This window comes from Homalodisca vitripennis, chromosome 2 (genome assembly GCF_021130785.1).
Source record: "Homalodisca vitripennis isolate AUS2020 chromosome 2, UT_GWSS_2.1, whole genome shotgun sequence".
NCBI classification, from domain to species: Eukaryota; Metazoa; Arthropoda; class Insecta; order Hemiptera; family Cicadellidae; genus Homalodisca; species Homalodisca vitripennis.
In genome coordinates this window covers 220802032-221024505 of record NC_060208.1, presented here as the reverse complement: position 1 = coordinate 221024505, position 222474 = coordinate 220802032, and the positions used below count along the sequence as shown (strand labels likewise).

At 34.8% G+C, this 222474-nt stretch overlaps 4 protein-coding genes across 5 annotated transcripts; 1 reads left to right on the top strand and 3 right to left on the bottom strand.

Moving 5' to 3' along the window:
- The first annotated feature begins 1478 nt into the window (after window positions 1-1478).
- On the top strand, window positions 1479-147307 carry LOC124355425 (kinesin-like protein KIF2A). The gene is given in 18 exon segments (XM_046806566.1): window positions 1479-1863; window positions 117161-117255; window positions 119725-119823; window positions 120718-120864; window positions 124595-124634; window positions 126307-126360; window positions 128955-129165; window positions 129167-129194; window positions 130468-130592; window positions 131378-131481; window positions 131755-131917; window positions 132850-133096; window positions 135834-135976; window positions 138542-138700; window positions 139547-139709; window positions 140391-140603; window positions 141467-141641; window positions 146793-147307. Coding segments are annotated over 18 exon segments (2388 nt in total). The 5' UTR covers window positions 1479-1802; the 3' UTR covers window positions 146954-147307.
- Window positions 147308-154129: 6822 nt separating this feature from the next.
- LOC124355424 (UMP-CMP kinase 2, mitochondrial-like) lies at window positions 154130-165752 on the bottom strand. Its single transcript, XM_046806565.1, has 6 exons — window positions 165592-165752; window positions 164471-164559; window positions 161844-161982; window positions 157088-157289; window positions 155837-156040; window positions 154130-155399 (listed from the first exon to the last, which is right to left on the bottom strand). The coding sequence occupies exons 1-6, from the start codon at window positions 165737-165739 to the stop codon at window positions 155255-155257; spliced, it is 927 nt and encodes a 308-aa protein (XP_046662521.1). The 5' UTR covers window positions 165740-165752; the 3' UTR covers window positions 154130-155254.
- A 755-nt stretch (window positions 165753-166507) lies between these two features.
- LOC124355423 lies at window positions 166508-173585 on the bottom strand. Of its 2 annotated transcripts, XM_046806563.1 has the most exons (6): window positions 173417-173585; window positions 171692-171785; window positions 170315-170450; window positions 169207-169408; window positions 167660-167848; window positions 166508-166660 (listed from the first exon to the last, which is right to left on the bottom strand). In XM_046806563.1, the coding sequence occupies exons 4-6, from the start codon at window positions 169266-169268 to the stop codon at window positions 166522-166524; spliced, it is 390 nt and encodes a 129-aa protein (XP_046662519.1). In that variant the 5' UTR covers window positions 169269-169408; window positions 170315-170450; window positions 171692-171785; window positions 173417-173585; the 3' UTR covers window positions 166508-166521. The 2 variants fall into 2 exon arrangements, with proteins under 2 accessions (XP_046662519.1, XP_046662520.1); XM_046806564.1 differs by lacking the exon at window positions 171692-171785.
- Window positions 173586-183957: 10372 nt separating this feature from the next.
- On the bottom strand, window positions 183958-222190 carry LOC124355422 (peptidylglycine alpha-hydroxylating monooxygenase-like). The gene is made up of 10 exons (XM_046806562.1): window positions 221957-222190; window positions 205550-205607; window positions 202122-202209; window positions 200529-200604; window positions 198707-198839; window positions 195674-195722; window positions 192184-192329; window positions 191039-191181; window positions 188268-188317; window positions 183958-185324 (listed from the first exon to the last, which is right to left on the bottom strand). Exons 1-10 carry the CDS (start codon window positions 222077-222079, stop codon window positions 185162-185164), a joined length of 1029 nt encoding a protein of 342 aa, XP_046662518.1. The 5' UTR covers window positions 222080-222190; the 3' UTR covers window positions 183958-185161.
- Between the last annotated feature and the right edge of the window lie 284 nt (window positions 222191-222474).

The window sequence follows — 222474 nt, the reverse complement described above, 5'->3', positions numbered from 1 at the left end:
TACGATAATGAAATATCAGTGTACAATTATTTACCTTTATTGTTGTAGTTGTTGTAAATGACGAATCTAAGCACTCCACATTTTCACGAATAAACATAGTTATCTGCTTTATCCCGTGCGGCGGACCCACAGTTATCTGCTTTATCCCGTGCGGATCCCGTGCGGCGGACCCACTGGACGGGCATCGTAACGTTACCGGGCGTTACACTTTTTCATGAGTGACTCCGAGCCGCAACCTAATTTAAGACGTTGTCACGTCAAAAGCATGATGTTAACTGAAGCATGCCTTTTAGAGTGAAGAGTGAAGTGAATAGTTCCAAGTCTATTTATTTTAAACAATTCTATATTATATTATTTATTTTATATGGCTACCTTTTTTATACATGCCACCTGCTAATTGACCAACAAAAAGTAATATTTCTTACGTTATTTCTTTTACATTACTTTTTTAATTTGCCATCTTTCATCTTCTTCTTTCATCAGATATACTCCTTTCGAATTTCAGATTTTTAATTCCTTTATTGGCTAAGTGTATATTATAGGTATTCGATTCTTTAGTCTCGTATTATTTTTTTACATCATGTTAATTTATTATCTTCTTGTAATTTAAGATTTTTGAATTGGTGTGCAGACTGATAAACTCTTACTGAATAGGCTAATGCCCACATGGATATATTCCAAGGCAATTATTTTAGATTTATTTTTGCTATTTTGTGAGTAACTTATGGAAATAAACACAATCAATCAACGAATAAAAACGATGTAAGAGTCAATAGAATTAAGAAAAACATCAAAGCTTGACTAATATTATGTTTGTCCGAATTCGTTGATTTAATATAGGCTAATATCATTTTTAAAACAATAATGAGTGTAAATTTACAAACACAATTAAAATCACAGCTAAAATTTACTAGTGATTAGTTATTAATTAAAAACTTATTACTGTTAACAGTGAAAAATAAATCTAGGACACAATCACATCGACATTCTTTGCTACAGGAGAAACTACTTCTTTCTTACCTCGTTAGTTGGAGCTGATGGAACTTAACTATTATTAACGTGCCTGTTGGTTAATATTTTAACAAACGTAGTTTTACGTCATGGATAATATGGAAAAGTGCTAAATATTTGAGATTTCTCTCCTATGTTCTTTACGTTCCCAATTTTCTCAAGATGTTTAACAGTGCGTTTGGAGATTTTACATTCAAAAAAGCACAACCAACATGGTCAAATGCCAGTAAGCCCCTATTTGACATTTTTATAAGCAAATAACTACAAGATTCACTTCATTAGTTAAAATATGCCTGTCTTACATAGTATATATTTTTTAGGCAAAACGATTTAGTATAAATAACATTTATACGTTGAAGTATAGTCCATAAGTTGAAATTGTTAGTTTGTGGGAAATATGTTGATTTAGTTGAAGTAGGATATTTCATTTTCCTATGTTGGATATCGCACTTGATCCATGGTTTCATCTGTCTGTAGTACTGGCTTGAACGTCAGAACACGTTAGTTATTTAAAATTATATATTTGTTTCGTTACTTTGTTTAAAGATAGTTATAAACGTTTTATATTTTAATGATTTTATAAGTTGTTTTTGTACCGTCGGTTTAGTATTTTATCAAGGAACTTATTGCTAATTGTTGGTTTAAAATCGTCATCACTTATGAGCTAAATTTTAAACCTCAGGTAACTGTCGATGTCTCCCGCGAACGTTAGCCAACGCCGACAATTTGTTACGTTTATGTAGTTAAAATTCCGTTACATCCTTGAGTGCAAGTGTACGGTGGACATAGATATGGATGAAGACTTCAGTGCTATTAAGTCTGGAATAAGTGTTGACATCAAAAGAACAGATGGTGAGTTTTTCAGTTATCGTACCTTACTTTATATCACTACTAATGTCAGTCATGTTTAGATGCCTACCTCAACAGTTTCAATTATTGCCGTTTTATTAAATCTAGGATTTCAAACTTGTACCATTTAGGTTTCAATTCTGAAATTGTTTACTATTTAGCAGATATTAATCTGACCAAATTTACAGATACATTTTAAACTATTAGTTATACAATAGCCTACTCATCATGAAATTGGCATGAACTGGCTGGTTTTCCTTTAGTTTCAGGTATATACATGCTAAACTACACAGTGATAGGCTATTCAAAACAAAATTTATTCTTTTTTGTCAATAATCAAATTTTGAAATGAGAACTATGAAATTTGTGTTATAAAGATCGTGTAAGCTAGGCTAACGACTGATTTTAAGAGGAAAGGGTAGCCTTTGGAACAATTTGTAGCTTAATTGTGGAAAATCAATAAGTTTTTATATTTATATGTAAAATCACTTGCTGAACACAAATTTAAGTCTTTTTGAATAAAAAGGCGCTCAAAGTATTAAAAAATAAAATCATTTCACTCAACTAAAATTTGTACAATTTTATTAGATTTTGACTATGTTCATTATTTTTAACACTTATTTTTAATTTACTGTTAGTAGGCTAAACAATAGGCTAAGGCTACACATATTTGATGTTATTTTAGTAAAAATATGCAGTGTTTTGTTAACGTTGTTATAGGTTATGTGTGTTTCAAAACAAAACAAACATGTATAACAGAAAATATGAAATATATTAACTAAATGTATGTTTTCTCCTGAGTAGGAATGATTAACCACTTTCAAGAAGTTATTAAAAGCATACTCTCCACAAAACTATACTTCTCTTCTGTACAAATACAAAAATGATCTGCAAGCAGGTCGGCAGATATGCCACTTTTTAAACTTCGTTTTATGGTCCTCCACGAGCTTTCTACTGTATGTTACTGCCTATTAAAGATAGGATAATACGTTTATTATATGAAGAAGTATTTATACAATTTAATTATTGTTCAAGATTAGCCTAGTATCGGTGGGTTATATTGATAGTTATAAATAAGTAATATCGCTTGTCAATATTGATATAAAAAACCATGTCCGCTTATCGTACTGTACCCTAATCAGCAATCAGCCTCAGATTTCATCATGTGATTGATGGTTAAATAAAAGTGATATATTAACAGACTTCAATAAGGCAGGGTTAAGTTAATCTTTGTGTATTTTGATTTACACAGGGTGGGAAGGGTCGATTCAGTGGGACTGTAGAATTCAGCTCCATTTTACCTTCTGCTTGTATGGGTTCAATTGTGTACCCGATGAGACAAGGAGAACAGTTGTTCGAGTCATCTTGTTTACACTTTATTTCAAAACAATGCAAAGAGTTTGTCTTCAGCTTCTTCATCACTGACTTTTATTCAATCTCTTCAGATAGATTTGGACTCCAGGAGTCAAGTCTGTGACAGTGTCAGATCACATGCGCTGCACTAAGTGGGTGAAATGGAGCTGAACTCAACATTCATATTTTAATTTATTAGCTTATCACATTTTTAACTTAAATGTCGCACCATTAGAAGTAAACAACAAGGTCTGATCTATCTACTCTATTTTGTTAGAAAATAAATCCAACAAAGTTGACAATTAATTTTGAATCTCTATACATAAGTTACTTGATTGTTTCCTAGATAGTATTCTCTAGTAAGTAATCTAGACTAGTGGTATCTTGATAAATATTTTTCATCCATCACCAGCTGTGCTTACCCGTACTGATGGTCAGATACATTTGTATTCAGACACTCGTAGCATTTTGATATGTTACTCGAGTAATGTCAATCTGTTTCGCTCGCTTGCATAACATCAAAAATTTTGGTATGGGCTACTTGATCAAATGTTAATACTTCAAAAACTGTAATATTGAACGAATTATTCTTCCCCTCTTTAGATATCATCCTTACTGTATTTGGATAGTTATTCTTATCAATTGTTGTACTATTTACATTTTTAGTCTAACTGTGGTCATGAACATGAAAAAAACGCCATTCAATTTGTTTTCCTCAAAGTAGCTTATTTCATTGAATAAATTAGCATACAAAGGTTTAGGAATTGTTTATATATTTTTTATGTCTAGGCCTAATGGATTATAAAAAAAATCTTCACGTATTAAAATAGTGTTATAAGTATAGTGGCATCATTGTCAGCTCGAGGGTTAAGTGAGCATATAACAAATACCATGTAAGTTACGTCTAAGTTTAAAATTTCAAAGTTTGATCTTATCAGTGATGATATAAAGAATAGAATAAACACTCTAGGCCTACAGAGTAGTCTACATAATGTATTATGTCCTACTTACTTAGAAATCTTGTCCAACCAGAAGAGAGGTTATCATTAGATAGTACAGTCTCAAGGAATATAGATCTGTCTTTTTGTGCTATTAAAGCCTGAACTGATGATCAGAGGAATCTGTGATTATCAGGCCTACTTTCCCATGATCATATCTCATTAAATGATATGGCATTTGTTTTTGGCACACCTCACACTATAGGCAGAGAAGATAAAAGATAGCTTGAGGTAATACAGTACTTAAATTCAAGCGCAGACCACATACCATGAAAATGGACTTTTTTTCATGGTTGGGCAAGTATTATTATCACAGGTGCATATAAACAAAGTATATCATTGTCATTATTACATTAAGAATGGAAATCAACAACACTTGGAGTGTTAAGGATCAGGGGCATCACGTGATCTGGGATTCGACTTTTGCAAGCTCGAGTTAATTTTTTTTTCTAAAAGAGCAAGCAGTGCGCAGCACTGCGCAGCGGGCAGGCATCGTTGACAGGATTAACGTCATCATTTCAGTAAAATTGCCAGAGGTACTGTCAAAAACAGAGTTTTCAGAGGATTTCAAAAAATCGTAACTCCTTTGATTTTCGTTGCCGACGAATTTTTTCTTCACTATTGTTTTCAGGAAAAATTGTAGTTTTCAGGGAAAAAAAATTAACATACCTTTCCATGGTCACGATTTTGTAAACTGATACCTAGTGTTGTTATAAGTACAGAGTGGCATCATTGCCAGCTCGAGGGTTAAGCGAGCATATAACAAATACCATGTAAGTTACGTCTAAGTTTAAAATTTCAAAGTTTGATCTTATCAGTGATGATATAAAGAATAGAATAAACACTCTAGGCCTACAGAGTAGTCTACATAATGTATTATGTCCTACTTACTGAGAAATCTTGTCCAACCAGAAGAGAGGTTATCAATAGATAACTGTATCTCAAGGAATATCTGTCTTTTTCTGCTATTAAAGCCTGAACTGATGATCAGGAATCTGTGATCATCAGGCCTACTTTCCCATGATCATATCTCGTTAAATGATATGGCATTTGTTTTTGGCACACCTCACACTATAAGCAGAGAAGATAAAAGATAGCTTGAGGTAATACTTAAATTCAAGCGCAGACCACATACTTAAGCGAGAATCGTAGAACCTCTATGTGTAATGCATCGATTAATCGAAGATTTTAAGGATAAATGTACATCTTATAGACTCACCATCAAGAACAGGATGATTTGACTCTGTTCCATATGCCAGTGATTAAGTGTGCACTCTGAACCATCTTATCATTCGGCAATGCCAAAGATAGCTTCTCCATTTAATTTTCAAGTTTCTTACTTTTTAAAATAGTCTTTTATACTAAAATGTGTAAGAAACCCCAATAGGGTTCTTTTCTGGCTGGTTTACACCTTTTAGTTGAACCTACACTGGCTATGGCAAAAACGAATGTGTCACTGACACATACTAGAGTGTAGAGATATTGTGGTGCAATGTTAGATCGATAGGTCTAGTCTCCTGTGGGAGATAACTGTTGGAGTTGGTGGGGCTTCCTAAGTGTTAAGGGCTGTTGCTAGCCTAGACATAAGTGCATACCACCTCCTACATGCTTTGACTGGAGAGGCTGATACAGAACTAGCTTTCCCTTTTTTCCAAGAAGTAATTGAGATTAATCAGGATCTCGACAGGACGTGGCCTGTACCTGCAATCTTACCCATCCAAAATATCCTGTTACTCTGAAAGCAGCATAGGTCCTTTTAGTACTGAGGGCAATTTTTCAGCTTCTTGCCCTAAAAGAACAAATAAGAAGAAAAAGAAAAAAAGTGAAAGAAATTAACCCACTAATTGCTTGGAATTACCAAGAAAATAGGCTACTTTTTTACCTTAACCTGAATAGTAGTAATTGCATATAATTACCTTGTCATCTTTAAACAATCTTGTCATACTTAGATCTTGTTCACCAAGAAAGGAATTTGCATTGTGGAAATATTTCTTAAGTACTGGAAAGTCAATCTACAGAACCATTGAGCAAATAAACAAGTAAACTGACTGACCAAAATGTCACCATTAAAAATCAGGCTTTATGGAACTGTTACTTTAACAGATTAGCCTACATTTATATTCTAGGAATGTTTTTCATTTGTCGTCAGTGGCATTAGTGATCAGACCTTCCTCAATATTTATCCATTACGTGAGGTTAATTAATATTAATTAATATTCCAGAAGGTCTTGTCATGTGTGCACATATCTACGTTTTATTTAAGGCTATTGGCTAGATTTATGGAAAGGGATACTCTAAGTGGCTAACATTGTTTTTGTAACAGGTAACGCTATTGAAAAATTTGTATCCTCGTATTTTGTTCCTGGAAAGTGTGATCTCTTTGTAAACTTAATATAGTGCAGTTTATGTTCTTGCTATCTTATCGTTAAATTGTTCTATTTCCTGAGTTCAGTGTAGGAATTATTTCAAGTTTTATATACCTAATCAAACTTATTCCTCATCAGTGCAAAATGGACTATATTCTCGATAAGTTTCTCAAGCACTAAAAACATAATTATAACATAACATAATTTTGGGTCTGGTGCATTGCTTTGCGATTCTATTTACATTGTTCATGGGCTGCTTCACTCAATTGTTTCTTTAAACTGTAACATGTTTCGTATAGCTTGTTGAGTCATGTAGGGTCTCTTTGGCCTTATTTCGTAAGCTATGTAAATTTTCCATTCTTGTAAGACAAAATGATGTTAAATGTCCGAAAACCTGCTTACCTTCTAAATCATTAATGATCAGTTTTAAACAAAGAATCAGTGTTTATTGTCAAATGCCTCAACTTGTTACCACAACCCAAAGTCTGTTACAGCATAAATCAATCAAATATTTTAAAATTTTGTACAAAAAATGGTACATATACAATACCATAGTAATGCTGTACAATGAGGTCCACACTATAAACAAAATCTGCCCTTGGAGAATGACCCAAATGCTAACAATCGGTTACATATGAGATGTGAAAACCAAAGTATTTTTTTCATACAGCATTGTGAATACTGTGTTGTGTTTAAAATTTAATTTCAAGCATTTAGATAGTAATGAGTGCAATAAAAAATTAAAATAAAACAAGTAATAGTTTGTTTTTAATATCTGATGCGTTATAAGGGTTCAATAAGAAAATGGTAGAAAGGGTTAAATATGATTGTAAATAAAGGAAACAAGTGTTACATTTTCTTCTTCAACGAAACACAAATTGAATGTGAGGTCTAGTGCAAATAAATGTATGCCTACTCTTGTCTGAATGATTTGTGTTCACCTGAAACATTAAATATGTATTCATTTTTTAAATACTACAGTGAAACTACATGCGCTAGTAGAATAAATAATGGAACAAGACTAACAACACCATATGGCTATAAACAATAATATTAATAACAATTCAAGTGTAATACTTGAAGTGTTGGATTCCAAACCATTCATCATACCAAAATATTTAAAATTGAGTTATAGAGTTTCCCCATAAAGTTGGCTGAACTGCATATATCTGTGCTGCTTTTCTGTTTCAAACAATCTTTATCCTATATAAAATTGAGTTTCAAAATCATTTGATTTTTCAAATGATTCTTCATGCACCACCTACTTTGTTCCAAATCTAACCTCATCCTGTCAATAATAAATTCCAAAATGATCTTCATCGAATGCAAAATGACTTCTCAACAACTACGTTGTTATAAACAATCCTTATCCTAGAAACTAATCATTGCAAAACGATTTTAAAAGTGCTTTATTTTATATTAACCTGTTGGGTTATATAGTGCAATATTTTTACATGGTAAATTAATTATATAAATAGGTTAACAGTATCTAGATATATCATTATCTGCAAAATGTAACCATCCCTGAAAATGGTGACAACCAGTACACCACTAGGTAGATGCTTGCCCAACCCAAACTAAAAATTGATTTTTTTAAAGGAATCCAGACAGTGATTGTTGGGAAAAAGAATACTAATGCCAAGCTGTGTAAAAAATTATTTTCAGGTTTTTCGTGATTTGCCAAAAATGAAGTTCTGTGGATGAGGAACGGTTTTTGAATCCAATGCCTCACTTATAAACAATCAACTACCATTTAGGAATATGATACAAGATATAACGATGCAGGACATAAAAAATGATACACAATACACAACATTATGCTTAAACAAACAATTTTAAAAAATGGCTTGCAAAACAGTAGAAATATATAGGTATATGATAATTATAAACACTAATAATAATATACTAGCTAAGTGAAACATCTCTGAAGGAGTCACTTTCAAGCTTGAACATGTTTGAACATGTTGGTATCATTTGTGATCAATTGGTTACCTTCTCGTATAAGTCAGGCATGAAAGAATAGTATTGTAAGATTTCAGACATTTACCATCGTTATATGTTACAAAAAATATAACACAACGCATCGAGGATTGAAATCGACTCTCCTTCATGTGTAAAAAATCCTAATACTGTACGTAAAAAACTTAAAAACTAAAAATGTCTAGCTATGTCTGTTGTGTAGTAGTGGCAGTAGAATGAATCCGCTTAAAAAAGATGCAATTCTTCATGGGATACTAAAGTCCAACATTGCCAAGATCTCCGACAGTCTGAAAGACTAGATCAGCAATTGACTTTTTTTGTAAGGGGGTAATAGTCCGAAGTTAATGATGATTGATATTGATCAAAGAGGAGCAATCGTGTGATCTGATTCTTTCTTATTTTCAGTCATGCTATCTTTCCAATACTTTTGAGTCCTGTTGATATACTTGATCTACCTGAAGATGATGGACTGGACTAGTTCTTTACCAGTTTATGTGATTGTGGTTTTCTTGTTTTGAAGGTGGTCTTAAGGGAGAATTTTGCGAAGTGGGTAATGCCTTTCTATGTCTACACCGTAAGAATAAAAAAAACTCACATTTATTATGTTTAGTCTGTTTTGATTGGTTGATTGATTAATTTGATCATTAAACATCGTATCTAGATTACCATTCACATAGCCTATAGATTATATGCCTTCATAGGCTCACATATATAGCCCTAGCACATTATTTATTCTTCAGATTATTTAAATCTCCCTAATCTTATCTTTCTCTTCTATGAAATAATTTTTGAATTTATTTTCACAGACTGCATTTAATAAGGTGCCTTAATGAAGCAGACTAGTATCCACTGCCAATATTTTTTATGTAAATAACGGTTTTATAAACAAATATAGTATAATTTTGCTTTGAAAGTGCATTCATTTGGATTTTGTTTTATTTGTGTGCAGTGATCAAAATTACTTGCTAAAATGTTTATTTTTATTTTTCTGATAGCTTTGGTAGGGAAATGATTACTTATAGTGTTACTTTGGTTGATCCAATAAAGCTTTGACAAGTTGCCACTTGATGGTATCAGATAAGAAGATAAGGATTATGAAAACAAAAAAGTTAATAACCTGATAACATTTTCTATTTCGCTCTATAACGCCTAATAGTTGGTATACTCATACAACTGGTCTCTTTGCAAAACTCTGAATGGTTACACTGAAAATATTAAAAGATACCGAAAGATGTGTACAAATGAAAATTGTTGTTAATGCAGTTAAAAAGAGTGGTTTACTTTTCATAAAATTTTCTGTGTATTTCCAAAAATAGGCTAGACAAAACTTTTGCACAAATAGAAACGATTGTCACTTTAATCCTTTTATAGAATGAGACTAGCTAATGTTTAAAGCCTAAAAGCCAGTCCCTGAACACCTTTGCAAGTTCTTCACTTTTTCAGGAAGGTAGACAGTCAGGAGACAGAAAATGTTAAGTGTAAGCACAAGCTAATTTTTTAATCTTATTAAAGATTCTGCTGAGGCCAAAACGAATGTTGAAACTCAAGAGTTTTAATGCATATTTCTGTACAAATAGAACAATATAAAGTTTTTAAAAATAGAATAGGCCAGACCCAATAATGTATAATTAGGGTATCTTTAACCTCCTGACTGCCCTTAGTATTTTCCTTAAACTTCCGGCCATTTTTTGCCAGTTTTGCAAACTCTTTAAAGAATTGTTTTTTTACTTCAAAACTACCCATATGTTGTACAATTTTGTTTAAAATGAACAGTATAATACAATGATAATAAGTAACTAGGTTAAATGTTTTAATTTGAGTTGTTTACAGTGAGTGAGGAAATTTTGTATTTGCTGCAAGTAAAAAGGGGGAGAGGTGTGCTTGGAAAATATAGTTCAGTATACATATAAGTTTCAAATTCCAAGATAGCCTGAAGGTCACAAACTTTAGTCTATTTTCAAAAAAAATGTATAGCTTTGTACGAGTCTTTGGGTAAATAAATCCTTTGGGTAAATAAATTCGTTTTAGCGCACAAACTGAAAGTAGTACAAGAAGCATGGTTTTTGTGATCAATTTTACAATTTTTTATATGTTTATAAATTGTTATAAACTGTAAACCTAACTCTGTACATTTGGTATCATTTTATTTATAATAAACTAGAAAATGCTATAGTAATAAATATTGTGAGAAAACCTAGGACTTTTAATTTTTATGTTTAGTAGAAATCAAAATTTGTCTAAAAAACGGGATAATTACCTGATAAAACAGTTATTCTAAAAATGGTTTTGGTTTTTGTAAAATTATATAACCTAAAGGACATAAATTCAGTTTAGTTTTTTGTATATAGATATAAACAGTGCATATTATAACAAATTAGATTAATTGGGCTATCAAAATTAACGGATATCCATTGATTGGCGTTTAAGGAACGGAAATAAACAACGGATATCCATTGAATGGCCGTGGCGGTCGGAGGGTTAACAATTATTTTTTACATTCAAATTCTCAATTCTTTAGCATTGTGTAAAAACCCCATTATCTTACTGCACAAGTAACATCGGTTTTAGACACTTAGTTGGTCCAGTAAATTGTTGTTTTTCGTTACCTTATCATTATAGAGATCTAAATTATCTGCTGGCGCGCAATTCAAGTTCGATGCGCTAACCTCAAACTTTTTTTGTTTCAGTAGCTTCTAACCTCAAACTTAAATTGTTTTAGTAGCTTCTAACATCAAACTGTTATTGTTTCTTTAGTTTATAACCTCAAACTTTTATTGTTTCAGTAGCTTCTAACCTCAAACTATTATTGTTTCAGTAACTTCTAACCTAAAACTGTTATTGTTTCAGTAGCTTCTAACCTCAAACTTTTATTGTTTCAGTAGCCAAATAGATGTAACAAACAGCTATTTATGACACGCAAACTTGACATAACTACTGTATGTCGAGTTACTATGTAATAAAAATTAGATAAAACTTGTATAACATGTTATTATTGTTCACCAGGGGGAGCAAAAGTAACTTGCCACCGTGTGTAAAATACGAATTTACGGAAATAATCATTTTTGCTCCTTGTGATGAAAACTGCTATTTGGGATTCTCACTAACAAAGTTCCTTTTTCAATTAATTAAATTTTCAAGTAGTTTTGTATGCATATCCACTTTTTTTATCTAAAAGTCGTGATTTAAGACATTTTAGAATGCAGAAATTGTTCAGTAATTAAGGTAATTGCATTAGACAGTATCAATTAAGCTTCTTAAAGAAGAAATATAATCTAGGCTATCGATGTACATGAACTGACAAAGACCGAATGATAACAATTCTGCACTGAACGTTATCGGCCACTACATGTAGGCCCAGAGTGGGTCAGGTTGAACAGCTGCCCGCGTTATTGCCATTTATAGGAAAGTGAAAGTTAGCCTGTCGCTCTCCTGTGTCCATTTGTTTTTGTTAATGCGTCTTCATCTTTATGGATACTCGATCACCTCTTACATTACACAGTGATGCTGGGAAAGGTGGCGTTTTACTGTGGTCGTATCAACTCGCCTCACCTTAAACGGGAAACACTTGTTTTGAATGTGTCAATCGTGTGGCCGGTAAGTGATCTTTACAATGTCAGCACCTTTTGAGGTAAGGGTGACTTAGTTCATGCCCACTAGTGCTGTCATACTCTCACGAAATCGTTTTAATGCCAACTGTTCAGCAAAGGCCTTGCAAAGGAATTTCAAGGTATGAATTTTTACCTACAGGATAATGGCTGTTAGAGACGTTTTACCAGAAGTAAAAAGTAAACAAGTCAGTATTTATGAACAAAAGTGCTTACATTTAGAACTAAAAACAGTAGATTGTGTTTTGGTACAGACAGACCCCTGAAGTCGAAAGTGGAATTTATTGTCATGGGCATGGCACCTAAGAGCCACATGGATATATGTGAAAAAATTCTATGTTATTTCGTCGATTAGTACTTAAGACTTCAGTATTTGTTGAATAACTAAAGGGGGAAACACTTTTAGTGGGCCCTACAGCGATAACCTAGAGTAAAAAAGGAAATTTTAAAGGTGCTCTGGAAAAAATATTTATTGAAAATTGAATTTTACAGTATTGGTGAATTCCTTCTAGTTGAGGCTATAGAACATTAATTTTAATTTAATTTTAATTTTTTAGTTTAAGTAAAGCGATTTCTTTGTTTACAATTTGTTATTGACGATGGGAGGTTTGACAAGCTAAAATGATTTTGGACTTTTGCCATCGTTATGGTTACAAAAGGTATAACACAACGTTTCGATGACAGGAATCTATCCTCTTCGTCAGGTTGATTAGGTGTTACATATCTACGAAACGTTGTGTTATACCTTTTGTAACCATAACGATGGCGATGTCCGAAATCCTGTTATCGTGTCAAACGAGTTATTCTTAGTTATAAATTAAGATTTTAATTTCTGACATGTGAGGTGTATATATTGTATAACATGTATACTTATTCAGATAAATAAATTATTTGAATTGAATTGAATGTAGATTAAAGGATTTTCCTCTTGTAGGAAAATCTTTCCTACAAGATATTTCTTAAAAAATATCTTTCTCTTAATTGTTGTTAAATGTTTTACCCATAGTATACACCGTCTCGCATATCATATCTATTGTAAATAAGGCCTACAAAAATTTGGGATTTTTTTATTAGACAGTCTTCAAATTTTCATTCAATTTCAACCTTAAAAACATTGTATATATCACTTGTCCGATCAAATTTAGAATTTGCCAATATAGTATGGAATCCTTATTTTGCTAATCGCATTAATTTAATTGTAAAGGTACAAAAAAGGTTTTTACGATATTTATACTTTAAAGAAACTGGTCACTTTACCTTCGTTATTTCATATAATCAACTTTTAAGCATTTTTGAAATGGAAAGTATCCAAAAACGTAGAAAATTAGCGAATTTATTTTTTTTTTTAAAATTGCTGAGAGGTGAAGTAATGGATTCATTTTGCTTGTCAAAAATTAATTTTTACACTCCATCATTTTATAATAGATCCCAAAATTTGTTTCGCATTAATTTTTCTCGTACAATGGCACATTTTTCATCACCTTTGAATACAATGATGAGATTGCATAATTCTTTGCCTGGGGAGGTTGATATATTTTTTACATAATAATATTAATCAATACAAAAGACTTTGTCAGAGGGAGCTTTGTCAATAAACTGAGCTAGACTATAATTAATACCTTACATATATACATTTAACAAATATACTACACTACCAATATTTTTATTAAGATGTTTATACTTTTAATCACACGCACACACGCACACACACGCGCGCGCGCGCGCGCTTTCTTTTTGTTATGGCTTATCTTGACAGAGTTTGATTTGTTGTTTTTGTTAATATTTATGATTATTTATTATTGTTGTTATTTTGTTTATAATTTTACTATAGTTACGTTGTTATATCTATATATATATGTATCTGTTATTTATCTTTAGGCTTAATTATCTATTTAATGGGAACTATTGTGGTGGCACACTGGACTGGACTGGATTATATTTGAATGTGTGGATATTATTGCATGTCATCTTGATTTAAACATGCACAATGTAATTGGGTGTGTAACCTGTATAATTGTTGCATGTAAATAAAATAAATAAATATCATTATCCCGTAACATGAAGTTTTGGTACGAGAATATCTTGTCATATTTCTGAGACAGTGTACACAGGTGTTCACATACTTCTGTTTGTTTAGATACGGTATTCAGGCTACAACTGCTTGAATGTCTTATCAGCGTATATGACTAAACTCAAGTGTGTGCAGTTGGTGATTCATATCCCTCGTGTAATCTGACTCATTATGCAAACAGTTTATAAACTAAATTGTTCACTTTTATTACGCTAAATTGTGTTTCCTGTAATTTTTTAAAATTGTGAACTGTGTAATTCGTAAAAGGCAGCTTTAAACCGAACACGCATAAAGTACGGATAAACATCCACCAATCGAATTGTCTGTTTCAAAAGGATCTGAAGGCAGATATGGAAAGTTGTCTAATGTGTTCTCTGTCATAAACCATAGCTAAGCGGTAGAGCGGGGCGGAGAGCGGTAAGAGAAGTGGAATTGTGACATTCCACCTAGTGATTCTTGATGTAGTTAGTGACTATTCAAATCTTTGTCGCCATACCGTATGGGGATCGTTGTGGAATATTATGGGGAAATGCGTGTGTATTGTGGTGAAAATGTGTTTAAAATACACTTTTTGTCAGTGCGTCTTATGTACAAGCTTTTAATTTTATTTTATTTATGTATAAACATTAGAATTTTTACTCCAACATAAAAAACAAAGGCTTTTGCTTATCAATTTATGTATATATAGATAAGACGTGAATACAGTATTTCATATGAAATGACCAAGTACCACTGACTGACTCATCACCACAGACAAAAACAAACCTGTAATTTCTTGTCTGTGCTCATCACCAAATCTCCGAAACAAGAAACAGGGTTTAAGTTTGTCGCGGTTTAACTGTGGAAGTTGACTCATCAGTACAGAGAAACAATCCTGTAATTTGTTGTCTGTACTCATCACCCAATCTCCGAAACGACAGAAGGGATTTACATTTACAATTTAGTACATCTATCTTCATCTTACCTCTTGGTACCCGCTAAGAAACGGGGTTTAAAATTGTTGCGGCTTAACTGCGGAAGTTGACTCATCACTGCAGAGAAACAACCATGTAGTTCCTTGTATGTGCTCATCAACCAATCTCCGAAACTTTAGAACGGATTTACATGGAATTTAGTACATGTATCTTCATCTTACCTCTTAGGTACCCGCTAAGAAACAGGGTTTAAAATTGTCGCGGTTTAACTGCGGAAGTTGACTCATCACTGCAGGAGAAACAACCATGTAGTTCCTTGTATGTGCTCATCACCCAATCTCCGAAACTTTAGAACGGATTTACATGAAATTTAGTACACGTATCTTCATCTTAACCTCTTAGGTACCCGCTAAGAAACGGGGTTTAAGATTGTCGCGGTTTAACTGCGGAAGTTGACTCATCACTGCGGAGAGAAACAACCATGTAGTTCCTTGTATGTGCTCATCATCCAATCTTCGAAACTTTAGAACGAATTTACATGGAATTTAGTGCACGTATCTTCATCTAACCTCTTAGGTACCCGTTAAGAAACGGGGTTTAAAATTGTCGCGGTTTAACTGCGGAAGTTGACTCATCACTGCAGAGAAACAACCATGTAATTCCTTGTCTGTGCTCATCACCCAATCTCCGAAACTTTAGAACGAATTTACATGGAATTTAGTACATGTATCTTCATCTTACCTCTTAGGTACCCGCTAAGAAACGGGGTTTAAAATTGTCGCGGTTTAACTGCGGAAGTTGACTCATCACTGCAGAGAAACAACCATGTAGTTCCTTGTATGTGCTCATCACCCAATCTCCGAAACTTTAGAACGGATTTACATGGAATTTAGTACTTGTATCTTCATCTTACCTCTTAGGTACCCGCTAAGAAACGGGGTTTAAAATTGTCGCGGTTTAACTGCGGAAGTTGACTCATCACTGCGGAGAAACAACCATGTAGTTCCTTGTATGTGCTCATCATCCAATCTTCGAAACTTTAGAACGAATTTACATGGAATTTAGTGCACGTATCTTCATCTAACCTCTTAGGCACCCGTTAAGAAACGGGGTTTAAAATTGTCGCGGTTTAACTGCGGAAGTTGACTCATCATTGCAGAGAAACAATCATGTAATTTCTTGTCTGTGCTCATCACCCAATCTCCGAAACTTTAGAACGAATTTACATGGAATTCAGTACATATTTCTTCATCTTACCTCTTGGTACCCGCTAAGAAACTGGGTTTAAAATTATCGCAACTTAACCACGGAAGTCACCCATAAACCTCTTTCGATGACAATTGTTATTACATTCACAATTGTTGGAAAACTTAAATTACCATTAGGCTTCCGTATGAGTCGTAGATACTCGACGAGTTTTTTTTAGTATGTTTCCTTTTGCACAACCGAGGTTAAACTCAACAGTCGTCGTTCATATTGGATTCGCAAGCTTGAAATATGGATTGGAAATTGAGAACGTTTGTTAACATCGCTGAAGTATGTAATGTTTGTCGTGTACAGTCTATATTTGAACCCACGGGATCACGGGCTGGTGGAGTGGATAGATTTAGTCTGCAAACAAGGTGATTGTCTCATAACTATCGCAGTCTTTAGCGTCCCTGCCAATTCCACAGTTGTGACCGCACTGTGTGAAACCGCAACGAGCCTCTGTCTCGTAATTAGAATGGGTTAGTAGTTAAACGCCCACCAGGGAAAGTGGGGAAATATCAGATTGTTACTATCTTATCCTGCCCTACTACAACTGGGCATGTGCAAGTATCCACAATCATGGGACAATACTGAAGAAAACCCTTACATGGACTATATTTGTAAAATACTATTTTGGTGTTAGAAATAATTAACCCTCCGACTGCCCTTAGTATTTAAAAAAAATGCCAAGTCGTTTTTTCCAAGTTTTGCAACCTTTCTTTCTAAAATCTGTAAAAAATAGTTTTTTACGGCAAACCTAACTGCATTTCTATAAATTTGTTCACAATGAACAGTATAATACAATGATAATAAGTAACTAAGGTTAATATTCTCATTTGAATTTTTTACGGTGGGTGGGGAGTTTTTTCGTTTTTTTTTCACGTAAAAAACTGGAAAAGGGTGTGTTCGGAAAATGTTGTTAAGTATATATGTATTTCAAATTCCAAGACAGCCAAAATGTCACAAATTTAGTCTAGTTTCAGAAAACGTATAGTTTTGTAGGAGTCTTTTGGTAAATAAATTAGTTTTAGCACAAAGACTGAAAGTAGTACAAGAAGCGTGGGTTTCGTTAACAAAAACACATACATTGAAAAAAATGTTTTAAAGTTGTTATACACTGTAAACCTAACTGTATTAGGTATAATTTTATTTACAATAAATTAGGAGAACAGTATAATAATAGATATTGTGAGAAAACCTAAGATTTTTATTTTTTTTATGGTTATTAGAAACCAACATTGTTATAATATGTTTCTAAAAAAATGGATAGTTACCTTATCAAAATAGTAATTTTGATTTAAAAAAAAAATATATATATATACACACACACATATGTATATACATATAAATTATATATTAATATTTTGTAATAAAAATATAAAATACCTACAAAAACAAAAACTTGGTTGAAACTATTTTTTTCTTCAAAGACGAAAACAGAAACGTCAATCTAAAATTACTCCGCTGTCATAGAGCAATAAAATATACCATTGCTGTGTTCGGAAACTGTGGTATATGAATCACGTCGAAACTAGATTGTTCACGTATTATAACAAATGAGATTAAGCGGGCAGGCCAAGTCAACAGACATCCGTTGATTGGCGTTTAAGGAACGAAAATAAACAACGGATATACGTTAAATGGCAGTCGTAGGGTTAAGGAATGAGTGATCGGTATTTTGTCTGTACACGAGATATATTTGTGAATAGTCAATCTGTTTCTCTAAGGTATACACAGGTGTGTTAGGTGAAGCAATGCCAATTATCCACATACCTGGCCACAGCCTCTACTTCACATACATTATTCAGAAGTGAGGCTGGTTAGTCTGGGTGATCACCCACAGTCGAACCGCGGGGTCAACGTTTTACTTGACTACAGTTTACCGAACATATCTGGTAGCCCATTAGTACAGATTTCAGGGAAGACGTTTCCTAGCCTTCCATAGTGGTTACATGCAAGGTATAGTCTTGCTATCTGCCACTTGACCGAGATGTACGGTCTGTTCAGTTGCGTATATCAATGAAGAGGGAACGTTAGTATTAGTCAGCTTCCTCTGAGGCTCCCATGGGGATTAAGTTTAAAACTGCATAATAATTAGGATCTCGTCTCAGAACCACTAATGTTTCACTTCGGAAATTTAGATGTTAGTGTAGTGTCTCAATAATAGTGATCATAGCAATCTTTATTGCGCGGAGACAGTTAACAATTGCATTGCATGCGTCAACAGAGTAAATTAAGGAAATGCATAGTTTAAATGGTGTTTTGTCGACATAATAAATTAAAATTCTTGTTCTATATCAGAATATCATTGTTGCTTTTCTTTTTACAAATTGTAAGAATTTTCATCCCAGCTGAACTCCTCCTACAGACTAAAACGCCTTTGACGCCAGGAGGTGTTTCGAATGAGCTTTAAACTTTTTTGGATCATTTAGTAGTTTGATACCTACTATCAAGTTTCAATTTTGTATTTGGAACAATTGCCCCACAACCTTGACGCGTAAGACAATTGTGGATGCATAAGACCCTAATAGGCCATTTGTAATACATCCCGTAGAACAAAATTTCAAAGATCCGCAGGACATAAATGCCCGAGACAACATTAGAGCAAACGCTTACTATGTGGTGTTCACATGTCAGGCCTTGTCAAGGTAAATTCCACAGTGGATTCAGCTTCTTCCCGAAGAACGTCGTTCCACTGTCACCGCGGGTTCTTGAAGTTCTTGCTCAAGTTTTGGTGAAGGCTAAAGTTAATGACGTTAGATTTTGAACTAATCGTTTTTAAATTAATAATTTCAATTATGCAATTCTCTGCTAATACTACATTAGTAGTTTAAAAATGACTGTATATTCATTATAGATCTTCGTGTAGGAAACTTATTTAATATAAGTTGTAAACCATTAATAGATAATCTTTTTTTAACAGTTTATTGGGAAATTTAAATCCGTGTTACTGACGTGAAACGTTTATAGATCTGAGAGGAGATCCTATTTATAGAGTAGTCTTCAACGTTATCCCTATGCCTCTGGTGGGAGACCGGCAGCTGAGCTGCGCTCCTAATAATGGACCGTGGGATCCCTTTCAGTAGACTAGGTTTCACCTTGCTGTTTATCCTGATTAAGAGATTAAAATCTATAAAATATATTAAATACTAGCTGTTTCCCGCGGCTTTGCACGCTTTTCGTAAGCTTTGCCCGTGTATGTGAACTTCTGGTTTAATTGAATTATATTTACAACGCCGATGTAGAGTTTGCCTTGTTGCCACAATCAAGAAAATATGTTTATTTTTATAGCCATTGTGCACGTACATGTACTTTATTATAAAGTGGTCTAACACTCAAACTTTAAGTTCAATCAGAAATGTATCTTAAAGACAAATGTACATAATAACTTAGCGCCTTCAAATAGTGTTTGGCTATCTAATACACACAACTGTCTCGTAATTGCAGTTTATAGTGTGCAGGCGCTTTGAAACCTTTTATCTTTTGCAGCGCCGCTTGGTGGTGAGTTACATCAATGGGCATAGCTTATAAACCTTCTCCGTGGAAAAATACGTATACATACAAATTTTCATAATGGTCTGTCTAATATTTTGCGATTCCATAAAGGACAAACACACAAACATTCATTTATATATATATATACTAGCGGGCCCGGCGCGCTTTGCTGCGCATTTCAATAATTTTTTTGCAAAAGTTGCCCGCGGCTTCGCACGCAATTTCCCGTTGAAAACAGTACACTATATTCACTTATTCTTTTTTCTATCACATTCTAAACATTGCTGAGATAATTGATAGTCGTTCCATCGTGAGCCTCTTGGGCGTATTATGAAGGTATGTACCATATTCCTGCCTCTATCTAGCTGTTACCCACGGCTTCGCACGCAAATCTTAAGAACCGAAGTCCTTATATTACTTAGTAAATTTTTTTTTTTACTATAATAAATTTTAGATTAAATTAGTTATATCTCCGATGCCACGATTGAGCTTGCTTTGTTGTCTCGATCGAGAGAATATGTACACACGGAGTTTTGAGAACCATACTTCTGTCAAAAAAAACAACTAAGGTTGATTTTATAACATTCTTTATATTTGTAGCCAACGTAAGATAGTAATTATGATATCTGCATTACTCTTCTGATCAAGCATGAGCATGGTTTATATTAAATAAATATTGCAGTTAAAGGCGAATTTTTACGTCAAATTTGAATTGTATTATCTGGATAGTAAAGTCTATGTTTAACAGTGATTGCAAAAACAGTTTAAACAAAATTTGTCGTTTCTCTTAAGCTTACTCTATGCTTTAAAACTATAAGTGTAATATATGTTTACAAAGAACAGCTGATTAAAAATTTGAAAAGACGTTAACATATGTTTGCTGCAATGCATTTCTTATGGGTATTTCTGTAACCAGTGGGGCGGAATCCTGAATCGGGAAAGGGATGGGCATAGCTTATAAACCTTCTCCGTGGAAAAATACATATACGTACAAATTTTCATCATGATCGGTCCAATAGTTCACGATTCCATAAAGGACAAACATACAAACATTCATTTATATATATATATATATATATATATATATATATATATATATATATATAGAAGGTCAACATCTTACTGATCCTTTGTTTCCAAATGTTTTGTTTGATTAGTTAGATTTTTCAGTGGTTAATCGTTTTTAAACAATTAAAGTTTAGTAAATTCTTTATATAGTGTTTTTTTGTTCTGAAAATGGGACAAATGTTTGCTTTTGTAAACAGTAAAAGTTTAAAAAATGGCATGGAAAACATCGGACACCCTGAAGTTGAGATTCTTGTGCAGTGGAATGAAATGTTTCCACTGGTGCTGCGATGGATAGGATTGTGAGATATCCGGTGAATTGCACTGCAGTAACAGATCCAATTCTTGCTGCCACAGCATACAACTACTGTATCTGGATTTCCTGCAGAATTTATGGTGTTCACATTTTATAGTGTGTTCAACTGTTTAAAAACGTTATTTAATAATAGGTTCATTCATTTTGAGGAAATGGTTATTTTTCGTAGCATAAAAGCCTACCTAATGTGTCAGGTGAGTAGGCCTGGGGACCGTGACATTTAATGTTTATACTATGTGGGATGTTATACTGCAGTTAGTTCCTATCGGCTGCCTCCTGTGACACACTGACTTCTGTGACACACTGACTTGACACACTTAACTCGTATCGAATGTTGTTTAGTCCTATTATTCTCTAATGCTTTTTTGATGCAACACGTGGACAATTTCTTAACACGAAAAAACTTAATTGATATTCTAGTATTTTATATGACCATCACAACGGTCACCGTATCTACCACGTGGTAACTGAAAAGCTCATATAAATTATAATGATTCTCCTTAGGAGAAAATAACAAGGTGTTAATGCATATTGTAGTATTGTAAAGGCACCTTGTAATTGTTATAAGACCGTTATTGTTATAAGGCGCCTCCGACTCAAATAAGACCGTCGTTTTATTAGAAACTACATGTTTATTGCAATGTTTCAGCAAAATTTATAGTAAGTGAACTATGGTTATTTGATTATACCAAAAGTGTTTAAATAAATATTTTCGCCTTTTAATGTACAGTGTGAGTTAAAAGTATGGATACACTCTGTTCAGTTTTTTTTATGGATAAAGATGGAGGGATGGAACTCCGGTCACCTTTCTAGGAATTATAAGTAAACTTTGTAGTCACTGTTACAACTCTGTCCTTTTCCCGAAATAGGATTTTGTGGGAGCGGCTCAAAATTTTAAAATGTATAGACCCATTAAGGGATATTTTTTTACTGGGTTGATGTAGAAAGCTATAGTTTCCACTGTTCTTCTTTTATCAACACCTTTCAAATTAGGTGTCACTTAATGAGTCTTTACATTTAAAAATGTTGAGCCACCTCCCCCCCCCCCTAAAATCCCATTTTGGGGAAATAGGCAAAGTTGTTGCAATAACACTTTCCAATTCAAGAGTATTTTAGAACTTATCCATGTTTTAACTGTAAATTAATGTTATTAATATAGTAAACTAAACTAAATGGAATCATAATGAAGCCATTTTACTTGGATAACGTATCATCGTGTATAGTTAACCTAGTATAGTAACTAAATCGCCATTGTACCACCGAGATGTTAAATAGTATGGAGATTTTATCCCGCCTCTTGTTAATAGCATATGTAAGCAATCAATTAGTTGGAATTGGAGCACTGCAGGCGCAAACGCCAACTAGTTTGACCTTTGATATTGAAGTCTGTGAGAGAGCAGTATGAGTGGCGGAGGTAACAATGCAGTGCTATTGAAAAGAGAGATAAGAGGAGTTAGTCTAGCGCTGTGGTCATTACTTGGTTACCGCGTGCAACAAACAATACATTGTCGGAGTAAAGAAAGTCACTCTCAATGCATCATTAAAATATATTTTACAATAGTTCACTGAGATTACTTTGTTGCACATACTTACTTAGTAGTGAAGGGTGCTTTTTATTATTTTTAGATAAATATCATGGTAGTAATGTATAATTTAAATATTTTGAAAGTATATTTACTGTAAGGAGTTATACATATTTTAAGAAAAATGTCATGTTCTTTGTTGGGTTTGGTTTCTCGTGAAAGTTCTGATAAGTGTTATATTGAGTTGCTTCATGTTATCAGGGACTTTATTTAAATATCTAGTAGTAGGTGCTATAAATATCCAGGGTTTTAGTTCCAGTGTTTTTTTTTTCATCCAAAACTAAACAGACGGTCTCAATACCATTGTTTTCTTAGAGCGAGGACATACTGTCGTAAATGTAAAGAAGCATGCATTATTATCTGTGTACAATATTATTCTAACTTAGTCTACCTCTGTTTGGTGTACATGCCAGTAGGCAATACATCGTGTTTCCAAATATAGTGTATAAAAGTATATGAGGAGTGTAATGAGCTCTGAAAAATGTATCAGATGGAAACCCAAAATACAACTTTTACATTCACAAATTTTTTTACAGCCACAAAACTCGCACGACACAAAACGTGCACAACCACAAAACCTTTTACAGCCACAAACCTTGCACGACCACAAAACCTGCACGACCACAAAACTTGCACGACCACAAAACCTTTTACAGCCACAAAACTTGCACGACCACAAAACTTGAACGACAAACACTTGCACGACCACAAAACTTGAACGACCATAAAACTTGCACATCCATGTCTCGTAGTGATAATACTGACAACCCTCGTGTTAACAGTGTCATTGTAGCGGGCTGTGGTTTGTGTTTCAGTTACAAACAGCGTTTTAATGTTCAACACGTTGAGTTACGCTGAGAGTTCATTCACCGCCACCGTCACGAGATTTATAAGGAAAATATGTCTAATAAATTGTCAGCGTTTATATAAATTATATGGTATTTACCTTGTTTCTTTTATCGTTGCAGATTATCAGGTACAAAGTTAATTATAATAATAATATGTTTCATTGCGTATAAACACAGATATGTTACCGCAAGCATGAAATTAAATTACGTTCTAAAATTTAGCATTCATTCACTACTTTTGAATCTCATTCATTCATACAAATTTTACATTCACACCAATTAATTCATTCCGAATTTTTTCCCACTCTTGTCCTAATGTCAATCAGCCAATCATGTGGTCTCACAAACGTGAGACATAAACTCGTCTACACTGTACAATGCTTTTGATCATGTATGTAAGGTTGCTTTCGCGATTATGTAATTTATAGTTTAGGGTACTTATTTGATTTATTTTACGTGTGTGAACGTTCATCCGTACTAGACTACAGCAGAAGGTGATTTCGTAAAAATATCATCAATCCTTCACATATGTTGTCGGTCTTAAATATTTTTCAAATCGATCTAGACTACCATTAGGAGATCATAATAAGAGGTAATCTTGAGTTCATTTATCATGATTCATTATTGTATGTTGTATGTTTGTTTTCGATGTTTACTGTGATATGAAGCATCCCAATCTGTACTGTATCGGGTATAAATTCAGAGATAAAGGTGGCAGTGAAGCAGAAACAATCAATTTGTAAATCCTTTTTTTAATTCATATTTTGTTATTAAATTAAAATGATATTTTTTAAATTTGTCCAACGGGCAATAAAAAGGGAACGTTAACGCAAAATTTAGTGCGCCCTTTTTTGAACCCTGTTTTGTGTAACACGATTAGGGCCTACTGACGCTAAGCTCTAATGTCGGTTCGGTATACAGTGTCAATAGCGGCAGTGAATACCGTTCCCAGCCGACTTCCTGCGTGGAGTCCGATGACTCATGGACTCGTTCGGCACGCCACGCACACGATCTTCTGTTAGGTGTCCGTAATATAGGCAATAGACAAACTTCTCTTAGTATATATTCCTCTAGTACAGTAATCATTGATTGAAACATTGCTGTACAAAAGTTACTATGGTGCAACTATCACATATATTTTATATTTGCTATCAAATAACATTCACAGTCCTCCAATCATCTTTTTCAAAATTATTTCTTTTTCTTCTCGGTAAGGTTTGATCAATCCGATGAGTCACATTGTTCGTATGTATCTTGTGTTGAATTGCAGGTAGTAATTTGCTGTAAGGTCCTTGTCTGCTGGGTTACCACAGGATAACGACTTGAGGAACAAGGCGGTCACAGCTCTATAAACGATCTGACAGCCCCTGGTGCTTCTGATGCAACTGTTACTGCACTGCACCTGCAAAACAAATATTTGTTTGTAGCTAATTATGTGTAACGGATACCGAATCATACCTGTTAATTAAGAACTTCCTTGTGGTGTATCGAGCTCAGGTAAATTGGTTAAGGCTACAAGCAGTTTTGATACGCGGGTGCTAATTGAACTTATGGGAGTGGCGCGTTTACTTCCTGCGGAAATTGCTCGATTCGGCGATAAGTGTTAACTTGAATCGATTACGACACTTCGTGAGGTTCTCTGGGTGAATCGTTCAATCGTTCACTATAAAGTGTACTACGGCATACACCTGTATCACGGTTGTGGGCGGGGGTAAATACTAAAATGACGTATAAATGAAGGCGATGGCATCGTAATAAATGGATACAATATACTTCGTTCAAATCAAACTGTAATAATGATTATTATTATTACGTGGTGCGTGTAGATGTGGAAACATGAATTTACTTTCTACTGAGGTTGTAATGAAGAACGGGACCGATAGCGGAAGTAAAGCAGCCTCAGGTTATACCAACAAATGGTAATCGATACATCAAACTTGTTTGCGCTTACAGTGATGGACTACTTATCTTTGATTCGGCTTACTTTTTTATTTGTACTGTACAGTCATTTATAATAAACATAATGTGCATTAAATTTCATATTTTGGCAAATATAGTCAGAGAGTGAAATTGTATTTATATTCAACCTAAAATTTGCATTTTGTATTGACTGTTAATGTAGGTTCTAAAAGTACATACAATGTCTATGCTCTTAAAATACACTTAAAAGAATCTTCTTGGGGTTTCAAGCCTTAGAGGATCTATATTATTGTTTTTCAAACTTCCAAATATCCCAGAGAGATGAAATTTAACAAATTCCTTATCACCTAAATAGAAAAACAAAAGAATTTTCGTGAAGCTCGACCACCCATAAGGTTTTAAATGTAGTCACAAGCTCTAGAAAGACTATTAATTATGTTTTAAAACGTCCAGCTGTCCTTGACAGGTGAAATTTTACACACGTGTATCATGGTCCTCGACAGACTACTGGTATTCGAATTAGCTTAAACGAACAGGAAGTAGATTTAAATGTCCGCAAGTGGTCGTCATCAGAACTAAAGTTATAGCAGGTAGACCGGGCTGCGCGTGTGACGGTGTGTGCGTCGAGGGACGAGGGTCACCAATGCTCTGGGCCTGTCCTGTTGACTTTCCGGACAAACTATAGAAGGACATGTCAATTGTAGTTACAGTGTGGTGAACACCGGTTAGTGGCCTATGTATTGGTTCAACTGCTCAAACAGAGGCTGTGTTATCTGGTCTAGTTACCGCTCAATATTATATGCATTCTACTAATATCAATATACGTACCATCAGGTCTATAAATAGAACATGACATGGTTTATAAATTTGTATGTGGATATTTATTTTGTGCATTCAAATTAATTAATCAGGTGTCAATCTAATATTAAGTTCTGTTTCTTCTAAAAACAGTTTTGTAGTTACTAATGTAGAAAAAACACAAAACATGACTCTCCAATTACAAACTTATGTCCTAAAGTTGCTCCTGTAAATGTGCAAAGTTTCAAACAAACTAAAATTAGGTTTCTAGCTGACAGCCATGGGCGAGGGCTAAGTGGGCTGTTTCTGTCCAACTGTCCCCCAAACTATGATTTTTGTGTAGATTTCATACCAAATGGGACGCTAAAACATGTAATTAAAGACTATAAAACTATTGTAAAGCCCATGTGCACGAATGATACTTTAATAGTTTTTACGGGTACAAATGATATTGTAAATAATGGACACTGTGAACAGGATATTGTTGGTGAGTTGGAGGGCTTACTCATGAATACTACTGCACTTAAGGTAATTATTGTAGCCCTTCCTCTTAGGTTTGACAAACCCTCCCTGAATGGTATTATTAAAACAATAAATGATGAGTTGGTAAGTCTTGCGTCAAGGTTTGAGCATTGTACATTTTTAGCTCTTGATTTACTGGCTGACCGTAAGTTCTACACTAAGTCATGGCTTGCATCATAATTATTCAGGTAAAAGAAAAATTGTTGTTTCTCAATTAAGTAGTCTGATTTTCCCCACGGTTTTGAATACTCCACAACAAATACCAGTTTTTAGTTTCCAACAGAAACATTCAAATTCAAACGTTTAGATGGAACTCTCAAGCATGGTCAAACTTCTGCATTGAGACATGTAAATTTGGAATCAAAACACAATGAAAAGAACTCGAATATTTTTTTAGAAATTGGGGACAGACTGATTAAAGCAGCCATAGTGCCTCCCTCTTATACTCCTTGCTTAAGACAATCCGAAAAATAAATCCAGAACTTTACGATTGCTCCATCAAAATGTACGTGGTTTTATATGCAATTTGATTTCCATTGAGGTTTTGGTTGATCTGGAAAAGCCGGACATAGTCTGCTTTACTGAAACACTTCCTTAAAAATGAAGATGTCTCCATGGTTAATCAAATGAACTAACAATCGCCTCGTCCTATTGTCGCTCGACTATTAACAGGGTTGGTGTGTGTTTGTTTGTAAGAAATTCTCTCAACTTCACTGTCATAGATGTAAGTCGATTTTGTGTAGAAGGCGTTTGTGATTGGCTGCAGTTAGTGTGAATATTGGACCTGGTTCTCTTCTGGTTTTGGGAGTGTATAGGCCTCCTTCTCCAGATGGGAGTGCTTTTGATAAATTTTATGATCTTACATACAGTTTGTTTATCCAGGATCGTCGGGGAGAATTGCTCTACAATTGTTTTGGGAGATTTCAATGTAAATGTAGCTGAATCTACTTTGGTTACTAATAAAATTCTAAGCTTGATGAGTTCTTTTAACTTAAGAAACACAGTGCATGTTTTTACCCGAGAGTTTAAAGGATCTAAATCAATTCTTGATCATGTTTACACTGATATCGCTCCATCCCTGATACACACTTATGTTTTAGAAACTGAAATTTATGATCATAAGGCTCAAAAGGTAGAATAGAATTGTCTCTGGCTCTTGATTGTGATGCATCTTCTGAAGTTAAGTTTAAGCTTGAGCGCGATTTTAGTGCCATCAATGTGTCCACATTTAGTAATTTTTTAAATAATGAAACTTGGGACGATGTTTTTTCTTCGACAACACTTGACGGTAAGTATAAGGCCTTTTCTTCAATTTTGCTATACTATATGGATTTGGCGTTTCCTGTTCGCAGGAAAAAAATTATTAAACGAAAGCCTACATGTAAGATTGTTCTTGACAGTTTTATTGAGCGTAAACGGCAGCTGTTATCTTTACACAGACAGACCAGAGATCTTGATTATCTTGACCATAGAAGGCAGGTTTATTTAAAACTAAAGAAAGATTTTAGAGCTTCAGTTCGTTCAGCCAAATCTGAGAAGGTTTTAGGGTATGTTCTAAATGCTCAATCCAAACCTAAAGCGATGTGGAGCATCATAAATGAAAATACCGAATCGAATAGTCCAAAAAACGAACTTAATTGGAAGAATCTTGGATTCAACTGGAACTCCTGTGGATGAACCTTTTGTTAAGGCAAATGTCTTTAATGACTATTTTGTAAGCCTGGGGGAGAAGTTAAATGCTAAGACCAGCATGGCTCAGGATCTTTTGTCTAAACAAACTTTCAGTGAGTTCTTCGCTGTTTCTGTTCCCTACTGATGAGACTGAGTTAAAGAATGTTGTTCTATCCTTAAAGCCAAGTAGTTCTGTAGGTTTTGACGAAGTATCGTCCAAACTTCTGAAGCAATGTATAGATTTTACTTACAAAGCCACTAGTCCATTTGATAAATTTTTCTTTATTGTCTGGTTCATTTCCTTCACTTCTAAAAGTTGCGATTGTAAAGCCTCTTTATAAAAAGGCTAGCAATGAGCAGTGTAACAACTATAGGCCGATCTCAATTCTCTCCACATTTTCAAAGGTGTTTGAAAAAATTTTTTCAATTAGACTTTTATCACACTTTGACAAGCACAATATTTTGTTCCGTAATCAGTTTGGGTTTTCAAAAACAAAAAGGTACTCTTGACGCAATGTTCTGTTTTATTGACAAAGTAGTTACTGCTCTGGATAAAAAAATGTGTGCTATGGCCTTTTTCGTCGATTTAAGCAAAGCGTTTGATTTAGTTGACCATTCGTTACTGTTAAGTAAACTACAGAGGCTGGGCGTCAGAGGTGAAGCTCATGATTGGATAGCATCGTATCTTTGCGGTCGATCTCAGCGAGTTGAAATCAGTTTTGTAGACAGCCAGGGTATTTTAAGAAGAAAGTGTTCTAATGATCTGGTCATTAAAATGGGAGTCCCCCAAGAGTCCGTGTTAGGTCCTTTTCTCTTCCTTGGTATTTATTAACGATATTAGACATTGCACCAAAAAAGTCAGATCTTTGTATTTTTTTGCCGATGATACATCTCTTTTGGTCACAGCTCACAATCAAGTGGATTTAGAGATCAATGGTTTTGTTGAATCCAATGCTCTTCTTCAATGGTTTACCTCAAATGGCATGATTGTGAACACAGACAAGACCCATATTCTGAATTTCACACTTAGACGTAGTTTTGTGGACAACTTACAGGTAATGCTAGGGGAGTGCATGGTATCATGTGTGGACTCAGTGAGCTTTTTAGATCTTCAACTTGACTGCAACCTGACATTTGAATTGCATATCAATAAAATAGTAAAAAAAAACAAAGTTCGTGTTTGTTTGCACTGAGAAAATTGGCTTCTTTCGCTAATTCACAACTACTACTCTAACTTTGTACTATGGGCTGCTTTTATTCTCATCTTGTTTACGCAGTTCCCATTTGGGGAAGGAACTGCAGAACCAATTTCATTTTTAAATTGCAGAAGCAAGCTTTGCGGATTATTTTTGGGCTAAGTAGGCATCAATCTTGTAGAAATGTATTTAAAAACAACAACATTCTTACTTTCCCAAGCATATTTATTTATGAATCTTTAGTTTTTTTTAAAAAGAATGAATACTTTATGACACTAGCTAACACCAATTCAGATTATTCACTTAGAACCCGGCTTAACATTCCAGTTCCACAACATTCTACTTCTTTTTTTCAAAAACACGTAACTTACAACTGCATTAAACTTTTCAACTCACTTCCAGATGCTGTAAAGGTGGATTGTTCTTTAACCTTGTTCAAAAATAACTTAAAACAGTTCCTCATCGACGGTTCCTTTTACAGTGTCCAGGATTTTTTGCATAAATTGTAAATAGTAGACTAAATATAGTTTTGTTTTTTTTCTTTGATGTATACTTAGCATAACATGTAACACTGTATAAGTTAGTTAAGCTAGCCCTGTGTGTTATACTTTAATGACGTTGCTAATGCATGAAAATGTTATTTTGAGCAATAAAGGATTTTGATTGATTGATTTGGTTCTTAGTCAGTGTTTGATAAAACCAAACTTGTGTGGAACTTGACATTTGCAAAGTAAATATATCTTCGTTCTGTAACAAAGAAAACGTGAATAGAAAATAGCATCCATAAAAAAAGTTTGTACTATAAAATAATTGATATTTTTCAACTAAATCTGATTTATTCTTTCCATTTTAAGGTTATTTCTACCAATCCAAACAAAGAAACTGCCTTCAAATTCTACCGGTATACAACACTTTGAAACACTGCTTACACAATTAACTTCTTTAAATATTTCAGCTTCGCTGTTGAGTCATATTCGTCAATAACTATGAAATCGAAACTGCCAATAATAAGCACTGGTCTGTACAGGCGAGTTGAAGGGGCGGAGCTTTCTCGTGACTGGCTGAAGTTTAACCAATCACCGACCAGATGAGATGTATATGGCTCCCGTATCACTTTTAGGCAATTTTACACTATCTTTTAACCAAGCCATTTTTATTATTGTTATTTTTTTGATAATATTAGGGAATTTTCGCAATTGATTTTGAGATATTCTGTAGCATGTTGGGTCTAGTGGTTGGTTAAGCCTGCTAAGTATAGGCAGTTTCGGTTTAACATATGTTAACTGCAGATAGCTCTCGACTGCGATGCCGACATATTTTAAGAAGTTAATTGTTTATGCAATGTTTCAACACTCTTGTGAACCAGAAGACTATGGTGTCAGTCTGGCCGCGTAAGCCTGAGAATAATTAAGAAAAGAAAGTGAAATACATGTCCAGTTCCAAGAAAAAAAAAACGTTTTTTGTTACATTTTGTTTAAATTCACTCCTAATAATTAAATTTCGTCAATGTTCCAAAATATTATTATTTTTTGGTAACTTTCTTTTTTATCAAAATCAGAGACAAAAGATAAACTCACTTTTAATAAAATAATATTTTATACCGTACTGACAACTCTACTTCGTGTAGGCTACGTTTATTCTTAATATGCAATACTTCTTAAATCATTTCATCAACTATATATTTATAAAATGTTACTAAAAATCGTCAACCAAAAAAAGAATTATTCTATTTCCAATAGCAAGTTTCATTATTTAAATTCTGTATAAAAATTTAATTTTGTTAATTTATTGTTCTTTACCAAAAACCATCTTGGTAAAAACCATCTATTGTTCTTTACCATTAAAAGATCTTTAATTCCCTCTAAAACTCCAGGTATGTTGTTCTCTTCCTATCCGTGTATCACATACAGAATGGAAGTATGTTTATAACTAAAAATTTGAAAAAAAGTTGAAAGCGTCCTCTTCAGTGGCTTTTTTTATAAAAAAAGTCTGAAAACGCCTAAAAGTAATTCTGGCTGATCTAGAAATATATCTAAGTTTTCTCTTTCTATTTACAATTGGTAAACAATTTTCAGAGGTGAGATTTGTTATCAACCAAATCCACTCAAATGGCTCTCAATTAAGGATTAACCATTCAAGCGTGGTGGCAAGCTCGTTACACCGGTTCAGTATATGACAAGCTTGGAGCTCGTAGCACATCTGGATATATCCAACGTTTTTACACCTACAAGTTTTTGTGGTGACCATGTATAGTTTTATTACACTGCGATACAACAGATGTATTGCAATTAATTCTGACTAACTTGTTAAGCTGCACTTGTGTTGCAAAATCATGATGTCATTAGATTATGTTATCGGCTGCAAGTGGTTCTGTTATCAGTACATTACAAGTGTGTTTTTGCAACAACGGTATTTACTCTGACTTCTGTCGGTCTTTTTTTCCAGCACTAGAATTACAAGCCACTACAGGATGTCGGTTATTGGTTTGGTTAGAATTTCCAATATGAGCATCCTTGTGCTGAAATTCAGTTCAGAATTCTAGAGGTACTCGTGATTGTTTTGTACGTTCTAGAGGTACTCGTGATTGGTTTGTACGCTGTAAAGGTACTCGTAAGTTTTTTGTACGTTCTAGAGGTACTCGTGATTGTTTTGTACGTTATAGAGGTACTCGTGATTGGTTTGTACGCTGTCAAGGTACTCGTAAGTTTTTTGTACGTTCTAGAGGTACTCGTGATTGTTTTTGTTTTGTACGTTCTAGAGGTACTCGTGATTGTTGTATACGCTCTAGAGGTACTCGTGATTGGTTTGTACGCTGTAAAGGTACTCGTAAGTTTTTTTGTACGTTCTAGAGGTACTCGTGATTGTTTTGTACGGTCGTGTTAAGGTAGTACCTAAACAGTAAATTACTACTTCCTCTCGTGGAGGGAACTTTCCAACTAGTCAGTATCAGGTTATGCTACAGTGAAAACTAAAGGTGCAAGATCGAAGCACGTACCTATATTACACAATCGAATCATACTAATTTGTCACTATCCAAAATGTATAGTTAAAATTTGTTTACTGACCCATTGTGTATAAAAAATGAAAAATCTTGGACTAATCCTGATATTTAGGTGGTATTTATATCTTCTCTTGCTAAAATAATTCACGTCACTTCTTTAGTTACGTGGTGTATATGGCGAGATCACTTTCTCGACGAGAACAACAAACATGCAGTCTCTTGTCCACTTTAAACTTACATTTAGTAGCGAAATAAAGAAAAGATTTATTAGATTTTGCTAGTTTTAAGTCAATATACTTCAGACTCGATCTCTTATGCTGTTGATATAATGCAAACTCCATCGAGTCTCCACAGCGATGCCGACGTGTACCGATATTAATGTGTTACCAATGAGTTGACAACAGTGTGAACCGTAACATTCAAAGATAAGTTACTGTCTACGACACCTGCCTTTTAAGCATAGTACATGAGACGTTATTCGATTTTGCTCAGATGCTATCTTCACTAGGACGTTGTCAATTTAATCTTGACAGTTTTTTTACTGAGCCAACATATTTCAATTTGAATTCGTAGCTGGATATTATTTCCGGTCGTATTAAACTTCAATAAAATTGTAAAAATTTAATATTTAAGTTGTTACAGCCTTTACAATTTTCTTTCGTTCATCTCAGGTTTAGTTCCCTTATTATTGAACTAAGTTAGATATTCAGTTATTGTTCAATTTGTTTCAGTAGGACTTACTTGGCTTATTGCTGTCATTATCGAGTTATCATGGATTTGTTTTATGTACGGTGGATTTTTCACTACGTTGTAACCAATCCATTATCAGTTTGTGTACAATTGTAAAATGTCCTTATTATGTACAATGGATTTGTCTATATTTTGCCTATAATCGATTTGTTTTTTTTCTGTAACATCATTAGCTGTCGTAATTAGCTGTTGAGTTAGAGAAGGCTATCCAATCTTGGTACTAGTGAAACTCATATCTGTCTTCCTGTTTATCTATCTGTACGCACGATATTTCGGAAACGAACCATACATACCGGTAAATAAGGTGCCTGATGACAAACGAGAGCGGCGGCAGTGGTAACACAGCTTTACACCCATACCAGAAGTACGGATGTTAACGACAGAAGAGGGCGGCCACCGCGGTAATTGTTCCCTCAGTCAATTTATGGCTGTACACGGCTGTGGGAAAGGGGAGTTGCACCACACATACCAGAAGTACGGAGGTTGACGACAAAAGAGGTCGGCGACCGCGGTAGTTGTGCGCTCTGCAGTGTAACCGTGACTGTACACGGCTGTGGGAAAGGGGAGTTGCACCACACGTACCAGTAAGTACGAAGTTGACAACAAAAGAGGGCGGCCACCGCGGTAACTGTTCCCTCTACAGTGTAACCGTGACTGTACACGGCTGTGGGAAAGGGGAGTTGCACCACACATACCAGTAAGTACGGAGGTTGACGACAAAAGAGGGCGGCGACCGCGGTAACAGTGCCCTCTACTATGTAACCATGGCTGTACACGGCTGTGGGAAAGAGGAGTTGCACCACACGTACCAGTAAGTACGAAGTTGACAACAAAAGAGGGCGGCCACCGCGGTAACTGTTCCCTCTACAGTGTAACCGTGACTGTACACGGCTGTGGGAAAGGGGAGTTGCACCACACGTACCAGTAAGTACGAAGTTGACAACAAAAGAGGGCGGCCACCGTGGTAACTGTTCCCTCTACAGTGTAACAGTGACTGTACACGGCTGTGGGAAAGGGGAGTTGCACCACACATACCAGTAAGTACGGAGGTTGACGACAAAAGAGGGCGGCGACCGCGGTAACAGTTCCCTCTACAGTGTAACCATGGCTGTACACGGCTGTGGGAAAGGGGAGTTGCACCACACATACCAGTAAGTACGGAGGTTGAGGACAAAAGAGGGCGGCGACCGCGGTAACAGTTCCCTCTACAGTGTAACCATGGCTGTACACGGCTGTGGGAAAGGGGAGTTGCACCACACATACCAGTAAGTACGGAGGTTGACGACAAAAGAGGGCGGCGACCGCGGTAACAGTGCCCTCTACAGTGTAACCATGGCTGTACACGGCTGTGGGAAAGGGGAGTTGCACCACACATACCAGTAAGTACGGAGGTTGACGACAAAAGAGGGCGGCGACCGCGGTAACAGTGCCCTCTACAGTGTAACCATGGCTGTACACGGCTGTGGGAAAGGGGAGTTGCACCACACATACCAGTAAGTACGGAGGTTGACGACAAAAGAGGGCGGCGACCGCGGTAACAGTGCCCTCTACAGTGTAACCATGGCTGTACACGGCTGTGGGAAAGGGGAGTTGCACCACACATACCAGTAAGTACGGAGGTTGACGACAAAAGAGGGCGGCGACCGCGGTAACAGTGCCCTCTACAGTGTAACCATGGCTGTACACGGCTGTGGGAAAGGGGAGTTGCACCACACATACCAGTAAGTACGGAGGTTGACGACAAAAGAGGGTGGCGACCGCGGTAACAGTGCCCTCTACAGTGTAACCATGGCTGTACACGGCTGTGGGAAAGGGGAGTTGCACCACACATACCAGTAAGTACGGAGGTTGACGACAAAAGAGGGCGGCGACCGCGGTAACAGTGCCCTCTACAGTGTAACCATGGCTGTACACGGCTGTGGGAAAGGGGAGTTGCACCACACATACCAGTAAGTACGGAGGTTGACGACAAAAGAGGGCGGCGACCGCGGTAACAGTTCCCTCTACAGTGTAACCATGGCTGTACACGGCTGTGGGAAAGGGGAGTTGCACCACACATACCAGTAAGTACGGAGGTTGACGACAAAAGAGGGCGGCGACCGCGGTAACAGTGCCCTCTACAGTGTAACCATGGCTGTACACGGCTGTGGGAAAGGGGAGTTGCACCACACATACCAGTAAGTACGGAGGTTGACGACAAAAGAGGGCGGCGACCGCGGTAACAGTGCCCTCTACAGTGTAACCATGGCTGTACACGGCTGTGGGAAAGGGGAGTTGCACCACACATACCAGTAAGTACGGAGGTTGGCGACAAAAGAGGGCGGCGACCGCGGTAGTTGTGCCCTGCTTGGATGCTGTTACATAAAGCCTCCGTCCCACACGCCTGTAACTGGTTCTGGCCGCCACTAACACTTGGGCAACAACACACTCATTCCTTATTGACGTTTTCAATTCGTGAATATTTCTTATTGATTCTTTTCATTTTTAATATTTCAGAGAATTGAAATGTGACAGTTTTATAGTATGGTGTAAAAATATCTCCCATGTCGTTGTAAAGATGGTTACTGGTTAGAAAATCAGTAGACGACTGTAGATGAAACGTGTTAGGACTACTGAATCATAAATATGAGAGATGTGTTTAGGAATGCTTCAATTCTAGTATGCTGTTTTTTGTGTGTGTTACATATAATGGTTTAAACAAATTAAAATTCTATTTATGTATAGAAAATAAACGGAAACGCGACAAGAGGTTGTTAAATCACACGGCAATGGATAGTAAAACGTTACTTGTACACACAAAGTATTGCCTGCTTAGATATACTATAGAATAAGTAGTTGTTTGAAAACTCGTTATTGCCAAAAAATTATTTGTCTGTACGACACTTCTGACTCTTATCTGTGGGACGGATGGACCAACTTCGTCAGAGTCCTACTGCTCTGGCCGTCCATCTCAGTCCACTTATTACAGTTTTTTTGGCTTGGAAATAGCGAAATAGACGTATAATAGTGTCAATAGATCAATGTTTGCAAATATGAGAATTCATTCTTCCTTATGCCTACGATTATACTTCCTGAAGGAGCTGGTTCTGGTGCATATACGAGTATTTTTGAGGTGGCCTCTATTGAAGAATAAATAATTTGGTTAGCCTTCTTCAAGATGGTCAGTGACATCTCGTTAGCTGCAGTTGTGGATCTGCCTTTGAGCAGTCAATTGTTGGTTTGTGATTGGTCCATTTTCCAAGGTGGAAGTGTAGTCCTTGAAATGTTTTTTTGGACGTTCTTGGAAAAGGTATTGGAGGTATAATTTTCCTGTAGCTATTTTGTGTCCGTGACTGATCCTTTTTATATTATTACAATATAAGTTTCACAATTTAGCTGTACAGGAATTTTCCTGCTACAAAAGAATTTTATTTATTTATTTATTATTATTTTTTTTCTTGATATTTATCTGTCAGTGGTCAAACAACACACAAAACCAAATATACATACGTTTTTACATCACAACCTTAGATTTTACAATCAATTAATTTAATGTGGACCTAACGTTTTCTCGTTGGCTGAGCTTTGCCGAAGCCTATCACTCGTAAGGCTGGTCAATTTCTGTTTTGTCTGTCCGTACGGTACCTCGAAGACGAACTATAGATTTTTAATTTTTGATACGACCTCAGCGAAACCTGTTATGCCGACACATGGTGTGGCGTACATCTACCTTGTAAGTGTGTTGTCCACAATTATACACAACTCGAGTCCACTTGCGTCTGCAAAATGATGCAAAGAAATAAAAACTGCACTATCCAATAACAAACGTTGATTTTCATGTGACAGGCGGTATTACCTCTGTTTTAAGGCATTATCCTAGGCTTATCCAAACACTGGTATGGGCATACTTACCCGCGGCTTCGCACGCGATTTCCTGCCGAGTAACATATTCATCAGAACTGAAACTCAACAAATTATGTTAGTATCAATATCAGTAATGTGAAACAAATACAAACAACGAATTTTCCAACAATATTCGTAAGTGTTTTAATTAAAAAAAGAATAATGGTCTTATATTTAAATCGTCTGGATGTATAAATTTCAAAATTAACTGATGTGTGATTTCAACAGTGGTTAAATCAAAATTAGATTCACGATTTGTTTTTACGAAGGAAAACAGTATTTTCTCAGTAATTTTCTATCATTCAAGAAATTCTTACACTACGCATGGACATCTGCAATCTGATCTCTTCTAACGGTGGATAACTAATCTCACATATTACACTCTAGGTTAAAATAAATCATCCGAGAGCGTTGTGGCACGCCTATATTAGGGACTATAACAAATATGTTGCGTGTCAATCGATGCACACTATCTCTAAACTATGCACTCAATAAAAAGAAACCGTACTAAATAATGCATGTCGCAATTGGTCTGCACTGATCGACCAACCACTGAAAACTGAATTGCTGAGCTATCACGTTGTACAGTAAGATAAGATAAGACTCGCGTTTATACAATATGTGTTTATTTCTGGAAATGAGTACAGTACCAATTTGTATGAAGAAAAGGTTAATGTAGGAATGACTCAATAATATTACTGTACCCGACTCCGGCAAGAAGCGTTTATGTTGGCAGCAATTTGCATAAACAATCTCCGTAAGCGATTGGCGGATCTCGTAAGCGCAGGGAAATCTGTCTGGCGGTGGGCAACCGTTTAGGTCGCTCGCTCGTAAAACGCGCTTGGTATGTTTATAACGCCGTTACTGCTGTGTTACTGTACTTTATACAAGCCACTTAACTTGTAAGATTCAGTTACGGGTATAATTAAAGAGTTAAAATCCTAGTTAATATCATTTCTCAAGTTACACTTGAATGACAGTTTTAATAAGCGAGATTATGTTCATAACGCTGTGACTAGTTATTATGGTTATGTTTGTAATTAAATGTTCCTCTGTAGGTAAATATAGCCTCATTAGAAACCCCTCCCCCACCCCACAACGTTCTGTTTATATCCAACTAGCTGTTCCCCGCGGCTTCGCACGCTTTTTGTGAGCTTTGCTCGTGTATGAGCACTTCTGGTTCAAGTGAATTATATTGTCAACGCCGATGTAGAGTTTACCTTGTTGACACTTTGAAGAAAATCTGCCAACGTGTATGTTTATAGCCATTGTACACGTACATGTACTTAATAATAAAATGGCTTAACACTCAAGCTTGAAGTTCAGCAAGAAATGTGTTTTAAAGGCAAATACGCATCAAAACTTAGCGCCTTCACGTAGTGTTTGGCTATTTAATATACACAACTATCTCGTAATTGTAGTTTAAAATGTGCAGGCGCTTTGATAACTTATATATTTTGCAGCACCTCCTGGTGGTGAGTTACATCAATGGGCATAGCATATAAACCTTCTACGTGGAAAAATACATATACATAAAAATTTGCATAATGATCTGTCAAATAGTTTCTGAGTCGATGAAGGACAAACACACAAACATTAATTTTTATATATATAGAAGACACCTGGAATTGAGAATGGTCCTTCCTATACTGATGGGTTAATGTTCTCCTCCTGTAGAACCCGACGTACTGGTAGGAGAGCTTGAACTGTATACTGATGGGTTAATGTTCTCCTCCTGTAGAACCCGACGTACTGTAAGAGAGCTTGAACTGTATACTGATGGGTTAATGTTCTCCTCCTGTAGAACCCGACGTGATGTAGAAGAGCTTGAACTGTATACTGATGGGTTAATGTTCTCCTCCTGTAGAACCCGACGTGATGTAGAAGAGCTTGAACTGTATACTGATGGGTTAATGTTCTCCTCCTGTAGAACCCGACGTACTGTAGGAGAGCTTGAACTGTATACTGATAGGTTAATGTTCTCCTCCTGTAGAACCCGACGTGCTGTAGGAGAGCTTGAATTGTATACTGTTGGGTTAATGTTCTCCTCCTGTAGAACCCGACGTGCTGTAGGAGAGCTTGAACTGTATACTGATGGGTAATGTTCTCCTCCTGTAGAACCCGACGTACTGTAGGAGAGCTTGAACTGTATACTGATGGGTTAATGTTCTCCTCCTGTAGAACCCGACGTGATGTAGAAGAGCTTGAACTGTATACTGATGGGTTAATGTTCTCCTCCTGTAGAACCCGACGTGATGTAGAAGAGCATGAACTGTATACTGATGGGTTAATGTTCTCCTCCTGTAGAACCCGACGTACTGTAGGACAGCTTGAACTGTATACTGATAGGTTAATGTTCTCCTCCTGTAGAACCCGACGTGCTGTAGGAGAGCTTGAATTGTATACTGATGGGTTAATGTTCTCCTCCTGTAGAACCCGACGTGCTGTAGGAGAGCTTGAACTGTATACTGATGGGTTAATGTTCTCCTCCTGTAGAACCCGACGTGCTGTAGGAGAGCTTGAACTGTATACTAATGGGTTAATGTTATCCTCCTGTAGAACCCGACGTGCTGTAGGAGTGCTTGAACTGTATACTGATGGGTTAATGTTCTCCTCCTGTAGAACCCTAGGAGAGCTTGAACTGTATACTGATGGGTTAATGTTCTCCTCCTGTAGAACACGACGTACTGTAGGAGAGCTTGAACTGTATCCTGATGTGTTAATGTTCTCCTCCTGTAGAACCCGAGGTACTGTAGGAGAGCTTGAACTGTATGGAAGGTTTCTCAAACGTTTCCAGTGCTGTGACGTCAAACGAAGTTCATTTTACAATTCTCGGCTAACGAATGGGTATTCCTCGGTAACTACTGAATACCTCAACAAAGGCTGGGAATAATCTGTCCTAAAACAATAGTTTGCGTAGGTCAATTATCCAACGACTGCCGATTAAATTTGGCATTCCGTAATTTCATATGAGTATAAATACTTTTTCCCCGGGGAAATGCGCTATGAAATCATGATCATATAGGTATTAATTTTGGGTCAAGCGATATAAGAAAGGCGAGTATCTTTGGCATCTAAAACAACTAGCAGTTACCAGCGGCTTCGCACGCAATTTTATAGGCTTTGCACATGTATGACTACTTTCGATTGAATGATTATAAACACCAATGTTGAGTTTGCCTTGGTGTCACGATCAAGAAAAATATGTCAATAAGTGTACATTTATGGCCATTGTAATTTACTACAATCTTAGTACTTTTTATGCCAAAGTTAATTTTTTTTTTGTTTCTTCGATTTTATATATAATTATAATATTATAATATATAATTTACTAGAACGTTTTATTTTCTTATTTTGATGTTTTCTTACCCTGTGCTCAACAGCATTTGCAGTAAATGATTAAATAAGAAGTGTTGTTACTATCAAGCTTGAAAATAGTGATTCAATTTATTTTAAATATGGTTGTGCTGTTAAAACTATTTAACACAGAACAGTTGGTTACACTTAATAGGCTCTTTCGATTAATTATATGTTTTTTGTAATACAGTATATGTATTTCTCATGTGACCATTGGGGCGCAGCCTGGAGAGATTTTCTGTTTAAGAATGTACCTATATGTTTTCCAGAGACACTAGCTCGGCGAACACACAAACATACACCGCTGTATTTTTATATAATAGTACAGATAGTCTTCCTCAATTTGTAAACCTATTCAAATTTTGACAGGTGCGCTTTTGCGTTTCCAGCTAAGTGCTCATACTAATGTATTATCTATTCATGTTATAATGGACTGCTGCAGGGCGAGTGAACTTTGTACTTTGAGGTATCTCCTCAGCCTAACGACATTATACCCTACAATACCCTACATTATACCCCGATCGTGGTTGATACCTCACTTCGTCCTTGCCGGTGTTTCAGCGCAAATCTAAATTATCACTCCTGAATCACGTGACAAGTCGAGGATGAAGGCGGTACGGATAACAGAGATTGTGTGTCAGGTTATATCAACACACGGGGATCGATATGTCAAACTCGGATCTGATGCACACACTCCACGAGTTATTTATTTACTTTCTATGCGAGGTATTCAGATACAGTAGTGTTTGTGTTCTGCCGTTTCTTGTTTGTTAAGTGCAGTGCGTCCAGGACTTCAAAGGGTGATTATTTGTTACGATGGCGTGGTGCACTTATTTAGTATTCCCCACACGTTCTTCGCCGAGGTACTTAAAAATCCGGGTCTTTTTTGTTTAAGGGCTAGCACCTTACAAACATACTATACCTTACTGACAGTGCATTTAATCGTTTTTTTGGTGTTATTAGTTCGTAGGGCAGTAGTCCAGGTACTACTTCTTGTATAAACTCGTCTTATCTTATCAGTGATAAACGCGCGCCGCTTATCTTTTGCCTGTAATGAAGCCTGCGTGAGTTATACTTAGTTTTTCTTGTTCAGTATGGCGTGGTGAGTTGATCTGGGCTTGGACTTTGCAAGCTCGAGTTAATTTTTCTCTAAAAGAGCAAGCAGCGCAAAGCGCTGCGCAGCGGGCAAGCATCGCGTGATCTGAGTTTTGAATAGGCAAGCTAGGGTCTTTTGTGCTAGCCCTTAAAAGAAAAAGACCCAAAAATCCACTTAGACCACACTTTCTCACTTCGTCGCTAAATTTTCCGTACTGCCGCAGGCGAATTACACCAGATGGAAATTAAACCTGGCATCATTGTTTTTAATACGCTCTGAAAGCTATCCATTCAATTGTGTATGTATGTTCATTCCGCCAGCAGAACGCAAAGTTACTGACACTAAATGTGTTTCTTCTTAATAACAGATAAAAGAACCACTTCATACAAACAAGAATGTAAAAAACAAATATTATTAAGCAGCAGAATTGGGAAGAAACCCCCAACGCTGTCAAGATTGTAAGGCAGTCGATGTAATGAAGAGCTCAGGTTTGCATCGACACAAACGGGAGAAATGTTGAACATTTGCTGTAGGCCTAATAATATTTTTTTACATTCTTGTTCACATTGTGTGGTTATTTTATGTGTTATCGCGAAGGAAATGAAGTTTTGCCTACAAAGAAGCGTTTCACATATTCCCAACTTTTTAGGAAACGAAACATTTGCGACCCCATGTGTATTGGACAAAAATGTTTGTATTCACATCCTCTATCAACTATGACAAATTGGGCACTTTTATCGGAATCACCCTGTATGACACTTACTTCTAATGTAATGATGGAGGGTTTCGTTAATGTTCAGATGTTATTGCTTTGTTACTTGGTTACTGAGATGACAGAATTCAGTCGAGATATTCCTTCATGTCCTCGTACAGATGTGTGTAATGTAGTAGAGTGCTTAGACATAATTACCGATGATAGTGGCGGATGAATGTGTATCCCTAATATTCTTTGGCGCATCTGCAAAACTTTGGGTGCCAAGAAGCGCTTAATAGATAAGAGTACTTGAAAATAAGACAAATATGTTATAATTAGCGTTGATAATGGTGCAAGGTGTGTGTATTTTAGTATTCTAGTAGTATAAATAGACTATGAAAAAACTAATTGTGCTGTCGATGCGTTAGGTTCATTTTTTCACGTTGTAATAATTTTTCTTTTTTTAGGTAAGTGCCGATTCCGTTGTTGTCACATAGCGTTCAATTACTTGCACTCCCGAGGCAACACTTTAATTGACTAAGGTAAGAAAGAAAACAAGTCATTGCAGACGACGTAATGGGCTAGTTTGATAAGAATTTAATTGGCGCACAATACTGGATAGATTACCGACTCACACGTACCACTTCGACCTAATTTGTAGGCACACATTCGCAGTTTATGATAAAATAAGAATAATAAACAGATTTTTATTCAGGTATTTTCCAACGAGTTTCGAGTTTCCCCGCTAACAAAAATCGCCTCACCAAATAAACTAAAATTTTTCATAGAAGAGCTTTTTGATGTGCTGTAGTTAAGTTCTAACGAACTTTTAAGTAACTCTGAGAATATCGATGACATAGCAAGCTCACTTCTCACTTGATGGATCGGATCAATGTGTCAAGATAACAGACGTCATTAAAAATATGTCGCACAGTGTCAAACAAAATTCTATCGCTGCACCTCTCCTATTTCTGGACTATATCGGTACATTGAATTCAGTGCTGCAACATTGAAAACTATTTCAATATTCAGACGACATGACTTTGTGTTTTAACAGCAAATCAACACAGGGATTGGAAATCGCTTCGTAAACATAAATGATTGCTTGCAGAATGCAAAATGAGAACAAACTGGTCTAAATCAAACTTCAAACATTTTTGCTTTTGTCAACCTTCAACGGGTCTGGCCAGATGTTCTTTATGGATGATGTGTCTTTGGAACAGACTTCAAAGTTCCACACTGTTTTTTATATTTTTTTTTATATAAAGCACTAAATGGAGCGATATATAATGGATAGAGTTTCTGCTAGAGTTACCTCTGGTATCTATGCACTACGTAACCTAGATAAGTTCTGTTCCATGGAAATTTTTAGAATGGCCTATTATGGCCTAATCCATTCTCATTTTGCGTATGAAATAAGACTTTGAGCGAGTTGTGCATAAACCAAAATGGGGTCTTCAAGAAGGGTCAGTAGATCGAGTCGAGTAGATAAATTATTATAATAGATATTCGAGTAGAGAATCCTTTAAGGAGTTGGGATTACTGACTTTGTTCTGTCTCTATTATGTTTGTGGTGACTGTGTAGCTTTTGGACACATGAGGTCGACTTATTACCTCAGGGATAAGGATAAGTTATATTGTAGGGCATTATCGATTTGCACTGCACGTGTGTGTTGTTCTAATACACAAAGCACCGCCACTTGGTGACACACAATCCCCAGTGGACGTTATCTGTACTGTGACATCCGTGTCAGTGTCATTATCGAAGTAGGTTCTCGGTATTGGGTCAGGTGCACATTACTTTGTTCGGGTACAAAACATTTCGCGATTACATTTCATTAGATATATCAGCCTGAAAGAACAACATATTGGATTTTTCTTTTGTTCAGTTTTAGTTGTAAATTATTTTTTTTATGCAATATCGTTAAGCTGCTTAAATGTTCGTTTTACGTTTAAATTGAAATTGTTTTAAATATGTCGGTATTGTATATTTTATAATGCAGAAGCATGACTTTTTTAACAAATGTCTTGGAGGTTTTTATTAAAACTTGATTGTCAAAGAAATTTGATATCTTAGTATTAAAATCGTCTGTTTACCAATGAATTTGTGCTACAAAATTGTATAACTCTGTATGAATTTACAGATAATGACAGTAGGAAATTTAAGCCATTTTCTAATAAACCCCAAATAAAAAACGGCCCAAGAAAAATACTATTTTTACAGTATAAATATGAGGCACAGCTTCAGGAATTGGCTTGGATTTTTTTATTAACTTATTCATTTTATTTTTGACATAGAATAATGCTTATGGTATATTATTTTTTCCTGTATAATACAAGGAAATTATTATTATTTTATATTCGTCTCCCTAATGAAATTAATTTTTAATAAACAACAAACTTATCAATCTAAAGCTATGAAGCTGAATTTAACTAAAAAAATATATATTTTTCAGTACCACCTGAGAAGAAATATATAGTGAGCTGCGTTAGTTTTGCTAGAGTACGAAATAAAAATTGTGTTGCGTAGCTAATAATATAACACAAAACACAACAGGTAGACTCCGCGCTTCGCTACTCTCGACTGATGGTTGTATTGACGTGTTGTGTATTTAGACAGTACATTGACTCATGACGAGGAGACACCACAACACGTGTGTCTCATACATCACTAATTTCAAATGATGGCCGAATTGAGGTGTTGTACAAGTAGACACTATATTATTGTCTCACGAGGAGGAGACACCACAACAGATGTGACTCATACCTCGCTAGTATCGACTGATTAGCTCGTCGTGGTGGCGTCTGCGGTATCGAGCCACCGTCTGTGCCTGGAGGCCTTGAAAAGCGATGCTTTCTTTGGAAAACGGCCTTAATGATAAAAACCAACAACTTACCGTGTTAATATACGTCTTTTCTTCAGTAAGTCAATTATTTCGTTTTAATTTTTTGCCAACATGGTTACTATTAACCCAAATACTAACATTTTATAATTCATTATCAGTAAAATTAAATACGTTACCCGTGATAAAGAATCGGGCCAATCGTTTTCTGAGGCCCTAATAGTCCAACCAAGTAATGGATAAACATAGAAAAAATTTCAATAGACGCTTTTTAAGGTGTTTTTGTATTCTTTATTGAACATATTCTTAGAGAACAGTACAGTCGTCAGATTTTCTTTTGTTACAGCAGGTTAGAAAGTTCTGTTTAAAAATTCATTTATTGTGTAGAATGGATGGTCTTGAAGCAAGAGTTTTAGTTTGTGTCCAAACTGCAGTCGGTCTCTCATCTTCAGTTCTAGTGGGAGGGCGTTCCACAGCTTTGCTCCGACATACGTTGGCTTCTTCTCCGTGGACGCTAGGCGGTGAGCTCTATTAGAAACCATTGCTGAATAACATCCAAAATAAGACAAAATCGATCCATGGGGAAGAACACACCCAATAGACCATTTCAAAATGGCTATTTCCCAATTTGGATGTACTAGGTCAATGTATACTTATTATGGGAATATATAGTTCTAATTCGACTCAAACAAGGTTACTTGTTTCGACAATTAAGGTACTTTTACTATTTTTTGTAGATTATATATACGTGAACCATTATGCATGTTTTGACAGAATCGCCGTGTTACGATTAGCTTTGCTCGATGGGAATTGCGAAGTACTGGAAATGCAATTCAAAACACTTTCTTCTGTTAGGTCAGTTGGAGATATGTAAACACCGCCTGTAGACATTTTGAGCGATTTAAGTCACTTCTAATTTAGTCTTGCTGCAGCTTCTATTAGGTGCAGATCGGTATCACAATCCTAGAATTCCATTGGATGTCTCACGTGGCGTGGCAGCTAGATACCTGACATTTGTTATCTGCTTTTGTTTTTCCAATCTATATTTTAAAATTATTAACCTTACTGGTCAACAAGATTTCACTTCATGTATTTACCGTCGTAGACACAAATTTAACTCACTTGGAGATATACCTCAATTTTAGGGAAGAATTGCTTGTCGTTTTCCATCTAAACAGTATTCGTATAGAATACTTTTTCCAGTATTAAAAGTAGCACTGTACAATTTGGAGTAGACTCATTCAGCATCAACAAGATCGCCAAAGTAATCATCCTACCGGAACCTTATTTACTAATTCAGCGGCGTTCAGGGCATTTTTAATAGTTTTTGCAACACGTCAGTCCTGAATCTTATATTTTTTCATAATTATGTTTTTGGCATTGCAAAATAACCAATGATTATCACTGATCCCTAATAGGGAACTGAAGCTTTACTTCGACAGTTTTTCGCGGAATATCTTCTCGAAGCTGTATTTCGACAAACAGTTTTCCTTGGTGTATCCTCGTGAAGCTGTATTTCGACAGTTTTCCTCGATGTATCCTCTCGAAGCTTTACTTCGACAAACAGTTTTCCACGGTGTATCCTCTCGAAGCTTTACTTCGACAAACAGTTTTCCACGGTGTATCCTCTCGAAGCTTTACTTCGACAAACAGTTTTCTTGGTGTATCCTTTTGAAGCTGTATTTCGACAAACAGTTTTCCTTGGTGTATATTCTCGAACCTTTACTTCGACAAACAGTTTTCTTGGTGTATCCTATTGAAGCTGTATTTCGACAAACAGTTTTCTTGGTGTATCCTTTTGAAGCTGTATTTCGACAAACAGTTTTCTTGGTTTATCCTTTTGAAGCTGTATTTCGACAAACAGTTTTCCTTGGTGTATATTCTCGAACCTTTACTTCGACAAACAGTTTTCTTGGTGTATCCTATTGAAGCTGTATTTCGACAAACAGTTTTCCTTGGTGTATCCTATTGAAGCTGTATTTCGACAAACAGTTTTCTTGGTGTATCCTTTTGAAGCTGTATTTCGACAAACAGTTTTCCTTGGTGTATATTCTCGAACCTTTACTTCGACAAACAGTTTCCCACGGTGTATCCTCTCGAAGCTTTACTTTCGACATACTTTTTGTAAATAAACGATTGGTTTGTTACATACAACATAGAGGAAACGGTTACCCGCAAACTTACACACATGTAAACTGCAGCAACATACTTGTGTCGCTTGTTTTGATATATGCTCTAATATGGTTCTGTAAGAAACAAGAAGAATCCGGTTGTTTGTGAAGTTCCAGTGGACGGAGTCCTGTGAATCATTCAGTGGGACTTGTTGTTTACCTTGAAAGGAGTTGACACCGACACGTCTACTGCCGCCCTGCTATCTCTGGCACAGCGCGGGTGAATTTAATTAGTGCCGGTTTTATCCATTTATCATTAACCCACTTCACTTGCTACTGTTCGTCTCACACATTCCATACTTACTTTTCACATTTCTCAATATTGTTCGCATTTCACACAATCATACTTTCTGTTCATGAAAAAACTTAAATTATAACTTCAAGTACAATTTAATACTTATTATAATTAGTATAGTAGTAAAAAATGTTGACAATTTTAAATATCAAAACCTAAAGTGATCATTTATTATCCCACTTCACTTTGTGATGGTTTCAATCAAATTTGACCTACTGTCTTGTTACACATTCTATACTTACTTTTCACATTTCTCAATATTGTTCACATTTCACACAATCATACTTCCTGTTCATGAAAAAACTCAAATTATAATTTAAAGTATAATTGTATACTTATTATAATTAGTATAGTTGTAAATATATTGACAATTTCAAATATCCAAATGTAAAGTACTGTATTGCTATATCACGTAAATTAATTTGTTGTTTAATCTAATACTGGGCTCAATGTCTGTAGGTTAGCTGAAATTACTAAATACTATAGAGATAACTCTTTTTACAAGTGAACACTATTAACAGAACACCCTTTGCTTTGCTGCGCTAAATAAATCAAGTATATTTACATATTTTGATAATATATTAAATTTTCATTTAAAAAGATGTTGAGTCCCTTGACATTAATAATATACACTATTTGTATAATTTCAACAGCCACAGGTAGAGTTTATGTGTAGTTTGAAGCAATAAATCAAAACCTTGTGTTACTTGTAATATTCTAAAAGAAAACTCGCTATACTATACTATATTGTCACATAAAATACAAGTTGAGCTTACAATTAACCTGAAATCAAATTCACCATTAGTTAAGAGCCTGTAGTACTTAGTGTACATTGTACATAAATCAGTTTAAGATCGGTTAGCTATTCTTAAAGTTTGTTTTGCAATCAGGTGAGAAATATAAAAAAAAGTGGTGTCGATAGAGGTTTTAGCGTATCAATAAACAAAATACTAAAAAAACTCATGTAATTCTTTGCTTAGAGTTGTTTTGATATTTCGCAAATGAATGCCAAACAATCGTTAACCATTCCACTAGTTTTTGGTTATTTTGTAATAATAATAATAATCTTTATTGCGTCAACAGTCACAAGATCACATGCATGGGTCAGGTAGATTCATCATTATATACATTTTGCATTGATTCTACAGTATTGCAGTATAGCTATTCAATTGTATTACAGAACTGTGGTTTTTATTTAATTCTTGTATTTTCAATAGTTTTCAATAATTTTTATCACAACAACTCGGCATGAACTATTTGACACATTTGAACGCCTTTGACACCAGGTTGTGTTTTAATCGAGATTTGAATTGTTTAGAGATGTTTAATAATTTAATTGATGGGTACCGCTAACGATCTAGCGATGTCCATTTTGTTTTTTTGTTTCTTTATTTGTTTTTTTATATATATTTCACACATTAATGTCAAACAAAGGCACTGACTTTGTAGTTTGAATGTTTAGCGTGTGGATGACAAACAAAGGAGTGTAATATGTTAGAAAGTATATTTTGAAACGTGTGGTGCCAGCTTGACACGGCTGCGGACACAGTCGTGTGGTGCGGAGGAAGTGGTACGGCCTCGTCTACTGCAAGGTCGCCCTGGCCTGGCAGTCTCGCCTCGCCTCGCCCTCCCATGTCGGCCTGTCTGGACCTGCATCGTACCGTACATATACATACACTCGTGCTATGTAGAGTGGCAACTACTGGAAGAAATTCGGGTTTGTTGGCAACATTTAGCTCCCTTTTTGCAAGTTCCGTCAATCGTCGGTTATTTTCAAGATGTCGACACTGGAGAAACAGCAGATTGTTATGAGAAATAATTGACGACCTAGGAGATTTTGGGTAAGGCCAGCTTTATGAAGGCAGATTAGTGTACAGCAAAAGCTTCTGTTTTAGGAAAGAACCTAGGTGATTTTGGGTAGGGTCTTCTAGTAAAGACAGATCAATGTAGAGCAGCAGTTTGTGTTATAGGAAAGAAGAGACGACCTAGGTGATTTTGGATAGGTTTTCTTTTGAAGGCAGACCAGTGTACAGCAAAAAGCTTGTGTTAGAGGAAAGAACCTAGGTGATTTTGGGTAAGGCCTTCTCTTGAAGGCAGATCAGTGTACAGCAGCAGCTTGTGTTATAGGAAAGAAGAGAGAACCTAGCTGATTTTGGGTAGGTTTTATCTTGAAGGCAGACCAGTGTAAAGCAAGAGCTTGTGTTTTAAGGAAAGATGAGACGACCTAGGAGAGTGGTTAAGGCCTTTTCTTGAAGGCAGATCAGTGTACAGCAGCAGCTTGTGTTACAAGACAAAAGAGAGAATCTAGGAGATTTTGGGTAAGGCCTTCTCTTGAAGGCAGATCATTGTAGAGCTGTAGCTTGTGTTATAGGAAAGAAGAGAGAATCTAGGAGATTTTAGGTAAGGCCTTCTCTTGAAGGCAGATCAGTGTACAGCAGCAGCTTATGTTACAAGAAAGAAGAGAGAACCTAGGAGATTTTGGGTAAGGCCTTCTTTTGAAGGCAGATCAGTGTACAGCAGCAGCTTGTGTTAAAAGAAAGAGGAGATAACCTAAGAGATTTTGGGTAAGATCTTTTACCAGAACCCGATACTAATCCATTATCAGGAGAGCTGAGGTGTAGCAGCAGCGTTTTTTGTTTAAATCAGGGTTACTTGGATTCTACAGGACTTGTTTCTCAAAGCACAGCTCGATCAAATTTTGCACTTGCTCTCGAGAAAACTTACAATCGTCCAAAATGTTCTCCATAGTCAATAACAATCCAAATAACATTTAAATACTTGAAACCGTAATTAATTTTAAAATACACCAGTACCAGTCGTGGCACGAGACTTGAGTCATTATATTGAACTCCGGCACCGACCACGTGGCCGGAACATATTCGTTACTCATGACGACCGTCAACATTGTTGAGAACTACTGTGTAAAAGTGGCTGTTGAATACTGACGTTGTAATACAGTAACCAGAGTGCATCTGTAAAACAAGGAATCGTCAATATTAAAGAATTGTATAACTGCAGGAATTGGAATATAAGGTTTCTTGGACCTCATACAATCTGATTAAAACCAGTAGAAACAATGTCTCATATGCATCTTTGCTCCTCTTGAAAAGAGACAAATGTTTTTAAGCAGCTAATGTAATTATTTACTTCCGTGTTATTGCTTAGTAGCAACTGTGAGGTGTTGACATCGATGACAGACGGCAGTCAATAGCTGCCCACTTGACCTCCAACCGTCTCACTGTGGGAGAGGTCAGTTGTACAATTGATTGAAGTGGGTGGGATACGTATGCAACGGTGTGCAGAGGTGCTATGCGACTTTCTCCTCCCCTGCAACCTTACGATTACCGTAGCTACTCTGTATTTGGCCAACTCCTGCTGGGCTTTGGGACCGTGTAGTTATTAATTCATTTGAATACTTGAAACGTCAATTAATTTTAAAATACACAAGTACTTGTTGTGACACCAGACTCGAGTCGTACTGAACACCGGCAACGACCACGTGGCTGGAAAAGGGGAAGGGGAACTATTGCCAACTTATTATTCCAGTCAACGTTGTTGCCAACAAAATGCTCTATTAATTAGTAAAAGTCGTAAACATTTGTTGATTAACACGTTCACGACGTCAGTGTTTTTTCCGGAATTTTGTATTTGCCGTATAACTTTTTATAATGATGGCAAAAACCGTAACCGTTTTTTTTATGTCAAACGTGTGAGTATAACGAGAAAGGTATGTAGGCTTCGCAGTTTTGAATAAAAACAATTATTTCATTGTTTCAATTTTTCTCCGTGCACCCCCAAGGAGTACATAAAAAAATTTAATTTAACTTACAAGTTAAGCAATAGTGCGCCCGAAGGGGTACACTATAGCGTGAGATATTTATTTAAGCGTGCGTTCAAATTTAACAAACCACCAAGACAGGCAAACAATAAAAAAATAAATAATGAAATGCATAGCAACGTGTACCCTACTTTACAAAAGCCCGGTGTGCACCCGATCGGGTACATGACGGCAGTTGTGAAAGATCGCGTGAAAAGATAAAGTGGAAGATAGGTATACAGTAGTCGGAGTGGCAAATCCTGGATTCAACTTGTGTTGCACGCTGAATGTTACTAACTGTAGTTTAGATAAGACACGCAACTAAATACTTTTGGTGACTGCACCAACTAGTTGGAGGTATAGTCGGAGTGGCAAGCTTTCACGTGCTGATAAGAGCAGCAAATCCTGGATTCAACTTGTGTTGCACGCTGAATGTTACTAACTGTAGTTTAGATAAGACACGCAACTAAATACTTTTGGTGACTGTACCAACTAGTTGGAGGTATAGTCGGAGTGGCAAGCTTTCACGTGCTGATAAGAGCAGCAAATCCTGGATTCAACTTGTGTTGCACGCTGAATGTTACTAACTGTAGTTTAGATAAGACACGCAAATAAATACTTTTGATGACTGCACCAACTAGTTGGAGATATAGTCGGAGTGGCAAGCTTTCACCTGCCGATAAGATCAGCTAATACTAATCGCTATTGGGTAATATTTTGAAGTTATACTATTAAGCTGAGTGATTTTTACATGTACTACAAATACACCAACTAAAAAAAGATTCAAATAGAAAATATTTTATTCAGTACTGTACGAATAATCAACCCCTGCAGCGAGAGTTCCATATCTTTTCTTGCTACTTAGGTGTGGATTACTTATGTAATTATTAATCTTCAAAAATAAATAAATAAATACAAGGCGTGTTTGTATTTTAAAACATATTTCGTAAAAGACGGAGTTTGCTTGGGTAACGTATTCTAACGTAAATGTTTGGCAATATAATTATACATTCTGTTCTGAGTTGCAAACTTTAAATTATGTTTAAAATCAAATTAACAAAGTTTCAGTATAAGAAAAATATTTTAGCAATTTTAAGGCGTGGAGTTGTTTTATGCAAATAAAATTATTTGTTGCAAAATGTTTTATAAAAGAGGTATAGCATTAACGATTGTTGAAGTGTAATAGAATATTCAAATTGCTGTATGTAAGCTCCAAAGTGTAGGTTTGTTGTTTTAATGTGGGACAACTCTGGCTAGTACGAATTAATAGATAATTAATAAATAACCATCGCTTAATGTGTAAAACTTTTTTCACACATGCCATAGGTTGACTTTTCTATCACCTCATTCACACAGTTGATCCATTCTGTTGAAAACCAACAACTGATTGAACCGTTCGTTTCGACCCGTCGAATCCCACCTCTAATTAACCCTTATCGGACTAGTGGTGGATGAAGTGAGTGTACCACATTCTGAGTTAATAATCTACGGACTGATGTGTTCACATGGTGTTACACCACCACGCTGTTACAGATTAATGAGCCTGGTGTAACGTTTTCACAATTGTTTGGTTTTTTTTTCTTTCTTTTCAATCCATGTCCGTTCTAGGACTATTGTGCCTAGAACGGATTACAGATTGCCCAAAGTCAAGCTCTTTATTGCAAATACATGGGTAAAACATGTATGGCATGCATTAGTTAAATTAAAATTCAATTTTATCATCCACTCTACATCGAAATCAACATTCAAACATACAATATTTTATTCAAACAGTTTTTTTTCATTCGCCAATTTTTTCCCACCTCCAGCGCCGGATTGATAACCCGATTGGCTGGTCTCCCAGTTTTATACAAACAAACTGAACTTCCCATTCCGTATTTTTTCATTTTCATGACAAGAATATCAATATCCAAAACATCCAAATGCTTTCCTCATATCAAGGTGTCCAGATAAATCAATCGCTGTGTTGGTACCCCTACCCGGGACGAAATCGAATTGATCGGGAGAAAATATCAACCTCTCATCCAAATATTTTATCAATTTAATTTTGTCTATGGTTTCAAAAATCTTTGCGTACGGTACTTATCAATGAAACTGGCCTATATTATGCTTAGGCGTTACTATCCCCTGTCTTGTACACTGGTACAATAGTGGCTATCTTCAAATTTTGTGGTATATTGCTTTGATGACCGTTTATAAATAGTATAAAAAACTGGTGCAAGTACATGTAAATGTTCTTTTCTGTAAACAGTTGTAATACTAATTCCATCAATACAGCTACGTTTGTATTCTATTTTATTAATTATGTTTATGACGGCAGTAAAATTATTTCAAATCGTTCAAAAATATTTCATATTGATGTTGTTGCTCTTCTTGAAAAAATCCTTGCCAAAGTCATTAAATCTTCACTCATATATATGTATCATTGCTGTAATATTGATTTGAAACAATTTACAATTATATATACATTACCTTTCACATCCGTTTATCTACCTTCAATTTCAGTCTTTTCCCAAGCACTTGTTTTTCTTACCATTTCTTTTACCACATTCCAGTGCTGTTTAGAGTCACATTCCCTCTGATCAATTAAATTAGAATTATAGTTAACTTTTTCATGTTTAATTTGTCTTTTTACTAACTGTTTGTAACTTTTTCATGGTGTCGTTTTTCCTTCTCATTTTTAAAAGCTTCAGTGTTACGATTAATTAATTTTATTAAATACTTGCTTACTCATTCATAGCGCTTTCTGTTCTTACTGTTTAGTTTTTTTTAATGTACAAGAGGCGTTATAATATCTGCTGTAAATGTCATAAAATTCAGAAACGGACTGATCGGCAACTTATTTGAAATGAACACTAATCTGGTAACCTTAGTTGAGTAGTATATAATTTTTTATCCAATACTTTAAAAATCAATGAATGGTTTCCATTACTCGACATCCAGACAATTCAATGCTTTTACCATAGTAATCAGTTATAACTAATTCTACAACATTTCATGTTACATTTAAACCTCAGGAGTTGTAAAGCAGTACATGGTCCAGATATTAGGCTGAATTATGTACAACTCTAGTAGGAAAATTGATGCAATTTAAACAATTTTAAGAAAATACTTTGTTTAAACATTCATTACCAGAAGCATACGTTTTGTAGTACATTTATTCATGTCTCTTGCAATAATTAATTATGGGATCATTCTTCATATCTAAAATATTTTCAAAATCGTAATTACATTATTTACAAGTAAGTTTACATTGTTTATACATGCCAAATAATGACAGATTAAAAGTAAGATTGTTGTGAGTTATCTGAAAGACGATGTTGATGAGCTCAGTGGTCGGCAGTAAGATAAATCTGTGTATTGATTATCAGAGTCCACGTAGATAAGAACTCGGCAGGCTTGATTATCTGGCCTCGGCTGGAACATCATGTTGTAACCTGGTATAAAATCTCTGTCCTCTTCCTCACTCAAATTCCATACTTCAGTCAATACAACGATTTTGTAATTATTAAGTGTTTTCACCACAATTCAGCGATTGTTATACTGTGCCAGTGTATTGTATAACTTGGAGCGGTGTGTAATTAGGATCGACCGTAATGCCGAGACATTTGTTGAGACAACACAACGGGGCTGTAGGAAAGGTCAAGTCAGGAGATGTGGATTGTGTAACGCCGACCCGAGCTCCGCTGGAGGTGGGACACTACCCGCAGCGGATATTATCATACAATATGTGGTTTTAGTTTCACAGTTTGTTATACTGTGCCAGTGTGTTGTATAACTCGGAGCGGTGTGTAATTAGGATCGACCGTAATGCCGAGACATTTGTTGAGACAACACAACGGGGCTGTAGGAAAGGTCAAGTCAGGAGATGTGGATTGTGTAACGCCGGCCCGAGCTCCGCTGGAGGTGGGACACTACCCGCAGCGGATATTTTCATACAATATATGGTTGTAGTTTCACAGTTTGTTATACTGTGTCAGTGTATTGTATAACTCGGAGCGGTGTGTAATTAGGATCGACCGTAATGCCGAGACATTTGTTGAGACAACACAACGGGGCTGTAGGAAAGGTCAAGTCAGGAGATGTGGATTGTGTAACGCCGGCCCGAGCTCCGCTGGAGGTGGGACACTACCCGCAGCGGATATTATCATACAATATGTGGATGTAGTTTCACAGTTTGTTATACTGTGTCAGTGTATTGTATAACTCGGAGCGGTGTGTAATTAGGATCGACCGTAATGCCGAGACATTTGTTGAGACAACACAACGGGGCTGTAGGAAAGGTCAAGTCAGGAAAACTCCGCTGGAGTCTGTGGATACATGTAGTAGCGCGTTGTGTACGGTGATCGATTGTTGACAAGCAAGTGTTCTTTGTTATACTGTGTCAGTGTATTGTATAACTCGGAGCGGTGTGTAATTAGGACCGACCGTAATGCCGAACATTTGTTGAGACAACACAACGGGGCTGTAGGAAAGGTCAAGTCAGGAGATGTGGATTGTGTAACGCCGGCCCGAAGCTCCGCTGGAGGTGGGACACTACCCGCAGCGGATATTATCATACAATTGTGGATGTAGTTTCACAGTTTGTTATACTGGTGTCAGTGTATTGTATAACTGTGTCAGTGTATTGTATAACTCGGAGCGGCGTGTAGTATAGGATCGACCGTAATGCACGAGACATTTGTTGAGGACAACACAACGGGGCTGTAGGAAGGTTCAAGTCAGGAGATGTGGATTGTGTAACGCCGGCCCGAGCTCCGCTGGAGGTGGGACACTACCCGCAGCGGATATTGTCATACAATATGTGGTTGTAGTTTCACAGTTTGTTATACTGTGTCAGTGTATTGTATAACTCGGAGCGGTGTGTAATTAGGATCGACCGTAATGCCGAGACATTTGTTGAGACAACACAACGGGGCTGTAGGAAAGGTCAAGTCAGGAGATGTGGATTGTGTAACGCCGGCCCGAGCTCCGCTGGAGGTGGGACACTACCCGCAGCGGATATTATCATACAATATGTGGTTGTAGTTTCACAGAGAGAGAGAGAGAGACTGCTGCTATACTTTGTCGCTATTTTACAACGCCTCCATGTAGAGTATAGGACAGATTGATTCTACTTGTGCGGTGTTTACATTGTAATAGATACTAAGTAATGTAATATCATCAATGGTGAATGGAAAAGTAATCGTACATATCGGCCAGTATCCCTTTCCACATAGTGCAATAACCTACAACTTGTGTTCACCTCTGTTTTGCATTTTGTAATTCCAGACCTCACTATACCGATAGTATATTTGACAGTTACATTAATCTGTTATGGTTTGCAATTTACTAGAACTGCTAGATGTTAACATGGCGTAGCACATGTATTAACGAATCGCCTAATATTTAGTAATGGTGGGCCACAGTTCTGGCCGAGGCTATTTGTAGATCTAAATGTATTGCCGGTTAGGAGCACTTAGTATTAGAACACACGTACAACCATACAATACTCTTTAACTGAACTATAGTTGTAACATAACCTTCACGAAATTCGGCATTAATAAGAGAACGGCAAAATCTGAAGGCGCGTTTTCACCAAATTTGACAAAAGATCTTTTGTAGAAAACTATAAGTTGCTGTTCTAAAATTTAGAACAAGTGAAAACTTTTTGCTAATGGATTGGCGCGAAAGGTTTAGGCAGTAGGCTAGTATCGAGGATGTAGGACGAAGAAGACATAATTATTGCAGCGGCTGCCTGTGTCATCATAGTCAGCCACTGTACGAAAGGTCCTCCAGGACAATGGGTGAGACCCTCACTGGAGGGCTAGGAACAGGTACAGTGGCAGTGACGTCATCTTCGAGAAGATGACGTCTTTCCGTTGAGTGGTGAGCTGAGGTGTGACGGGAGTGTCAAAAAATTTTCTGGGAATGAAGTGACTTTGAATAGGCGTATTTGATTTCAATGATCGGACAATAAGTCAAGAAACGTGACTTACGCAAGAAAGCTGTGACTGTCCAAGAAGAGCTAGCAGTTACATTACGTTTTTTGGCTATTGGTGATTCATACACAAGTCTCGGTTATTTTTTTTTTAATCTCAACATTAACCATTTCGCTGTTTGTATTTAGAAGTGTTGAAAGATAATATTAAGGTATGTCAATAAACATTGCTCGTATATTCAGTAGTTATTCAAGCCGAGTTGCTAACTGAACGTATGTAATATTTTATACATAAGAAACTGTCACTAATTCTATATTACTTTTCTACAAGCTGCTTGCGCAAAGCAGGCAGCAACAAATCTTCCGCTTTTAGTTGTCAACATTCTTTGACCTTTACCGACACTCCGCGTGAAACCAAAATCTATTGGAAGACTTTGGTGCAAACACAGCTTTACATTGTTCCTGAAGACCATAAATAATATAACATTTCTTTCGCGATCTAGCCATTGTGACAGTGAGCGATGGACACTATCAATACCTATTGTGACTATTGGAAGCTGATATTTTTACTTTTTACTTTTAGGAACTGTATACATAAAAAAGACCGCTCCTAGTTTAGAGAGTGAACTGTGGACAACATCAATACCTTGGCCTCCCTTCTCATTTTTCATTCTACAATGTTTGTTTTTCAATATAAAAATCTTTTTCCACATTTAAATCATGATCATAACACACTGCACAAACAATTACCTAATTTGAGACCATTTCAGACTCAACCTTTTCAAAAACTCATTTTTTACTTTGGTTCTAAACTCTACAATTTACTTCCAAATGTAATAAAAATTCAAACAAATGTAAACAGTTTCAAAAATCAATTAAAGGCTTACTTGATCGGGAAGGCTTTCTACAGTCTCCAAGAGGCTCTCGTGATATCCATGTCTTGATTAGACCGATTTTTTTTTCTTTTGTAGGAGTAATTTTAATATAATACAAGAATTTATTGTGTTTTACCTTTAGATTGTATGCTCTATTGTAAACAGTTGTTCTGTCGCTTTTCTATAATTACTTTTAATATTGATGTTTTGACTTGCACAGAAAACCTTTGTGTTCTATTGTGCGAATAAATTATTTTTATTCTTAATACGTATTATGACTATTAGATGCTGGTATTTTAATTATATACATTTAGAAAACTATTTACGGTTTGCGGTTAAAAACATACACATTTGATTTTTAATTCTCATTTTCCTCTCGCATAGTTTTGACGTTTGAGCTTCTAGATAGCACATTTCCCCCGCTGTGTTCCACTATCGGCGTAACGTAGCCACTATGAGCTTTACCAGGAGACGTTATTTGATTTACAAACGTATTTACTATTAAATCTTATTAAATTTAAGTCGTGTTAAGTGATTGTTTGTAAATAATTTTGTTTGTAAGTCTAAACGGAGATATAAAGAAGCTAAAATTCAAATTGTAACTCCCGTAAGATATGCACTACGAGTTACTATGTGGTTTACGTCCTGGGTCCAAAGCACTGGACAAAAGCACATATATAACTGCAGCTGGTTGGTTCTACGATAACTCGTGCCCCTCTAGTTGAGTGTGTACGGCCCTGTACTCTGTGTGGAACCATCGACCTTGCCGTGTCTATAGGTGCTGTTCCGGGCCAAGTGCAATGATCCTTGCTGCGGCCTGCGACGTTCTCCTTTCAATGGCTTCATCGATCAGTCCGCTCCGCCGAGAAACGTCCTACTCACTAGCTTTAATAATACTCGCTGTGGGAAAACATATTTTGTTATAACACTCATCTTTTTTTAACTAATAATAATAATCTTAAGTAATAATATCTAACCGTATACCGAAGATAATAATCTTAAGTAATAAACTCTAACCGTGATTCGAAGATAATAATCTTAAGTAATAATATCTAACCGTATACCGAAGATAATAATCTTAAGTAATAAACTCTAACCGTGATTCGAAGATAATAATCTTAAGTAATAATATCTAACCGTATACCGAAGATAATAATCTTAAGTAATAAACTCTAACCGTGATTCGAAGATAATAATCTTAAGTAATAATATCTAACCGTATACCGAAGATAATAATCTTAAGTAATAAACTCTAACCGTGATTCGAAGATAATAATCTTAAGTAATAATATCTAACCGTATACCGAAGAACAGATAGATGGGAAGTAACAATTACATTTTACCTGATTTAAAAATAACTTCATGGCGCAAAAAGAACTTCAGGTATAATGATACCTGGAAGTAAAGGAAGTCGTTTTAAGTTGCACTTAAAATACATTCGTGCTTCATTTCACCAATGTTGTTAGTTATAGTTATAGTAATCTTGATGTTTCAAGGTAGTGTAGCCATTGTAACTAACTCTTACCGTCTTCAAGTTAAACTGAGCACTGTACAGCAATTACCATGATTACATTAGGGTATGGTTATGAAACCTTTGTAATTAGGTTGTGTAGTTACTGTTAGTGTTACCGTCTCCCAAGTCAAGCTGTGTACTATATAACAATTACCCATGATTACATTAGGGTATGGTTATGAAACCTTTGTAATTAGGTTGTGTAGTTACTGTTAGTGTTACCGTCTCCTAAGTTAAACTGAGCACTATACAACAATTACCCATGATTACATTATGGTATGGTTATGAAACCTTTGTAATTAGGTTGTGTAGTTACTGTTAGTGTTACCGTCTCCTAAGTTAAACTGAGCACTATACAACAATTACCCATGATTACATTATGGTATGGTTATGAAACCTTTGTAATTAGGTTGTGTAGTTACTGTTAGTGTTACCGTCTCCTAAGTTAAACTGAGCACTATACAACAATTACCCATGATTACATTAGGGTATGGTTATGAAACCTTTGTAATTAGGTTGTGTAGTTACTGTTAGTGTTACCGTCTCCTAAGTTAAACTGAGCACTATACAACAATTACCCATGATTACATTATGGTATGGTTATGAAACCTTTGTAATTAGGTTGTGTAGTTACTGTTAGTGTTACCGTCTCCTAAGTTAAACTGAGCACTATACAACAATTACCCATGATTACATTAGGGTATGGTTATGAAACCTTTGTAATTAGGTTGTGTAGTTATTGTTAGTGTTACCGTCTCCAAGTCAAACTGTGTACTATACAATTACTCATGATTACGTTAGAGCATGGTTATGAGGCCGTTGTAATTAGGTTTTATATTCATTGTTTATGTTACCGTCTTCAAATCAAGCTGCATACTACGTAGAAGTTACTCATGATTAAATTAGGATATAGTTACGAGACCGTTGTAATTAGGTTATATAATCATTGTTAGTGTTACCGTCTTCAAATCAAGCTTAATATTAGGGTATGAGGCCATTGCAATTAGGTTGTGAAGTCATTGTGTTGCGTAATGTATAATTACTCATTATTACATTAGGGTATGGTTATGAGACCGTTGTAATTAGGTGATATGATGAATTATTAAGTGCAATTACGTTTGTTCTCAACACAGTTAAAAAACTACTACAATTCGAGTGCATCCAAATAAGTTATTACACATAAGTACAAAAAACATAAGTGTATATAAGCACGGAAATCGTGCACTTATTCGGGAATCATGTTCGTAAACATTTACGTATAAAATATAAACGTTATATTTTTTAGAAGTTCAATATCGTGATATTCAGGACAGTGTTGTGAGGTTTTCTCGTGTGCGAGTGTCCACGAGTTGACCAGGTACTGCTAGGGAAGGAGGGTCTGTGAGTCATCTGTGGGCAGCGACCTTGGAGCCCACTCTGTCGGCCGCTCACAATACCTTTTATGTCGTCCCACCTGCCCGTGAGCCCACGGCATCTGGGGCTCTCATCGACACACGTCCACTGAAGTGTTATTGCAGAACACCAAATTGTAAACTTGCTAACAATTACAAGTACGGTGACCTGCGAGCGAGGTACCGGTGAGCGCGTGAGGTTCAGTCTTATCACAAATCAAATCAGCAGTGCCATGAGTAGTTCCATACCGAGCCTCCAGGTAGCAGCACCAAGTGAAGCAATGTCCTTTCCTACAAATGGCAACGATTTCAAAGTGAAAAGCTCATTTGTATTAAAAGAAATGCCAGAAATTGTATGTATAGACTTTTTAAGAATTGTTATAATAAATATTTTTGAAATTGTTAAACAATTGTATGTGAGTGTTATATTTTGAAAAGGGAACATAGAAACTTCAGGTTTACGGTTCGATCCGAATCGTATTTCACGGCAAAGTAAGGTGTTTCTCTCAAGGGGACGCGGGGCACACTGCAATAAGGGAAGTGCAATCCATACTACTGCTCTAAAAATAAATCCCACTGTTTATGCTTTATTCTGTGAAACATGAAAACTGTGAGAAAAACAACGTAATGGAAGGTATAAAGTGTTTTGTAACAATGAAACTTTGTATTTTCTGAAAATCCGAGATTTATTGAACCCTTCCAATACTGTAGGTGTATTATTATTAGATTGTACTTTTGTTGGCTTTATGTAATATAAAAATTGTTCACAACTTTCGCATAATTCGAACAAATAATTACGTAAGTAAACGTTATGTATTGTTGTAATAATACATTTTCGTATATATTTCCATTATTCGAAAAGACTATGAAACATTTTTAAAAACCTCACAACATTTTCGGGGAATTTTTCAATTTTCTTGAGATAAGTACGAAATATTTTATGTTTAAACCGTGTATTTTATTGTATAAATCTCTAATCGGGGGGGGGATTAGAAAAACGCACACAGGGAAAACCAGAAAAACACAAATGTAAGGGCGGGGAAAACCATTTAAGTTAGTGTGTCTTCTCATTGGTCAATTCGCACAAATCACAAGAGTACAAATCACAAGAGTTACAAATCAAAAGATTATAAATGGGGTCAATCAATGAGATAAATTGCGTAAAATCTTTGTAATAAACTCCTTTATAATTTTATGGATCTAAATTTTTTTTTAATATCCTAGAATATGAAGATAATCTTTAAAGAGTCGTCAAGAAGGTATTTTATGCTGTGGGGTTGGCAACAGTTTGAAAATGGAGCCTGAGGTAATTCCTTTCTCTCACAAAGGGCATCTTATCAGTTTATCGATCTACTCTTCTTGATAACGTGAGTTTTAATCTTGGTGGATAGCAGTAGGTTCCTTTTGTTAGATAATATCCTACTAAGGGTTACTTTAAGTAGTATTGTTAAGTGTTTAATATATAAGTGGATAATGAAAGAGACATGTTTTAGTGTTAAAACTATTATTTACTTGTAGAACAAGTTCATATTTCTAGGCCTATTTCTATTTAAACGAAATATTCGTTTACTGTATTCCTTTAGATGAAAACTTAATATCATAATGGCATGTTTCATTGTTTCTTATAATTTGGATTATAGTTTATGCTTTTTCAAATTATTCGTAAAATATTCTCGTCTTCATTTCATTAGTTATAAAATACGTTTTCAAAATAAAACTATGTATAGGTTTCATATTAAATCATGTATCTGTGTTATAATTTATGTTTGCTAAAAACTGTATACGATACATTTTTAAGAAAATATGTCAACGGGCGGCCAGTGACAGATTATGTTATATTTTATTTATTTTTCTACGTATCATACATTATCAAATTAGTTTATTATATAGAATATATATTCATTACAAATATTACAATTCATTATAGAGCCTAGTTTTTAGCTTGTTTTTTTTTGGTTTTAACTAAACATTTGCGTTTGTATGATATTTTTATTTATTTATTTTTTTTTGTTTACACGTAAACATTGTATATTTGTAGCTTTGGTTAAATATAGGCTATTGTTATTTTCTAACAGGGTATAGTTTTCAAAATATAAAAATAATTGTTCTGAATTTTACACTTATACTAAGGTATAAAATATACTACCTTATTTAGCGTACTTAAAAAAATTAACTTATACGTTTTTTTATAAAACATGTTGCAGAAATTAAAATTGTTGTTTCTACTGAAACATTAATTACATCTTTTTCTGCATAACGTTCTACACATTTTAGCTGTTTAGAATGTTTTTCAACATTCTTACTGCAAAAAGTGGCCGAAGTACACAAATTATGTTAAAATAATACCTGGTTCTCATTTTTCTCATGACAACACATAGTAAAATAAAACATTTATAAGTTATAGTAACAGTTTTTAAAACTACATTTCATGAGAAAAAATAACGTGATACAACCATTCAACAGTACAACCAGTAATCCCTCAATCTTTCTTTTTTACGCCAATCACACCGGATGAGATAGAAAAAAGCATCATATCAATGAAAACCAAAAAGTCTTCGGGGGTTGATGAAATGTCCGCTTGGTTGTTGAAGCAATGTTACGGTTGTTTTCTGAATCAAATGTGTATTCTGTTCAATGAATCAATTTGCAGGTGATGTTTTCCCAAATTGTTTCAAGATAGCTAAAGTTGTGCCAGTTTTTAAGAAAGGTGATCGGGAATGTGCGGACAACTACAGACCGGTGTCTCTCTTGCCTACTTTATCTAAGGTGCTGGAGAGACTCATTTGTTCTCGTTTGACTGCCTTTTTACAGCGCCACAATGTACTGGTCCCAAATCAGTTTGGATTTAGACAGAATCATTCAACAGCTGACGCAGTGATTTCTCTTGTTGACCAAATTATTGACCACCTAGAAAAACGCCAGGCAGCCTTAGGAATCTTTTGCGACCATTCAAAGGCGTTCGATCGTGTAGAACATAGCATATTGTGTTCTAAGCTGGAAGGTTATGGAGTTAGAGGGGTAGCTCTTTCATGGCTACAATCGTATTTGTCTCACAGGCAGCAGTTCGTTCAAGTTGGGTTTTCGAAATCAGGTTTGATTGAGAACAAGCATGGGGTGCCGCAGGGTTCCATTCTAGGCCCATTACTTTTTATCCTCTACATTAACGATATTCATGTGTGCAGGGGGGACGCCAATTTGGTACTCTACGCGGATGATGCTACGGTTCTTCTCGGTGGCTCAGATAGTGACGTGGACCTACGAGCATCTTCTTCCCTCGTAAATATTGACAGTTGGCTCTCGAAAAATAACCTAATGTTGAATGCTAAGAAAACCACATTTATTCAGTTTCTTACAAAAAATAAGCAACACTCTGATTTATTGATTAACATAAATGAAACTTCATTAGAACCATCTAAATCTACGTGTTTCCTGGATGTAACCATCGATAGTAGATTGCAGTGGTCTACTCATGTATCTGGGTTGTGTGGTAAACTGAGTCAAGTGTGTTTTGCATTACGAAATCTGAGTACTTTTATGGACAGAGATGGGTTGGTGACTGCTTACCACGGGTGTTTCGCTTCGTTGTTGGCGTATGGGATTGAGGTCTGGGGTGGAGCCTCTCCTGCAGAACATGCATTTTTGGTCCAAAAGAGCTGTACGGATCATATGCAGGGTCCCAAATCTTCATTCATGCCGTGGTTTATTTAGGAATCTCAACATTCTAACAATGACATCCTTTTACATTTTTAGAGTTGTCATGTATGTGAGGAAGCATCTGTGTCAGATTCCGTCAGTGGGAAGCACTCATGCCTACCCGACGAGGCACGGCACTTTGCTTCGTACTCCCTCACATCGATTGTCCCTGCACGAGACTAGAATGATGCACGTGGGTGTAATTTTTTATAATGCTCTCTCTCAAAATTTGAAGGAGGTTTGTGAACTGACAATTTTAAAAGGAACCTGAGGAGATACTTAATAGTAAAGGAAGTTTATAGTGTAAATGAATTCCTCTCTGACATTGGCTTTTAAATTTTAATCTAAATAATTCTTTTTGTGTGCTTATTTCTTTCTTTTGACTACTATTCAATTTGTTTTTGTTGACAGCACTTTTATACTTAAGTTTAGATTTATACTATATTGACGATTGCGATGTACTTCTGTGTACCTTATGCAATAAAAAGAATTGAATTTGAATTTGAACAAATTCTAAACGGGATTAGTATTTTTTACGAAATGTTTAAAAAAAGCCTTGCAACATACACAAAAACAGGACTTCTTAGAGATTGCTAGGTTTGATAAGGAATGTATAACAATCATACAACATTTGAACTATACTATTTTTCCCATAGAACGCGCCATCACAATTTGAAAGTTTATATTGGAAATATAGTGTTAATTTCTTCAGGTAGTAATCTTTGTATTGAAATATTGAGCAACTTACATTACTTTTTACGCTCACCCTGCTGTTCTTGTTGTCCAAAAACAGGAATTTTTTAGGAAACTGTGATAGATCAATTTGGAGTAATAGTTTGTATATTTCATAACTTGAAATAATTGTGTAATTAAGCGAGTATTGCCTTACTAGTTTATTACACCACATAGTCTGTCTGCTGCCGTTCCGTGGCACAAGAAAGCTACCTACAGGACAGGCGCAGAGTAAGGTCGCGCGTGTGTTCAGCCAACCTGAGAATGTAGACCTACCACACGGTCATTGTTAATTTATTACTCTCCGGATTACTGTACTGGAAATGTGCAGTACGATGCATTGTTATGTGTAGTAAATACGATTTTTACGGAAGCGTCATGTTGAAACCTACTGTATCGTGGCAAAATATTGATGTTTAGAGAACGACATGCTTACATCTTATATAGTTAACACAACTTAAAGACTCATAAAGATGCACAAATGGATTTATTCAAATAAACTAAATATTAAATCAACTAAAGAACGTAAAGACTCGATTCGAAGGACGCGAAGAATTGTTCAATATATTGGGCCAAGGATGTTGGGACAATCAGATTAGGTAAAGACTGGGGGTGTGTTGACTGCAGCGCTCTTCCCTCCTCATTCACCACGCATAACCTCCCCCTATCCCCCGGCCAGCCATCGTGACCTACACAACACTACTTCTGACCCAGTTCATCGTGGTACTGTACATATACTGTTCGATATGTTGGGCCAAGGATGTTGGGACAATCAGATTAGGTAAAGGCTGGGGGTGTGTAGACTGCAGCGCTCTTCCCTCCTCATTCACCACCCGTACCCTCCCCCTACCCCACCTGCCAGCCATCGTGACCTACACAACACTACTTCTGACCCAGTTCATCGTGGTACTGTACAGATACTGTTCGATATGTTGGGACAATCAGATTAGGTAAAGACTGGGGGTGTGTAGACTGCAGCGCTCTTCCCTCCTCATTCACCACCCATAACCTCCCCTCCCCCATCCCCGGGCCAGCCATCGTGACCTACACAACACTACTTCTGACCCAGTTCATCGTGGTACTGTACAGATACTGTTCGATATATTGGGCCAAGGATGTTTGAACAAACAGATTAGGTAAAGACTGGGGGTGTGTAGACTGCAGCGCTCTTCCCTCCTCATTCACCACCCTTACCCTCCCCCTATCCCCCGGCCAATAATCGTGACCTACACAACACTACTTCTGACCCAGTTAATCGTGGTACTGTACAGATACTGTTCGGTATATTGGGCTTTAAGGATGTTTAGGAGAGTATTAGTAGATATTAAATGAAAGTGCTAAGGAATAGTACCGATCCAAAATGTCCCTGGCCATCAGTGCGGGTTTCTGTGGAGCCACCTCGCATTTTTGGTAAAAAAAAAAAAAAAAAAAAAAATTAAATTTTAGCTCATATCACGTGGCGGTCAGTTGGTTCAACGACCTGACGTCGGAAAAGTGGCCTACTCGGGGGGTCAACTGGCCTGCACAAAATTCTGTAACATAGTTAAATAAAAATAAAACTAGTATAAATATAAATATAACGAAACCAAAATAATGCCCAGCTTACAGAATATTTAATTCGGAGGATGATATAAAAGACATTGGACGCCACAATTGTAACACAAAGAAAACTAATGTAATACTCCATGTCTAACTAATAATGACACAATATCTGACCTTTTCATTCAAACACAATCATAGCACACAATACACATATTGTCCGCAGGTAAAACTAATACACTTGTAGAAAGTAACTCCATTGTTGTAACCAAACTCAAGGGGACACGAATTCAAAGTGGCTAATGGCGGCGACGAAAACACAAAGAACACCGTTATTTTTTTTTAAAAAAACCACTACGTAGTAAAGTCTGACGAAAAAGTACGAGAGCACCTACGAAAAAAGAGAAAATCAAACTTCACCATAGAGGTAAAGGCAAAAATAAAAGCAAAGAGGAAAACCCAAATATCTTAAATTGTCCTCATATACAAGTTGGCAGCCCTTCTCTGACCTCCAAAAGTCCTTGTACTTTTTCGCCTGAATGGTGTACCCCGATTAACCCCTCCACCAATGCTTACCTCTCTTTAGCTTGTCGCCTCCCCCACCCAGAAATCCCGATTCCCCTACATTGATGAATATTTTAGACATAACCTAAAATTAGCAACATATTAACAGTTATTGTGCAATTATGGATTGCGACAGCTTAAACATTCTTTCTGGAAATAAAAACGTACTATTTTAAGAAATTCATAAAATTGGTTTGAGATCGTTATAGCACAGACTATAGATACTAGTATAGAACATAAATATCTATAGTCAGTGGTTGTGACTAAACATTTTTCATGCTTACCAATCTTTTTCTTGTTTTTTTTCTCACGTCACTGTTTTTTTTACATATCTTTATTTTACACGGTTAATTTTCCAATAGGTTTCTTTAGAAATGGCCGAGAAAATGTGAAAAATGTATCAAATATCAAAACTAAGTTCAATGCAATAACCCTGGATTTTGTTTAATATCCATGAGAGAGATCTATGTTATCAACTTATGTAACAATCTATAGGTATAACATATCTTTCTTGCATTCAATCGTTATAATATTGTAACATTCACTTCATCACACTCTGTTTTTAAAGCATAACTGTTGTTCACTAACACAACTACCCGAGCTGTGTCGCATCGCTTAACAAAACAGCGATCAGTCATCAGTAGCAATATAGTAAATGGCAAATCAATATGAGCCGATTGTGTATCATAGGTTCTCGCTACCAGTTTTCATTACGCCAACGATCGCTGTTGAAAGTTGCAGCAGTTTTCATTATTGGCTGAGCGTTAGCGAAACATATCACTCGAGGAGCTGGAACAATTTCATTTCTGTTTGTTTATACGCAAGATATCGCGAAAACTTAAACTTAAAAATTTGCGTGAAGCTTTTCATTTCTATGTAAGGAACAATGTTAACATTCACTGAAAACATTCTGGATTTTATAATTAGGTGTTTCACCGATTTTTATACTCGGCTCACACATTCAATAACTGTATACGTGGGTGTGCTTGTAAATTTTCTTCTGAACGCGAAATCGGTCGAAATATATGAGCTATTTAGATAATACTCGGGCCATGTATGTACCTATAGTATATAAAACAATATCTCCTTATGGGCAAGGTACAGAAGCGTATGTAGGAAGTGTTAAACAATGTGTTTTTACAACTCACAAAACAAAAAATAAGGTTACTATTTAAATGTTATTAATTAGTAATTTAAAATAGAGATAGTTAAGAGTAAGAAAGCAAGTGATTCAAAATCTGATAGACAGCTCACAGTCTGGGTAGCGGTTACAATTATTCTGGTAATCTGCTTACTTTTATGCTCTTTGGCTGGAAAGAATATTTCTCCAAGAAATTTATAGAATCAGATAAATGCAATTAAAAATTCTTTTTATGTAATGATACGTAAAATAATATATTTTATAATACAAGAAATTAAGGATAATTAGCAATAAGCTTCAATAAACAAATAATTAGTTTTGATAAACATTAATTTTTTGCAGTAAAACTACACATGTTTTTTTAAATTAAAGTTCTTTCTTTTTAGAGTTTTCGTCTAGAATGTTTATAAAGCATTAATTTATACTTCATTTTGTTTTGTGGGTAAAATAACTGTAATATCGGGGAATTAAAAAATTATATATACAAATTCGAGTGTTATTGTAGTTACGTGTTTATAGAACGGGAATACACGTCGTGTTGTTGTGTTGTATGTATAGTATTGTCTGCCAGGATATACCTACCCTGTATCGACCAGCCATCGCCAGCGTGACTAATCGCAGCCTACAATACACCGTGACTGTGTGCTTGTTGTACGACCTGCCGACGTTATCTAGATTTGTAGAAGAGATCATGAGTGGGACTCAAAGTGTCGATAGTTATTGTAGTAACGTGTTTATTCACGAGAATACACGTCGTGTTGTATGTATAGTATTGTCTGCCAGGATATAACTACCCTGTATCGACCAGCCATCGCCAGCGTGACTAATCGCAGCCTACAATACACCGTGACTGTGTGCTTGTTGTACGACCTGCCGACGTTATCTAGATTTGTAGAAGAGATCATGATTAGGACTCCAAGTGTCGATAGTTATTGTAGTAACGTGTTTATTCACGAGAATACACGTCGTGTTGTATGTATAGTATTGTCTGCCAGGATATAACTACCCTGTATCGACCAGCCATCACCAGCGTGACTAATCGCAGCCTACAATACACCGTGACTGTGTGCTTGTTGTACGACCTGCCGACGTTATCTAGATTTGTAGAAGAGATCATGATTAGGACTCCAAGTGTCGATAGTTATTGTAGTAACGTGTTTATTCACGAGAATACACGTCGTGTTGTATGTATAGTATTGTCTGCCAGGATATAACTACCCTGTATCGACCAGCCATCACCAGCGTGACTAATCGCAGCCTACAATACACCGTGACTGTGTGCTTGTTGTACGACCTGCCGACGTTATCTAGATTTGTAGAAGAGATCATGATTAGGACTCCAAGTGTCGATAGTTATTGTAGTAACGTGTTTATTCACGAGAATACACGTCGTGTTGTATGTATAGTATTGTCTGCCAGGATATACCTACCCTGTATCGACCAGCCATCGCCAGCGTGACTAATCGCAGCCTACAATACACCGTGACTGTGTGCTTGTTGTACGACCTGACGACGTTATCTACTATATTTGCAGAAGAGATCATGATTAAGACTCCAAATGTCGATTGTTATTTTAGGAACGTGGTGATGAGGGGCGTGGCGTACTGTGGTGTCTGTTACCTCCAGGCAGTGCGACGTACGAAGCCAGATTGTTAGCATCTACAAATGTGTGCTATTGAGAGGCCGATTTGTAAACCGTCGTGTAATACGTTTTTCTTCTGGTTAGCGAACCTAAAATAAATTCACTGTCGTTAGATTTTTTATAAAGTTAATAAAGTGTGAAATGAAAAGTGTAATGAATGTATTTGAGGCCATTAAACGTCATCCTGGTTGTTGCACCCAGACGCCAACAGTTTGTCATTTCACTTCGTTTGAAATGGCTTCAATATTTTTTGATGACGCTCGATTTTACAATTATTTCCTGGAACGTTCATGTCCATACTGTTTGGTACTCACAAGGATGTATCTATCTGGTGTAGTTTAATTTTCAGAGAAATGCCAATCTCCCCCGGGTTACAGAAAGTTTGGATCCTCCCCTGTCCGGCTGATTAACTGTGTCACCAGGGATGCAGTGAGCGACGACCGCCGCGCCGACTCAGCAGATCTGAAGCGTCACTCTTGGCCCAGTTTCACCCCAGTCGAGCACTTCGCTCCCAAGCGTTCTTATTTAGAAATCTGTTATTGGAAACCCGCAACACTCAAATTAAGGTTACAATTCCAGGCCAGTGGTCCACAAGGGCGGTTAGAATAATGCGTTGAAGGAATCGGCCTATTCGTAAAAAACAGTAATTGTTCGAAATTAAAGAAGCTTGGCATTGACCATATAAAAATATGAATGACATTACGATTTCTGTGTGTGAGTTGTACACTCATGTTTGTGTGCTTGTGTGTTTACTCATATAGTAGCAAAACCTTCTTCAGACATATACAGCAAGCTTCATGTGCAGAGTGACCAGACGCAAATTCCTAGGAGGAATTTTAGGGGTGAAAAAGGATTAAATGAATCCAAAAAGGAAGACAGTATTAAGTGATCGTATAAACTTTGCGAAAAACATTTATTTATATACTATTAAAACCCCACACAATATAAATTATTACTGTATTTGAGCATTTGTTATAACGCAAATAAAAATCTCAAATTGGATTTCTTTTGACATATAAATCGAAAAAATTAACTATTATTACAGAGTATATTGATGGAGTATTATTTGGGGCTATTGTTTTGTATGTAAGATAATATCGAGCGAGTTAATTATTGTTATAATTTTTCTTTAAAAAAATTATAACTGATTTAAACGTAAATGTTTAGAACGATACTAAAAATAAATATTGTGAAATAATTGGAATTAATTCATTGCATTGATTCATTACATTATTAGTAAGCTGTACTATCAGACATATATCAGAAATTACCACTACAACACAAAAATATATTTAACTTAATATAACAAAATTAACCTATCATTCATAATACGCGTACATAAGTAGAAAATCAAGGGGTAGTGCCAGTGCAGCTGAGCGGATAGAAACAACCGGGAGTCAATGACACTATAGACAACACTCAACATAGAACTAAAAATATCAGCAGTTCACATGCCATGGCATTACGGGACTTAGAAAATAGGAAGAGTGGTTTAATGTGATTCTACTATTTTCGAAAATTTAAGCATTTCAAAATGCCGGATGTTTTACACCAAATTTAAAAGCGAGGAGGACAAGAGGACAAACATTAAAAAAGAGGACATGTCCTTCCAAAGCCGCACGTCTAGTCACCCAGTTCGTTTGGCATATATTAATTAACTGTTGTTGCAGTATCGTCTGACGACAGTAAATTTGATAATTAACATAGCTCATTGTGATCATTACCGTGTTCGTTCAGTAATATACTGTATCATATTATCGGGCAACAGAGCTATTCAGAGCTGAATAGTGTGAATACAAGTATTTATTCTCTTCATGTTATGTACAACCGATAATTATTTTGTAAAATTGACCACATAGATAATTTGTGAAGATTTAGCTTATAAGGTGAAATAGGATGAAAGGACCTTAAAATACGTATAAAGGAGAAAAAAGGTAGCTACACCAAAATAATTAAATGCAACTCTAATGCAGTGCTATGTTGGCGGATAAAGTGCCTAGTAGCAGCGTTACAATGTCCAACCGGACAATTAAAATAGCTCTGGCGGCCAGCCAGTCTTCAGCCGCGGCTGCTCTGCTGGAGCCGTCCCTAACTATGTTCCATGATGAGTCAATCACCTCCACACTCGCTACACAGCGGAGTGCTCGTGTGCAGATCTACTTTCCTGTGAGAGTATAGCGCTGTGCTGGAGCCGTCCCTAACTATGTTCCATGATGAGTCAATCACCTCCACACTCGCTACACAGCGGCGTGCTCGTGTGCAGATCTACTTTCCTGTGAGAGTATAGCTAGCTGTGCTGAAGCCGTCCCTAACTATGTTCCATAATGAGTCAATCACCTCCACACTCGCTACACAGCGGCGTGCTCGTGTGCAGATCTACTTTCCTGTGAGAGTATAGCGCTGTGCTGGAGCCGTCCCTAACTATGTTCCATGATGAGTCAATCACCTCCACACTCGCTACACAGCGGCGTGCTCGTGTGCAGATCTACTTTCCTGTGAGAGTATAGCTAGCTGTGCTGGAGCCGTCCCTAACTATGTTCCATGATGAGTCAATCACCTCCACACTCGCTACACAGCGGCGTGCTCGTGTGCAGATCTACTTTCCTGTGAGAGTATAGCGCGCTACGCTGGAGCCGTCCCTAACTATGTTCCATGATGAGTCAATCACCTCCACACTCGCTACACAGCGGCGTGCTCGTGTGCAGATCTACTTTCCTGTGAGAGTATAGCGCGCTACGCTGGAGCCGTCCCTAACTATGTTCCATGATGAGTCAATCACCTCCACACTCGCCACACAGCGGCGTCCTCGTGTGCAGATCTACTTTCCTGTGAGAGTATAGCGCGCTACGCTAGAGCCGTCCTTAACTATGTTCCATAATGAGTCTATCACCTCCACACTCGCCACACAGCGGCGTCCTCGTGTGCAGATCTACCTGTCTGCCTGCTTGCCTGTCTGTTTGTCAATCTACCTGGGTCCAGTCTCAATTCCCTAATTGCTAATACTCTAGCGAAGTCTTGACCTCTAAATCTTTTTTTTTCTACTTGAATATTGCACGCTGCAATGGAACCGACCCAAACGTTGTCTTCTGATGAGTTGTCTTCTTTTATTATTTAATTTCTTTTTTATATTACAATACCATTTAAATTAGATGTAATCCATACATATCTTTCTTCGACCTTATACTGTATATGCATGTACCAAGAAATATCTGTCGACATGTTGATTATATACACCAGCATTTGCTTGTAATTGTGTACTCCTGACAACGCCCGTGCGTGGACGTAATCAACACTGTAGCTGTGGTTCGTGACCGAAGTGTTTATAGCGGAACACGTGCAACAGATCAACCCTTACCCACTCTTAAGAGCCCCCTATCTCGGGGTCGTGTCTGATACATGCCAGTCCCTTTTACGTATCTTAGCTTAGACTGCTGTACTGTACTGTAGAGCGCTCTGAACCAGAACAAACTGAGAACTGTGACTAATGGGATTTGTATGGAATGAAACAACTAGTCACCCGTATATCGATATCGACAATTGTCAGACCGCATACGTATCTTAGCTTAAGACTGGTGTTCTGTACTTTAAATGTACTGTACTATATACCGTTCATAAGATATATTAGTGAGTAGTTGCGTGAGTACCGATACACCGGCCGTGTCCTTTCATCCTGCTCTGTACACATCTGTAGAGTGCAGTAAACGTGCAGTGTAGTGTAGTCACACTCTCCACTTCCCCTCACTCGCAGTCCGTGTATGTCAATCCACCGATGCGTGCTGTTGGTCAAGATATGATTGTATTATCATCGACCGCACATCGATTGTTACCACGCGGTGAGACCGACGACATTAGTGAGTAGTTGCGTGAGTACCGGTACACCGGCCGTGTCCTTTTATCCTGCTCTGTACATCTGTAGAGTGTAGCGTGGAGATCTACAACGTGCTCAACTCTGTAATGTAAGGAAACATTGAAATCTCTTGTTTGGAGTACCTCAAGGCTCCACAATTGCACTCTTGATGTTTGTGATAAAATATTTACCTTCATACGTTTTGTCTCTTTGTAGAAATAGTTCGTTAGTTTTTCTGCATTTGCTAACGATACTTGTCATATTTTTTAATTTTAACGATGTTTATTCCATCTGCCATTTATTTATTTCAACAATTTTCCAACTGTAGTTATTTCAGAGACCTGTACGCAATTTGCATTAGACTACGTTTATAGTATATATCCGTACTAGCGCATATAATTTATTGTTTAACAGCAATTTAAATAACTCATTTTCAATCTTCTTTAATACCTGTCAGCTGGTCTTTTTAGGCCAGGTTATTATTGCAATACCTTGAACATTAAACGGTTAAACTACTGTGAATTTAAGTCCAAGCATTCAAATGGCGTTTTAAGAACCATGCTATCGTGTAACAGAACAATAGTAAAGTAATGCAGAATTTCAGGTGCTACATCTTCCTAACGTGTCTTCATTTCAGCTGTAACATTACAGTAAGTGAAAGGTGTTGTTCTTAACGTTTCTGTGTAATAAGCTGGCGGATGTATTTTAAATTTCTACCTGTATTGTAATTTATTAAAAAAATATACCTAGATAAATACCCTATTGTCGTTTTTAATTTGTGAGCACATGGTTTTAGAGACAAGTAGAAACATTGTTGAAATCTCATGATTTAATTACTTTTGGGGTTTCGCTTCGAATTGTTAGGTTAAATTTATTATTGTCAACGTAATGAGTCAGTATATTAGTGTTCTTTCACACTCTCAAAGCTGTATTTGCGACAATAGTGCGTCGCCATGGAAACATTGGCCCTCCTGTCCATATATCTTCAGTTCCCTACTTCGGTCTGTGCCTGCAGAAACCTGGTGTTTGTGTACGATCATTTCACTTTAAATAATGCACTCTAATTCAGAATTGTGTGTTTTCACGTTTATTTCAATTAACCAGTATTATTAAATTTTATCGATTTTCCTTAATTATTTGCAGCACGTGTAACCAAATAAGCACCAGTGTTAGTTATTTCTTAACTATTCATGTGCTAAGTATTTTATTTTATATAACTTGTTTTAATTTTTTTTGTTTTTTTCAAAAAAGAACAAATAGATAAGTTATTCACAGGTTGCTGAGTATTATATTTTGATGACTTTTCATCTTGAATCATTGAGTTTATAATTCAGTACTGCTTTAATTTTGAATAAAACATTTAAAAGTGCGAGGATGGGGTGCATGGTTTTTTATAATATTCTGTTTGTAATTGTCCGTTTTAAGTTTCTACATCAAAATTAAATTAAATATAGAAATGTGTTTGTGTATACAAATTAAATATAGTTTATGTTAAAATTTTGCCTCAACAATGAATGTTTTCTGTCAAATTTTAGCTATTTTTCTTAGATTAGTTTTAGTTGAGTTTATTTTTGTTTTTTTAATTAAAAAACATTAAGGTATGTTACTAGCCCTGCAATGTAATTGCTTCGAGATTTTTTGGAGAAATGATCCGCTCGCCAGACCTGTGCCCGTGTTTGGGTACGGAACGAGAAGGATTAAAAAAATCCCAGAAACCTGTAAGGCTGGGGTGTGTACCAGTTTGTGCCAATTACTAAATTCGTGCATACAGATGGACGTTGGAAATTTTTATCACCTGTTAAACTTATTAGATTAAGTTAATGGAGACTATAATTTATTGTATTACGAAAGTATTGTTAGTAAATATTTTTTTGGAATTATGGTAACTTTTCAACCACTCTGGAGAATACAGTTTCGGTATAAGTAGTATCGGCTTCGTTATTTTTCGTTATCGGAACTGTCTGCTTCTCTACATTACATTGTACCTTACAAAGTCGGTGGTCTGTGGTAGCATCACATTGTAAATGTTTCTCGTTGAAGGAGTTGAAGAAACTACTGCAATCTGTCTTAATAAAACATTCATGGTGCACTTGGGTCCAATTATGAAGTGGTACAGACGGACTTCATATCGTCAAGTAGAATCTTCTTTTACTCTTGCTGAACATTCAAATTTTTTTTATAATTGCAGAATTCCATACATGCTGAAACATGCTGTGATCGGTTCTATATCTTTTATTTTTTTAAACAATTTTGAAAAACAGGGGCAGCATGAACATATTCTTTTAAAATGGCATTCCAAACAATCGTGAGATAAGTAAGTAATAGTCACTGAGAGATATTCTAAGAGTCTATTCATCCATTTAATATTTACGTAAGGATGAGTCCAGAAGTCGGAGAATGAAACTGTTTTTTGTAAGTACCTTTGAATTCTCGTATTTCTCTAAAATATTTCGTGAAATTTATTTAGTAACAATTGAATTATTTCAGCTTAGTGTGGAGAAATCCTAAATCCAAAGAGCGAGTAATGTCGAGGTCCTTAGTTTTTTAGTTAACACATTTATGATGCAATAAATTATGGCATTTTACTGCTGTTGATTAAATTCCCAATAATATCTTGCCCATACGAAGAAAAGCTTCTGTACGTAACGTGGCATTTGTTAATCGTCTTTGACATGAATGACAACAAACTATCACCTGTTTAAATGTGTATAAACTGTTATCTGGTGTAAAAATGTATTGGCGTCTGTCTGTGTGTCTGTTATTGAATAACGTAAAACTACTGGACCGATTGTACTAAAATTGTATATGGACATTTTTAGGGCCCCTGGTTAACATATAAGTGTATTTTTATTTTGATAATCCCCTGATTTTCGCCCCTATGGTATCTAAAGTTGTATAACGGCAAACAAATATTATTAATTGAAAGCGCCTTTAAAATGTAATCAACTGTTCTGTGTAAACATTGTTTTATGACAGCACAAATGGTTGTGTTATTAATTTAACTATAATTAAAAAACATTTATAGTCTTGAAAGCTAAGAGTAAGCTTGTCAGTAACAAAACTTCTTATTTAAATTTTTTCTGAAATCGCAGTTGAGCACGGACTTTATCCAGATACGAACATTAAAAGTTTTAGGGAAAGTATACTTTTAACTGTAAATGTTAGGACTGTTATAAAATATTATCAAGGAAGCAAGGCAAAAATAAACTATGATACAAAAAAATATTAAGTCCGGAGTAAATTTTAATGGCCATATGTACACGTTATAACATATTTTCTTGGTCGTTGAAACAAGGCGGTGGAAATACAATTGACTCGAAAAAGGATTGCTCATACACGTGCAAAGCCTAAAATAACCCCATGAAAACTGACATAATACTCGTATGTACCTATTTCCGTGTATAAACTACAAAATAATTATGTACATGCAGTCGTACAACCCATAAAAAACTAATAAACAATTATCCTTTTCTGTTGCAGGTAAGAGAGTAGTGGGATCTATATCCACGTGAGTAGTTTCTATAGGTACCTACTATCTTAGTAGATACTAACCATTTGACCGTATTTGGTAAGTTTCTATCTTAAGCAGTAACTATGAGTGCCGAACCATACTGTGGAATTGTGGTAACCATTTATAACATATATTATAGTGAGGGATCAATATCCACTTGAGTAGACACTAACCATTTGACCGTATTCGGTAAGTTTCTATCTTAAGCAGTATCTAAGAGTGCCGATCCATACTGTGGAATTGTGGTAACCATTTATAACATATATTATACTGAGGGATCAATATCCACTTGAGTAGTCACTAACCATTTGACCGTATTCGGTAAGTTTCTATCTTAAGCAGTATCTAAGAGTGCCGATCCATACTGTGGAATTGTGGTTAACCATTTATAACATATATTTTACTGAGAGATCGATATCCACTTGAGTAGTCACTAACCATTTGACCGTATTCAGTAAGTTTCTATCTTAAGCAGTATCTAAGAGTGCCGATCCATACTGTGGAATTGTGGTAACCATTTATAACATATATTATAGTGAGGGATCAATATCCACTTGAGTAGACACTAACCATTTGACCGTATTTGGTAAGTTTCTATCTTAAGCAGTATGTTTGAGTGCCGATCCATACTGTGGAATTGTGGTAACCATTTATAACATATATTATACTGAGGGATCGATATCCACTTGAGTAGTCACTAACCATTTGACCGTATTCAGTAAGTTTCTATCTTAAGCAGTATCTAAGAGTGCCGATCCATACTGTGGAATTGTGGTAACCATTTATAACATATATTTTACTGAGAGATCGATATCCACTTGAGTAGTCACTAACCATTTGACCGTATTTGGTAAGTTTCTATCTTAAGCAGTATCTAAGAGTGCCGATCCATACTGTGGAATTGTGGTAACCATTTATAACATATATTATAGTGAGGGATCAATATCCACTTGAGTAGACACTAACCATTTGACCGTATTTGGTAAGTTTCTATCTTAAGCAGTATCTTTGAGTGCCGATCCATACTGTGGAATTGTGGTAACCATTTATAACATATATTATACGGAGGGATCAATATCCACTTGAGTAGATACTAACCATTTGACCGTATTTGGTAAGTTTCTATCTTAAGCAGTAACTATGAGTGCCGATCCATACTGTGGAATTGTGGTAACCACTTATAACATATATTATACGGAGGGATCAATATCCACTTGAGTAGTCACTAACCATTTGACCGTATTCGGTAAGTTTCTATCTTAAGCAGTATCTAAGAGTGCCGATCCATACTGTGGAATTGTGGTAACCATTTATAACATATATTATACTGAGGGATCAATATCCACTTGAGTACTCACTAACCATTTGACCGTATTTGGTAAGTTTCTATCTTAAGCAGTAACTATGAGTGCCGATCCATACTGTGGAATTGTGGTAACCATTTATAACATATATTTTAGTGAGGGATCAATATCCACTTGAGTACTCACTAACCATTTGACCGTATTTGGTAAGTTTCTATCTTAAGCAGTATCTAAGAGTGCCGATCCATACTGTGGAATTGTGGTAACCATTTATAACATATATTATACTGAGGGATCAATATCCACTTGAGTACTCACTAACCATTTGACCGTATTTGGTAAGTTTCTATCTTAAGCAGTAACTAAGAGTGCCGATCCATACTGTGGAATTGTGGTAACCATTTATAACATATATTATACGGAGGGATCAATATCCACTTGAGTAGTCACTAACCATTTGACCGTATTCGGTAAGTTTCTATCTTAAGCAGTATCTAAGAGTGCCGATCCATACTGTGGAATTGTGGTAACCATTTATAACATATATTATACTGAGGGATCAATATCCACTTGAGTAGTCACTAACCATTTGACCGTATTCGGTAAGTTTCTATCTTAAGCAGTATCTAAGAGTGCCGATCCATACTGTGGAATTGTGGTAACCATTTATAACATATATATTATACGGAGGGATCAATATCCACTTGAGTAGTCACTAACCATTTGACCGTATTCGGTAAGTTTCTATCTTAAGCAGTATCTAAGAGTTCCGATCCATACTGTGGAATTGAGGTAACCATTTATAACATATATTATAGTGAGGGATCAATATCCACTTGAGTAGACACTAACCATTTGACCGTATTTGGTAAGTTTCTATCTTAAGCAGTATCTAAGAGTGCCGATCCATACTGTGGAATTGTGGTAACCATTTATAACATATATTATAGTGAGGGATCAATATCCACTTGAGTACTCACTAACCATTTGACCGTATTTGGTAAGTTTCTATCTTAAGCAGTATCTAAGAGTGCCGATCCATACTGTGGAATTGTGGTAACCATTTATAACATATATTATACGGAGGGATCAATATCCACTTGAGTAGACACTAACCATTTGACCGTATTTGGTAAGTTTCTATCTTAAGCAGTATCTAAGAGTGCCGATCCATACTGTGGAATTGTGGTAACCATTTATAACATATATTATAGTGAGGGATCAATATCCACTTGAGTAGTCACTAACCATTTGACCGTATTTGGTAAGTTTCTATCTTAAGCAGTATCTAAGAGTGCCGATCCATACTGTGGAATTGTGGTAACCATTTATAACATCCTAACATAATTATAATGCGAAAGTACCTTTGTTTGTTTGTTTCACGGGTAAATTACGTAACCGATTGTACTAATATTTGACATGGACATCTTTAAGGTTCCTGAAATGAACGGCCTGTGCTTATTTCGAAAATCCATCCGGGCTACGCCTCAATGCTCTTTAAAATAGCGAAGATCTTGGTCTCTTAACTTGTGTAATATTAATTGAATGGTCCTGTCAAATTTAATCAACTGTTCTGTTTAAACATAGTTTATTTTTCAATTTGTTTACATTTGTAGTGAGTAATTTTTCTGATAAGCAATCTTAATGTTGGACACCGTTTTAGATTTCAGCGATTAGGTAGGTACGTATCTATCTTAGAAAATGTCCAAAAACATAAGAAGGTCAGAATTTGACGCCGAAAACTCCATTTAAGACAGTAGGCAAGAAAAATTCTAGATAAAAGTTTGCTGTTCTGTTCTTTTGTATTAATGTACCAGTCCCAGCTCTAACTATTCTAAAATATTGAAGAACTTTGATAATAAACTTAAAGACTGATATATAACCCATCTTAGTTCTCTTTTGCCAGAAGTAGGCTTCTCTGATCTGTGTATATATTCATGATCAGGAAAAACACAAAACCAACTATGGAACAAAAAATACTAAGAACAAAGTAAATTTAAATGGCCATAATTATAATCTTTTTGACGTATTTTCTTGATCGTGGCAACGAGACAAACTCAAAATTGGGTCGGAAATATAATTCACTCGCACCAACAGTCCAGTGAACAGTGCTCGTTACATAAACGTACAAGGCCTTCTAAATTGTTTGCAAAGCAGCGGGTAACTGCTAGCAGTGCAAATATAAGACACGGTGTAGTCTAGCTTTTACAATACATTTAAAGACTCTTATGAAATCTACTAAGGTTTCTTTTGAGAAGAATAAGCTTCTCAGAGCTGTGTATATATACATCGGGAGGCGGGAAAAATCAGCTTTGGAACAATAAAATACTAAGGCAGGATTGAATTAAAATTTCCATAAATATATATTTTCTAGCGTATTTTCTTGATCGTGGGAATGAGTCAAAGTCAACATTGGCGTCGGAAATCATTTACTCGAACCAGAAGAGCTCATATATGTGCAAATCCTGCGAAATTGCTTGCGAAGCCGCAGGTATCTGCTAATATATTATATGGTCAATATCCACGCGAGTAGTTGCTATCTCCAGGCACTATCTAAGAGAACCGTTTCGTACTGTGGAATTGTGTTAACCATTTATAACATATATAATATATTGGGGATCAATATCCACGCGAGTAGTTGCTATCTCCAGGCACTATCTAAGAGAACCGTTTCGTACTGTGGAATTGTGTTAACCATTTATAACATAACATGATATAATATATTGGGGATCAATATCCACGCGAGTAGTTGCTATCTCCAGGCACTATCTAAGAGAACCGTTTCGTACTGTGGAATTGTGTTAACCATTTATAACATAACATGATATAATATATTGGGGATCAATATCCACGCGAGTAGTTGCTATCTCCAGGCACTATCTAAGAGAACCGTTTCGTACTGTGGAATTGTGTTAACCATTTACAACATATATAATATATTGGGAGGTCAATATCCACGCGAGTAGTTGCTATCTCCAGGCACTATCTATGAGAACCGTTTCGTACTGTGGAATTGTGTTAACCATTTATAACATATATAATATATTGGGGATCAATATCCACGCGAGTAGTTGCTATCTCCAGGCACTATCTAAGAGAACCGTTTCGTACTGTGGAATTGTGTTAACCATTTATAACATAATATAATATATTGGGGATCAATATCCACGCGAGTAGTTGCTATCTCCAGGCACTATAATATTTTGAAATTGCGTCGACATATTTTTACATTAATACATATTAAATATTAAGAAAGCATTGGATATTTATTGTATTTTTAGTTTATTGTATTGTAATTAAAATAATAAATAGATAGAGGAGAAAGTACACAGCCTCGTACAAACTTAACTTAAATAGCAAATAAATAATAGAATACTCGAACTCCTGTGTTGAAATGACTTTATGTACTTTAACCCTCGAATTGCGTGACTCACAATCAGTTTAAAGTTACACTCATTGTAATTTTAATGGTTGGGTTTCTTGTTGACGCTCAAGTGGAAACAAAATAAAACAAATTGCGTTAGTCAATTCTAAATAACGGTCAATTAAAACTTTGTTTTAATTGCTACAAACTCTACACTAAAACATAAAAAGTATCGTGTTCAATGGTAATTAACTGGAACATACATTTTTATCGGTAGCTTAACACAGCACACAGATGCAATTCCACTAAATTTAGGTTCATGAGGACGATCTAGGTAATGTTTTAATTTTCTTCAGATTCTAATAAGAATTGCATTAAACGATTTTATCGTTATTGACAGTTGTTTACGTTTCTTTCTCGTTTTTATGTCGGGTCTTTTACAATTGTTCACCTATTGGTTGAAACTTATTTGCCATTTTGAAATTATTAGAGTTTTGTTCTAATAATTATGCTACATGAAAATGTGTCTTAAACCGTATGCTGGCAATCCTTTCAATTTTTAGCGGTTGTTTCTTAAACTTATTATAGGTAGCAATAAAAGGTACACACATTCTTCTACGAATGTTTCATATTATACATAATACAAAATACTCGAACACTTAACGAGACTTGAACTTTTATATGTATAGTTTAGAATTACAAATCTGCATGTGGGCATATGGTTGAATATAACTTTGCAGTGATATAATTTCTATCCTGTGCAACAGGGCAGGGTTTAATAATAACTGTTATAGCTAGCATTCGTCAATTAGCTCATATATTCAGCTCTTAATTCCTACAACAACAAAATGAAAATTAAACTAAAAGCCCAATGGCCGGATGGAAAACACATGTTCTAGCGAAGTCCCGGATTTGGATTTGAAATTGACCATTAGATTGACCACTAATAATGATCAGAATCGAACTATATTGTGAGATAGTAGCCAGAAGATTTAGCCGATGTTGACACACTCCAGTTCGCAGAGTGGGCACAGAAATAGCTCACACTGGAGAAATTGATGATGCCATGGTGAGGTTTTGCCCAACAACTCGACAGTAAATATAAACTACGTCATCGCATCCGCTCTCTGGTGTGGAATTATAACATGCACTCACTGCGAGAGGCAGAGAGTATCCAGAAGGTTTAGCCAATGTTGACACAATACACAATCCAGCTCGGGGAATGGGCACAGAAATAGCTCGCGACTGGAGCAGTTAATAAATTGATGACATGGTGAGGTGTTGCCCAACAATAATTCGACAGTAAGTATAAACCACGTCATCGCCTCCATTGTAACATGCATCCATTGCGAGAGCCAGAGAGTATCCAGAAGGTTTAGCCAATGTTGACACAATCTAGCTCGGGGAATGGGCACAGAAATAGCTCGCGACTGGAGCAGTTAATAAATTGATGATGCCATGGTGAGATTTTGCCCAACAACTCAATGGTAAATATAAACTACGTCATCGCGCTCTGGTGTGGACTTATAACATGCATCCATTGCGAGAGCCAGAGAGTATCCAGAAGGTTTAGCCAATGTTGACACAATATAGCTCGGGGAATGGGCACAGAAATAGCTTGTGACTGGAGCAATTAATAAATTGATGATGCCATGGTGCTGTTTTGCCCAACAACTCGGCGGTAAATATGAACCACGTCATCGCCTCCGCTCTCTGGTGCGGAGTTATAACTTGCATCCACTGCGAGAGCCAGAGGGTATCCAGAAGTTTTCGCCAATTTTGACACAATCTAGCTCAGGGAATGGGCACAGAAATAGCTCGCGACTGGAGCAATTAATAAATTGATGAAGCCATGGTGCTGTTTTGCCTAACAACTCGGCGGTAAATATGAACCACGTCATCGCCTCCGCTCTCTGGTGCGGAGTTATAACTTGCATCCACTGCGAGAGCCAGAGGGTATCCAGAAGGTTTCGCCAATTTTGACACAATCTAGCTCAGGGAATGGGCACAGAAATAGCTCGCGACTGGAGCAATTAATACATTGATGAAGCCATGGTGAGGTTTTGTCCAACAACACGACGGTAAATATGAACCACGTCATCGCCTCCGCTCTCTGGTGCGGAGTTATAACTTGCATCCACTGCGAGAGCCAGAGGGTATCCAGAAGGTTTCGCCAATTTTGACACAATCTAGCTCAGGGAATGGGCACAGAAATAGCTCGCGACTGGAGCAATTAATAAATTGATGAAGCCATGGTGCTGTTTTGCCTAACAACTCGGCGGTAAATATGAACCACGTCATCGCCTCCGCTCTCTGGTGTGGAATTATAACATGCATCCATTGCGAGAGCCAGAGAGTATCCAGAAGGTTTAGCCAATGTTGACACAATCTAGCTCGGGGAATGGGCACAGAAATAGCTCGCGACTGGAGCAATTAATAAATTGATGAAGCCATGGTGAGGTTTCGTCCAACAACACGACGGTAAATATAAACCACGTCATCGCTTCCGCTCCCTGGTGCAGAGTATAACTTGCATCCACTGCAAGAGCCAGAGAGTATCCAGAAGGTTTAGCCAATGTTGACACAATCCAGTTCAGGGAATGGGCACAGAAATAGCTCGCGACTGGAGCAATTAATAAATTGATGATGCCATGGTGAGGTTTCGTCCAACAACACGACGGTAAATATAAACCACGTCATCGCTTCCGCTCCCTGGTGCAGAGTATAACTTGCATCCACTGCAAGAGCCAGAGAGTATCCAGAAGGTTTAGCCAATGTTGACACAATCCAGTTCAGGGAATGGGCACAGAAATAGCTCGCGACTGGAGCAATTAATAAATTGATGATGCCATGGTGAGGTTTTGCCCAACAACTCGACAGTAAATATAAACTACGTCATCGCATCCGCTCTCTGGTGTGGAATTGTAACATGCATCCATTGCGAGAGCCAGAGCGTATCCAGAAGGTTTAGCCAATGTTGACACAATCTAGCTCGGGGAATGGGCACAGAAATAGCTCGCGACTGGAGCAATTAATAAATTGATGAAGCCATGGTGAGGTTTCGTCCAACAACACGACGGTAAATATGAACCACGTCATCGCCTCCGCTCTCTGGTGCGGAGTTATAACTTGCATCCACTGCGAGAGCCAGAGGGTATCCAGAAGGTTTCGCCAATTTTGACACAATCTAGCTCAGGGAATGGGCACAGAAATAGCTCGCGACTGGAGCAATTAATAAATTGATGAAGCCATGGTGCTGTTTTGCCTAACAACTCGGCGGTAAATATGAACCACGTCATCGCCTCCGCTCTCTGGTGTGGAATTGTAACATGCATCCATTGCGAGAGCCAGAGCGTATCCAGTAAGGTTTAGCCAATGTTGACACAATCTAGCTCGGGGAATGGGCACAGAAATAGCTCGCGACTGGAGCAATTAATAAATTGATGAAGCCATGGTGAGGTTTCGTCCAACAACACGACAGTAAATATAAACCACGTCATCGCTTCCGCTCTCTGGTGCAGAGTATAACATGCATCCACTGCGAGAGCCAGAGAGTATCCAGAAGGTTTAGCCAATGTTGACACAATCCAGTTCAGGGAATGGGCACAGAAATAGCTCGCGACTGGAGCAATTAATAAATTGATGATGCCATGGTGCTGTTTTGCCCAACAACTCGACAGTAAATATAAACTACGTCATCGCATCCGCTCTCTGGTGTGGAATTGTAACATGCATCCATTGCGAGAGCCAGAGCGTATCCAGTAGGTTTAGCCAATGTTGACACAATCTAGCTCGGGGAATGGATACAGAAATAGCTCGCGACTGGAGCAATTAATAAATTGATGAAGCCATGGTGAGGTTTTGTCCAACAACACGACGGTAAATATAAACCACGTCATCGCTTCCGCTCCCTGGTGCAGAGTATAACTTGCATCCACTGCGAGAGCCAGAGAGTATCCAGAAGGTTTAGCCAATGTTGACACAATACACAATCCAGCTCGGGGAATGGGCACAGAAATAGCTCGCGACTGGAGCAGTTAATAAATTGATGATGCCATGGTGAGGTTTCGTCCAACAACACGACAGTAAATATAAACCACGTCATCGCCTCCGCTCTCTGGTGTGGAATTATAACATGCACTCACTGCGAGAGGCAGAGGGTATCCAGAAGGTTTATAGCCAATGTTGACACAATCCAGCTCGGGGAATGGGCACAGAAATAGCTCGCGACTGGAGCAGTTAATAAATTGATGACATGGTGAGGTGTTGCTCAACAATAATTCGACAGTAAGTATAAACCACGTCATCGCCTCAGCTCTCTGGTGTGGAACTCAATACAATGAACTTCCAGACCTTAAGTGTGTCTATCGTTGGTGCAGTAATACGATATTTTATAGCTGGATCACCATTCTGCCTTTATACAACATGACAGTTATATGCGAATAGGAAACCTTAAATTGTTTTATAACCTTGTCGTATGTGATGTTACTGAGGCAGGTAGACTCTGGAGTATTTGTTACATTATATGTTTTGCGGTATGCAGTAGTTAGACAAGTATAAAGTAACCACAATATGAGCCGAAAATGTTGTGACTACTTTAACGTAATTAAGTACTTACATCATCAAGTACGCTACGCTGTGGTAGTTGTGTGTATCTTGTTGTTGTTTCTACACATGTAAGGCAGGCCTAGCCTCGGTTCGATGTACATTTACTAACATTTTGACTGGGTCGTGAAGTAGGTAAGTTATATTGTAAATTATAATAATTGTAAAATTGTATTGTTATAAAAGTTAATGTAAATGAGCTAAATTTGATGCGAAAGTTATTGTTGAATTGTTACAATATTTATCCGTTATTTTTTTATTATATAAATGTTACAAACTGTTGTTGAAATGTTGTTGTTGGTCATCTTGTCAAGTTTGACGCTATTATTTATTTATTTATTATTGTTGCTCCGTTATGGGATCAAAAGTATTGTATATTCGTTATTATTTAAAATTTGATTTTATATCGATATTTAATTATTCAATCGAACGATTGGTTATAAACAGTGTTGCAAGAGGATAAACATGAGATGGACTGAAAATAGTTGATCAATCATGGAGTAACTGCCAACTGTGCGGATAGCCTTGTAAGTAATGTATTATATAAAATGTATTTACATTTTTTCCACGCCTGTTGTGCCAAGCACTTGGAAATGTAAATTTATGAGAAAATGTGTATATAGAAATTCATCTCATTTCAGTGTCTTTTCTCCCCATTGTTGAGGTTGAAAATGTTCAGGCTTCCTTTCATCCTTGTTCACTAGTGGCAATTTTTACACACATAGTGTCGCCGAGTCCTCGTCGTTGATACTCAGTGGTTTCTCCGCTCTTGGTGAGGTTGTGTGGTGAATCATCCCGTGTGGGACGCCGCGAATAGCGCTAGGCGTAGAGGCGACAGATTGCTGTCAGAGGCGTATACTTACTTCACAGTTGGGGGGTCACAAACTTCCTAATGCCTTACATCTCATAAGTTACTCAACAACATAGTTGAGACCTCAAAACATGCATATCCTTCAACTGTGTGTCGAACGAAATGGTAGTTCTGAACGAACACTACCAATTCGCTTTAATACATAACTGGAAGTTGTAAAAATCACATACTAGTTACCGCTTTCAGGCGTGAGCTGCACGCAATGCCTTGACTTTACAAACTACTGAGTTACCGTTTACTACCAGGCCTCTTCATGTATAATTGAAGGCTGAGAAAAATCTTATACTAGTTACCGCTTTCAGGCGTGAGCTGCACGCAGTGCCGTGACGTGACAACCTACTGAGTGATCAATTACTACCAGACCTCTTTCATGCATAATGGTAGGCCGAGCAAATCTTATACTAGTTACCGCTTTCAGGCGTGAGCTGCACGCAATGCCTTGACTTTACAAACTACTGAGTTACCGTTTACTACCAGGCCTCTTCATATATAATTGAAGGCTGAGAAAATCTCATACTAGTTACCGCTTTCAGGCGTGAGCTGCACGCAATGCCTTGACGTGACAAACTACTGAGTGATCAATTACTACCAGACCTCTTTCATGCATAATGGTAGGCCGAACAAATCTTATACTAGTTACCGCTTTCAGGCGTGAGCTGCACGCAATGCCTTGACTTTACAAACTACTGAGTTACCGTTTACTACCAGGCCTATTCATATATAATTGAAGGCTGAGAAAATCTTAAACTAGTTACCGCTTTCAGGCGTGAGCTGCACGCAATGCCTTGACTTTACAAACTACTGAGTTACCGTTTACTACCAGGCCTCTTCATATATAATTGAAGGCTGAGAAAATCTTAAACTAGTTACCGCTTTCAGGCGTGAGCTGCACGCAATGCCTTGACTTTACAAACTACTGAGTTACCGTTTACTACCAGGCCTATTCATATATAATTGAAGGCTGAGAAAATCTTATACTAGTTACCGCTTTCAGGCGTGAGCTGCACGCAATGCCTTGACTTTACAAACTACTGAGTTACCGTTTACTACCAGGCCTATTCATATATAATTGAAGGCTGAGAAAATCTTATACTAGTTACCGCTTTCAGGCGTGAGCTGCACGCAATGCCTTGACTTTACAAACTACTGAGTTACCGTTTACTACCAGGCCTATTCATATATAATTGAAGGCTGAGAAAATCTTAAACTAGTTACCGCTTTCAGGCGTGAGCTGCACGCAATGCCTTGACTTTACAAACTACTGAGTTACCGTTTACTACCAGGCCTATTCATATATAATTGAAGGCTGAGAAAATCTTATACTAGTTACCGCTTTCAGGCGTGAGCTGCACGCAATGCCGTGACGCCACAAACTACTGAGTGATCAATTACTACCAGGCCTCTTTCATGCATAATGGTAGGCTGAGAAAATCTCATACTAGTTACCGCTTTCAGGCGTGAGCTGCACGCAATGCCGTGACGTGACAAACTACTGAGTGATCAATTACTACCAGGCCTCTTTCATGCATAATGGTAGGCTGAGAAAATCTCATACTAGTTACCACTTTCAGGCGTGAGCTGCACGCAATGCCGTGACGTGACAAACTACTGAGTGATCAATTACTACCAGGCCTCTTTCATGCATAATGGTAGGCTGAGAAAATCTCATACTAGTTACCGCTTTCAGGCGTGAGCTGCACGCAATGCCGTGACGTGACAAACTACTGAGTGATCAATTACTACCAGGCCTCTTTCATGCATAATGGTAGGCTGAGAAAATCTCATACTAGTTACCGCTTTCAGGCGTGAGCTGCACGCAATGCCGTGACGTGACAAACTACTGAGTGATCAATTACTACCAGGCCTCTTTCATGCATAATGGTAGGCTGAGAAAATCTCATACTAGTTATCGCTTTCAGGCGTGAGCTGCAGGCAATGCCGCGACCTCACAAATTACTGTGTGGTGGATTACTACTAGGTTCTTTTAATTCATAACTGGTGGCAGAACAAATGTATCCTATACGCAGTTATGGCTGTCTTATATGAAGAATCGAGACCAGTGCTATGAGATGTTAAATGTGGCATAATACATGCCTTGCGCCATCTATCAAAATCCTGAACCTTACGAATTATATAAATATTAATACCTTATCCTTTTACATTTTGTAAATTGAGTGATAGTGTTACTAAGTTGCGCTCATAGCAAAATAAATAATGTCTTCATAATTTATTTTAAAAAGCAGTCAAAATTATTGGCAAGCTGGATTGGCAAGTGTGGTGTGGAGGAAAAGTTTAGAGACGCGGGATTCTTGACCTTTCCATTCTTCTACATGTACGAGGTGATGATGTACTGCAGATCAAGTTGCCTATTAATAGGAAAATTCATCAATACATGAAGAGACTAGAGACAGCGTTAATTTTCGAATTCAACAGTTCTTATTGGCGTTGAAACATGTCGGTGTCAGATTAATCATCCACACCTGATAATGATCCAACCCTTCAACCAGTTTACATCCAAGAGTCAGCAAACTGTTGTATATGTAAAGTAAACAATTGGGACTCGGTTAAAGGCAGTACGTATTGTATCAGTATCAGTACTGAGAATTATGCACACATATAACCAGTGTGCATTGTTTGCATCCAATTCACTAAAGCCTTTTTGTGTAATGTAAACCGCGTGAATTCGGTTATTTGTTAATGGCGTAATGTTTAAAGATCAACAATCACGCTAGATAATGTAATGAAGCAATGTCGAGCGGAGCTGCTGCTTGGACGGGTGACCGCTGAGCGATTCTGTCCTCGCAAGCAGCTCGCATGCCCGGTCATTGGTTCGGGAGTCACCTTTAAGCCTTTGGTTCCCAGTTTGTATTATAAATGGCGTAGTAGAACTAACTTCGCTTGGTAAAATAAAACACCCTTTACTTTACTATTTATCGTAGGATGTATTGTAATTATTTTAGGTTATTAAGAAGGTTTCGTGGAGCTTTGTTTTTTTTAGCTACTCCACGAATATCTACTGTAAATTTAGATACTCCCATGAGTATCAATGTATTTTTGTATGAAATTTTGTTAAACGATCAATTTTAATGAGTGACAAGATAATATTGTAACTGCCTTATTACACACTCGTTTCACACAGCTGGATTTACAATATATGTACTCGGTATGTGTAATATATACATGTCACAATTATATCCTTAAAAAAGTTGAAAGTTGAAGTTAGTGTGTGAAAGTTTGCTTAAGTAAACGTCTTAACTAACGCCAAGCTTAACCGGTCTCTTATTCGCTTGTCTCGGGAACAAATCCTCAGTAATGAATGAGGACGTTCTCCCTCTGCCTTGGGCTATAACGCCTTGTCGTCTTCTCTCCTCTGTCTCCATTTCTCGTTACTCCGTCTCCGTAAAACGGAAATGTGTCTGAGCTCTCCTCAAGTATTTTAGCGGTTCTTTACGTGCAACGTTGAATTGTGGAAACTTGTTTTAATATATGTAACACTCGTGGGGTTAGAGAAGTTTCGATTCTGTATGCCTGTCTGTATTCACGATATGATTTATAGACTTGAAAGTTTCCATGAAATATCATTTATATACCTGTATAGGGAACACTGATTTAATAATGGTACATGTCAGCCCATGGAATTTGGCTGAACGTTAGTGAATATTCTTATATGGGTCTTATGGGTAACTGAGATAGCAACGAGAAAATTGCACAATATTTCTCAGTGTGTAGACATTGAGTACAATAAAGGAAACAGAATTTTTTTCCGGATATTTTGCATCGTTCAGTGATACAAAAAATCAGTATCACTACGTTTCGATATCTGCAATCTGATCTCTTCTTCTGGTAATAACTAACCTAACACATAATTACAGACTGGGTTAAAATAAACAAATCATACCAGAGCATTGTGACACGCGGAAGTCAGGAATCACAACCACCATGCACCGAATAAAAAACTAAACACAACACAATCAGTCGTAGGTGGTTGGTCGGCGAGTGCAGACCTTTTGTGACCTGTATTTTGTAGTTAAGTTTTAATAATTAGTGTTAAATACTGTATACTTAATATACTGTTTCCATCACAGTCCTTTCATCTCCGAAAACAGACTTCAAACAAAGAACTAAGTACAGTCGTATGAGATGGGACATGTGACATTTTTATTCAAAGAGTAAAAAGAAAAAATAATAGAGACGAAGAGTAAATACTAAAAGTCGGTGACAAAATGGGATGTCAACGCACTCTTGCATTGCTTCCCAGCTTCCCAGCTCATGGGTGCGTTTTATTTTTGGACACTGCTATGAAACCATATTTATGAACAAAAATTTAAAGGTATCATGGGGCAGATATCTTGCGAAAGACTTTATCTGTAGATTTTAAAAACATGATAGTTTTTTTTTCTCAGTACACAAGAATGGGTTCTAAGATGAAGCATATTCAACCAAGGAATTTGATTGAGCGTCATTGAAGTTTATCACTCAGTTGGCTGATATAAGTTTTTTTGTCTTCCGGAGGATGTAAAAATGTATGTTTTAAAATAAATATATCTGTCTATCTGTCCGTTGGACATCCCGATATTAAAATGACCTATATACTTGAAATTTGATTATTTCGCGAAGCTTGTTACGTGGTACGTGGTGTTGTAGTGTATTTGTATCTTGTATGGGTGGGGTACGATAAGCGGACCCGGTTTTTTATATCGAAATTGGCAAACGATATTACTTAATCATAACCATCGATATAATCAATCGATACTGATTGATTATTTTGAATTATTAACTTAAATAGTCTATATCAACAGCTGTAAACACTTTAAAATAATACACGTAAGGTAATATTTCAACATTAGTAATTTTAATTATTAAAAATGGCAGTCAATTTTAGAAAACTACACGACATTGCTTTGAAAGATGATAAGACTAAATAAAATATATTGTTTTTGTGGCTTCAACATGTTGGACTCGTACCGAAAACCCCATTATATGAAATTTGTGGGAAAGAAACAACTGTAACTGTGAGAGGAGCAAATATGGTAGTCTTCAGTTTTCCTAATTTTTATAATAATAACTTGTTTGATCACTGTAAATATTAAATTCATATTTTAATTTAAAACATGTTATTGAGGACTATAGATACTTTTATACCAATTGATACTCTAGGATTTGACATGCGAATATTAGGTATCGAAGACTACATTCTTCGATATAAAAAACCGGGTCCGCTTATCGTACCCTACCCTCTTGTATATATACAGGGTGTTCACAAAAGGGCGTCACAAACTGCGCCTGATATTACTCACCAATTCAAACAAAATATTTCCTATAAATGTACCTTAATGTGAAAGTTTCCTATGTAGAAATGTTTATGTTTATTTGAATCAAAAATTTATTATCTATAGAACTCGTGAAGATACCAAACTTTTCACATAGGTAAGATATAACAGGAATGTACATAAGATGAAAATTGTTTTTAAATGTGATATGCTTTAATGTTAACAAAATAGTACCTGTTAAAATTTTAAAACTTAAATAACTAGAAAATAGTATTGTCATAACAACTATATAAGATACCAAGTATTTATAGTTGAATTTGTATTAAAATTCCAACGGTGGTTTTCAACGAAATCTGCCAACGCATAAGCGAACACGACCACTTTAAGCGTGCGCGAGCTGAAAGCAAGAAACATTAATAATTGTCAGCTGAGAGGCAGCAGGTGTTTTGAGATGTTTGTAGCTCCCGGCTTAAAGTGGTCGTGCTCGCTTATGCGTTCGTTGACGGTGGGCAAGAAATGTCGTGCCCAGCTGGCCAACGGATTCGACCGAGCTATTTATTGAGTTCAATTATTGTACCTAGTTTCAATTTGTTTTGGCTTTTGAGCCACCCTATAATATATGATGTAAAAAAATGTGGAGAAATACATTGAGGCATTTAAATAGGTGAAAATAAACAAAATTATTCCTCTAACAGTAAGGTCTATTTCGATTCGATTACCGTCTCTATTAAAAATAATAACTAAAAAACTTTGCATGTTTCTTTATCTCGTTAAGATATAATGTATGGTGATAGAAAAATATCTAGCCTTCTACTACGAGTTTCATAATGGCGGGATTTTAGACGTTTAAAGCAACATTTTATAAAAACAGTCAAAGCATTTAAAAGATGGCTTGCAAAATAAAAATCCATACCCTGAACGTTAGCGAAGCCAAGGGCTAACACAATTATGTACATATCTGTCTGACTGAACGATACAGGGATGTCGAAACCGAATTGACCTGTAAACTTGAAATTGTGCATAAATCTTCATATTTATTACAGGAACACTGACCTGGGTTATGGTACATGTTACTCCATGAGAGTTGGCTGAGCGTTAGAAAATATTTTTACTTTGGTCTTATGGGTAACCATTGTGGCACGAGAAAAGAGCAGAATAAATAAATTTGTAAACCAATTTAAGTTCAACCACTTGAGATTGTAACATGTAACTTTCTTTACTCATGAAGTACAAATAAAAATAACAGCGTGGAAAATCGTTAAAAAGTTGAGAGTTAAAACTCAGAACACTCCTAACAGATTTTAACATGTGATTAATGATTTTTCATATAGCCTAACTATCCCAACACATACATAATTTTAGGATTAATTGGTTTGTGGACTTTTAATATGAAACCAATAAGATGAAACCCAATTTTATGAACCAAAATATAAATGTAATGTATCATGAGGCATGATATCTCGGGAAACGGTTTCATATTGAAATTTTCCATGAAATTTCATTTCTACATAAACAAAAATGAGTTCTAAGAAGGTGCATGTCCTACCGTGGAAATTTATCGTGTTTTTTTATAAACAGATGAAAATAACGGATTGAACGTGTGTTTACTACTCTCGCATTTAACAATGTGTTAGGATACTCGATATCTTTGCAATCTTGATCTCTCCCCCGCAACCATGGTTTTGATAATGAATATTTAACTATGTTTTAGGATACTGGATATCTTTGCAATCTTGATCTCTCCCCCGCAACCATGGTTTTGATAATGAATACTTAACTATGTTTTAGGATACTGGATATCTTTCCAATCTTGATCTCTCCCCGCGCAACCATGGTTTTGATAATGAATACTTAACTATGTTTTAGGATACTCGATATCTTTGCGATCTTGATCTCTCCCCCGCAACCATGGTTTTGATAATGAATACTTAACTATGTTTTAGGATACTCGATATCTTTGCGATCTTGATCTCTCCCCCGCAACCATGGTTTTGATAATGAATATTTAACTATGTGTTAGGATACTGGATATCTTTCCAATCTTGATCTCTCCCCCGAAACCATGGTCTTGATCATGAATACTTAACTATGTGTTAGGATACTGGATATCTTTCCAATCTTGATCTCTCCCCCGCAACCATGGTCTTGATCATGAATACTTAACTATGTTTTAGGCTACTGGATATCTTTGCAATCTTGATCTCTCCCCCGCAACCATGGTCTTGATCATGAATACTTAACTATGTGTTAGGATACTGGATATCTTTGCAATCTTTATCTCTCCCCCACAACCATGGTCTTGATCATGAATACTTAACTATGTGTTAGGATACTGGATATCTTTGCAATCTTGATCTCTCCCCCGCAACCATGGTCTTGATAATGAATACTTAACTATGTGTTAGGATACTGGATATCTTTGCAATCTTGATCTCTCCCCCGCAACCATGGTTTTGATAATGAATACTTAACTATGTGTTAGGATACTGGATATCTTTGCAATCTTGATCTCTCCCCCGCAACCATGGTTTTGATAATGAATACTTAACTATGTGTTAGGATACTGGATATCTTTGCAATCTTGATCTCTCCCCCGCAACCATGGTTTTGATAATGAATACTTAACTATGTGTTAGGATACTGGATATCTTTGCAATCTTGATCTCTCCCCCGCAACCATGGTCTTGATAATGAATACTTAACTATGTGTTAGGATACTCGATATCTTTGCAATCTTGATCTCTTCCCCCGCAACCATGGTCTTGATAATGAATACTTAACTATGTGTTAGGATACTGGATATCTTTGCAATCTTGATCTCTCCCCCGCAACCATGGTTTTGATAATGAATATTTAACTATGTGTTAGGATACTGGATATCTTTGCAATCTTGATCTCTCCCCCGCAACCATGGTTTTGATAATGAATATTTAACTATGTGTTAGGATACTGGATATCATTGCATTCTTGGTTTACTGATAACCTAATGTAATAGCTGAGCTACGTACAAGTTAATTCTTCAGCCAACATATTACTGTAATTATTATATGCACTGTTACATTTATTTTTTATTGATTATTCACGTAGGAATTAAAAAAATATAGTATTTTGCTGTATTTTGTAATATACAGGATTGATAGTCTCAATCTAGTATTCTAAATCAATCTGTCATGAAAATATGAAACTTTATTTGTCTACGCACTAGAGTCAAACAACACCTTGGTTTCTGTTATAAATATTTGAAAATTTTTACCAAAATGAGAATTTTGTGGTTTTTATAACGTTTAGTGAATCACGATTTTGGCCTAGATGTTCAGTTGGCGTAAAGTGGGTTAGTTACTTGAGGACAATGGTCTGAGCCCTCCCCACCTTCTCGTGACAAAGTGAATCTTCCTTCCCATGTGTGATACACCATATGCGAGGTGACGTCAGTGGCCTTCCACGTCAATGCTGTTTTTTATATATTTTTTATTCAAAACAAAATCTTACAATTTTTGTTTTAACAGTATTTTGTTATATAAATTTCTATAGTTATACCAAAGGAACTGATTGGAAGATACTCATTCGAGTGTTTGCATATTCCTAGAATTTTATCCTTGAAACAGAGGGAAAGCACCTTTTGTCACCTGAACTTCAATAGATTGCTACTGGTTATTGCAGTTTTTTTATTTAATAAATTGATTCTGCAAACGCAAATGACCTCGCTTTGTGTATGTCTAATGTACAAATAAGTGTATTAAATTGCTTCATAGTATTCTACTGTTAGAGTTTTGGACCTCAAAACGTTGTTATGAATTTCGATTTACGATGTGCTACGAAGTTTAATTGGCTTGAGCGTGTGGCGGAATCTCGCGCATCAATTGATGACGAAATTAAATTTCTGTCGTGTGTGTCCGATAACTTTCGAACGAGTTGACTTAGAGGGTTGAAATTTGTCATGGAACTCCACATCGGAAACTCTATATCGGAAGTGGAAGTTGTAAGGTCCATTGGGAGTAACTGTCTAGGCCAGGATGATGTCCGCTGTGCGGCAAGCACAAATCCTCCCACACTGATCCGAAAACTGTCAATCAATCTATATACCTGTTTTATTACACACTAGCTGTTTCCTGCTTCTTTGCACGCTTTAGGATGCTTTGCCCGCTTTGTGTGTGAGCACTTCTGGTTCAAGTGAATTATATTCCCAACGCCGATGTTGCCACGATCAAGAAAATCTGTAAAAAGTGTATGGTTATAACCACTGTATACGTACATGTACTTTATTATAAAGTGTTCTAAAACTCAAGCTTGAAGTTCAAACAAGAAATGTATTTTAAAGGCAAATATGCATCAAAACTTAGCGCCTTCACATAGTGTTTGGCTATTTAATATACGTAACTGTCTCGTAATTGCAGTTTATAGTGTGCAGGCGCTTTGATAACTTTTATATTTTACAGCGCCGCCTAGTCGCGACTTATTTATGCCATCAATGGGCATAACATATAAACCTTCTACGTGGATAAATATATATATATATATACATATAAATTTTCACAATGCTCGGTCAAATAGTTTCAGAGTCTATAAAGGACATACAGACAAACATTCATTTATATATTTACATTATTTAATGAGTTAACAATGCTATTTATATCCATACTATGTAACAATTCAAAAACAACGAGCGAACAAACAACAGTGTCTCGAAACTAAATATGGAAAGAGATTATATGGGAATGTCTAGTTTTCCACGATGCACCAGATACTCGTAGTTATTTAGTAACCAGACGGAGAGACTCTGTAGTCTGCGGCATCTCAGATGTCCAAACTGTGCAAAGAATTTGTTTTGAACGTCTTCGTCGCCGACTGTTGTGGATCTAATCAGACGGACGTGGACTCCAGATTCCAGGAGTCAAGTATGTAGCAGTGACGGATTTCGGACGTTGCACTTCACGGAAGTTAAAATGTAGCTAAACTCGACATTTTAAGGAAATCTGGATACTAAAAATCCAAATAATAAATAACGACAGTTACTGAAAACTGTATTTTGACTCAACTATTTTTATTCTACACATAACGAATTGTCAATATAACTGAAAGCAATTTTTCAAAGAAAATTTTGTCTTTATTTAGGTTAGGGGTCAGTTATTAGATAGTAAAACTAGGAAGAGTGCTGTTTCGGCACACAAAGGGGTTCTCGGGGGTAGGCGGACAAAGCTCTCATATGGTTGCCTTTGTGTAAAAATAACTTCTGTATTCTTGTTAGTTTATTTGTAGGGGTCAGTTATTAGATAGTAAAACTAGGAAGAGTGCTGTTGTCGGCACACAAAGGGGTTCTCGGGGGTAGGCGGACAAAGCTCTCATGTGGTTGCCTTTGTGTAAAAATAACTTCTGTATTCTTGTTAGTTTATTTGTAGGGGTCAGTTATTAGATAGTAAAACTAGGAAGAGTGCTGTTGTCGGCACACAAAGGGGTTCTCGGGGGTAGGCGGACAAAGCTCTCATATGGTTGCCTTTGTGTAAAAATAACTTCTGTATTCTTGTTAGTTTATTTGCAGGGGTCAGTTATTAGATAGTAAAACTAGGAAGAGTGCTGTTGTCGGCACACAAAGGGGTTCTCGGGGGTAGGCGGACAAAGCTCTCATATGGTTGCCTTTGTGTAAAAATAACTTCTGTATTCTTGTTAGTTTATTTGCAGGGGTCAGTTATTAGATAGTAAAACTAGGAAGAGTGCTGTTGTCGGCACACAAAGGGGTTCTCGGGGGTAGGCGGACAAAGCTCTCATATGGTTGCCTTTGTGTAAAAATAACTTCTGTATTCTTGTTAGTTTATTTGCAGGGGTCAGTTATTAGATAGTAAAACTAGGAAGAGTGCTGTTGTCGGCACACAAAGGGGTTCTCGGGGGTAGGCGGACAAAGCTCTCATATGGTTGCCTTTGTGTAAAAATAACTTCTGTATTCTTGTTGGTTTATTTGCAGGGGTCAGTTATTAGATAGTAAAACTAGGAAGAGTGCTGTTGTCGGCACACAAAGGGGTTCTCGGGGGTAGGCGGACAAAGCTCTCATATGGTTACCTTTGTGTAAAAATAACTTCTGTATTCTTGTTAGTTTATTTGCAGGGGTCAGTTATTAGATAGTAAAACTAGGAAGAGTGCTGTTGTCGGCACACAAAGGGTTCTCGGGGGTAGGCGGACAAAGCTCTCATATGGTTGCCTTTGTGTAAAAATAACTTCTGTATTCTTGTTAGTTTATTTGTAGGGGTCAGTTATTAGATAGTAAAACTAGGAAGAGTGCTGTTGTCGGCACACAAAGGGGTTCTCGGGGGTAGGCGGACAAAGCTCTCATATGGTTGCCTTTGTGTAAAAATAACTTCTGTATTCTTGTTAGTTTATTTGTAGGGGTCAGTTATTAGATAGTAAAACTAGGAAGAGTGCTGTTGTCGGCACACAAAGGGGTTCTCGGGGGTAGGCGGACAAAGCTCTCATATGGTTGCCTTTGTGTAAAAATAACTTCTGTATTCTTGTTAGTTTATTTGTAGGGGTCAGTTATTAGATAGTAAAACTAGGAAGAGTGCTGTTGTCGGCACACAAAGGGGTTCTCGGGGGTAGGCGGACAAAGCTCTCATATGGTTGCCTTTGTGTAAAAATAACTTCTGTATTCTTGTTAGTTTATTTGCAGGGGTCAGTTATTAGATAGTAAAACTAGGAAGAGTGCTGTTGTCGGCACACAAAGGGGTTCTCGGGGGTAGGCGGACAAAGCTCTCATATGGTTGCCTTTGTGTAAAAATAACTTCTGTATTCTTGTTGGTTTATTTTGCAGGTTATTAACTCCCTTGCTCTTGGTTTATTAATTTTGCACTCTGAATGTAAGAAATGCAATATTTTTTTCAAAAAGTAAAGTAGAAATATTACCGGTAATACATTGTCTTAAAATTTAATTCTCCAATGAAAAATTTTCTATTTTAAATCAAACTGATTTGAATCTCATTATAAGTTTTCTTGCAATCACAAATATTGATTTATTTTGGTATCAAAATTATCTCCGTGGGTTCTCTATCTCCACATATTTATTGTACAGTGTTTGGTAGCAATTTTAAAGTATATACTGTTATATACTACAATACTATTATATCGAAGGAATTATAAGAAACAATTTAGGAGTATTCAGTAAAGTATGATTTTAAATCAGTACGAGTACATTTTGCACTCGAACACTGAAAGTACCGGGTACATATAGAAGCAACTAGGAATAAATAGTAAGACATGCCCTTACTGTCATAGTTGTTGCGAGGCCTTAAAATATATAGCGTTTTGAACTAAATTGAATTATATGTGCCGTGCTGTGTATTTTGTTATTTAAAAATAGTTGTAAAGTTTAAATTTATTTATTTTATTATAATTGATTTCAAAGTTCCATCATAAATATTATTTTTAGTCAAAAATAGACTATTAGGTGATCTTTTTATTTTGAAATAAAATGCTCTTGGTGGTACAGGTCCCGTTCGCCTCCCTCCCCCCCCCCCCCCGACGGTGCGCCCCTGATCGTGTACTAGTGTTACACGTCAATAAGACATGAGTAAGCGTTCTGCAATAGGTGCTGGAATTAGATACCTAAATAAGTCTCTTGCTTGCTTACTTTACTTTATTCTACTATAGTTGACTTAAATATTTTCGTGCAGTTTTTAGTCTTGAACATATAGTAATTAACTTTTAATTAAACTGAAATTATGTATTTTCAAAGAAATGTAGAAGTTCTATCGCAACTCACTATAACAAAGATAGTCTTCATTAGTAAACTGTGGATGGATATTAAATAATAGCAAACGTTATTGTAGTGCCAACTGACTTATGGACTATATGATGGATGTTTTTATACTTCTACTATTACAAGTAAAATCGTAATGTCCATAAGGTAAATATCTACAAAATGAGACTTATTGTTAAGTTTCAGTACCTTACTAGCTGTTAGCACAATAATTTAGTAATTGAATAAACGTTTTTTTTTTAGTTAGATCCATATTAGATTTGATTTACATAACACTAGGGTGCATCTGATGAACAATGAGAATGCCTATTCATCCAGACTGCATTTGATTCTGCAGGCTAGCTGTCGCGGATGTTCAAACGACGCACAACAGCTCGTTATGATATTCTAGGATTTCTTAACAATTACGTGGACTCTAAGTTCCAGGAGTCAAGTCTGTAATAGCGTCAGGGTTCTGACGCTGCACAAAGCGTGGAAGGTGTAATTGAGCTAAATTCAACTTCCGTGCGACAATTATGATTTCTGAGGACGTTTAGCCTAAGAGTGTCAAGAATTATTGAACACATGAACTGTTTCCTGTTTCTACATCGAATTGAATTGATTAGGTTTTGTTGGTTCCATTGATTTTCCTCGTTGTTAGATCCGTAGATATGATGTTTGGTCGGCATCTTACAGAGGTTAGTTCCAAGTTTGTATCTATGGTCGCCATCAAAGGTAACATACGAGATACTATACAAAAGTAAAGTGTTTGATGGCACTGCTCCATGTATTGACATCAGTTCTAACTTATATGATCCCTTATGATCACTTAGCGTTCGTGTCCCTGTGCCCTTGTTGTCTGAGGCCAGTCACCGTATTTGGTGTAGCGGTATCGCCCAGCCTCGGCCTCCCAGTCCCGCGGCGCGCCGACCTTCACGCGCCGTTTGAGCCGCTCTTCATTGATCCTTCAAGGCACATGTTGAGACCTGAACAACGTGTGTGCACAACAGCATGAACACAATTAAAGAAAGTTATAAAGGCAACTGACTGTTATCCTTTACAGAAATAGACAATTTCCAAGTAGGAGTGAGTGATCTAAATACAAATGAGCGAATTAATAGAAATTGTAATAGTCTTGGTATTATACCATGCCCAATGTCATGGTATGTAGAATGCTTATAGGTTGCATGAACATTGTGAATATCAGTAAAGTGTTATATCAAATTGTATTGGCAATGTGTTGTTGATTCGTGTGTCACCCAATTGTTATTCCTTTTGCAACGAAAAAAGATTAGAGGAAATAGTTGAATAAGTATTGTGAAGTTTTATTTATAATTAGAAATTCAAATAATAGTCAAAGTAATAAAATATTGACAACCACATTGTGACGAAACAAGTAAATATTTCATACACGTTGGGTAGAGGCCTACAGAACGAACTTATTTCTGATGGAGAGTTTGCATTTAATAAAATAGGTTCTTGTATAGCAAAGTAATGCGTATAATTTACAACAAAACTTTATTGCGTTGTGTTTATGTACTATACACATGTTGATGTGTATAGTATATGGAGTAGATCTATATATTCAGAGTATAAACAAACGGGTCAGTTATAAACTGGTAAGTTACATACTCTGTAGTTAAACTAGATAATGTTGACTAGTAGCTAATGTAAACTTTTTAAACGTTTAATAGTGATAATGTATCATATCTTGATCTTGGTGTATCTTATCTTGATCTTGATGTAACTTATCTTGATCCTGATGTATCTTATCTTGATCTTGATGTAACTTATCTTGATCTTGGTCTTATCTATATTGATTTATGTAATATTAGAATGATCTGTGGGTTTATCGATTGTGGAGCGGCAGCGGGAGCCATATGGGCCAGATAACTCGTCACCCGCGCCCGCAGTAAACTGACGAACACTGTGCACACGGCAGTACGGGTAATTCACTAGCAATTACATCGCGTACGCAAGAGCAATAGCGGAGTAGTAAAAGTGGGTTATTAGGGGTTGACCTAGGCTGTAAGCTCAAGAATAATGGAGTTAGTAGTGGTTTATCGCTTGTGGAGCGGCAGCGGGAGCCATATGGGCCAGATAACTCGTCATCCACGCCCGCAGTAAACTGATGAACACTGTGCACACGGCAGTACGGGTAACTCACTAGCAATTACATCGCGTACGCAATAGCAATAGCGGAGTAGTAAAAGTGGGTTATTAGGGGTTGACCTAGGCTGTAAGCTCAAGAATAATGGAGTTAGTAGGGGTTTATCGATTGTGGAGCGGCAGCGGGAGCCATATGGGCCAGATAACTCGTCATCCACGCCCGCAGTAAACTGATGAACACTGTGCACACGGCAGTACGGGTAACTCACTAGCAATTACATCGCGTACGCAATAGCAATAGCGGAGTAGTAAAAGTGGGTTATTAGGGTTGACCTAGGCTGTAAGCTCAAGAATAATAGAGTTAGTAGGGGTTTATCGATTGTGGAGCGGCAGCGGGAGCCATATGGGCCAGATAACTCGTCATCCACGCCCGCAGTAAACTGATGAACACTGCGAACACGGCAGTACGGGTAACTCACTAGCAATTACATCGCGTACGCAATAGCAATAGCGGAGTAGTAAAAGCGAGTTAGTAAAGGTTGATCTAGGAAGTAAGCTCAAGATTAATAGAGTTAGTAGGGGTTTATCTATTATGGAGCGCCAGCGGGAGCCATATGGGCCAGATAACTCGTCATCCACGCCCGCAGTAAACTGTCGAACACTGTGCAACACGGCAGTACGGGTAACTCACTAGCATTACATCGCGTACGCAATAGCAATAGCGGAGTAGTAAAAGCGAGTTAGTAAAGGTTGATCTAGGAAGTAAGCTCAAGATTAATAGAGTTAGTAGGGGTTTATCGATTATGGAGCGCCAGCGGGAGCCATATGGGCCAGATAACTCGTCACCCACGCCCGCAGTAAACTGTCGAACACTGCGAACACGGCAGTACGGGTAACTCACTAGCATTACATCGCGTACGCAATAGCAATAGCGGAGTAGTAAAAGTGAGTTAGTAAAGGTTGACCTAGGCTGTAAGCTCAAGAGTAATAGAGTTAGTAGGGGTTTATCGATTATGGAGCGGCAGCGGGAGCCATATGGGCCAGATAACTCGTCACCCACGCCCGCAGTAAACTGATGAACACTGTGCACACGGCAGTACGGGTAACTCACTAGCATTACATCGCGTACGCAATAGCAATAGCGGAGTAGTAAAAGTAAGTTAGTAAAGGTTGACCTAGGCTGTAAGCTCAAGAGTAATAGAGTTAGTAGGGGTTTATCGATTATGGAGCGGCAGCGGGAGCCATATGGGCCAGATAACTCGTCACCCACGCCCGCAGTAAACTGATGAACACTGTGCACACGGCAGTACGGGTAACTCACTAGCATTACATCGCGTACGCAATAGCAATAGCGGAGTAGTAAAAGTAAGTTAGTAAAGGTTGACCTAGGCTGTAAGCTCAAGAGTAATAGAGTTAGTAGGGGTTTATCGATTATGGAGCGGCAGCGGGAGCCATATGGGCCAGATAACTCGTCACCCACGCCCGCAGTAAACTGTCGAAGATGGTGTGCAGGGAGCCACGGGTAGAAAAACTCACAACGACTTATGTTGCGTTCAATTTCAGTGTTATTTTGGTTGTTTCTCAAAAGCCTACTTTCATTTTAATCTTTCTTTAAACGATATCATTTGTTGTCCTTAAACTTTATTGATTGTATCTTGAATTCATTACTATAATGTTAAAGACTATAACATACTTCCTTTGAGTGGGTATATATTAACAAGAATATATTCTACAAAATAATTGTTATTTGTGCCTATTTTCTTGATAAAAACTGCATCTTTATTTAAAATAAGGTTGAATACGAGTCGTGCTAGTTTTATTGAGAAATATCTATAGCATTTCTTTCAGTAAACTGTATTTCAATGAGATCTCCGCTTTTGGCATTAACTATTTGGTAAGTTATGTCTCACGTATAAAAAAAGTTTGATAAAAATACTTAACTACCTACTTATTTTCAAGTTCTTAAGTTCTTCAAGGTCTGGTGGTGTTTTCATTGTTAATGAAATGTCTCGAAGTAAGTCCTAAGTGCGATTAAAGTTCATTCCTACTGCAAAATATTAATGAATTATAAATTTACCTTCGGAATTTCCTCACTGTTGCGGCGTTACAACGCGTTTCGTTAACATTGTGACACCTTCTGGTGTCCATTATCGTTTCGTTGTAAAAGCACACGACACAAAAACGCTTAAACACAAGTCTCTATTACGCGGTGGCCACATGTTTGCGCGTGCTTTACCGTTGTGTAGCAATGTTCTTTGGAAGGTGTTCCTTAAAACGGCTTTTGAATTATCTACCCGTTTCTTCGAGATAATGTTGGAGTAATCACAGCGAGTACTGTATTATATAAATACCGCTGCCGTCAAAATATCGGCGTAGGGGTTGTACAGAGATTTACAACTATCAGATTTTATTTACAGTATTATAAACCACAGTGTATCCACGTATTGTGTGGTTCAGAGTATTGCCATATGTCAGTCATACGTTGTACCGTCGCAATGGTATGGAACATCAGAAGGTAAATTTATAAATCATCAACTGATCAACTTGATCAGAGTATAAGAGTTAGTGTATAGACTCTAGAGAATGAATCAGCAAACTGGCACAACTCAAAAAACGTCAATTTCTGACTTGTCAGACTTTATTTGCTGGTGCACGACTTGTACATTTTGGAATAAAATAAATTGTATTGAAATTTAAATTGAATCAGTATGTTTAGTTAATCTTTAAAATTATAGACATTCAGAATAAATGGATTGGATCAATATTTACCGTAAAGTGTACTTTAAGGGTTGAACATGTGTGAGCAGGTTTCTGCTGATTCTCTAGTGACCGTTGCTGCCAAACCCTCCACACTGTCCACCCCGGTCCGACGAACCAGATCGAACCGGTTTTGCTTGAAGTCAGGGCGGAAAAAATTTTCGGTCAACGATTCCTTACACTATCGATCCTGGTGGGCCGCACATTGGTTACCGTGTGCTTGCGACCGAGTTGGTAAACCAAGGCGGACAATGAGAGGACGATGACCGCCAGGTCGGTGTGATCTGCAAGTGGCGGGATGCGGATAGAATTACACCCAGCTCATTCTGGCATAGGTTCACCACAATACGTTCATAGTTCCACCACAATATGTTCATATGTCCACCGCAATACGTTCATAGGTCCACCACAATACGTTAATAGGCCACCACAATACGTTCATAGGTCCACCGCAATACGTTCATAGGTCCACCGCAATACGTTCGGTGTCATCCACAACTCACTGTAGCTGGTCGGTCGTCCAATTACTGCAGCTAGATGATCAAGGTGCTCACCAGCTCCTGCAACGAGCTCCTCGTGGGTCACCTACATGGGATGATCAGAAACCTCGGAAAGAAAGAGTGGGACTGTTCAGAGCCGAGCAAAGTCGGAATGTGCGGCTGATCAGCGACGTCAGTTCGGAACGGTTCTGATTTATATTATCTATTACGAATTAATGAGTCGTTTTGTATCCGAACATACACGAAAAACATAGAAATTATACATTATTACTTATTATTAATTAATTATATTAATATTGAACTTTCTTTGTTCCTCCAAAGACACTTGACAAAATGTGAGAAGATGCACAACGAATAAAGTGTTATATTTTGCTTATAGGCTTAAAACGGCGGCCATGTATTTTTTATTCCATTGGAAAGGTATTAAAATTAACAGAACAAAGCAACACATTCATATGCATAACTGCAACATATTTTAATACAGAGTCTTTAATTGGTAGTAAAGAGATAATTAGTTAAGCTACAAAAGTTGTAATAAAGAGCTATAGAATTTTGAGAGTAGGGCTCTTTTTAACCTCCTGCATGTTAAATCCACCCTTAATTTTTTTTCTGGTTACGCCACTGCAACGAACGAGGTGTCTTTGTTACATTAGACTTCCTTACGTCTTCATGGGTCTTTCTATACGACGTTGTATTGGTTTATTTGTATGTATACGAAGTTAATTACATATTATTAATTGCGTTTAAAATTAAGGTTTAATGAAATCAATGTAATTGTGCTGCATCCAGCTTGAAAATGTAATTTAAATATATATATATATATATATATATTTCTGTACCAAACTACCGAAAGGTACTCAGACTATAAGCTGAAACCCCATTTTAATAGGTTTGCCAGATACTGAACTAAATTAAATCCAGAAGAGTGTGGAGCGAAAACGCGTGGGAATGCTCAATACACGGGCTATCTGTAAGTTGGCAGGAGGGGCCCTTTTTCTCCGAGGTTTCTGATCAGCCCATGTGAATGACCCAAGAGGAGCTCGTGCTCTTGCAGCCTTTGCATTTCCTCGTTGGCTGATAACAGTCGCGTCTGTCACTATTGTTTGGAGCGGCCCGAATCGGACGGTGAAGATAAGGAGCGCAAGAGCTTCTACTTATCAGTTCCATCAGATAATAAAACAGGTTCACTCACCTTTGGACCCGGACCTCAGTTACATGAAGTAGTATTGTCACACACTGATTCGTGTACTCAACTGCTTATATTTTGCGTGTTCGAATTTAGTTTGTTCACATTTAAATGGTACAAAATATTAAGATAACAGTGCTTTATCTGTAGTATAGTGCAGATAGCAAAGACAAAGTTATTATCTACAGCTAGTGCAATATGAATATACTTTATGTTATATGGCAATTAAAGTTGTATGTTTGTGATTTATTTCAGTCTAAAGCCGTTAAAAAATTGGAGCGAAACTTTTACAAACCATAGTCATTATAAATATGACTGGATTTTTGTAATACAATAATGGTATTAGTAAATTTAAAATTGGCGCCATTTGTAATTACGGTCTCTAGTTTACGGTGCGGTAGGGTGGGGTTGTACAAGTGAAAGTGCGTTGGCGACTTTTAACAATGAATTACCGACTGTTATAAAACCCAACTTATTGAACAAAGCTGTAAATGTTTGCACTTAGATACTGGAAACTGATTGGCATCCTTGACATTGTGATATGACATTTTCACCGTGATACAAGTATAAAAAAGATAAATTCTTTCCAAACTACAGTCCGTAAAACAACATTTCTACCACGGAAAACGTATTAAAACAATGATTCTGAAATGTTAGCTCTTAGGCAACTTTTCTTCTCCGTAACTGATCCTCTTTACAGTTCCCGCGAAAACTCCCTCTACTATACGATTCGCCTTTTATTGGTTGGATATAAAGTCACGTGACATTGCGTGGTTTCTCCCCCCTCCCACGTCTTTATATTCCAAATCAGGTCTAAAGGAATCATATTTATATTGTCACTCCTCGATTTTTATTTCCAAAAAGTTTGAACACCTGCAACTTGGCAGTATTTATTTTTAAATACATATTTTCCACCTTATAATGTAAAAAATTCATAAATCTTGCAAAATATAGTATTTTTTATAAAATAATACGATTCGTTACTAGGTCCAAGAATGTACTGTACAATATTAAAGAAAGAAAGAAACTTTATTTCTCACAAATAAAAATTACAGATACCATTTTTATAAAATTTTACAGACTAACCAAAAAACATTACATTTACTTACACATAAACAATACATATGTACATATGCAACTAAAACTACTATAACACTATCACTATGAGAAATAAAGAGAAAAAAACTCCAAGGCAAAGCCTGTTTGGAGTAATAAATATCATAAAACTAGCAGCTTTACAAACAGTACAGTAATATTTTTAGTAAAACTTATTTATTTTTACTCTACATGAAATTCGTGATAAACACTACTAAATTAATAAAAAAATCTTAACTATACATAAAATTATCAACTAAGCCTAAATGTAACAAATTAAACAAATAAACATGGAGAACACAAGTAGAAACATAAATTAAATTATGCATTATTATCATTATTGGAAACAGATTACAAGGAAAGGAAACAATCTCATTTTAAACATTAATTTTAAAAAGTACTTCTTCAATATCCTTCATTGACAATAGCCACTTTTTAAGCTGTTTTAGAAAAATATTAATTGAATATTGACTCTTTATATGCTGTGGTAACAGATTAAAAAGTTTTGGTGCTAAATAAATAAAAGCTTTTGTAAAGAAAGTATTTGAAGGTTTTGGTACTAATGATATACAACATTAGAGTTCCGAAAACTGTTTACTTCTGTTTGTTTATTGTTCTTATACATTAAAAGATGTGACATTAATCTGTGTGAAAATTGCGTAGTAAACCATCAATCATTTACGTCGTCTGCCCGATTGACACGCTCTACAATCATTGTAATTGGTTACCGATAATAATGAGAGGCCAACCCCAGTTACCAACCCGTTTGTTTCCTTTCGCTCGTAAACCGGGAGTAAACAGTGGAAAGCAGGCCAATCGGCTGGAAACCCCGATTTCCAGGAAATGTGTCTACTTCTACAATATATTAAGTAGTCGCAGTGATCAGAATTATCTTTACAGATAATGTTAATAAAACTTGATGTTTCCAGGAAATCGAAATATTTGGGAGTGGGTTTTGGGTCTTTTTCGTTTAAGGGCCAGCACCTTACAAACATACTATACCTGACTGACAGTGCATTTAATAGTTTTTTTTTTTTATTAGTTCGTAGGGCAGTAGTCCAGGTTCTTCTACTTCTAGTATAAACTCGTCTTATCTTATCAATGATAAACACGCGCCGCTTATCTTTTGCCTGTAATGAAACTCGCGTTAGTTCTGTCTAGTTTTTCTTGTTCAATAAAGTGTGGTGAGTTGATCTGGGCTTGGACTTTGCAAGCTCAGTTAATTTTTTTTTCTAAAACAGCAAGCAGCGCAAAGCGCTGCGCAGCGGGCAATTATCGCGTGATCTGAATTTTGAATAGGCAAGCTAGGGTCTTTTGTGCTGGCCCTTAAACGAAAAAGACCCTAGGTTTTTATTATTGTTTCGTAATATTGATTATTTGTGGCATTGCTTTCCTATTATTATTTTTAGATTTCAATTTATGTGTTACTACATACGTGTTGTATGTTTGGGTGAATGCAAGAAAGATCCCTTTTAATGTGATATAGTCTGACAAAAATGAATACATTGTTGGGTCATTTAGCATTAAGCATATTGTTTAGACGAAAGTCATTGCTACTGTAGGTAGAAATACCTGTGCAACTGGGAGTTAGTCGACCACCATATTGAGCATCTTGTACTTATCTTCTCGGGCAGAATTTGTGACATAATTGAGTGAAAATACTTCTTTATTGAGGCGAATATATGGACCTTATAAGTCCATTCTTACCTCACAATTCAAAATATATAACTAAAGTTTTTTAGAACATATATTTATCTTTAGCCATACTAAAACTAAAAGAACCCTTACAAAGAATAATGGCTTCTATATGTACAACTAAACTTAACTATAGTTACATTATCCAATAATACAAAGGGAATATTTACAAGTTTGTTGGGAATAAATATAAAAAAACCAAAATTTTACTTATTTGCTTCCATATAAGGAAGCACACAACACACATAACTCCAGATCACGTTTGCCGGACATTTCTTTCTACAGTCACCCGTTCCGGAAAATGCTTTTTCACCGCCATCTCAAATGCAGCTGAGGGGCTGGAGAGTGGAGATGGGCTCTGGTCATTCACTTGGTATGATTTGCACGCCGCGGTTTATTCACGCTGTAATGAAAGAGTGCGGCCGGGGCCGTGGTGAGTGTTGCTCCTTCTCCTTTGAATTTGTCCTGCATTAGCATTATAACGATATATGTAGCTCGGTATAGGCTGCCTCCTTATTAGCTTATTATATAAGATATAGCTAGTAATTGGCTTCGTGCAAGGTTTTACGTGGGAGATTGACCAAAATTAGACAATTGATTGTTTGAATATAAATTCGGGTTCCGTTCTAGAACCGATTAAACGAGATCGATTAACAAATAGGTTACCGGTAACCGGCTTCTTTGTCATATGTCACACTCATATACAATAAAAATGTACTATAATATTGTAATATTATTAACACTTTAAACACTAAGATTAGTCTTTGCACTGTGAAAAACATTTCTTGAGAAGAACATTTTAAAGAGCTTTGCATTCTCTTAGAGTATGATAATAATAGGTCCATATAAAGGAAACAAGATTTTTCCGTGCAGTTAAACAAAAAGTCAGTAACACAACGTTTCGAGATCTGCAATCTGATCTCTTCTTTAGGTAAATAACTAACCTAACATATAATTACAAACTAGGTTAAAATAAACATACCAGAGCGTTGTGACACGCGTATGTCAGGAATCACAACCACTGTGTTTGTGTGTCAACTTCACTAACTCTAAAACATGCACTTCATAAAAAACTAAATATTAAAACTAAACTACAGAATACAGGTCACAATGCGTCTGCATTCGTCGACCAACCACCTACGACTGCTTACCTGAAGAAGAAATCAGATTGTAGATCTCGAAACATAGTTTTAGTGATTTTTTGTTTCCCTGAACGATGGCAAATGTCCGGAAAATCCTGTTTCCTTCACAATCCTTCCATCGTAAAAAATAAACTTCAACAAAGATCCATGTAATTGTAACATGACATTGTTGAGTGTGTTTAAGTGTCAGTTAATTTTGTTATCTGATCGATTTATTAAGGTAGTTGTGGCTCATTTTCTCCGTATTGATAAACAACAAATGGCGGCACTCCCAGCATCGTACGATGTACAAGCCGTAGTCGCCGACATTCAGCTGGCGTTGTGAGGTTGCCAGGTTTCTCGCGTAAATACGGAAAAATAATTCCTAAAATGGAGCTAGGGAGAGAGGAAGAGAGGGCCTTGACACGCGCTCGTGTCCCAGACCTTCACGGCGCGGAGTCGGGACAATTGGGAGCGCGGTGGAGGAAGAAGCTGTGCAGCCAATTGAGTGGCAGTGTCGCGGTATGGCCTGGTGCTGTCCATGTTGGCGGACCGCGGATGTGCAGGACAAGTGTGCTAGTGCCGGTGCTGGAAACAATAGTTCCACAGCGGAATACCAACCCAGAGGTGGCGAAGGTTTGGACTGCTCCCAAGGTAGGGCTGCTTTGAAAAAAGGATGGATGCTTAATGGCTGTTTTATTATTGTTATTGGTATTGTTTACGTTCTTCTTTTACCATAGTTTTGTGAACCCCATCTACATTATGGCACCAAATAGTGAGTGAAAGGTACTCTTAACATGAAGGTACATGATTGTTTCGCAGGTATAACTTACGTATTTTCGCACTCATTACCCTGCATCACAACAAGTCCATCACAAGCATCTCCTTATACTATACACAAAAGGCTCAAATGACTTTCGAATGATCTAAATTTTAAAGGACGATGTGTCGGAGCTCTGAGATCGTAGAACGAAATCCTTTAACGAGTAACAACAAGTTGTGTCAAATTTGTGTGTGGTTTCATAGTACCTTTTGTTGGATGTCTTCTAAGATGTCACTAGTTGCTGTTGGATAAACTAAGAACTTTTAGACGTAGTCATGAAGTCTGAATGCCAATCAATCCTTTTTTGACTGAGCAACAGTGGTGCAAAATGATGAAGCCCTACAATAATTTCGCAACGTTAACACGGATATTGAACCTTATCCAGTTTAATACTGCACTATTCTTAGTACTGTCACGTTAAATTTCAACAAAATCGCACACAGTAAATATTGGTTGATTGTAGTAGGCTACGTCTATTTAAACTATTAGTATTTATAATATTTACTATTAGGATGATTCCATAAAGTCACACGTAAGTAATCGCTGTATTTTCTTTCCTCTTGCCATGATCTTCAGGTTAAGAATTATATCGATCCCTTATGAGGCCCGCTACATCGCATCGCTGTTTTCTTCGGCTCTCGAAGACGTTGCACTTTGTGTCTGCTGTAGAAATGGGTACACAATTAAACAGTTTGAAAGGATAATAGCGTTTCGGACATTTGCCATCGTTATATGTTACATAATGTATAACGCAACGTTTCACGGGATTAAAATGTATCATCTTCGTCAGGTGAGGATATAATAATTTTATGAAATAACAAAGAAAAAAACAGTGAAAGAAAAACGTATCCGAAAAATGCTTCGAGTCCAGACAAGAGAAAATGAACCCAGGCGTTGTCGCTGCATAGGATTGCAAGTCACGAATTCAAGTCACGAACACGACAATTCAAGAGCACTATCGCACGTCACAACAGCATAGGCGAAAGTGGGAGACTGCATTAAGAAACCTTAAACAAAGAACTAAACAGTTGTTTCACAACCGTTGTAACAACGGTTGTGCTACTCGACAGTTGTGTGAAACATGTAATGGAGTAGTTGTTGGCCTTACTAGGCGACGTGAACTTCTAACAACGAAAACTATGCTGCTAGTCGGCGACTATTGGGTGAAATTAATTTTTTAGTATGGCTAAGGGACTGCTTACTAGTCGAGTAGATGTGCCTGCTACCCGTTATGGTAGCATTACGATTTTTTAAGCTAAAGTGTACAGATCAATGCATTTAATTACGTAATATTACCCTAGTTTGGTGTACAGTATAATGCTGTACACAAACTCGCTTGAGTTCGCCTATTACTTCAGATTGTTGTCCACTTTAGTTCCCGTCCTTGCCACTGTCGAATCTATTTGCCATGTTTTCATGAGGGGGAGGATTTATTCATTTAAATTAAACACATTTTCATTGCATTATATGGTTTGAATTCTTTGCTTGCGCCATCCACTTGTATAGGTTTAATACTTTAATTACGGGATAGATTGAAATAAGAATTGTCCTGAAATGTAAACAGCCATGTCAGTCTCTTTTCATTTTCAACACATCCGTGCATTTGGCCAAGGGTGACGGTGGAGCTAAAGATGTTAGTAATTTTGAAATGTAGGCCTAATCGTGTAAAATTTCGACATCATTTCTTTTTTGTTAGTGTGACAAAACGATAAATATAATCAAACATATAAACAGATTTTATTTGTGTGTTACTAAACGCTTTGTTTATAGGTACAGGTTAACTCGCCATCAATAAGAAGATTTAATAATCCATGAAGTGCCCGAGTTAAGGCCTTATCAGCCAGATGTTATTTTATCTTATCTGAACTATCCTTATCGCTTCTTTGCCACTGATTGCGGAAAATCTTAAATTAGCTTGGTAGGTGTATACCTTCTTTCTATATAATATTGGAGGCAAATATCACTGACTAATTGGATACGAAATATCCGTAACTAAGAAAGTATTTACACGCTATTATTAAGACATTAAAATTGCCATTAGGGTTTCGCATGAGTTCTATAGATACGTTCGGTACAAGTTTGTTTGCATGTTTGCATAACAAAACGCGAGAACTCGTGGAAAACCACGGTACCACCCTATGTAAACATTGGGAACAAAGGATTGCAAAGTGAGAACGTTTGCATACAATATTATGAATGTAATAGTTTTCGTTAATGCCAACATTTTGACCCACGAGTGTATAGGTCTAATGCAGTGGGGAGAGTCAGGGTGCAATAACGGTGATTTATGGAATATCTCGGTTTTTAGGATGTTTGGGAACTGGTCGACAAGGAACTAAAGATTCCTGCCAATCTTACGATATAACCGCAACGAATCTGTAGTAACTTATAAACATACAACCGTGCTCATCAACAGAAAGACGCAATACAATGGTTCCTTTATCATCATTTTTATCATATCAATCATTATATTTTCTAAGGATTGCGGACCATGAGAATGATTGTGGAAAATATTTAATAAGATTGAAAGGTATAACTTGTGAACAAGCTTTAATTAGTCATCAATATACACTAGATATAAGAAAATTAATGTTTTTAATGTTAATTATAATAATAATGTTAATAATTTAATTTTCCTAGTGATTTTGGACTATAAAGTGTGTGTAAACTCTTAAATATAATTATTTTTAATGTATAAAATTTAGACCAAAATGAAAAATAATTGTTGTTAGAAAAAAATATTAATTTTATATTTTTTCATGTTTTTCTTTGCGTTTCATAATCCATCATTGCTCTAAAAACTAACGATTCGTGAAGAACACTGTTTTTTGTCTTTGTATGGATGAGTGTATATATATATATATATATATATGTTTATATAAGTTACTCTTCTTACCTTCAACATTTTTAACACTGTGTTTTGTGTTGAATATTTTCAACTGTGTAGAGAAAATTTACTTTTGGTGTGGCATTACACAATCTGAGTTACAAAATTATTAATTTGCGGTGTGGTACATAGAAAATATGTACTATAATGGTTTGTTTTAATTTATCAAAAGACCCCCTAACATTTAAAAATTTATTTCAGTCTGTTGTATGTTATGAAGACCCAAGACACCAGTTTTTACCCGAACACTGTACAATATCGTCATTGTTATTTTATCACAGTCTAGGAGGTGACCTGGATTGAAGCCGTTCTCTTCCCAAGCGATTAACATAAATGCTCTCACAGTCACTCATTGTCTTCTGCCTTCCTCTCTCCAACCACTTACAGTCAGCTTTCAGTATCTAGTGTGAATCGATAAAGCAGTTTATGACGGAACATTGTCTATTGGTTAGCTTTAATGGTACGTTAATTAATTACAATACAACTTAAACATCCATAGTTTGTCTAGTAAATAAACACGTAAAATTTTTACTTAACACAGATCCTTTATCAGTGATTAGAAGAATCAATAGCATCATAATCAACCATCAATGAACTAATACATCGCTCAGTCAAAAATATTTGATTTGCTAAACAAGATTTCTGTTGAAAAATGTTACCGCTGTTTAGTATAATACTGAATGACAGCTGATTGGCGTTAAATAGAATGGCTAGTTTTTTCTTTAAAAGTATGGCTTTTCTCATTTTGTTTTTTTTTTTAGTACAAGTGTTTAGTTCTGGGTACAAGTTATCCATATTTCGTGAAAGCTCCTAGTAAGAAATTAAATATATGCCGGCAATTTGACAGAACTGATTTATTTTTCACTGAACCCTTAGATTTTTTCCAGTATGTATAAGTTAAAAGAGTGCTTGGAATACTATTAAAAAAAGCAAATTACATAGTAATTATTTTTAACATGTAAAATTATTGAGGCAGATGACAAAAATCTAATATGATGTATGATGGAAACACAGCAGATTAGAACTTATACTATTAGCAGGTATTACCTGAGTATAAGTTCTTTGTTTTTGAAATAAAGATATGAACATGCAATTAAAGGTTATGATGATCCATACATTTGATGGTGATCTGGGAAATTGGATCGGATTTAGGACTCAATTTTGTAGCAAACATTATTGAAACAGGAGATTGAATGGGAAGATGAAGACAAATTCGAAATGTTATTTCAATAATTGAAATCAGGGTCACTTAAAAAATAGTACAGGGATTCCCATCTTCCAAAGAAAATTATGGGAAAGCATTAGACGAAGAGGATGTGATAAAGAAGATGTGTTGATAGAATCCTACGTGAGACAACTAATTTAGTTTTAAGTAATCTGGGAATGAGTAAAGGATAATAACTATGCTTTTATAAGAAACAGTTATCATTACTTTATTATATGAATCTCGGAATATTTTGATCTCATATTTACTACCATTATTCATGATGGAAATCGAAACAATTAAGTAGTTAAAGTTGGTGACTTTAATTGGTTTTGGTATGGCAAAAAGGATTGAATGGAAAGAGTGATTGAGGTTTTCCTGGAAATAGTGGGAATGTAAGAGATAAAACATGTACAAACTCAGGAAATTTGCAATTAATTGTATTATTACTGCCGAAGATTAAAGATTTACAGTTGAGTAAGTCGCCATGTATGTTTTGAAAAAGATCCTTGTATGTGATTAAGTAATTACTATTTACAATGTATGACGTGTGTGTTGTGTTCCAGGGAGAGTTCACCCCGCCGTGGTGTCCGGCGTCAACACCCAGACTCGGTGCGTCACCGTCGAATGGTTCGAGCAGGGTGAGACCAAGGGCAAGGAGGTGAGGCTATATTGTACAGTTTATCAGTAATCTAACGCTTTCACTGCCGCCTTCTATTTTTGAGAACTTTTTACACTGCAGCCCGTTTTTTTTTATAAATATAATTTTTCAGCAATTAGAAGAAAACCATGGGATTTAAATTTTTTTTGCTGGGTTCTCCTCTTTCTACACAATTGCTCATGCATAAATATTTTTAAACAAAAAGTCTTAAAACTAAGAGGTTTTTTTTATAAAAAGTTGACCAAAAACATCACCAAGTACTAGTCTATAACATAAAATATATTTCTTTTTATTATTTGCTGTATTCAACATTGACATTGTTTGCACTATAGCTACACATATTTACGATTGAAATCCCCTTATTTTTAAATATTTCTTAATGTGGAAAGTCTTGAAACATGGTTCTTTGCAAATGGCAATTTTGCACTCGCTACACTGATAGGAAGTGTCTCTTCTTGCAGCCTTGCCTGCTTGTTTTTTAGTTATTAAAGAGCAAAATAAAAGTTGTTATTACTATTTTGCTTATATTTGTTATTTTAGTAAAAAACAATAAATTAATAACAATGTCAACACTACTTGCATCTCCAAGAAGTCCATCGGTAAAGCTCAGGTTGACGTGTGATAATCTATGAATCCACCCCAATATCCCAAAGAAAAAAAAAAAAAATAAAATAAAATAAGGATCATCATTATCTGTGTCATCTTGGAATAAATCATCACTTTCTTTCACTGTAACTTAAAATTCTGAGTAACTCTTCTAGCACTTGATTGTCTTCAATATTGTCACGATTCATTTTATTTATTCAAAAAACAATCGTTGTAAACTAAAGTAATAACAAGCAAATTAATAACAATGCAGACGACGAATTATTAGAACGACAAGAAACGGCCGCCCGGCTGCCACGACGTGACGCAATGATGCGTTCGTAAACAAACCACCATTTTTCTGATATTCTAGATGACTGCCAACAACATTTTATAGATCGTAATCCATAGAGTAACAAATAAAAACATGTAAATAGCGACTGACTACCAATGTCGAAATCCAAATACGTTTAAATGCACCTTGATTACTGTAAAAGTCGGTGCCGTCAAAAGACGTTGTCTTTAGTCTATAGAATTCCATGCGCGACGTCAAATGACGTTGTCGGCAGTAAAAGTGTTAACCTGTAACTTACTGGTATTTTATGTGTGAGGAAGTACAATATTAATAAAAAAAGGTATAATTGATGGTGCAAAGTTTTGCTTATTCACTTTGTAAAATGTTTGATACAATTTGTAAAAGTAGAATTTTTCGGTACTTTGGTATTGTGTGGAGGCCACTTTCATACTCTGTCCCTCCCTGTCTACTACTTGTTGTTACGCGATATAAGTAAGTAAATAAATTTGTAGTATAATAAATAGAAAAGTTAAAAGTTAACCTTCACGAGCACTCACGTGATCTGACCTTGAAAATTTGACTACTATCTCTTACAGTGTTTTTCTTCTTCCGTCAGAAATTCGGGGTGACGCCGAAGGCGTCACAGAAGTCCGCATTGATAACCAAGGGCATTTTCGGTCGGTACTTCTGGATCTCAGATCACGTCCCAGATCGTCATACTTCTGCGCCACTGTGCACTTCTGGCGAAAGAAGAAAATCATCCTTCGAGATAGTACAAAAATTCAAGCTCAGATCACGTGAGCGCTCTCTCTCGTAAAGATTAACCTTAACTTTTTCTATTTATAATACGTAGGTATTTATTTTCCTACTTACAGGTATGTCGCGTAATAACAAGTAGTAGGTAGGGACAGAGCATGTTGGTGGCCTCTGCACAATACCAAAGTACTGGACAATAATAAGAAAATAACACATTTCGAGTCTTTTTCGTTTAAGGGCCAGCACCTTACAAACATACTATACCTGACTGACAGTGCATTTAATCGTTTTTTTTTTTTTGTGTTATTAGTTCGTAGGGCAGTAGTCCAGGTACTACTTCTAGTATAAACTCGTCTTATCTTATCAGTGATAAACGCGCGCCGCTTATCTTTAGCCTGTAATGAAACCTGCGTTAGTTCTGTCTGAGTTTTGTGTACAATAAAGCGTGGTGAGTTGATCTGGGCTTGGACTTTGCAAGCTCCAGTTTTTTTTTTCTAAAAGAGCAAGCAGCGGGCAAGCATCGCGTGATCTGAGTTTTGAATAGGCAAGCTAGGGTCTTTTGTGCTGGCCCTACGAAAAAGACCCTACATTTCTCCTTTGACAAATTGTATAAAACATTTTACAAAGTGAAGAGGTAAAACTTTGCCCTATCAATAATTAGACCTTTGTTTATTATATTGTACTTTCTCACACATAAAATACCAGTTAGTAAAATACATATGTGTTTACCTACTTACATCGCTTAATAACAAGGAGTATAATAGTGACTTCCACATACTGCCAAAGTACTCATCTTTCTTTATTCAATTTTATTTGATGTTTATGTTTTGCAGATCGAGATCGAAGCCATCCTTGCCCTGAACCTCCACCTAGCGACGAACCTAAACAACCAGAACCACATTCCCAACAACCAAGCCTACCCACTGGCTCGGGTAAGTGTGGTAGTTAGTCAGTTAGTGTGTAGCCTGGCAACACTAACACTTAGTGGTCACTAACACTGACTGACTCTGTTGTCGTAACCACTTGTTGTCCACTGTAGTCACAACATTGATATAGTGGAGCACATCTATCGTTCATGTGACCTCATTCAGGGACTTATCTTACCGTAACCCCCTCCGTTAGATGTGTAAATTAATTGTTTATTGCTTATTTAACATGTAACAATTCGTTGCAGTATAGTTGCAACAATTTTATATTATGTACGTTTTAATTCTCAACATTAAACGATTCTTTTAACCTTTTTTGACATTTGATATAAGACGCGTTTTGTGCGTTTGTTACAAGAAATCGTAATGCTTTGTATTTAACAATAAATTAATAAGCGAACTATTGTAATTCCTTCATTAGCAGAAAGTTAAATAGTGCATTAACAACAGCTTAATATTGTCCCAGAGATGTTTTAGTAGCGTCCTGACTGTTATTAATACGTGTTTACTTCTTTCCGATATGTTTTGTGATGAATTCAAATTTCCTGTGAAAACATCACAGTATTAGTCGTATCATTCCTGCATTAGTCTAATGTGTAGAGCGAGCGATTAATTGACAGAGTGACTTGTGGACTCAAGGGTATGTGTGGGGAGACAAGACTAACGTAACCTGATTGATTGAAAGAGTTACTTGTGGACTCAAGGGTATTTGTGTGGGGACGCAAGACTAATGTAACCTGATTGATTGAAAGAGTTACTTGTGGACTCAAGGGTATTTATGTGGGGACGCAAGACTAATGTAACCTGATTGATTGAAAGAGTTACTTGTGGACTCAATATGTGTGGGAGGCAAGACTAACGTAGCCTAAGTTGAGACTAACAGTGACGACTCGCCTCCAGGAATCCAGTGAGGAGGAGGAAGAGGAGGAGGAAGGCAGCGTTCAGGAGGATATGGATAATGAGGTCCAGGCTAACGGGAACCTCCACCACCAGCAACGACCACCCTCCACCGCCACATTGCCCATCCGCACCCTGCCCTCCCGTTCGGTAACACCCCTCCTTCCCTTCTCTGTGCTGTGTGTTGCATGATGATGAGCATGTTAGTTACCTCGAGACACCACCTCTCTTGCCACTTACAGAAATTTGCTTTGATCGAGGTTATTACTTGTCTGCTGTATTCAACCAAATATATACTCATTACGGTTTTAATGGTATTATATGTTTTCATCGTGAAATTTTATAATCCTGTTTTATTTCTTGAACACGAATGTTTATAGTTTATTTTGTCCATCTAAAACCCACTGGGAAATTAATTATTGCCTAATTTACTGGTGCATTTATGTTCGTTGTATCTATTTTTCTTTAAAAATATTTTTCATATAAAAAAGTGTCAGATTTTCTTCTGAGGAGTCAGAGTTAAATTTTATGCTTTTCAAAATGTATGCTGTGTAAAGTTACAGTATTGGACACCTTCCTGGCCGTTATTGTACTGTAAATAAATTAATCTTATTTTATGTTTTACTCCACATTACAGGGTTATCTTTATATTAGTATATTAAATAGTTAAAATAAGGGTTAATAGTTTAAAAAGGTTTTAGTTGACCATTTATTATACTAATCTTTTAACACAAGTAGAAAGACAACTACTATATATTTGAAATTGTGAACATTATATTTTCTAATCCAGATCATAACAAATGTATGTACAAATTAAATACAGACAGAAACAGCATTATTTCTTATTTGTTCTAAAAAATATAATGCTACTGTGTGATATTTATCACGCAACCTTACAGTTTTAAAATGTGAAGATAAAAAGATTATGCTATGTGTGAAAAGTGTAAGTGTCATTGTGCTATAATCCGAATGGTGCAATGAAATGTATAAACTGATAATTAATGTACATCTACATTACAGTAATACTAGTGTGCAAGGAAGGTAGTGTTTGAGGTTAATTTGAATTTCAATTGGTGTTGGCTTTTGTTCAATTGGTGCTGTTTGATATTTACCTTATTTTAGCACTTCTGCTGTTGAATGAGTTTTCCCTTTGAATTATTATTGAAATTATTTTGACTGGTGATGTGGGTTGAATAAGTGAACTACAGTATTACTTTTGTTTTAAATAGTTGTTTCATTGTTTAATTTGTATAAATAAATATTGTATGATTTAATGCAACATAAGACTCAATGTAACATTGAAGATCTGCAGCCTTGTACCATGCTTAAGAGATATTTTTGTTACAAGAAGGATGATTTTCTGTGTAAGTGTGTATTAACCAATATTTTTTTAAACCATATTAGCTTACTCCCATCAAATTTGGTTAAGTGCCGGTTGTAAAGAAATGATTTTTCCGTTTTACCCCATAAGTACAAGAATTTTAAATCTCAAGTATTTTGACACCCTTATTTGTGGTTGTAGAATTAAGAGGGAGCTTTCCCACTTAAAAAAATATTTAATTAATTCAAATCTAAATTCGTATAGTTATCTTCTAAAATTTATACTTTTATATATTCAAATATTGAAGTGAACAACTTTGAGGTTTTTCTCTGATTAATCAATAGAAATATATAAAAAATAAGAGCATAAAATTATTTGAGGTTAACCACTGCTCTTAAGGAGTTACACTCAAGATGGATGTTGGTACAGCCAGGTCTTAAAAAAGAGTCTAATGTATTCTTTATTTAATATTAATTTGATTTTTTCATATTTGTTGCTGTAAATAAATGCATTTTCATGAGATAAGTATATATATATATATATATATATATATATATATATAGAGTATATAGGTAGGTTACTTACTTTTTGTATGAATATGTATCAAATATAGCTATATTAATTTACTGTTTTATAAATTATCACAGATTCCTGTGAACCCATGCTATAATAATTTGATTTATAAACAAATGTTTATTATATGTACAAAATTGTAATAAAATAAATTTTTAATTCATATAAAATGTTTTTTTTTGTTATACGCGATACACATTAAAAATCATTATTGTTTTGCTAAATTTTGATAATAACTTAGAATGGATAATACATTGAGAATAAGGATGAAATTGTTTAATGTATCATTGCAAAATACAAAAAAAAGTGGAAAGTTTGTGGTTTATGTTAACAAAAGCAGCAGTAAAACTCAATGTATTCCACAATGTGCGGACACACAGAATATATAAACATTCTAGCATATCATTTTATAATTAATATATTTGTTTTATTAGACATCCCGTGGTGTTGATCTGGAATATGTTTTACAAGGAGAAATTTTATTTGCTGAAGTAAAGAGGTTTCATGTGGTATTTTGTTATATCAGCAAGACAGCTTCTTGTATAGAAACTGGGTTATTTAAATATGAAAATTATAAAAAGAATGAATTACCTATAAAGACTGGAGTAAATCTCAATGCTGATTTCTAGAGTGCATTTATGCGAATCAGCCATTAATAGGAATTAATGAGGAAGTGTTTTACCAAAATCTGTTAAATGAAAATGTCAGTAACAGTTTAGCTGGGTTTTGTGAAAGAACCAATCAACTGGAATTTGGAAAAAGGTTAGTAGCATGATTGGTCTATGAAATTACTTAAGAAAGAAGGACAAAATGCTGTTATAACATTAAAAGAAAAATTATTCAAAATTAAGGAAGAGCATGATAATGAATTATTTTAAAAATCCTGTAAACAAAGAATAATTAAAATCTGAAACTACAGATGTTATGTGAAAAGGTAGGAGAACCCATTGTAAATTTCCAACAAAAATTTCCAGAGTATAAGAAATGCAAATTTTGTAAATCAATATCCAATGTTCTACCAGAAAACCAATCTGTTGTTGATCACAGTAGTAATGGTATCTTACTCCAACCATACAACCTAATAAATCTTACTGTACAATCACTGTTCATTTCACTATAAATGGAAGCTTTCGTGCAGCCTTTCTAGGAGTGAAACTTCAGTGGTAGATAGTAGAACTAAGCTAAGCTAAAAAATGTCAATGCCTTTTTCAAGTGAAATTTTAAGTAACAACAAATATGAAGCTTTTATCTATAAAAGAGGTTTACCAACCAGGGATTCCAACAATTTGTGATCCCTTTCGGAGGTAACCACTGTTGAGCAACAAGTGGCGCACATATTACAGAAGACACTGAGGTGATGTTGTCAAGCTGTCCAGGTGTGTCATTTTGTCACATCATTACAAAGCTGGATGAGATGACAGCTGATTTCAATGACCAAAATGAAGCCATTTTATTAGAGAACAAAAATGGATTTGATAGGTTTAAGAGTAAGAATGTTGTAAATATTTTAAACTTAGATTTAGTGACTACAGTAGCTTCTACAACAAACCTAAAAGTTGTAAATATACGTTACTGATACAATAGGTCATAGCATAAATGTTTCGTATACATTGAACAATAATAGGAAACTGTATTAAGACAATATTTACTGTAAGACCAAACATTCCTTTTGTTGGTATATCACACATTGACAGAAAAATCTAATAGACATGATTTACATTTTAATAAGATTGACAAAATTTAAATTGACAGGAATAATAGCTGAATCTGCCAGTATTGGTCAGTGGAAGAAATGATTGGTGGGAGATTGACAGTTTTTTACCAGACCTATTTACCATATCCGTAATAGTTTAGGTTTTGTGAGTGTTATTACTAACTTTTGGACTTCGACTAACAGTGTTCATATGTTACTATCTATTATAATTAGGATGTGTGCTATACACTGAATTGTTAACTTTAATAAAATATGTCTTTGATCTTTTTCAGTACTCAACCAAAGCTTCAATCCCGGTCATAAGCAACAAAGGTATGTGTATTTTTTAAATTTAAATTGTTTGTCTAATAATATTTTTAATTTATTTAAGGTTGTCCATTAGTCCAGCGATGGTTTGATCATTAACTCTGCACACCAATGTAGGATCTATTAAATTATGTTCTGTACCATCAGTTACTCAATGATCAGTTTGTGATAAGTTGAGAGAGTCTCTTCTCACGCTGTGGCTGAACTGGTGGCTATCTGTTAAGCCTATTTCAGACAGCAGATATAATACATCAGCAACGTCTTCAAAAGACGTTGCCGACGTATCTCTCAATAATATCAAGGGGGCAATGCACACTGGCGTAGTAATACGTGAGTGACACGAGCCACATTTTAAATGCTACCTTCGTTAGCTACGTGTCGCCCGCGTATCTCAAACACGTGCATGCGCACATTGCATCCTGTGGGCTGCGGAGTTATTTCTGTTTGTAATATGTTCTTTTGCAGCTTGAGCAGGGCACTTTGGTGTAGGTTTCCAGCATGTATTGTAGGGGATTCTTACTTCCTCAGGGGTACCAACTGCAGCAACATTGCTTTACTGCTCAAATAGTTATAAAGTATCACAGTAGACTTAATGATGTTATACACACTGTCCAAATCGCATTGCAATGGTCAAAAGTACAGCCCCCACCATTGAGCAAGTATTCCGAAAGTGTTTTCCACAACTCGTCTGCACCTTTGTACTCTATTGTTAAACACACTCTTCTGATCATTAAGATTCTACTGTGGGTAAGGCCAATTTAATTATCTTTAAAATGGAAACCCTTCAGGTACCGAAGAGCTATAGTCTGTTATCCGTTCTCCAAGAGAACGTTTTTCAGGAAAATAGAGCAATCACATTCCTTTCCATATGATCCTATAACAGTGGATTTAAAGTAGTTGTACTACAGTGATTGTAAAATTGGTGGGTACTGAATTTTAACATGTTTACCGTCAAACGTCCCGATGCATACATTTCTGACCAAGAAGTGCTACGTCTGCTATGTAGCTTGCGGTGTGAAGGTGGAGTCACTAGCGTATTAGTACATGAGCTACGGTAGTGTGGGGAGGCCCTTTAGATTATTTCCATCCCTTATTGTTCATCGTAAAAGTGACTACAGCATTTCCAAGTACCATTTGATTTTTCTGACATTATTGTTTTGTTAGCTATTCTACAACAATAATTTTTCGAAATTTATTTCAACTAAAATGGTGAAATATATAAGAACTAAACATATATCACAGAAACTCCCAAAATCATGTATGATAATATACAGTAATGCCATATCTTAAAGTAAACATCTCAGAAAACTGCAACTAAAAGTAAGTGGGGAGTTTGTTTATTGTTTTATCTTTATTTTTATGAGAAAACTCAAGATAGTTTTAATGCAGCTAACCTTATATACAATCTAAAATTTAACCAAAGCCTGTTTAATGATTTCATGGATCATTACTTCTCTAATTTTTTTAAAATTATGATTTTGTTTGTTATTTAAAGACTCGCTTTATTTATCGGAATACATACATTCCTTGGGTTTTTTTACAGGGTTTCTTACCTGGAGTACGGTTTAGTCCTACAAGTTCTGTTAAACCTTTTGTAATGTATGTACTTTTTAAATAAAAAATAATATATTTAAATTTTCCAGTTCAGATACCTTAATGAAATTGTCTTATGGTGCAGATATATTGGGGGCTTTCCCTGCATTCAATAGGAGCCCAGAAGGTGCTGATTGTGGTAAGCTGTCTGTGTAGGTCCAGAGTCACCTTTTGTACGTCACATCTATGTGTCTGTGGTGGATTTATGCCTTCCTATTCTATACTCTCTTTGTTATCATTCTCATTGTTGCAACACCTTACAGTTAAATGTTCTTTGCTTTAATCTTGAATGTATCTAAAAAACCCATCATACATAGGCCAAAAATTAAAAAATCTTCTTCCATACTTCCTCCGTAATCTGACAAGGGACAGACTGAAAAACTCACTTAGAGAATTTCTGCTAAAGAAACCTGTCTACACTCTAGAAGAGTTTCTGGAATCTGCAAATGCAAGAACCACATGACGTTCAACATTTAAACATCAACTTTTAACTCACAACTATTATATTATAATTGTTATAATCTGACAAACTACTGTTCTTAATGATCATGTAATAAAGATATTTTGACTTTGACTTTGAAGAATGATGTATATTTGAGGATAGTCTGTCCGTGATACAGTATTTACTTTACTCCCTTACTTGAACAATTGCCGTGTCTCAATTTGCAAACATTTGTAGTGATAATCTTGAGATTTGAGTCAAGTAAAACAAAATTGTATGTGTCCAATTCAATTCTGTCCCGTGTTTAAGACGAATCACAACCAATTAACTCTAGCAATGTAGGAAATGTCTTTTTTGTAGAAAAACAAAATTCGAATAAATCCAATTTTTCGTGAATTAAGTTTAAATAAAAAGTTGTAACATATTTTTTATAGTGTTATACAAACCGTCAATATTGGTTTTGTTATGGATAAACGTGAATTGGCTGTGTCGTTTGAAACTGAGCAAGGGCCTTCATTTTGGTCCTGCCACTGAGGGATGCTCTCTGAAACTACTCAAGTATTTGTTGATTAGATTATTATGTGTAAAATTCTGGGCTTTGTTGTTGTTATGGGTCAGGTAAATTGTAGAATGACTTTGGTTACTCTGTATCATAAATGGCTTTACTATTATGTCTATGTAAGAGAGGTTCTGACACTAGAGAGAGGGCTACTCCTATTACAAAATTACAGATGGGGTAATATTATAACCGTAAAATTATTTTACTGTGTTATTCTTGCAAGTCTCTATGTCAAACATTATTATTGGTGTTGGTTCCTCAAATCATATTTTGTAATTGTTTGTATTATCTGTTTCTTGAGTGTTTTCTCTTCACAACACAGAGTTCACAACCTGTTCAGTGCTGCTATAAGAGGCACAGCTATTTGAAAATGAGACAATTGCCAGCTCGCTAACCATCGAGCTAATAAATAGGTAAACAGGGCACTGATTCCTCAGGTACTGATTAAATCCGTGGATATAAAAATCCACCCCACCAACTCTAACAATCATCTCCCGCAGTACACCTGATCTACACCTATCAAATTACCCTTGTGGCACAGAATCTCAACATTTGCGAGTAGTGATGTGCCGTAAGGTTGCCAGATTTGAGCGACACATCGGTTTTTGCTGTACCCACTGTGTTTCAACTGGAAGGTATAAACCAACCAGAAGTGAACCCTCCTGGGGAAATGGAGCAAAGAAAAATCAGTTACATAGTGTTTGAGTATGTTGTGATTGAAGTGGTCGGTGACTTCTCTTTGTCACGGGCTTATGTTTTAGAATGGCACCAATGATTTCTTAAAGGTCGAGATGAGGTGGTAGATGACAAGCAGCTCGGTTATGCTTGCACTTCAATTACCAACTAAAACATCCCAAGAATTAACCGAATCGTAAGAAAAAATTGTCGTTTACCCATCTGAGCTATTGCTGAGCGATTTAGAAAAATACACATTCGGAACTGTAGAAAGTACAACTCACGGATTCTGCACCAAGACAATTTACCAGCGTATAGTGCCTTATCCGTTCTGCAGTTTTTATCTGATATGAAGATCTCAGAGTTGCATCATCCAGCCTATTCTGATTTAACATCATATGACTTTTGGTTGTTCCCCAAGGTCTAAAGTCTACTGAAAGGAAATAATTTTCAAACCGTTGAGGAGGTGAAAAAGAATGCGGCACAAGTTTTAAAGGCGATCTCAAAAGATGACTTTCAGTACTGTTTCATCCAGTGGAAAATACCAATGCAGCGGTGTATTGAGAGGGGAGGAGAGTACGTTAAAGGAGATAGATAGGAGGTAACTTAAAACTTCACCAATTTCACTTTTTACAAAAAGCCTCAATTTCAAATAGCCGTGTCTCATATAATATATAACAGTACAACTACATAGCCAAATTTTAACGGCAAGTCTCTTATCATAGCACAAATATGATACAGCTCTACTCACCATAGTATGTCAATGGGTTAAATACATGTGTTTTTAGTAATAAATAATGCTCTTTTTCTTATCTAAAATGAACATATGTTTTACATACATTATTAGTTGATAAAATTGTAAAAGACAATGTTATCAGAGTATAATGTTAGCTTCTCATGGTTAATAATGGTTTAAAATTTCTATAATCAAAATAATAATTTTTTTTTTTTTCACTGTGAACTGTGTTTTTTTCATCACACTGTGATTGCACCGATTTAGTTATGACTCCCTTACCATCTGGTCTCACTTGATATAGACAGCCTGAAATGTTGTTAGCAGGTTCCTATAGGTCAAATAAAATACAAGGCCGTCCAACGACGATAAACAGTGCCAGTGTGAACGGCCACGCCCAGGTAGAGACACAGAGCATCCCGCCCACTCCCACCACCCCAGTGGCCACCCCTGCGCCGCGCACCAGCATGGCTCCTGTAGCCAACAACGTGGCAACCAACCCGAGCGCTCTGCCCTGCAGCCGCGCGCAAGGCCGCCAGCCGTCAGAGTAATGTTGTCAAGGAGGTACAGTCTATACACTAGTGACGACTGCATGATTAATATGATCGTGTGTTACATTTCCACAACAACTAAAAATCCTGGCAATATTAACTCACCAGTTTATAAGAAATCGCTGGTTGGGAGTTGGATGTTATGTTCAAACAAAATGTTATAATTTAAATAACATTACCTAATTATCTATAGTTGATGTTAACTCTTTTGGTAGAAAGTGAATAGTGTGCAGCCTTCAGTCACATCTTTAAGTGCTGTAAGAAAATCTGATACTTAAAGTGCTACATAACATTACATGACTAGCTGGAGATATCAATGTTATATAACATTAACTGACTAGCTATAGTTTTCAATGTTAAATATATATATATAACATTAATTGACTAGCTATAGTTGTTGATGTTATATTTATATGTATGTCTTATGATTTGTATGTCAGCATACATAAATATAATTGTTAATAAATACAAAAAGCTAAGCACAGATTTTGGCAAAAACAATTAAAAAAGAAACATGCCTTGAAAGAAACAAAAACCAAGTTATTTCCAGTGCCATAGTAGTGATTGCATTGTTGCATCAATCAAAAAAATTAAGCATATGTTGGTTGGTCTCAATAGTCTACTTTAGTCAAAAAGTGTCCATTTCCAGTCATTGTAATCTACTTCCTGCCATTGTAATCTTCTACCATTTCCATTTCAATACTTGAAATATTTGTATTCGTATTTGTTTTGGTAGTCTGTTGAGAGCCAAAGACACGCCTGTCAAATTTCACCTTTCTAGGTCATCATGTTGTTGACAAACAAATTATATTTCTTCTAGGGGTTTCAATCCTGTATCAACCCCTATGAATGTTTGATCTTTATGAAAATGCAGTAGTTGTTCTATTTAAATAATGAGGTATACATGTGCCAAATTTCAACTTCTAGGGTATCGGAAAGTTGCAGAATTAGTGATCAGTGAATGATGTTTTTGCCATTTATGTACAGAGATAAAATTATTGTATCAGAAGTCTTTATTTTCTATTCTTTGAAATATTTCAACACTCACAGTTTGAAGTGATTTATGACGGCAAAATTTCAATTCTACAAACACTAAATCCACCTTTTAAGTTTATCTAAGTAGTTTTGAAAATTCATTATGAATCAGTAATACCAGAAAATTGTAGATAGTGTTGGGAAAATACTAGAAAGAGGTATTAAGTAATAATTTATAGTTGGTAAATTTTTAAACTGAAAATCACATTAACATTATATTATAATGTCATTCTGACAAGTCAGTTGTTTAGGTTGAGAAGTTGAAGAAGAATAGAGAAGAAAGGCGGCAGCGACAGGCAGAGCTTAAAGAAGAGAAAGAAGCATTGATGAATATTGATCCTGGCAACCCCAACTGGGAATTCTTGGGCATGATCAGGTACATTACCTTTACAGACCGATTCTAGCATTCTAGGACATGTTTGCAATGGGTATAAAAACTGTGATCAGTTGTTTCTTTCCCAACATATATTCTTCAAAAATCTAGACAAATTTTTTTCCATTCTGAATTTGGATACATTTTTAATTACTGAAAAATATATGTTAAGATAAGGAACTGGTTTTTGTTTGAATAAGTTTGTTCTGGTTGTACTGTGTTTGGCAAGAAGCCTTAATATATCGCTTTACTGTTTTTTTTTAGTTCGATCTGTCCTCTGATTTATGGAATTATTTTAACTTTTCATTCATCATAAATGGTCATTTTACCAATAATATTTTATGATTTTAAAACATTTAGCTACAGAATATCGCAATGGTGGTACAAGCGATATTGCTATCTTGAAATGTTGAGCTTGTTCACTAGTCAATAGATTGCTTTAGCTAGATAGATATGACATCTTACCATTTGTCATTAAAAACTATCTTATTTGTGAAGCTTAATCGTCCTTTATATATAAAAAAAAAAAAAAAACTATGTAAGCTTCAGATTAATATAAACTGTGTAATATAGCAGCTTTTTAAATATAAAGAAATAACATTAACGAGGAAGTTTTAATTGTTATTTCATATTTCAATTTTGTTTTCTGTTTTCCAAGATTGTATCAATTTAAAATGAATTTTATGTCTCTCAAAGACCTATCGGTTGATGCTGTTGTATATATACCATAAAATTATGGATTTTGTTACGAATATGCCCCTAACAAAGTTGCATTGTGTTTTTTATAGAGCGTACCGAGCTAATATTGACTTCAGACCACTCAGAGAAACCGATGCTGTAGAAGACCATCAGATTACAGTTTGTGTCAGGAAAAGGCCCCTAAACAAAAAAGGTGAGCTTTCAGTCTTCGAATTAAGGTATTAGTTTTGTACACTTGATCTCAGATTTATCACATAAAAGCCACTGTTAGGATGATTGAATTTGCATGGGTTGAATTGAAATTAAAACTATACGATGCACAGATATAGAATAATAAGTGTTTACTCAATATTAAATTACTTTTTACTCTAAAATATTTTTATTTTATTTTATGAGTTGTAAGTGATGTTTTTAATAGTTTATAAATTAATAATCATTCCTGACTTTAGTATTTCTCCTGTTTCAGAGCTGACTCGCAAAGAGGTCGATGTGATTTCAGTTCCAAGCAAGGATCAGATAATCGTTCATGAACCTAGAAATAAAGTAGATCTAACCAAGTACCTTGAGAATCAGCATTTTAGATTTGATTACGCCTTTGATGACACCTGCTCCAATGAAATAGTTTATAAGTAAGTAGCATTTGTCAGTGTGGATTGTGTTAAACTAAGAAATGTTAAAGGCAGAATCCCAAGTTGAGTATTTTCGAATTCTAGTTGGGGCTGTCCAGAGTAATTATATACTGGATTTTATCCCATGTCATTACAGCTGTTAGGCTTAGAATTTGTACACTACTCAGTACGAATGTCATTGTTTGGAATTGTCTCACTACAAGAAAAACATAATTAGATGTCCAGTGCTGTGAGCAATGCCATGAATGGTAATCAAATTAAGATAGACCATTTATTATGTATAAAATGGGACTATATACAGTGAATGCCATATGTTAACATTTACTAGCAGAATAATAAATATTGGAAAAGTCGATCTTGTCACCCTCGGCAGCTTTTGGAATTACTTGGGAACCGACTAAATTAGCTTTTGGTATTCACAAGGGTTAATCTTTTTTTAAGCTGCTTGATATTTTCTTATCATTTATCAAATCTTAAAGCCTATCAATAATTAGATCAGCGACAAAGACATTCAAAATCAGAACTCTTTGCATTGTTTCGGTGTCAGAGACACCTAGACTACAAAGGAGGTATTACCGAGCATTCATCCATTGTATTCAAGATGAAGAGGTGATTTCATTGCCTCAATAGGTGCACAATTGAATGCACTACAATGTTTTTTAAGACCCAAAGCGTAGCAACTGAGTATTTTACACATAATGTAAGCCAATTTAGCTATGGTGGGAAAGTTTGATTCAATGCAAACCCTTTGTACGTAACAAATATGAGGGTTAACCCTTCCCACCATAGCTTTTTTATGTGTAGAAAACTTCACTTATGTTATCTTCCTTACATAAGGATTAAGAATAGATTTTTTAAAGCTTTGAGGTACTTTTATTTTACTGAAGCTATACAGCTGCCATCTAGAGGATTAAACAATTTTGCGTTTTCAGGTACACCGCTAAACCTCTAGTCCAAACAATCTTCGAAGGCGGCATGGCCACCTGCTTTGCATATGGTCAGACTGGGAGTGGGAAAACTCACACGATGGGGGGAGACTTCCATGGCAAGACACAGGACTGTAAGAAAGGCATCTACGCAATGGCTGCCAAGGATGTGTTCAAGTTCCTCAAGTCTGCGCAGTACAAGCCTCTCAACCTCATTGTGTCCGCCAGCTTCTTTGAGATCTACAGCGGCAAGGTTAGCTGACATCCCACAAGCTCTTAGACGCATATCTTTTCTTTCTCTTAGGACAAGAAGCTTATAAATTGCACTTAGTCCTGTAAGAACCTTAACGCTGCTTCCGGAGTGACAGGAAATTCATGATGGGTAAGGTTAGGGGGTAGGGGCCTCCTCTTATCAAGATCCATGAGGAAGAATTAAGGCTTTAATCTCAAATTCATGTCCCCCCAGAAGAAGGGGAGGCCAGCTCTGAACCAGCCTCTCCAGTCAAAGCAGGCAGGGGATGGCACACCCTTGTTCAGGTTAAAAAGAACCTCTGATAGTTAGGGAATAAACCCCACCAAACTCCAACAGTCATCTCCCGCATTAGACTAGACCTATCGAATTGCCCTTGCACCCCAGAATCTCGGCATTTGCGGTTAGTGATGTGCTCAGGATGGCTGAATGGTCTATGGTACTACTGTCAGTTGGCCGTGGAATCACAGGTTCGGTTCCTGCACCTGACATTAGTCATTTTTGCAGTCTGGTGTATAATTATATGAGGATCAGCAGTCTGTGGTAAATCTAGTGGGAGGAACGGTGGTCGGCTTACGTGGAAGTTGACCGGGATACATGTATTCTTGTATAAGTGTACAAGATCCAAAAACACACATTATAAACTTTTCTTATTTGCTATAAAAAGGCACATAATTTTTGTTATTATATTTTTTGAAAGGCAATTTTTTATTAAATCATGACCATAATAATAGTTTTTAATTGTTAAAACACCATTTAAATTGTAACAACACTAAACCAAGAAAACCCTTGTGCTAAAACTAGTGCATTAAAGGGTAAATAAGTTATTCAATTATGTTAATAAGTTCAGTCACACTGCTGCAGGACAGAATATGATGATTGTGTTCAGCTAACAGCTCTAAGTTCATGGTGCCATATGTCATAGTTCCGGTTGTCAGTTGTATGATGAGTTACAATTTGTTGTGTCATATGTGAAAAGTTTCAATGTGGCTTATATGAATAACACTACATGGTTTTGTGAAGCAAATTCGAATTTAAATGTTTGTTAGTGAATGTAGGCCTAGCTCAGTTCTATATGATGTAGTATACTCACCACTATTGATGTACTTCAGTTTATTAAATAACTTTCCTTGGTTTCGGCTGTATAAAATTTATTTACGTACAATCCATACGTACGTAATTCTTAGCACCAGCTTAATATACTCTCATGAAGCTTCACTAATTACACAATTAATACATCTGTATCGGTACAAAGTTTGCAACTTTAGTTTACTGATTCATAAATTTAAAGGTTTAACAAAACTCAACCAAAACACATTGTCTTTGGTAACAAGCACGTGACCTTTCTAAAAAAACTGTTAAAGACAGAAAAATTCAAATATTAATTTCTACATATAATTTATAACTTTAAATCACTACTTCACAAATTTAAACTTATGATTGAATTTTACTGAAACAGTGCTTTTTCATAAGAAGAGCAACACATGTTGTTCTACTACAATAATTAAAGTCAGAAAGAGACCAGGCAAACTCCCGCAGGGGTCGGGTCGACAAGAGCAGAAGTTGTGAGGTTTAGCCTCTGACCCAAACTACTATGTTTGAATTTAATGTTTGTTAACACCGCTTATAGATTATGAATTTCTTTAGTAGCTATTGAAATTAAATCATTCAAATTTATTCCAATACAAAGTTGACATATATTTTTCTTTATTAATTACTAGCTGTTGCCTGTGGCTTCGCACGCTATTTAAAAAATCAAAATCCTTGTACTACTTAGTTAATGCACTTGTGATGTAATATAATGGTCTTCGAAATTTTCCTGTTGTTCAGATTTTTATATGAAACCAACAAATCCAACAAAATAACTTATCCTTTTTGTTGATAAAATACAAGAAATTTCACAAAATAAACGTTCTCAATATACTCTGTTTATTTCCTAATTTATTTATTCCATGTTTTTACCATTATGAAAATGGTTACCAGAATTTTATTTTAAAGACAAATATACGTTATTGTCTCGTAATTGCAGTTTATAATGTGCAGGTGCTTTGAAAAAATGTATATTTTGTAGTGCCGCCTGGTGGCGAGTTACATCAATGGGGAAATCATATAAACCTTCTCCATGGAAAAATACATATATATATATAAAAATTTTCATAATGATTGGTCAAATAGTTTCTTAGTCTATCAATGTCAAATATACAAACATCCTCTTTTATATATATATATATATATATATATATATATATATATATATATATATATATAATTTCAATAAGCATTGAATCACAAAAAGTACTTGCTCCGCCGGGACTCGAACCCGGATCTCTCACTTGCCGGGTGAATGTGCTACCATTACACCACAGAGCCCTTACTTTTTACGATTCAATTATTTTGTATTTGGCCGTTTCTTTCACATATGTGTTTAAATAACCAAACTAACATATGATCGGAAGACCAAATACCTGTCAAATGACTTTTATTTTCATTAAATTTGCATAAGTGGCAATATACAAATATATATATATGTAGATTATAATCTTATATGTAATCAAGTGTTTGTAATAGACATTCTATTTCCGCTTACCGATCTTGCCGCGAACTATTTAAAAATAAAATTTGAATCAAACTGATCTGTTACAACACAAGTTAAAGTTTAGAATACCATCATTATTATAAATATCAGTAGATTTACAATAAATAAATACTAATCTAAATGATTTTGCATTTTATTTTCCAGGTCTTCGACCTCTTATCAGATAAATCCAAGTTAAGAGTGTTGGAAGATGGAAACAACGTGGTACAGATCGTAGGACTGACTGAGAAGGTTGTGGATTCTTGTGATGAAGTGCTAAAACTGATCCAGCATGGGAACGTTGCAAGGTCAGTATATCATATAAACTGATTTGTTTGTTTGTCACAACTTAGTGAGAATGGCAAGGGTTTGTATTATGGATGATCACACCAGGGTTCTGACATAGTAAGTATAATGTAAGAGTTGGGTATCACAAAATTCCCCCGCCTTACAATTCCTCTTAAAATTCTCCTGGCATACAAGCCTGAATGCCAGTATCCTCTGCCGCAATAACCGCTGAGTCGTTGTGCCAAGTTTCGTTTATCCTGAGGGAAAGAAACAATTCTCTCCACACTTAGTCCTAAAAGGACCTTTGCACCTCCCTTACTTTTATTTGTGTCTTCAGAGTTATATTTTTGAAGAGAGCCAGTCAGATTTGGGGGCTTCTGTTCTCTGATGTCCTTGGGGCTGAGGAGATATGCCCCCAGGAATCTTTTCTGAATTTTTGATATGGCAGGACAGTTATCCAAATATGCTCCACTGATTTCCTCCTCTTCTCCGCAGAGTCTGCATTCATCAGTCTGGCTAACCCAACTTCATAAGATGTTTTCTAAGGGGGCCATGTCCTGTCAAAATCCCTATTATCATTCTTATATCCTCCTTACTCTGATCTAGGAGAGATGCCCACTCTTTACCATAAGGAGAGATAAACATTTTTGATTGTCTTAATCCTGAGGCTCTACTCCAATTTAAGTTTATAATACTTTTTTCCCAATCCTTTACAAGAGCTTTGCTGTTGGAGAAAGGTATTCCGTAACCTGGCTCTGACTCCACCATAATGGTTTTCGTTCCCATTTTGGCGATGATGCATGGCTTTTTCATTTTCATGAATGCCCTCATGGCCTGACACCCAATCGAGTATTACTTTGTTATTATTAGCCAGCTCTGTCACAGCATTCTTGTTTCCCCAGACTGCTTTCGAATCAAACAAACAGATATCAAGTGCCTTCAGTGCAGCCTGGCTGTCAGAAAGTATCAAGTATTTTGCTCTTTTGTCCTCATTTGTATGAGTCTTCTGGCACATAATTCTATTGCCATGACTTCCGCTTGGCAGACCGTGGCATGATTTCCAAGGGGCACTGCTAGGTTAACTCCTGGTCCGTATATCCCAAATCCCGCCCTAGAGTCAAGGCATGAACCATCCGTGTAAAACTACAGAACTCCTTTTGTAGGGCCTCCTTTTTAATTCTTTTCTTCAATAGAGATTATATATGGTTTTCAAAGGAGTATTTCTTAACCATTGCTTCTGACACATTGGTTAGCATTTCAGTCTCAGGAAATTCCAGGGTTATTTTCATGTGACCTGAGGAACAGGTAGTCTTTATTACCTTTGTTCCTAGAAGCTTCATTGCACTTAGAGCAACTGTCCTCATTAACTCCTGCCTCAGAGGAGTGTATCCCAGGACCGCTTCAATTGCCAGGGTTGGACAGGAGCCCATCACTCCTGTGATGCTTACGCAAGCTAGCCTTTGAAGATTCTGTAGTCTCTTGGCATCTGTTTTTTTGTTCTACTTTCGGCCACCACACTAATGCAGCATATGTGACCATCAGTTTTATTGTAGTATCCAATAAACCATTTTGGGTTTCAAACTTAAGAACGTTTTACAACTATTTTCAAGCTTAAGAATACAAATATTGAAGTATGTTTAGTAAGAAAACCAGTCAGAATTTATAAAACAAGTTTAACAATATTTTTTCTATTCCAAAAAATCTTTTGTTATACTGCAATTATAGATTAAGCTACATTTTTACTCAAGTGCATTAATGACAAATTGAACTTAGTGTTTAAAGCAACCATCATAGACAAAGAACCTGTAATAGACTTTATGAAATAAAATTTAGCAATTTCAAACAACTTTCACCTTACTGAATTTTAAATGTCTTGGTTTCAATATGGCAGTCATTGAAGATTCTAAAAGAAATTGTTGTATCTCGGTTATTGGAATTCCTATAGTATCACATTACTACTACATACTATCTTGTTATACTGTGTAAATGTATAACAAAATGACTTTGTCAATGCATTGTAATATTGTGGGACGACAATAAACAGATTCTTGATTCTTCATTAAAGTGTTTTAGAAATTTTAAGTTCATTTTGAGGAATGTTTTTTCTTAAATATTTTGATATCTTGTGAGATTTCAGATATCGGCTGCACAAACTTTGAGAAGTATACAATAACGTCTTTGTGAAGTATACAATAACATAGCAGAAATAAAACTGTGTATGTACTTTACGATAAAATCAAATTATTACAAATGAACATGTTTCTTCTAACTATTACAACAAAACCAAATCTTGTAAGGTTACAAGATAGTATTGATTTAACATTTTTGAAATCATTACAAATATATTAATATTTCAACACTTATAGCCACCATAACATTTGGAGTAGTATATATGGATTATATATATTAAAAGTTCTCCTTAACAAAAAAGTACTAGACTGACCTAATTAAGATAGTAAAGTTTTTATGTAATCTGATACACTGTTAAAAGTACGCAGTATATCATGAACGGTTTCTTAAAGTGCTTTTTAGTAATATTAAACTTAATTGGTCGTGTGAAACCTGTCAAAGTTGTCTGGTTCCAGAACATCGGGACAGACGTCAGCAAACTCGAACTCGTCACGGTCGCACGCAGTGTTCCAGATACTGCTGAGAGTTCCGGGGGTCCAGCGCATCCATGGCAAGTTCTCCCTCATTGACTTGGCCGGCAACGAGCGCGGTGCCGACACATCGTCTGCGAACAGGTCAGTTACATCCACGTGCGCACACGGTCTCTAAACATCAAGTGCCAGCCCACCTGTGAGTCATTTTGTACTAGTTATTTTAATTTTAAATCGTTTTAGTATCCATCATTGATAGTTTTTTCTGTATGAATTCTTTTTTTCTATGGTGTGGCCTATTGCCATGCAATTAAGCCTCAAAGGCCTTTTGCACATCCCGGAAGCACACCATGAGGCCTATCAGTCTATGATTTCAGCAGATCCACAAACCGCTGAAAACAACCTATCAGGTCCTCCTGTGGAAATTCACCACCCTTGTCCAAACTACCAAAGATGGCGTACCGCTCCCTTGCTATTGCAGGACAATCAAAGAGTAGGTGTTCAGCAGTTTCCTCCTGCTCATCACACATTCTACTTGTGAAATAGACTTATAACACGAGAAGACATCGATCTACTCAGTGAGAGAGGGTCAAACGGCACCCTGGAGAAAGATGAATGTAGTACCATTCTGCTCACTCTAATACCCGGATGCAACCTCCACCTTCTCTCATGTTCAGCGTGAACCTATTTCAAGACAGCCCCAAAGGATTCACATCCTTGAAATACCACAGAACAGTTGAGCTCAATACCCATCATAATTGACGCTGAGCTCTTAAATTGTTTTAGGATCCGTCATTGTTGTTTATTATTTGTGAATTAATTACTACGCTGTCTAGAATACATAAGAGAAAATTATAAGGGTGAAATTAAATATCAGGTTTTTAAATGAAAAACTAATGGAAACAGCTTTTGTGTCGTAAAAGGGTGCTAATGATTCTCTAGACACAGCACAGCCGGATTTGTCAGCTAAACGAAGTGTTGTGTTGGCAGACAAACTCGGATGGAAGGTGCAGAGATCAACAAGTCCCTGCTGGCTCTCAAGGAATGTATCAGAGCTCTGGGCCGCAAAGGAGCTCACCTACCTTTCCGAGCCAGCAAGCTGACTCAAGTGCTCAGGGACTCTTTCATAGGTGACAAGTCCAAGACGTGTATGGTGAGTCCTACTGTATTCACTCTGTAAACTAAACAACAGCGGTGATGGTTACACGAATTTACTGTAAATACTGTAGAATGTTTTTGTTCTTCACTTTAAGGTAGTTATCAATATCAGGGAGGTTATGTCTGGGCGTAGGCACACGGTCAAGGTCAAGCTAATTGGCCTGCTCTACGGTAGTGTGCTTACATTCTCAAGCATAGAGCATGTAGAGTTGTCACATTTTACTGATCTGTACTATCACAAGGAATTTTTTTGTACGTTGTCATCATAAATAAGAAGCTAAGTGCTAATCACCAATACTTGATAGAGTTTTAAATGTCACAAGGCGCAATGTTAAATATGAGCGAGAATTAACAAGCCACGCGGACAGTTTGTGGACGTGTACGTGGGTCAATGATTTTAATCTAGACCAACTTTGTGTGTTTCCCTTATATTGATAACTATCCTAAAGTGAAGAACTAAAACATTGTACAATATTTCCAGCAAATGTACTTAACCATAACAGCTGCAGTGTGTTCTGAGTGGGTGACCGTCGTTAAATCAGAGTACCTAACACTTTTTAGTTGTTCCAGTTTTATTTGACACTTGTTGTTAACTTGCTGAATTTCCTCTGGTTATCTATATATCGATGCGTACTTAAGTATAAGAGTATGTATAAGAGTGTAACGGTGTGTTCAGATTGCCATGATCAGTCCTGGCCTGAGCTCGTGTGAGCACTCACTAAACACACTGAGATACGCAGACCGCGTCAAGGAACTGGCGGCCTCCGACCCGACCGAACCACGAAGTGGTACCAACAGCTCCCCGGAGGATGAGCAGCCGAGGCGGCAGCAGAGCGTGCACTCGCACTCATTCGAGGACAGTGACTTGGCCACTCTGCGCTCACTCAATGTCAGTATCACTTCTGTAAAACCATTAGTTTCTCTAAACTATTCTAGAAATTGTAATTTAGTTTTTTATCTTAATTTCCAGTGGACAGTCACCTGTAGCCATTTGTTGGACATTCAACCAACACTGATGATAACAATATTTCTAAGAACATAAATTATTCCAGTTAAAACTATAACTCATTTGAAAGGATCGTATAAAAAATAATGTTGGTAAAAGATTGATTAAGTAAAAGTATTTCTTTTAGAGTGTATAAAAACATCAAACATTCTAATGAAACACGTAGACTGTAGAGTCTGTGCGGAATACATTATCACAGTAGTGGTTAGAAAGTTTTAACTATCTATGAAATAATAAACTAAAAAAATCCTCTTTTAAATCTAAGACTTACTTGTTCTACGAACTCAGATTTATTTTGTTTTAGGTTCCTTGAACTTCCAAAGCCCTTCACTGTTGAATGTGATTAGATTAAACCTGTTCCATATTTTCTAAGATATTATCTGTAAAGTCAAATTACTGATTCCAGCAAAATTCCTTGGGCACATGAGTAGAAATGTTTATCGCCAGCAAGGAGAAAATATCGTTGCTAGATCAGAGAACTTCACCAGTAGTATGTCTATTGTCTGGTTTAACTATCCACATGATTTTAGCTTTATTCATAATTTTAGAGCTTGCTGCAATGCATGACAAAACATTTTAGTAAAACTCTTCTACAATGAAAAAGATCAGAGATCCTAAAATAAATTGGGACTCATGGTAATGGAAGTTAATGGATTTTCTGTCTGGTTTATTTCATGAAAATAAAGTTAACTCTATGATCACACTTCACATTTCCTTTTAGCACTTAAAAAAAATGCTTGTCTCAGGAGGGAGAGATATCGGCAGAGATGATGACGTTCCACGAGGCTGTGTCTCAACTCCAACAGTTGGAAGACGACGTGTTGGAGTCCCACAAGACCGTGCTAGACTCACACGCGCTCTGGCGGCAAAAGCACGGTCAGCTGCTCACGATGACACGAGATGTTGACTACGACCAAGACGGTAGGAACTTGGCTAGAAACTGGGCTAAAAACATTGTCACCTTCACCTTCCTGCCGCTTCTCTACACTATCATATTTCTCTGGGTAAACAACGGTGGGGGCTCTATACCCGACTCTAAGGAGTTTTAGTGGAATCAGAGACGGCATAGTTGATTGATAACTGTCTGGGTGCAACGTTTATTTGGGTGGTTTTCGTCTTCTATCAAGTTTGTTCTCATTTTGCTGTTTTTGTGGAATCATTTTTGTGCGGTTTGAATCAGTTTGTACGAAATAGCACTCAGCAGTTCAAGTCATCATGTAAAAAATATTAAAAGACAATTTTTCCATAGAAATAATAACCAAGATCAATCACCTTATCGATGTTCACAATTTTATAAAGATAATTGTCAATAGAAAAGACTAGGTCTTTATCTTAGACACTTGTTTCAAATTTCTTCTAGTTAGTGTAAAACTTCCCCTTCCAGTTTGTTTTGACTTGTTTTTCTGGGTATTCTATTTTGGTTGTATTGTAGCTGTGATATTAAGGATATTTTCTTCCACCATCTGCATTTTAGTAGGTATACAGTAGTTGTACATTTTACTATCAGAACTGCATGAAATGCATTTGTCATTTTCCTCTTAAGCTTTGTACATAGCTTTAGAACACTTTTTAATAAATTGTCAAATTGTTGTTGCACTTTGCGTTATTTATTCATTTCACCCGTTGTCATGCACGTATTAGTGCGTTCGTTGCATTTCTTGTTTCTGTTGAATATATTAAAATTAAAATTTCTTGCACGCCATCTAGAAGTAATGTACTTATTTAGTTTAACTAGATTAAATTTAACACACATACAACTTGATGGTACTTTCTGAACTTCACATATGTATGGTATTGGGTGTTCAATCAATTGAAGCTCATATTAGTGATAATTTTGATTCAGTATCTTGCATGACAAACTGTAGTATTTTAACATTAAGGTCGTTTCACAAGTCTGTCTCAGTCGGCAAATTCTCCATGCTACGTTGATTTCACGTAAACTCCATATTTTTGCGTAATCTGTATTCCTCTGTAATCTATGCAGAGAGTAATTATAATTTGTTTTGTTATTACTACAATATTTTGTTCGTTTTATTCAGTTGCTTATTTCATGGTTTTAAATTAATATGTTTTCAAGAAATATTTATTTTGTCTTGAAAACCGTTTAATAAGACAAATATTTTCCCTGTTACAATCATAAGTGTCATGTATCTAGACTAGAGATGCTACGAATATTCAGCTAATATTCGGTAAAAACACACATTATTCAAAAAGATATATTATTTTAATCACAAATGGTTAATGTTCATACATAAAAGTAATACTTTAGTGCTTAAAATGTGTCAAAGGTAAGTTATGATGAAGAAAACAAGTTTTTCAGTGTTTGTTGATTTCTATCTTTAAAATGAGATAGCTCCCATGTTTGTAAGACATGATGCTTAACATTGTTCTTGTGTGGTAAAAACTCAAGGTCTTTTCACTACGACTGACCCAGTAATCAATGTAATTACTTCTTTTTATAGTTAAGGTATTGTTTTGATTTCGTTACTTTTTTTAGAAATTGTTGATTAATTTAACTAAGCTTTAAGGGAAAATATATGTTTCTGACTTTACTAAATACATTGTAAGTACAATCCGTAACCGATCATAATCTTAAGAGCATGCATGCTATGTTTAAATTTAAAAATAGGAATAAAACTTTAAAATTTGTTACAAATAGTAATTCATCTAAAATACATATGACTTAATCTTCAGTAATGTTCAGAAACTTATATTTTAGTGTATCAATACTAATGAATCGTTAAAAAGAGTATTATCTGTTAATATTAATGATTTATAATTGATATTCAAAATAGAGTTTCAAATGGGCAAATCTGTATCATGTGTAAATAAACAATAAATTAGTATAAACAGATACTGATACTTCAAAAACTAAATTTTTGTGTTTTAATGCTAAAAAATTGTTTTTAAAGTGAAATATTTACAAGAGACGAGTTCCTGAACAAAGTATGAGAAATTACAATGATAATACGTTGAACGATATATTTGAGAATGATGTATGTATTACAGAATTATGCAGCAGAGCTCTGGTGAGCATTTAACAGCTTGACTGGTAGAGAGCTTAAACCCTCTTGTTGTTAACTCCGTGTTGATCGACTTCAATATATGCAAATAGTAGTATTTTATAGTGGAACACTATTAATATTCTCAATTGAAATGAAGACAAGAGGAAATACTGTGAGGTTTAGCGTTGATTGTGGGTGTGAAGAGCGACACTTAAGAGTGATTTGTTTGGCGATTTCATGCAAACCATTCATTAACGGCTTTATAATGAGTGGCCTGCGTTAAGAATATTGTGCATAGAGAACGGAAGTCATAAAGTAATTCAGTCGCCCATCAGTTTACTTAACCATCTCAAGACTGTAATCATAAACTAATGAAATATTGCAATTCAAATAGAAATTAATCATTCTTAAGTGCATTATCTTATATAGCATAGATAGTGATGGAAGAAACCTTATGGAAATAGCCTAATTTTCATGTATTGTTTGACATGTGAAAAGTGAATTTTGAATTGTAAATAATGGTAGATATATCAAATATCACTTTTGAGGAATCCTTATTTATTTTTTATTTTATATTTCCACTTCCAACAAGAGAAGAGTTTCTAAGACAACCTTTTAGAAGAATAAAACGTTCACTTATTTTCAAAAATTATGAAAAAGTTGTAAAAAAGTTTTTAACGAGAAAAGAACGTTTTTTCAAATTTTTCCACTAACTTTTGATATTGCTTACCTTGAGGAGGAAAAATCATGACATATGAAACAACTTGTTTTTTATCTCCTCTTTGTGTGCACATAAGTTATTCTATAATCTTTATATTTCTGTCTACTCTGCAAACGTGTGTAAACTGGATATTACATGTCGCTACAAGTAGTGGAACTCCAATACGGACAGGAACATTGGTGGACTGTGACCCCAACATATCTTTACGTCAAAAACTTTAGTTGCAGATTAAAGTATCTGATATAGAGAGCTACTACAATATATCCTATCCATTCATTATAAGACATCAAAACTGCATCAACCCATTGCGGATCACTGACGAACTGGGCTCGTCACGCAGCGGTCGGGCCTAACGGCACGATGACGGGCTCAGGTCGCAAAAGCGGTCTGCTTTTAAATTTCCCTCCAAATAGTTCTATTAACGTCTGATAGATCGGGTGATTGTCTTCACTTGTCAACTAAGAGTGTTTAACAACGGTCTACGTGTAGAGTTTTCAAAAGTTTTATAAATATCCTACAGATCGCAGTTGTATTTCGAAGTTGAAAAATCATTCATAGGAGTTACGCTCTGTTTTTTAGCGCTTCTGATTGGGTGTTTTCCTCAGTTGTTATTATAATACTTTTGAGGTTAGAGACACAGAACTAAACGACGCAGACGTACATGTTGGCGGGTTTAGTCTAGACAATGGCCCGGATGTTGTAATCGCTTGGCCCGAGCCGCTTTATTTAGACTATGATTCAGACATTATCCCTGCCACCCCGGCACCTTGCTCGCGTGTTATCGTTCGTACATCACGGATACCCCAGCAGGCCCATGTTCCATCTGAACAAATACCTTCACAGCTGAATTTTCTAGTATACAATAGCGAGCGATACGATGTGGCGCACCATTGCTGTTCGTGTGGCCGCTGACCGTAAATTAATTCGTGCCCGCTGGTGCCCGCGCACCAAAACAATACGATCCGCAATGGGTTAATCACTATAACCACATCCACTTCGTGTCTGCGATAATGTATAACAACTTGTCACCAGTCTGTTGTAATTATATTACGCAAGCATGTAATCAGTCATATTGTATTTACTGCATGTAAGCGTATCAACGTGTTATGTATTGCATGACTGCATAATGTTTCTGTGAATTATCTAATTGCCATGTAACATTAAATTCTGATAAGTTTTATTGTCAAGTTTATATACATTTTGAGCAAAACCTCGGTAATGCAGTACATCTCTGGAAAGTTACGGCTTGTGCTTGCTTTGTTGTTCAGATCATTAATGATAATCAGTACAAAACAATGTTATCTCTCAATATTATTTAAATCTTTGACTAGTTAATCCTAAGAAACATTTGTACAAAAGTATCAGGTTTTTGTATTTAGTTTTTTTTTAAATTTAGTTTCTCTATGTAAGAAATGTTGTACCTTTTTACGAAACGATCTAAGGGTAAAAAGTGTTTTAGTTAACTACTGCAAATAAAATGCAGTCAATCAAACAATTGCTTTATAATGAAATACATATTTTTATTGACAAGAGAAGGTTTTGTTGCCAAAGAATTTTGTTAAATTGTCTAAAAATAGTTTTGATTATCATAAATCTACATTGAATTTATATTTATTTGTTAGGAGTTTGTTTGCAACAAACAGCATTTTTTAAACCAAGCAAAAATTATATAAGAAACATTATTTTCAATAAAAATTGCCTTTACGGAAAACTATTCATATTTAAGTAACAAACACCATATTTAGTGAGGATTTTAAAAAAATCTTAAAAATTAACTCATAATCATTTTTATCTTTGTTTAAACTAATTGTTTGTGTGCCGTTGTAATTTTTTGTTTTTGTTAGTCATGTGCATGGTTATAAAATTGTGTAGACCTTTTGACATTAAAAAATGTTAGCTTTGCCTTTAAACCTTAAAAATATTATAGAAACACATTATAAAGTGAATATGAATTGTGTGCATCATATTAACTTTACAGAAACATTTACTTTTGTCTGTGAGCTTTTACTGATTCAATTCTTGTGACAGTTGTCTAATACTTTAGTTATATGTTATATAAAAATCTTATTTCATTCACCTGCTCACATACAGGTATTTATCTTGAAAATAAAAATTTATATTTGCTGAAGTGTTGTATCCGGATACAAGTCAGGACCTTGGGTAGGATGTGTTACCGTTTCTGCATGTTTTTTAATTTTGTAGGAATAAAAAGTTTCCTTGAAATTCGAACAAAGAAGTCAAGTATATTCCCATAGTTGTAAATAACGTGAAACCACAACTAGTCTGTACACTCAATGTTCTTATGTATTTAAATATGTGAATAACGCAAGATGATGTTGTTTGTAGCGTACTCCAAACAGTTGGAGACCCTGCTAGCCGACCAGATCACTGCTCTGGTGCAGTTCCGTGAAAAGAACAACCAGTATCGTCTACAGTTGGCTAACGAAGAACAGATCAGTCAGAAGATGAAGAGTCCTCTTGTTTCGCAGCGTTACGCTTACAACTAATCGGGATATTGGCTTGTCGCAGTCGAGTCGGCGAGGAACTGTGAAATACCGCTTAAATTTCTCTCTGAGTCTCACCTTTTATACTCTATTTAACTGTGTTATTCGTTTTATGATTTGGTTTTAAAATGTTTCCCCACTTGAGATGAAATGTGAAGTGTTTAACATTGCTACATTCCCCCTCTCCTAATGTTTAGGCAGTCTAACCTCAACTAATTGTGTACTAATAATAAGTTAGAAAACATCACGTCAAATTTTAATCTTTTATCATGTTTTGTAAATTTCCAGTTGAAAATCTGTGAAATTCATGTATTGATTTATGTATTTAAAGCTTTAATAAATTATGTTCTTTACAAATCGTTAATTATTTTGCGACTGAAGTTTTATTTTATTTGTTTGTAAGAGTTAGTAATGTACAGGAGATAAATTTCCTCTAGCTTTAATGTTTTGTTACGAAGTTATGAATTTTTTAGCAAAATGAACATTATTGTAAAATTTTATCTTAAAATGTTGTTCTTAAATTGACAATAAGCCTTAATTATGTTTAATGAATTACTCCTATTAAAATCTTCAATTTTTTCTTATTAGTGGTACGGAGTCAAACATTTTAATCGATATTTTTTAATTCCTCAGTTTTACCATCACTTTATATTTTGTTTCCTTATTTATAAACCAAATTTAGTGTGTTAGGTTTTTATATTTATGACATTTTTCTCTTATTTATTTTTGGCATTAAGTGACTTTACTAGTGTTGGTTTCACACTGGATGTGATATTTTAGTAAACGAGTAAAAATTTATATTTTTTATAAATAATAATTTGTGTTATCGTCAATAACATAACTATTATAATAGAGCCCAATAGTCAGTTTTCAGATACATAACAAGTAGACGTTTGTTAAAAATGTACCGTTCTCAATTAGCCTAACAGTTTGAGCCTGTAAATTTGAGTCTTGAATTCTGTGCAGTAACCGTTATTGCTGTTCAGTGTTTATTTCAATGCATAATGTATTCTGAAGTGTTATCGTGTAACTTGTGAGCACAACAGTGTTGGTGTCAAATTTTGAGGGCAGAAAAACCAATAAAGTTTGGTTTGTAGTTATTTCTTGTAACACGTTCCCTGCGGGCCGAGTCCAGACAGTTACAGTGCTCTGTACTTCACCTTACAGACCCCTGAAACATTTCAAGCTCGTTCTAAACAAACATTACTTAATTTCAGACATCTTACTTTGACCCGGAAATGTGGACCAGTTGTTTAAACAGTGTTAGAGAAACAGATGATTTGTTCGCATGTGTATTGGTGCAATCTACCGGTAAACAATTTAACAAATGTTCCTAGTTCTTCGTCCCTTTTGTTATTCTTGTGTTCAGTGAACATATTAGCTCCCCACATGAGGTTCGTTTGTACGACATGTGATCGAAAGCCAGGCTCTACCGTGAAAGACTGGAAACTGTTAATGTTACTGGAAGAAGGGACAGACCACTATTACTGTAAATAGTGTAAATATTTTGTTTGTTGTTAACGCATTCGCTTTACTTTGTAAAATTGGTATTGTTTTTAATACAATTTTTCAAAAAATATTTGGATTTATGGTTTTATTGTGTAGACTAAAAACGCTACACCGGGCATTAGGCGCTATATAATTATGTTACAGAGACATAAAACTGTGTAAAAATGTTGTTTCTATTAATTAATTTAATTACCCAAGAGATACTATTTTACATGACACAGCCCTAGTGTTAACCAAAATAATACCCCAGATCTTAGCACACCACGTCCATATAAATGATTAATTTCCTGTGTAAGAAACAATCAAAGGTACAAATCAAGGTCATCTAGATTATTCCTGATCCTCTTGGTAATCCTTTTGGTACAACTCGTATTTACCACATATCGGGTACCGGTAAATCAATGGTCCATTTTACCGCAGTGAACGTGTTAAGTAATAAAATAAAATATGATATAAATTAAATGGTTTCCCAACATAAACCCAATTAAAAAGTGTTTTAACCAGACATCCATTTGTATTTTACTTTTTAAGTTGAAAAATAATCTTTATATTGAAAAAGGGTTTCCAGTATGTTCCAAAAGCTCCAAAATGGAGAAAATAAGTCATGTAACATTTGGAATTAAGTATATGGTAATAAAGATTCTCGTTAACTCTTTCCCGGTCTAAGTATTCAGAGGTGATAGTCCGGAAGAAGGTTAATATTGTATTTCAAATAAAAAAAAATAAAAGACATACAAATTGTTCCGTTCTTAATATTTACATTTTTCATCTACTAAGTGTGAACACAAGCCATACACAATATTAATAAATAATAGTTATTACTTAATCAATGTTACTTTTGATGATCACATAGTATAAAACAATGAAACCGGTGGAAACTACTAGAAGTTTATTTTAAGAGTGAATGTCTCACTTGTTTTATTATAAAAATTACTGAAATTGACCAGTAAAAATGTTGAATAAGGAATATTCTTTACGATATATATTTATGCATGATACATTATGCATGTAACACATTCGTATGAGATAATCATGTATGTAATAAAATTTAATGTATTGTCTATTATTTTTCTCTAAAATTACTTTGATTCGGTTACTGGAACCCTAAATTGTTCAGTAAATTGACAAAATTCGTTTTTCAGTATTCTCTGGTAAAACATAAACTACCTGAATTCGTAGAATTAACCTCAATTAACAAGTTAATCAGGTGCAGTAAATATAGCCTCTGTATCAGAAGGCTTATCAGTATAACCTGTATGACTAATACGTCACATGTGACTTGAGTATATATAGATAGATATATTTATATCCAAATATTGCTTAGTTGTTAATTTAATTTTTTAAGTGAAGCACAATAAAATATTTTCTTTGTCCAACATTTTTGGTTAATTTACCCGCTTTACCCAAGTTGTATTGACTCAGTTACAGATTCGTTTGGTAGTTATTGGATCAATCAAGATTGAATTAGTTTTATCTCAACTAAGAATCAAACACCAATATTTTTGTATTAATATCAGAAAGATTGGTTTATAATGATCCTGTTAATTGGTTTGTAATAAACCAAATTAATCGTCCAGTTAAGAATTAATTGATAATAGTCCTTTCAGTTTGGTTTATCATCTTTTTCAAATATGGATCTCCTCAGGAAAGAATTTTGTTACAATTGCGTTAATATTTACAACAAAGAAAACAGCTTTAGGTTATAAATGTTGACAAGCAGCACTACAAAGTCACATTATTCACTGATGTGTTGACATCCAGCCTATGACAAATTTGCAATGCCTACTTCTTACCTGTGGATAAAGCCTAAATGTCCCAAGTTTTCATGATTCAATTTATGAACTCCAAGACTTCATGCTTACGATATACAATTTCAATATACTTTCTTAGGCACACACACAGTGAATACATACTTATATAGACATGCGACAATATGAACAGCATGCTATAAACAATATACAGGGTGTAACAAAAAGGTTGGGTTGGCTATGCATTTTCAAATTCTGTGTGTGAGATTCTAAACTAAAATGAAGAATACCTTTTTCCAATTTCCACTTTGTTTAGCCGCTAGCCACCATTTTGTATTTTTTATTAACAAATTACTATCTCTAAAATTAGTAAAGCTAAAGAAACCAAATTTGGCACATAGGTTTGAATAGATAAGATGAAATTATAGCTAGTGGCTAAACGTAATGGAAATTGGAAAAACGGAATTTCATTATTAGCTTAGAATCGCATAAAAATCTGATAGCCAGCCCAACCTTTTTGTCACACCCTGTATAATAAACTAGCAGCTAGCGGCTTCACATGAAATTTCACTTTGAAAAAAGTGTGCCAAGAGCATATTGTTTTAAATGGCATTCCAAACTACTTTGAGATAAGCAATAGTCACTAAAAGACATTCCAATCTCATGATCCATTTTATGTTTAAGTTTAAAGGGGTTCCTGAAGCCGGAGAGTAAAACTTTTTTTGCACTTGATCTCCTTCACATCATATTAAACAGATTAATAGAATCAATAGATTGTATAAAAATTTAATTTTCAATGACAAGTCCGCCATTTGTGTTATTAATTTATCAATTGCTTGTTCACTTTAGCTAATACAGTCCGGCCTATTACATTCCCACTGTTTTCTTGTATCTTTTACACACTTGGAATATTCTGATCTTAGCATCCTTATACATTCAATATTAAACCATCGCTTACAGAGCTTGTCACAGCTAGTGACTTCTTTTGACTCTCGCACCATAATTAGATAAACTGGACAAATAATTGAAGTACCCATATTGCGGAACGTCTACAGTCAAAGGTCTCTTGAAAATCAGCAATATCTTGAAATACGTTTGTATATCCAGCTTGAAACTAGAGGATCTACCCCAAATAGGACGTTATAAAATATTTCAGAAGCTATGATTTTGGATCACAGTATAGAACTGGTATTTAATATAGTGCAAGGTTTTGGCGTCGACAACAAAAACTTATATTGTAGTGGCATCAAAGTGATGAAGGTTTGTTGACAATTGATGAAGAATGTGCAAACTGACTGTACAGTTTTTATTGACAACTAGCTGTTTCCCGTGGCTTCGCACGCTTTTCGTAAGCCTTACCTGTGCATGTGCACTTCTGGCTCAAGTAAATTATATTTCCAACGCCGATGTTGAGTTTGCTTTGTTACCACGATCAAGAAAATCTGTATATGTTTATAGCAGTTGTACACGTACATGTGTTTTATTATAAAGTGGTCTAACACTCAAGCTTTAAGTTCAACCAGAAATTTATCTTCAACACAAATATACATCATAACTTAGCGCCTTCAAATAGTGTTTGGCTATAAAATATTCGTAACTGTCTCGTAATTGCAGTTTATAATGTGCAGACGCTTTGAAAACTATTATCTTTGGCAACACCACCTGGAGGGGAGTTACATCAATAGACATAGCATAGAAAACTTCTTTGTGGAAAAATACATATACATACAAATTTTCGTAATGATCGGTCATATAGTTTACGATTCCATAAAGGACAAACACACAAACATTCATTTATATATATATATATATATATATATGATGGTTGTCAAGTGTAATACATTATTTCTTTAACATATTTATTAGTATTTTTAGTCGGATGACAATGTCAGTATATTTGTTAGTGCAAGTTTATTGAGAATGCTAACTACGACAAGTGCTCGTACTTTAATTAGAGCTTGAAAATAGTGTTCCCACTAATTGAAGGTAGTGTATGATCAGAAGCTATTCGATCCACTCTAAACCACACAACAGATCCAATTTCCATCGAAGACTTGTTGTGGTACTCAGTTGGTTCAAGGAGAAGTAATCAAAGAGGCCGTGGTCAAGAAACATACGCAGTTCACCTTCCTCCTAAAGCAGCATCTGGAATCTGATGCCGTTACAGACGACTCCCGGAATCTGGAACCATGTTCGCCTGAAAAGATCTAAAAAAGTCGATGACAAAGAATCTCAAAACAACAATTTACATTGTTTTTAGACATCAGAGACACTTAGATCATCATGGCTCGTTGTGTAAAAAAATAGCACAACTTGTCAATGACTCAAATTACCAATGACAAAATTGCTCCTCCCACTTCTCTCACCTGTGAATGTGAATTATTAGCCCTGTTAGTCTTATTGAACATCTATAGAATAAAGATGAGTCCCCTCAAGGAGGCTGAAATGTTTCAAAATATCTTGTTTTTATTTAGAAGTGGTGTTATTAATTCTACAAAAGAAAATCATTTTAGATTATAAAAAAAACAAGCAGCACCACAAAGTCACACTATTCACAAATTGTTTGAATTCCAGAAAATTGATTTTGCTGTTCTCTCTTCACTCACCTGTGGTTCCACTTTACTAGTCCTGTCAGTGGTTTAACATCTGTTACTGAAGATAGTCCTTCTCAGCGTGGCCTAAATGCCTAAAAGAATGTTTTGAAAAGATGTGTGAATAATTCTAGCAGCACTACGGTAGTCATACTGGTCAAAGTTTGCTTGAGCTCCAGCCAATCGTAGTATTGCTCTTCCCTTTTTACTCACCTGTAAATTTACATGCTAGACCTATCAGTATTTTAAACGTATCTGTAGTCACGGATGATTCTCTTCAATAAGCCTAAATGTCATGTATGTTATAGTGCTGCTACAAGCACAAGCACATAATAATACACTTTCACAGGCAAGTGAAAAGGGAGTAGCAATACTGTGATTGACTGCATAGAGTCATCCAATCAGAAATCAACATAATGTATATAATGCTAGCTGTCATTTTCTATTAACTACAGCTTTTTTCTTTGTTTGAATTATTCACACTATTTATAAAATAGATCTTGAGGCATTTAGATGACCCTGAGGAGTACCATCTTAATTCAACCAAAAAGGCTTCTGACAATCAAAAATAAGCTCATCGCCCTTTTCTCACATCTGAATGGGCATTATTAGACCTATCAGTCTTTTAAAGATTCACACAAATCATGTTTGGAAAGTTAAAGAAAGATTGATCACAATTTTTAAGGTTAGTTGCGTTCTTGTGTCTCCTCCACATTGCGTAAGCCCTCATTAAATTAAATGGCTACAAACTTAAATTAGTGATTTGTATGTAAACAAATGACGATGATTTGTGTCATCGCCAACTATCAAACTTAGGCCAATAATTTTGTATAAGATATTTTAGTTCAAGTTTATAATCATTTGTTAATTTGCACGAATCAAGAGTACAAATCGTGTGCAGTAAAGCAATACCAAGGTGAAGGTCAATGTTGTGTTCGGGGAAATAAGTGTGTTTGTTTTTTATTCTCGATATTAACTTTCATAAAAATATTACAAACTTGATGTTCCCCGCAGCTTCACATGCTTTTCTTAAGCTTTGCTCATTTATGAGCACTTCTGGTTCAAGTGAATTATATTTTCAATGCCGATGTAAAGTTTGTCTTGTTGCAACGATAAAGAAATTTTATGTATACATTTGTACATTGTACACGTACATGTACTTTATTATAAAGTGTACTTTATTATTATATAACAGCTCAACCAGAAATATACATCGATACTTAGTGCCTTCAAATAGTGTTTAGCTATTTAATACACGTAACTGTCTCGTAATTGCAGTTTATAATGTGCAGGCGCTTTTTAAACTTTTATATTTTGCAGTGCCGCCTGGTCGTAAGTTACATCAATGGGCATAGCATATAAACATTCTACGTGAAAAAATACATATACATACAAAGTTTCATAATGATCGGTCAAATAGTTTCTGAGTCTATAAAGGACATACAATGCTGGATTACTCATGTTGTCAGGAGTAGGGCAATAATTTTGCTGTAACAGATAAGAACGTAGCCATGAAAACATTTTGGGTTCAGACAACTGATATTTTCCTGTAGTGGACAGAGAGCAAGGCCCCATTTTGTTCCTTAAAAAGTTCTTGATCCGGTTCTGTGTTGAGAACGATCTTTCAGCAGTACATGTCAGTAATACTGAATTATTTAAATAATAATAATGGTTTACTAAAAAAGTAATTTAAAAATTGAAAATTTGGGGGAGACCAGACCCCTTGGACCCCCATTTTAGTTTGAGTCTCCTCTTTGGCTGCTTCACACAAATCTTATAGTTTGTATAATAAAACCACAGTCTAGTCAATGTTTTGCCATGGGAATTATTTTTTTCTTGTGCCTCCAAATTAGTTAAACCCATGATAAATCAAGGGATCACAAAGAATCATCAAATATTTTTAAATATGTAAGAGGTGATGCTAGGTGTCAGACTTAGGCCAATGTTTTTTGTTTTCGTTTTGGTGGCATTTCGGTTCACACTCTACTCATTGGTTGTTTCGCTCAAATCAACAGAGCACAATTCATGTTCAGTAACATAAGACCAAGGTCTAGTCCAATGTTTTGCTAGGCCACTTGTGTTTGTTTGTGTGTCTTCTGAAACTTGCATTAAAGAAAGACAAGACAAATTACTTCTATCTTGTGGTTAGTACATCCTATTCGTTGTAGATAGGAAATTTAGTTCTTTAGATTGAGAAAACGCTAAAGTTTTCACGTGTTCTTCATGTTGAATCCAGATTTGCAGACGTCATATGCAGTATTCACAGCAACAGTATAATCTTTATATTATCTTCTAACCATCTATACATTTTCCTACATAGAACGATGGCACTTGGATAAAATCAGCAGACACGTTTCCTGATTCAAATCTGCAATTGTGGAAAAGGCTTGTAATAGTCTGCTACTGAAAGCTGAGGTAGTGAACGTGTTAAACCAGTTTCTCCATAAGCCAGGCTTTTACAATGATTGTATTTCCAGTTTAAATCGTTGACCAAGTTGACTCTGCACGAGCTGGATGGTGGTTTGTGTCACATTTTCTAAACCGTTATACTTTACTTCGTGAATATCAGCATTTGGAAAGTTGAGAAAAGTACTTGTATATCTGAAACAAAAACATTGAGTTAGTGTATTAGACTTAAAATAAATAATAACATGCGGGTTACAGCACAATTATTTCACGAAACAGTGAACATTATTTTAGTTGTAAAAATGTATGCTGATGATCTGTTTGTAAATTACTATGCTTACATAAAAGGTTACGGGTCATGAAGTTAGTAAAAAAATGATGAAAATATGCCCAAAAGCATGATTAACAATATTAATGCGCAGTTGAGGTATCAGGTTTTGACACACATCTTAAATCTATTTTTAGTTTTCTGTTTTTGGCTATGCTCCTTGAGTAAGAAAGGTTTCGTCATTTATCTTAGTGGTCAATAGCAAAATGATACAGCAATCCTGAGTAAAGTACTACGATTTAAATAAAATCATAATTTGAAATGCAGAGATAAATTTGACAAATAGATATACAACTAAAAGTACCTAGACTTCCAGTCAAGAGGCCTATTTTCCTCTAGGCTTTTATCTTCCCCACTCTGGGCAGGCAGGTGGTGAGAGGTGACGAACACTGTGAGGTCAGGCAGGATCAAGTCCTGCGGGAACCGATAAACTGTGGAGTTAGGAGGTGGAACAGCATCTCGAGGAAACAACCCTGTGATTGTAGCCGCAACCAAGTCGTACCAGTACCTGAACGGTTCATCAGTAGTTGTTATAGTTAACGGTATGTATTCACAAACATTTCATTTCCAAGGTTAAATCTGAGACAAGAATATTAAACCACCTAGAACAGGACCTACATTGTAAATGTTTCAAACTTTAAACAAGTGTAATTTTTTTAAGAGTGAACCTTTTCAGGTTGTATTTGTGGCATCTTACTCTACCAATAAAATCCTTTAATTTGATGTAGTACGATATGACAAAACATAGCAGTTACTTAAAAAAAGATTTATAGGTGCAGTAATGATTTACCAAGTTTTATTGCTTTACCTGTCATTGTTCGGTAATTATCAAACCTGTGCGAGATTTTTACACTATGTATATATATATATAAATATAATAATATAAATAATATTATAATAAACATTGAATCACAAAAAGTACTTGCTCCGCCGGGAGTCGAACCCGGATCTCTCACTTGCCGGGTGAAAGTGCTACCATTACACCACAGAGCGCTTAATTTTTCCGATTTCAATTATTTTGTATTGGGCCGTATCTGTCACATATGCGTTTAAATAAGCAAACTAACATATGATCAGAAGACCAAATACCTGTCAAACGACTTTTATTTGCATTAAATTTGTATAAATGGCAATAGCCGAATTTAATTTCAATAAATATTTAATCACAAAAAGTACTTGCTCCGCCGGGACTTGAAATAACCCGTATCTCTCACTTGCCGGGTGAGTGTGCTACCACTACACCACAAAGCAGCCCTTACTTTGTATGATTCAATTAATTTGTATTTGGCCGTTTCTATTACATATACGTTTAAATAATCAAAGTAACATGGGATCTTAAGACCAAATACCTGTCAAATGACTTTTATTGACATTAATTTAATTTTTATAAATAGCCGAATTTAATTCAAAATTCAATTGAATCAACCCTTCTTACCATAGCTACGTTACGACTAGGCAAGTCCCAATTTTCTTGAATTCCGTCTTCTCAATATGTTTATCAGTTTCGAGTAGATGTTTGAACAGTTCCAGTAATTTAGATACATTATATTCTCACCCAGTCATTACGACAGGCTTGCGCACCCAGGAGACCTTAACAGCGTGTGATGAGCCGTACATTCCGAGAGCCATGTAGGGTCGGTGCAGTCCGTGTCTCCTGTCTCCATAGATGTACCAGACAGGTCGGAGACATCTAGGAGGGTTTGTCAGGAGTTGGCCCTTCAGTGCCTTGCTCACTGCGCTAGCAACCTCATCTCTGACTGGAATAATTAGTGATCTTAATCGTCTACTGGGCAAGCAAAAACTATACAAATAAAATACGTTAGATTTCACTACTTGGTGTTGTCACCTAATGCATTACTTCTTATGGTACTTTGGGATTATATCGACCACACCAGTATGAAGAACACAAAAATATAAATTTATAGAAACAAACATGATAGAACGAAAAAACAACTCTATAATTACAAAATTACAAACATACAACGATTATCAATTGTTAATGGTGTCTGATTCCGTTATATGCCCCCAACGCTTAAACTTTTTTCAGTTAACTTAGAACGTTATAAAACGATGTAGTTGAGTAACAGAACCAACATTCTATCATCAACAAGCATTTCCAGGTATTGTGATCGGTATTGTTGTCGCTGTTATCTTATCTTTCTCGAGAATCCCGATTACGGCAGGCCGCGCGGCATCACATGATTATTTAAGTTTTTTGCACGGTACATAATTGCCTTTCCATTACAATTCAACTTATATTTCTGATCAGCCCTTCTAGAATTTGATATTTTACTGATAGGTACTATCTCGAGGGATGTTTTTCTTTCGTTGACATCAGCGCGGGCTTCGGCAGCACCTTCGCATTTTGGGTGGTGGAGTTTGATCAAGAATAAAAACAAGTTTTGTGTGTTTTTTTCAATAAAGAGTTTAGTTTTTGTTTGGTAATGTTTGTTTTTGTTGAATCTTGTGTTTGGAGAAATGTAGGTGTAAAACACGGAAGTACAACAAAGCGACGCACCAGTTGAAAGGGCGGCGAGACTCTGCAATCACGTTATCTACTAGACCGCTCGACTTTGACCTCTGTTTGAGGATGGGAGGGGTTTGCGATAAGACAATTCCTGTTTTATATTGACGAAATATTGTTCTACGCTAATCTAGTAATCAGTAGAAGCAAAATGTCAAATAACGATTCATGTCTGGGTGTGGTCGGTATAATCCCAAAGTACCCTTCTTAATTAAAATAGTTTGTTTATTACATTATTATCCTAATCCTAATAATATTATAAATGCAAAAGTGCTTTTTCATTTATTTATTAATTTTGTTCATACCAACGGCATACACCACTTTTATAAACAAAATACAGTGTTTTAAGAAAGCAATTGCTTGCAAGCAAAAATAATTACAACATTGTAAATTATGGAATCAAAAAGTGCAGAAATACAATAAATAGCAGAAAAAAGAAACAAGAAATATTACAATCGAAGGTATATCCCAAATTAACAATGGGCTTTTATACAAGATAATAGTAATAATGATGTCAAAAATCAGATATGATTGAAAATCAACAAAGCAAAGTGGCTACAGATTGTTCCTTGAAAAAATAATAATGGGGGATTTAGCTAAACATAAACATAACAATAACAAACAGAATAAAATAAATAAATTATGTTGTTAAGAATAACTAGATAAAATTTAAAGAAAATAACAGTTAAAACTTTATATAAATAACAACAATATACTATGAAAGTTTAACAACTAAATAGACTTTAAGAGTCACAATAATAATAGAGACTGGAGAAAAAAAACATCGATAGAAATTGCAAAATGACAGCAATAATAACAAAGTAAAGATAAATAATATCAAATATACAACAAACAAAACATAAAAAAGTACCTTGAACAACAAGAAGCAAACCAAACATGAACCTTTGTTTGTTTGTTTTGTTTACGGGCTATTCTACTGATTGTATTGAAACTTTACATGGACGTTCCTAGAGTTACATGGATGAACATAGGCCTATTCATATTTCGTAAATCCTTCCGGACTATGCCCCACTGGTCTTTAACGTAGCAAAAATCCCCATCTTGGTCTCAAAAATAGTGTAATGTGAATTCAAAGAGGCAGTTTAATACATTTGTATTAAACTGTTATTGTAAACATTGTATTATGACACCATGACCGTATATTTGATTATTTTAACTCAAATTTCAATTGGTTTACATTTATAGAGTAAAAGTATAACAAAAGTAACAACACTTGTTATAGCAACATCGAGGCAACAAGTAAACCATTTTATTTATTTGGATCACAAAGCCATACATAAGATACTAAATGCAATTTTTATGATAAAAACGTTGAGGTGACATCGCATCCATTTCTCATTGATGAGGTATACAATACTGATTAGGAATATACATACTTATGTAATGCTTAGACTGAGTGGGGGGCGGGCCGCACCGGGTGTCACCTTTTTTGGGGTGACACCCACCCGGTCTCTCAACTTTAAGAACAATGTACAAAAAAATCACTAGCACAAAAATTTCTTTTCGGGGATTCCTCCACTAGCATTAGCTCAGCTCTACGCTGTCGTGGGGGATTCCCCGTCCCATACTCGCGATCTTTGACGTTTCAGTTGCAACATTTCTCATTTGTTTCGTGAAGTGTCTTGTGTTTGGTTGGCGTGACCGAATTACTTTTGGAGATACCAAGACTGCGAAGACACTTAAAAGCCGCTAATATTACGGTCACTGGTTGGGTGTCTCTAGATGTTTTATAGTTTATTGTAGAATGGGATTTTACAGAATCTCTTCCAAATCTTATGATTGCAATGACATTGTTCATGACCGTTTGAGTGTCCGTAGCTTCATGTGAGAGGAGCTTCAGTAAATTAAAATTAATAAAAAACATTACTATTTGCGGACAATAATGACCCAATCGCGGCTTAGTAATCTTGGTATATTAGCCATCGAACACGAGGCAATACAAAATATAAATTTCGATGAAGTTATTGCTGAGTTTGCAGCTGTCAAAGCTAGATAGAAGAAATATTAATTGTATAACAATTCCTTTTCTGTCTTAGTTATTATTGTTTTGCTATTTCTTCAATATTATAAATTATAAATGATCCATGACCTTTATCACGTAAAATTTATTGCTTTATTGCTTCTTGCTTATTTAAATTGTTTAAGTATTTTAATGTACCGTATTTTAGGATGGATATAATTATAATCGAAGTTGTGGTGCAAGCGTTTGTTCCGTCTATATCAAAGAATTTCGTGATACCGACTCGAAAAACTCGGCATTCAAATAAATAGGCTCAGTACTTTGGTAAGTTCGCAGAAACTAAAAAATAAGAGCTAACGGAATTTTTAGTTCTAAATCACGATTAAAAGGAATAAAAAACATATAAAAGTCTTTAATGATCATAGTGCTCACCATAGATAGAATTATGACCGCTACAAACGTGATGCGCAAAAAATCACAATTGAAGAATATGAAATGAAATGAAATGATTTATTAGCCCAATAGAACATTACATTGTTATAAGGCTCGTCAAGAAATAATAACACTAAATACTAAATAACAATTTAAAAAAAATACTAACTACAACACAAGTAACGTATAGCTAATACTAGGTGGTATGATATTTCACATCTTAATTATTTTCTGGTGAATTCGGACGAAAATCGTCAAAAGTATAAATTTCAGTTTGAAGCATGTATTCTTTAATAGTTTTTTTTGAAAGCCTTTAATGTAGGAATCTCTCTCCATGCTAAAGGTAATTTGTTAAAAAAATGCTGACTATTGTAAGAGAAAGATGTTTTAAAATGGGTTGTTCTGTGTATAGGAACAGGTAGAGAATAACTATTACGTGTTGTGTAGTTATGATGGGAGATAAAGGGATTGGACTGTATTCTTTTATATGTTTGAGTTAAAACTTCCATTATGTAAATACTTCTTACTGTTAAAATTTGAAGATTAAAAAAATGTCCTCTACATGATTGATTAAATTTCAAATTTCCTAGAATTCGGATTGCTCTCTTTTGAGTTTTGAAAACCTGTTCAATAAATGGTGAACTTCCCCAGGAAACAATTCCATATCTCAACACAGATTCGAAATAGCCAAAATAAATAGTTTTTGCTGTTCTTAAGTCAGTCAAGTCTCTAATTTTACGAATAGCATAACATGCTGAATTTAATTTCCCATTTAACTGACTGATGTGATTTTCCCATCTAAGATTGTCATCTAAAGTAACACCAAGAAATTTACAATTTTTTGTAAAAGTAAGTTTACTTTGGTAAAAAGTTATTTCAAGTTGTTCTCTAAAGTTTCTAATAAAGTGAAAATTAAGTATGGATGTTTTGGAAATATTTAAGGATAGTTTGTTAGCTTTAAGCCAGTTAAAAATCAAACTAATGTTATCATATAATTTTTGAGATAGTTCAGTTTTATTGTCAGATTTAATCAAACTAGTGGTGTCATCAGCAAAGAGAATTAATTTGTCACATAAATTTAACTGCTTGTGTAAGTCGTTTATAAAAATTAAAAATAATATTGGACCTAAAACTGACCCTTGGGGTACGCCTGCCTCCAAATAGCGGGCAGGAGATAGATATTTATGGACAGAACCAGCACTGTTTTGAACTATCTCTACTACCTGGCTGCGATCCCTCAGAAATGATATAATGATTCTTCAACAATAATGATCTTAGATTAGTTATATCAATTTAAAGCATAGATGCAAACTTTAGTTTCAGTAATAAAACTTTAAAGCGTAGCCTACAGCATAATTAAGCTTAGATAGTTACTTTGATATGAATCACTCTCAATGTTTATGAACGGTTTTCTGTTCTTGTCAGCATCTCTGTCATCCCAAGAAGTTGGAGAAGAAAAGCATTTGTTGATGAAGAGGCTCATCAAAGAATTTGATCCTTTCTTGTATTGAGCCTGAAATAAAGTTTCTTTAATTTATTATGAGGCATAGCAATCGTACAATTCAAAGTCCAGTAAAAAATATAAGTGCGCAATAAATTCAATTTATCTTATCCCGTTTATTTTTTTTCTAATTTAAAAAAAAATTCTTTCATATATACAGGGTATGAATAAGTCCTGATACGCCTGAATATATATTCCCAAACGGATTGAGATATCAATGAACAACCAACCATAGTCTACTTATTATAATATAAATATAAATATATATATATATATATATATATATTTATTTATTTATTATAATATATATATAAATTACTATTTTGGAGTTTTTGGAGGGTACAAAATTTCACCCCACTTTTCAAAGGGGGTAACTTTAAATTTTCAAGTCGCAACCGCTATCTTGTGACTTGTAATTTTAAAGGTCTATTCAATAGAAACATGATGACTCTAAGAAACACTTCTATGACGTTTGTAGCTAAAGTTTGCATATGACGCAAAAAATAATAATCTGTAGGGACAAGACAATGCCAATGTCTTGCGCATATCAACACACACATGCACATGCGTGATATCTTTTAGTAAGACTTTGCGGTACCCAGCTTATCCCTTTACGTAGTATCTAATGATTCTGGTGTGTATAGTTTTGGTAAGAGGTTTCTATTTCTAGGTGGAATTACAATGTAAGGGATTATTTACTCATCACTTTTGCTAGGATTGTCGTAGTGACGTTTTGTTCAAGTTATTGTGTTTCTATTGAATAGACTTTTAACATGACATGTCACACGATAGGGGTTGCAATTTGAAAATTTAATTGGGGGTGCGGTACCCCCTTCTACCCCCCTTTGAAAAGAAGAGTGAGTGTTTTACCCTCCAAAAAAAAAAAAAAATAATAATAATAAATGTAGTGAAGATTGCAAATTGATATCTCAAACAGTTTAGAATACTCGTATATATCCAGGCGTACTAGGACTTAATTTACATCCACTTATATGTAAAAGGGCCTTTGCCCATAACTTTTGCTAAGATCGTCGTAAAGATGTTTTGTTCGTGTCATTGTGTTTCTTTTGAATCTGCCTTTTAAATTACATGTCAAAATAGAGGGGTTGCCATTTTAAAAATTTAAGGTTACCCCTCTACTCTCTTTTTGTAGAGGGGTGAGGGATATTTTTATCTTTCAAAAAGTGCAAAAAAATGTATGGTGAAGATTGTACATCGATATCTCAATCCGTTAAGTTCCATATGTATCAGGGACTTAATTTATACTCTGTATATATAATACAGATAAAATTATAAATGAATATATATCTTCTAATATATAAAAGGAGGTGTCATACCTGATTCATACATGCTCATACATGGACAAAGCCTACAATAAAAACTATTCGGTATTTCGTTTAACATCTGAAGTTCTTAACCATGAACACTTAAAATTTAAGCAGAAATAATATGTACCTAAGATATGCTTACTTACGTTTCAAAACTACATAGTACGTCATCATTTATTATATTATGAGAGACTTAATTGTAAATCAAGGGACTTAAGCTTTAGGATTGCTCATATACTAACCTAATAGTTGTAACAGTTGAAATCGTTCAGATATTCAACCATACAGGTATAACATGGAATATTGAAGAGAAAGTTGTGTTATTTTACAGACCCTTACAAAAACTGTTTCCTATCCGGCTTAAGAGCCTCAAAACTCTAAACGTAAATATAAACTGGGTCAGGAAGTTGGAATATATTTCAACTACTATAAGGAGTTTTTATAAAAGGGATATTAAAAGGCATATAGAAGGAATATGCCTATGGTGTCCCTGTTTTAGTTGAAAATTGCGTGCAAAGCCGCTGGTAACTGATAGCGCATATAAACTTACGATAATGTGAAGGAAACTGGAATTTCGGACATTTGCCATCGTTCAGTGATGCAAAAAAATCAGTAACACTACGTTTCGAGATCTGCAATCTGATCTCTTCTTCAGGTAAATAACTAACCAACACATAATTACAAACTTGGTTAAAATAACTAATCATACCAGAGCGTTCTGGTCGTAGGTGGTTGGTCGGCGAATGCAGAATCGTAACTGGTATTCTGTAGTTCAGTTTTAATAATTAGTGTTGTGTTTAGTTTGTTGTTAAGTGTATGTTTTAGAGTTAGTGAAGTTGACACAAACATGGCGGTTGTGATTCCTGGCTTACGCGTGTCACAACGCTCTTTTATGATTTGCTTATTTTGACTTAGTTTGTAATTATGTGTTAGGTTATTTATTTACCTGAAGAAGAGATTGCAGATCTTGAAACGTAGTGTTAATGATTCTTTTGTATCACTGAACGATGGCAAACGTCCGGAAAAATCCTGTTTCCTTCACTATCCTTCTATTGTCAAAAACAAATTTCAAACAAAGAGTTACAATAATGTAACAGGTACTCAGATAGCTTGAAAATTAATATATTGATACTGGTAATAATGATACTACCAATATTGATATTGGTACTAACTCTACTGTTCTTCCAAACTTCCAAAACTGAATCCATTGTTGAGTAGAAGCAAGGATCGACCCAGCCATCATGTCTGATTAATGGAAGGCCTGAAAAATAAAAGAAGAGCAACAGCTGTGAACTGGGTGATAAGGGTTCATTTACTTCATTTACAATATGTCCTTAAATTAAGTTTATGAGTAATATACCAATAAAGAGGTTAACGTAAGTTGTTCATAGAATGGTTACTAGGTAATTATTTGGATCTGTAAGTCACATTTTTTTTAAATCAAAACTATTCGCTACTAGGTTGAAATAAATTGTGATGCAAACCGTTGTGCTTGCATTTTGAGGAAGTATTGATTTTAATTTATATTTTGTGTATAATCAAAATCCCAATCATTTCCACACTCTCTGGTTACCTTAACGTGATTTTCGTCTGTACCAGAGACAAAATATCACGTTCAAAAATAGTAAACTATTTTCAATGTGCTTTTTTAAGTTCAGAATTTATAAACTGTTTAAGAAGATATAAGGGCGATTTTCCACCATTCTTTTAATCCTTGTCAGAACTTAAGGTGTAAAATTAAAATTATCTATTTTCAAATGGCGGTCGTTTTAAAACAAAAATATCACATTTCACAAGAATTAGAATGACACTAAAACGTTTTGATAATAGCCTGCATTGTAATAACACACACAATAAAACATCGCAATTAATTTAAAATTTCATTAAAAAGTGACTGAGGAAATAATTGTACTACATCGAAACTTAGCTGATTTTAATTAGTTTTTACATTTATTAAAAAAAGTACAAATGTGTTTCAGTTACCAATACATTTGTACTGGCATAGTACTGTTTTTGGGACTTATGTTATGTTTTCAATAGTTTTAATCGTATGTAGGTTGACGTGAAATGCAACAGTATAATTCTTAAACCATTTCCTTTTTTAAGAAGAGAAAATGCTTTTTTATTTGATACCCTATACTGGGGTTAGTGCTGCACGATTACTACTATTTCATAATGAAAATACTATTGACTATTAGAAAGTTACTTAAATTAAAAGTAACTGTTAAGTGAAAATAAAATTAGTAGATAGAATATTTTTAATATTATTTGGAAGGTTAAAAGAAGTAATTACTCAAAGTCTCTTCATCAGGAACTTCCACAGAAATTTGAATCTTCTTTCCCGTTTTCCTTCTGTAAGCACTCACACTTGTGACAATACACAGCCATACTACAGTTTGTTTCAAGTCTGCCTTATCAATACCAGCAAACATAATTAACATCAAGGCTATCAGATTAAGCTTTAAAAACTGACTAATAATGACTATTTTGATATATGTATAAGTTATGTAATGACGCCTTAATTGTGATTTGCATTCTGTGTTTATGTTTGAAGCGCTTATGCAGAAATCAAGTCTGTACATGTTGCAGCGTCATCATTTGATCCCTGAGACTGAATTACTTTGCAGCATTTACATCAATTATAGCAAGTAAACAAAATTTAAAGTATTTAACAATGAACCACCTACAGTGAGAAGGGTTGATTCAATAAGAATGTCAAGTATCAACTTATTGGATCAACCCTTCCCACCATTGCTCTACATTATGTGTAGAAAACTCGGTTGCTCCACCGTGATTTGAGATCGTCTCAGACACATCGTAGTGCACTCAGTTGTGTACCTGATGAGACAATGAGAACATTACTTCATCTTCATTACATTTGTTTATAGTCCACGTGTATCTGATGTCGAAACAGTGTAGAGAGTTCGTTTTGAGCTTTTTCGTCGCCGACTGTTTTGGATCTCTTCAGATGGATGTTGATTACAGATTCCAGGAGTTAAATCTGTCACAGCGTTGGACTTCAGACGCTGCACTAAGGTGAAGGTGAACTGAAGCTAAACGTAACATTCTTAATGAACTACCTGTAATTCCATTTATTTTTTTTTAATTTTAAATTACAAAATTGAAAAATACCAAGGGATTCTGGATGTCCCTTTATAAATTTTGTAACAATAAATGTTATTTTATTAAGGAAATAATAATTCACTGGATGCAGAATAATAATTCAGTTTATTGAGAGATCAAATTTTTCACCCAGTTCATGTTGGATGAGGTGCAGAATAGTTGCAGTCACGTTGTCAGCTCCGAACCACTTCACTTCTCGCAGTTTCACCTTGCGGAATCTCAGGAAGCTTTCTGTGAATCTGTAATCAATTCTATAATGTTTCTTAATTGTATAACATTTCCTGTTGAAATAAATAATAACATTTTATTAAATGAAACATGAATAGTTATTAGCAAAAATTACTTTTTAAAATTATAAATTGTACATCGCCCCCAATAAATTAGTACAAAAAACCGAATAAGCAGTGTGCTGGCCAGCGAAAACTAGTAATTATGGGGCTTATACAATCTTATACAATAATTTTAAATGGATTTTTTCAATCGGACAAAAACTTTAAATTCCACTTACATTTCTGATATTTTAGTGTTAAGATTATAGTAACGTTTAACGTTAAATAAAACCAAAAAGACGAGTCAGGTACATCGTAAGGCGGTTTACTTTCAAACCTTGTGAATCCAGCGATAAAGGCAATGCATCTAAAAGTGCGTGTGTGTGTCCTTTATATAATCGTAAACAATTTGACCGATCATTATAAAAAAATTTTGTATATGTATATTTCCACGGAGAAGCTTTATATGCTATGGTCATTGATGTAACTCTCCACCAGGTGACGCTGCAAAAATAAGTTTCCAAAGCGCCTGCACACTATAAACTGCAATTACAAGATAGTTACGTATATTAAATAGCCGAATACTATTTGAAGGCGCTAAGTTATGATGTTTATTTGTCTTTGAGATACATTTCTGGTTGAACTTAAAGCTTGAGTGTAGGACCACTTTATAATAAAGTACATGTACATTTATAATGGCTATAAACATACACAGAGTTTCTTGATCGTGGCAACTGTACATCGGCGTTGGAAATGTAATACTTGAACCAGAAGTGCACATGCACAGGCAAAGCTTACGACAAGCGTGCAAAACGCCGGGAAACAGCGTTGTATTACATTTTTTTTAAAGTTCGTATCTCGGTTCCACCCTCTGAAGAAGATATCGTGTAGAAACCCAATCAATCCTCTTACTCCTAACCTGTTTCTCTCTTTTACGATAAAAGTAAACTATGTAAATTATTTAACAACCTGGACCTCCAGACTGGGAGCCGAGTCTCCTCGCGGCTGTCCGGAGCATGGTTGTGAGTGTTTATAAACACAGTTAGATCCGGCCGAAGAAGGTCCTTGGGGAACTCGTACAGGCAGGACTTGCTCCGTGGAATTGTCGTATTGATGAAAATGTCCGCAAGGGTTGCTGCCGTTACGTCATTCCAGTAACTGGAGGCAAAGAAGTGCAAAATCAGTCTTCAATGTTGCCGACTTACAAAGGCGCCTTAATTTGCATTATGAAACTGTAACTCTTCATTCGGTACTTACATATTAACGCCACAGGAGTAAAATTTAATACCGAGAAACCGTTAAAAAGATAATGGGCCCCGGATAATACCAATATACCATAGCTGATCTATAACTACGTAGAAAAATTCTACCAATGCGCAAATAAAGATTAAACGTGTTATTTGCTTATATTAGTTTAAGTAAAATAAACATAATTTTTAATTTATCTTGAATTATTTATTGGTCTATTTTTCATCTAAATCCTAATAAATGCTTCACTTTTAAATGAAGTTTTTGCGCCTCTAAAGTGTTTTGATGTTAAATAAAGTGTTTTATTTAATATTTTGTCACTAAATATTTAGGTTTAGATTGTCTACACTTTGTAATCAAAACATTTCTGATGCTGTTTTAAGGTAGTCATTGACTCTTCACATCTAATGGAGTATGGGACAAAAAGTTCGGAAAAAATTCAATGCCCAGGATGTATATTATTTTAAATGTATAGACCATCTTCCATTGGATGTTAAGAATCAATAACCACCTCTTTAAAAACTATTTCTTAAGTTTAATATTTATTTGCTAAGTTTAACTTTAACATTGAGCCAAGACAAGGATATTAAACCACCAAAAACAGAACCTACATTGTAAATGTTTCAAACTTTAAACCAGCGTAAATTTTTAAAGAGTGGACCTTTTCAGATCGAAATTTCGGCATTGTATTCTTCCAATAGAGACCTTTACTTTGATATAGTACTCGACCTATGCTCTCTAATGTAACATTTTCTTCTGACTCCTTGCGGGCCATCCCCTAGACATGAAAAAAATGGTAGTTACTTCAAAAAGTAGATTTATAGGTGCAGTAATGATGTACAAAGTTTTATCACTTTACCTGTAATTGTTCAGGAATTATAAAGCCCGTGCGGGACTTTTTTACAGTCTGTATGTACAACAGCTGTATATTCAGGAGATACAAAGACTGAATAAATATAATCTAAAGCTTATCTCTTGTCAATGTTGTGTTATTTATTCATTGAAGACTGTTTATTACGCAAATCTTCGTGTGATAGATTAACTAAACATCCAACCTGAGAATTTATGAGGCCGTGAGAAAAAAAGAACATTCTGTCTGCCCCTTTCCCTTTTGAAATTGAAAGATTGTGTTCATTAATTTGCTTGGAATCTCATTTTGGAAAACTCATATTTTTCACAGCAATTTAAATCTGATGACATTAACCTAGCTCAGCCGTCAACAAACTTTAACTTTATTATGATATAACTAAGAACGTTTTGAGAGTTACCCAGTCATGATGACAGGTCTGAGTCCCCAGTGCACCTTGACTGCATGGCTAGAGGCATACATTCCCAGGGAAATGTAAGGACCGTGAAGGATGTGGCTGGTGTTCCCATAGAGGTACTTGAGGGGAACCAAGCAAGTTGGAGGGTTCACCAACAACTCTCCCTTCAGTTCTTCTGCCACTTCCCTGGCTATGTGGTCTCGGACTGCGATCGGTTTTTGTAATGAGTATCAATTGGAGTGACATGAGTTTGACATACGAGTATATTACTTAAAATGCTCTATACTATTGGGATTCAAATTAATTACTTATCTTACATTTGTTTGTTGAAATGCTGTCAAATCAATACCCACGTAGGTCCTAATGTAGCCTAGTTTCAACTTACAAAATGCATGAGAGTCCAATTGTATCTTAGACCCATACTGGAAGCTGAGCCTAAACGTCATCAAAAGCAAGATATCATTAGCCAGCACAAAGTCCTACGCCATAGATGTCACCCTTGGCACTGGTATAACGCAAATACTCATGACAAATCCGGATTATGTATGGCCATGAGGATGGTCAACACTGCAGTACTTCGAGAAAGACATCAGTTTGCCATTGCAGGTAATGGGTGTTTAATATTTTTACAAAACTGAACTGGAAAAAATGATTTCTTCAAATGGAAGTAAACAAACTGGAAAAGTAATTCTCGAGAACGCTATGAGCTTGCCAAATGGATGAAATTTTATCTCTACACAGACATGTTGGATTTCGATGGGGTAGATTTCCCTTGTGAGTGGATATCTCTCATCTGACAAGGAAGCATCGAGTCAGTCAAGGATGAGCCTTCAAATAGTGGGAAGAGACAGCAGTCTTTATGATTTAATTACGGGAAGCATTTAGTTTTGTTGGCGGTTACATCAAGGTAAATTTCGGACAATGAATGATTCATATCCTATCAGGATGCCGTTGAAACAACGCCCATGACTTCAAATTCTAGAAAACCCCTCTTACGCGACACATGGTTTGGCGTACATTGTTTAATTAATATAAAACTTAAGTAAATATAAAAAAAACGTAAAAGCAAATTAATATACTAACAAGCTCATAAAGGAGGCAAAATACTTACTCGCATTGGAGTTTCCTTCAATGTTGATGAAAGGATTCCTGGGATGGCCAGAGTCAGGATCCCAGGACTCTTCAAACGAGAAGCACCTGTTCTTAAACAGATTCAGCACTGCTCTAGGCTCCCTCAGGTAATGTACCTATTGCAGAGACAGAGGCTTGGTAATGTTAATGAAAGGATTCCTGAGCTAGCCAGAGTCAGGATCCCAGGATTCTACGAACGAGAAGCATCTGTTCTTAAACAGATTCAGCACTGCTCTAGGCTCCCTCAAGTAATGTACCTAGTGCATAGATAGATGACTACACATAACGTAGCTATAGTAGGAAGGGTTGATTCAATTACATTTTGAGTTTAGCTCTAGGTCCTTTTATTGCAGCGTCTGGTATCTGACGCTGTCTCAGTCTTGACTTCTGGAATCTGGGGTCATGTTCATCTGAAGAGATCCAAAGAAAGTCAACAACGAAGAAGCACAAATGAAAAATTTACATCGTTTCGACATCAGAGACACCTACAAATAGGTGAAGTGGTAGTCACAATGTGTCATCAGGTACACACTTGAGTGTACTACGATGTGATAGACACGATCTCTAAGCATAGTGGAGCAGCTGTGTTTTCTACACATAACGTAGCTTTAATCTGTAGCCTGGATACTAAGACATGTAACACATGAATACTTTGATATTCCCACTAAAATCTCCCCAATGACTACGCTGAAATCAAGTTACGAAATGAGCCTTTCCTTCTCTCATTGAAGTTGAATCCCTATCTGTCTCATTAACCTTTAGTGATTTATTATCAAAAGTCCAACCGGCGTATTTGTCTCCAACAAATTCTGAAAGAACATCTAAGTAACGATTCACTTTCTTTAAATATTTTTTGGTTCAGACTTTGAATACATTTGAAGAGCTGACGATTTGTCATAGTAAAGAGTTGTACTATCAACGAACCGCTGAATGGCCAAGTTCAGACACTGGAACTAATGTAACAGTATCGGAACTCACATACACGCCGCCTGAAGCGTTTTACCACAAGGCAAATCAATTCATACTGCGGACTGAAGGTCTCATTGTTCCTATAATAGTATGCTTGGGACGCTTAGCACACACAAAGTGAATTTGTAAATGAAAGCTTTAAAGCATTCACATTCAACGCCCGTTAAATCCAAGGCATTACAATTCAAGGTTGAACTTCAGATAAGAACCTTTTATTTGCAATCGATATTACTATCACGGAATTGCCTAAGGATGTTAAATCTCAACCGAACAATAATGTAAGAGTAAAAAAGAAAATCTTTCGATTTCACACTGATAATAAAACTAAACTTAAACATTATGGTCTAAGAAGTTGGCTCCTCACTGTCTCACATAAATTTCGACATACCGTATTACTATGCCAGACGTCCAATATGGAAGGCAGTGTGTGTAGTACAGAGCTGGGTTGTCCCACTCATCGTTCAGCTGTATGATAGGAGGATCTGCAATGAGGAATGAAAAGTATATTTTTCAGTTTTGATTACCTTACTAGCAGTTACCCGCGGTTTTCTGTTGAAAAACAGGACACTTTGTTCACGTATTCTTTTTCTATCACATTCTAAACACTTCTGAGATAATTGATAGTCGTTCCTTCGTGAGCCTCTAGTCGCATTATGAAGGTATGTACCATATTTCCTGCCTCTATCTTTCGTGGTTTTTGATAGGTGTTGATAAGATATTCAATACAATTAATTTTATATTGATGAATCTCGATAAACTAATTAGGTTATAAAGAATCAAATTTGGTCTGTTAAAATTAATTTTCTGTCTAGGGTATGTCCAGTATTATTGTGGAGTTTGCCTTATGCTCCAAACAAGAAAATATATCAACGAAAAGAAATTTTGATCATAAAGCGTTCAATCTAACGAAATTCAATTACCTTATGTGCAAACATTCACGGCTTTGTACAATGAGGTTGCTTTTATAACAGCGTCTAATAGTATTTTCATTGCATTAGATATTTTATTGATCATTGGTGCAATCTAAAAATTAGGCAACAACTTCTTTTATGTAATCTGCATTACTCTACTGATGTAGCACTTTACAATAATAATTTTCTAAATTTTAAATATAAACAAATGTTTTTGCCTCTTTGATGAACTTCAGCTGAAAATATTAACAGTTGTTAAGTATCAGTTCGCTTTGTATTACGTGTCGTAGCTCAGTCTGCCGGATCCGGAAGTAAAACATTCCAAAATCAAGAACACTTTATAAATAAAACATAAATTAAATAAACAATTTAGATTGGACCAAATTGTGAATCTAAACCATTTAGATGGTCTCTCTGTCTCTCCCTCCCTCCCTCCATGCCCCCTCGCTAGTTTACAGAAAATTCTTGGAGCAACAAAATTATAAGCTCTGGTAAAATATGCTAGATAAAGTTTTCGGGATAAAAATTTATTTGAATTACTACGTTTTTTTTTATAATAATTTTCATGTTGTAGTAAGGTTCCCTTTTTACATCAAAACAGCTTTAAAATGCTTAGATTATCAACTTACTGATTATCTATTTAATGACCAATGTACTAACTGACACTACAGTATACTGGTTTAAAAATTGTCAAAATTCTAAAATAAAAATTTGTTTTCTAAATTTGGAAATCACAGTAACTCTTGTAACAAGATAATTTTTATTTTTCCTCTTTTTCAAAATTGTATTGGAGTTGACGTAAGTAAGACATTTTTTAGAAGTGTCAGTTTCTTCTGCAGGAGCAACCTGATTCGACTCATAACAATAAATTATAGTTATATTTAACTTTTTAACTCTTGAAATTCAAATCCAACTCAACTATCTAACTATATGACAAGTTAATTGCAAATATTTTCACTTGCTCTGAAAATAACATCGCAAGCTTTGTCAAATATCTTTTTCTCGTGATGATTGGGGTTTTGATCTTTATTTAATTTTAAATTTATGTTAGAAAAATACAGAGAACTAAAGTATTTTGGAAATTATTGGAATATGAGACTTTTACACTATTGTTTGGCAGCTTATTCAACTTCTATAATAATAAAACTTGTCTATAGTTTGTATAATGATTTAGACTACATAATTTATTAAATCTACTGTACCTGACACCTCTTCCCACTTATATAAAGCTCTTACTCGCACAATGCAAAACAACGTAAACAGAGTCTGTCGAATAGCAACAAACTCCCAGATCATGTTGATAGTGTTTGATAAGAACTCACTAGAAGTTATGTAACTCCACTTTTATTACATTAGAAGTAAAGAAAAAAAAATAATGAGTAAAAAATCATTAAGTTAGACATGCCTTTTCATTACTATTTATTCTTTTAATTCTTTCTTACCACACAATTTCAAAGGAGTCTTCCTTATCACATAAAGAAAAACGATCTTTATGTAGATTTTCTTTAATAAAAGTAACGATGTCAAGTATGTTTAGTTGACACCATCAGAGCATGTTAAAGTCTATTTTAAATGTTATATCTTGAAGTATATTTATTTTTTAGTCTCAAGAACGTTTTGACTTAGTCTCAATAGGCTGTATTATCGACTTTGTTTATAACTTCTAAGAGTTGATATGACAAATAAATATTATTTATTTACTTGCTTTCTCACTGACATCAAAGGCTCTGTATTTCCTGAAGACTCTATAGTTGTACATTCCAAGCTGTGGAAATACTGGGTATAAAATTATTTTTGGTAAATGAATGAATGAATGAATGTTTATTCCATCAACTGTACATGAAATATCACAAATGACAATAGTAAAGAACTAAACAGAATTGTTTTGAAAACAATAGTTTACTAGTTATCTAGCTAAGATACGTAACTTAAATAATTAATAAGGAATAAAGCCTGCATGGGCATTCAGGCCTGTGCGCAGGCTTCAGTTGATCGTCCCGCCACGATAACTTAACATGAATCTTAACTTGATATCTTTAATAGCATTTAATAAATAGAATGTGCTAGAATTTTTAACATAAAAATAATTTTAAAATAAAATAAAAGAACACGATTTAATATGAGGAACTGGCTTGTTACGTTTAGTAAAAAAGTAATTCAGTGTTAGTTTATCTATGATAATGCAAACAGCGTCATATCATTGTGTTGGCCCAGGGGAGATCAAGTCAGCATGGTTCTATAATAAATAGTGTAGTAGTGTGGTGTGTGTAGGTCTAATTCTAAATGATGGTAGTGTAGTGTAGTGTAGTGAGTTCAGTAGTAGTATGGTTTAGTAGTATAGTGGTCTAGTGGTCGGGTGTAATATTATAAAGTGCCTGAGGATGGGTGTTGCAGGTCAGGCCGCTCGGTAATCTGCAGATATAATGGACTCTGCATGTGTGATACCTAATTGGAGTAGCCATTGTTTCACTCTATTTTTGAAAACAGGCAAGGAGGGTGATTCAAAGAAGAGTGCAGCTATTATGATGAACACGAATATTTCTATATAGAATGTTAGATATATAAAAGGGGTTTGTTGTAGAATACTCTTTACGTAACTGTAAAGTAACAGTCCTAACATTATGCGCATATCTAGTATCATGAATGGTGGGTAATTTCTGAAAAGATTGTGTTAAAATTAAGGTAAAATGTACGTCAGGGAGAGTCTTTAAAAAAAGTTGGCGAATAGTAAGAATAGCAGATTCTCTAAATAGAGTGTCAGTAGAATAACGTTGACTTTTGTTAAACCCTATTTTTAGTATGCGTTTTTGAGAAACAAAGAGGGGATATAGAATAAGATGGTCTTGCCCCCTCCCCAAGCAATTATTTCCGAAAGAAAGAAGTGATTGAATGTAAGCATAGTAAGCTAACTTAATTTTCTTTTTCCATCAAAAAATTTCACTAATTTTGTCTGAAAGCAAAAGCATATTTTTTTAATATTTTGTACTAACATATCTATATGGTGGGTCCAGGTCATCCGAAAAATCAAAAATTACTCCAAGGTATTTATAGTAATCCACCTTCTCTACTTCCTCCCTCGCAAGTGCACGTATTAATAAGAAAGTTGTTACCACAACTATGAATAACCAAGTTTTCGTAAATTATAATCTGTACTATTTCTTAGGGAAATCGGCAATAAACTTTGTTTTTGTTATATTAAGAGAAAGGACATTTTGGTCAAACCAAGTTTTTAAAAGAGTAAAGATCACTTGATGCTTTTTGACCTGTACTTCTGGCCAAGACTTTCCTCTTAAAAAAACAAGGGTGTCATCAGCAAATAAGAATAATTTACCATTTAAATTCAATTTTGATATATTGTTGATATAAATTAAAAATAAAAATTGGACCAAGAGTGCTGCCCTGGACCACACCGTATTCCAACAGGTAGTGGATCACTGTTTTATACCACCAATAGACACACATTGTAACCTATCGGTGAGATAGCTCCGAAACCTCATGAGAGAGCAGTGCCGCGAACGCCCAACTTTCAAGCTTCAATAGTAATTTGCTTCTGTCTACGGAATCAAAAGCCTTTTTTAAATCCAGAAAAATTAACATTGAAACGCGTTCCAATCCGAAATGCTATCATTTATCTCTCTATTGATGTCAAAAAGAACGTTTGTGATGTTTTTGTCATTCCTAAACCCGTACTGAGAGTCACACAGTATTTCGTTTTTCTTGGAGATATGTAACTAGTTGATCTTTTACTATGCGCTCTAACACTTTTGAAAATACACTCAACAGGGAAATTGGGCGGAAGTTGTTTTTATCATTGAACTCGTTGAACTTATGTAGAGGGAAGACTTTTGCCAATTTGAAGAAAGAAATTTGGAAAAAACGCCCCATTTAAGATACTTAAATTGATTAAATGAAGTTAGAGGGTGGAAGAAAAAAATTGATATTTAGTTTTAGAATGTTAGCCGAAACATCATCGAGGCCCGGCGCAGACCCTTCCCCGCAGTCCAGCCCACCTGATGAATGATGTCCAATTCTGTCACAGTGTGAAATATTATTATGTAATGCATTCTGGTAATAAAAAGATTGGCATAGCTCACTAAGCTTGGTCATAAGTCTGTTCACGTTTTGATCATAAATATGAACATTTGCTTAACAGTTGGAAGAAATTAGTTTCTTGGCTTCTTACAAAAATTTGAGTGCTGTTAATCTACTTAACTGTGAGGTCTGTTTCACCGTTTCCTAAGTGAGAGTCCACTGTTTTCTTAAGTTCCTCCAAAAACCTCTGTTCTTTGAGAGTCCTATCATAAAGGACAGACAATAGATCCAAACTGGGTTTACTTGATAGCATCAAAGATTTCCTTGATGAGGTCCAAGCCATGCAGATGACTTAAGTTTAAAGGTCAAGGTTGAAGTGTTGTTTTGTAGACACATAACAACACCCATTAAGACTACGCTAATTGAGAGGGCAGCACTTTCACTTTGTTGAGAATTAGCATCAGCTGGTACTTTTAAGTACACCACGTAAAAAAAAATTTGGAACTAAGAGGGTTAATTGAAGTAAGTTTAAATGTGACATTTAACCTGAAATAAAAATCTGTTATTTCAAATGTTTAGAGAATTATTCTGTTTATTAACCTTGATTTGATTTGATTTGATTCTGTTTAGTGAATTGGAAGCACAGATCAAATTAACTTATCAAAAAATAATACTGTATTAACAGTAGACTTTTTATAGTTACCCTTATAAAAAGCTTAATTTTTATAAATATTACAGATTAGTCATGAAAACTCATTTGAAACATTTTCTTATCATACAATAACTTATTATACAGTATAAAACTTTATCGCAGAGTTTGATTTTTTAGAGAGATTATCACGGAGGAAATCAATAAAGCACAACTCACTAATAGAATAGACTTTATTATCTAATCCATATGGTATATGTAAATTATAAGTTTTTCAAGTTCCAAATACTGCTATTCACAAGTTTAGGTGTTACTTAAAACAGTCTACTTTAATAAATCCTGAACTGATTCAATGTTCTAAAATATTCTTACAGAAAATTGTAAAACTATTGTACCTTTTCAAAATGTTAATAAATAAAACAATCAATAAACTATATCCAAATAAATAAATATTTACACAACCAAATTTTTTAAGTGGCGAGAACATTGATTCCTCACAGATAGATATTTGATAGACAACAATTTGATAGATTCAAATAAACATCTGATAGAATAACATCATCTACGCTAACAAAGGTTGGTCCACAAACATCTCATTGCATGCAATTTGTACAGGATACGACACAAGTTCGCAGCAAATATATCCTACAAACTTGGAGACTGTGTACATGCTATAAGTAAATCAAGATATATTTAACCCTTAAACTGGCAATAGTCTACGCAATAGAAATAAAACCTCTATGGGTGTACTTTACGATAATTAAAAATGATTGATTCTCACAGTAAATAAGGCTTTATATAATCCATATGCGTGTTTGTATGATCCTATTCTTCATAAAAAAACCAATTTTACGCCTGCTGTATGCAAGATGGCAATAGCTACTGTACTATTTAATTAATAATTTGATGACTGAAAATACAAAATACCTATTTTTATAGGTACTTAGATTTTCTATAAGCAAATTAATTACTAAAAGTGTTTTGTATAATTCTTTTACTTACAAATTGTAATTAAATGTAACATCTAACATGTTTTAATATGCAATAAGAGCCTGTTGTATGCGGTAATTCAACTGCCAGTTCCAAACAAAGTTGAATACATATTTTTTTAGAATAATTATTCCATTGAGTCGTCACATTTGAATTGATTGTTTTAACATTATTTTTAACATAACAGTCAATTAAGATGTATTGTCAAAATTATCTACACAGCAATGCATCATAACCGTCATAATAGTGTTTTGTGTCATGATTAAAATAACATTTGAATATTTTTTTTATGGAATTAATTGTGACATAAATTATGATAGTGAAATGAACTCTTGTAATCAATTTTTAATTTTAATGACTATGGAATATTCAAAACAGTGCATACACTGCAGTGTGTTAAGAGTTCTCAGTGATATTTGTCATTATAATAAGTAGGCAGTACTTATTTAAAAAATGGTCAAACCATCTCAATCAATGGTCATCTGACGATGCAGTTGGGCACAATCTAAACTGTAACTGATTTGCACTTTACACTTCCCACACATACGTAATGCACCGTAACAACTTCCACTTCTTTAGGTAACACGCATTATGTGCACATTATAGACATTAGCCTATATAGTTTAATTAGTACATAAAAATCCAATTAAAAAGAATATAATAATTTAGCAAAAGTACAGTATAGAAAATATAAGAACATTGTTTCAATAATACAATTGTTTCAATCTATATAATAAAAATTTAGTTACAAATGGCTTTAAACGTGAACAGCCTAACACTTCAGTCATTAAAAAGTATGTCTTCCAAAACATTAGCTTCAAAACAATAAACATGTTTATTATACAGTTAGTTAACTTTTTGGTAGGAAATGAATTTTAAATATAAAATATTTATTAATTTTAAAAAATGTATGTATAGTTCACTGTTAAAACTTTAATAGCTGTGGTCATTTCATAGAACAACTACATTTATCAAATTAAAACTACGTTTATTTATAAAAAGTGTTTACTGCTTTACTGCAGTGCATAAAATATAAACTGTATTACAATATTTTTTCAATATATAATTTAATTATGTTGGTAATAGTTCTCCATAAAAAATAATACACTACTGTACAATTATTTTATGTTCATTTGGGTCTTTTGTTAGGAAAGGAATTTAAAACCGAGTAATTTGTAAGTCTATATAACAACTTTGTTCAAATTTGGTGTTGCTCCATGGCGAGGAGCCTTCAAAAATACACTTTAACCACGGGTGACAATTCAAAAGGCAGTTTTGAAAACGGCTTAAAAAATATTTGCTACCTGACTGCTGCTGTCATATTTTGAGAGACAGCTGTTTTTTTTTTTTTCAATTCATAAAACACCATATTTTTTGTCCATTTTTTAACATTTTATGATGGAAAAGGTTTTAAAATGAAACCAACATTTTAAGAACATTATATGTAACTTTAGCACTAATTTAATAATTTATTATTAAAATTATTTACTTTTAATAGAAATTTAGATTTTTTATTCAAGTACTCGTATTTTCCCTTTAAGGGTAGAATGGGGAAGCAGCTGCTTTCTCTGCCCTTAACTGTGAACACCCACCATGTTATAAGATATTAAGATAAGAAAATAACATTGAAATAAACATTAAATCCTTTTCAATCAAATCAATATTCTTTCTGTCGTTAATGACATTAAATTACTGACTTGTTTTTAAAAACAAACAAATAATAATAAAAACCAGCTAAATATTTATAACTTACGTAAAAGTATACCGTATATAGCATAAGCTATGTAATAGTATACAGTATAGCATATTTGCTACACTATTGTGTAGCATAGTAACACTGTATCAGTCTGTGTGTGGAAGTAATAAAGCTGTTCATGAATCAAAATTTGACTTTTTTACCAAAATTATAAAAATGTATTAGCAAGCTACAGTATAAAAAAATTACTTCTGCACAGTCTCCATTAAACATAAGTAAATCACTAAGCACTTACACTCAACACATAAAATTAATTTGTATTCCGATGCAACTTAAATGCTGCGATACATGGTTTATTGACATCAACATGTACTTATAACACTTCCTCACAACATCTCCACATTGTACAGCTAAAGTAAAAGATGCGGAAGGATTGCTGAAAAGAGATCCATTGTAGATTTTGAAACTTTAGCAACTGTCTTTTAACAATATGTCCAATCAATACATATTCAATGGGCTCTTCGATTATTTGTTCAATTACCATGTGAAAACAAAAAAAAAACCATTTTACTAACTAAGTATTATTTATAAAGCATTACAATTCTTGAGGATTTCACAAAGATATTTTCTATGAAAAACCCACATCATCAAAATTTTTTAACTTAAAAACAATTTATGGAATTGATTGTCAAAAAAAGCTTAGACATAACGAAGAAAGGTATTCTATCTGGTACGTAAACTATATTTTTGTACTACAGTAAATAATCATTTTGCCTACTAAAGTCGTGTATAAATATAATTTGCAGTCTTCAATTAAAGCTTGCGATTCAGGGTAAGGTAAACTCTCCAGCTCTGTATTACAGTTCTGATAACTAAACATTTATTTAAACAATGTAATTATAAATACAACTGAATCTAAAGCGCACAATAAAAACAATTACATACTATAGTAAATTATGATTTAATACAACAATACAGTAACTACTTTGATCCCAACAATAGCTATTTACGTTCTGTAAACAGGGAACAAAATAAAACAGCTGTTGTAATTGTTATAAAATCTGTAAAGAACAAAACTTTAGAGGAACTGTGCTTACAATAATTCTGTTCTCGGTCTTTATAACTGTAAAAGTGTATTTCAAAAACCAGTATCACAAATTATGCCCACGTCTTGGTTGGATTCAGGTCTATGACCAGTCAAAGTGACTGTCTTGTCGCACTCAATGGCAAAATCACTTTATTTGTCATTACCAATATTTCAGTATTAATCCTAACTAGTTGTTGTACTGTGTACAATCTTAAAACGTTCTCTACGTAAACACAATAATTGTTCTATGTTTCTAGATATAAATTATTAGAACTTCAATCATGGTGAAGTTCAACCAAGTAACTTCACTGATAATATCACTTGTTCACCAAGTATCATTCATAAAAAATCGCAGTTAGTATTACTGGAAACAGATATATAATGCAGATATACATTTTATAATCCGTTGATTGAAAGAACGAAACCTGCAAATATTTGCCACAACAGTACATTTTACAAAACATTTCCATCTTTCAAAAGTCAGAAGGTAAAACAAAAAGATGATTTTACTTTAGTAGCCAGATATCTGAAAAATAATGTCGTATCTATGAAATGGTAGGAAAAGAATCCAGTTTACGCCAATATGTATTTGGGTCAAGACTCATCACCTGCTGATTGGTAAACTCTGATTCCTGTCATGTCGTTACAAGTACACTCAAATGGTGTATTGTGTTATATTTGTTACAAAAGTCATTGCTGAGTGTTGTAAAAGTGGCATTTCCAATAACCGAACTATAATTCCGAGAAGATTTCAATGTGAATAGTTCCTCCTTCAATGAAATGACCTAATAGCTACAAAACTGAAACAGCTGTTTTACATTAATCCCTGAACATACACAGTATCTTTGTCTTTCTACGGAGTAAAGCCAACCTTTACTCATTGTTTGGAAGTAGACAGCTACATTGTCTAGCAGGTAGAAGAAAACATTACTGATTAATTATATTCATAGTCGTCTATTATTCAATAGATACTGACACTTAACATAAAATGTTACACCTGAAGGATAAGATAAGCAATAGTGTACGATTGTGTTTCAGTTACATGCATATTATAGTTCAAACACTGAAACAAAGTTTTACAGCACTATTACAATGTTTCAAACTCTTTTAAGTAGGCTATTGATATAGTCATCTGTATATTTCTTCTGTTCTCATGTATTAGCTACGGAACTAATAAATTCGAACTAAAATCAATTATTTGTGCATTAAAAGATTATTTTGATATTAACAATACTATTAGTAAATAATATTAAGACATTTTCTATGCTAATTATTTTAAAGATTAATGTTTAACCTTCATCTTTAAGATTGAATCTTTAATATTAATCTTAATGATTAAATCTTTAATATTAATCATAATCTTTAAGATTAATCTTTAAGATTGGATCTTTAATATTAATCTTTAAGATTTTATCTTTAATATTTATCTTAATCTTTTGCTTGGTTTTAAAAACTTTTCAATGAACCATTAAATAAGTTTCGTGTACTTCTTAAATCATAATTTTTAAATTGATCGCTAAAAATAATAAAACACTATTTTACTTAAAAATAAAACAATTGTGTACCTTACTTAGTATCTCAGTGGTAAGTTTAAGGAATGTTAAAGATTTGAGCATAGTAATGTGACTCGGTTGTACATCAATTGACTAATGACATAAGCTCCTGTGTGCTGTAATACCGTAGCAATGATAGCAAAGATCACTGACATCCTGTAATTAGTAGAGATTAGTTACAACTTACAACAGATCTATCTATGTAGTGTCTAGTTTGGCAAGTTAACATTTATGGAATAATAGTCCCTAATAAAATACTAAAACACAGTTTGATCATTACAATTATTAAATTCATAACAACTAAAATTGTGTTAAACACATATTATGTGATATTTGACTAATCATTCTTTAATATTTTGATATTTGTACTGCACCTTTTACAATGTATATACTTTATCTTTAGCCGAAGATAGGCTAATGGGTGACAATAAATTAAGTACTTAGCACATTCAGACAAGTTGATCGATTTTTTTAATATTGTCTTAATACATTATGTGCTTTAAGGAAATCAAAACTAGGACTATATCAAGGTCCAATAAAAACATCTTTATTTAAAATCAAACTACAAACCAATTATAACAAAATACATCACAGAACGCTGTAAAATCACAAGAAAAATATAAAACTGTACAAAATAAAATAAGTAACATGAGAAATCTAAAACCAAACGTTTACAACAAAATATAACACAAAATAAGCACACATATAACTCAGATCAAAACGATGTCATTACTACTTGTATTTAAATAATTTAGATATGTATAACCACTACTAAGTATATAACACAGTCACTACGGCTTTCAGCTGTAATAAACGTGTTCAGCCATATTAAAATAACAAATAAATTATATAATTGGTGAGATTTTAATTAAGTATACAATATTATCTGTTAATAAATAAATCACCTTATTTGTTGTTAAGAATAACTGGAATGATTAAAAACTCATTATTAATAGTAAAGTGTAAAGATAGTAGGATTATTATACATCTTTAATCTTATATATATTTTATGAATTAATACAAATGAATAAGATCTGCCGTTGGACATCTTTTGAAGTAGAGAAATCACAGTACTTAAAAAAGGTAAATAATATTTAAATTAGAGCCCAGAACACAGAACAGCAGACAAAAATGACTAAGGGGTCTGGTTTTCACGATGCTGACAAGTGGAACATGTAACCTGTACTAGTTCAGGGCCAGTATTTGTTTATCTACGTGTCTCTGAGAAACTTTGCCAAGAACCGTACACAATGATGCTATATTCTAAATTAATCTCCATTGTTAAATAGCACATTTTTACACCATAACCAATGTGGCTCAAGAACATTTTTTATATTGTTTTTCTAATAATAATAGTAAAAAAAAAACAGCTTCAACAGCTATACTACTCGATTAGAACGAGTAACTCATTACCCGTGGGCCAGAAGACTATTGCACCACTAGTGTTCCTTTCTTATCATGTTTCTATAACTTTCTCTGTTCCTTTACATTGCTGACGACGTTCAAGAATAAAAGAACAATAAATAATACATTTATCAATAACAGTGGAAAGATTAAGAGGTGGCAGCCTAGTAGATGCCAAATTAATGGATGAGGGGACAAAATATATAAGGTCAAATAAAAAATGGGTACAGATAGCAGTGGCTTAACCGATTTCAAGGAGATCGAGGTTCATTTTCAATTAGTTTCATTAATCAATTAGTTATTTCCAAAAACATTAATCTCTGAATAGTTACAAAAATATTCAGTTGAATGACCTGGAAACAATAAGAACAACATAATTATGGAAAATAGCTGCTTACTGTACTAATTTAATTAAGGTGTAAAAGTTTAGGGTTAATTTACTGTTAACTTTTACATATTATTCTGGAAAAACACTCTTAAACCATTGAGGTTATGCATAAATAAATAAATTTACATAGGAGAGTAATTAAAAATATAGGGCTATATATGTGGAGTTAATTTATTATAACTGTACGTGGTGGTGAAAAAAGTGAAACTGTGTTACCGGAAGGAAAGTTCCTTGTCATCTCCACGAGAACTGTACAACAGTCAACAGAATTGAGAACTGGAAATACCGTTCAGTCTGAATAACCACCAGTGATTTGATTGTGTGTTGTTATTGATTTCCATTCTTGTGTGTCTACTATTTGAATACAAAAATTCATATTAGTGAAAAAAATAAAAAATTTGTATATCTTGATATTTCCAGTGAGAAGTGATCATGTACTTTAGATAGCCATTATATTAGCTCTAATAAATAAAGATTATATTATGTTCCTCTTGTCATGCTCCGTATATTTATGTACACATTTAAAGGTAATTGTTTGGCTCATATCAAACAGTGATTAATTGTTCTACCATTTTGCATTGTACTTGATATTACTGTAAAGCATTGTTTTATTTTGATATGTATTCTCATTGAAAAACAGTACTTTATAATCCAACGAGAACGCATATCAATTTTGATTCATGTTTTTATATCACAATAAAATTGGATATTGTGATGTCATATTTTGATCACATCAGTAGAGAGTGCTAAAAATAACTTAAGTAATAAAATCTGTCAGCTGAGAGATGCCCATCTCAACTCTGTCCGATGTCTTCACGTGTCACAATTCGATCAAGGTTAAGTGACATTTGCTCCATGCATATTAATTTGGAAATTATCACACATTCTTTTACAGATGTTAAAATATTTTAAGTAAGAAATCCCCACACTGTAATATAAAGGTAAAATTACACAAGTAATGTGTTTACAGTTAAAGCCAGCAGTGGTGGGCGCGTACACACGAGATGCGTCTCTCCGAGTTCAGACTGAAAAAAATTGGCTAATTCTGAACTAGAGAGGGTCCCACTTGCTTCTTGAACAGATATGTTATCCCTTTTGCATTCGAAGAGTTCATCTTTTACGGTTACTAAATAATAATTTCTACCGATCTAGTCGAGCGTAGACGCGTCCTTGTCGGGAATGCTGTTAAGTAAACTCTGCCAGTAGAAGAGAGGAGGTCCTCGTGAGAAACAGTATTTCTGCTCCAATGGTTCACCCTCGTCCACGTAGTACATCAGGTAAAAGTTGCACATTTCGTCTTTGTTGGTCTGACTGCAACAACAGAAACACATGTGGACCACATTGTAATTATAAACTGTTTATTGTACAGTATAATAGGAGATGAAAATCAAAGAGCATTCAATTTTGAATAATCAACAGGTGCAAATATAAGTAGTAGTATTGATATTATTCAACAAATAAATTTTAAATCAACATCTTAAACTTTGATTTAGTATTCTTCCTGAGAAATGATGACGTTGTAAATCTTAAATATTTCATTGGGGTTAGCGGAAATGTTGTCATTAATAATATGAATACTGCCTATGCCCCTCTAGATTTAAAAAAATCTGTATATTGAAAACTTCACTAACTAAAACAGCAGCACCTGTCTGCCTATTGTTTTACTAGGATCTTCTATGTTAATCTACTGGAAATTACATTTCACATATATGCCATAACTAAAGTATCAACAGAAGATATATTTTTCCACGAATTAACAAAATGGGCAGCCCTGTTGATTTATGTTTCCATATTAGGTGCATTATTTCAGCAGTTATATGGAAAAGAATTTCAGACACTCTCGAGGCCAATGAAACTACATCCCTCTCCCTCTGTGACCTCAGCAAGGCGTTCGACATTGTGCCTCATGATATCCTCCTTAGGAATTTAAACTCACTTGGGGTCCAAGGTTTAGTTTTGAGTACTATTACCAGCTATCTCACAAACAGATCCCAGACCGTCTCTCTTGTTGGTGCGTGCTCGGCGGCCAGGGAATTGAAGCACGGGGTACCACAGGGTTCCGTTCTGGGGCCCTTATTGTTCCTAATCCTGGTAAATGACCTGTATTTAAGAATTAAGAATCTGTTTATTGTCGTCCCACAATATTACAATGCATTGACAAAGTCATTTTGTTATACATTTACACAGTATAACAAGATAGTATAAAATAAAATACATACTAGACACTTATGGTTAAAAGTACAAGTCAAAAGGAAATAAAATCTAAAAGGCTAAATCGTCTATACTACACAGAAGCATTTCATCTATACTATAAAAGGCTTTTTTCTTTTAACCACTTAATTACAACATTTTTAAAGTTTTTACAGGTAACATCCTTAGCAGACATAGGCAGCTTGTTAAACAGTTTGATACCAATATAAGAGTATGCGTGCTGAGTTTTTGTTAGTCTAGCGTGCTTTAGGTCAATAAGGTCTCGTTGTCTAGTGCAGTAGTCATGCTTAGAGCGTCTAAGTTTAAATAAATCTAGATTTTCCTTAACATACATTAAGCTTTGCAAGATATAAATGGAAGGAACAGTGAGTATACTATGCTTTATAAATAGTGGCTTACAAGAGTCAGTGACATTAAAATTAAACATTATGCGCAAAGCTTTCTTTTGGCATGAGAAGACCTCCTTAGCCCCACCTGAATTTCCCCAAAGAAAAGTTCCATACAAAAGATGTGAGTGGAATAATGCAAAGTATGCTTTCATTAATAGACTACAGCTTGTACAGGTTTTAAGTTTTTTTAGTAAAAATATAACTCTAGACAACCGAGCACAAAGAGCATCTGTGTGATGTTTCCAGGTAAGCTTAGAGTCTAAGTTAATTCCAAGTAGCTTAACTGACTTAGTTACAGAACTGGTGCTTAGGCTAAAGATGATGTTTTCTGTCTTATCTTCATTCACACATTTAAACGGATGTACACTTCTATTTGCAGATGACACTACCCTGATCTCAAGAGCTAGTGACCCTGAGGTGGTACTTAGGGAGGCTGACGAATTGCTACGTACTGCCAAGACGGTTTGCAAACAATAAATTAAAATTAAATGACGATAAAACCCAAACCCTTCTTTGCAGCCTGAATCGCGGAGCTGTTGGGCAGACGGGGAGGGGGGGGCTGTAAAGCTGCTGGGGTTCTGGCTGGATTCTAGACTAAGTTGGAATGCTCATGTCTCCAAGGAATGCTGAACTGTCTAGAGTGGTCTGCCTGCTCCGCAAACTGAGATACTATGTGACTGAGGAGTTTTTACTAATGGCATACCACTCCCTTTTCCACAGTCTTATAATGTACGGACTCCTCCTTTGGGGGCATTCTTCTGCTAGCGGCGACATCCTGCTGCTACAAAAAAAGGCTGTTGGGGTGATAGCTAGCCACCTGAACCACTGTAGGCCCATCTTTAAGCATCTGGGAATTCTCACAGTGCATGGCCAGTATGTCCTTGACTCCCTCCTTTACATACGGGACAACATAGATTCATTTGACAGAAGGAGCCAGGTACATGATCACCGCACTCATGGGGCCTGCCAGCTGGATGTGCCTCAATGTAGGCTCGCTGTGACTCAGAGGAGCTTCCCTACTTCAGCTCTTAACCTTTTTAACACCCTGCTGGAATATGTGCGAAATCTTGAGCTTGGCAAGTTCAAGAAACATCTGAGGGGCTGTTTGGTGGAGAGGCCCATTTATTCTCTAAAAGAATTGGACAGTGGGTTTTTTTTTGCATCCACCGCCATTGTGATTTGTATATAGTTTTGTGATTTTTATTTTTATATAGTTTTTGTAAAATGACGCAGTCAATCCGGTTTTACCGGTCATCGACGGAGCTACCAAGTATCAAGTAAGTTAATTTTTTGAACAAAATTGGAAAAAAAAACGTTCTTTAACATGTCTCATTTCCGACTGACTCATTTAACATACCAATAATCTGTGTGCATGGGTGCCGACTTCTCAAAATTATTGATGGGGCTCTAAAATATGAATTATTCTCTGAAGTAGTTAAAACTAAAACCACAACAAAATATTTAAATTTTACTACTTTTATGTAAACGTTCACTCCAAATATGCTTTAACATGAGGACTAATACATGCACAGCATAGCTTACGCTACGTTTAGAATTGTTTTTAAGTCAATTTCAGTAAAACTACGTAATAAAAATATTATTATAATCAAGTTTACACAAAATTCAAATTTAGAGTTAAAAATGCAATAATTACCCAATGTAGGTGACTGTTCTTCGTTCACTGACCATTGTACATCTAGCAGCCTGAAATGTAATACATACACAATTATCATTTTGATTTTATCATGATCAATGTATATTACAATTTAAATATGTATTTACTTTTATGCTTAAGGTATATAAATGTCTGGAATCAGTTTGGATAAAGAAGGAAACAGTACTGATGTAACTGGTATTATTCATGAGTTCTATACTTTTTTACTGTAAATTAATGTTAATAATAACTCAAAATTTCTGCTTTGTTGTTAGACAAACAGGCCGGTAACCCTCGAACTGGTGGTGTCTGCTCCTGTACTGGCACCCTTTTTTTAGTAGTTTGTAAGAATTACATTGAACTGTTGTATACCTCTCAAAACTCTTCAAATATACAACTTATTATACATCATTGTTTTCAGAATATTCCAAATAATAATAATAATAAATTATACTCATTAATATTTTCTTATTCTCAAAAAAAGTTTGATGTTTGAATGCGCTTGATATGAATTTTTTTTAATATTATATAACTTTGCACTATCTTATCATATATATATATGAAAGATTTATAAAACTCCAAAATACACAAAAGAAGCACGATTTTATCGCTACCAAAATGTAAATAGTTTTAGTGGCTTTACTTAAAACAAATTTTGGTTTTTTTTAGCAATTTTTGAAGTTTAGCGCACAAACCGCTAAGAATGTATTTTCAGCCATATACAATGGCTTTACAACATGGGTTATTCAACCTATATATGGCATCAATAATAATAATAAATTATCTTCATTAACATTTTCTAACTTTCAAAAAAATGTACAATGTTTGAATATTCTTGATAAGATATTTTTTGAATATTTTATAACTTTGCACAACTTCATCATACATGTGTGAAAGGTTTATATAAATTCCAAATCATACAAAAGAAACACTATTTTATACATACTAAAAATATACATAGTTTTAGTGCTTTTACTTAAAAATGTTTTACTTTTTTTAGCAATTTTTTAACTTTAGTTTTAAATCTACTAACATTGTATTTTTAAAATTTCTGTACAATTGCTTTACAACACTGAAATTCAACCATATATGACTTATTATCAGTTTCCTGGAAAACTAAAGGAATAATAATACTCGCTTATTATTGTTGCTTATTACATTATATACAATAACCGATTTCTGAAGCGACTGCTTACTGCCATATATATGGCAGTTGCTAGTTGGAGGGTTAACCCATTGTGGATCACTGATGAACTAATTCAACACATTAGCCGGGTTAGCATCTCAGTGATGAGTTCAGGTTGCAAAAACAATTTATATCAAATTTATTCCCTATTAGTTTTAATTATGTTTTGTAGACAGTGTGAGCATGTCATTACTATCTAGTGAATGTTTTTAACAATGATCCTTCTTCAGTTTTCTCAAACACGTTTGTAAATATTCTGTAGATTTGCAGTTCTATGCAGAAGTTGAAGAGACAGCTGAATTAATTCTCTATGTAGCGTTACTGATATATTATTGTTACTGGAACACGTGTGACCAAACAAATCAACTTGCAATGGATTGAATCATTCAAAAACCTTTTTACAATGCAGTAAGCAATAATTTAGTCAGTAAACATTTTCAATGGTAGCTAATAAAATTCTACAACAAACGAATAATGAAAGCATGACAGTCATGCACTGATTGCAAATCATAAATGGTCTATAGTTAATGAATAACCAACTGTACAGTAACAATGCTAGAGTTAAATGTTTGAAAAGGCTGAAACTAATTTCTAGAGTTAAATGTGTCTGTGATACATTGTATATAATCAGCAGTTCATACATATTTTAACAGGGACAAACAATTTGTCTTTCATACTGGAACATATTCTTTACAACTTTTGAACTTGTACTTTGTAATGATTTTGCAGGACTTGGTAGTGAGGCAAACAGAGTACGGGAACTCCACATATTCACAGCTGCTACCATTTTTCTAAGGCTTCAATTTTATCTTTCACTTGAGGAAACTTAAAGCCCACTAATATATTTTTCAAATAATGTAATTACTTGTACTGAACCAAATGTTGGAATACAAAGTAGAAAACATTTCTTGAAATTTTACTAAATTGTTGACGTATCTCTCAACTGTGTATTTTTTTGTAAACATGTGTCTGACAATTCCATCAAAGTAATTGAAATTGTCTTTTATATAACAATGGATATAAAATATACACATAATCAAAAACTCAGTTGATTGTGGAACGGAGATCAGATTCTGAATCTGCCTCACGATCCACAGATCAAAACTCAGTGTACCGAACATAGATGCATATCACCTCCACATTAGTAACAAGCGGTGGGAAACAAGAAAGGCTTTGTTTGAGAGACTTTGTTTCTCATCTAGACCAAAGACCAAGAGAACTAAAATCTACGACTCCTGTCTTGTTTCCGTGAACCGTGGTGAGAAGGTGAAGTCACTGATGGTACACAAATATAAATTCTATGTGAACGTGCACAATTTTTACATCATAAATTAAACAATAAAAACCTCTTCACAAATTTCTTCACCAACGTTGTCGTTCATTACTTTGTTCAGAACTAAAGTTACAATCCATTTACACCATACCTATCGTTTTAGGGAAAATGACCAGTATTAGAGGGTTAAAAAATCTCAAAATTAAAGCAACAAACTCGGATATGAATGAATATTTAGCCTTGCACTTCACAAGCAATATTAAAGCAATGCTTGCGATTCTCATAACTCATATAATGCAGATCAACACTTACAAGGATGTCACCCTCTGAGATAGACACCTGGTTGGCTACCGGGTAGAACATCTGGGGTAACAGAGGGTCCTTCTTGCCGATCAGTGTCCAGTGATGTCTGCCACGGCTGTCAGTTGTCACCAGGTACCCTGAGACGACCTTACCTAAGAACAGAGAACATCAGCTTATCGTGAGCTTTCATGCTAACATGAACAAAGAAAATCATCTTATTGTGAGCTTTTTTACTGACATGAACACAGAAAATCATCTTATCGTGAGATTTCTTACTAACATGAACAGAGAACATCAGCTTATCATGAGCTTTCTTACTGTCATGAATTTAGAATCAGCTTATTGTGAGCTTTCTTACTGACATGTACAGAGAACATTAGCTTATATTGTAAGCTTTTTTACTGACATCACACCATCTTAGGATCTTAAAATCACTTACATTAATGTACTTCTTACTTTAAGTGTAATGAACTTATTTAACCAGGCCAAAATTTGCTCAATAAACCTATTAATATCTTATATGACTTATAGATAATGCAAAAAGAAAAAGAGTATGTGCTAAAAAACTCACACAGAGATTACTTGTTGTATGCGTGATTAACTGATACTCACTGTATCAGTGATAATTTCGGGTGTTATTTTTCCCACAAGAGTACTTACTACAAGTACAAGTACAATGAAATTTATTAGAACAATTACCACATGCAACTTTTTCATTAATTACAGAAACAGTCACAATTGATTCTTCAACAGCAGCCGTCATTAATCCAAATCTCTTGTAACACTATTTTCTAATATAGTGCTACCATATGTGTGTGTAAGACTAGCTTACAGGAGTGCTCTTGCGAATATTTGAATAGGTAGCTAGCTATACAATAAAATATAATGAGCAATAAATGAAAATTGAAAGAAATATTACAGTACCTTTGCACAATGTAAGGTTGCACACATAATTATGCAAGTTTTATATATCTTTGCAGCTGTATTTTTTAAAGTTCTCCGGCAGAAAGCAGTGAGATGTAAACACCCTTCCTATACATGCTACCTCTAACCTTATTGCATTTCCAGTTAAACTCAGGTCTCAATTTCCCCAAAATAATTAATATTTTAAAATTTTGACAAAATATTCACAGAAAGAAATTTTATCTACTTACCGAGGGAATGAGTGTGTGTTCGGAAAGCGAAGGGGTGTATGGTTTTGTTTTCCGAGATGGCACAGGCAGTCTCCATGTGTTCTGTGGTCATAGGTGGTATCATGCCTGCTGTGCCCAACAAGTACACTCCAGCCAGTTTGGACTGTCTGTCAACATTATAATACCAACACGTGATACATACGTAACTTATACATGATATGAGTAACCAAGTTAATGTACAGGTATACAGTGTATGTGTGGTACATATTACAAATAAAAGTTACTATAGACAAACCGCTCAAAAAGAAACCTGTGCTGAAGCAAATATCTGAGCAGCCACGTGCAGGAGGGGCCTTTCTTCAGTGGTGGGGAGTGGGACAAGCATCTCCTTGTCTCTGTTTTATCTGATGTGTGGGTCGTGTCTCGCTCGCGACATTTCATTTACACTGTAGCTACTACTTACCTATTCTATAAGTTTATTGTATTTTTGTGTGTAGGCTTATAAAAGCGTAAATAATTAACTGAACAGACTAATGTAGCCATAGACGTATCCAGGGAGATTACGTTTTTGGTGTGAGTGCTGAGCAGTGCTGTCGACTGGGAGAGTGTGACATCACTGTGGTGGGGGGGGTATTTACCCCACCCTGGGGTGAACTAAAATCGCCCAGTGTCTTTTTGTAAGCGGTTTACCTAGAGGGTCTTATGATTACCATATTTTAATAACGGATAACAAAGGTGTATATTCTGAATTTTTTAATAAAAAAACCTGTTCTAAATAAATTGAAAATTTTGCTTCAAGTAAACTAAGATCAGATTATATACTAAGTATCAGGTGCACAATTGAGATATAAACAAGATGAGACAATGAGAATTCACTTGGATAACACTATATTTTTATACCTTGTAATCTAGGTGTTTCTGATTTACAAACTATTTAAATTGTTCGTTTTGAGCTTTTTTGTCGTCAACATGTTTTGGATCTCTTCAGATGGGTATGACTCCAGATTCCAAATGCTGCACTATGAGGAAGGTGAAATTCAACATTCATATTGAATCAACCCTTTCCACCATAGCAATGTTATTATATACAAATATGTTATAACATTATTTTACTTTATGAAATAATAAAAAGGAAATCTAAAGGAAATAAACAATCATGTGAAATATTAAATGAAAACTAAAAATATTTATTAGATTAAAAATTGATCACAGAGACATATATTCTTTCAAATAGATGTTATCAGTTCAAAGCCGAATGTTGTGTGAATACCCATAAGATACTAGAGTATAAGGTCATGGGTTACTGCACCCGTCACAATGATAACTCTGCTATTAGCATTACAAACAAAAAATTTAAAGATAACAGTTTTAGATGAAAGTAGGCCTTGCAGTCAAACTAGGCAACAGCAACGTCAAATGTTAACTATTAGAAAATCATACCTATATCATAGTAAACACATCATTATAATAACAATTAATATAGCTACTGGCCTGAAATACTTTATGTAAGTTCATAATAACTAAATGAAACATAAATAAAAATGTGCAATAATTTACATTCACAAATTTTTTAAGGGTTTTTTTTTATTCCTGTAATATTTTTTATACACCATTTTACAATAGTCATATTTAAACAAAACTTAACAAACAAAAAAAGCATGAGCTTAATTATTACCAAGTTATTAATTGAAAACTTAATAAATATTTATTTTCTATTTAATAATATAACTCTAAAGTTAAAAATATTGTATTTTGGTAAACTTGAATACTAATCTTATATATTTATAAAAGACTAAAATTTGCCAAATCTTTGTAAAGTATCTATTATTCCAGACCCAGGCATTACTGAAACTAGAATACAATCTGGATCATCAGACCACACAGCTCAATTATGTAAGCTTCTCAACACATACTTCACCCATATAGCTGAAATTACTCTGCAGAAATCTCAACAGCAGAGGGAGAACAGACTAGTGGAAGGGCATGAATCTACTACAAATCTTCCCACACAACCATTATAAATGACTCCCACAACTCAGAAACAGGTCAAATTTGTAATCTGCAGCCTAAAATATAAATGATTTAGTAGTGATGATGAGTATTCAACCAAAATTGTGCTGAAGAATTATAATTAATCTCACACTACAATTATAACTAAATCGTTTCCACGGGGTTATTTTCCCTCTGCACTGAAAATCCCTAGAATATACCCCAAACACCAAAAAGGACCACCATCAGAACATGAAAATTACAGACTAATATCACTGATCTCAACATTTTCCATAATTATTGAAAAATTAGTTTTATGAAGACTAATGGATATCTTAAACAACATAACTTGATTTCTGACTGCCAGCATGGGATTTGGAAACTGAGATCAACAAACACTGCTATCATCAGCCTAGTCGAGACCATCGTTAACAAAACTGATGATAAAAAGTTGACATGGTACCAGACAACATCAGAAACCTATTAGGAAATATACTCAAGAAATAACTTCAAGATTTTCTAGTGAAAAGACCAGTATACACTCTGGAAGAGTTCCTGACAACACCAAGTAGTAGACAGTTAACTTAAACATTGTTTGTTTATGCCATTGTTACTGTACTTGGTTTATTTTGATTGAATTGATTAATATAAATATTGACTCTGCTACAGGCGTTCAAGAAATGAAAAATATTATAAAACATTTAGGCTAGAGTTTCTTAATTTTCACTTTAATGATTTATTATTGTTACTTAATATTGGAGCATTAATGTTTTTAGTAGTTTTTATTATAATACTGATGTTATGTTTAATTATGGTTTAGTTATATGTTTAATGTAGTTTAGATTATTCATTCTGTTACCAATTGACAGTATAATATGAAACAGTAAATCAATATTTACAACCTAAAAGAGTGTTTGATAGTACAAACAAAAAAGAAAGAATAAATCAATAACTTCGCTATATTTAATTTTCAGAATATTTCATCATGCATGTTATTTTTGAGTTTTTAGTTTTCTGACCCATTTTTAGTATTGTTGCTTGGTGTAAGCATTCTTAATCGTAAAACAGTTAAACAACAGTTTACATTAATTTTGACACAATACACAAAATATAACAGACTACATGAATAGTACAAGTTAGGCTAGACAAACACAGCAGCACATTGCTTGACTTGGTAACAGAAACTATTTGTTATTTAAGTTCCTGTTAGATGTTTTGGTAATCAGTTTTTACCTTAACTTGTGTTGCCTCCTTAAATAGAATAATATCGAGAACAAAGGAATTTCGCTATCTCATTCTCAGTCCTATTGTATTCATTACACTGCAAAGCAATGACAGTTTGGTTATGTTATAACCTCACTTTGTACACTTATCTGTTACATACAACATGTATTACTTAATAATTATTTAAATAATAAAACTAGTGTGCTAATAATAAACCATGCGTAAAACTGGCAGAAGTTTATAAAGAAACCCCTTGAATTCATAATAGCCAGTTAAAAAATATTTGTACTATACTTACGGCCGTTCCGTGTAGTACAGAAATACCCCAGAATCATCTGTACTGCCATCTGAAACAATAATAATACAATGAATTCTGTAACAGATTTTTACTGAAATAAAATGTAAAATTTAATAAAACACATTTATCCAGCCTGTTGTCACCTTAGAAAATAAATTACGTTTAACCTTTGATTACATTAATTTGCTACACACACAACAGTATAATTAAAGGATTAACTAATTGTTTATTCTTATTTCAAGGTAAAATAAATAAACAACTGGTTATGACATAACAAAGTGAGGAAGGCAATAGTTTTTATTAGATTATGTTAATAGAAGATTCAATCTCTTGTAAACGTTGGTTTCTTACAAGAAGAATAGAAAAAAAACTGTTTTACTGGCTAAAATATTGAGCCTGGAATTATTTTTATTTAGAATTTAAACTATGAGGATTGTTTGGTATGTTGATTATTTTGCCATCTGGATGTTACTGAGGCATATTACTGAGAGTATAAAGATCATTCCGTCAATTACGTTTCACAACAAACAGCTCTCCTAGTCATTAATAAGTCCTTGCTGTTAAAAACTGTGCAACCAGTAGAGATTTCAAACAACTCTCCTAGTCATTAATAAGTCCTTGCTGTTAAAAACTGTGCAACCAGTAGAGATTTCAAAACAACTCTCCTAGTCATTAATAAGTCCTTGCTGTTAAAAACTGTGCAACCAGTAGAGATTTCAAACAACTCTCCTAGTCATTAATAAGTCCTTGCTGTTAAAAAACTGTGCAACCAGTAGAGATTTCAAACAACTCTCCTAGTCATTAATAAGTCCTTGCTGTTAAAAACTGTGCAACCAGTAGAGATTTATCTTATATTGTGCTCTGAATAAGAAGTATATTTTTTCTATCTACAGTAATAAGCTGACAATGATTAACCAAAGCATTAAAAAGATTAGGGAAAATTTTAGGTTACTATTACAGATTTTTTTAAATTTTTGTTATTTCACTTGTACCTAAACTTAAAAAAATATTTGTATTTGTTTTTACTGTTGGCTAATAATGTGTAACAGTACATAACCTAACTTTTAAGAAGAAAGAAACATCCTGTATTTGGTGATAACATAGAAATAGTTTTTAGCATTAACACTAGAAAACTAATGCCTTCTTCAATAGTGAAAACTCGTTGTACATCAGAAAAATAATGGTATAGATGCATTGGTTTGGATGTAAAATACATTTCTTTTTCAAAGCAGTTTAAAAAGAGGTGGTACATGATATAATTACCATTTTACAATTATTTTTGAAATTGTGGCATTTACTTGATTATTTAGTGAAGAATTTGTTATAGTTTGAAGAAGAACAATATGTTTTATTTAGGAGGCTGTGCAGATTTATTAGTGTACTGCTGTTATTGCTGCATACACTGTCAAAGTATGAGGTAAACTTTACATCCTGACAGAAAGTGTTTTATTCCACTTTTACAGCTATACATCAGATTATGGTAAAAGCTGCCTAAAAATTTATACATCAATATAAAGCAAAGATTATCAGCTGTTACACAAAATTAAAATTATTATGATATGAGCAAGACTTTTTGCAAGAGAATAATATGTTTTACTGTTTCTGTGTGTACATTTTATAAATTTTTGAATTTAAATTTCTTAAGTATGAAGTGAAGTAAAAATTATTGCTCACAAATACATTTGACAACATACTTTTGTAATATTTATATAATAAGAAACTATGAGCTATTGTATTTTTTGCCAATTTTAAATTAAACTGTCTATTTTTTAATTTGGGGAAACAAAGAGCAAAATACGAGGGCTATCATAAAAGTACCTGCCCTTTGATTATCAAGAAAACAATCAATCAGATAAACATATGTTATTATTACAAGATTATATTTTACTATACAAGAAAAAGATATATATTTCACTTTCCAATTCACAGACTTTATTTGTTACAGCGTTCGCCACAGTATTTTGGAAGATTATACAATAAGTTACTTACTAGATTTAAATAAATTCAGAAATTCAATGAATTTAAAATAAGTTTAAGATATTTTAAAAGAAAAAATAATACTCTATTAAAGAGTATCTATGTATTACAATAATTTAATAATATTATGAATATAAATACATTTTATTTTTATGACTGTCTTATAATCATAACAATAATGTACACATTTAATTGTATAACATTATACTTAATTAATTAAACTCTTGACTTTGACGATGTTTCATAACTCATAGTAATATAAGGTTCTATTTTATATTTTGACAATGTCACCTATTCTTCCAGATGTGCTGGATTGAAAGAATGTATATTATGTAAACTATGACAATAAAGAATTTGAATTTGAATTATATCCATCCAAAAACTATAAATTTCCTCAATTTTTCTAGATAAATGTAATTAAGATATAAGAATTATCACATCCTTTGACTAACTTAGAAATGCCTTCATCAAAAAATTCTGCCGCTTTTGCCGTTACTTGAAACGCTGAGAGACCATTTTTCATGTCCATAAAGATATGATAATCAACTCAAAGGTTGTGAAATGCCCATCTTCTCTGTTTCGTTGATCCTGTCAACAAGTTCATCACTCACCACTGATGGCCTGCCACTTCTTTCTTCATTGTGGGCGTTTTTTTGTTAAACAAATGAACCCATTCATGTACACTCCCTTCGTCCATAAAGTTTGGCCCATAAACGGCACAAAGTTCCCTATGAATACCTGCCATTGAATATTGTTTTGCTGTAAAAAACCTAATTAAACTACACACTTTGCATTTGGCAGGAAACTCGATTGCGGGACACATTTTGCAAAGCTATAAATAATAGACATGCGCTCATATGACCTTCTATAAACCTTCATAAATTATATGTATATATAGTAATAGTTTAAGCTATACTTAATAATTTTGTATATAAGCTATTAATAAGTTATATGCCAAGTTCATAAAGGTTCTGAGCAATTAATTAAATGTATAATATTATTAACTGCCTTTTAAACTTATTGAACAGACTGATTAACTGAGGCATTGATTCTTACCTTTAAACTTGTCTATGGTAGCATAGTGCACCTGTAGCACAAGGTATTGAATGGGTGAACGCCCTCCGACCTTGAAGCCCACATCCTGCGGTAACTCAAGCTTAGGAGCATCTCTGGCCCAGGCATACAGAATCTGTACATACAGACTACATCAGATATGGAAAATACTGAATCTCTTTTATACTTTCTACATCTATCCATAGAAAATATTTGAAGAGAAAATTATGTTTTATACAACAAACATAGTAAGTTCTAAAACAATCTTTTTTTTATGCACTGTATAAACATATAATTTGAGACATCCAAAAGTATGTCACTGCAGAAGTACAACTCTCTATTGGCCCTAGACCTGCAAGTGTTCTTATTACCTTTTTTGGAGTACTAAGATCTTGTTAAGATTATACTGAGATGTTCCTCCCCACACTGATATACTATATTTGATGTGGGATTCAAAAACAGCATGGTATGTTGTCTTCACTGCTTCCAGTCCTCCTATCCACTTAATTTTTCTCAATGCTTATATTTTAGATCCATTTTTTTGGTTATACTGTTTGTATGATCAGTCCAGTTAAGATCTCTATCAATTATTATGCCTAACAGCTTTGATTGGTTTTGATAATATGTTTTGGATATTATGAATGTGTTAATGTCTTATGGTAAAAACTGATTTGTGTGGTCTTTGATGGGTTCATTGCTAGGTCAATTTGCAGGCAGTAATGTTTTGTTTGCTGATATAACAATGTCCTTATGCAGGCCAAGTGCAGTGTAATTTTGTATAGGAGGGATTGCATTATCTGTACATACAATATTTTTTACATTGTCAGCATTGATGTAATGTGAGAAATCATTAATAAAAAGACAAACAAGAATGGGTCTAAACTGAACCCTATGGGACTCCTCTATTCACTAAATATGTTTGAGATCTGAAAGTGCAGCTTTGTCCATTTATAGTTTTCTGCAGTTTAACAATATGTTTGCGTCCCTCAAGATAGCTAGCTTTTCCTTAAACTCCCAGTGTTTATAGTTACCTTAGAATCAGCAAATGCCCTAAACAGACGAAGGCCTTACCGTAATCTAAAAGGACTGCTGATAAGTATTGATTGTCTTGAAGGTGGTCGATTACATACACAACTAAGCTTGTAATTGTACTTATGGTAGATGTTTCTTTGAGAAAACCATATTAACTTTTTGCTATGAGATCATAGTGCTCAAGGTGAGTTAGCATTTTTTAGACTACAATCTTCTCTTCAACTTATGAAAAGGTGGGGATCAGTGAGATAGGGAGATAGTTTTCTGCTTTAGTTGTAAAACCTTCTTGTGTTTTGGAGTCTTAGGAAGTTTCAAACGAGATGGGAACTGACTGATAATGAATGATTTATTTATTGTAATCACAAGTGGTACTGCTAACCATAGCAGAGAGTGGTGAAGTGGTGTTCCTAGAGTGTACTATAGTAAACTGAGTACCATCTTTCTGTAGCAAATCTAGCTTGTAAGTTGTCAAGGTTTCTTGCTTGTTTATTATAAAACTGTGAATTTATAAAAAGTTGTGGGTTTGGGTATTGCATTTCAGTATTCTAACAAAGACCAAGATATTTTGCCCAATAATGGGGTTTGAACTCCGAAACTGGTAGCTGTATCTGTTACAAACTAGAACTGAAGACATATATAATGCACACAATCCTCCTTTATTAATTGATTCATTTCTGGAGCTATTACCAAAAATAAACATAATAGCCTAAACCTGTGACAGCTGCAATGTTCAAACTAAATTTGTAAAAAAGTATTAAAAGTTAATAGAACTTTTAAATAAAGATAGACGTACCGTGGATCCAGATTCACAGACAGATGCGGTCTCATATGATTCTTGCTCTGAAGTAGAGGCCATTTCTCCACAATTCCTGCCACAATGAGATGTTACACGTTAAGAGAGCTGTATGAGAACCAGATCAATGACAGCTGTGATTAAAATTATATTGTATTGTGTCTATTTTCATGATTAAAATATACATCAAAAATATATATTATTTTTTAGTCTTATTGTCAGTCTACATTTATATTATTTTATAAACTAATAGTTTTTCTGTTATCCTAAGAAAACAGTTTTCACTTCAGGAATATATGTATGGTCTCAAGGATCTATTCTGTGACCATAATTTTTTATATTTATTACCCTGGATGTAATTTTTACTGGATTTTTTTGGAAATTTTACTGGAAGATGAACTAGCATCTATTTAAATGCATATAACAAGCACATAACATTACAAGAAAAATGTTTAATGATCCTTTTCCTTAATATTTTTTTTATGAAGCTTCAAAAACATGTTTTAAGAAAAAGTGGTAACTGAGGGTAAACATTTTGGCCATGAAGACAAAAAATTACTGTTTCAAACACTTAAAATTTGCTTGTTTTAACCCTTGTGAATTTTTGACGAGATATTTCGTCACACAGTGGCACGGTGACAAACTCAACTCAGCTCGTCAGAGCCTACTAATAGTTATAATAATGGCTGGTGGATTATAGTACTGTGTTTTCAAGGTAACTTAGTAATTATACCATTTTCCAACATCTGTGTTACTTTACAAGTGTCTACAATCCTGATGACTATGACTCAGCGTGAACCTGAGAGTGTTAACAACAATCCACATTTAGTTTAGCTTATAATATTATCCATTTAATAGCCCTAATCATGTGTTGTGTTGTTGTGTAATAATCTGATATTTTCAACAGGTATACATAAAAATATCAGTAAAAGTCTTATACTGTTGTACAATATATTTGAACCAAAATGTATTTAACTTTAACGCAAGGCTAAAGATAAGTTTGAGTAAGAACACTGAGAATTTGTATCCGCTGAGTCACACTCAAACAATTCAGTCCACAATGGCTGAAAAAGTGATAACAATTAAATAGAAAACACCATTGTGAGAAACTAATAAAAAAACTCAATTGTTGTTTCTTTGTTAAAGTTTGTTATTCACGAAGGATGATTTAATAGGATAACAAGATTGCAGACTGTTATTGTCAGTGTTATATGTTATAAAAATATGTAACTCCCATATATTCTTAAACAAAGTTTTAGTAACATTAAATGATGAAAAATGTTTGAAATTTTGTTATTTGTTTTATTTTGTTACTTTCAAATGTTCATCATCAGAAATAAAGTTAACTTAACAATTAAAGCTACGGTTTATTACACGTTATTTTACTATGTTTTACAGTATGATGTTGAATTTTTTTGTGAAAATCCGTTTATAGTAATAAACTTTTAAAATTAAAAATATTAACAGAACAATTTTATTTTAAAACAGTGATATTTACATTTGTTAACGATAATGAGCCATTAAAATTATGAAAATCGATGATGCTGGAGATTGGTAACAATCACGCATATAATCCAGAATAACGGAACTCACCATACAGGTTTGTTACTCCCAGGCTTTGTGCAACCATACAGCAGCATGTGATGAGCTGTGTTCATGGTAGCATTTGGTTCAAACCCCACTGAAACACAAAAATTACTTTGTTCAATGTAATAAAATATTCATTGCAAAAAACAAATTAAAATCTTCCTACTTATTTAAATAAGTGAATTCTTACAGTCTTTCTTGTTAGTAGACGACAGTGTGTGACCGTACTGAGGGTGCCATATCTGATTGCAAAACTGTTTTTTGTGGTGTACCACAAGGATCTGTACTTGGACCGTTAAATTACACATATTACAGCTAAGTAGTACAGTATAGTACTTCTGTACGTTAGTTATTAACCTGAGGAAGAGATCAGATTGCAGATCTTGAAATATACATTGCAACATTTAATGAATGATAACATTGAACAGAACAACACTGAATGATTGTTCTACATTTTGTAATATATAACGATGGCAAATGTCTAAAATTCTATTTTCCTTTCAAATCTTCCATCATCAAACTAACTTTAAACAGAGAAGAACAACATGCCAACAACTCACATTGATTGACAACGTGTCGTCTCAGCTGAACATGCAAAACAAACTTTACACTAATGTCAGAACAAATGAAAATCTCCAAGATGAACTTAAAACACTTGTACACAATCGCGACTTTTACAGAAATTCTTTTACAAATCAGATTACTCATATCAGCTTACTTATTCCTACAACTTTCGTGATAGTACACAGAATTAGTCAAAATAAAAATTTTTAGATTTTATCCATACAAGACTATTTAATCTTGTTTAAAAAAGAAGAGCTGGTCTGATATAGCTAACAATTAACATTTTAATTCACAGCTTTTTTGCTGACACAAAAGTGCTGACATGGCTTCCTAGATCCAATTGTATGAGTGTAAAGACAGAGAGTAGTTACAAAAAAAAATGCTTTACCTTACTGCACACTGACAGGTATGACAGTCATTTTAAAAATAAAGTGTCTGATGCATGGACTATGATACTGATAGGTTTGGCTGGGAAGAAACCGGAGTAGTATTGATATAGCCAAAGGAAAGATGCAATAAATCGGCTAAACATCATAAAGCCAGTCATGTAACCCCTTCGCCAAATGATTTTTTCTGGCTCCTGTACTCATTCTGCTCGGAGTGCTAGTTATAAGCACGTAACAAACAATTGTCTCTGTGTCAGAAAAATGTTCAGTGTCCAGAAAAAACAAAGATGAACATCAAATTTTTTTGGAAAATTGGAAAATCTGCAAGCGAAACATTTGTAATTTTACAGTGTTGATTTTTTATCACGAACAAAAGTCATTGAGTGGTTTAAATAATTTAAAGATAGCTGCGAAAACACACTGATTACACTCGCACTATGATGTTTACATGAGTGACGGTTAAGGGAAAATCTGTAATTAGTATTTAACAAGTTTTAAATTAAAATTTATGAAAAGAAACCGTTTTAATTTAAGTACAAGCAGTTAGTTGTTGAAATAGCGCACCGACATCCACGATATAACATTGAACGCTCAGCGTTGGCGGTCCTCGACTTTTTCACTCTGTGGTATTAGCTCGGGGTACTGTACGTGTTAATATGTCTGCAGCTGTTACGGGGTTAAGCAAGATGATCACTATACAGGAAAAATGTATAATAACTATGTTGGTTCTCATACGAGTTTTGATAAATTTAATGAATTGTGCGATAAAATTTAGAAAGAAGATGATGAATTTTTAACTGTAATCTAATTTCAAAACATAAAAATGGAAAATATATGAATAAACTCTCTAATACAATAAACATGTGATAAAATATTTTAATACAATAAACGTGTTATAAAATATTTTCTATAGTCTTTGAAAGTAACAGAAAACAATAAATTAGTGTTTAGTTTTTCACTTTCATGTTTTGGGTTTTAATACTTATTTTTTATGATTCACGCTTACATTTTCACGATTTATGTTTACCTTTCACGGTTACGTTTTCACAATTCAAAAGTTTTCTTAAATGGCAAACATACCTTCTGAAGAAACATAAATACTTGATCAAATTAAAAAGAAATTAAATAATTTAAAGAACAAATTAAATTTGATGAAAAAGAACAAGAATTTATTTTTAAAATTAACCAATCTGTAACTTCTTCTAGTAAAAATGTTGAAGATGAAATTGAAATTTTTTAATCAAAATATTAAGGATTTGGGTGCAATTGCTAGACAAATTACAGATATTTCAATAACAGAAACAGAAAAGAATTTTAATTACCAAAATTACCATCTTTTACACTGTTTATATATATTACAATTGTTGAAGAACCTGCAGTAATTGATCCAGGAACAAGTTCTGGAACAACCGATATAATAATTATTGAAATCTGACAATAATTTCTTTCAAGAGCAAAAGATAAAAAATTTTGTTTGTATTGGAATTGAAAAAGTGTTATGATTTACCAGTGAATTTTGAAATTAATAATATAACTAGATGATTTCAAATATGAAGGAACTCAAGGTTTGTGGAGGTTATTAACAGAAGATTTAGAAAATTATTCTGACATTTTATGAAAATTTTTATTTTAATCTATAAAAATAATGATCCATTGACTAAAAATATCAAAATCAAGTAGAAGTAAAAAGTATATGAATTTAGTCAAACAAATTTGGGAAAAAAATCAAATCAAAGGATCTGGAATAAGAAAATTCAGGGATAACAAAATAGAATAGACATATCGATGATTTAACAAACCTTGGCAGTATTATTAACTACATTTATGGTCAAGTAAAAGCTGAAGCAACATAGTATTAATGGATAATAACTGTAATATACTTTCCATCATGATATTGGTCTTACCAATCCCTAGTCTATTTGACCAAAGTTCCATAGCCTTTGAAGAAAATAATATTTAAGGTTGGATCATATAACACTGGACATAGAAATTGATTAGTTTTTTTCTCTTATAACAAGAAGCTTACAAATTGCACTTGGTCCTATAAAGACCTCTGCACTGCTTCCAGATGGGTAAGGTTAGAGGTAGGGACCGCTTCCTGTCGAGATCTGAGGAAGAATTTAGGGCACTATCTCAAGTCATATCCCTCCGGAAGAAGGGGAGGCCAGTTCTGAACCAACCTCTCCAGTCAAAGCAGTCATGGGGTGGCACAACCTTATGTCTAGGCTAGGAAGAACCGTTGACACCTAGGGAACAAACCCCACCAACTCCAACAGCCATCTCCCGCAATAGACTAGGCCCATCAAATTACCCTTGCGTCCTAGAATCTCAACATTTGCGGTTAGTAATGTGCCCAGTGTTTTGCACTGACACATCAGTGTTGTGCACAGTGTGGGTTCAACTGGAAGGTATAAACCAGCCAGAAGTGACCCCTGCTAGGTTAAATTGATTATTTACGGAACATATTGCCAAATTACTACTTACCAATGTAGTAGTTAGTAGTGAAGTTGATTCTGATTGGAGTGCAAAGATATAGCTCCGGCTGTAAAAAATAAACATGTACTTTATCATTATTATAATAATTTTATAAAATTCATTATATATCTCTAGCAATTCTATTTACTTATCATAATATTCCAAGCATTATTCTTTCAACCATCTAAGATTCAAGAGAATATGATATTTTCTTTATCACCCTCATGGAACGGTTGTGATGAAATGCCCTGTTGGTGAATTAATAAGTTAAATCTGTCAATTTTAAATGAACTAGTTGTGGTTCAGTTTTGTCGGCCATATTTATGTAAACTTAAATTTGTTTAAACAAATATTTCAGTTATAAGAGGGAATGAATAGTACTTAAACTAGTCATACGATATGAATAATATTTATTTATGGTAACTAACTTTATAAACATCTCTAAACATGTTGTAAAACAGTAAATAATAGCAACATATCAAAATTATGGGTGATACAATAATATTTTTATATCAGGAATCTACATTGTATCTGCAAATATTGTTTTATATGCTGATGATACCATTATAGTAACTACAAATAAAGATTATAACAAACTCTTAGAAGACTACAAATTGAATATTAATCTGGTAGAGAACTGGCTCACTGTCAACAACTTGATTCTAAATAGTGATAAGACAACTACTGTAATATTTAGCCTCAGAGAAGATCCTAACGGGACACAAGAAGATATATTTCCAAAATTTTTAGGTTAGACTTTTGATCCTAATTTAAATTGGTATCAGCAAATTGTAGGGGTTAAAAGTAAACTAAGTAAAAGTGTGTTTGCAATTAAACGTTTATGTGGTGAACTTGAGGAGAAAGCTCTTATACAATCTTATTTCGGACTTTTTCACTGTCACTTAAATTATGGTTTGTTTGTTTGGGGCTCTTCTCCTTACGCAAATGAAGTATTCATCATCCAAAAAAAGGTTGTCAGAATATTGGCAGGAGTCAATAAATATCATAGTTGCAGAAAACTTTTTAAACGTTTTAAAATTTTGACATTATTCTCTTTATATATACAACAATGCCTACTTTACCTTCAAGCTAATTTAGATAAAGTAAACCTAAGGAAAAATGTTCACAATTATGAAACAAGAAGTCATAACAATATCAACTTACCTCAAACTAGACTAGCTAAAACCGACAAAAGCCCAATGATGATGGCTATTCGACTATACAATAAGTTACCATTAGATATAAGGATGCTAAGTGATATGGAATTTAAAGATAAACTAAATTATTTTCTATGTAAAAGATTATTCTATTCAGTGGAAGAATACATCTCAACAGTGACTTGAGATGTATTCATTGTATTACAAAAGTTGTAACATTGTATTGACGTGCCAATGTATTTGTGTGGAATATTTTCTGGCAGAATAAAATTCTTATTCTTACATATTGTGTTAATACTAAAATCTCATATCTTTGACTGTTTAAAAAAATTTAAACAAATTTAATTTTTTATTTACTTTTGTGAAGTGTCTGATGAAGACAGCTTTGCTATCGAAAGGCCTCATGAAATTAAAGGGTATTTAATTATTGGTTTTTGTGTGATTTTACATTCAGTGATGTTTATCAACTGAATAAACAATATAAGCTTAATCTTCAAAAATGGTAATAATGTAGTTTTTCAAAGTTGTTAAATTACAAATATACTTGTAGAAAATAGTCAAGACTATTAAAACGTGCATTAAACTGTTAATGAATTAAGAGATTTATGACTGATACTTGTAATCTGTGGATGACAGTTAAGTTAATTTTGTGATTTTTTTATTCCTGGTTAGTTATTGTTTATTTCTTTATTCATTTTTCCATTCTGATGGTCACAACTTCCAGGAATGTGTAGTTTACAAGTAACACACACACACCGTTCTTCTGTTGCTTTTTACAATTAATAGTCTATTTTTATTGTATAAACTCATATTTATAAACACTAACTTATCTGTGAAGTATCACTAGGTGTAGAAGAATATATGGAGAAAGTATGGGACAGGAGGACTTAATTTTTCTGAGGGTAAAGTTTCTTTTGTGGGTTATCTAAAATTATAGTCTGAATTAGGATTCATATCTACATCTCTAAAGTTATAAGCTGAGATGCTACTGCGGAATGGGAATGCAGCTTTTTGCAATATAAAGATGCAGATCTGTCTGCGTTGGGATGTTGATGCTGTGTAACTGCCTGTATTGGGATGTTGATGTGTAAATGCCTGCATTGGGATGATGATATTGTGTAACTACCTGCGTTGGGATGTTGATGCTGTGTAAAGCTCAAATCCACTGTACCAGAACAATTTTGGTTAAATTTAAATTCAAACAGTTTGTGCAGAGAACGGTAAGTGGAAATTGAAAATAAATACAAAGAAGAATGTTAGTACCAAAATTTGTATTTAATTTCTAATTAGACTGCCAACTCTAAGTTTGGTGTTCACGTGCGGAGTGTGTATATAGAGAATGTCACAAGATGTTTGAAGTAGTGAATTCAATTAATATTGATGATTTGAATATTTAAAGGGATTGTAAATTTTCCCAGCGAGTGAAATCAATTCTATGAAACTCAACTGATACAATGGAGTAAATCTACTTTTATAAAACAGAGTGTTGCAGTAGTTGAAAAATACAGGTGAGTCTTACACATCTAATATAACGTGTATTACATGATATAAATAGTGAACATTATCATGTGACACATCAATTCGGTGATAAATATTATTCAAATTTGACCAACAAACCTAATCACCATAAATGACAATTAACTTCTCATTTTTGTATTATGATACAACAATAAGGAACCATAACATTAACACAGAATCCACACTGATCTGTGACACAGAACACAACAATGAAGGGCTATTAAGAAAGGATTATAAAATGGATCTACTTCACCAGTTCTCTGAGGAGATAAGCTGATGATGCTACTGGAGCATCAGCAGCTTTAAGCTAGTGAAATGTAGAGATGTTGATGCTGTGTAAAGCCTAGTTTATCTTATTTTGCATTTAAAGAATTAAATATGGTATATTAAAACAATTTCAATATTTTTATTGATTTAAAAAGTTGGTGGTGTACGTGAATTTTGATAATAGATTTTATCTTGTTATTGTTCAATAAAAAGTAAATATGGGTTAACTAAGTTTCTCCCTCTTTAGACAGGATGTTGATTAATTATTATTCAAGAGTTTGTAGATGCATGGGTGGGATAGGATCGGACAGGACAGCTCAGCATCAATGGGTGACGTCACTGTGTTGCCATGGCAACCAGCGTAACAACGAGATCAGCTGCTATCTACTCTGTAGTGCTAATTAGTTCCAACACCCACCGGTTCTTGGTACAATATAATGATTTATTACAGACTAGCTAGCCATCAGTCAATTGTAATCACTATACTGAAAATCCACAACAACCATTGTTTAGAACTTTCTAATATAGAAATTACAAGAAGAAACCAATATAAGCTCCATCTTCAAAATTAAATATCAGTCAATTGGTTGCACATTTTATTGGACTACCTATCCATGAATGTTTAATAAGATATCCAGTAACAGATATTTAAACTTTCTATGAAACTCAACTGATACAATGGAGTAAATCTACTTTTATAAAACAGAGTGTTGCAGTAGTTGAAAAATACAGGTGAGTCTTACACATCTAATATAACGTGTATTACATGATATAAATAGTGAACATTATCATGTGACACATCAATTCGGTGATAAATATTATTCAAATTTGACCAACAAACCTAATCACCATAAATGACAATTAACTTCTCATTTTTGTATTATGATACAACAATAAGGAACCATAACATTAACACAGAATCCACACTGATCTGTGACACAGAACACAACAATGAAGGGCTATTAAGAAAGGATTATAAAATGGATCTACTTCACCAGTTCTCTGAGGAGATAAGCTGATGATGCTACTGGAGCATCAGCAGCTTTAAGCTAGTGAAATGTAGAGATGTTGATGCTGTGTAAAGCCTAGTTTATCTTATTTTGCATTTAAAGAATTAAATATGGTATATTAAAACAATTTCAATATTTTTATTGATTTAAAAAGTTGGTGGTGTACGTGAATTTTGATAATAGATTTTATCTTGTTATTGTTCAATAAAAAGTAAATATGGGTTAACTAAGTTTCTCCCTCTTTAGACAGGATGTTGATTAATTATTATTCAAGAGTTTGTAGATGCATGGGTGGGATAGGATCGGACAGGACAGCTCAGCATCAATGGGTGACGTCACTGTGTTGCCATGGCAACCAGCGTAACAACGAGATCAGCTGCTATCTACTCTGTAGTGCTAATTAGTTCCAACACCCACCGGTTCTTGGTACAATATAATGATTTATTACAGACTAGCTAGCCATCAGTCAATTGTAATCACTATACTGAAAATCCACAACAACCATTGTTTAGAACTTTCTAATATAGAAATTACAAGAAGAAACCAATATAAGCTCCATCTTCAAAATTAAATATCAGTCAATTGGTTGCACATTTTATTGGACTACCTATCCATGAATGTTTAATAAGATATCCAGTAACAGATATTTAAAATGTTAAAAGTAATTGGCAATATTCACAAGGACACTGGATAGATTGGCTTCTTTAATTCCCAATTCAATAATGTTATAATTTGCATTACATTTTTAATACAACTCCCTTTAATCAATATTTTACGATGCTTAGATTTGTATATACTAAAATGTATTATGTTTCATGCATTGATATAAATAAAATAATTACCATAAAACATTTTCAATATAGATTATTGATATACAGCCTTGTTATTTAACTTATTAGGTAAAAGTTTTGATTAATATTGACTAATGTTCATATTTTTAGGAAAGGCCCTTTTCAGCCTTTTCTGCCAGTCTTCATGTGTCATTTACCTAAGCAAGGATCTGACGATACAGAATGGGACAATAGTTTATAAGAGATTATTTTTTATGTTTTAATAAAAAGAAACCTAACTACTGCAAAGGTAAGGATATTATGACGATAGATCAAAAATTTAAATCAGCTGATTAGAACAGTTAAAATTAAAACAGCTGATTGTTGTGGCTCACAAACAGTGAGAGTGGATATTGTTTAGTACTTGATTTTTTAAAAGCACGTTTTCTCCCTCATTTATCAACCAATATTGTCTTAAACTTGGTACGGTTGGATCTGTAATTTAATTGTCTCACCAAAATCGAATAATGTGACTTCTTTATCATATGTAATTTTTAAGATATTTATGTTTGAAAAGATTTCAGGAAGCCGCCATTTTAAAAATAAAGCTTTGAAAAATCAAATTTTTTTTCTAATTAGGGCTTTAGATTATATAGATAAATACCAAATTTCAACTTATAACACAAGTCATTCTCAAATTAAAAATTGTTAAGAAAAAAGAACAAAATGGCGGCTATTTAGGTAATTATTGAGTTTTTGTGTTATAATATGGTATTTTGGTCCAGGAATAAAACAAAAAAATATTTATAAAAGAATTGTCGAACACCCTGTAGGCTATATACAGTATGAGTTAAAAGTATGGATACATTTGTATGGTTTAGTTTTGATGGATGAAAATGGAGGCACTAGTTTCCACTGTTCTTTCACCTTTCAAATGAGGTATCACTTAATGAGTCCTTAAAAATTTTGAGCTCCTCCCCCCCCCAAATCCCATTTTGGGGAAACAGGCAAAGTTGTAACAGTGACTAAAAAGTTCCCTTCTATTACCTAGAAACATGTTCTATTTCCTATCCCTCCATCTTTATCCATAAAAAACGAAACAGAGTGTATCCATATTTTTAACTCACACTGTATAATATATACGTTATTAATTTAATCTCTTTATTTGAACATTTTGAATTCAAGCTTTAGTACACAACAACATGGTCTAATAAATACAAAAATACTTTGCCTTATTTTTAAATTACTAAGAAGTATATAACATTTCAAATAATTTCTTTTGATGCGCAACATTATACAAAAACAAATTTTTTATCCTGACTGGACTGAACTTATGTATGATCCTCATTTATGGAACAACTTTTTTTCTTGTCTCTTATTCTTATTTATTACAACAAAAAGTTAATAAACCACTGAAAACGCAAATACACATAAGTACTAAATTACAAGTTTTTAATATCATAAACTTAAATTGGATTTAATAATTTTCCTAACAACATTAAATCAAAGGTTCTTCCAATCAACGTAATAAAAACAAATATAGGATTATTCCATTATATCTGATATTGATATTGATATAATAAGAGAGTTAATGAAAGTAAGTTGTTAAATATTGAACTAGGATTGTCTGATCATAGGGCTTTGTTGATGTCTATTGAATACAGAAATGACTTGTCAGCACAACACTTTTCGACAAGAAAAAGAATTTTTTCAACTCAGAATATGGCTTGTATGGTAGGCTCTGTTAGTAAGAGTTCATGGAAATTTTGTGAGTTTAGCACAGCACAAGAGAATTTTAATAGGTTTCTAGATAGTTTTAAAACATGTTTTGAAGTTTCTTTTCCTTATACATCTGTCAAATTTAAATGTGGTTCCCAAAGTGCATTTAAAAATAAGAAATGGGTTACGAATGGGATAATTGTGTCAAGTAAGAAAAAAAGGGCTCTTCACAAAATGGCAAAATATAGCAATGATGTAAATTTTAAGAAATATGTAAAAGATTATAAACATATTTTTAAAAAAGTTTGTGCTGCTGCTAAAAGAATGTATAATTGTAAATATATCAAAGATTCTGAAAATAAAAGCAAAGCTGTGTGGAATGTGATAAAAACTGAATTAGGTATGAATACAATTAAAAAATCTGACTGCATGAATCTCAAGGTACAAGATGAAATGTATACAGATGCTAAGCATATTGCACATTATTTCAATACAATGTTTGTAAATATAACTAAGAATATTGGTGCCAAACCACAGATCAATTCAGCTGTTCAGCTACTAAGTAACGTTTCTTGTAATAAACAAGCCTCATTTGTATTTAAGTGTGTTTGTGCTCAAGAGGTTTATAGTGTCATAATGAGTCTGAGAGACACGAAGTCTGTAGCATGGGATGAGATCCCAGTGGAAGTGCTCAAAGCTACTGCAATGTACATCTCACATCCTCTGGCTTTGATTATTAACCAATCATTCATGTCTGGTGAATTTCCCATCCAACTGAAATATGCAGATGTAAAACCAGTTTTTAAAAAAGGTGAAAAACAGGATCCAAACAATTACAGACCAGTCTCCATCCTATCCAGTATCTCCAAAGTCTTTGAAAAAATAGCACACAAACAGTTATGTAACTACCTAGAGAGTAATAGTTTTCTGTGTAAAAGTCAGTATGGTTTTCGCTCTGGCCATAGTACAGTTGAGGCTGCCTCTAATATGGTTGAGCAGATCCTGGGGGCTTTGGATGGGTCACAGAGTACTGCTGGTGTATTCTGTGACCTCTCCAGGGCCTTTGACTGTGTAAATCATTCCTTACTTGTTAGTAAACTAAAATTTTATGGGATTTTGGGCAACTCTTTAGCATGGTTTCAATCTTTTCTTCATGGTAGAAAGCAAAGAACGCTAATCAACAATAATGGCATTAAAAGTATATCATCATGGGTGAATATATGTGCTGGTGTACCACAGGGGTCCATTCTGGGCCCTTTGTTGTTCATTATCTTTATAAATGACATGCCACATAATATTAGAAATGACCTGATTTTGTATGCTGATGACACAACATCTCTGGTAAAATGTAACAGGGAGCAAGATTTAAAATTAGAAATAATTACTTCCCTAATAGACTTAGAAAAATGGTTTACTTGTAATGGGCTCGCATTAAACAGTGATAAGACACAAATTGTAAAATTTCAGACTGTACAAAATAAGGCTATGTCCAATTTTAATATAGATTTTAAGAACTCGGTGATTGTTACAGTAAATACCACTAAGTTTTTGGGGCTAGTTATTGATAAGAATCTTTCTTGGAGACCACACATAGAACTGCTAAATAAAAAACTGAGCTCAGCTTGCTACCAAATGTACACATTGAGAGAGCTGGTTGATATTAAGACTAGGCTCATAGTTTATTATGCATGCTTTTTTTCATTGGCACAATATGGGATCCAAGTGTGGGGATGTAGTTCAGGTATTTTCTCTGTTTTTAAAGCTCAAAAGAGATATATTAGAACCATGCTATTATTGAATCAGAGAGATTCATGTAAAGATATTTTTAGAGATATGAAAATATTGACCATTCCATCATTGTATATCTATAGCTGTTTAATATTTATTCATAATCGCCTAAATTCAGAAACTATAATTCATCATGAACATCAGTATGGCACCCGTTTTAAAGACAATCTGCAATTTCCTCTTCACAAATTAACATTATTTGAAAGCTCTCCAAATTATATGGGAATTAAATTTTACAACAAATTACCTCTACATGTAAAGCAGCTAACACTGTTCAGTTTTAAAAAATCAGTGAAAAGCTTACTAATTAATAAGGCCTATTATAATATTTCTGAATTCTTGCAGGACAATCTGCAGCTTGTGTAGTTTTAGTGAATTTGACAAAAACATTGTTAATGTATGAAATGTTGTACAAACTGTTTTTTACCATATAGTATGTATTATTGACAAGCAACCTGTTCACACAACATGTATAGTTGTATAACTGTGAATGTTATGTTGCAATAAATTTCTTGATTCTTGATTCTTGATTGAGGCATTCAATTATAGCTTGTTGTGGTTTAAAACAAAGATAAAGGGAAGTGGTCAAGATTAATCAGGACATTTCATCACTATTCCATAAGATTAGTCACTGAAATCACATGGTTATAGTATGAGGAAAAAATATGATGATCTAAAAAATCTTATTTTGGTTTTCAGTGCATGCATATCTCTATAATCACATGAATTGAAGAGGTTTTTGCATGCCTAAACTTGTCTCTACGCATGTGTGTATATCAGCTATAACCAAAACAAAAAAGGGCTTTACCCAAATTCAAAGCTTTAGTGAAAAATATTACAGCCTGCTCCAACAGTTTAGAATTTTAATAACATTGTCCCTGTATTTTGCCCATTATATATATTTATTAACATGACAAAAACTCCAACATTCTAATATAAATGCCCATTCATCAGTTATAAATGACTGAATTTTCATTTTGAATCGAATACATTCACGTGAGACCTTCATATTCAATTTATCACGGTCTGGGCTATGTTTCAAATTCCAAGATTCTATGTACTAAAAATAGTTAGTTTTAAATTTATATTAAAATAATACATTTAATCATAAGGACAAGTTATTCGACAGTTTATGGAGAATAACCCCTTTATTCATTTGTTATTACAATATGATAACATGAATAGTCAAGGCTTGATACTAAAAAACACAGTAGTCATAAATTACATTTATAACTATATATACATGCAATAAGTACTATTTACACAGAGAAATGAAATATAAATAATTCCATTAGTTCTTATGTACATAATTCAACTATTCTAACAGATAAATGTTATAGATCCAGTTGTTATAAATTATAAAACTCTCTGCTCTTAGAACTCTTTTTTGATCACTTAGAATGTATGTTAGGTTTTTATTAGATGTCCCTCCGTAAACACATATGCCATATGAGACACAGGATTGGACATGGGACTTTCACTTTTTTCTAACTCCTAAATTACAGAAGTGAAAAACCCTTTCAAGAGCATAAATTCCAGAATTGATTTTACTTAAGATATAATCAACATGCAGATCCCAACTTCAATGTCTGTTGATAATTAGACCTAAAAATGTATTCTGGACTTGGGCAATTTCTTCATTGTCAATACAAATATTCAGTTCCTTATTATTTGCACATCTTTGTCTAGTGCAAAATGAGATGTAATTAGTTTCTTGTACACTTGTTATATTGCTACAATCAGTGGTCCAGGTAGTCTGGTTCACCATGTATTCTGTTGGTTTACTAATTTGTTTATTCTGTTTTTTTTTCTTGTGGGCCAACATGGTAACCCACAAGATCAACTAATGTTTACTTTTTGACCAACAGAAATTAGGACTCCCATTAGATCACTGCTTTCACTTTTCAATAGCGATGTAGAGGCCAACTTGCCTCACACTTATTGTGGGTACAGACAGACAGAAATCTGATTTCATTCATCAGCAACTGCGGCAGGAGAGGCTTCACCAAACAATCAGTCAAAGAAACTTGTACAAGTTCTTGTAGTCCATACACCTTGTCATATTAGTTTGTGGGGCTTTTTAATCACACCTAGGGTAATTCTGAACAATTACTGAATCAACTTCAGGCTTTTCACTACTGAAAGCACAAAATGAACATTATAATCTTATTTCTGATGACTTTGTATAGCAGAAAAAAATAAATAAATAACAAAACAAAACTATTAATACATAAAATATTCTGAAATATTGAGATGGAGCTTGTTTTGGATTTTCTTAATTCAATGACTACACTGAAAACACACCAATTTACTTTTTATTTTAAATTTACATACGTATTTACTTTTGTGATGTGTCTGAAGAAGATAGCCTTGGTATCAAAAGGCCTCGCAATATAAAAAACTTTTCAGTATTAGTTGGTGTGTTTTCAATGTAGTGATTGAATAGAATATTTTGTCTTCTATTCCAACTATCTGAAAAGACAATTCTATGTTTCATTTGAAAGAAATTTAATGTGTGTTTCTGATAAAAGTAAAGACAAAAGAAGACTACTAAAGTAAGGATAATAAATTGGTATGCAGGCAGTGGTAAGATGTTGATTGTCCACATGCCGCACCACTTTGTATCTTGTCAAACATGAAAAGGGATTGAGAGCTCATGTGATTTCAGTTTGACTTTAGATACTATCTTAAAGAATGTTCTTAGTTTTCTGCCTCAAGTGTGGCATACCGCCAGAGGCACCACGAAATACCGTGCTTATGGACTTGTAATCGGTACTTTCTCATGCTCAGATCACTTTGGGTACATCTGGAGAGACTGGGGGTCTCCTTTATTTTCAGAGTACGATTATATTATCACCCTTTAAATATCTTTTCATTGTTATTCTCAAAACAAAGAATATTAACTACTTATTTAATAGCAGTGTGCACTGTTACAGCTGTATTGGTGGTGAAAGGAAATATCCCTCATTAGTTATATAGATAAATATTCTAAAGGATTTTTAAGGCCATTTTTTACGTTTATAATGGAGAAGCGGGACCTCAAATAGCAGATATAATTCCTGAAGATGGTTTAATATAAAATATTCTATTTCTTTTCTTTCCAGAAGTTAATATATAGTTGCCTATTGTTCAGATAGCAGTCTAAGTAACACATCTCAGTATGAAAAGAATTCCAAAGACTTCCAAAGTAAGTAAGTATTTCTGCAAGTATTTAAAGATGATACGGTGTACACAATTTTACCACCTATAGTTTTTAATACTTTTTACATTTTTTGGAGCATCATAAAATGTCGTACAATAAAAGTTATTAATTTATTTTTCTGCTTTGTTATGAGTAAAATTGAATATAAGCTAATATTTTACATTTGGACTGAACGGAATAAGCTTCACAAAAGAACATGAATAGTTAGCCTGAAAGTCTATGCCACTTCAGGGAGTTTATGTAAGCCACTTTGAGGGAATTCATCAGTAGAATGTATACGCTAAAAACAAGAATTTAATTATTTTATTTAAACATGAGAACCAGCAGGTGGTATACCGCTCGCACTCTTTTATATGAAAAGGATTGATTAAATTATCTACTAACCGTTTTTCTAATACATATCTTTCCATAATTTAACCAATATAGTCTATATTTTTAACTTAATATTTGCAGAATATATATTATTGTCTATGTCATTCTTGGCCATAATTTCTCATATAATATTTAACTTGTGTACACTCACAAATTGATCAAACATTCAGTTCATTTTTGTTTCTAAGTCAAGTTTAAGGCACCGTTACCTTTGAAGTCACATACTTCGCTAGTTTATTTTATAATGTTGTGTCACTTTATTTAATGTTAGTGTAAGTAGGAGTGATTTATTAGGGAAAACATTGCATACAGTTTTTCCAATAAATATCTTTTCATAATTTAAATGATTCAGTCTATATTTTGTACTTAATATTTACAGAATATATACAGGGTGAGGCAGAAAGGATGAACGGTTTTCAAAAAAGCAATATGTCGTTACCTGTGCATAAAAAAACATTTATTTTCAGTATAGTATTCACATGATCTTACCATTTTAGAAAATTAATGTTTGAAAACAACATCTGACAGGTTACGGCCGTTTTCAGCGATGCACTTTATAAGCCTCTCTCGGAAGTTGGCTTCTACTCTTTTTAACATTGCCCTGCCAATTTGTTCGACTTCCACACGAATTGCTTCCTTTAGTTCTTGAAGTGTACGTAGTTTATGCTGGTAAACACGTGACTTGAGGAAACCCCACAAGAAGTAGTCGCACATAGACAGGTCTGGGGAACGAGGAGGCCAATCAATGTCACCAAACCGAGAAATGATGCCCGAATTGCTTCCATTGAATTTCTTGCTGTGTGAGCTGTCGCCCCGTCCTGCTGAAACCATACTTGCCGGATAGGAATACGTTTTCTTCTTAGTTCAAGTAGGAATAATTCAGTGAACATCTGTCTATAACGTTCCGAGGTTACAGTTACAGTGGTCCCGTTGTCGTCTTCAAAAAAAGTATGGACCAATAACAACTGTACTGCTCACAGCACACCAAACTGTCACCTTGGGACTGTGTTATGGTCTCTCATGCATTAAATTTGGATTTTCATCTGACCAATAACGACAGTTCTGATGATTAACGGTACCATTCAAATGAAAATGTGCTTCATCTGTCGTAAACAAAATGATGTTTTCATTTTGGTCAAGTATGGCCTTCATTTCTCGAGAAAAATTTAGCCGCTTTACATAATCGCCAGGATTCAATTGTTGAACCATGGCAATTTTGTAGGGATGAAATCCTAGATCGTTATGTAAAATACGCCTTACTGACCGATTACTGATGTTCAGTTCAGAAGAATGTCTCCTAGCAGATCGACCAGGACTACGGAGTATGGCTTGCCGAACTCTTTCCACATTTTCAGGAGTGCGTAAAGTGCGATGAGCCCCTGGCGGTCGTTTATTCATCACTGTTTCTACTGAACGAAATTATTGAACCCAACGTAAAATGGTGTTACGAGTGGGTACACTGTTATTTCTCGCAAGATTGAAATGACGACGAAAGTCGCGCTGAACTGCAACAATACTCTCATTATTACGAACAAAATTGTCGTAAGTAAACACACGGTGTTGCACACTCCACGACTCCATGATGACGACTAAACAATGACTAGACAAAATGGTATGTTCTAACAAACACATGGCCACTTTAGTCGCCCCACTCCCACTACCCAGATCAGAATACTATCTGTTCTAAAAACATCCATCCTTTCTGCCTCACCCTGTATAATTGTCTATGTCATTCTTTGCAGTAATTTATCATATAATAAAACTTGTGTTGACTCACAAATTTATCAAACATTCAGTTCATTTTTGTTTCTTAGTTAAGTCAAGTTTAAAGCACCATTACCTTTGAAGTCCCATACTTTGCTGTTTCTTACTTTGCTAGTTTATAATGTTATGTCACTTTATATAAAAAGGTTTGAGGTAGAAAGCTGAGGAACCTTCTTCCATAAACCGTGAAAACCCTGAAGGGAGCAGTATTGCAAAGATGCCTTCACAACTTCCAGGTGGACCACCCAATATATACCATCGAAGAATTCACAGAAATAAATTATAAGGAAGATTTGAAGCTCTGACATGACTCTTGACATCTCTTATTTATTACTGACATTACTCTATAATTTGTTAACATTGTGACACTATTACTGTTCTTGAAGTATATAATAAAGAAATATGACTATGACTATATAATGTTAGTGTAAGTAGGAGTGATTTATTATGGAAAACAATACATATCTCAGCAGCGAATCAGATGAACTAATGTACATCTTTCTTTATTTTATAACTTATTTTGATAACAGTTTACTCAATTTTTGTGACTTTTTAAAATTGTAAATAGATAATAACGTAATTTAAGTTACTTACTAATAATAGGCCTCCCACAGTTGAATTACTTTTTTGTTTTCCAATATAATGTGATAAAACAAATACTTAGGAAAATCGATCGACATATAGATACACTTTTATAGATACATATATATATATATATATATATATAAAGTTTGTATGATATTGTTGTTTTTGTAGTACAACGGAACAGTGTTACGTGTTTGAGCAGTGTTTAAATGATCAATTTCATTAATGTGTGGTCCTAAACGATGATTGGTACATTATACATACGCAACATTTTACTGCTATTTAATTCTCAGTAGCCTAGTGCCAATATAGTAAGCTAAAATTCTACCACCCTTTATGTATGCCTTTTTAATGGTGCATAAACATTTGCACTTATACCTCAATAAAATTCAGTTAAATGAAAGAACCGTAACCCAGAGATCCTAGACATTATGCAGTTTAGATGTCCGAGCAGCAAGAAGTTGATGTCGATTTTTTAAATAAAATTTGTATTTTCTTCTTTTCTTTCTTCTGAAGCACATTTAATTTGTCTGGATCGTGAGTATGTCAAAAGAATACCGCATAAGGAAAAACTGAAATCCTCATGGCATACACGCAATACCTTTCCAAGCCCAAAAACTGGTATTGTGGTTTGTGGTGCATACAAATTTTAATGCAGTGCAGATGACATAACTGTCAATGGTAAGTGCATGAAAACCGAGTGCTTTTGCATGATTTCATTTTACAATAATGCCAATTGGCTAACAAGATAATGTGATTTAACACTTCTGGATTTTTGTCCTTTTGGGAGTTTTTAAAAAGTTGTATCTACGCTAACAAACTTACAACGTTGGAGTAACTGAAACAAATATTCACCTAGCCCAGATAACCCCTAAAACTTGTCAAAAAGTTGGTCACGAGCTGACCATTTGCCTAATATAATTTTTCATTGTTAATGAAACATGCCAAATACTAGGTTAATAAAAGAAAATGTAAGTAAATACAAACAACTATTGTGTGTTGTTTCTTGCATAAAAAGTAGGAAACTTAAGTTGGATTACCCTTATATATAAGCTAAAAACCATATGATCAAAAGAATATTGAACTTTATTTAAATACAAATTAATTGCTAAGCACTGATCTCAAGAACAGCAGGAACAATTTGACAAATCCGTTTATATAAAGAGAAATAATATAGAAAAAATTACCTGGAATAATTTGAAATTTGGAAAAATAATGATAGTATTTATTTTTTATAATCAAGTTAACTGACACTAAACAACTGCTGACACTTTCAGCTGAAGTTCATCAAAGAGGTCTGAAACTTTAGTTAAAGATTGAAATTTGTAAAAATTTGGAATTTTGTAAGTGGAAGAACACCGCCATTCTTCCCAGACTACAGTTGTAAAAACAACTTTTATCATTTAACCCTATTATAAATGATTATTTTAAAATATTGCAAGAACTTAAAAAGTATTTTCCCTTAAACCGTGAGTAGATACAGTACAGTATCTATACTTATGTACAGTAGCACACTTTCTTCATTGTGACAATGCAAACTGACTATGGCACTAGAATCTTAGACCGAAAGTAGTTCAAAAAAGATGGAAGACGCCTTTTGACCTAAGTAGGTTTCCTATATATATATTAGCAAGAATAAGAATATATTCTTAATTGGGGGCAATGAGGCAAGCTCAAAAGTGAAACCGTGAATACATTTGAACGGAAGTGAATTTCAACAGCCAGAAGTAGACGCTTTTTTGCCGAAGTACACTTCTCAGTTCTACGTATGTGTATGTATAGTATATATGTATCTTCTCAGTATTAGCTATATAATTGGAAACAGAAATGCTCTTAAATGTGCAAAACCTGAAGAGTCAGTCGCAATATTCCTTAACCTCCGATCCTCCTGACCATGAACACTAAAATAATATGAACCTGATGTATGCCTACTTACATTTTAAAAATACCATAGGGTATCCATCATTTTGTATCATAAGTGCTTTTGCAAAGTAATTCGATAAAAATTGAATGTGAAGCTTGAATGTGAAGGGGATAACACCAAGTAAAAATAAAATGGAGAACTATTTCTATATTTACTTAAATAATAGTATTATTAATTACTTTGCTTGTAACTGTAAAAATGGCAAACCCTAAAATTTAATGGTCCTAAGAGGGTTAAACAACAGAAAAGACTACTAGTAACATATGGGTGAATAAATTAGACTAAGGTGTTGCCTAATGAGTAGGTCAACAAAATATTACTGATATTTAGGTATACATACCACATTAGGCCTGACGTTGGGCATCAGTAAGCCATATCTGTCAACTTTAAATCCATAAAGGGAAGTCACCGAAAACAAAAAGACGAGCGACACAGACAACATATGGTTAAAACAGTCAGCCATTCTTCGCACTCAACCAACCTGCCACTACGGCTATCGGCAGCCGACTGTTGAGTGTAGACTGTCACTGCCTGACTAGTACAGAAACAAATTATCTGGAACTGTGAACTGGATGCCAGGAAATGCGCATAGGAGATTGTTACTTTGGTTCCTCGTTCATCAGTTCTATTTCGGAACTGGTACATTACTGAACTAAACTGGTAGACTTTCTTCTGTTCAATAATACTGACTATGACGTTGTGCTTTTGCGCTTATCTAACAATGAATGTCAATGTTCTCTAATTTTATTAAGAACGTTGTGCATTTACAACAAACAAATCAGCTCAAGAACTACCTGTATTTAATTTATTACAATATCATAAAAATAAATTAATAAAAGACAATAAAAATGCCCTGTA

Bases quoted from the DNA above. Each gene is read 5' to 3' on its own strand.
- LOC124355422 (XM_046806562.1), bottom strand. From the start codon at position 222,079: ATGGCTGACTGTTTTAACCATATGTTGTCTGTGTCGCTCGTCTTTTTG. The intron at 200,605-202,121 runs GTGAGTTCCGTT...TCATTGTGGCAG, and splicing joins GGGAGTAACAAACCTGTATG to GAATTGTGGAGAAATGGCCT. The intron at 195,723-198,706 runs GTAAGAATCAAT...TTATTGTTTCAG, and splicing joins TACCATAGACAAGTTTAAAG to ATGGCAGTACAGATGATTCT.
- LOC124355424 (XM_046806565.1), bottom strand. From the start codon at position 165,739: ATGTTAATTATGTTTGCTGGTATTGATAAGGCAGACTTGAAACAAACT. The intron at 161,983-164,470 runs GTTAGTACCAAT...ACTTTATTTCAG, and splicing joins AAGTTTGGAAGAACAGTAGA to GCTCAATACAAGAAAGGATC. The intron at 157,290-161,843 runs GTAACTATCTAA...TAATTATTCCAG, and splicing joins TGAGAGTGATTCATATCAAA to TCAGAGATGAGGTTGCTAGC.
- LOC124355423 (XM_046806563.1), bottom strand. From the start codon at position 169,268: ATGTATGCCTCTAGCCATGCAGTCAAGGTGCACTGGGGACTCAGACCT. The intron at 167,849-169,206 runs GTAACTCTCAAA...CTTTGCCTCCAG, and splicing joins AGACCTGTCATCATGACTGG to TTACTGGAATGACGTAACGG. The intron at 166,661-167,659 runs GTTGTTAAATAA...AATTGATTACAG, and splicing joins CTCCCAGTCTGGAGGTCCAG to ATTCACAGAAAGCTTCCTGA.